Genomic DNA, 288,358 nt, shown 5'->3' on the forward strand with positions numbered 1-288,358 from the left:
CTGTCTATAACCTTTGTTCCCCTGTGTTGGGATTGGAGTCATTATTACAGCGTTATTCTATCACTGCTATGGAAGAGAGGCAAATGAGCTGGCTATATTTAAAAACAAAACAAAACTGTGAGCAGTTTTATTTACTGCTGGCTTCAAAATACTTAATATTGCAGCTTTAAATCTTTAACTGTTACGGTGACATGCCAGGAAGTGAGTTTTATGGCAGCTCTTTGTTCTAGTGACTTAAGAGTAGTCTGAAGTGAAGAGAGTACTTTTATTATTCGTCAACAACCAGAGTAAAGATGTTTTTCAACAACACTAATCAGCAAGCATGTTTTCCAAAGTGAGCATTCCCAGCACACCGGCTAGTACTTCTCAGACCCCATAGCCCTTCTTTGTCCAGTATTTATAATGGCGCATAGCATAGCAGTCAAAACTTTCTCAACTGTAGCCCTAGACAGTGCAATTGCACTTTTTCTTTCGTCTTCTCTTGTGGCTGCAGATGTGTTAAAAGGGAGCAGAGCCAGACACTCAGCACAATGCAGAAACAATGTCACGTTTCATCTGAAAGGGCAGGATTTGATGAGAACTATCCTGGACAACCAAGCATGGGTAGATAGTGGTCAACACGTCTCATGGAGACTAGCAGCCAAGGGATAAACCGCAGTCTAGGACTTTACCCTGTAATCACAGTGCAGACTACATGTGAAAATGGTTTGGTCATTACTGTTATAATGGTATAATTACGGCAGACTTATCTCTTAAGTTGTTGCTGCTCCCTCTTTTATTACTGCTGTGCAAAGACAGACTATTCAAACTATGTTGGAACTATGCCTAAGCGGATTTATACTGTAAACAATGCTTTGTTGACGACATTTCTTCGCAGTGCTTTCTAGATGCATCTTAAATATGTAGAAAAGTAGTGTTCAAGTGGCTATTGTTTCGATTTTTCTCCTGGCATTATTAACTCTTTCAGCTTCCCACACTGCCCCAAAGCAAGGATCTTTTCTTTCCATCATTTACAACTTCAAATTCTTCAGAAAAATTGTAATAATAGCAGGCATGCTTTATTTCTAAATCAATTTGTTTTTCCTGGTATTGATTTTAATTCCAATGGTTTTCTTACTTTAATTTAGTTTTACTGAGGGGGCTGCTAAATCTGCACATTTCAGTGAATTCGAGTTTAGCCGTCAGACATCCGTGCACTCCATAACAACTACAGAAGAGGTTGGGGCTTTAGACCAGTAAGATGTTAATTCCTGTGTATGTGGGGAATGGAGAAGAATAACACAAACTGATTGATTTAACTGGCTTCAATAATCCTTTTATCAGGGTACACAACAAAAACTCTATCAAAGCATTTTGGAGCTATTTAATGAAAAAAGCAGAATTTTATTATGTGATTTCTGTCCATTATTTGGCATTGCTGTAAATGGTTCACATTTACTGCAACTTCTGTACAGATGTGTGGTTTTGTATTACCAGAACAGCAAATTTAAATGAAAAATAAATGTTCAACAGTTCCACACAAGATTTTACAGTCCAACATTTCACTGAGTAGGTGAAAACTACAGAATTGTTACTACAGAATTATTCAGCATGAATAAAAAACTACAACTTTTATTTTTAAACAGGAGTCACTGGTTTTAATTTTTACACTGTTTAAAATTACTGTGATAAAAAATAATGAAAAAAGCTTTTTAATATGCCATACACCAGTATAATATAGGATCTGTCCCCATTATATATCTTTTGTTTAATATACAAAATAGAATAATGACACACTGTTGAATCTATGCTGTTAAGCAATGAGTTTAGGGTTGGGGTATATTTTCATACACACAGCCTTTTATCAGAAGTAAAACCCTCCAAAAATGTTTTTTTTAAAAAAAAGCTGTTGTAAAGAGGCTCTATTCCTATCCTGAAAAATTGGTTCCTATGTGACATCAATGGTGCATCAATACCTGGCTTTGGACTTGACAAATGGTGGAGCTTGTAACCATTCAGCTAGTATAGACTACAATCCTTTTAAACATTGTCTTATTGGGTTGGCTCCTGCAGTCCTAATTCACACAAACAGTTCCACTGAAGTGTGGCTACGGGAAACAGGATTTGGGCTACTGCTGCTCACTGCTCCAGGCACTTTCTCCTCCTCCTCGCCCATTCTCAACACTTAATTTTTGTGAGACTACAGAGACTATTATTTAAGCTAGGTTGGCACTTAGTCCCATACTCTTCCTCTCTTACCAGTTGCAAAGTAGATTCTAAGCAGAATTTTGTTTTACAAAAACACTGTACAAGATTAAAGTTCCTCCTCTCTCCATCCCATGCCCTGGCTTATCCTATGTAAGGCCATTCCTTTCAGTTTCCATGTGCAATTATAACATACAGCATGTATCTCTAGGGCCGTCCAAATGTCCCTTTGTCAGATGTATGCATTATGTGATAAGGCACTGAAGAGACAGAAATCAGGATTCTCTCTGCTTTATCTAAATTGTAGGTTTTTCCCAGTGCTAAAAGACTAATCGTGCAGGGAACATGTAAAATTTCACTGCTTGCTAAATGATTACATATTTAAAACGGTGTGGGTTTAAGACTTTAACAGCACATACAGAATGAATTCTCTCTTCCGACATCACAGTTTCTTCTTTTCTTTGAATCCATAACTGAAGAATGAATATATGGGCACACAGATCAAAGGGGTTAGAGCCTCTTTCCTTTGAAGTACTTATTCTCACAAGGTAACACTATTTTGTTCACGTACATTTTGGTTACTTTTCTATTGGCAAACAAATAACAGCACATACCTTTGTCCACACACACTATGAAATTTCTTGAGAGCTCGAATTGAGGTATCGGGGACTAAAGTGAGAGATTAATGCATTGGAGTGTCTCAGATTAACTTTTAGACCATTCTCTGAAATAAGAACAGTTTTCAAGCTCATCCTTTTAATTAAAGAGCCCTTTTTTAGAGCAAACACTATGAATCTCCTAACTGTACCTCAAACAGCATAAATATTTTTATCCAGTTGGGATGCCAATGATAGTTAAAATACTTTTTGAGGTTTCATTTAACTGTTACAAAATGTACATATTCTTTAGAGATCATTCAGAGAGAACAGAATGATTTTTTAAAATTAAATTTGATATTTTACTCCAAAGTACTGAATACATCTTTTTAATAGGTATAGCATTCAAAAAAAGATGTAAGAAACGACAAAAATGCAGTTTCCTATGTCAATTGGAAACAAACTTTTGCTGATCAACACAAATGTATAAGTGTATTGTGAACAACCTATGCTCTATATTTACATATTGCTGGTACCTGTATGCATATTATTGCCAAATTTTTCAAACTGTTTTTGCTATCCCGCGTGAGGCTGTATATGACATTAACCCCATAAGTTCATACATCTTTTCAGTTTACATTTTTTGCAGTGGAGTCAAGTAAACCTACAAAGTCTGAAGATTTACTATTGGAATGTGAAGGGTAACCAAACATGGGCTCCAAGTTCCAAGCTGTGGTTCTATACAGTGATCTAATGAATGTAAATTTCAGCCCTAGGAACAACCCACTCAGCATGGGTTTCTTCCTTTAAAAAAAGTATCTAACACCTTTGCTGCCAGTATTAATACTTCCAGAAAAACCACACTTTGTATGGGTTACCATTCAGCATATTTGTGACCCCTACCAAAACTATAATCATGTGTCATGATAAAGCAATCTGTCATCTAAAAATCACTTATTATACACTATACAAGCTATTTAACAATCATTCAATAAATTGCTTTTTAAGCTGCAGTAGCCCTTTCCTTCTTTGCTTAGATTAGTGAATATACCAATTACATATATTTGAAACTACAACTAAATATAAAAATATATTAGAGATTTCATATTTTATCAATTAGATTTTTTCCCCATTTTCTATTACACAAATAATTGGGCCACTTTGAATAAAAATCTAATTTCAGGGTAGCTTAGTAAGTATTTAAATTATGCTTATACAGAAAGTTGTTAAGGTGCACACAGAAAGGGCTACTACAGCTTCTAAACTATTTAAAACATCATTATCAATGGTGACAAGTAGTTCACAATACATATGGTAATTTTATGGCACACTAGTAATTTGACATGAAGGGATGCAGCCTTACAAAGACAGAAGTCTGACATACAATTCTAAACTACAAAATCAGTAGCGGAACCTTCCTGCTCTCCGGGAAAAGAAGATGAACCAATCAGTGACAGATGAAAGTGTGAAAATGGGTGACTAACCACACTCAGGTCTGAGGTCTGTATACCCAGCAAGTTACAATGTGTCAGTACAGTTGGTCTGTTTTACGGTCTGCTTAAAGGTAAAGGTCTAATTGAAGAAAACCCTTCAAGAACCAGTACAATATTAAAAAAATACTCGTGCATCATTACAAGTCGGTCTCATAGGCCAATAACGGGTTTTCTACAAGAACTTGTAGGACGAGACATTTATGTGCCTGGAAAACGTGAACTTCTCCACGCACAACTATTTTTTTTAAGCTATGCGTATTTTTGTGAAAGTTTCCTGATGGGCAGTCAGGACTGATCTTGACATCGATGCAGCCCAAGACTACTGCACATATGGCTGTTGTATGGTATGCAAAAATCGGTTTAGCTTTTTGTATAAAATAACCCGCTCGTTCGCATCCAGTTAGGACTGGGCTAATTTTCTATGATCTGTATATGCAACACATTTTCACATATACCAAAAATGTGTGTTTCATTCATGTCTACTTGGGTTAGATTTGAGCATACTCTCCCCTCCACCCTAAAAAAACCCAAAAACAACAACAAAAAAACCAAGCCAAATTTTTATGGTCATCTTGACAATTAAAGCAATCAGGTTAGAAAAGCCAACCCATTTTCACATGAATATGCTCAAGGATTAATGGCTAGAGGTCATTTAGGAAAGCTACAAGCTGCCCCACCTTAAAAAATAGTTGTACAATAGGCATCTTGAAGTATTACAAAAAATTATGTAAGAAAAAATGAGCAAGCCTAGTTCACGGTATATAAAGTTAAAGGAAATTGCTAAAACCAGACAGTAATAGCTATAAAAGGCACAACTTCCCTTTTCTGATATACACTTGTAAACTTTCTTCAGGTTACATGCATAAATCAAAATGCTATCTTAACTATACAAAAAACCCAAACCATTTGACTGGAAAACAAACCACCAGAAAATGGTACCCAGCCAACTGCAGCAATTACTAGCAGGATGCTCGTATATCAGCCTCGGATCTTGACACCAGTAGTTTTGGTGCATCCACTGGGGGGGTGGAATCCAATTCCTAGCACGTAAGGGTTAATTACCTTTCCTTTCCTCTCCCTCCTCATTCTAATCATCCAATGTGAGCAATCTGCTGCTTCTGTAGCTTAAGTCTTGGCCCTCTGTAAACCACATGTAGTGCATAATTACAAAAGAAACACCGTTGCAAGACAAAATTAACAAGTCTGATAGTTTGTACAAAAAAAGCTATAGTTTGACTTTTTCTTAAGGCAATCTTTTCGTATTAAGGCAGTCACTTTTGATGAAATAAGAGTTTCTTGATATTTCCATTTGAATATTTTGGTATCTGATTGCTGATGATTTCTGCCAACATCTCTGGGAACTCAATACTCATGGATTTATCCAAAAATGTCTGGAAGCAAAAGCTTAGAAGATTTTCAACCACCTACAATTGATAAAGAGAAGATTTAGTCTCAGGCTAATGCACAGAGGAAAAAACACTGCTTTGGTACTGTACTTCTTCACTGTTATTCATATTTTGCTGTAATGGGGGGGTCTTATAAATACCACTCTAAAACACAACATATTTGAAAACTTAGCTAAAACATTCATATCTAAAGGCTGTAATGTTATATTGACTACTGTGTCATTTTGTAATGACATACATAAAATGATAGGATAAAAACACTATAATAGATTTTAAAACATTTTTGTGTTATTCTATTTTAAAAGAGACACAATCAACTTTAAATCTAGTCAGTTTCAAAACACGAGTTAGAAGTAGTTTCATGTACTATACTACACTTGCCCCTGAGACTGTCTGCCAAAATTCTGTGAAGTGCACAAAGTAAATAAACTAAAAAACAACAACAAAATTCTCTAATAATTTTCTATTAATCTTCTTAGGTGTTGCATATAAAAAGACAAAAAAATACGCTTGATATTTTTAAGCTGACAGTGTCCCATTAACACCTATTTATTACAAAAACTTCAGGAGAACAAAATATTTTATCTTAACCATTTTAAGTGGTCTGATAAGTTCAGGTTCTACGGGCACAGTACCTTTCCACAAACTTATCTATACAGAACATGTACAGTGCACATTTAAAAAAAAACTTACATCATGCATGGAGTCCAAAAGTTTAGTCAGTTGATAAAATCTCTGCCAGTTCTGGCTCGAGTTCCCCTCTCTCTTCACTATGGCTTTCCCCAACTCTTTGATGTACGTCATACGAATCTCATCAAACAGAGCCTGACTCTTCAGGCCCTCCTTGGGAACTGAAACATTGAAATTAACTTTTGAGATGTTACAGATCTCAGCTGGTTCTACTATACATGTGGTTATAAAAGTGCTCTTTTCACACTAATTCCACTTACATTTTAATATGTTCCTGGGCCTAAGCAGGACTTGTCCTGCAATTGCACTTCCCAACATCTCTGGGCCATTTGAGGTACAAATCTGGGCACCTAAACTGAGGATAGGGAGCCTCTCTCTTCTGTGCTCTGAAAGCTTCTTCCCCTGGTGGGCTCAGACAGCCTGGATGAGGCAGCTGCTCGATTAGAATGCAGAGGAGATAAGAACTGGAAAGGGGTGGGGTGGGGGTGGGGGTGGAGAGTAGATTAGGAAGAAAGCCTGGGAGAGAATTAAGGAGCTGGTGGAGGGAAGACTGGGGCAGACAGGGCAACGAGACTGGAAATGGAAAGGAAGGAAGGAAGGGGCAGACAAGACTGTACAAGGAATGGTAGATGTGAAAGGGGGCATAGGAGCCAGTATGGGGAGTTTGGGACTGGTATCCAGTGAAGTGTGGGAAAGGCAGTGGAGGTAGGAGAGGAGACAGATCAGACAGGGAGGTGTTTGTGACAGGAGAACTGGGACTGGCTGGGCAGAGCCTGGGACAAGGAGAACAATCATCTTTGAAACATTTTTACAAAGTATCTCATTCCCCTCTAGTGATGGTCCACACAGAGGATGACAACCTACTACTGCTATCAGTTATTCCATAAGTTCATGGGACAGATATCTGCATGGTGAATTTAAATGTCCCAACCTGCTGATGACCCATGTATGTGTCAATATGATGCCATATGATGGAATACAGTTTTTCCAGTTTGTTTTTCAAAAACCTAAGAAATTTTATATGCCCTCCCCCCGCCCCAAACCCTCCTCCACTGGTAAAGGAGATTTATGAAGACTACAAAGTCAAGCACTCAAAAGTTAGGAAATGCTAGAGTTAAGGTTGTCTGTGGAAGCTTAATTTTGCCTTCTTGCAGAAACGCATCATGATACTATCTTTAATTATATGAACACACACTATTTTTTCCACACAAACATTCCCTCATTCAGTGCACAGTCTGGATCCCCTCCATGGATGAATGAGGGACGTGTAGTGAAGAAAATGGTTGCCTGTATGACCCCTGCCTCATGCGTTTACAGAAGTTGGAAGATGTAAAATGAATGAGACAGGAACTGCAGGAAGAGAAAGGATGGTCTCACAGTCAAGGTAGCTGAATGCTGCCCTGGATTCTATCCCTACTTCTGTCACAGAATCCCAGTGTGATGCTAGGCAAGCCACTTAAACCAGTCTCTTCACAGGTGGTCACTAACTGGTGATCATTTCTGGGTACCTGACTAGAAACCCTGTGGTCTGATTTACAGAAGTGCTTATCATTTGCAATTGAAGTCAATGGGAGCTGTGCCTTGAACATACAAAGTGCTATGTAACAAGCTCTAAACATCAGGTTGTAGGTGTCTCAAAGTGGATACTTTTGACCTTAATCCTCTCTGTACGACATCTGTAAATTGGGGCTAATGCGCCCCTCATCTCACAGGTGTTCTGCGAAAATAAATTAATTACTGTTTGTGAAACACTGAGATACTGTAGTCATGAGTGCAAGAGAAAAGCCCAGAAAGTTAATAATTCTGTCTTCAGAGCAGGGTTTAAATAGTGTAGAGCAAATAAGACATAGGGCCACACATAGAACAGAGAGAACAACAAAACATTGAAATAGTGGCACATTAAGTGAGTTCTGTACCATTCTGTGCACTGAATGAGGTAAGAGTCCTGAAGGAAAACGAAAGACTATCATAATGCATAAGCACAAGGGAGCCAAATTATGGTTGCACAGTGCACTTTAATACTGTCATCTCCTAGCTTCTGAGGACTTGACTTTGCAACCTTACTATTCTTTTAACAGTTTTTTGTGTTTTATTATACAGAGGGACCACGTAGTTATATGTCCTACTATTCAAAACATATTATAGTAGCATCCATGAACCCCAAAAAGATGAGCCCCATTCTATAAGGTGCTGCACAGCCACATATGAAGGCATCATATCTGTCCCTTACACACGAGCATACAAATCTGTAGTCAAACTCCTAAAGTTCATGAAATGTGGATAACTTACCATCAATGTCATATGTAAGTAAAACAAAAAACATGAGCCCAAATTATCCCCAAGCACAAATTCACATGCAGCAAGGGAGATCTTTGTCTCAGTTTGAACCACTGTTGCTTTGTGGGTTATTGTACATGGGATAAGTGAAAGTACTGTTGCCTTCTCCCAATCTTGAATGATGATTCTGATTTGAAAAAGTTTTCTCAGAGGCCAAAAATTCTCAAGCAAAAGTTCTTTTGACAATGTTACCCTAAGTCTCAGTTTGAGAAGTGAAAAATCAATGAGACTTGGGTGCTTTTGAAAATTTACCTTTGGCCTGGGGTTTGAAGCAGATTCTTTATTTTGTATAGAATAGCAGCAAATGCATCATCTATAGAATGGTGTCTAGAGAATTAAGAAATGACTTGGTGTAACACCCCCCAAAATTTGTGTTGTATATCCAAAAAATTCGAGGAGTTTAAAGAGAGCTGTCAGATGGCTGTCTCATAACTTCAGTTTCAAAGGCCCCTTTGAATACATGTAGAAGTGTGGAGCTGAGACATTATGAATGCTTCCTTTCAAAAGAACCTTTGTCCCAGTTTTTGGGTTCGGAAGGCAAACGCTGCACTAGGGTCCTCTGTCAGGACACTGAGGGAAACTACTCATGGAATAGCTTGGAATTTTGCACACTGAAGATTCTTACTTTGTGATCTTGAAACAAACTTGCATGGATGTACAATAGTTTGAACATATAGGCTGCAATATCTTACCACTGAATAGTTCAATTTAATAATATATCCAGTTACAATAATCAGAAGTACAGTTTCCTTCAATAGCATGATGCAGTCATGTTGGAAGAGTAGCATTTTTGCACAGTGCTCAGTAAGAAACTCAAACTTTGAGCTTTAACTCTGTGTGAGATGTCTGCCATACCATCAACCTAATACACACATACAATCTCATGATCTTGCAAGATTCATTCTTCACACAGATTTTGTAACTGGCCACTTACTTGTAGAGAGAAGCAGCAAGGTTTTCATGCAGAGATATTCTTCATATGACACTTGAAGCCGTGATAGCTCATTGGCAACCATAAGCATATGTTTGCATTGGTCATACATACAGGGCAAATTCATTCTCTGCCTGAAAAATAACAGCATAAAAATCAATTAAGTAAAATCCTACGGGTGTAAAAAAAAAAAATCCTATTGTATGCACTGAAGTTTCAACAGAAGAATCTTCACTTTCAACAACTGGTGAATTCATTTGTGACTATTGTTCTGCTAACTGGATCTAGAGAATGGCCTGAAAGTGAAGGGGGAATAAAGTATTAAAATCCCACTTTGTATGCTGATAGACAAACCCAGTTTCACAACAGAAGCTTATTTAAGCCAGGCCATGCATTCAGTAACCTAGCAGTCCTATTGGTTGCCAAAAGACAACTTTTGAGATTTCACCACCATCTTGAGGTGACAAACAGATTTTCAGATTGAGTAGCTTTGCGACAGGTTTCTCTTCCCAAAACCGGCAGTCCTACAGATTTAACAGTGTGATCCACTGGCTACAGTGAAATGAAATGAAATGACACACTAAGCTGGGATTTTCAAATGGGTCCAAGGGAGTGAGGTGTCCATATCCCACTGAATTTAATTGGGCACCTTGCTCCTTTAGGCTCCCAGGCCAAACTACCAATCTGTTCACCACTAATGACACCATTACATCTTTTTAGAACAACTTCCCCAGTTATAGCTTAGCCTTCAAAGCTACTTTATTACTAGTCTTGCATCCTGTGATGTTCTCAAAGAGGTCCCAAATCTAGCAGATAAATTTTAATACACATAATCAGGTTTCTAAACATGGTTTAGAAAGTGAAGATGAAAAGCACCAGGCTAGAATCAGTTTGGCTGACACACTATGTTTATGCATTGTGATAGACCCAGGCCAGTTGGGTACAACAGAGTAGCAGAAGGCAGACATACTGGCCACTGGATTAGCAGTTTTCTGTTCCCTGACTGACCAGAACAGGGGCTGCTCCAGGCTAATGAGAACACCTGACTCCAATTAACCTGCAAGGAGTCAGGTGAGGCCATTAAGTTAATGTGAACACCTGACTCTAATTAAGGCCCTTCTGATACTATAAAAGGGCGCACTCCAGTCAGGCTGAGGAGAGCTAGGGGAGAGAAAGTGTGGCTGAAAGGCTGAGTAATGAAGATATCCTCAAGCCATCAGTAAGGGAGCCCTAAGGTAAGGGTGAAGAAGAGAGAAGCAGGAGAACTGTGGGAAAGTGCCTCAGGGAAATGTAGCAACTCTGGCAGTGAAAGGTCGGCTGCCAACAGCTGCTACCATTAGGCTCCTTGGGCCGGAACCCAGAGTAGAGGGTGGGCCCGGGTTCGCCCCCAACCCGCCACTACAGAAACACCTCCTGGAGGGGAAGATAGGCCCCTGTCAGGACAGGAGGCTAAAATGTTCTGGAATAAGCCCCTAGGGACAACAGAGACTGTGGGAGTTCTCTCACCAACCTCCTTGCTGGCTTTTGATGAAAAGGGCTCCATAGACTGTAACCCTGGCCCTAGAGAGAGAAGGGCTATGTGGAGAGTTGCAGTGAGCCTCTGAGGCTAGCATAAACACCTGGAAGCGAGGGACCCACGGGGACAAGGTCGGAGCTCTGTCGCAGCATTTATCTTCTCACTCATTCTCCATGTCTAATGCAGTCGTTCCCAAACTTGTTCCGTCGCTTGTGCGGGGAAAGCCCATGGCGGGCCGGACTGGTTTGTTTACCTGCCGCGTCCGTAGGTTCGGCCGATCGCGGCTCCCAGCGGCTGCAGTTCGCTGCTCTAGGCTAATGGGAGCTGCTGGAAGTGGCGTGGGCCGAGGGACGTACTGGCCGCCGCTTCCAGCAGCTCCCGTTAGTCTGGAACAGCGAACTGCGGCCGCTGGGAGCCGCGATCGGCCGAACCTGGGAATGCGACAGGTAAACAAACCGGCCCGGCCCGCCAGGGGCTTTTCCCGCACAAGTGGTGGAACAAGTCTGGGAACCGCTGGTCTAATGAAATCTGCGTCAGGATGGGAAATCTCCTTCTTAACCATCCTGTTTAGTTTTCCACCTAGCAATTACAATTAATTGCTGTGAATATGGCTCTCACAGGATTACAACTTCAGGAGGGGAACAAGAACCAAGACCACATCAACTCTGAAAGTGGTGGGAAGGAGAGGAATAGAGGCTGCATTCACGCAAATTGTTGGTGGGGGGAAAAAAAAAGGTAGCAGAAGATAAACAGAAAAATGATAGTACACAAGGTGAATTGTTTCAAATACAGTGATTTTCTAATTTTTCAATGAGGTGTTAGCATGCTTTTTTTTAAAATATTAAATGTAGTCTCCCTTAACACAGATCTTACTCTATTACTTTTCAATTTATAATCCAAGAGCTTCAATATAACCTTACTCCTGAGGGAATTCTGCGCCACTGCGCAAGTGCAGAATTAATGTCCTCCCCACAGATTCTCCCCCTGCAGAATAACTGATTCTGACAGGGAGGCAAAGGAAAGCCGTGAGAGGTGTCACACCGCAATTACCCTTTTTGCCCACCAGAGGCTGATGTGGCACCAGAAGAGAGGGCAGCTGGCTGGCTCTTGGCCCAGAGCAGCCAGCCGCAGAGAGGGCCAGGTGAAGAGGCATGGCATGTGAGGGGGGAGACAGACTGGGGTTCAAAAGAGCTAGTAGGGGGGACAGACTGGGGTGGGGGTACAGAAGCTAGTCGGGTGACATCGAGCCAGGGGTTGAATGGAGTAGGGGTGCAGGGACCCATGGAGACATGGACAGCTATGCCTGGCTGAGTGGAGGTACAGACCCACATGGGGACTGGGGCATTTGTGCCTGGATGAATGGGAGAGGCTAAGGGTCAGCCAGGGTCTGCATGGGGGAGGCTCCCCATCTCCCTAACAATCCTCCGTCAAAAACCTGTTGTTGGGTATGGGTAGGAGACACACACAACTCTCCAGGTCCACTCCCAGGCTCCTTCCCAGCAATTATGTCCCTCTCCCTCTGTTACCCCTGTCTTCCCCAAGCTTTTGCACTGCTTCTGAGGGGTGCAGGAAATATGTTTCTGCATTACAGTTTAAATGAATTACTACTCGAAGTTCTGTAGTAATATGCCTAGTAAGGAATCTATTTTGCTGTCTGCATTGTAACAGACATACTTGCTGACAGGTATTTTGAAATAAATTACCAAAATAATTGAAACTGGAGTGATTTATATGGTGTTATTTTGACAAATAAAATATGCAGAATTTTGCAAATTTTAAAATAGTGTGTGCAGAATTCCCCCAGGAGTAAAACTAGGTCTTGTGTATGAAATTTTCCCAATTTTTTTCAAAGCTAGGATAATTTTTCAGGTCTCCTTCCACTACCCCATGCAAGAGAAATATACAATATACACTCACAAAAATGTTCAGCCCAGGAAATACCATTAAAAAAAAAAAAACTAATTGAAAACAAGAAGACATGCTTCTTCCACAAGGACACAATAAAAAATACAGAAAGAATATGAACTGAGATGGGCAGTTTAAGAAATTGGTGACTGCACAGCAAGAAACATGGACCCTTTAAAGACTATTATAAACAAATCTGAATAAAATTCTGGAAAACCCTGTTTACAAATGCATGTTGCAGTACCACTTTTTGAACTGTATTAAAACTATTATTTGTGGCATTTTCCTATATCATCTCTAGAAACTAAAGCTTAATGCCAGAGTTTAACAATCAAGCAGCAGCTGAAAGAAGTAATCTTACAAGGCAACAGGTCATATGGGGCTGTGAATAAACATTAAGAGATCTACCTTTTCTCTGGGATCTTGACATAAATCTACACTAAGTCTGCTAATTTTCTGCTGTCTCCTTTAGGTATCAAAGAGTAATTTAAGTGTTTTAAACTGAGTAATTGTAACACATTTTGTGAGAAGGCTCAGCAATTTTCCTTTTGTAAAATATTACCATTTCTGGGCAGAAGGTTAAAATAAATATTATGAAACAGGCCAGTCTATTTATTTGTATCTAGTATAAATACACCCATCAGTAAATATCTGGGTGCCTGTACAAAGCCAAACACAAATGTTATTACCAAAGCTACATAAAATGCACTCGCTACCAAAAAAACAGAGTATAAACACACCCTACGTCCCTTCAGGCAAGGCTAAGTAAACAGATGAGCTTTGCACTGTGTCCTGAAGGGCAACAGACAGGCTGTGTCAGAACAACGGGAAAGCTAATTCAGTGGTGGGTTCTCAATGCTAGAAAGCAGTCTGGGAGCAGGTCCCAGACATTCCACTCTGAGATCTCCTGGCAGGAGAGCATCAGATGATCTCAGCTGCCACAGTGGTGCACAGGGAGGAAGAAAAGGGACAAAAGGATTATGTACAAATGATGGAGCAGGGAACCAACCAAGAGTCAGGGCTCCTGGGTTTTTTTCCAGTGCTATCCCTTACATATGGCCACACAGCAGGAAAGTAAGAAACAGCAAAATGAATCTGTAGGGTGACCAGATAGCAACTGTGAAAAAACAGGACATGGGGTTGGGATAATAGGCGCCTATATAAGAAAAAGTCCCCCAAAATGGGACTGTCCCTTTAAAAACGGGACATCTGGTCACCCTATGAATTTGTTTATCCACATATAAAATGGGTATAATACTTAATGACGGTACCTAAGGTGGCCTAGTATTTGGATAGTGCATGAAAAGCAACACATACTCAAGGTGCAGAGGATTTATTATTAGGTAGGACACAATAAATGCAGAGGTCTGAGTGGGCGTATACAGACATACCACTGGTTTCAGAATAGCAATACAGTAATACAGGTGACTGGTAACTACAGAGTAGTTTCATTATACTATAATTGGAATGCAACAGTGATTTTCCTTTCCAGTATGTAATTACTGCCTGTTCTTATAAGTGGAGCATTAACTAGATGACTACATTACTTATTATTCCTCTAGTGGGGTTCTTGTTTTGATAGTGATTTTAAAACTGATAAGAGTTGGTCACTTTATTGTTTCTTATAAATCAATTATGTTTCATTCTCTTGATCAGCTACACTGCAAGGAAACAAACTGGTGAGTTATTTAACAATCAAGTACCTCCGTGTTTAGTCATCTGCCACTCTCATGCCATTGGTATAGTAAAGAAGTACACTATGTGTTTCAAACATAAAATAATGGGTGAGTCTCCAAAAGCAAGAACTGGATACTAATGCTTAGAACTGCTGAATTAGTGCTACTATCAGACATACACTGCCACTAGGAAATCCCAGCTCTCATTGCCTAAACTCTTACTCAAAGTGTGCTATCCTATATGCCTACTTTATTTTACAATGCCAGAAAAAAAACCCCAGCCATACAGCATCTGGATGTCACATCTCCCATGTATAGCAAAATTACATATGCTTTTATTAGAAAGATTACGCAGTTACTTAGACTATAATATTTTTATGTTTTAAAGACTGCCTTCTCTGAACTGATCTTAATAAAAATATATAGGATTTTGGAGTAAACTTTACACAGAATATACAGTGCTAGTTAAAATCTATATAATTTACAGTTAAAGGGCACATGAGGTTTGCGTGGGACACAAGAGGTAGTTAAAGGCATGTGATTTTCAACATTCAATACGAGTCACTCAGCTCTATTAAATCTATGAAAGAATAAAATCAGTAAACAAGGTGCTGACACTGAACAACAGGCTATTCTGATTCAACAGTCTGATGTACAAACAAATATTTTTTAAAGAAATTGTTCTGGGAAACAAGAAAACTTGCCTTTTAAAATTTTTTTTCAAAAAGCCAAAATACTTAGATTTATTTTCTTTCCACTTAAATTTTATAGGGTATATAACACTGGAGAAAATGAAACAGAGGAGCAGACCTCAGAGTTAAGAACAGAGAACTGATGAAGTGGTGAGCAGGCAAACAAGAATAGGAGTTTCAAAACATGATTTATAAAAACTTTTTTATAAGGCCATGCAGTCATTACATGCCGTACACTGCTTCATGGCCACAAATGCATGTGATTTGCTGTTGCTTAATATGTTTCACATACAATTGGGAGATCTTCTCCTGAAGACAATAGTTGAAGTATGCAGACGTGGGCTCTGATATAAAGCGAGTATTGCATGGTAATTTTGGCAGTAATGATACAGCACTATAAAATTTCACACTTTTATAGTCCCAAAATACTAAAACATGTTCTGGAGCTTCAGATATGGTGGGCTGCCAAGCTCCACCCCAGCTTTTAAAATGGGTCATATAAGCACATGCTATAATGGTGCATTTGTAAGCCAATACACACACACTTTGGATGTGTTCTTTTTTACATTTCAAGTTGTAACGTGATGTATTGGTTAAGCATAAAAATATTAATCCCCCAAAGAATATGGTTCCCACATGGGAAAAAAATTTAAAATTTGATTTTGTATACTCTTCCCAGTGTGGTTTTTTTTTGCTGGGGGGGGGGGGGGGAGGGTTAAAGAAAAGTTGAGTTCAATGGGCATTAGGAATCTAGATGCTTTTGAAAATCCCAGTAGGTGCCTAGATACTTTTAAAAATCTGCCCCTTAATTTCTCTGTGCCTCAGTACCCATATGTAAAATGTAGATAATACTCACAGGGTGTTGTGTGAATAAATACACTAAAGGAGCTCAGATATTATTGAGATGGGGGGGCAACATATGAGTAGCTGAGATATAAAGAACCGTTTTTCAAAACATTCTGCATAGTTTACACATATTTAAATCCCTTATTTTTGGAATAGCATTAGCAGATACTTTCTCTCCCTCAAGCACCATAGTATTGATGAACCTTTAAAACACAAATTGATTAGATAATAAGCACAAAAAATATAAAAATATAAAATGTACCAGTCTACATCTGTATAGCTAAAAAGCAGCTAAACAAATCGTGGTGTTTTTTCTTTATATTAGGTATTATTTTGCAATTTTTGATATGCCCTAAAATCACACACTTGATAATATGCTAGGAGTAATATCAAATACTGTTAAATTCTCTGAAGCCAGTTTATCTTAGTAACTTTTCCTGTGCTTTACTCTTGCAGCAAATTATGGTAAATTGACTTTATACAGGAAGTAGTTTAAGATCAGCTCTATCATGTTGCTGTACGGGGATGACACAGAAAGATGTGATCTGATGATGTCCTAATCAATAACTTCAAATTATTTAAATAGTGTGATTGTTAACAACTTGCACTGCCAATAAACATGCTACTTTTAAATGTTGTCTGAGTGCAAACTGAGAGGGAGAAAGTATGTTAATAATAGGGATTTCAGATTTCTCAGCTTAACTGCAGTAAAATACATTTAAAATTACTCTCATACCAGATATTTCTAGCTGAAAACTGCAACTGTGCAGATACCTTTAAAATATTATGAATTATTTTTATACTGTATTTTGCATAAAGACAGTCCCTCTGCCCTAGGGAACATGCATTTAAATAGGATCCCTCCTCTCCTCAGTCTCTGATTAAAAGTGTTGCAACAACTGTAAAATTCAAGAAATATGTACATGGATGAAGTACATGTAGTGTTTAGAGGTTGGAACTGTGAATCAAGAGCCAAAAAAAATTCCTCGCTCAGCAGCAGACTTCCTTTGTGACTTGGGTCACATGACTTATCCTCATTTTCCTGATGGGGAAGCAGGTAACTCAGAGGCTACCTCTTTCCTGCATCAGATGGATACCGTGAGGCTAAATTTGTTGTTTCTAAGGTAACTAGAAATCTTTGGGTGAAGGGCACTATTCATTAAAAACACATTTCATTACTTGCATAAGTGCTTCAAGATAATAATTTCACACCATATGCTGTACAAACTGTTGTTTGTTGTTGTAATGAGTCTAAAATCTATCACAAGAACTTTTTTGCCACAGTTTTGTATGATTGAACGGCTATAATCCATCCCATGTGGGTGAGTCCATACAGCCCCGCAAAGTCTTGCCAAATCTTCAGTTATGCAATACTCAGCTAAAAGAAAAGGACTATCTACTGAAATTAATCTCATCTAGTATGATATGGATCAAAGAAAGTGGCAGACAATTCTATTTCTATTAGAGAAAGTAACCAATGAATCAAAATTTGTCCGTGACTGAAATTAAACGTATCTGAGGCCAAAGACAGATGATTGTTTTTATTGTTGCCAGTGGGAAATGTTGTGCAATATAAAAGAATGGGAGTATGGAAATGCTGTGGGCTATTTACATGCCTTGAGATGGAAAGCTCAAGCAACTCCTATTTCCTAAACTTTTTTTTTCCTTGTTAGAATTCTGCAACATTGCCTGGGAAGTCAGAGTTCTGGTGCGGAATTCCAGTGCCTGTGTTGCTGCATTGAAATAGTCTACTCCTAATCTACTTTGCTTAGATAAGAGATAGTCGGATCAAATACTAGATACACGATCCTGTTACCACAGCTAATAATGATTAAGTGCCTGATTCACTGGGTACTGAACACCACCTCACAGGTGCTGAATGCCTTCAACTCTCAGAATCACACCCTAAAACAGCAGTATTCACAAAGAACAATTAATAAATTTCTCCCACTATACAGTATACTAAAAATTGCTAAGTCAATGCTACACAACTGAGAGTTTTGATAATACTAAACAGCACTTTTCATTTTCAAAGGATTAAATATTAGATAATTAATTTAAAATGTTTGGAAACGTTAAGACTTGGGTCTCCCAACAAATGAAACTTATCACTCAGCCTTGGACTGTGATTCTATTCTATTACATAGGTTAAGCACTGTTGAGTCTGGTTCATACTTGGATAAGAGACCTTCAAAACACCCCTAACTTCAACAGAAAGTGGTGTTAGTGATTCAATAGACAGTAGTCTTCCCTTTGAGTTAGTATTGAACCACAGCCCCAGCATGGTATTAAGGGATGCTATGCTTCAGTTGGTGTCATCTTTTGGGTCACAGGTAAAGAAGAGGCCGTGGCCACTTGTGTTTTTTTAAAAAGCTCAAGGCATTTTTTGCAGGTATAGGGACATTACGCCAATGTGCTTGCCAAAATCTCTAGTTTTGGTAATTATATTCTGCCTACAATGCCCGAAGTGATCCTTGTAGTCTCAGTTGAATATGATATTCTTCTTTTCCTGTCTTACAGCAGTTATGTATTGTTTTTGTGCACTATTCAATAGTTGCCATGCTTCATTCAGAAATGCCTACCATTTACTGACAAGTGACATGTGAGAAATTTCAGCCAGGAAGGTAATTTTGGCGAATATGTAACACTGAAAATAAGACGTTAGAAAGAAAGTGCCAATCTAATTTTACATACAATGCCACTATCCCCACGCTAATTTCATCTCTCAGTGTACGTGCATTACTCAAAATTAATGAAGTTGTATATTCAAACAATATTTCAAGATTGTAACTAAATTATGGAAATAAATTAGTTATATCTGAGAATTAACCATAGTTAATAATTTATCGCTCAGAATGTATGCTCCTGGGAGTCACACTGTCTTATCTGTAAAGCTTTATTCATATTTACAGCACTATATTAAACAGAAGCTTTCAGAGGTAAAGCATTTTGTGCACCAGTTTAGGAAATTAGATGGTGTTAATCCCATGAACAGTAGTATCAGAATAATCAACCACTTGAAGGTTGCAGCTATTCAACAAAGACATATTCAACATATTTTAATATATAAACAAAGTGAGAATGGCAAAATCCAAGGCTTTTACAACATAATTACTAAAAAGAACAATAAAAGGTTTACAAAGGGCAAGACAAATATTTACACCAAAAAATGAAATGGAATGTGCACATGAAAAGATATTTGAAACACAAATGGCCAATCATATAGAAAATAAAAGGTATTACTGGCTCCTGTCAGCAAACTAAGACAAGACTGGAGAGAAATGTTTTAACAATGTCATATTTTCTGCTTCTACAGTGCCTTCTCTCCAAGGATCTCAAAGTACTGCACTACATAAGTCTCAAAACACCCCAGTGAGGTGGATATCATACCCATTTTAAATATGGGGAAATTGAGGCACGGTTTAAGAAGCCACTTCTGCTCACAGGGACATCAAAAGCCACAGTGCTATAATGGTGCAGGATCTGGTCTTAAGTGTTTTGTTCAAGGCTATACAGCAAATGTATGGCACAATCTGGATGAGGATCCAGATTTTCTGACTCCCAGTACAGGGTGGCTTTAACCCTGTAAAGCAGCACAACCTCTTATGCAATGGACACAAAGTCCAATTGTAAAGCCAGAATTAGAAATCAAAACTTAGAAATTAGAGTAAATACAAATCAGCAAAACCACACTGACCTTCATAGCTTCACTGGCATTTTCAGCCATTTACAAAACATTGCCATTAAAATTGTGATAATGATAAAAAAAGCTTAGTGGCACTGTATTTTGAGTGCCCTGAATGTACCAATATTTCATAGTCTGCATGCCACAAAGGGGATGATGTTTGAGTTCATGAATAAAAGAGAAGCCAATTTCACATTTTTCATAGTAAACCTCACATTTACTTTAAGTCTGCGGGTGGTTAAACTGAATCTTGGACTGTTCTGGCCAGCAACCTCAAAGAATTTATTTACAGACTGCTTCAAACAATCAAGTGAGTCAAGAGACTTTTAATTAAAACGTCACAAAATATATTGTAACGAGTAAAAACCACAAGAAGACAAAACCAGTAAAGAAGCACAAAAGCAATAAAGAAGCTGAAGTGACTAATAAAAGGAAAGCTATAGCGCACATTTAAGTTATTTTCTTGTCCTGATAGACAAATATTTTTATGCTCAAAAGCAACCAACAAGCAGTCATACTGTAATCTATAAAAAGCAACAGTGCACACTGGAAACAGCAAGCTAGCAAATAAATTAGTGCCCCTGATCATTCATCCTCAGAGTCATTAGTTTAAACAGCTAAGATCAGATGTTTTTATTATATGATTGGCTCATCTTGACTTCACATTCATCCTGGGCATTATTTTAGCATAGTGATGTCACCTCTGAAATCCATGTGCATAAGGGCCTAATTTTCAAAAGTAATGAGCACCTGCAGCTCTTCTTGCCTTGAACTGAAGTTGGGGGTGCTCGCTACTTCCAAAAATCAGGCTCTAAAAGCTTATTGTTTTCTTGTTTGGGAATACAACAGAGAAAGTGACAATCAAATTAGGTGCTAATATGCTGCATTAGGAATTCTCTAATTTGTTTTCTCCCTGGCTAGTGAACAAAATACATATCCTGCCTCCAGTGCCTCCGGTTAATTTTGGACAGGTTTAGACAACATGATGGTAAGAATGCCTGAGACCTCTACTAGTATCATCAGAGCTGCCACAATGGAAGTTTACCTGAAATAACTATTGTAGAGTATTTTGACCATTTCTATTCCATAGAAGAAATAGGTTTTAAAAGTGAGCTAAAGGAGATGGTTCCAATGAGATCCATCTAAAGTAGAAAGAAGGCATAGAGCAGTGATCTATCAGCCTTGCAAGCAAGTTACAAATTGCCCTGTAACTTCTGAATATTTTGGCATTATGTTTACAAGCAATCAAATGGTGTCAGAAATACCACATATACATCAGTCATATATTGGTTTTAATCAACTCAAATGAATGGGCAGCACCACACAATTTCTTAAATCTGCCTCCCTGTTTCTGCTTTAGCTTTTCTATCAAACACAAACAACCTCCTCTTCCCCAGCCCCCAAGTTCACTAATCCAACGAGACTTAAATCCATATGAAAGGGTTAAAAAACTAAAAAAATGTAAATATTTAAAAATCTTACCTTCAGAAGAGTCCAACAATTCAGTAGAGCACCTACCCTCAGAATGTTTTATTTAAAACTAAATACAACAACACAGTTTGACATCGATGCACAAAATTGTGTTTCGTATAGAAAAAAGGCTCTACCCCTGTTATGTTACTTATCTAAAAAGAGAGGATGGGAGAATTAGTGTTTGAAGGTACACAGTGCTAATCAAACACTATTTATCATAGTTACTATTCATCTGTTTAGGGTGACCAGATTCCCGATTTTATAGGGATAGTAGCAATATTTGGGGCTTTTTTTAAATATGGGCTCTTATTACCCTCCAACCCTTGTCCCAATTTTTCACACTTGCTATCTCGTCACCCTACATCTGTTAGATACTTACATGGCATTCTCTCACCGTAATATCTGAGATATAACACCCCTTACTCAGGGGAAGATTAAGCTGATGTGGCAGAGGCAAGCAAGAACTTAATTAAATTATTTCGGGGCAGAAACCTTTAGTACTCAACTTATTAGGATAAAAGGGTTCACAAATGTAAAAGAGCAGAACGGATATCTGTCAGACCATTGTCATGCCTTCCTAATAGTTTCTGGCCCAGCCTTCAAACAGTATATTTTGGAAATTGTTTTGGTTTTGTGATTTAAATCCCTTTGTGCTTCTCTCTAGAACCATTAAGATGAAAATATTAATATACATAAGTATTTAAAATACATAAATATTATGTTAGATAAACTGATTTACTTGACTGACCAGCCTACCTTGAAGCCATGCTAATCTGTCGAGTAACTAATGTGTTTTATATCTTTTTTCCCCATTAACCTGCCCAACTATTTTCTTCTCCTTCTATGATTATGGACTTTCAGTGAATGGCTTGATTTTTTAACCCCTTTTAAAAAAATTAAAACAATGTGCCACACTTTGCAAGACAACTTATCTGTATTCAAACTAAACACTGAAAAAAAGCGAAAAGCAAGTATGTTTAGACACACCAAGAAGCTGAAGTCTTATTTGAGTTTGAGTGGTTCTACAGTGAACTAGAAAACTTGTAGGAACTGTTACAAAGAGAAAGTCTTTCGAAAACATGTACCCACAGAACAGATACCTTTGTTTTGAAATAAGGCTAGTGTGTATACCCAAATCTGATTTTAAAGCTACAAAAATTGTTCTGCATTTTATCATCAAAATATCAAAAACTAAAAAAGTTAGAACTAGGTTAGACGTAAAGCCTAATGTTATACTTATATAAGGTATGGGCCTGATTCTCTTCTAGACCAATGTTATATGCTAGTGTAACTCCACTGTCTTAACTGGATTTGCTCAAAATTTACAGTAAAGCAATCAGAAAAGTATAAGGCCCCATAAGTACAAGAGAAAAAAAGTCCTAATGCTCTAGCAAATTACTCAAAAAAAATTGCACAATAAGAACAACGAGTGTTTCCTGAAAATGGATAAAACTGGTTAGAAAAGAGCATTATCCTGGGCACAAGATTTGTCTATAAACTTTGACTTTCTGCAATCTGCAGTTTTACAGTAGATTCCTATTAGGGAGTTCAAAACAGAACAGCTGTGGAATTACAAACAGCAATCTACTTGTAGAATAAGGGTGACACAGAAGCATAATTAGTTAGCTACACAATTCTTTAAATTGTGTTTTGTAAAAATTTTTTTTATGGGTTCAAATTATGCAAACATTTTAACTATATACCAGCAGCTAGATCAACAGTACCATAAATGCCACCAACTGATTTAACTGATCAGTTCAGTGACAATGATAGTATTATTGTTTAGGAGTTTATTCCATTTGCCAGTCTTCTTTTTTTGACAAAGAATTTTAACAGAAATATCCTGTTAGCATCATTTTTTCCTGAACCTTTAGAACTAATTATTGTAATGAATGATGTAGCTGCATCAACAAAATAGAATCCATCCACCCATCAATCCTCCCCCCCACTCTAGACAGAAACACAAACTTTCAGCTAGTTCTAAAAGACCATTAGTTCATTTGACTTATTTAAAAGGAAACTAACATGTGCTAAAAGGAAACTGATTTTGCAGGCAAAATGTCAGTACAGTGATTCTTTGCACAACTTTGTTACCCAGTGACATACATTAGTAGGATTTACTCTCTATAAAAGATACTTATGGCAGAAAAATGTTTCAGGGAGTTTAATACAGCTCTGGCATATGGGGAAAATGACTCATACACTACTTACTCATTAATAATCAGATCTGGTGCAAAACACAGCAGGTTTCCATTTGACTGTTTATATGATCTCCATCCTAGAGCAAAAGCCATCAGGAACATCCATGAGTACTGCAGAAGGGTCATTTGGTCGTCCAAATGTAAATTTCGGAAACCTATAAAATACAAAATATAACAGTATAGGCAGTGAACAAGTAACGCTTAGGAAATGCTCCTTTTCAAATCTATCAAACAACTCATCAGTACAAATAAAAGTGTTATTAATACACAGCAGTATTTTAAAATGTGTTTCATATTATTTTCTTTAGTTGCAGTGGTGCATGGAGACTTGAAGACATCAAAATTGTGTGTTGAACTGCAATGAACAGATATAATCAAGTACTTCTGTATTTTATGTTGTTAGATGCTAAATAATCTGATCTAACTAAAAGTGCATCTGTATTCTGAGAAAGAACAGACTGCACTTGTGGTGGTAGGGAAGATGAAGACGTGAGATTAGAAAAACTAACAGTGCGTCTCTTACCTGCAAATTCTTGCTGTTGATCAAAGTAATATACAAAACTTCAGCATAATTTTAAAGTTACCAAGATTACATTCAGCTGCTTAGCATACGACTGTAATGTATCTTTTATTAGTCTACAAAATTTTTTGCCTATGCAGACTAAACAGTGCCCACCCACAGGACCCAGCTTAATGTGGTTATAGTCACAATCTCTTTGCCAGTCTTCGGACTTTGGAAGTCTTTAACATAACTAAATTCTTGAGCTGGTTTGAATTTGTGGCCTTCCGCAGTTTTAATTACACAGAATACAGAAATGTACTGAAAAGGATAAGTAGCAGAAAAGATAACATTTATACCTTAATTTTAAAAAATATTATATATTATTCCTGAGTACATATACACACTCCACCCCTAACCTCCAGGTGATTGTTTCCTCCTGGAAGAGTATGTGTCACTCGGAGATCGCTTGAAAACTACTACAGAAATCAGAAGAGAGTGTAATATTAAAAGTTCAGAAAATGTTATTTTTCCATGTAATTGGAAATGAAGGTGAATGAAAAATATCCTACAAGTGATTAATTAAGTTAATGTATTTCCTCATAACCAGACAAAACTGGTTCAAGTGTCTTGTGTAAATATTACAGTAACTTCAGACTGAAGTCCACTGGCTTTATTTTAAACTTTTATTCAACAGTAGTTTTACACAGTAGTCACAAATCACAGAATATGTACCATGTTACTCATTGTCACTAACTGCCTGTAACATTATAGCAACATACAGAATGAATAGGGCCAACAAAAATAATGAAGAAATGTGTTATATCTTAAAATTGCTCCCGAGCAGATTTAAAATGTAGACAGCTTTTAATCTACAGTGGTAGCTCATATCAAGCCCTGGCTGCTTTTAACAAGATTTTCTGCCACACCGAGTCCTTATTAAAATTTAGACTCAAGTTCACTTTATTTAATATCATCAGATACTTGACATCCCAAAAAGGTCACTTCAGTGCTATTTCCTTAAGATGTTTAAAATGATAATATCTGGTGAATTAATATGCCCAAATTATATAGCCTCTCAATCTGGTCTACTCCAAAATAAAGGCTGGCAGCTTTGAAGGTAGGAAACCCCCCCTCCATATTGCTACTTTTAAGACTTAGTAATACTGTTTAGAACTCATTTCAAAACTATTGGGTCAAACCTCGAGGTCCTTACTCAAACATTGCTCAGTCAAAACTCCTCTGAAGTAAAAACTTCAGGATACAGCTCATTTTATTTTCCATACATTTATTTCATCGTTCTTTATTGTTAACTAACGATACTAGGGCTAACAAAATGATCTTTGTTCCTTATCAGTTCCATCTGCTTGCATTGGTTATTTCCCACCTGAGACACTAGTCCTCTGGACATCATAAACATTTCCACAGCAACTAACTGTGATATCCCAAATGGAGGACTACTATGATTTCTGCAGGGGTGCCAGAAATCAAAGTAAGTAAACACAGTAAAATGAAAGACTGTTGTGAAGAAAAGCTTTAGTGATAGATTGATCAAGAAAAGGAAGACAAAAAGTCCTGTTATGATCAGAACAGTTACCAGTAATAATATTATTATTATTAAATTAATAGAGTGGCCTTTCAAGGAGTATCATCTTCTGTAAGACTAAGAGCTTGTCTACCTGGGGAAATTAACTTGAATAGTTCCTCATGTGGACACACTAATTCAGAATAAAAAGTGTGCTTCCAAAGCAAAGTGTTTATCCTGGAATAAAGTCACTTTTATCCCAGACTAGATAGCATCCACCCAACAGTTTTGTTATGCTAACTTCACACCTTTACTTTATTCAAATTATTTTCCCAGCGTAGACAAGCCAGAAAGGACGCTTCAATCTCCCTATTCCAGCATAAATGTTTGAATCTAGTCTTTCCTTGTAACTCCAAATAGGTTTATTTTCAAAAAAAGGTGAGACCATCATGTAAAATTAGAGGGCAAGTTACGTTACATCTTTACTTATGTGTACATTGTATGTCACCCTTTAGATTTATTTATGGAAACAGGTGGCTAATAGCACTGGCTAGAGCCAAACACAGCAGAAGCAGGTGTGACAGTTTTCCTGTTTATAGCTCTCCCAGATGCTCAACGGCACCACATTTCAGTCTGTCTGAGGACCATGCAATAGGATGCTATGCATGATGTCAGAACTTGAGGACTCATTTTAGCTACCTGTTTCCTGACGTGAAAGAAAGCCAAAGCAAGCTGTAAATGCAACATCCTTACTGACTTACAAATGGGAGGCATATTGGCAATTCTCCTTTAAAAGTCCCATGTAACACACCCAATTTTGTGGAAGCAGCTATGGTGCCTGAACAAAATGGAATATCAGGCTTTACTCCTGGCCTGGGATTAGAGATGGCAATGACTATTTCCATTCAGGTAGGAAGGATGGGCAGAGTGGAGGAAGCGTGAGGACAAAGTAGCTATGGAGACAAAAAGATACAGGACAATTCCGTTAAGGAGAAGGGGATCAGATGGGTTGCTCCCTGAATCATGGGAACCCTCTTGCTAAAAATTAATAACGAAGCACTGCATTCAAAACTGCTGTGGAAACAGACCCAGGAACACTTCTCTTTTTCTGTGTTAGTGTTTTTAAAAAAGATTTGTGTTGTGTGTGTATTTTATCTCACAGGGACTGAAGAGTCCAACCTAATTTAACCTCAAATTGTAATCAAAGAAATCAAAAAGAGATTTTGGGTCTGTTTTATGTCTGTTTTGTTGATAGGTATTTGAAACATAATTTATCTAAGACATTAATCAATAAGAGTTAGTTCAGAAAAGTATGGAAGGAAAGCATCAAAGTAAAAGACAAAATACTATAATTTGGGACAAAAACTGACATCTTTTACAAAACAACATCTCTGTATTACCTGGTATTGCCTTTGCCCATTTTACTGCAGCTACCACTTGCCTTCCTCCTAACATGTTGAGAGTTGACATTATACGCCATGTTGAGTCAGGTAGAGTACTGTCGTAGCCCGAATACAGAACTTCCGGCTCAATGACTTCCAGCAGGGAAACCAGGGTAGGGGTTAGCTGCGGCAGAGATGCAGGAACTATACTCTTGCTTACTGGACTTTCAGAAGCATCCCTCGTTGCTGTCACATTGGACTGCTGAATTCCTTTGATCTTCTTCTTTGTTTTTCGAGCTAGGGAAGATTTTAGAAATTACATGTTAATTAAGGAATCTACAAAGTAAAAAAAAAAAAGATAGGAAGTGCTGCTCATGCAGGGAATACTCCTTTTTCTTTACATTAGTCATTGGCAACTTCTAAAATATTTTTTCATAGGTTTTTGTAAAAATTTGCATCAGTGAAATGCAGCTAAATCCCTGTTGTAAACTGATTTATCTCAGAGATTTCTAAGAAAGGAGAAGTCACGTTAATGTATCAGAGATGCAGAACAAGGTAGACAGACTAATGTGGGGCTGCAAACTGTATTGGGTGTGACTGCTGGATTTCAATGAGACTTCTCATAATACTGAGCCCCACTTAGTACTAACTGTTTGCAGGACTGGGCACTTTATCATATGCTGAATATGTGAACTACAGAAAACACACAGAAGAAAGGAAAACTGTATTTTATAAATAGAATGCTACTGAATACTCAGAGCCAGGAAAAACATTTTTGGGGGATGACACTGGGCAAGAGAAGAGAATTTTCTCTGGCATCCCTCCTGCAAACAAATTATTGCTGCAGTAATTAAACAGTAAATAAAATTCATATGATATACCAGATAAACACAGCATAAGCAACACATTGCCAGAGATGTCTGCTCTAAAATAGAAAGACTATTTATTAGTGTATCAAAAGTAACGGAGTCTCCTGCTTCCCTTTTGACTCCCCAGAATGTAGACTGCCAACTGTGTAGATTATTTAGTAAATTTTTTGCAGTACAGGAAATTAACTGAAACAATTCTTTTCTGAAGTCTGCATCTTGGTCCATACAGGGGTCCCACAGATACACCAACAGCACATAATAATGCCACTTGTGTAACTTCTAAGAGGGGGAGGGACATAATTTCTGTCCTCTTATAATTTGACTCACCACCACTGCAGAGTAACATAAAATACAACACAGATATAATATGAGACTGTGGTTTTCTCATTTAATTGTGTCCGTTCCATTGTCCAGATGATTATGAATTGTGGATTATGACAGAAATGGTCTCAATTACTATTTTGAAAGCATACAATGATATAAAAAGATGCCACAAGCGCAAGTCTGATCTGCCATGAATGGCAAATGAATACATAATACAGAGCCTGCCTAGTTATTCAAAAACCTCAGTTTTAAATTCAGTAACTTTTCAATTATTTTATTTCTACCCATGCTGTAGGTAACATAAGTTTGTCATGGACAGACAAGTTACTTGCACTGAATATTGGAAGTAAATTGATATTACTTTTAAAAACATTGCATGACCATACTAAATGTCTACGGAACAAAACTTAAGGATATGTGATGAGTGGATAATTTTATTATATCTCCACGCCAACTAGTGCCTGGATTATAACTAATGCATTATTAGAAAATGTATCAGATAACTCAGTAACTTTACAGTTTCAAATTTTTGGAGGTAATATATACTAAAAAGAAATTAATTGAAAAAATGTTAAGGCAACGGTATGGCAGGCTTTGCAACAGAACAAAATTCAGAAAATGCAAAAGTTTAGATTTATAATATGATGGGTATTTTGTGGGAATGAAAAAGACTTTTAGTTTTTTAAATGAAAAATAGTTTCATACACTACACATGGTCCAGAATCCCGTTTGTGGTTTACAATCACATTTTCTTATTTTTTTAAAATGCTCTCTCCCCTGCTCTTTAAAAGGCCCAAACCAAACATAACAGCTTGATCTTGCAAAAATAAAGGGCCTGAATTTTAACTCTTACTACACTGGTGTAGAGTTACTTACCTGAATAATTAATGCTACTCACATCAGTGTGAGTAAGGGGTTCAAAATCTCTTTCTTATGCAAGTGAGTGTGTGCAAGTGTTTGCAGATTAGGCATAAGTGACTATCTGGACAATAAAGTGAAATTGACAAAACACAAATTGTCAAAAGCCCAAAGTAAACAAGAGAAATATATCATTTTCTACAATTTTTCAGTTCTGATATTTCAGTGTTGCTTAGTAGTATGTGAGGTAATATAATTTTCAAGGAGAAGCATCATTTTAAAGTTGACTGTGTCTATTTATGTAACAACTTAGAATTGGAATTAATTATACAAGTACTGCATTTTTTTTTTTTTACACCATGATTTTCTACTGTCCCAGATGCAGCGGCAGTGCTTTACGGAAGGATTTATCCATGTGCAAATGAACAAGATATTTAAAATCTCTCTCATGCAAATTATTGCAGCAGCAACCTCTGTGCCTGTCAAGCTAAACAAGTAAAATGTATAGTGAAGCAACAAAGGGGAGCAGTTAGGTACTACTACTGTGTGAAAAAGATAACACTTCTGAACACAGAGGCCTGGTGTACGCTGGGAGGAAGATGGGGAGGAGAAAATAATGGAAATCAATTTTGCAAATTTAGCTATGGGTAATCCCAAACAGATGTTATAATTATTTTTTATTTAGAACAATTTCAGAAATTACCACAAAAACTACATTAAAAGAATGTTATTAAGGTTGCATGGTCAAGCACTCACAAGTTAGGAGATACCACAATTAAAGGTTCCATATACAACCGTAATTTTCCACTCCCCTCTCGTCTCTGCACATTATGATACAGTCTTTACTTACATGATTACATACTATTTTTTTCATGGGACCCTTGCCTCATTTAGTGCACAGGATGAACTTTGCCCAGCCAGTCCCAACTCCCTGTCCCCAGTGTCCTTGTCCAGACAGTTCCAGTTCTCCCATCCTGACTACTCGTCCGATTCCACCCCACTGCTGAGCTGTTTCCCTTTCCACATTCCTCATCTAATCTTAGAGCCATACCCACTCTCTCCCTCAGCTCCTTGTCCCAATCCCCCCCCTCGCCTGCCTGGCTCCTCGTCCCACTTTCTTTGTGAAGCCACTCAGAGTTCTCCCCCAGTTCCTTGTCTGATGTCTACTCTTCCTCAAACCCTATTCTCCACCCACTAGTTCTTAGTCTCAGTCTCTTTGCCCTACCTTCCCCTCCTCCCAGCTCAGTCCCAGTTTCTCTCTTTCCTGCTCTCCATGTCTCAATATATTCCTTCCCCTCCCCCTCCCCCTCCCCCACAGTCTGGCTTTTATTTCTTCATTAATTGAATTAAAGATCTTCCTTCTCCATGATACCTGGGTGCCAGGGTTGAGTCAGTGAGAGCTCAGGAGAGAGACGCTCCCTGTTCTCAGTTCCACTGTCTGGCTCTACCCAGATCCAAACCAGCTGGGAGCAGCCATAAGAGGGAAAGTCTGGATTTGTTCCTGTCCACATGCACAGGCCCATTACATGTAAGAGCTGTAGGGCGGTGGTGCATGCAGAATCTGGTCAGCACTAAAAGAGGCTCAAGTATGCTTAGAGAAGACAGTCTTCTGAGATTTAACTGCTAAAATGGACAAGTCTCTATGATGCATGTGCAAATTGACTTTTTCAAAGTCTTACAACTTGGCCAAATCAGGGCACATTTTCACAATGATGACAAAAGGCACACTCCTGACACAAAGGCCACCCACTTGTCAAGTTTCAAGCCTCTGTTCCAAATCCAGACAGTATTACAGATGTTAAAAGAAAGGGACTTAAGAACTTTTTCATGTGGGCAAAACAGCATATTTTTTTCCTAGCCTCATTCTCAGAAATGACTAAAATATTTTGGCTTAAATTTTTCACAAATATTCAGTCCGAGGCATGCACCTGTCATGGAAAATTTCAGCCTAAACAGCTGAAGTTTGGCAAAGCAATAAGCAACTCAAAACAGGGTCTTTTATAGTAGAAAGTGTCAAGAAACCTGCCTATAATAACGTGCCAATATTACCCATGAAAAAGAGAAATGTTGAGGTAATGTATGTTTTTTCAGTACACTGTTTTTAAACATGCATCTTCTGTAAGACATAGTATTAGGTTTCTCAACTGTTTACACAGACGTGTCTTCATATAGATATTGTCTGATGGACCAACTGCCCTCTTGTTCACAAATTGCACATCATCACTGACAACTAAAGAGGTTTCCCAAGTATTAGAGTCTCTTTTCAGTTTACTGCTATTAAAACTGATTTGTTTCCAAAGACTTTTACTGTCTCTGCTGTTTAAGAGGATTGTGTTTAAGAGGATTAGAGTGACTGACTCCAAAACGACTGTTTGTAAATGTTGCCCCAATCAGTAGGGGGTTTCCCTTCATAGTCATATTAAAGATCTGGAATGAAAAAATATTTTCTCTAGATGTTCTCCTGTGGTAGCATACCATGCCTTTATTAGTACCTAATCTCAAAAGGTACTCAGTTCCCAACATTCTCATTAATTTAAATGGCAACTGTAGGTGTTCAGCAACTCTCAAGATTAAGCCTGCAGCTATAGCCTGAAACCGGATTTGATATATAGTGTTCCCATTTGGTTAGTAAGATCAGAACTTTAAATTATATCAGAATTTGGTGTAAACAGGCATAATTTTCACTGACTTACTTCTCACAAGCTACAGTTGTTTACACCAGCACAGATTATGGCAAACACAAACTTTAAGTGGATAAAGATGATGGTCTGAGATTAATAGTTAGCCTCAGGTCTAAATTAATTAACAAATTACCCATTTAATAAGTTTAAAAATTCCTACTGTCTCAACAGTTGACATTAATGAAACAATTTTGCCTTCCTGGAATTTCCAATACACAATATCATACATTATGCATACGCAAATGTTCTCTTTCGCATACTTTTTACTTGTTTAATTGCTCACTAAATCTGAGTAAACATTCATGACACTAGCAAAAACAGAATCAACAGCAATAAAACTGAAAGCAGAAGAAAAGCAAAAATTGGCAGGTTGAGCTGCAGATGGTTTACAAAAAGAAAAGGAGTACTTGTGGCACCTATCCGATGAAGTGAGCTGTAGCTCACGAAAGCTCATGCTCAAATAAATTGGTTAGTCTCTAAGGTGCCACAAGTACTCCTTTTCTTTTTGCGAATACAGACTAACACGGCTGTTACTCTGAAAGATGGTTTACATACTTTTAAAATTAAAAATACAACAACAGAACCAATATATAACAAAGTAAAAAGTCTATCCAAATCAGAGACAAGGAATATCCATCACCACTACAAAATGGGAACTATGGCCTAAATTTTCTGGACACATTCTTGTGATCGTGGTTGCTTCAATTTCTGGGAATCCAACTTGAGACACCTTAAAGTGGCCTGATATTTATGGAGTGTTAAGCACTTTCCCTCTTAAAAGAAATATTGAGCTTCTTTAAAATGTGTTCGCCCAGAAAAGAGACAACCCCCGCCCCAACCTCCCTCCCCACTAGCCATTTTTGAATATATTACTTGAATATTCAAGTTTTTGAAAGGAAAATGAGACAATTTTCCATAGCACTCAGGGCACTGGAAATGTCAATTTTTTTCAAGTTTTTGAACTTGAAAAAAAAAAAGATATAAATAATGTTACAGTGGTCAAGAGGAAACCAACTGATGAGAGGAAACAAGGGCACCCAAGGGCACCCAAGAGAAACCTTAAGACCCATACTTAGCAGGGAGGGCAGAATAGAACAGATTACCTCAATGCCACAGAGCAGATGGACGCAGCAGTTAATAATACAGAGGGATTCAAGAGCGTAGTTACTGCCATGTGCCAACACTAGTGTGAGAAGAATGTAAATAATAATGTAATGCCTACAGGATAGTTTATTAAACCGAGCAGAATTTATCATTTTTAAAAGCAATGCCCCCTCCCCAATATTTGAAATCTGCTGGATCATTTCATTATTCAAAATTTAGTTGTCTTGTCTGAGATGTTTATTTCCCTTCCTTTCACATACAATTTCCCCAAAATTTTTCATTTATTTTGATAACCTACCTTTCTAGTAAGTTGTAAAAAACACATTTTCTATAATGTTTATGGATGGTTGCAACAAGAAAATTGAAGTCAAAAATTCCAGCTGGTGTACAAAAATGTACCCTCAAAAATTTGCACGTGGCCTTTTTAAACAAGCAAATAAGGTCAAATTTGTACTCACTATAGGAGTCTTGCTGAAAAGTTGGCCCTTGAGGTTCAGTGCTTAAACTGTCATAGTGGGGCAGAATTGTATTAGAAAGAGAAAAAAATTAACCTGTAAGTGCAAGTTACTGCACCCTATTAAAGGATATATCAGTTATAAACGGACTATACTTGATCTTAGCTAAAAAACTGAGATGATATTTAGATGTTTATTTTGATTAATTTTGCTGTGTTTTTAGAAATACAGTTTAAATATTTTTCACATCTGGAATGGGCTAAGCAGGGATCTTCTGAGGGAACAAAATGTTTGCAGTTCACTTTTAAAACATATTACTAATTTATGTTTTTCAGAAGAAATGCTTAACAATAAGCATAGTGGTAGTCTGGGATAAGCATCTTTACTGACAAAAATCCATACGTCTTTACTCGTATATCATAGCTAGTCAGCTAATTCACATTTGAAATCAATAGCTGCCTCTTATTTTATCTCTGTTTGCCACCAACACTCATTCTGGCATGGACAAAGCATGTAGGAAGGATTACAATGGTCAGAGAACATTTTTGTTCAGTAGGAAAAATAAATACAATGAAAATGAAAACTATGAAACTTCAGTGAGGAGTCCAACAGCAAGATTTTCTATCTATTGCATCATATACTTCTAATATTTTCTCCTTTGGTTTTAAAGATCTGTTTGTATTCTAAAAAGCCTTTAGCTCTGTTCAGCCAATCAGGTTACTCAACTCCTTAAATATACTGAACTCTAGAATAAGAGCGGTCATTTTTCCATGATGCTTTTTGGGGAAGATTATCAATTAACTTCAGCAAAATTTAGCAGCAACACTGATTTGTTTTTACTGAATCACCTTTGTATGTCCAGACTTTTGCTGCATTAAGATTTTGTTCACTCATTAAGATAGCAGTCAGGGATGTAGAAATGTGCTTCAAAACATGAAAGTGCACTTATACTCTGTTGGTGTCTGATGGCACCATCAGATGGTAACGTAGCTTCCCAGGCTTGTTCTCTTTGAGTAATTCCCTAGTAAAAGTTTAAAGTAATGGTGTCCCCCACTCCCAACTACCAGCCCAGCAAATTCACCCTGAAATCTGGAGGTCAAATTCCTAAATATACATCAGTTGCTCCTGTCTTTGATGGGTATGCACACGTGTAACTGAAGGGTTGATTTTGAGCATATAATCAGAGTGCAAGGTAACAATTCTGTTGATGAATTGTGAGATAGCAGCACCGCTATGATAGCCATTTTGTTCTAACACAAGTCAAAAAATTTTATTCTCAATACAAAGGTGAGCAGATAAGACTCTATAAAAGGACAGGAATCACCTCTCAAGTAAGAAGGTGCCATTTACACAGTCACTTTTAAGAGTAAGCCTCACTTCCACAAGCATTCAAAGAAGCATTTTTCATCCTTGCACCTGAAGAAGATTACAAACTGCCAAGAGAAATCTACGAGTGATACTGCTTTGTATTTGGCTGCCATGCTCTTTGTGTACTGGAAACAAATTTATCATAGACTTTGTGGGCTTATGCCAGATTGCTAGTTTCCTAAAGGCATATATTATCTCATTGTTTTCTTGTACTCCCCTGTAAGTCTGTATGTATCTGCTGTCTCTCAAGTTAGACTGTAAGATCTTTGGGGCAGGGTCAGTCTTTGTTAGGGTGACCAGATGTCCCAAATTTATAGGGACAATCCTAATATTCAGGGCTGTGTCTTATATAGATGCCTATTACCCCATGTCCCCGTCCCGATTTTTCATACTTGCTCCCTGGCCACCCTAGTCTTTGTGTTCTGTGTTTGGACAACGGGGTGCTGATCCATGAATGGGGCAGGCACCACAGTAATACAAGTAATAAATAATAATAATACATAACATTACAAAAAACTACATTAAAAAAATTAGGTTTGGAAAATCAAGAACCAAAAACTTAGGAAATCCCAGAATTAATATTATTGGTGCTCTCATTTCAGGTGCCTGGACCTGGCATGGCCCACAGCAGCCCAGAACTATAATTACAGGAAAAGTCCTGCTCAGCCCCAGGCTGAATCACGCTTAGTGTGGATGAAATCTTCAGGGAATTTAGCTGCTAAAAATCTAAGAAGTCTACTGAGCATGCACAAACTGCGATTTTTCAAAGGCCTATAACTTGGCCAAATTTTGGGTAGATTTTCTAAGCAAAGCACATCTATGATACAAAAGTTGCCACCATCTCTAATCATGTACCACCCATATTTCAAGTCTCTACAGCAAAGCGAGGGGGGTACTAGACCTTTTAAAAGAAAAGATTGTCAGAATTTCTTAATATGGGCAAAACAATGTTAAAAAATTTAAAAAATAAATTCACCCTGAGGCAGCCACTTGGCACAGAAAATGTAAGTCCAAACTGTTAGAATATGGCAGAAGTCGTAAGCATCTGAAAAAAATAATGGGGAAGTTTAATAATAGGTTGTGCTACTGTCCCCACATTAACGTTATAGGTTAGGGGTTCTCAAACTGGGGGTCGGGACCCCGCAGCGGGTCCTGAGGTTATTACATGGGGGATCACGAGCTGTCAGCCTCCATCCCAAACCCAGTTCGCCTCCAGCATTTATAATGGTGTTAAATATATAAAAAAGTGTTTTTAATTTATAAGGGGGGGGGGTCGCACTCAGAGGCTTGCTATGTGAAAGGGCTCACCAGCACAAAATTTGAGAACCACTGTTATAGGTGGTAATGCTAGCAACACCTACAATTAAAGTTGCCCAACACTTCCCAATATAAACCCTTATTTTCAGCTGCTTATAAGTGTGGGTCAAATCTTTTTCCTAATGATGGCAAAAATCCCCACTGACTTCAACGGGGCCAGGACTTCTGTTTATAGATAACTAGATAAAACACAAAAACACCCACTAAAATATGTGGGCTTTTACTGTGTAATCATCAAGGTGTGAAATTATAAAAACCATGGAAATGTACAGCTGAAAGGTAGAGGTTATTTATATTTAGTCCAGTGCCCTGTGCTGAAGCAGAACCAAAGAATCTAAACTATCCCTGACTGATGTTTGTCAAGCTTGTTCTTAAAAACCTCGAGTGAGGGGGATTCCACAACCTACTTTGGAAGCTATTCAAGAGCTTAACTACCCTCACAGCTAGAAAGTTTCCCCTAATATCTAACTTAAATCTCCCCTTGCTGCAGATTAAGCCCATTACTTTTTGTCCTATCTTCAGTGGACACGGAGACAATTGATCACCATCCCCTTTATAAAAACCCTTAACATATTTGAAAACTGTTACGAGGGCCTGCCTCAGCCTCTTTTTCTCAAGACTAAACATATGCAGTTTTTTTAACCTTTCTCATAAAAGTTTTAGAAAAGTTTTTATCATTGGTGGTTGCTCTCCTCTGAACTTTCTCCAGTTTCGCTACATCTTATTTAAAGTGTGACTACCAAAACTGGACAATACTCCAGTTGAGGCCTCGCAAGTGTCAAGGGGAGCAGGACAATTACCTCCTGTGTCTTATACATGACATTTCTGTTAATACACCCCCAAATGATTTTAGCCTTTTTAGCAACTACATCACATTGTTTGATCATGTTCAATTTGTAATCCACTATAATTCCCAAATTCTTTACTGCAGTACTATCACTTATCCACTTATCCCCCATTTTGTAGTTGTGATTTTTCCTTCTTAAGTGTAGTACTTTGCATTTGTCTTTACCAAATTTTACCTTGTTGGTTTCAGACCAATTCTCCAATTTATCAAGGTCATTTTGAATTTTAATCCTGTTCTCCAAAGCGCTAGCAACCCCTCTCAGCTTGGTGTCAGTTGAAAATATATATGCACATTTTTGTCCCATTATCTAGGTCTTTAATGAAAATATTGAACAAACCTAGGACATATCCCTGTAGGACCCAGGTAGATAAATGCTCCCAGTGTGACAATTAACCATACCTACTCTATGTACAATTTTTCAACCAGTTGTGCACCCATCTTATAGTAAATTTCATCGAGCCCATATTTCCCTAGTTTGCTTAGGAGAATGTCAAGATATATCATGTCTATGGTTTCCCCTCATCCACTACACCAGTAACCCTGTCAAAGATGCAAATCCAGGGTTTCAAGAAACTTTCCCATAAAGACTGTCCCCTGTACTGTTTGGTTTTGCTCCTGTTTTATTTATTTGGAATCTTCCTCTTTTTTCTTTTCTTTTGCTCTTCAATTTCAGTCCTCTGTTCTAATTCTTGACTCATTTCTACCTTCTTTTTTCTTTATCAATAAACTTCTGGGTAACTCTTCAGCCCCGTCATTGTGGTAAAGCCTTTACAAAAAGCTACTGGGGGAAGTCATGATTAAGGCTGTTTTAGTCATGGGTATTTTTAGTAAAAGTCATGAACAGGTCATGGACAATGAACAAAAATTCACAGCCTGTGACCTGTCCAAGACTTGTACTATAAATATCCCTAACTAAAACTTCAGCCACGGGGCCGCACGTGCTCTGGGGCGAGTGATCCAAGGTGGCGAGGGTGCTTGGGGGGTGGGGCGGTTCAGGGGCGCTGCAGGTGCTGGGGGTGTGGCCCATAACACCTGCTGGTGCTGAGGGGGAAGAGGGATAGGCCGCAACGCACAGCTCAGGACCACTACTAGTGATCGGGGGGAGGGGGAATTTGCTGGGGCTGGTAGGCTCCCTACCTGGCTCTGCGTGTCCCTGCAGCTCTTAGTGGGAGGGAAGGCCAGGTGGGCTCCCCGCGCTGCTCCCGCCACAAGCTCCGGCTCCACAGGTCCCATTGACTGGGAACCCCAGTCAATGGGAGCTGCAGGGGTGGGGCCTGTGTGCGCAGACAGTACGCAGAGTGCCCTGGCCCCATTGGGAGCTGCAGGGACATGCTAGCCACTTCTGGGGAGCCCCTCACTGAGGTTAGCACTGTCCCACACCCCAACCCCCTGCCCCAGCCATAAGCCCCCTCCCACACCCAAACTGCACCAGCGCCGGCCGCTGCAGAAGTCATGGAAAGTCACAGAATCTGTGACCTCTGTGACAGACACACAGCCTTAGTCATGATCACAGAGGGAGAGACAATCCTTAAGGCAATTGGATCCAGTCCCCATGGGGGGGATTTGAATATGAGGACAGAGAGATTGATATGAACACTGTTTTCAATAGGAAGTCAGTGCAGAAAAGAGAACTGGGGGATCGTGCCCGTATGTATCTGTTGTAAAAATTTAGAGCTGTGTGTCTTAATTTCACTGAAACTTCTACCTGTGTTGTTTCAATAGCTCTCCCAAGGGTTTTACACAGATGCTGAACAACAGGGAGATGATTCAAGTCCTGTCTAGGCTCAATGAATCAGAACAAATGTCACCCTTCATGCAATTATTTACACGCCTTTCACTACAACTCTATCAAATCATTTAATTTTAAAAATACTATCAATACCTTTCTGCAAATAATTCCTTTACCTTCTCTATACAGGACATCCCTACTGGCTAGTGGAATGTTTTGTCAGATTTCTTTTCTTCTGCCTAAATCTTTAGTCATACTGAACATCACTTCCTGCTAATAAATGCAATTTAAAAATGAACTGGAGAGTTTTACTTTAAAAGTTAACAAAAATCAAAAACAGATTGTGTGCTTACACGGTGGTGCATTTCTTGAATACAAAACACTCCTCAACTCTGTATCACTTTTCAATTTTCCATTTGGCCTCAAATCCAAGCATTTTTGTTTTTCTTGCTATTTAATTCTGTTTTTCAGACTTAAAAAATGGTAGTTTTCAAAGCACTAAAGTAAAATAAAACTAATGTTTAACTCCTGGTTACAGATATATATTTTAAATAAAGAAAAACTGATGAATTTTGCTGAATCTCGTGAAGTTACCTACAGCACCTGGAACTTCAAGGGTGTGCATCTGCACATGTTCATAAGACACTAACTTTTAGTCACTGAATGCCATTTTTATGTTTAATGACACAGTTACTGTTAATCAGGTTAAATGGGATAGATTTATGGAACAGTCTAACACTAGCTGCAACCTGAGTTCTGATTTGTTACAGCTTCCATTAACCTATTTTGCACTTATCTGACTCCCTTTTCCATAGCAGAAATGAAGCACCACATCTGACAGATTACAGTCCGTGGTATAAGAAGAAAAGTACATTAATCAAATTAAAGATTGGACTGAAAAAGCTGTGCTATCTATAACTGCAATAATTCTGAAGCAGCAAAGCATGACAGACAACAATAAACCTTCAATGTTCAGCAGCTATGAGTCCTGGAGATCTTTACTGCCTTGTCCTCACTATGTCATTTTGGGCCTATCACTTTATAATAAAACTGCTTGGCTCCAGGTAAAAAAATCTGATGGGCTGGAGAATATTTCTTAAGGTTAAAATAATAAGAAATGTAAAATACATGTCTCTTGACACTTCTCCCCTACATCTAAGGCAGCCAACTATTTCTAGCACAAAAATATAGCTTTACCCAAAACAAAGGTTTATTACTAAAATGATCAATACAAAAAATTGAGTTTGACAAACTCTAGAAATTTACAGGTTTCAGAGTAGCAGCCGTGTTAGTCTGTATCCGCAAAAAGAAAAGGAGTACTTGTGGCACCTTAGAGACTAACAAATTTATTTGAGCATAAGCTTTTGTGAGCTACAGCTCACTTCATCGGATGCATGCCTATTTAAAATTTACAGTAAATGTTTCTTGCTACAGTAATATTTATGTCTTGTTTACACAAAAAAGTTAATCTGGAATAAAGTGGAGAGTGAATTTAAATATGTTCTGCAACTATGAATTAGGATTTTTTTCTTCTATGAATTACTGAATATAAGAACATAAGAACGGCCCCAAAGATCTATCTAGCCCAGTATCCTGTCTTCCGACAATGGCCAATGCCAGGTGCTTCAGAGTGAATGAATAGAATAGGTAATCATCAAGTGATCCATTCCCTATTGCCCATTTCCAGCTTCTGGCAAACAGATGCTAGGGACACCATTCCTGCCCATCCTGGAATTATCCTCTATGAATTTATCTAGTTCTTTTTTGAACCCTGTTATAGTCTTGGCCTTCACACCACCCTCTGGCAAGGAGTTCCACGGGTGCATTTTGTGAAGAAATACTTTCTTTTGTTTGTTTTAAACCAGCTGTTTATTAATTTCATTTGGTGACTCCTAGTTCTTGTGTTATGAGGAGGAGTAAATAACACTTCCTTATTTACTTTCTCCACACCCATCGTAATTTTATACCTTACTTATTTTCTCCACACCGGTCATGATTTTACAAGAAGTGGAAGTTTTAAATAGCCCTCATTCTTCAGCATTCCGGAGGCATTATTTTGCATTAGAGAGAAAGGTTTATCAAATCAGATTTTAAAATAAAAAGCTGTGTTTCCGTAACAAGTGTGGAAAAAAGTCTGAAAACCAGAAACATAATACTACAACATAAACTAAAATCCATTTTAAAAATGTCATTTTATTTTTCATTCCAAATTGAAAGTTGTTCTCCCAAACCTCCTTTAGAGTGGGCTTTACAGACTTATAAGACTTTTAAGGTCAGAAGGGACCATCATGATCATCTAGTCTGATCTCCTACACACTGCAGGCCACAGAACCTCACCCACCCACTCCTGTAATAGACCCCTAATCTCTGGCAGAGTTACTGAGGACTTCAAATCATGAGTTAAAGATTTCAAGTTACAGAGAATCCACCATTTACACTAGTTTAAACCTGCAAGTGAGCAGTGCCCATTCTGCAGAGGAAGGTGAAAACCCCTCAGGGTCTCTGCCAATCTGATCAGGGAGAAATTCCTTACAAATGCCAAATATGGGGCTCAGTTAAACCCAGAGCATGTGGAAAGACCCCTGGGAAAGAATTATCTGTAGTAACTCAGAGCCCTTCCCATCTAGTGTCCCATCATTGGAGATATTTGCAACTAGCAGTCGCCAGATCAGCTATATGCCATTGTAGGCAATCTCATCATAACATCCCCTCCATAAACTTATCAAGCTCAGACAGTTAGGTTTTTTGCCCCCACAACTCCCCTTGGAAGGCTGTTCCAGAACTTCACTCTTTTAATGGTTAGAAACCTTTGTCTAATATGAAGCCTAAAGGTGTTGATGGCCAGTTTATATTCATTCCTTCTTGCGTCAACACTGGTGCTTAACTTAAGTAACTCCTCCTCCTCCTCCCTGTTATTTATCCCTCTGATGTATTTATAGAGAACAATCATATCTCCCCTCAGCCTTTGTTTGGTTAGGCTAAACAAACAAGCTCGGAGTCTCCTCTCATAAGGTAGATTTTCCATTCTCTGATCATCCTAACAGCCCTTCTCTGCACTGGTTCAAGTTTGAATTAATCTTTCTTAAACATGGGAAACCAGAATTGCACACAGTATTCCAGATGAGGTCTCGCCAGTGCCTTGTGTAACAGTACTAACACTTCCCTGTCTCTACTGGAAATACCTCTCGCCTGATGCATCCTAGGACTGCATTAGCTTTTTTCACAGCTGCATCAGACTGGTGGCTAATAGTCATCCTGTGATCAACCAATACATCCAGGTCTTTCTTCTCCTCTGTTGCTTCCAACTCATAAGCCCTCAGGTTATAGCAAAAATTCTTGTTAGTCTCTAAGAGCATGATCTTGCATTTTGCACTATTAGATTCCATTTAATTTATATTACTGTAAACTCTACCTGCTACTTGGCTATTACACCCCTTAACAAGGCAACACTTGTCTATTGTATACCACGACTAGGTAAATCATACTTAGATTTTAAACCTGCTTGTTAAAATTGCTCACTTTTGTAAAAATACCTTACATACTAAGTCCATGCACTCTGTAAGAATCGGGAAATAAAAATCCAAGAGCAGACAGTATATGATATGCTACAGTTAAATCCACAATTAGTTTAGTGCCAAGGTATAAAGCCTTAAAAATAGAACCTATCAAAGAAGACTGGGAAACTCAATATTATAATAGGGCTTGTGGAGTCCAATTATAAGCAGTTAAACTAGAGTACAAGCTGCAACCAAGTACCCTGGATACTAATGGCATCTCTATATTAATTTTGTACAGTTAATATCAGATCAGGATGATTAACCAAAAAACCTATTTAAGACTAAAAAGTGTATGTGACACCAATAGTTCTCTTGCCTTTGTGTAGTTTTTAGACTGAAGTTTTCAATGTGAAAAGTTAACATTGCCTCATTGACCAAAGTATCTTAAAATGGAAGCTTAAACTAGCAGTTCCAACAACTCCTTTATTTTACACTTTCCATATTAACCCCTGAACAAGTGCAAAATTCACTATCACATTCCAAGTGTAATCCAAAGTAGTGAGGGGTTGGTCATCACCTGCTGTGCAATCTTGGGCCCCTCACAAAACAACCAAACAGCATGCAGGTCACATCCTGAATGTCTGTGTATAAATGCAATCTGCCAGCAACACTCCAGTTACACACTGGTTTCCACCAACCTTGTGAAGCTCAAAAACTTGTCTCTCTCACCAAAAGAATTTGGTCCAATAAAAAATATTACCTCACTCACCTTGTCTCTCTAATATCCTGGGACTGACACAGCTACAACAACACTGAATGCCAAATTCAAATTCAGATAACTGGAAAGGAAACTCAGCTTCTAGATAAGAAGTTTGGAAGGCAGTACTGATCTCCATCTAAATGATAGCTTTTAACTTGGAGAAAGGTGAGAAATATATTACATTTGCCAGTTTCCATAATTGTGATTTCCTCTGAAAGAGATGAAGTTCAAGTCCCCTAAAATGCCACACAATTGTGTTTTAGAGAGAGAAAATACACAACACATTTCTTTGATCAGGATAGTTCATATGTTTAACTTTAGCAGCTGATCATGCTTTGCACCTTAGGGATGTTGAGTTTTCCATACTTTAAAAAGAGAAATACACTTTTTCCAAAATCTGCACAGTTGTTTTGTGTAGAAACAAACCGAGCTGAGATTGCAGATCTTGTAACACCTTTTCAAACTACTAGTCCTGCCAGTCACTTTTGCCATCCAAAAGTGTTAAAGCAAAAGGGCAAAAATCTTAATTTGGATGAGAGAGCTGCTCACATTCTTTTTGGGTATGCCAATATAACAGCTGGAAAGGTACTTCCCAGGGCGGATAAGCAGATGCGCTAGCTCTGCTTGCGCTAGCTCTGCTTGTGCTAGCATACTAAAAATGGCAGCGTGGCTGTGGTGGCACATTCCTGCGTGCACACACATGCCTGCGTTGGATTCTTTTTCATTATTTTATTTGAATCTATAAAGTTTTAAAATAGAAACTTTCCATGCTGGCAGGAAATGTTTTTCTATTTTCCAAAGCTATAGAATCTGAGTTAGAAATCTCTCCCTGCACCCTATCTTTCCAATAAATTAATTTTCTCATTCCTATATTTCAACTAATTGCAATGCAATGCAAATGTTTAATATATTTTGGCAAAGAAAAGGCCAGAAAGAACATGTAACCAGTTAACATACAATAAAACAGGAGTTTTGTTAATTTCGTACAGTATGGCTTTTAATAACCAAAAGCCAAATCTAGGATTTGAACCTAAGCAGGCAATTCAAAACCAAAATGCTACGAAAGCTTATGCCCAAATAAATCTGTTAGTCTTTAAGGTGTCACCAGTCTCCTTGTTCTTTTTGTGGATACAGACTACCCCCTGATACTTGTCACTATATTGGATACTTAACATTTCAAAAGCTCACTTAACCAGACTCCTGGTTTGCCACGTCATTTTTATAATGAAGGGTAACTCTTCACTTAATATTTTGTTAATTTTCTTTGTTTGTTAGATCAATACAGAGCCATTATTTTGGGTTTCCAACAGCTACCTTGCCACTCAAGCTTCATGTTTTGTTTTTTGTTTAAAATCAACTGCAAATTATTTACAAATTTATATCCAACAAAATATATTTTACATATATCTAACAATTTTGGATATATACATATCTTTGGGATATCTGCACCTAAATAAGCAGGATTACTTTGTACAACTGTCATCATCCATGTCCAAGAAAGATTAATTCAAACTGAAGCAGGACCAGAGAAGGGCTACTTGGATGATCAGGGAAAGGAGAACCTATCTTATAAAATAAGAGTAATACAGCTTGGCGTAGTTGGCCAAGGGGAAATGTGACTGCTCTCTATAAATACATCAGAAGGTAAACACCAAAGAGAGAGAAGAACTATTTAAAAAAAAAGCATAATGTTAGCACAAGAACAAATGGATATTAACCGGATACAAATAAATTTATGCTGGAAATTAGAATAAAGTTACTAACCATCAGAGGAGCGTGGTTCTGGAACAGCCCTCCAATAAGTAATGGGTGAAAACAACTTAATGAGTTTTAAGGTGGAATTTCATAAAAGTATGAATGGCATTATATGATAGGGTTGCCTGCAATAGCAGAGGAACAGACTATGACCCAGGAAGTCCCTTCTGGTCCTACATTCCTATGTATGCCTGGCAGTAAAAGGCATTAATCACAACAATTCAATAGAAATGTATCAAGCATAAATAGAGAGCTATACTAATTTATTAGTAGAAAAAGTTTGCTGTGATTATGCTTGATACTGAATGCTAGGGAAAAAAGTTTTAAAGCAGCTAACCACTACATCTGCAGCTGATATGGTTTTGGATTTCTCAGTAGTCATCTATGACTTAACACAAAGCAACCCACACTAGTACGTGTGTATCTGTTAATGGTATATTTTCCAGAAAATTTGGCACAAGGTTTTTAAGGACCAAAATAAGTATTAATTTTCCACTGCCTACACAGAAGGCTGACTCTCTCCACCCAGACTTTCCCTTCCTTCAATTTTGGAAGCACAAATCTACTTCATTTCAGTTCTCTGTCCTTGATCTTTTCTTCATTTGAGTTTTCAAATGGCACATCATATTCCTAAGTGATATGGGATATGTAGGATACTTTCCACATCTCACCCATAGCTAGGTTCCTGCTGTCTGAGATTCAGTGAAGGAAAGAGGGCAAGAGATATCTGTGTGTGTGGGTGGGGGAAAGAAATGTCCTAATTTTTGTGCATGTGTTCTGTCTGTGAATAAAAACAGGACATTGGTTCATACCAGTGGATTGTTAAAAGACAAGTATGGTAAGAGATATAGCTGTTGTAGGAGAGAAGGAAAGATTAGAAGCAGTGCACAAAGAAAATCTTAATTTTTGCCAACAAGGATGTGGGGTTATACCATAAAATAATGAATAACTATTTTGAACATTTTAAGGCACTGCTCAGATGCCTGCTTACATGATAAAACCAAATGATCCTTGTTAGGGGTTCAGAGAAACAATCCATTCAAGTATTTTAAGTTACCTTCTAGATTCATGCCAGCTTGAAGACATTTCCGGTAACGACAGGCCGGACAGTTTTTTCTTCGAATTTTGTCAATGATACAATCATTTCTTCCAGCACATAGATAATTGTGCTGTCCTGTATTTACACAAAAAGAAAATATGTCCAGTTAAAATAGTGGGTATATTTGTCCAGTTAATTTTGGTTTTAGAGTTAAGAAATTGGGAAGTATATAATGTACTGAATCACTGCACCTCATTTTTAGCAGACTTATTATAGTCTATAATATAGTATATCAGTATCCACAATTCCCCATCACCATGCACATTTCCTAGGCAAGACATATGAAGAACTCAATACAAATAAATGTTTAAAAATTCTGTTTCTTTATGACCAATTTAGGTGGGATTTTTCTCTTAAATTTATCACAAGTCATCCTCTACTGAATCTCCTCAAATTCTTTATAATGCTTTTTATAAAGTCACAAAAATATCTAAATATTAAAATTATCAGATGATAGTATGGAAAGTTAGAGGCAAGAGGAAATTATCAAACAGTCTAAATGCACCATATAGCCCCCTTGAGAGAAATTTGAGAATTACAATAAAAAATAAACATTCATAAAGCAGTTCACTTTAAAATATCTATCTCTACTGCTTATAGGAAAATAAGATTTCAGAAACAGCAATATGTAATTCTGCATTTCTGAGATTATGAGAAGCCAGACAGCACCAAGGCCAACTGCCAGAAAGGCCAATTTGAGAGTGTTCATTTATAAATTCTTCAGAATATACTGATTTTACCACTTTTAAAACATGGAGGAAGAGCTCCTTGGATAGAGTTTGTGAAGTGGACAGACTAAATCCCTTGGTATTTTTATGGAACCAAAACTAAGCTGACCTTGGAAGCCTAGAAAATTGAACTACATAACTTAAAGAGTTGCTGCTCTCCATGATGGATTTCTCAGCAGAGTTAAAACAGGAGGAACACTAGAGTATATATTAATGAGTTTTAACTGTTTTAACTGTGACTAATTTTCTAAAGATCTTTTCCTGTTCAGAAATAATTGTCATCAAAGGACAGCTTCTTCTCCAGTTTGAAAACTAAAATAGACTCCAGAAGCAGGTCTCTCTTCATCTGGTCTAATGCCACTGATACATAGGCTGATTAAATGGTAATTCTAAAATCTCATACCTATTGAGTAAGAACTGAATCCAACTTTTGCTCTAATGGATTATTACAGTCCTGATCACTGTCCTGGCAATTTTCACATAGCATTCAACTACTGCAGAATATAAGTGGGAAACAGAAGAAAGCTTTTTACCTTTGCATTAGGGATTCAGCAAGTTTTCTAAAAATACCTGTGAATTTAATATTTTTTTGCTACAATGTATCACCATTATCACCCCACCCATGAAGCAGGCAGAGGCTATTCCAGTCTGTTTAATTCAAAATTGGCACAAATTGTTTAATGAAGTAACTGAAAGCCCTACTGTAGTATGATAACACTAAAGAGGTAATTTCATTATAAAAACTCTTTTACAACTCTGAGAATGAATCAAGGGTACAGGAAATAGATTGAATTCACACTCATTTAATTGGCTAGCATTTAAAGTCTGCTGATTCTATGCCAAGTTTCTGGGACAACAGATACTTCACCTATGGGAGGGCAGTCTGGGAATTTTTTAAGGTGAAAATAAACATTCAACTTTTCCCTGATTATTTGAGCAGTGAAAACCGCCTGCTTAGTAGCAAAAAAGTTTGATTAAGGAGTGCGTCAGGTCAATTTGTGTAATTGGCTGTGAAGGTGGGGTACAAAGACTATTACAGTGGCTTCACTCAGGCTTACTTCCTTAGGTAGCTCACTGATTTCTTGATATTCATAGGGAGCTTTTTTCATTCAGTTTTGTACAAGCTCCAAAAATCTTCTATTTGGAGAAGAGGAAGCAACAGGGACCTTCAGGCACTAAGTTCCATCCAGAATGAAAGTAGTAAATGGACATCACAACCAGGACACTTGTTCTCATTAACAAATATGTATGTAAGTATGTGTATATATAGATACACAAATGGACACTGCAGATCAACTAAGTAGAAAGAAATACCAATCACTGCAATAAAATGAAAAAAGAGTAATTTTTCTTGCTTTCTCACAGAGATGCTGAAATTCAGAATATGAATATTGCAGAACAATTACAAATGATGTTCCAGGTAGGTAGTCTTTAGGAGCTGCTCCTCTTTTCCTGACACATGGTACCACTTATGGTGCTTATGTACACTACCATTAGTGATTAGCCATCATTCCTTTTTTAGATGGAATGCTCCATTGCTTCTATGGTGTTGTAGACCTCTGTCCCCCCATTAACATTTTGTGGTGAATGGAAGTAAGGTGATTGCACACTGCTCTGCTTCATGCGAGCCTGGAAGCTATGCAAAGGTATAGGGTTGTATAAAAAACACCAACCTTTTCAGTCACCTTTGTAACTAAACAATGGCAGTTGAGGCAATACAGTGGTAAAGGTAGCTAATGATTAGAGAACAAATTGGAAAGTTTTTAAAAGCGCTTACCACAGATATGAATGCTTCAAATGTAGTGCTGAGGACTATATTAGACCATGATGGGAGCAGTGAAAGGTTGTTGTTGATCTAACCACTCTTGCTTTACAAACCACACTGCAGGCATGCTGCTTCTGGATATCAGAACAGACCAAACAAATCTGCTGACGCCCACGAAACAGTCACAATATAATTTCCTGATTCTGTCTCTTTTGAGATTCCAGCACCTTCCCACTCTTGCTTGTGTGCCTTTTCTCACGCTGCTCCCTTCTCCGGAAATGACACTCCTCCCCACCTTTCAGCAGGGCTTGCTCCAGCTTTTTTGCCGCGAAGGAAAAAAAACCACCACCAAGCCTGGTTGAGGTGCCGCCGAAGTGCCGCTGAAGAGGAAGAGAGGGACTGAGGGCCCGCTACCGAAGACTTGGAAGTGCCACCCTGATGACAGACGGAGTGCTGCCCCTTTCTATTGGCTGCCCCAGGCACCTGCTTCCTTTCCTGGTGCCTGGAGCCGGCCCTGCCTTTCAGTATACTCATTCTCCTTTGAATCCCTCCTCAAAACTCACTTGTTCCATTTGAGTATTCACCAGTCTCCTTCACACCCTTTTCCACTACCTTATTTTCAATTGAAGAGAATATCAGGACTTCTCAACCTATTTGCCTCTCCTCTACCCTCTCTTTGTCAATGCCGAGCATTGCAGCAGGGATCAAGTTTCTTTTAAGTCTATATAAATGTGTTATGAAGTGTTACAATGATGTAACTATATAATAATTATCACTGTTATTGGAATCCTCTAAAAAGGAGATGCAGTGTTTGTGAGTTTCTTGTATACTTACAAATAAGGACTCTGATAGGTATACCATTTAACCAAACTGTACAAGGATAAAGATTATTTCATTAAAATACAGTAATCCTCAAGGATTACAAATGGAAGGTATTAAAACTGCAGCAAATAAAGACCTTTACTCCCTTAATGACATTTAAAAGTTTAAATTACAGGGCCTGTCATGTCATATCTTATCCCACCACAGTTCATTCAGGAGTGTCACATAGCTAAAACTGCTAATTAAACTTCCCTTCTTAAAGCAGCTTCCAAAAACTGAAACGAGCACACAACCCTGTGGGCCAGATTTTCAAAAGGGCATGGAATCCTGATTCCCCCTGTTGAGAACAACGGCAACCACTGGGTGCAGAGCACTTTTCACAATATGGCCCTGCTCTTCTAGGTTTACAATACAGGAGCTACTAAATATGCTTTGCACAAGGAAGTTCTCTGTCACAACCCAGTCCAGTTCCATCCTCTGAATGGATACGAGTCTGTTGTGAGGAGATCCAACCACTGATGACCATATGCTCCAAAGCTCCCTAGGTCTGGATAGTGACTCATCCCTATTAATAGCTCTGGGTCACTCAGGAACACTCTCCCCTCTTGGCAGCAGGATGGATAAAAATGGCTGATTTTTAATGTTTTGTATATCGGATTTTTTAATTTAAATTAAATATTTAAAAAAAATAAACCTACTTAAAATTACATTTGAAATTATAACAACCTCTGTTAAGGCCTAAACTTAGTATAATCTATTAAAACAATTTAAATTAAATAAAAAATATTAAGCAGTACATGTTTGCTGCCAAGCTTTTTTTAAAAGTCAGACTGCTGAACTGGTGGAAATCACTCCCTAAGCACCTGAACCTAGAGTTTATGACGTGCTAAACCAGCTTTCAACAGCAGTAACCTCTTCTGCAGATCCAGAAAGAGGATTTTCTTCATTTCAGTTTATTCAACTAGTTGAGTTCCATGACTAGTTGAGAGGATGAGATTTGCTAGTTCTAAAATCTTTAAGGACATGATGAACAGAAATAATCAGTTCAATTCACTAACTATAGATCATACTTCCTTTGCTTAATAAATCAATTAGTTTTAAATATAAAACATGTTTTGATAACTTTCTTCTAATGCATGTGGAACATCTTTAGGTAGTTTCATTTAAATAATCAATCAATATTAAAATACTGGTTTTGTGCATTTTAAATTGAATTTCCATCCAAATAGAACTTGACACAAAGCACGAGTAAAAAAATGAATCATCATCTGGTAAATAAGAAGTGTATTATTCATCATTTTCTTGCAAAATAAAAGTAATAAAAATTAAGAATCTGAATAAATATACGTTAAGCTATATATAGTGTATCTGCCTGATTAGCAAAAAGAACCACCAAATATACCATAAAAGGCTATATTTAGTTGCAAATCAGTCTGGATGACTCTTCCTAATGTCAGCTCTCCACCAGGTAAGAAATACCTCCTCCTTTTCCGGCCGTTTTATACATTAAAAACAAGCTACACATATACCAGTTCAAGCTGGATCCCAATAGAGGACACAAGGACTGATATAAAATGGAAGTCAAAAAACAAAATTAGGTGACATAACTTAGTACAGATCTACAGCAATCTGTCACATCCTCAAACTGTGGGCCCAATCCCGTTATGCTGCAATCCATACCAGGAAAATTCCATGCTTACCTGAAAGTTTCCTGTCTTCAGGCAGTAAAGTCCACAGATCAGTTATAATGGATATTTCAGCCTGCTTGCAGCTCAAAGGCAGAACCAGACCTGTCAGTCACTGGCAGAAGAGGAATGCCTCACCCAGAGAAGCTGCTGTCAGTTGAGAGAACTTCCACAGCCAGAATAATTCCATTCTAGTTTCCTAAATTATGGATTGGGCTAAATATTCTTTGAGGGAAAAAAAGCATAATCTCTCCTTTGGCAGAGAGAATGGGATATTCTTCTTAATGAAACAAATCCAAGTCTTTGGGTTTCAATTTCCATCTTTATTCTGGATGATCCATTTGTTTCCAGTGTGGGCTAGATCTGTGGACCTTATTATCTGAAGAAAGGAAATTTTACATATATCCTCTATCTTCTTCCCTTTGGCACGAAGACATTGAGAAGTTTTCTGCCAAAAAATGGCACTGACAAAAGACTGTATGATAAATATGTAGAAGTTGGTGAATGTATGTATTGATGGCTGTGTAGCAGATATCAATATAGGAAATACTCCAGAAAATTTATTACTCTGGGTGTGTTTCTACTTTTTCTCTCTGTACAGAACGATGATAAGAAAAATTGCCCTTTGGGACAGATAAAGGTGAATCAAATTTGGGAAGCCACCCCCAGCCTCCACAAAAGCTACCATCCATATGCACACCAGAAGAACTGTCTATGGAACAGTACAATGGGAAATGGAGATAAGCCTCCTTTAGGAACTTATTCAGATGTATCAGACAGAGCTCTGCTATGTGTGCTCCTGATTATCTGTGGCTAAAAACAGCATGTGGAATAGGCTGTATGTCTCTGATGTGAAGTAGATGATGGGTAGTTTCATTCAGGTCCTGACATTTCTATGGGGTTGCTAGAGACTGGGAATAGAACAAAGTTGTTCCTATGATCCTTGCACACCTCCACAGAATATCCCCTTTGGACAATGTCCAGTGACAACAGTTTTTACCAAAGCTATAGGTAGCCATATGCTCCCAAAATAAAAGACTCTGACATCAATTGGGGGTCTAATTCCAGACAGGGCTGACTGGAGGCCACGCGGATAGCTCTGAGGCAACTGATAGCAGCTAGTGATGTCGCCTTAGCCCTTGTTCTAGCTACCACTTGCAAAGTGATATTTTTTCCTGTTATACTTCAGAGACTGCTTCAACTTTCTAAAAATCTGTATTCCTTCCTATAGTGTCTGGCAGGAGCCAGGACTGCAAGATGGCTTTTCTGATAATTCTGAATAACCTCAGGTTTTCATAAAAGCTTCCCATTATATCACAAAAAGAGCTGGGAGCTGCTTTGCCTACACATTTAATTTCAAGGACCAAAGCCCCACATACCTGTATGAAACAAATTTGTATCCCACTGTTTTCCGGGGAGAAGCCCTTAGAGATATTTTGGTTGAGAATAATGTCCCCCCATGTTGGCGTTGTTTGTGAAAGATGGGTAGCCAGCTAGGATGATTCATCTCAAAATGAGTAAGGATTGCTGCAAGCAAGAGACATCAGACACCAAACCTTTTCATCTGCCCTTTAGGAGCTAGCATGATTCTTCCAAGGCAAGACTGACATTATGTAGCTTAGGGTGTGAGAATTATGGTAAGCTTTTAATTAAAAAAAAATCTTCCCCAACAACTGCAACTTGCCCACATCTTTCTGCTGGTCATATAAGGAGGCAGAACCTGGTCCATTTCATAATGCTTGTGTATGCACCCCAAAATCATATTGGTGCTGGGGGAGGGGGAAGAAGGGTTGAGCTGCCTTACACATTGTAAGCTCATATCTTCTCTCTCTTTTTTTTTAAATTGTTGCTTTACTACTACTTAGATCAGGGAGAAACCTTGACAGTCGTTTATCACAATGCTGTCATCTAGTGATCTCAAAAAATACATACACCCATTTATAGAATATAACAGGTTGATGAGCATAATTGTTTACAGCAAATGTTGTAAAACTGCTATAATACTATTATGGGATTGTTTAAGATAAACTTATCAATTTCCATATAGGATGTCACACATAGCTGGCATACAGTCTACTTAAACTTTGACCTTCAAAATCACATGCCCTATATAAGTTTTATCACATATTAACACACACAATTTACATAAAAATGACACCAACAACACAACCAATGAAAGAAAAGCAAACAAAAATAAATGATACCAAGCAAAGATAACAATAAACCCTCTCACACTCTCAGTGAATGGGTGTATTATATAAATGTACATGTACTCCATGCTTTAGGTACTCACACCACTATCAATTTTTTTTTTTTTTACTAGGAACATAGTCTAGATATGAGAAAGTTACTTACTTTACAGTAATTGGAAATTTCTCAAGATGGGTAGTCTCCATATGTATTCCACTGTGGGTATGCACGTGCTTCATGCACCCAGAGCTGGAGAATTCTGAAAGCAGCGTCACTTGGCTCATGTATACATCCTCACTCTCCTCATGGCTCCAACCATGAAGGTAGAGCAGACTGAGCATCTCTCCAGTTCTTTCACTCCCACAAATTGAAGAATGCAGAGGTGAAGGAGGGGGTGGGTAGTGCAATATAGATAGGGACCACAGACCTCAAAGAATCTTCACTTGCGATACGGTAAGTAACTTTCTCTTCTTCTTTGATTGCTGGTTCCTATGTCTATTCCACTGCAGGTGACTGATAAGCAGTACTCAAATAGGAGGAGGATACTAGTGGCACAGCTATTTGAAGAACCACTGTCCCGAACAGGGCCATCCCTAGCTATTCTTGGGCCCTAAGCAGCACCCCCAGGGGGCCGGGGCTAGCTTGGGGGGGGTAGGGGGGAACCCCACCCCCCAGCACTCACCAGCAGTGCGGCTGGGGCCGGGTCACTGCACTTCCCACTGCTGGTAAGGGCAGGCCCAGCCCTGTAGCAGTCCTCATTGGGGGTGGGAGTGGGGAGAAGCAGGGCGGGAGCTTTTGGGAAGGGGTGGAGTGGGGGCAGGTGGGGGTGGAGCAGGGGCCATGGGAAAGAGGTGGGGCAGGGGCTGGAGCAGCATGCAGCTGCACAGGGCACCAGAAAATTTGGTGCCCCAAATTTCCTGGTGCCCTATGCAGCTGCATACTTTGCATATGGGTAGGGACAGCCCTGGTCCCAAAAGACGTGTCACCCTTTCCTTGGTGCTCAAGAGGAACCCGCTCTATTGCTTCTTGCTGTAAGGAGGACTCTATTTCTTATTTGAGAATCTCCTCATTAGAATGGCCCCTGAAAAGGGGCAGGAATGAAGGATTTGGAGAGAGCAATAGGGTAAATTAAATTGCATAATTGGAATGGATGAAGATTAACAGACACTTGTCCATTGTTATTTCACTCCAGGTCTGGAAAAAGAGTGCTAGGATGTGTGGGAATCAGCAGTTGGTGATGTCATACATTTGCAGCTCTTGAACGCCTGTCAAAATGTTCATTTGGCTGGGGGCAGGATGATGCTGATGCTCAGGCTGGCAGAAGGTGCAGGGAAACAGGACTTCTGAACCCACTGCCCCTTACATGGTGGCTTACAAGGCTGCTGGTGGTAAAGTGGTTGATTGCCTGTGGAATTTTCTCTTGGGGCCACTATATATGTTCCCAGGGAGAGGAAGGTGGCCCTGGAATCCTTTAGAATGTGTAAGGACCCATCTATCTTTTGGTTAGAGATGGGTTTCATCCAAGGGCAGGTTCTCCACAGTGTTCTGGATCTCTCTGAGAAACCCCGAAGCGTGAAGCAATGATTCAAGGCACATGACAATGGCTATTGCCATTTATCTTGAAGGTGTCTCTGCTGCTTCTACCACTGATCCTGGCAACCGACTTGCCTTCCTCAATGAGAGCGTGGAATGGAGCTGTCGTGTTAAGGAAACTTGTTGATGAAGTCCATGGATTTGGAATATTTCAGGTAATCATACTTAGGCAACAGTGCTTGGTAATTGGCTATTCTGAACTGAGGGTTAGAAGAAGTGAAGACCTTCCTTCCCAATAAATCTAGGTGTTTACCTGCTTTGTCAACCAGAGTAGACTTAGGGTATTGCTGTCTAGAAGTCTCCATAGCAAACTGGATAACCAAAGAATTAGTTGTAGAATGAGAAGACAATAGCATTTTTCTGCTCTCTTAGGGGTACGGCACTAGTGGCTGGGGTACACCAGACTGCTCTTGCTGGTTCCAGAATGGCTTCATTAACAGGAAGCACTATTTGGCTGGATCCAAAAGCCTGTAGGATGTCCAGGAGTTTATGTTGGGGATCCTGAATTTCCTCAAGGGAGATCTGCAGTGCCACTACCATCCTACATAACAGTTCCTGGAACTGCTTATGGTCACTAGGGATATGTATGGGAGAAGATATTGGAGAAACTGCTTCATCCATAGATGATGACAGTCTTGTCGGTACCAGAAGAATTGCTGGATATGGCTCATAATCCTCCCGCTTCCATGGGGTCAGATGGAAGCTCTGGCTGTCCTCTTGCAGGGGAATGGTGAACTGACTCCCTAGCGGATCACGTCAACTCTGCAGGGTGGTACGGCCCCAACATGGCCAGTAAAACAAGTCAAAGTGTGTTTGTGGAGGTGCCCACAGCTTGGGGTACCAACAGCTGTGAGGCAGGTGCTGAGGTGGAGGTTGGCTCCAGACTAGTCCAGGTCCCCTGTCCTCAGGTCCCCTGTCCTCAGAGGAGGAGACATCAGTTCCTCAGGGGTTCAGAATCTACTGAGAGAGAAAATGCCAATTCTGGATCCATCAGTGGTACTGACGGTTCAGCTGGAAGGAAACCATGGCTGGACAATGGGATGGGGAACACACTCCTCCCTTAAGGAAATTGGGGGATCAAGGAGAGCAAAAATGTCATCAGGTGGAGCATGAGACTCTGCTGTCCCTGGAGTGTGAGGGGTCCTGTCTCTCCAAATCAACTTATGCAGGGTTATATCCAACTTCTTAGAAGTGGACCTGGAGGAGGATTTGCTCTCATGTTTATGAGAATGCTTCCTGCCTTCTTGACAAGACCCCGATGGGGTCTGTGGGAGTAGATTCCCTTGCCTAACTCAGACCTCATGGCAGGAAGTGCAATCCTTGCTGAGTCAAGCTGCTGAATGGGGTTGGGGGAAAGGTCCCCCAGCCCAGATCCGACTGTGATCTCTTAGCTTTCTCCGTTAAGTGCTTCTTAAGACAAATTCCTGCACTTCCTGGTACTACTGGGAAAAGTGTACCAGACACTGCACCGTGCCATGACACAAGCTTCCCCATGGCAGGACAGGCAGCACTGATGGTCATCACTGACTAAGAAGGAGCATGGGCAACAAGTACAGATCTTGAAGTGTACAGGCCTGAATGTAGTACAGCACCCTTAACGTGGTACACAAGGATAATTCCCCAAGACGGGGAATTACTTAACTATAAAACTTAGCTAAAACTATTGAGTAAAATTCAAAACTATTTACTATATATTTTTACAGACTAAAGAACAAAGGAAGACAAAGATCCGGATGCTGGAGGATCTGACGTAGGTCACACGGTGGTAAGAAGGAACTGGAGAAGTGGTTGGTCAGCTCTGGTCTTTACCTCCACAGTTGGAGGCACAGAGGACAGTGAGGGTACATGAGCAGACCAACAGACACTACTTTCAAAATTCTCTGACTCTGGGCACATGGCGTACACGTGTACCCACAGTGGAATACACATGAGGTCAGCATTTGTAGAAGAAATAGTTAATTTCCCATAGGATTCTAGGAAGTAGCAAGGATGCCTGCAGAGGCATTAGGTTGTACATATGTTTTATAATTTTTAACAGATAATAAACTCTCAAAACACATCCTACCTTCCACAGCTCTTTTGAAGAATACTTTGCAGCTGCCGCAAGTTAGGACACCATAATGACATCCAGAGGCTTCATCAGAACAGACCAGGCAAAGCTTGGGAGGTGGTCCTGTTGCTGTTGAGGTGGTGGATGGAGAAGAGCTTACATCAGATCTCACTCCAGGGCTAAAAAACAAACAGGAGGGAAGAAATTTCAGTCATACTTCTTGGAAAACCATGTCATAGTCAGAAGAGGAGTCACGTATGTTAAGTAACTTCAGTAATGTATTTACATAGTATATTTTGCATTTAGACCTGTTAAATCTATCATCTTTGTTACAGATTATGTACCCAGTGATATGCAGGTATTAAAATGTTGTATTGCTTATATCAGAGTCATGATTCAAGAAATTCAACAAAAACAATATTCTTTTTCCAGGCTACTAATTAATCACAGAAATTCATGATGGAACTTCACATCTTAGTCAGCAGGTGGAAATTCCTACAGCTTTCTAGATTTTAATCCATACTGAAAATTAACCCCTATATTAATAGAAGTAATGGACCCACTCAATCCAGGAGCTTAAACTAAGATATTTAACAATACTAGGGTTCCCAGATATCCCTAATGGGGAAGAGGGGGAGTTGGAGGAGTGAGAGAGACCCTGTTGCTCTTTAATCTTCTACCCTAAGTCCCCCATACTTTGTAAAATCCTCAACTCTTTTTTCTTTTTTTTAAATATTGCTTTAAATCGGTATTTCCCAAACTGTTGAAAACGGAGTTTCAGGAATAAAACCCGATTAAGTGCCACTGCCCATTCCATGAGTTGTTAAAGGCCTGCCCATCTTAATTTATGCATCTTCAGCCTCATTTTCCCCCTCCTCTCTGCCTAAGCTAGTCCTACATCAGCCTGCCTCCACTTTATAATACACTTATAAATCTTCATACCACTTCTCCTTTCTTACACATTTTAATGAGATGTGAAACAATTAAAATATCCCATTTGCATCCGAGTGAGCATCAGCTAAATGAATGGGACAATTCACACCAGGCTCTCCAGCAGATATTGCTGCATCAGTTATACTTGATTCATGCTTTGAAGATTTTCTTCGCAGCCAAACAACTTTCAAACAGAGGCTTTCAAACAAATAATAATAAATAAATAATACTAATACTACAACTAATAATAATACATAGAAAAACCGCTGGAGAACAAATAGGCGGCCTTTGCTGCAGCTGGTCCTTTGTATCCTTTACTAGGGAACAGTTAACCTGTTGGGACCACCACTTTAGGTCAACCTTAAATGCTAGAAAGTATAATTCACAAATGTCTCTACTTCTAACCTCCCACTTTACCTAACATTCTTGTAGAAAACTAAACTGTAGTTAATGTGTGTTTTTTTGAAAATTTACATTCAGAAATCTTTGCTGACAGGCTCAGTGTCTCTTGTCCAAACACAAGAGTGTTTGTCTCAGGGTTATCAGCAAGAGATAGTTTAATAAATTATTATAATATTATATATATATATATATATATATATATATAAATTATTATTATTATTATTATCCTTTGGGCTATCTGCAAAAATAATAAGGAAAGAAAATTTAGCAGAACCATGACAAGCTTACACTACGAAAGAGTTTGACAACATTTCTCTTTTATGGGATTAATGTCAATATCTATAGATTCGCAGTTAGCGAACATGTGGAAATTTGGCTGAGAAAAATTAAAATCCATGAGCAGAAAGAGTACAAACTAGTCAGAAACAGATTCTATTGAGACAAACAACAACGAGCAGCAAAATGCAGAATTATTTAGAACATCTAAACAAAAGATTGCAATGTAGAATAAGAAAGTAGGATTCTTTATCAAAACAGACTAATAAAAACAAGCAAAAATCCCATGTGGAGGTAAATCCACATGCTTGTTTATCAAATGATTAATAAAAACAAGCCCAAGTTCTTGTCAGAGAAAAATGAAATAAGATCAAACAGTTAAAAGCTAAATCTGTGTATCATGATTTTTTTTTAAATGGATTTGGAAAGTATTAAGCAAAATAAAAATAAAGCTCAACGCATCTTGATAACACCAAATAATAACTGAACTCAGAAGACGGGGAAGCAAACATGTTTAGTAGCAGGGCTCAATAATTACAGGCAGCTTTGATTAGTGTTATGGAACCAACAGAACTTTCCACATAAATAACTAATGGGGAAAATAGAGATGTAAATTTTTTATTCAAGTCTATTTTGGTTTTCTAATGATATCATTTGTTGATTTTCTTACACCTAACCCCCTGTCCATCCTTCAAGCCCCAGACTGTAACTTCTGTCTGAAACACAGACAACTTAAAGTGACCATTTTGGCAAACTGTATGCAAAGGAGAAGTTTCTTTAAGGGTGTGGATCCAAAACCTTTGAAGTCAATGGGAACTATGCCATTTACTTGAAATGGGAGAAGGATAATACCCTAACCCAGGAGATTACTTTTATTATAGTTCACTTTTGTTCACTGCACAGGGAGTCTTTCTTTGTTAGAGTCAAAATATCAGCATGAAGAAATCATGAATACACAATTCATAGTTTTAAATCATCCCATAAATAACGAATACTCATTAATTTGCTAATTTTGCACATTTTTAAGAATAGGTTATAAACTGTATCCCTTTTCCTCCTTGCAGAATCACCTACAAAGCACTGCTCAAATAAGAGAGAGAAATCATGCATGGAAGGTAATTTCTAACATTATTCTAAGATTATTTCCTCCCCCTCCCTCCACACACCTTGGAAAATGAGGGTATGTCTACACTACGGAATAAGGTCGAATTTATAGAAGTCGTTTTTTTAGAAATCGGTTATATATTCGAGTGTGTGTGTCCTCACAGAAAATGCTCCAAGTGCATTAACTCAGCGGAGCGCTTCCACAGTACCGAGGCTAGAGTCGACTTCCGGAGCGTTGCACTGTGGATAGCTATCCCACAGTTCCCACAGTCTCCGCTGCCCATTGGAATTCTGGGTTGAGATCCCAATGTCTGATGGGGCTAAAACATTGTCGCGGGTGGTTCTGGGTACATATCGTCAGGCCCCCGTTCCCTCCCTCCCTCTGTGAAAGCAAGGGCAGACAATCGTTTCGCGCCTTTTTTCCTGAGTTACCTGTGCAGACGCCATACCAAGGCAAGCATGGAGGCCGCTCAGCTCACTTTGGCAATTAGGAGCACATTAAACACCACACGCATTATCCAGCAGTATATGCAGCACCGGAACCTGGCAAAGAGATACCGGGCGAGGAGGCGACGTCAGCGCGGTCACGTGAGTGATCAGGACATGGACACAGATTTCTCTGAAAGCATGGACCCTGCCAATGCATGCATCATGGTGCTAATGGGGCAGGTTCATGCTGTGGAACGCCGATTCTGGGCTCGGGAAACAAGCACAGACTGGTGGGACCGCATAGTGTTGCAGGTCTGGGACGATTTCCAGTGGCTGCAAAACTTTCGCATGCGTAAGGGCACTTTCATGGAACTTTGTGACTTGCTTTCCCCTGCCCTGAAGCGCATGAATACCAAGATGAGAGCAGCCCTCACAGTTGAGAAGCGAGTGGCGATAGCCCTGTGGAAGCTTGCAACGCCAGACAGCTACCGGTCAGTTGGGAATCAATTTGGAGTGGGCAAATCTACTGTGGGGGCTGCTGTGATGCAAGTAGCCCATGCAATCAAAGATCTGCTGATATCAAGGGTAGTGACCCTGGGAAATGTGCAGGTCATAGTGGATGGCTTTGCTGCAATGGGATTCTCTAACTGTGGTGGGGCCACAGACGGAACCCATATCCCTATCTTGGCACCGGAGCACCAAGCCGGCGAGTACATAAACCGCAAGGGGTACTTTTCGATAGTGCTGCAAGCTCTGGTGGATCACAAGGGACGTTTCACCAACATCAGCGTGGGATGGCCGGGAAAGGTACATGACGCTTGCATCTTCAGGAACTCTGGTCTGTTTCAAAAGCTGCAGGAAGGGACTTTATTCCCAGACCAGAAAATAACTGTTGGGGATGTTGAAATGCCTATATGTATCCTTGGGGACCCAGCCTACCCCTTAATGCCATGGCTCATGAAGCCGTACACAGGCAGCCTGGATAGTAGTCAGGAGCTGTTCAACTACAGGCTGAACAAGTGCAGAATGGTGGTAGAATGTGCATTTGGACGTTTAAAGGCGCGCTGGCGCAGTTTACTGACTCACTTAGACCTCAGCGAAACTAATATTCCCACTGTTATTACTGCTTGCTGTGTGCTCCACAATATCTGTGAGAGTAAGGGGGAGACGTTTATGGCGGGGTGGGAGGTTGAGGCAAATCGCCTGGCTGCTGGTTACGCGCAGCCAGACACCAGGGCGGTTAGAAGAGCACAGGAGGGCGCGGTACGTATCAGAGAAGCTTTGAAAACCAGTTTCATGACTGGCCAGGCTACGGTGTGAAAGATCTGTTTGTTTCTCCTTGATGAAACCCCCCGCCCCTTGGTTCACTCTACTTCCCTGTAAGCTAACCACCCGCCCCTCCTCCCGTCAATCACCACTTGCAGAGGCAATAAAGTCATTGTTGCTTCACATTCATGCATTCTTTATTCATTCATCACACAAATAGGGGGATGACTACCAAGGTAGCCCAGGAAGGGTGGTGGAGGAGGGAAGGAAAATGCCACACAGCACTTTAAGCACAGCACTTTAAAAGTTTACAACTTTAAAATTTATTGAATGACAGCCTTCTTTTTTTTGGGCAATCCTCTGTGGTGGGGTGGCTGGTTGGCCGGAGGCCCCCCCACCGCGTTCTTGGGCGTCTGGGTGTGGAGGCTATGGAACTTGGGGAGGAGGGCGGTTGGTTACTCAGGGGCTGCAGTGGCAGTCTGTGCTCCAGCTGCCTTTGCTGCAGCTCAACCATACACTGGAGCATACTGGTTTGGTCCGCCAGCAGCCACAGCATTGAATCCTGCCTCCTCTCATCACACTGCCGCCACATTTGAGCTTCAGCCCTCTCTTCAGCCTGCCACTTACTCTCTTCAGCCCGCCACCTCTCCTCCCGGTCATTTTGTGCTTTCCTGCACTCTGACATTATTTGCCTCCACGCATTCGTCTATGCTCTGTCAGTGTGGGAGGACAGCATGAGCTCGGAGAACATTTCATTGCGAGTGCGTTTTTTTTTCTTTCTAAGCTTCACTAGCCTCTGGGAAGGAGAAGATCCTGTGATCATTGAAACACATGCAGCTGGTGGAGAAAAAAAAGGGACAGCGGTATTTAAAAAGACACATTTTATAAAACAGTGGCTACACTCTTTCAGGGTAATCCTTGCTGTTAACATTACATACATAGCACATGTGCTTTCGTTACAAGGTCGCATTTTGCCTCCCCCCACCGCGTGGCTACCCCCTCAACCCTCCCCCCTCCCTGTGGCTAACAGCGGGGAACATTTCTGTTTAGCCACAGGCAAACAGCCCAGCAGGAATGGGCTCCTCTGAGTGACCCCTGAAGAAAAGCACTCTATTTCAACCAGGTGACCATGAATTATATCTCACTCTCCTGAGGATAACACAGAGAGATAAAGAATGGATGTCGTTTGAATGCCAGCAAACATACACTGCAATGCTTTGTTCTACAATGATTCCTGAGTACGTGTTACTGGCCTGGAGTGGTAAAGTGTCCTACCATTAAGGACACAATAAGGCTGCCCTCCCCAGAAACCTTTTGCAAAGGCTTTAGGAGTACATCTAGGAGAACCGCGAATGCCAGCGCAAAGTAATTCTTTCACATGCTTGCTTTTAAACCATGTATAGTATTTTAAAAGGTACACTCACCAGAGGTCCCTTCTCCACCTGCTGGGTCCAGGAGGCAGCCTTGGGTGGGTTCGGGGGGTACTGGCTCCAGGTCCAGGGTGAGAAACAGTTCCTGGCTGTCGGGAAAACCGGTTTCTCTGCTTGCTTGCTGTGAGCTATCATCTTCTTTGTCCCCAAAACCTGCTTCCGTATTGCCTCCATCTCCATTGAAGGAGTCAAACAACACAGCTGGGGTAGTGGTGGCTGAACCCCCTAAAATGGCATGCAGCTCATCATAGAAGCGGCATGTTTGGGGCTCTGACCCGGAGCGGCCGTTCGCCTCTCTGGTTTTCTGGTAGGCTTGCCTCAGCTCCTTCAGTTTCACGCGGCACTGCTTCGGGTCCCTGTTATGGCCTCTGTCCTTCATGCCCTGGGAGATTTTGACAAAGGTTTTGGCATTTCGAAAACTGGAACGGAGTTCTGATACAACGGATTCCTCTCCCAAAACAGCGATCAGATCCCATACCTCCTGTTCGGTCCATGCTGGAGCTCTTTTGTGATTCTGGGACTCCATCATGGTCACCTGTGCTGATGAGCTCTGCATGGTCACCTGCAGGTTGTCACGCTGGCCAAACAGGAAATGAGATTTAAAAGTTCACGGTTCTTTTCCTGTCTACCTGGCCAGTGCATCTGAGTTGAGAGTGCTGTCCAGAGCGGTCAGAATGGAGCACTCTGGGATAGCTCCCGGAGGCCAATACCATCGAATTGTGTCCACAGTACCCCAAATTCGAGCCGGCAAGGTCGATTTAAGCACTAATCCACTTGTCAGGGGTGGAGTAAGGAAATCTATTTTAAGAGCCCTTTAAGTCGAAATAAAGGGCTTCATTGTGTGGACGGGTGCAGGTTTACATCGATTTAACGCTGCTAAATTCGACCTAAAGTCCTAGTGTAGACCAGGGCTGAGAAATATTTTTCTTTGGGGTACTTAATGTTTCTCATTGAGATAGTCATACTTAATACTAAGCCCCCCCATGCTCAAAGATTCCTCTTCACTTCCTACTGTGGAGAAAATCTTCAGCTTCAATAACAGGTCAAGGTTACCATTTAATACAACTATCCATTCAGAGAATCCAGGAGAATGAAGGAAAATGTACGTGGAATGGAGTTACTTTTTGAATTCACTTTGATATTTGGCTGTTTTCTCACTAATGGTAAATATTTTTCTAACAATAAGATCAACAGATTGGACCAGGAAATTCAATATTCAGGAAAGTTCCTGAAAGAACCACTGCTATTATCAACATCTGTCTCTACTGTCATCTACAGAAGCATTCAAACCTTTCTAAAACTGTGATTAACACATGACCACTTGGCACTTTCTAACTTCAACACTCCACTTTTTCTAAGACAATATCCACTTTGCACCTCTTCACACATGGTCTTTGAGTGAGATGTTTTCACCATTTGCTTCTGCAATGCTTCTCTGGAGTACTTTAAATCATCATAGTGGCTGAAGACTGTACGATGCATAAGTAAGCCTATGACAGGATCTCAGCCTCCTCAAAATCATAGGTTTCAGAGTAGCAGCCAATGAAGTGAGCTGTAGCTCACGAAACCTTATGCTCAAATAAATTTGTTAGTCTCTAAGGTGCCACAAGTACTCAAAATCATAGTCTGCTATTTTCTTGATTTAGGAGGGAGAGCATGGGCGGTAAGTAGAGCCCTCCTTTGGGGAGGCTAGCCCCCAGCTCCACCTGTTCTGTTCCCTGAGGCCAGAGCCCCACCACCCCTCTGCAGCTGGAGCCACAAGACCCCTGCCACTGCCTAGTGGCTGGAGCCATGAGCCCCTTCCACCTGGAGAAGCACCGAGCATCCCTCCCGCCCTCCCTGGCTAGAGGAGGTCCTGAGCGCCCCCGCAGCCAGGAGCCTTGGGCCGGCCACAGCCATGCCGTGCCTCCCCAGCCCAGACCCCAAGCTGTCCCAGGGAAAAGCATCTCCTCCCAAAGAAACTTTTCATATGCCCATGCAGGTTCCCATGTGGCTAAGGAAGTGGTATTTGCTACTCAGCTTCCTGGGTTCATCAGTAATCTCTCTGGAGTCAAGGAGATTACTGATGAGCCCGGGGAGCTAAACAGAAACATACTGCCTCCTCAGCCGCCCCGAACCTGCATGGGGTGTAATAAAGCAAAAACTTCGCCCCACCAAATCCCACAACTCAGCGTCCGGCAGCTTGTTGACTCATTTTCAATTTGTGATCCACTGTAACCCCCAAATCCTTTTCTGCTGTACTATTGCCTAGCCAGATGTTCCCCATTTTGTAGTTGTACATCTGAGTGTTCCTTCCTAAGAGTAGTACTTTGCACTTGTCTTTACTGGATTTCATCTTCTTGATTTCAGATCAATTCTCCAATTTGTCAAGGTCATTTAGAATTCTAATCCTGTCCTCCAAAGTGTTACCAACCCTTCCCAGCTTGGTGTCACCTCTACTCTGTTATCCAATTAGTTAATGAAAATATTGACTAGTATCAGACAGGCCTCGCCCCTGTGGGTCCTCCCTGGATACATCCCCCCACTTTGACAGAGAAGCATTAATAACTACTCTGAATACAATCTTTCAACCAGGTTTACACCAATCTTATAGTAATTTCCCTAGTTTGCTTATGAGAATTTCATGAGAGACTGTGTCATAAGCCTTACTAAAATCAAGATATATCACATCTGCAGCTTCCCCTCTATCTACTAGGACGGTAGCCCAGTCAAAGAAGGAAACGAGGTTTACTTGGCATGATTGGTTCTTGACAAATCTATGTTAGCTATTACTGAGGCTGAGAGTTTGTCACAAAGGTCACAGAAGTCATGGATTCTGTGACTTTTCACGACCTCCGTGACTTCTGCAACGGCTGGTGAGGCTGGCCTGAGGGCCACCTGAGAAGCTCGGGCAGCCCTTGGGCTAGCCGCACCGACCACTGCTGGGGCAGTCCCGGGGCATCCCCCTCCCCCCACCCCAGCAGCAGTTTGGGGGCGGGGGGCAGTGGCTCAGGGTCCAGGAGGAGGTGAGGGCTCTGGGTGGTGCTTACCTCGGGGGGGGGGGGAGAGGGGGAAATGGGACGGGGCTCCCCAGAAGTGGCAACATCCCTCAGCTCCTAGGGGGAGGCGTGGCCTGCACGTTCCCGGTTCCCGGCCAATGGGAACTGCAGAGCCAGCACCTGGGGAGAAGGCAGTGCGCAGATCTGCCTGGACACATCTCCGCCTAGGAGCTAAGGGAAGGGGATGTTGCCGCTTCCGGGGAGGTGCAGAGCCGGGTAGGAAGCCTGCCAGCCCTGCCAACACCCCTCTCCCAGCACCAGTGGGGGATCCTTGCCCCCCTGGGCTGCCCTCCCCTCCAAACACCCATGCTGCCCCCGGGCCGCGCCCCTCCCTAAGATTTAGTCAGGGGTACATAGTACAAGTCATGGACTGGTCACGGGCTGTGAATTTTTGTTTACTGCCTGTGAACCTGTCCATGACTTTTACTAAAAATACCTGTGACTAAAACGTAGCCTTAGCTATTACTAGTACCCTTTAGGTGCTTACAATTGATTAATAATTTGTTCCAGTATCTATTCAGGTATCAAAGTTAGGCTGACTGGTATATAATTCCCCAGGTTCTTTTTATTCCTCTTTTTAAAGACAGGTATTACTGTTTGTCCTTCTCCAGTCCTCTGGGAACTTACCCATCCTCCATGAATTCTCAAATTTCTAATGGTTCCAAGATTGGTTCAGCTAGCTCAAGAACCCTAGACTAATTTCCGATTACATCTAACTTATCTAAATACTCTTTTAAATCTGTTATCTCCCTATTTCAGGCTGCGTTCCTTCCCCTTTGTTAGCATTTATTGTGTAATTATCTGGTCACCATTAACCCTTTTAGTGAAAAATGAAGCAAAATAGGCATTAGACACCTCACTGATGCCATCTATTATCAGCTCTCCTTCTCGCTAAGTAGAGGATCTACGCTTTCCTTTCCAGAGAGGATATGGTGGATAATAGTCTCACCAACACTAATTGAAATTTAATGCTTGAACTTAAATAGACAAACCAGCATGTACAAAACAGCAAATCCAGTTAGAATGATTGACCTCTGAGACCTGAGCACTGAAATGGGATAAAAAAACTTCCAAACTGTGTGTCGGACAAATGAAAACCTTATGTCATATGAGATTTTCAGGCATCTTATACTCTGTCTTTTATTAACAAAGGTTAGAGACAACCTACCAAATCTTTTCCATAGTGTTCTGTGACCTTGGCTTATTTCATTATGGTTATTTTATCTCTACTTCTAATACTTTCTTTCATCTAAGATTACTTGAATTGGGTCTCGGAAATGTTAGCTGGGGCAATTAGTAATAGATGCCACAGAAAGAGAACCTCAATTCTGATCTTAGGTAGAGGGAGAACCATGATTAGGTAATGGCTTGGATACACAGGCGAAGCTACAGTTCCCCCATTGCCTCAAATTATGACAGTGATGGCCAAGGCAGCTAGGGTTTGGAGAAGTGAATGATCTGAAAGGTCTTAGACATTATCCAATGTAATTAAAAAAATATAACAGGGTAGTCTGTGACCATACTATGAAATTAGATGATCCCACCATCAGAGTAAGCCTCCAACATTTGCCCTCAATGCCTGCATAGGTTAGTTAAGTATTATTAGTCTCATTTTACAGCTAGGAAACTGAGGCAGGGGTGGATCAGGTGACTTGTCTAAGCTTTCACAGAAAGTCTGTGGCACAGCTGGGAAGTGAACAAAGGCCTCCACTCCCTAGTGGAACCATTCTGTCTCTTTAGACTAACCTTTTCCTGGGGGGAAGAGGGAGAAACATTTAAAGAAGACAATTTGGCTACCATTTTGATAGTGTACTCACCGCTATTACCTGTCTATCTTTGAACCTGGGCAGAGCGTGCTTCCTTTGCATCGTCTCACTGTGCCTCCCAGATCAGAGGAGCTGCTGCTGTCTTCAAGCATAAGCAAGATCAAAGCTCCCATGCCTACTTGTTTGCTCATGTAAGCAAACTCCTATTACATGAAGAAAAGGAGTACTTGTGGCACCTTAGAGACTAACAAATAGAGACTGTAGCAAGAAACATTTACTGTAAATTTTACATAGGCATGCATCCGATGAAGTGAGCTGTAGCTCACAAAAGCTTATGCTCAAATAAATTTGTTAGTCTCTAAGGTGCCACAAGTACTCCTTTTCTTTTTGCGAATACAGACTAACACGGCTGCTACTCTGAATCCTATTACATGAAAAAGTTCCTTTTTCGTGCCATAACACAAATAGGGCCCAACAATGCACTCCTATTGCCACATTAAAACGCTACATATACTCCCTGAATGGTTGTAAGATTAAGTGTAAAATGATCTGCTCTCAGTTCCAGAAAACTTAAGCTCATTAGCTTTTGCACTTGCTGACCAATGAGCTTTATATCCACAACCTTTTTGAATTCCTTAGTCGTGATTACTTTTCTTACTGTTCTTTTAAGAAATGATTCCCATGTGATTATCCTAGTACCTGTTAACCCATTAAAGTCCTTATTATTGTCATGTTCCTGGCAGACAGGATAACACAAGAAGAGCCATACTGGGTCAATTAATGATCCATCTATTCCAGTATCCAACACTGGCTAATACCAGAGCTTCAGGAGGAGCATACAGAATAGGGGTGGGGTGGGGGTTGCAGATATCTACCTGTTTTCCCCTTTATATACTGGCATTATATTTTCTGTCCCTTTCCTAATAGTTCCTAACATTCTGTTAGCCTTTTTGACCACTGCAGTGCACAGCCAGAGGAACCAAGAGCAGGGAGTCTGTCCCTCTTGTGTGCTCAGTAAGCCCTGCTGGCCCACAGACAATGCAGAGGAGGAAGCCATCTGATTCAAGTGTAGGGGAGACAAAGGCTGGACAAGAGAAGAGCAAAAGGAGTAGGAGGGGACTAGAGGGAGAAGAAGAAAAACTGCCTGGGAGTTGGAGGAGAGGCATTGACTCTATTTGGGCAAGAAGACTGACTGGGAGCCAGTGGGGATGGAAGTGACATGAGACACAGATTGAATGAGGAGCTAAGAGGGGACTGGCTGGGCAAGGGAGACTGGGACAAGAAGCCTCAAGAGTGGACACTGGGACTGTTTACATGAAGAGAATGGGGTGGTATGAGACTGGGAAAGGGATAGGTTGGAAGGGATGGGGCAGAAGGGGTCAAGCTTGGGTAGAATGGGCAGAAGAGTTCACGTCCACTAGAGCACACGTCCCTCTGGAGCTTCGAATGGAACCTAAGTATCTCAAGTCCTGTCAGCATATATCTGCGAAAGCCACTAACAAAGCATGTTTCACTCTCAGTGTTAGTCCACATAGAGCAGTGGTTCTCAAACTTTTGTACTGGTGACCCCTTTCACATAGTAAGCCTTTGAGTGTGACCCCCCCTTATAAATTAAAACAACTTTTTAATATATTTAACACCATTATAAATGCTGGAGGAAAAACGGGGTTTGGGGTGGAGGCTGACAGCTAGCGACTCCCTGTGTAATAACCCAACTCCCAGTTTGAGAACCCCTGACAGAGGGTGACAACGTAACTGCTACCACATACTCCATTAGCTCAAGTGAAAGGTATCTGTGCAGTGTATCTAATCCTGCTGATGACCATGCAAGTCAACATGATGTCACATGATGTTTTCAGATTGCTTTTTTAGAAATGTAGGAAATTACATAAGTGATGGTAAAAAGATTACAGTTACAAATTCAAGCACTCTAAAGTTAGAAAATGCCTGAATTAAGGCTGATTGTGCAACCTTAATTTGGTCTACTTGTATCATATGTATTATGATAATTACATGATCACACACTTTTTCCACAGGACCCTGCCTCATTAAGTGAACTGAATGGATGGTGTTCAGTTAATAAGCAGCTATTCCATTTTGTTTTATTCTCATTATTCAACATATGGCCTTAGTTCTTATTTATTTCACACTACTCAAACACTATTATTAACACAGAATGGCCTCTTGAGCTTTTCTATTGAACTAACCACTACTGAACCTGAGTGCTTCACAAACACAAATTGATATTCAAAACACCCCCGTGAAATAAACAGGTATTATCGTCAGCATTTTATGGATGGAGAGCTGAGGCATGAGATTAAGATTAAAAAGTATGTATTAACTTTGGGCGCCAAATATAAGATACCTAAGATCTGCTTTTTCAAAGTACTTTATTATTATATAGTACTTTATACATTCAAGTACACTTCTCATTTTCTTCATTTCCAGCTGTGAGTGCTCAGCACTTTTGCAAAAGAGACTGTAGTGTCTCAAGCTGGACACTCATAAAATTAGGAGGAATTCACGAGTGATCACCTATGAAAAATTTGGTTTGAGTGACTTGACCAGCAACACATAAGAGCTCTATGAAGAGAAACTCCAGTTCTCCACAATGGCATTCAGCTGTCTTCACCAAGAGACTATGCCCTCTCTTCCTCCAATTTACTCTCTCACTCGCTAGGAAACTCCTAAATATTCAGTGCTGGACTTTGCAACACTGAGTGAGTGTATGTCTCCAAGTTTAACAGTCTCCCACATAGCAATCATATGTATGACCAGACTTTTTTTTTTTGATACCCTTCTTTGAATATCTCAAACTATCTTCAATCCTCCAATTCTGACACTACACAAATACTTATGTAGTGATTTTAGAGCTTCTTCAAGCAAGTTCATGAGAAGTAGATACCAGATTCTGATGACACTGCTTGCTGTTTGTTTAGATAATTTGATGTCTGTGTTTAATGGTATACTATAGTTTCACCATTTCCAACATTCACTTGACTGAGGAATTTTTTGTTCACAACACAAGAAACATTACCAGTTTGATTTAGATTGTCAACTCCTTGTGGCAGGGAGCTGGCACTGGGCAAATATAACTGTGCCAAGCACACTGCTGGCATCAAATAAGTCGATTAAAAAGATTCCCTATATTTTTCAGGCTGGTAGAGAGAAGAAAAGCATTACCGGTTTGATTTCCAGAGAGATTTCAGAAAGCAAGTCCAGTGGGTAAGGCATGAACCTGGGACGTGGGAGACTGGGGTTCAATTCCTAGCTCCACCACATGGTCTCTTTGTTATCCTGGTAAAGTCATTTAGATCTTGACTTCACTAGAGAAAAAGGTGTCATTTTATGAGGTGGGAACTAATGGTGATAAAAATACATCTCTTCCCCCCCCATCCCCCCAGTGTGGACATGCCAGTCTGTATAAAATGAGGAGGATAATGGTATTTTGCTGCTTCATGCAAGGGTTCCGCAAGGGTAAATTCACAGAAGTTTGGGTAGTGCTCAGATACTACTATAACAGGGGCTACCGAATTACCTAAACTAGATTTGAATACTGAAAGATTATCAAGTTACCTGATGTCTTGCTTCTCCTTCCCTAAAACTTTGTAAATTCATGACAATGTTTCCTTGAAAAGAGTTATTTACCAATTTTCATAGAGAACGCTAAGACTATGTCAAGCATATTCTACAGCTCCATCAACTTTAATTTTTAAGAAGGCTCATTTGCTCTATGAATACCATATAAAATGTAGTATGAGACAGAAAGCAGATAATATGACTTACAAAACTAAAAATAAACTGATTAATACAACAATAGCCAGCACTCTACTGTCTAATCTGGGTTTCTGGCATCTCTTACATGCAAGACTACATCAGATAAAGACAATATTTACTGACTGTATGGAGAGATACCAGATGCTACCTTTCCATAGTTGTGTGAAATTGTATTTTGTTTGCCACACAAACATGGAAACTAGGATGGATCACAATGAATGAAAACTAAAGAATTTCAGACAACAAAATGCAATTTTTAATAAAATAATTAACAAACTAGTTGTGTAATTAATATAAATCTTTACCCATAATCTCTTAAAGTAAAGCAGCATAAGAAGGAAACACCTACTATCTGAGCAAAAAAATTAGACTTCATGGTCTATCCTTTCACTGCAGAATTGTATTTTTAACCATCCTCAGAAAAATCAGTTAACTGACTCTTCTTGAATTAAATGAATAAAAAAATTGAGGTGACAGGAAGGCACATGCAAAAAGGCAAGAAAGTGTTCCAAATTGTAGACTTATGTTCACACACCCTGAAATAATTATTTTAGGATTTCAGGGTCCTAGTCCAGTACGCCATTTGTAGGGAAAACCTTCCATTAATTTATATATCATTTAACACATCACTTCATATGTAGGGTTAAAATACCTTACATAAACTAAATAATAAGCACTTTCCTACTGGGCTGCTCAAGTGACACCAACATAGGGGTTGGGGGAGAAGGCGTTATTTGCTTCTCTTTAGAGGCAGACAAAAGAAAGACAAAGACAGAAATAAAGACTGGCTGGAAAGAGAAGAGAAGAGTAGAGAGAAATTAGCTCTTCCTAAATCAAGTTATTTAACTAACAGCAATTTTTTTTGGTTAATGATTTGCCAGAGACTTCTCAAAGCAAGCTCAGAGTCCAAACATAGGCAAACAAGGGGGCAGTAAAACTCTTGGTGCTGTGAGCCAGATTTTCACTGTACAACGTCCACTGCCATGAGTGGACATGTTTGCATGAAGAGGTAAAATAAACATTTTTACAACTGGAAAGAGAACCTAACATCCATTTGGCTCCAAGTGAGTTACACTGGTCAAGAGCCCCGAGCAGACTGGGAAGAAATATCATAGGAAAATAGTGAATTAGTGATACAAGAGACTCTTATTGCTAGAATATTAAAACAGAGATAGAGACATGGAAGCTCAGAAAACTGACAGATCTGTAATTAACTATGAAAACTTTAGAAGAAAGTTGTGACAGATAAAGTTATTCACTCCCCTGAAGTAGTAAGCCTTCCTTCAGTTCAATTCTTTGCTACTGAGAAAAACCCTTAATGTTTTAAAATACAACAGTTCATCCTTGTTTCTTTCAAATCCTAATTATAAAATTTCCCTGATACAATGTGGTTACAGTACTTTTAAGCCAAATTGCATTAAAACACTTCAAAATTCTACTAGAGCACCTTTTAAAAATATTTTGCATTTGTTTTTTAAAAGTGAAAAATTTCTATTGACACATGTGAAGGCAAACATATTCAATACTTACCTCTACTTTTATAGAATCCTTGGAAAGAATCAGTAATTGTAAGACATAATTAACCTTCAACCAGTGCATAAAGACTTTGAATTTTTTTCACGACTTAGCACTCTAAAATTGGTCGTGTTTTCAATTCTATCTACTGCTTGTTTAAAAAACAATGAAAGAAATTGCATAATGTCAACTTGTTGACATGGCCAGAGCATGTTACACTGGAATACAACGAAGCATAACAATGGATGGACCACTAAAGATATGCATTTGTCTCCAAGATGCACTTAGTCTACAAGTCTGCACCTCTATTATTTAGTCTTGCTAATGAGCATGTGAAGTTATATAAGGTTAAAACTAAGCACATCTCCTCTTCTTCAAAGATAGAATTATAGAAGACAGTTGTCAGTTCTAAAGGGTATATTCTCCCCACAAAAGCCACATGAAACTAGAGTCATTAATGATAATGAGTTATACTTGTGCAATGAGATGAGAGGCTTAATAGTCTAAAGGCTAGGAGTGGCTCTAAGAAAAACATCTAGAACCTACAAAACAGGCTGAGCAATGCACCCCAGAAGACCCATGGTGGTTCTAAGTACAAGCTGCCATCTTAACATTACTAAAGTTACTCCAGAAAAAAGTGAGAAGAAAATACATACAGATACATTCTTTAAGTTATTAAAAAAAACCTACCAATTAATATGAAAACTGGCAACCCTTGTCCCTTAGTACTACATTACAAGCATAGTACAACAGCAGCAACTGACTGCTGGAAAACTGGAGCAAAAGTTGGAAACAGCGGACCATCAGTTTTGGTCTAAGAAGCAGATAGTATGGGTCAAAGTGGAAAAAGAAAATAGGTCAGATTTGCTAAAATCTCTCAAGTCTGAATCATTCGAAGGAAGATCAGTAATCTTGCTTCCACTGAGCTACTACTTTGTACACAGGAGTTTCACTGATTCCATGTTAAGTCCAAATCATGAAACATGATATACTTCACAAAAGGTTCTGGCAGCTTGATTTAAAAATTATGCTAAAGTGAAGTAAATTACTGACCAACAAAAACTAGATCATCAGGATTGCATTTTCTGGCTTGCTCATGTATTCCTGCTTTACCTTAAAAATGATAAATTATTTACTTCATACCCTGGCTAAGTAGAAATATAGTTTTCAAATCAAGTATGAAAAAAAATCTCAGAAACGGGATATTACATTATTAAAAATGTAATCTCACTAGAATATTCAACTCAATTTTTCCTTGCCAATTAAAAAAAAGTAAAAGTTTAAAAAAGAAGATTTATTTAAGGCAGTCTCACACTGTCTGTAACATTTTATTGGTAAACTATGATGATACTATTTACTCATTATCACAGTTGTATGGATTTGCCCATAAATGGAAAAAAGGCTGAAAAAGTACTGCTGTTATTCATTTTGGTATATTAAAAGACAGGACCATGTGCACATTATATAGATAAATTATACGCAGGAATGGTAACATTGCCTATTATTAAGGTTGCCCAACTATTCCTATCAGACTATCCTTTCAGTTGGATACAACTTTTGACTAACTTTCCCTATTTGGGCTGAAATTTTCCATGCTGGGTGTCTGTGTCAGGCTCAACATTTTTTGAAGATTTCAGACAAAACAATTCAGCTATTTTTGAGAAGGAGGCTAGGGAAAAATAGGCCCATATTAATTTTCCATTTCTTTCAGAAGCTTGAGCATTCTCATGCTTTGGAGCAGAGACTTGAAATTTGGCAGGTGTAGTCTGTTTCAGGGTTGTGGCTTTTGCTGTTTCCATGAAAAGTCTGCCTAAATTTGGCCAGGTCATATGTCTTTAAAAAAAATTACAGTTTGGACATGCTTAGTGGTGTCTTCTTAGACTTTAGCAGCTAATTCCCCCAAAATTTCATCTGCACTGAGCATGCTCCAGACTGGGGATTAGCAGAGCTTTCCCTGCAATTGCAGCTCTGGGTTACTGTGGGCTATGTCAGGTCCTGATCCTGAGAGCAGAGAACCTGTCTCTTCTGTGCTCTCAATGTGCCCCTGCTGGCTTAAAGGAAGAAGATGCTTGATGCTGACACAGCAGAAACAAAAGAAGAACCTAGGGAAAAGGATATGGAATCTGGGGACAGATTTCACCAGGAGCCAGGATGCTGAGAATTAGATTGGATAAAGAGTCCCAAAAAGGGGTTTAAGACTGGTATCCAGTGTGGACAGGGAACTGGGAATGGCAGGGCAAGAAGACTGGGACTGGGATGAGGAACCAGGGTGGAGAAAAGAGACAGACTGGGGGGATGGGACAGAGAAGTTAGTGCCCACTAAAGCACGCTTCCCTCCAGAGCTTGGAATGGAAGCCAGGATTCCTGAGTCTTACCTTTCCTCTGCTGCCAGAAAATATCTGTGAAACCCACCAAGAAAGTGTTCCATCTGCTTCTGATTGCAGGTCCACAGAGAGGATAACAACCTACTACTGCTATCATTTATGCCATTAGAACAGGTGTCAGAGATTTAAGTGGTGGATCTAAAGGTTGGAACCCTGCTGATGACTCGTGTGTGTCATGTGATGTACATGATGAATTTTCTGTTTACTTTTTAAAACCTAGGAAATTATACACAAAAAACTAAATCATCATCACAAGGTTTCAGTGTTAAATGCTCAAAAGAGAGGAAGTGCCAGAATTAAGGTTGCCTGTGCAAACTTAATTTGGTCCCCTTGTGTGTAGGTATTATCATAAAGCCTTTAACTATATGATCACATTCTATTTCCCCCCCAGGACCTCTGCCTCATACACTGCACAGGATGCATTTATGAGTCTATCTTTACAAATCCAAGTTTGAAAAGTTTGACCGCAATGTGCATGTATATATTATGTGCATGTGCATATACATGTACTTGTGCGCACATGCATATACACACAAATACACATCAATTTCTTGATATGCCCTGGTAAAATTATTAAATACATCATCTTCCTGGTTCTACCACTAAGACACATCAATCAGAATGCTACAATAATTGTTAGGAGAAAACTGACTGAAGTGAAAAGGAGGCTTTACATTAATTCTGATACCTTGTGTGTAAGTAGGAAAAGTCTGAATAATGAGGTGTGTGGGTATTTTGTTTTGTTTTTTTATAAAGAAAAAGCACTGGTCACCCTCACAACAAAAACAGAGGTGACAATTAACTATTTCAAACCAGCTGGCATTTCAGTTTTGGGTTAAATAATTTCCAATACTACCTGCCTAATTTTTTTACTTTAACTAATACTGGGCTACTTACCAGATTTACTAACACTCTCACCAATCTTTCATTAATGGCCCAAAAGCTGTAAAAAAGCGAGCATTAGGCAGTCTCTTGCCCACCAAACATAGGGAACTACATGCGACAGAGATCTCTCATAACACGGTCACTGTGGTTGACAGTCTCTGAAGATTATTGCTGGTAAGATTTTCACCTATGCTTACATTTCAGACTCTCTTTTCAAATCCCAGCTCCGTACAAGCCAATAACAGCTGCTGGGGAATGAACCCTTTGGTATTTTCCATGTAGTAAACATGGAGATCCCCAGCTTAAATATTTTCAGTGGAGGTGAACATACCAATTTGCTCGAAGTCAGTGGTCTCCCCTATGATCTGGGGAGTGGGTTACTTTATTTTGGTTCTCTCTACTGACTACCTGGCTCTATAGCAGTTCTACATAAAAAGTATCTATTTTTAGTTTTTAAATTTTTCAAACACAAAAAGCTGGATTATTTCGGTTAAAAGAAAGAAGATATATTTTGGATCATGAAGGTATTCCTGACCAGACTGCAATTAAAAAAAGGTATATCAAATCTTAATCTTACTTAACCAATACCTACAAGACAACAAGATTAGCACCATTCCCCCATCACTCACCTCCATGAAGTACTTTATCACCAATGGCTAAACTGCATTTTATTTTTGAAGCCACAATCAGTGGCTTTACTTTCTGAGTAAAGATTATTAAAAATGCTATTGATCTGTCACCCAGAGTGTGTGAAAGAAAATGCCATGTTCAGCTTTCACCTTTGAAACTTCACACCTCTGAATATAGAAACTCATCCCAGATAAATGCATGCTCTCTCAGAATCAAATCAGCACATACCTATCATCACCCCTCTTCCTTCTGGATCCACCTCTTCTTCAGAGGCCTGATGAATATAGTTTACAACTAATTTAAAACTACATACAGAATCTGGTAGTTTCAAAGTGCAATCTATTTTAATAGTGTGATGGTTTAGGTGAAATATATGCTTCACTGTCACATACTCTACTTACTGTGTCTATGTAATAGCCCTCATCATCTTTGCATTCTTTTTTATCTGCTTTTAAAAGTGTCTTTGCATTATGAGTCATTGCTCAGGGGTAAATGTATTAAGCAAGTTTTTCTTATACTTTTAACCCTTTTACATAATAACGAACTCAGCACAGGTATATAAAAACAAGCTTATAATGGGAATGTCTTCAATCTAATTTATGGGAGGACTATGCATCTCTCCACAGTGAAAACAACATGACAATAGGTAACTTGGGCTTTGCTAGAATACTCAAGCTGCTGTCTGAACATACAAAGTCCTTAAACACCTTCAGTGCAAAACTGCACTTAAGAGTCTGTCAAAGTTTCTTTTAAATTTTGCTTGTTAAATCATACCTCTTCCCCTTCACCCACATATCCTGTGAGTTATTTGCAGGGAATCTTAACTAAGACCCAGAGGTCAGCTTTGGATATATAAATGCCAAATATTTGTTTTCTCACTGCACAAGGCTAATGGCAGAAAGCACTTATTGGAATCCAATGATCATATATTAAATTGTTATTGGCCAGGGGTAATCTAGACATTTACTTCTCTCACACCTGTATATATCATATCATAACTTACTGAACAATAAGGAAATACAGAGAAATGTAAAGTTTTAAAGGGATGTAAAATAGTTTTAAAGTTTAAATAGACAAAACATTATTTAGGTTTTCTATTTTGCAGTATGTACAATTTAAGCGCAGACAAATGCTTTTATACGTAAGGCAAAAATAAAATTAAATGAGTACACTCTCTGTAAATTTGTTGCATAAGAACCAGTCAGATTCTTGATGCCGAGATGCTTGAAGTCTGTATATCCCATAGGTCAACTGGAATCTGGAGAACAGACCCCAATTGTCCTTTATTAAGCATCCCAAGGACATAATAAAATTAGTATTATTGCAGCAATAATGTTTTCTTAATAATACATATTTACCAGACCTTACTAACCCTTAGAATGCATAAAACAAACAGACATTTAAAAAAAAACCTGAAAGCTAAACAGCCTGTTAAAAACCATTAGAACTACTGGTGCTGGCATGAAGCTGGCATCTAGGTAGACCACGTGGTCCAAAGAAAAGAGGGAAGTGACATGCAAATGCTACAGTGTGGGAATGGTATACAAATGTAAATAGAATGAACTAGTTTACAAGACTTCCCACTTTTTGGAAAGTGTATGTAATTAGCAAAGTTAAACCTCAGATTAAAAAAAAGTGTCAATAAGGAGTTTGCGTTTTCATGGCATCCTGGCAAAAGGGATCTCAACAACTATCTTCTACAGTTTATTACATTTCTTATAAATGACTTTCTATTGGTATACATATACCCTGAGGCAACAGGTAATGGGAGTGTAAATACACACACAAATTAACAAAGAACGGCCTATCTGTGCACAGGGTTCTATCAAAAGACCAACTGATTAAAAGCAAAACAGGCAATTCAAGCGCTGTGGTTTCCCTGTGAATTTATTGTTGTTTTACTTAATTTTTCACAAAGTCCTGTGAAATTTCCTCCAAAACGTGCACTTGTTTCTGAAAAGCAAGGCTTTCCTAAGATCCAATTTATGTTCATTTCCACTTTATTTGGTGTTCAATGATCATCTTTACTTTGGCACAGCATGTTGCTAACAAGGATGAGAACTGTCACCTACCGCACAGGGTCTCAGCTTTAATTAATTTGCCAAGCTCAGAAGTTGAAGTTACTGGAGTTTGTTTACACTCTAAAAAGTGTGCATGGATTTGGCTCACTTCAGAACTACTTGCATTAGAGAAATTCTTCTGCATTTCTTTAAAATGGCGTCTGCTACCATTTTAGAACTCACACAGGAGTGGAAAAGAAACATCTAAAGCGAGTGAGTGATGTGATTTTTTTTTTTTTTTTTGGATACTGTCCAGAACGTAAAGGTTTCAAGGGCACAGCCAGAGCTTTCTTGGAATGGATAAATTGTAATTGCTGTTGCAGCTGAAACCTTAGGTAGAGCTCGGAGGATTTCAAACAAACAGTCTTGAAAACTACAGTCTTATAGTTTTTATGACAAATATAATAATTCAATTAAAGTTTAATATTTTATTTGTATTAATCTGTGTTACAGTAAAGCAGAAAAACACACTACACTCAGACCCAAGGATTTATATGTAACTCATGTTTTCCAGAAAGTCTTTTCAATGATTTCCATTGTGCATCCTTACTTCCTTTACAGAATGGCCTGCAAGACAGTCAGACAGTAGAAACCAGCATCCTGCCTCTAAAAAGCATTTAAGTTAAAATACTGACTCAAGCCATTATGGAGCTTCCTAAAATCTCAATGCTTTGAAGGATCAGATCTTTAGGCCTCAGTGTTGCGGGGACTTCTTGCTTTATGCATTCATGTAGTTCCTTTGGTGTCAATGTACTGTGTTCATAATGCTAAGCACATACGGCAGTCTTCAGTTTGGAGGATACCCACTGCTTAAAAAGAGTAATGAGGTTTGAAGTAGGTAGAGCCAGGCTCAAAAGTCTAATATGGACAGGAGTTATGAAAAGACAAATCCTGATTTCAAACAGAATGTTTGAAACTGTTTGTCTCCTTTTAATCTGGGAATGTAGCAAACATTCTTTTTGAAAAACTCTGGTAACTGTTTCCATACATATATAAAATAAACACATTTTTCTGGAAACAGATTTTTAGTTTACCAATTTTACAATACTGTATTTCACAAGAGAACACAAAGTCAATCACCTGCCAAAACATGAATCATAAAGTTGATATTTTAAGGACATGCCAATGAATTGTTCCATAAATATCTTACAACATTGGATTCACTGAAAGCCTGATGTTTCTGCAGACAAATATTTTCTAAATGTTATACTGATTAAAAGTGGCTAAGCAAAGGTACATTTCTTTACCTCTGGGTGTAATTCCCATTCTGGACGATCTAACTTTTGTCTGCTGAGCCAGTTGGCCATCACATTAAATTTTGCAAAGATGCAAAGGTAGCAAATTAACTGAAGATTCTCCTTTGTCCAAATCACCAGAAGGCGAGCTTCTCTTGGAATGAATGTACATGTAGGATACAGCTGAGATACTGTCTGTCATAGAATCATAGAATATCAGGGTTGGAAGGGACCTCAGGAGGTCATCTAGTCCAACCCCCAACTAAATTGGTTTGAGCATTGGCCTGCTAAACTCAGGGTTGTGAGTTCAATCCTTGAGGGGGCCATTTGGGATCTGGGGCAAAAATCGGGGATTGGTCCTGCTTTAAGCAGGGGGTTGGACTAGATGATCTCCTGAGGTCCCTTCTGACCCTGATGTTCTATGATTCATTCTATGATTCAAATCATCCCAGCCAGGGCTTTGTCAAGCCTGACCTTAAAAATATCTAAGGAAGGAGATTCCACCACCTCCCTAGGTAACGCATTCCAGTGTTTCACCCCACTCTCCTACTGAAAAAGTTTTTCCTAATATGCAACCTAAACCTCCCCCACTTCAACTTGAGACCATTACTCCTTATTCTGTCATCAGCTACCACTGAGAACAGTCTAGATCCATCCTCTTTGGAACCCCCTTTCAGGTAGTTGAAAACAGCTATCAAATCCCCCCTCATTCTTCTCTTCTGCAGACTAAACAATCCCAGTTCCCTCAGCCTCTCCTCATAAGTCATGTGTTCCAATCCCCTAATCATTTTTGTTTCCTCCGCTGGACTCTTTCCAGTTTTTACACATCCTTCTTGTTGTGTGGGGCCCAAAACTGGACACAGTACTCCAGATGAGGCCTCACCAATGTTGAATAGGGGGAACGATCACGTCCCTCGATCTGCTGGCAATGCCCCTACATATACATCCCAAAATGCCTTTGGCCTTCTTGGCAACAAGGGCACACTGTTGACTCAGATCCAGCTTCTTGTCAACTGTAACCCCTAGGTCCTTTTCTGCAGAACTGCTGCCGAGCCATTCGGTCCCTAGTCTGTAGTGGTGCATGGGATTCTTCCGTCCTAACTGCAGGACTCTGCCCTTATCCTTGTTAAACCTCATCAGATTTCTTTTGGCCCAGTCCTCTAATTTGTCAGTTACAGCTCCTGTTCTGGTTCCAGAAGGCCACTCCACAGATTCACTGTTGAATCTGATCTCAAAGCCACTTTGCTGCAATAGACTCTTGGATGCAGTGCCTAGCCATGAAAGAGCCGCAGAATGAAGGAGTGTGACTGATGGCTAGAAATCTCCAGCCATGCATTATCCAGCAAAACAGGAGCAGTGCTGGCCTTCCCCTTAAAGAAAATAATTTCAGTTCACACCATCCAGCTGCAAAAACGTATGAATTCCACAGTGCAATGCATTAAATAGCTGCAACATTGTACCAGCTGTATGGCAGCCCCTGTAACTAACCACATCCCTGGCAAGTGCTCCATTCTCACCACAGCTGGAGTTCAATTTCTGGTCCAGGTGGCTGCTCCCTAGAGTCATCCAGATCTTCTCCTGAAGCCAGACTGGACAAGTGGCCTGAGAGCCTTGGGGCCTGGAGTTCTCTGGTTAGCCCATCCCCTGTACAGAGTAGGAGCCCTAGGACCAGCTCCCCACACATCCGCTGCCATCTGCAAAGAGCCAGGAGTCCACAAGAGCTGGGGAGACTGTGCAGGGAAACCAAAGCAGTAGCCACCAGGCTAAGAACAAATGTGACAGCTGCCCTCTTGGCCAGCACACCGAGCACTGAACCAGGGACCCCTAGAGCTCTCTGTTTATCCCACACCCTGTGTAGTGCAGGACCCCTACTGCAAGAGCCCCTCACTCCCCCTGCCCTCGCCTATTGGGCCCCAGCCCTCCCCCAGGGGACAGGAGCTTGGTCTCCGTGGGCCAATGAGTCCCTGGTGTCTCTGCTGGGGCTGACAAAAAGGGAGAAAATCAGCGTGGGCCTTGCTAGGTATGGTTGTGTGAGATGGGGTCACCTGCCCCACTAGGGCCCATTGTGTGGATTCTCCCATTCCAGCCTGGCCCCCGAGCCACTATCAGATGGACATTCAGCCTCTGTATGCTGGTGCAGGAGGCACTGGGTCACTGCCCTGGGGGAAGCTGCTGGGGGAGGGAGGAGATTTCCTGCTCACAGCCTCAATGATCTGGTTTTACTTTAATTCCCCACCAGATAAGGAGACTGACAGAGATTGTGGGAGAGGGAGAAAGATTTGTGTCTGTTTCCTCATCCCTTCCTCCACATTCTTATTTACAATGTCACCAGAAAATGAGAACAGGTATTTGGTCATGATCAGCACGAGTTAAATCCAGTTACAGGAGCAGAGCCTTGAGACCAAACTGGATGCCCTAAGCTTTCATCAGTTTACGCTGTGCTTGTTTTCTTGTTTGGACCAGATCCTTTGGACAGTCCTTGACCTCATGTAAATGACTCGAGAAACCTCCTGGGGTGAGATATCTTCAATGAGGGAGCGATAAGAGGAAAGTATGTAGTGGCCTCATGTGAGCACTGGCGCACTAAGAAAAACTACATGGGAGACCACTTATCCCAGAATGGACACTCTCCTTGAGAAGCTGACTGTTTTGGAAAGACTTCTCTGCTTCTTCTGTCTTTCTTGCAATAAGAACTTTGCATGGGACAGTGACTGTTCCCATTCAGAGATTGGGAGTATGCTGAGACTGTTAACTGATTGTTTCACAAAATCGTTGCTCTGCAGCATCCTTATTGCTTCAGTGGTACAGTCTAATACTGACTCTGGATGAGGCTTGTATAAGGAGGTCAAAGTCACCTGGGAAGGTGTAAACATAGACCATTCCTGCCCACGAGTTGATATTAACACTACCAGAACCTTCATAAACACTTTCAGTGCTGTTGCTAAACCAAGAGAAAAGGGCCTCTATTAGTACTGTTGTGCTCTGAGAGAAAGGCTTAAGAAGCATCTGTGAAACTGCAAAATCGGGATATGGATATAGGCATCCTTTGCATCTATTGTTGTCACGCAGTCCCCTCTACTGATGTGGATTTTAAGGTCTTCATCTTGAATTTTGATTTTTTTTTTAAATGGATCTGCTGAGATACTTGATCTCCAGAAGTACTCTGTAGCCTTCTGACTTTTTTTTTAAACTAGGAACAATATGGAGTAAAGCCTTGCTTCCGCTGAAGAGGAGGGACAAATTCAATTGCTTCCATTGGGAGTGTAGGAGGTCTAGGATGGCTTTCTGCATGCTGACTCCTCCTTTTCCACAGACAGAAGCCCTTAGGTTGTGTGATTTTTTTTTTTAATAGCTTGAGAGTGACCATACTTGTAATACTGTCCACCCACATTAGCACTGCTTGTGAAAATATGTGGGGGCATTCAGAATATTTATACACTGGAATAAAAAAATCTGCAGCACTGAACCCTGATCTACCCTGGGGGAGGTGGTGGGGGGGAGAATTGTGAATAACGTAGCTGAAGTCAATGTACTTTGATCGACTTACCGTGGTGTCTTCACCGCGGTGAGTTGACTACTGCTGCTCCCCCGTCGACTCTGCCTGTGCCTCTCAAGGCACTGGAGTACAGGAGTCAACGGGAGAGTGGTAGACTAGAATAGACGCGATAAATCGATGCCCGCTGTGGAATTCATACGCTGGATTGATTGCTGCGCGGGTAGTGAAGACATACCCTTAGTCTCAGAGCCTTGGTCATTTGACTTAAGCGATAAAGCTAAAAACTGCAGTGTAGACACTAGGCCTCAGATGGGACCCATGCTCTGAGATCCATCCCACTCACAGGGTCTCAGAGCCTAGGCTCCAGCCTGAGTCCAAATGTCTACACTGCAATTTTTAGCCCCCAATGCAAGGCCAAGTCAGCTGATCCAGGTCAGCTGCAGGTCTTTTACTGCAGTGTTGATGTACCTAGGGTGTTAAGATGACAGTTTTCTTTTGTTTATTTATTCTTGTTGGCCTGATGCCCGGACAGTTTTCACACTCAAAGGACGGGGTGAGATTATGCTTGCCTGCCTGTAAAGGCCACTCTTTCAGGTAGAAATTTTTCACAATTAAAAATGAATTCTTGACCACCAGGGAGAAAAATACACATTTATCCTTGGTTGTGATACCAACACACATTTTGACTGGTGCACACCAAGGAACTTTCTAGCCTTATAGAAGGGAAGCCAGAGGATATGTAGGGCAGAAAGAAAGAAATGGAGAGCCTACAGGCCCCTCAGTGCATGCTGGTTCTTCCACAACTGGACTTTTGTCCTTCATCACTCCATCACTTCCTACTTCACTAGGGGAAGGAGATGGTGATGCTAGCAAGGCATGGCAACCTGCAATAGAAGCTGGTAGCAATAACCAGGACACTAGGGCCTTCTCCTGGCACCTGGGAATGAAAGCCCAATAGCTATGACATGGCAACCTACAGTGGCAGCTGAGGACAACAGCCCAATACTTCCCAGTCTTCAGATATAGCAGGAAAATCCCTATCCCACAATCACACAATCAAAGGGTGTATGAGGAGGAATATACAGCTATAGCGTCTCTAAAGCATCTGTTGTTCTCATAATTGTAGTTCACAATACTCAGTGCACTTTTTCTAAAAGTCTATTCTCGGTGTGTTTTGGGTTGTTGGTTTTTAATATTTTAGTCTTTAGCTATGATTTGGATTGCTTGCCTTCTTCCCTTAAGCAGGGAAAATTCCCTTTGTGGATTAATGTATATGTATGCCAAGAGGAAACAAACATATGTCTACAGCCTGGTCTTTTCTGCACTGACTTGCCATACAGTAAGTACTCTGCAAGGGTGAAGATTATCTGCCCTGAGGCACTCTGCAGATTTATGCAGGTTGAGGGAAACAGATTTCATTTTGTGCCTCTAGTATGCCTCCTGGAGGAATCCCCTGAATCAGACTCTTCAGAAGATGAAGGGGATGGGGGACTGTCTTGTGTGTGTACGTGATTTAGGTTGGGGCGATTGGAAGCATCTGTACAGCTGACAGAGCTCTTTCTTATGCCTCCCCTTGATCTTCCTCCTCAGGAGAGAGAAATTTCAGAATGATGGTTCCCTGGAGAGGAAGAGCAAGGAACTTTGAAGTTACTCTTTTGAGAAAAAGGGGTTTTGTGCTGGACTGAGTCCCCAAGGGGGCATCCCAGGATCCCAGGCTTTGTTCAAATGAGATTCCTGGATGTAGCTTGGAGATAGGCTGACCCCATCCAAGAGGCAACAGGCTCCAACCCTGGACATTCAAAGGGATTCCTTGGCCCATTACTACACTGGGAGACAGTGCTGGGCTTACATTGCCGGCAGGAAGTAGCTCTGAGCCACTGCAGGGCTGGATTTTGCTGCCAAAGTGCTGCTATTACTTCCTGTGAGCTCTCCTTCTGCCTCTGCCTGAGCATTTCTGTGGAGACCCAAGCCTCTCTCAACAGGCACAGATCTCCACACAGGAACGTAATCAAGAGTGGAGATGCAAGAGACACATCTGTTTTTTCCTCTCAGTTGTTCTGCCATGCTACACTCTGCAAGGGTGAACAGAGAGTCCAAGCACCTGAGAAGAAAGGGAATCCTCTCTGCTAATAAAGGCAGACCCTGACAGCCAGGAGATTTTAAGCCTTTCTTCCTCTGTCCCTTCTTTAAATTTGCTCTGCAACAGGGAGGGAAGTCCTGCCTGCACCTACTGAGTTTCTGAGGGATTGTGCCCGCCCACATCTAAAGGCTTCCCCACCTCCACCCCCACCCCCTGCCAGAGGCAGATGAAAACTCTGGTGGTTTCTCAGAAGCGGAGCCACAACTCTCCTGTCTCGAATTAACAGGTTTGGTCTGCCTCCAAGGCCGCATACACCAGCATACCCAATGTCTGTGGACCTCATTGGGAATAAGAAAGTTCTTTAAGAATCTAAATGTTTGCATTAATTAATTAGTTACTATTATTATTTGCATTGAGTTATTACCCAAGCAGGATCAAGGTTCATTTTTCATATAGAACATAGAAACATATAGAAAGACACAGTTCCTGCCCCAAAGTGCTTACAATCTAAATAAGTATAGCAAAGTTGCCACCCCAACATGCTGCCTCCTGGCTGGATGTGGCATTTGCCTCACCTTTGCCTCAATTTCCCCCATTGTCCTTTAGCCAACTCTGATTGTAAGAGGGTCCTGGGCCCCCAGCCATATCGCTTTACAAAGTCCTGCCCCCTCTGGGGCCACAGGGTCTTTTACCAAAGTCCAGCAGAAATGTATATAAAAAACAAACCTTCAGCCTGGCTCGGCTTAGAGGGCATCCACCTGTCACAAGCATGCCTCCACTGCTCTAGACTGTCCTCCTGTCTACCACAGGTTTCTTTGTCTCTGTCTCTACCAAGGGCTTCCGTACGGCTACAGCTCCTCAAAACCTCTGTCTCCAGTTGGGCTTCCAGTGACCTACGGAGAAGCCTGTCTGCTCTTCTCAGCCTTCTTTCATGCTGCTTCCCACAGAGAAGGAATTCTCCACTCCAGCTTCTCTCCCCCTCCAGTCCCAGTGCTCTATTGAAAAAAAATCCCAGCCACTTCACCAGCTGGGCGTTAGCTCTAATTGGTCTGGCCCACCCTCCAGGTGTACCAAAGTGGTAAACCGGCCTCCCAGGCCCCTATTAACTCTTTCACTGCATGTGTGGGGTAAACACTGTAACACAACAACTGTAACAGGAGGAAGGAGGACAAAGGTAAGAGCAATTCATTCCTTGTTTATTATTAAAATATTTAACGTGAACTGTGATAAATGTAAAAAAGTTACTGTACACATATATAGACCTCTTTAAACTTGGTAGAAATTACAAAACTGCCAAATTCTGCTTGCTTTCTTAACATGAATAACCCCACATGAATAACCCCAGCATACTGATTCACGTGAGTAAAGTAAGTAGGCTTGGCCCTGTGTCTTGAATTCATATAGAAATACAGTATGTGTGCTCTTCAAACAAAAACAGTAGAGTAAAACCATGCAATCTGTTACCAATTTAGCAACAAAAGGGTGGGAGGGGGGGGAGCAGAAAAACAAACATGCAGAAATCTCACAGAGAAACACAAGAAGAAAATCAAGACTGTCACTGGCCATGTGAAGAGCATCGTTTCTCACTGCGCTGCTTGCCCACGGAACTGCCTCTCTGCCCTACAGCCCAATGCCATCCTGCATAAGCCAGATTCAACATTTTTTTTTAAATTGTTATCAAAGTTGACCAAAATGTGGGGATTTACCTATGATCAAAAATATATGAATGATGAGAATTAAAAAAGTTTAGAGACGACAAATCATATTTCCCAAAAATAGAAATATTTCTTTAGCCATTTTGTATTTTCATTTAATTAGAAACTGGATTTTCTGCTCCCCCTCAATGAACTCACTCTTAAAAAATCCTTTCCATTTTTTGATCAACAATAAATATAAGACATACACATACATTTTTTCCTTAAATTCATTTTCTCCAATTCTAATTTGGCTGTGCTGTGCTCTTTGGGTATTAACCTCCAACTGCTGGGATCAGAACTTGAACTGCTGCAAACAGCTTTCTTTGAAGCCATACACACAATCTTTTCCCCTAAAGCACAGATTTTTTTTTACTCTTAGAGAATCCTACTTCACATTCCAAGAATGTAGTAATGTGCTTTAATTTTAGATAAGTGCCAAGCCCATTTATTCTATGAAATGATTATAACAACCCCTGCAAATGAACACAAGCAATATGAAGAATAAAATAACCTTCACAAATGCCATAAAACTGTCTTAGCTATGGGTCACAGATGCACAAGTCTCTTTTTAGAAAGAATTTTCACAGTTGATCTATTATTGAAGTCTATAGTTAAGGTGTGGCACACATCCTTAAGCAGAATTGACTTTTTAAATAAAGAATAACAGAGATTCCTGGTACTCTAAATCATGGGCATTTGTTCAGACGAAAAGCTACTGCAGTTAGAAAAAATATGTTTGCAATAAAGGAGCAAATATATTTATTTTTGCTATTGACCTTCCTTTTTGAGCTTTGATTTATAAGCTGCATATTTAAATCTATCCATCCTACTATATGGGTTAATTAAACCTTACCTCTGCAAGTTGAAGAGTACCTACCAACAGCAGCGATCTCATAACTGAGAGTATGGGTTAATTGCACCATATGTAGACTTAACTTTTTAGCCCTACAGACTCGAGTTAAATTTTGGCTTAGTTTAAAAGTAAAACTGAGGTTTGTGGCTGTAAGCATCGGCACCATTTCTTCTTCTCCCTGGAGAACTATATAAACCTGTCAAACTTCATTACAGGATGATACATGTTTATTCATGCATTTGCCAATGGTTTGATGGAGAACCCAGAAAGCATAGGACATATGTATATTAAGGCCCTGATCCTGCAGTATTGCCAACCTCACGTGTTCAAAAAAATCATAACACAGGCCATCTCCCAAAAGTCATGAGATTTTTTTTTTAATTAAGTTGAATTCTTTTTATTTGCCTTCTGGTTTACATGCCTTTATGGTGCATTCAGGTCATAATTTTCAAGCTTTTCTCAGCAACCAGGAGGGATAGAAGAGTTTTTTTTTTTTTAAATAATGAAAGCTGAGATACTCATGCAACTGCTTGATGCCAGCAGCAAGGGCTTAAAGAAAAACACCAAATATCACAAAGACTTGTGGTTAAATTGTGAGAGTTGCAACGTGGGCTCTGTTGAGGCAGATGCCTGTGCTTGTGAAAGTCCCCAGTGACTTCAGCAGCAGACTCAGGGTCTCAATTCTAACTAGTAGAAATTAAAAGTAATTAGAGTATTTCAAAAGGAAGCTTTTAAAACTTGTCCCCTCTCCCCTTGGTTCCTTAATGAAGAATCGCTGTCTAGAATTTCTGCTCAGATGATAATCATGACAGGAACACATCAAGTGGATCTAAACAAAGGTCCATAAGAGTACCTGCATGGTTTTGTACTTACCTCCCTTCATAGCAACAGGCTTTGTGTTGTGGAAAGTCTTTTCCAGAAGGTTTGGCTAATGATCCCTTCTTAGGCTTATTCTAGATAGGCTGACGTGAGTAGCTTACTGAATCAACGTGAAATGTATTTTAGTCTACTGCTAAGCAGTATGTTGGCTATGTTTAACAAGACCTAAAGTAGCCATCTGCAGACTGATGAACATGCAGGTCATTAGAAAGTAACTTAGAAAGTAACCCCTGCAAAGGCTCTAGGTTTCCTCTTTGCATTTGTAACATGTAACCCTAATAGGGATGGATATTAACTTGCAATACCCACCAAGCACATAGGATATGTTGTGGACATTCCAACAGAATGCAGGATTAGCTATCATAGATTTGAAAACCAGATTTCAGAATGTATTTATCCTTCAAATTTGTTATTCTGTGCTGTCAACGTTGGCCTCAGATTCCCAAATCCACTGTCTGGGCAGAATTTGTTGAGTAGGTGATTGTGCTGTAACTGTAGCAGCTATAGGAAGGCCTAGAGTCTAGAGCAATGACCTGTAGAGTTCAGTTGTAATGTTACAAATGTAATGTACAAATACAGAATATGAGGGTCTAAAACATTAGTTTAAAGAAGTCTTGTAATTGACAACTGGCAGGTGAAGTGTTCTTCTATGGAAAGAGAAGTACATAAAGCAAGATCATTTTAGACAAAAGGAGGATGAGTCTATATGGATGATCAAGTTTTTCTTTATGGCTCATTTCACTGAAGTTTTATAAGGTAACTCTTTGAAAAGGTACACTGTTAACTTGGAAATCTCATTCCTGTTTGATTTCAGAAACAAACATACATATATATTTACAAGCAATACCCGTGCATTACTAACTGAAGTTAGCAATACATATGTATGCTATTTTTTCAGTGTGTTTATTTTGTGCCTGACAGCACTGTGTGTATAGTCACTTTTTCCTTGCCAGACAAGCAAAAATCAATAATAAGGGATCAGAAAACATGTTGCAATTCCTGTTTTTTTTAAAGGAATATTTTAAAAAGAGGCAGGGCATACTACTTAAAGGGTAGTTTACTACTCTGTGTAAAACTGGAACCAATACAAAAAGTAGGATCTGAGTCTAGTTGATTGTAAGCTCTTCAGGGCAGAAACCACATCTTTCTGTTGGTCTATGCAAAACCTAGTACAGGCTTATCTTGACTGAGGTCTTTGGGCACTCCTACACTCGTATTAAATTTACATGCAAACCAGTTTATTATGGAACCTTAACCTTCAATACCATTCTAGGTTCCACTTCCAGGGAGCTGTGCAGTGAAGAAGGCAGTCAGGAGATAAGGAATGTGTCATAATTTTAGATTTTGGCTTCAATCCACCTGATACAAGTCCAGGATGACTAGGTTGTCCATTGAGTCATATGATATTCAACTGACACCATGTTACACTGGACTAGTTATTGTTTTTCAAAATTTGAACATGACTCCACAGGTTAAAAAAAAACCCAGTAAACAAAACAGTCAGAATCTTTTTGAAATGAGATTCATACACAGAAAATATTCCCCTCTAAAGCTGCATCTACTTTTGAGCTGGTACAGCTAAGAGCAATCACATTTACTGCTGGAACATAGTTCTTCAATGTTATCTGATGCCAGTTAAATATTAAAATAAAATGTCAATGTTTATTCAGTATCTTTTGTGCCATCAAAAATTAAGATCCGATTTGATGGAAGGTAAGGGGAGAAAGTTTGACCGCTCTCTTTCACTGCCACGTCTGAGTAAGCAGTGAATCAAACTGGTGATGCAACTTCCTTCATTAAGGAATGCTGTACTAGGTTACTAAAGCACTTATTGTTAGTGCCTTGTCATAACTCAGCTTACCCAATGCTCGAAAGTGTGATGCTGCCTTCTAAAATATGCAACAAAGACACCAATTAGAGACAATGGAAGGCCATTAACCAAATGTGCTATAATTTCTTTAACAAACACAAGCTTTTTATTGTAACCCCGGCTTCTCAGTGCCAGTCTCTTTTATGACAGACAGAAAGGTGTGATCAAGTCAGTTTATGATACAGATTTGGGTCTAACAACGAAGATGTACAGCTGAGATTGATGCTCCATGTATTGATTTTCAGCATGTCCACTTGTCTGAAACTGAACGTTTTTGTTTTTTTTTCGAATTTCAGACAACAGGTCTATCATCAGTAGGATTTGGCCTCCACAAAAGTAAATTTTAATTTCAAATTTAATGTTGCATCCATTGGTCTTTAGATAGGGCTTGACAGTTAAAATAGATGATGACAAAGGGAGCCCCTACTAATGGAAAGTTTCTGTAGAAGCAATATACGCAGCTCATAACTGTAAGGATAATAAGGGAAAGCACTACAGTATAAGTAAAAAGCATATCTGGAGGATTCAAATGTCTTACACATTAGTTTAAAAAACTGAAAAACCCAGAAGAATTACAGCATTGTAAGTTCGACTGGGAAACAGGTAAAGTCTTCTCATTATTTTAGTTCTGTGTTGTGGATGATTAAAAAACACTGTGACAGGCATCAGAGGTCAAGATTGAGGAGCACTGGCAAAACAGCCCAGGGAAAATTTGTATACTGCCAACCCACATACCTGAATGTAGCCAGCCTAGATCATGAGCAGTAAGTTCGTTTAAAAAAAAAAAAAAAAAGGCAGTTTTGAAGTTCCAGAAATAGGTGATAAAAATACAATTCTTTACCTCTTTAATTAACAATCTTCAATTGTTAATTATTGTTAATTATTCTTTACAATTCTTGTCCTCAAATGTTAATTATTGAAGAGAGGGTGGGAGACCAAATTCAAGGATCAATGGGTGAACTGAATGCTTGTCTTGTAAAACCAAGAAATTGCTAAAAGACAAAAGAAATATGAGGGCATGGTGCTAGGCTCCCTGAGGCAAAGATCAGGCTGCCCTGCAGAGAAATCTACTGTAGGTTATATTTTAAAAGAGTCCCCATTTTTTTAAACTGTGGTGTACATTCATAAATTATTTCATATCAATTCTTTGTGAATGTATATTTCAAACCATGAAACCCAGTCAATGCACCAGAAAGGTGTTTCTCTAAATAAGAAAATAAAAAGCTTTATGAAACCTCTTTCTTTAATTACCCAATTTAATATTTGCAAGTGTCCTGCCATCTGTGTTGACACTAAAGTTGAACGGGGAATTAAAAAAAAAATTGGAACAAAAATGTGTAATAGATTGGTAGTTAATTGCAATAAAATATACACAACCTGGTGTAATATTCTGAAGAAAAACTTCATTACCACAAACTTACAGTATGCCCACAGTCTTTGTATTCTATGCACTTGTAGGTCAAATTCAAGTCTCCCAGTGGAGTGCTATAATTATACTTGCTAACATCACTATACAGTTAATGGTACAATTTCCATTATTACATCTATGTTTAGTAAATTATTCATCTGCTTTTATTCCATTTGACAAACATAAATAATTAGAATACCATCATGATTCACCACATCTGTCATCTACGCGTGGGCTGTGGACAAGTGTTTTTCCGGAGACCACTTGCCCAAAGTATAGGAAAACTGCCAAGGTTAAAATTAGCTTTGAATCTGTGACCTTTCATACAAAATTCTCATTTTTTATAGTTTCCTTTTTCAAAAGCACTTTTGCAAGTTTAATTATATAATACTAGCATCTTTACAATAAGGTGCAAAAACTATTGACTACACTTTAAAAACAGTTAAAAGTCTAAAATTTATAAACAAAAACAAAATTAACTGTGTATTCAAAGAAAAATGTGGACCTTTGTGAGAGTCTTACCTTTAACAAACTCTCAAAATTATTATGTGCTTCAAACTGAAGCTCTGTTGAAACCACTAGACTCCTAGGTAACAGGTTTAAAACAAATAAAAGGAAATGCTTGTTCACACAGTCAACCTGTGGAACTCATTGCCAGGTGTGAAGGCTGAAACTATAACTGGGTTAAAGAAAGAATTAGGTAAGTTCATGGAGAATAAGTCCATCAATGGCTGTTAGCCAAGATGGTCAGGGATTGCACCCCATGTGCTGGGTGTCCCTAAGCCTTTGGTTGCCAAATGCTAGGACTGGACAACAGGAGAGGGAGCACTTGATAACTGTTCTGTTGTTTCCCTTTGAAACATCTGGCTTTGGCCACTGTTGGATGATAGGATATTGGGCTAGATGGTGATTCTTATGTTCTATGCCCTATTAAATTGAAGCAGGCCATCAAACACACCAGCTAGTTGTTTAGCAAGAGTATTTGTGTAAATATTTGTGTGTTCCACAGTGGTCAAACAGGCTATATCACCAACTAGTAAAAGGTCTGCTATCAAATTCAAATCCCATCTACACTGTGAAAAATACAGTACTGGTCACAGCACAGTAGTGTCTTGACATATTCAGGGACTGCCTACATGATGACACTTAGGAAAGTTAAGACAAATTAACTAAAGGGGTAAATTAATGCTCAGAAGCTAAAGCACATTAAAATCTGTGTGGAAGCTCTCATTCAGAAATAAAGTGGTCTTAGTTCACTGTAGCTTAATCTTCCTTAAGGACTGTTGGTTCTTTAAGTCTTTGTAGGTTTTTGAATAGATCTTGTAAGAGGGACACGGTAATTTTTTTTTTAAAGCCACAAATTAGCATTTAAAATATAGACAATGCATCACGACAGAAGATTATTCCATGTAGAAATCAGTGTATCTCATTAATTTTTTCAGTTCCACCACAGCCACCATTCTGTACTTCCTGATATGATCAAAACATTGCATTTGCTGAAGCGACTGTACTTAAAACAAGTAGCATAATTCTAAACTCTGGCTTTGCAGACACTGCCATTTCAATGGAACATGGCTTTTTTTATTTTTAACATTGCTACTTTGCACACATTTTATTTAATTTAAAGGAGTTTAGTTCATAGTCAACCACTGTTTCCAATCTGCTCTGCAGAATACTACTGCTCATATCACAAACAGTTTCCAGTTTGTATTTCTGTAAAAATCTAACTTTTAAATCAATTGATTTTCCAAACCTACTTATATGATATATATTTCTTGGGTTAAGTGCTTACCTCGATTCCATTAACTGCTATATATTTATTGTTGTGTAGATACAGTACTATGGTTTGATTGTTGTATTTCTTGGTTATCAGCTCATACAACTTTTTGCATTGCTGTGGCAGCCCATTCTGCACACACGCTAACTTTACAAAATTGAGAATAGGAAAATCTGAAGTTCCTAAAGTGCTGTATACATATATGGCACTACATAAATAATTCTCAGTACTACAGCCAAGCTGAAAAAAGACACACCAAGTTAAATTAATTTTTAAATACCTGACTAGATTTTTGGATTGTCTCCATATGGTTCTCACCTAAGTTAGTATTAACTAATAGAAAACACACCCAAAATTCTCAGATCACATTCCCACGATTCTTAGGCACCAATCACAGAGGACACTGAGAATGATCCAGAGCGAGTGCCATCCACAGCCACAGTGTCCTCAAGTGGAGCAGAGCAGATGCTCTCCATAGGGGGCCAGAGCCACTTGGACCACACTCAGGACTCCAAGGAGGAATGAGAAAAGAAGGAAGTGGCAGCTGCTTCTATGCTTCACTTTAAATCCAGATGGTTGCTACGTGAGAAAAAGACAGCAAAAGCCACAAACTACTAGTATAAATTTTCCTACGTATTGTTTTGCACAAAAACAGAAGTCCACCTGAAAGAGATAATTTTCAAGACAGCCTGCAAGCAGAAACTCAAATGACAATTTCTCTTTTCTGTAAGAAAAAAGGACCTTTGTTTCCTCAGATACTATCAATAAACATCACACTTACTAGATTTATGGCCTTCATCTGTGTGCCTCACAAATACTGAACATAGAAATAACACTTTTTCTTTCTTCCTTTCCAGCCTCTAGGACAGAGGTGGGCAAACTACGGCCTGCAGGCCACATCCGGCCCGCGGGACCCTCCTGCCTGGCCCTGAGCTCCTGGCCTGGGAGGCTTCCCCCCGGCCCCTCCCCCGCATGCTGCTGGTGTAGTGTATTAAACTGCTCTGCGTAGGAATGTGCTACTGGTAGCAGTTACGGAGAGCAATTTACTACACTACACCAGTGCAACGCTCTGGGTGGGGTGGCTGTAGAGCCACCAGCCACCAGTGCTCTGTGCTGCGCGGTAAGGGGGCAGGGAGAAGGGGGGGTTGGATAGAGTGCAGGAGAGTTCGGGGTGGTGGTCAGGGGGCAAGGGTGTTGATGGGGTCAGGGTGGTCAGAGGGCAGGAAATGGGGGGGGGTTGAACGGGGGCAGGGATCATGGGGGGCAGTTAGGAAGGGGGGTGTTGGATGGGGCAGGGGTCCTGGAGGGGGGCATCAGGGAGCGAGAAGCAAGGGGGGGCAGATGGGGGCAGGAGCACAGCCTGGTACAGCCTCCCCATACCGGCCCTCCATATAATTTCCGAAACCCGATGTGGCCCTCAGGCCAAAAAGTTTGCCCGCCCCTGCTCTAGGAGAAACAGCTTAATTAGTTTGGACATAAAAGTGTGTGCGCGCATGTTATATAAACAGAGAAAAGGCCAGTTCAAAGAAGATGAGTTCTGGATTTTTGAGGCCAGTGATCATTATCTCTCACAAGAGTGAGTTCCACAATTTAGGTCCAACTCCTGTGGAAGTTGTTTCCTGCATCACAAGCTTCTTCAAGTTGGTTCACAGTTTCATTCTTTCAGTGAAACATGTGGGACCGCATGATTATGGATGCAGAGGTGAACCCTCAGACAGCTAGGCCAATTACATGAAAGACAATGTCAGAACACACACTTTGCACTGGTTCCCCATTTTATACTCTGGTTAAAAGAGCAGGTCACCAAGTTTTTGCTTTTAGGAGGAACAGGCAATCTACTCTTCTTCCAATACACCCTCCTGATCAGTGAGTATTCATTTTCAGCTATAATTTTTTCTGCAATAAAAATACTCTCCTTTTAAATCCATGCTTTTAAAAGAGAAATTGGAAATATATGCCTTGAAGGAATGCGATGGCAACTGCTGCTGCAAATGGATTCATCCTCACACAAAAGCAATGATAACTAAATCACATATCAGTTGTATATTTTAATATCTAAAATAATATCTTTTTCTACTTTTAAGTGTGTAACTCCTGTCCTTCAGATTTTTTTTTATATATATATATATGCTTCTGTATATGTACCTAAAATAAAGTTTTCAGCATCAGGCATTTCCAGCTGAGTAAAAAAAAGACAATACTTATAAATAAACGAACAAATAAATAAATAAATGGGACAAGGACTGACGATTGGCTCAAGGGTGAAACCCTCACCCCACTGAAGTCAAAAGCAAAACTCCCATTGACTTCAATAGGATTTCACCCAAAATATGACCTAACACCCTTTTCTCTTTGAAATGAGCTCCCTCCTCACGTTCCTACCCTTGCTGCAACAATTAACTTAAATTCCACATTTAGCCTACAAAACATAATCACTCGGTGTGTCTGTTTTGTTTTTGTGACCAATATTCTGGCGCTTCCATACATTTTCCAGTGTCATGTCCTGTTTAAGAATCCCAAATGATGGAGTTTAACCCTCTTCCACTGGGAGACTATTTCCCAGCCTAATACATCTCACCCTCAGCCATATGGAGATATACTATTGTCTCCTTGATCGATAAGAGGGTATGTGAATGAAGCCCAAAACAGCATTGTTTTCTCTGCTGATGTATCATTGCAATCTCGTTTATTATGCTGTTTAACGTTCTCCTAGGTCCTGCTTTCCAGATTTCTCCTAGATGTTTCAAATTGCATTTTTCTTCTCAAGCTGTAGAAGGAGGCTGCTGAATGTCACATTATTTCCTGACCATATTGTTAATCTATGCCCCTTTGTATTCTCTCTCTTCCTCCATTGTGCTCATAACTCCTCCCAATTTAGAACCATCTGTGAATCTCATTAGCGTGTTGTTTATTCCCTCCTTTAGAGCTTTCACAAAAGTGCATAATAAGGCCAATGCTAACACCCAATGCTGCTTATATGTACATGTTTGTCTCCACATAGTCATAGAAAACAGAGCAGGAAAAGACTCATCAACACCTGGCAGTTCAGAACACTTTTATACACTTTGAATGATTGGGTGGCTCTCACCACTCTTTTGAGATAATTCCCCATCTAACAGACCTCACTGTCAGAAATATTTTTGTGGTCATAGTATTCAGATCCCTCCCCCGCTTGATTTCATCCTATTGGTCCAAGTTACTATTTCTTCCCCCAAAAAACCTTGAGAATGGAGAAATCTCTCCCACACACATTTCTACCTGCTTTACATTACATTAACTAATGCTGGAGTTATAAATGTTCCAGCAGAATTGGTTAGGATGTCACAAATACAAGTTTTCATCATCCTTTCTTTCAAACCTGCTAGTGGCTCCCGGCTTCTCTATCTCATGAAACATAAGCTGATTGTATTCACTTTCAAGGCTCTTCACTGTCAATCCCCACTCTATCATCTCTCATGTGCTACTGAGTTGTCAGTCCTTGCTTCTGTTCAGCCCATGATGTCAGCCTTCATTGTCCACTTGTCAAATTTTCAAACACAGACCTGTATGCTTTCTCCCATACTGCCCTTCATACTTGAAAGGCATGTCCAAATAAACCTCCACAGAGCTACCTCATTATCCTCCTTCAAAACACTCCTTCAAAACACTAAAAAAAAAAAAGGACAATGATTACGCTGCTACTGTGCAGAGACCACTGCTTATCGCCCTGACCAATACGGTCTTACTGTTCATTTGTACTCCTCCACCTGTTGCCTCTTCTATCATACTAAGTTTGAAGCCCTTTGGGACAGGGATCATTTTTTGTTCTGTGTTTATACAACGCCTAACACAATGGTCCATGACTTGGGCCTCTATTCACTACAGTAATACAAATAATTTATTATTTGTATTAATAACTATTATTTATATTATTGTAGTGTCTAAGAACCTCTGACCTGGACGAGACCTCACTGTGAATGCCACTGTACAAACACAGAACAAAAAGACAGTTGTCTTTCCGAGGCCTGTACCATGTACACTTTTATTTGGGACATAAAAGTTTGTAGCCCTTGTGGTTGCAAAAAAAGTCTTCCAAATGTGAAGGCGAGATTATTCGCCTTGCACAGTATCTGGAGTTCTTTGAGATGTGTGTCTGTATGGGTGCTCCGTTTCAAAGGTGCATGGGTCATATGTGCTCATGATCAGAGACTTTTGGTAGCAGTGTCCATTCATCCTGCACATGCACCTTACCCTCCTCATACCCTATACTGAGGAATTATAGGGCTGCACAGGCAAACCACCCTCAGTTCCTTCTCCACCACGAAGTCCCCCAGATAGAACTCTGAAGCAGAAAGCAAGGAGGGTGGATAGTGGAGCACCCATAGGGGGACACATCTCAAAGAACTCCAGTTACTGCACAAGGTGAGTAACCTCTCCTTTGAGTAGTGTCTCTATGCATGGTCCATTTCAGGTGACTTCTGAGCAGTAGCCTTGAGAGGAGGGAGCTTTGGAGTCAAGCCCAGTACTGAAGAAAAAAAAAGAGTGCATTCCCAATGGCAGCATCTAATCTAGAGAATGAACCATTGCATAATGCTTGGAAAGACCAAGTTGCAGCCTTGCAGATCTCAACAATGGGAATGTGTTTAAGTAACGCCACAGAAGTAGACAGAGACCTCGCAGAATGAACTAGCACTCTAGGAGGGGGTTGTAAATTGGCAGATTCGTAACAGGAAATAATGTAAGTAAAAATCCATCTTGAGAGTCTTTGGGTAGAAACTGCAGACCTGCTGGACCTTTCAGCTGCAAAGATCAACTGTCTGGAAGACTTTCTGAATGATTTGTTTCCATCCAAATAAAAGGCGAATACCTCCTGATGTTTAATATATGGAAGGTAGCACGACTGTTTGGTTTCAGACAAAAAACGTAAAACTTGGTTAATGAGAAATTCAGACAATACTTTTGGTAAAAATTTAGGGTGCAGTCATAAGGAGGCTTTATCTTTAAGAAAACTGTAAAGTGAGGGTCCATTAATAACATTCCTATTTCCTTGACTCTTTGAGTAGAGGTGGTGGCCACCAGGCAGCCATTTTCATTGAAAGGTGAAGGGAACAGATGACCATCAGTTCGAAGGGGGGTTTCATAAAGGGATTTAAGTACTACATTTAAATCCCGTATAGGGGTAGGTTCTCTAATCTACAGAAAAAGGTTCCTCAATCCTTTAATGAATCTTGTTGTTCTGGGAAGAGCAAACACTGAAAATCTCTCAACTAGGGAACAAAACATCATTATAGCTGCCGCTTGTACTCTGACAGAGTTCATAGATAACCCTGATCCTTTTAATCCCAACAGATAATCAATGGCAGCAGGGAGGGATGAGTGAACAGACTAAAGGCATTGCTAGATATCTCCAGAAATGTAAGAGATCCACCACTGGTGTAAGTATTACATGTAAATATTTTCCTACTATTTAATAACGCTTGTTATACCTCTATGGAAAACTTTTTATTACCACGAGCAACGGAGTAACCAAGTCTTGACAAGAAGGTTGGGATGGAGAATGCAACTGGTAGCTTGAGAAAAAAGGCGGGGAAATGGGTGGAAAACTGATCGCTGTACAAACTGTAAGGCAAATCAGATACAGGTACCAGACCCATCTGGACTATGCTGAAGCTAGCAGAATGACCTTGGTTTTGTCTTGCTTGATCTTGTTTCCCACTTTCAAAATCATGGTGTTGGAGGAAATGGAGAAGGCCCCTTGTTCATGGAATAGGGAAAGCATCTCTCAGAGAGTGGGGTGCCCAATCTGTCCCTCAAATACAAAGGTTTATATTTTTTTTGGTGATTTTGGCAATCATTGAAACCCCCAAATCAGAAAAACCTGAGAATCCCCAAGTCCAACTCTCAATCCTTGTCCTGGGAGAAGTGCCAGCCGAGGTAGTCAGCTGTGGTAGGTTTTGTATGCCCAGAAGGTAAGCTGCCAAAATTTGGATGCAACTGGCTATGCACCAGTTCAATAATCTAGCTGCTCTACCACAAAGAGAAAGGGATCTCACCTCACACTCCTCTGGTGATTGATATAAAACATGCAAGCTACGTTGTCTCTCATGAATCTTGCCCATATGCTCAGGGTTTAGCTGATTGCCATATTTGGGGTCGGGAAGGAATTTTCCTCCAGGGCAGATTGGAAGAGGCCCTGGAGGCTTTTCGCCTTCCTCTGTAGCATGGGGCACGGGTCACTTGCTGGAGGATTCTCTGCTCCTTGAAGTCTTTAAACCAGGATTTGAGGACTTCAATAGCACAGACATAGGTGAGAGGTTTTCTGCAGGAGTGGTGGGTGAAATTCTGTGGCCTGCGTTGTGCAGGAGGTCAGACTAGATGATCATAATGGTCCCTTCTGACCTAAATATCTATGAATCTATGAATTTGATGGATGTGTTCACAATTAATGGAAGGAAGTGGAGACAGACATTCCTGACCACCCTCAGCTCCCGTAGGTTGATGCGCAAATGAGATTCCTGTGTAGATCACTGGACCTGAATGGCGTTTGTCCCTAAATTCTCTCCCTGGGGATGCATCTGTTGTTATGGTGATGACTGGAGAATGTTAAATGAAAGGAACACCTGCACAGACATTGTGAGGGTCCTTCGACCAATTGAGCGAATCTTGCACTTGTTGAGGAACCTCTTGCACTTGTTGAGGAACCAACACCAATCTGTTTATGCCGTCTTTGGTGTATAAACCATTCTGAGCCATTTCTGGAAACAGCAGAGACATAACCTGGCATGTTGCATCAGAAAAGATACAAGCTGCTGTGTGTCCTAGTAGCTGAAGACAATTTTTAGTTGATGTCTGTGACCTTATTTGAATCTTTGCAATTAGATTTATTAAAGTCATAAACTTGTGCTCAGAAGCTAGGTTCTGATGGTTACTGAAACTAATGAGGCTCCTATCCTTTGTACTGGTGTCAAAGTGGATTTTTTGACATTGAGCTGGAGACCTAACCTGAGAAACAGGGACAATCTAGTCCTTATGACCAAAAGAACTTCACTGTAAGATCAGCCTTTGATTAGCCAATTGTCAAGGTGTGGAAAAACTATTATTCTCAGTTGACAAAGGCAAGCAGGAAGAGTCTACTGCCAAATCCATGGAGAATACTCTTGGAGCAAGCAAAGGGCCAAAAAAAGGATGTGATAATGAAAATGATTTTGGCCAATCATAAACCAAAGAAATCTCTTGGGAGATGGGAGAATCACAATAGGAAAATGTGTCCTGAAGATCAAGGGCCGAAAACCAATCACCTGAAACCAACGATAAACCCTTGACCGGTACATCAAATTGAGATTTTGATGATGAGAATGGTGGGATGGTTGAAGCAGGTGCAGTGCATTGTCTCTTTCTAGTCTCTTCCTGCGTGGCTTAGTTAGGAACCAGAAAACTGGAGCAGGATCTCTGGGTCATTTGGATCTACTATATCTCAGTTTGCTTGCAGGTATACAAATCCCAAGAAATCACAAGATGGCCCTGGAGTCTTTCAAAGTGTGCAATGATTCGTGAGCTCTCTCAACAAAGAGTTTTATCTCATCGAAGGGGAGGTTCTCAACTGTATTTTGGACCTTCCTAGAGAGCCAAGAGAGCTGGAGCCATGATGCCCAACACATGACAACTGCAGCAGAGATGGAACAAGCAGCAGTGTCAGCGGCATCTAGGAACACTTGTACAGTCATTCTCATCAACAGATGACTCTTGGCTATGATGCCCTGGAACTTTTCCCGATATTCCATCAGGAGATATTCAATAAACAAGTTGAATTCTGAGTAATTGGTATGACTGTACTTTGCCATAGGAGCTTGATAGTTCATGATCCTGAACTGTAGGGTTGCAGGTGAATAAGCCAAAACCATAAAGGCATTTTTGGTTCTTGTTATGTGAAGCTGATTTAGAGTGGTGCTGTCTGCCACATTTATTTACACCATCAACTACCAAGCAGTTAAGTGGAAGATGCGAAAATAAAAATTAGGAGTCCTTGGCTGGTATGTAGTTTTTAATCAGCACACTTACATGTAGATCATGCAGTTGCCAGAGTCTGCCACATGGTTTTGGCAAGATAGCGAATGGCTTTGCCCATAAATGAAGCCCTTTGTACACAGGGGGACATATGTAAAACATCCAGGAGTTTGAGCTGAGACTCTTTGACCTCTTCTAATGGAATCTGCAGTGAGTCTGCAACCCATTTCATAAGGTCCTGAACTTGCTTACAGTCATTGGCCATGAGGAGTGTGGGAGGCATAACAGCCTCATCTGTTGTAGATGAGGAGATGTTAGTTTGTTGAGCAGCTTCCTGTTCTTCAAAGGTCTCTTCCTGAAACTGAGGTGGCTGAGGAGGACCATATACGGTAGGAGGCTGCTCGTCTTGACGAGAAATACTAGAGGCTCATGAAAACTGCTGTCAGTAGGCAGCCCAATATGGCCACTGAGGGGGACCATAAGGCACAGGAGATGGCATCCGTTGTTGCTCATACTAAGGAGGCGGAGCATGAACATGTCCATCCTGAGAACAGTCCTTTTCCCCTGTCGGTATTAGGAAGGAAGCCCCTGTACTGGTAAGCAGGGGGGTCTTGCACCGAAATGTTAAAGTACGATGAGAGGTCCTCCACAACATCAAAGGGAAGGAGCTCCGCTTGGTTCAGAAATTGGTGCAGAATTGGGGAGTACCAGAGAGAACTGCAATTCCAGTGGCCATGTCACCTTTGGTACCAGTAAGTACCCACTAACAGGAGAGAGACTGGTTCAGAGACATACAGGTCCTTAGGATAGCTACACTCTTGAGGTACTGGATGAGGTGCCAGAGACAAGGAAGAGGTCTGCTTCAATGAGTCTCCTGTAGTGGAAGTCATTGGTACAGATGATGCTGACTGTCTCAAAGAGTAAGTAGCATGAGGTTGCTTAGACTTCTGCAGTACCAAGGGAGTGATGTGGTGAGGTACTATTGATTGCAATATAGAGTCTATTGGTATTGTCTTGCCAGGAACCAAGTGTATCTTCTTGTTACTCCGGTCATGTTTTGACAGTACTGCAGATAATTTAGGTACCAAAGGCTGCTTGGAACCATGGCTGTTAGATGAACTCGGAGCCTTGGAAGCACTAATAGTACTGGAGGAGCCTAGAATCTTAATGGGATCATGCCTGGCTCCTCAGGGTTCAGAAAGGATCAATTTCGGTGGAGGCACAGATCTTTTTGATCCAAGCTGTTTGTGAGCAGAACTAGAACTCCTCTTCTTCAATACCTTCCTGTTACCTTCTGATGTCTTCCCTTTCCAAGATCATGATGGCTGCGATGCCAAACCAGACAGGGCACTATGTTCACTGGAAGGCTGATGTGCAGGGAGGGTTTCCTGACTCAGATCCAAAGCTCAAACTAGAACTATTTAACTAATATCATTACTTAGGAACAAACTTACAGGGATTAAGTATGTGTTATGGCTTCAATGTACTCCTGTAACAGCTGAATGTATCAGAGACAACTGATAGTGGGCAGAAGAGTAAAGATCCCCCATAGTATGCTAGATATTTCTGGATCTGTTCAGCCTCTCATCAGCCACCAGTCAGAGAAGTTCATAGAAGAATCATGATGCATCTAACTGGAAAACTCATTGTTGTTTGAAAGACTGAAGCTGCTACTTGATTCCACTGAAAATATTTTCAGATATTTTAAAATATGAAACTTTGCAGTGTAGAGGAGACTTTTGGGAAATGGAAGCATTTTCACAGCTGCCAGGGAATAAAAGCTTTTGTTTGTAGTTGGCAAGCTTTTTCATGAAGAGTTTAGGCAAAAAGGCTTTTCCTTATATGACTTGCCCCACCTTTCCCCAAACAGCACAAGAATTAGGGGTGAAATCTTGGCCTTATTGAAGACAGTGTCAGACTGCCCATGGACTTCAACAGATGCTAGAATTAATTTTTGGAATGTGGCAGCTGCCTCGTTGTAACAGATCAAGAAGCTTCAAGAGTCATTCAATCAAAGAACAGACTGCAGTGCTGTTCAGGATTTTCAGCACTGATGTCAATAAAGAATACTTGGCTAATAGTGAATATAATGGGGGTCTAAAGGACAGGACGTTAATAAATAGTAAGTACTTAACCATTCTATAGTTCTATTCATGTTCACAGCACTTTATAGTAATTAACTAACCAAAACAATATTTCTGTGAGCTAGATTTTTTTAAGCAGATGTGGAAACTGAGGACAAGAGTTAAGTGATATAGCCCAAAGCTATAGAGGAAGTCAGTGTCAGATTGGTTCCTGGCCCTGTCTAATCCACTAGAGCAGTGGTTCCCAAACTTGTTCCACCGCTTGTGCAGGGAAAGCCCCTACCAAGCCGGGCTGGTTTGTTTACCTGCCGAGTCCGCAGGTTCGGCCAATTGCAGCTCCCACTGTCCGCGGTTCGCTGCTCCAGGCCAATGGGAGCTGCTGGAAGCGGCGCGGGCCGAGGGACATACTGGTCGCCGCTTCCAGCAGCTCCCTTTGGCCAGGAGCAGCAAACTGCGGCCCCCTGGGAGCCACGATCGGCCGAACCTGCGGACTCGGCAAGTAAACAAACAGGCCCGGCCCACCAGGGGCTTTCCCTGCACAAGTGGCGGAACAAGTTTGAGCATGCCACTCATTTTCTATAAAGATTTAACCTACCTATGATAGATTCAGATGCCATAAAGTAACCAAAGAAGCTGTAAGAACAAGGAATCATATATGATTATCTCGTTTGTGTCAAATTTTGCTCCAATATATAGCCTTTGAAGTAATGACTTGAAGGCATAAATATGATGTTTCTGTTGTACAGCTAACAGTATTATCCATCTGAGAAACATTAAAAAAATATTGAATTGATAAAGAAGAAAGTCTGCAGGCAAGGAACAAAGTGAGCAGTGGTCCCAGGCCTAACTCCCTGTTCCACTAAGCTCTCATTAAAGCCTGTGGTTAAGTGCATGTTTTAAGAGGGATTAACTTAAAACAAATTTATGGTTGTATATGCAGTGCGATGCTAGTTATGCGATTAGGCATTACTTGTAAATCTGTGCTACATTTGCCCTGCTTGCACACAACAAGCCACATTTAGCCTTTCATCTCTATAGAACCATTTCACAGTAAGTAGACAGAACGTTTGTGATTTCTAACTTGTTAAAAGCAGCATTTCATATACTTAGTAACAACAACAGAGTCTAGCTGAAAGAGGAGAGAAATAAACTAGTTTTTAAGAGATACAATAATGCCTGAACTACGTGAAATTGCTATGGTTTTTAGGATTCAAAGTCTTGTGCGAGTCACTTTCCAAAGTTACAAAGAAAGTAACTTCCACAGTTATGATGTGATCAGGAAGTAGATTCGCAGAGTTGAAAATGCAAAGAAATAGCCAAGAAGTTACATATTTTATTCAAGATTAAAAGTCAAATTATTTTGACTACAAATATTTCAAGTCTCTAAAAGTACATTATATGGCTTTGTTTTTATATCTGTATGTATCAGCAACCATTTGTAAAAGTGTAAGTTTACATTAATATCATCCTAATATAAAAAGCCTCTTTAGCCAGGTATTGGATCACTAGTCAGCATCAACCCGCACTATATTTAGCTGCTAACAAATAGTGTACTTCAGAAGCAGATATTTAAGTGCACTAGGAATCTTTCAGTGCACTTTTGATGTATATTTCATACATATCCTGTTACCGGCTTGGTTTTCCCATTTATTTGTATTTTATTTTTTAATTTAGGGACCAGTCAGATAGAGCTTGATCCTGCAAGGTTCTGAAGATCCTCAAGTCCCACTGATTTTAATGGGCATTGAGGATGTTAGCGGCTCTCAGGAATGGCATCTTACCAGATCACACCTCTAGTATGGTTAAGAGCACTACCAATTTAGTGGTGCACTACAGAATATAGTTTCAACAGCCCCTAAAGTGCCAAGACATAAGGAGAAAAAAACATCTAAACTATTAATACTAAAATGACAGTTTTCCCTTCTGAGATCATTAAAACTACTACCATAGATTAATGTTATATTTACTAAGAAATCTGGAATGGAAGGGTGCAACTTCCACCTAACTGCTTTTCTTTTGCAATGGACATAGAGAAAAGCCAAACAGAGACAAAGGTCTGTAGTTTTTCATCTTAATTGTAGATGGCTTATTTGAGTGAGCATTTCCCAGTACTGATAACTTGCAATTTTATCACAAGTCTCAAGGTTTTATCACAACTCTTGCAGTATTAGGCATTTTTCTTACAGCCCCAACTCATGGAATTATGTGAGACACTCAGCTTCCATTATTTAAAAAAGAGTTTCTAGCCTTTGGCTGTAGGTATAAAAACTTGAAAATCTATGAACTCTAAAGGCTCAAAAACCAGAAAACAAACACAAAGAACACAGCATTTATTATTTTTCAACATCTCACGATTTTAGAGACCAAACTCATATTTTCAGATACCCGGTGTTAACAATACTTATTTCCTTCCTCTTGATGAAGAGTTACAATTTTAGGTCCCAACTATGTAGCTGACCCTGTGCAGGAAGACATACAAGCCTCCCTCCTCCAGTCAGCCCATGCCTCCATAGCCCTCTTGTCAAATTTTCAAACAAGCACCTTCATGCTTTCTCTCATGCTGCCCCTGACGTTTTGGAGTACTCCCCCTAAACATCCACAAAAGTAACTCATTCTCCTCCAAATCCCTTCTTAAAACTCCTTTGCCGTGATGCCTTCAAAAAACTTGACAAAAAGTTATACTGTTGATGTGCAGAGACCACGTCCTAACATGCTGGCCAACACAGTCTCATTGTTTCCTTGTATTCCTCAGTCTGTATTATCTGTTGTCTCATATTATATGTAGAATGTATGCTCTTGGGGACAGGGAATATTTTTGTTTTGTGTTTGTGCACAACTAACACAATGTGGTCCTGGGTCCATCTCTGGATTTGTAGGTGCTAATACAAATGATAAATATTAAGTGTGTAAAAATACTTCAAGCATTTTGGGGGTAGGGACTGTGTCTCCATGTGTGTACATAGTACTCATCAAATCCTGAGCACAACTGGAATATATACCGATTAATAATTTTAGCTAGTGGCTGGGAGCACAGAGTGAGTAAACAAAGGGAATTTATCACAATGATTTCTGTATATCGTATGTTTGTTTACACTAAGTTTTGTACTTATTAAAATAAAAAGCTTTAATGTTTGAAAACTGTTTAAGATGTAGAATAGAATGGTCTGATATGCCCAAATAATCATGTGAAAATCATGCAAGATGTTTGGGGGAACAGTAGGGAGTTCTTACTGGACTAGACAATCAGAATGAGAATACTGTCAAAAAGCTAGAGACAATGAATATTAGGAAAAGTAGTTTTCACAGACTACATCCCCTTTAAAGTAAGATTGTTTACTCATCTGTATTACTGCTGGACCTTTCTATAGCCACTAAATAGTGAACATAGGTTTATACAATGTTACTGGGAAGAAAAAAAAAACCATCATATGCATATCCCTCAACCTTGAAAAAGGACAAGGAAATCCAACTGCAACGAAGGACCGGTAAGTGTACAGGAGGGAGCGCATGCTATATGCTCTAAAGTGTTTTAATATGAAAATATGTGTAATGGAAACAACATTCAGAACATTTAGAAATACTCCTCACAAACAAAAATGCCTAATAAATTACTTTAATGTTCCCCTCAGACACTCAATTTAATACTGAATTACAGTATGAAAAATCTTTTCCCAAGTGACTTTAGAGGAAAGGCCCCTTCTTTCCCCTTCTCCACCAAATGAAAAATGTGAAGCATTTTATCCTGTACTTTTATTTATTTTGGGGGACAGAGGGTGTTATAAATGAAGGAACCTCTTCTATTCCGTCCTCAGCCTTCTAGAATCTTGCTACCAGCTCACAAAACATATCCAGCTGCTAAAGCTGTTCTGTTTTTCCAGACTCCAGAACGCTGAACCTCCTCTGTGGTTAATGCCAAGCGAATGTCATTTCTGCGTAACTATCTAGTTTATACTATTTGGTTCCACTACCATAAAAAAATGCAAAGCAAACCCATAGTTGCCTGCAGTACATACTGTTGTGAAATGGTATTGTTTGGATGATAACCACTCTGTTAAAATAAACCTTCCCCCCAGATTATAAAGAGGGGTTAAATTAAGTTGAAAACAGGATTTCTACAGAAGGCATAAGTAGGTCAGCCCCAAGGAATGTTTGCATAGTTTCAGTTTTATTGCAAAGGCATTCATAAACTTCCTACTTACCTCAATTAGCACATAATGCTTATTGAAAGCAAACTAAAGGGGCAAAAATAGATGGTATCAAGATTTCTATTTAAGTAATAACATGAATGCACAGTACAGTACATAGGTATTACTGTATATATACAGTTCATTTTAAAAGGACTTTTGTTTCAGCATCCAAACAGACTTAACTCCTAGGTACATGCAACATTAGGTTCAAAGGACACCTAGCAAGGCTAGCAAGCCTAAAATAACCTGGCCTATTTTACTCAGTCGTCTGGGACTGAAGAGCTCACCATTTGGAATGCAGGAGAGAGAGAGAGAGATCCGTGTTGTTCAGAGCAAAAACAGAGAGGCACAACTGTGAGGCCCAGTATACTACTAAAGGTTTTGTGAGCATAGCTATGTCTGTTAGGGGTTAAAAAACACACACACACACACACCCCTATACAGCTATGCCAGCAAAAGCCGCAGTTATACAAGCAAAAAAGTCCTTTATAGCTTATTTTGTTTGGGGGAACTTGTATAAGCTGCATCTCCACAAGGAAATTTTGCTGGTGTAGCTATACCAGTAAACCATTTCTAATGCAGGCAAGACCAGAGTCTCATTGTAATAAACTAAGTGATCTACGTGATGTATGTTTCATATGCTCAAGTTACCAGTTTATCATGAATCTCTCAGTAAATCAAGGCTATTTTAACAATTTTCTAAAAAGAAGAATGGAAGAGCAGAATTACATTCTTGTAATCCTGAAAGGTGTAAAAACACCAGAACACATCAAAAAATCAGAGACAATTCTCAAGGTAAGCCAACTTCTAGGACTACCAACCTCAACACTGTCCCTTTAAGACTTCTAACTAAACATATGCAGCTTTCAAACAGCTTAAGAAAAAAATTCTTGCACATTAGTATTTGATTATCTCCACCCCCCATTTTTGTATTTATGCCAGAGATGCTATCTAGCAAGTTTTTCCCAGAGAATGCCAGTGATCTTATTTTTTGCATTTGAAAGGAAATGAACGAGTTAAAAGACATTTTTCTAACCCTGAGTGCAAGTCACAAGCTTCAAAGTAACCTGGATGCCAGCTGGCAAAGAGCCTATTTACAGTAAGTTGTTTACTTGCTGTCCACCAATCATAAATACAAAATGAATCCATGAGTCCAAAGAGAATGAAGGTTTCTGCTAAAAACGAAAAGAGGAACAAAGCAATGATCCAGACATTCAAGGTTGATTAGCATTTTTGGGCTGTTGCGCCACACAGATTGCTGTTACAATCAGTTCCACATTAATGCAGGCCAACACTTTTTAAAAAAAAGGTGTGTATCAAACTGCTATGTTAATCAAGCTAAGAATAGACAACGTATATATCAGAAGAGGTATAAATATTTAGGTACAAGTAGGAAGTGTGCTGTTAAAGCAGAGGTGACCAAACTATGGCCCGTGGGCCACATCCGGCCCGCGGGACTGTCCTACCCGGCCCCTGAACTCCTGGCCCGGGAAGCTAGCCCCCAGATTCTCTCCTGCTGCTCCCCTCCCCCGCAGCCTCATCTCGCCGCGCCGCAGTGCTCTGGGCGGTGGGGGGCAAGCTCCTGGGGAAGTGCAGCTGCAGAGCCCAGCCTGACCCAGTGCTCTGTGCTGCGCGGCTGCCTCTCCTGGTGCAGCTGCGCTGCCAGCCACCAGTGCTCCAGGCAGCGTGGTAAGAGGGCAGGGAGCGCGGTGGGGAGGAGGGGTGATGGACAGAGGGCAGGGGAGTTTGGGGGGTGGTCAGGGGTGTGGATGGGGGTTGAGGTGGGGAACAGAGGGGTTGAATGGGAGCAGGGGTCCTTGGGGAGGGGGGAGAGTCAGGAAGGAGAGGAGGGGTTGGATGGGGCGGTCAGGGGACAGGGAGGTGGATGGAGCAGGGATCTGATGGGGAGGGGGGGAGAAGAGTCAGGAAGGAGGGGGGGGTTGATGGGTGGGGGGGCAGTTAGGGGTGAGGAGTCCAGGAGCAGTCAGGGAGAAGGGGTGGTTGGATGGGGCAGGGGTTCTGGGGGGCCATCAGGAAGGAGGGGGGGTGGATGGAGTGGCGAGGGGCAGTTAGGGGTGGAGGGTCTGGGGGCGGTCAGGGGACAGAGCAGGGGGGGGTTGGATGGGGCAGGAGTCTCAGGGAGGCCGTCAGGGGGCGAGAAGCAGGGGGGTCGGGGGCCAGGCCATGCCTGGCTGTTTTGGGAGGCACAGCCTCCCCTAACCAGCCCTCCATTTCAGAAACCTGATGCGGCCCTCAGCCCAAAAAGTTTGCCTGCCCCTGTGTTAGAGAGAGACAATGTTGCGATATATGCTCACATTTAAAGGGTAATGATTATACTTTAAGATATATGTGGTATTTTAAGGCTATATTTATTCTGTTTACTATTAAGCTTTTTATTTATATTTGCAGTATGTGTGAAAGCAAAATAGAAGATTTATTCCTCCTTTCCGTGAGGTCAGGGCTGTGTGCTCACCCAAGCAGGGAGTAGGAACCAGACAGAGCATAGCAAGAAATGTATCTCCTCCAGTTGCTTACTTTTGTAATTTCATTTCAAGACTCACAGTATTCAGTGTTTTTTCTTAGAGCCCCAGCAGCTAGAATCTGGTTTCACAAGAATCTCTGATTTCATTTTTAAAAAAGCTTTAGCAGTCTTGGCTGCAGAGAGAAGCTTGAAAGTGTGAGTGAACATTACAACATCAGAAACTGGGAGGAGAGATAGCTCAGTGGTTGGAGCATTGGCCTGCTAAGCCCAGGGTTGTGAGTTCAATCCTTGAGGGGGCCATCTACGGAACTAGGGCAAAAATTGGGGATTGGCCTGCTTTGAGCAGGGGGTTGGACTAGATGACCTCCTGAGGTCCTGTCCACTCCTGATATTCTATGATTCTATGAAATAAAATCCAATTAAAAAACAAAATAAAACTCAGTTTTTAAGTCCATCTTATAATGGTTGAGATCTTGGGGTTGGCAATACTGTGCCTGGCTGTTAGTTATGTCGACTGTTGCAATGTTATTTACTGATCATCAGTCAGGGAGATTCAAAAGCCTTTCAGTTCTCTCTCTCTCTCTCTCACACAGAAGTGTTTGTATTAAATAATTGTGTATGTGCTATATTCCTGTACAAATAAAACCTAAAAGGATTTAAAATGTTTTTTTTTTAAAAAAACACTGTCCTTATAATTTCTGAACTAGCTAGTGAACGAAAGAACAGAAATACAGCCAAGAGTTTATTTTGCACTCCAGTATGTCCAGAACAAGATTCCATGATGTAAATCAGGAAAGCATCCTGTGGAGCCTACTTTGCTCTGCTAGAGGAACAGAGCACACTTCCAGTTACTGCTTGGTGATCCCAAGATAGATGGCATGCCCCACGTACAGACCACTCTTTTTGGGGACACAGTGTGAACTTGCCATTATATAGACACATCCTAGTATTAATATTCATTCACACACACTCTTTTGCAACTACAAAGATTTAAATTATATATAGTTTATTGTTAATGTTATTTAAGCAGATTAGTTCAGCATATTTCAATGCTCCAAATTTTACAAAATAAGTGTTCAGTAACACAAACATGGTTTAATAGTTATGGGGTTAAGTGGCATTCAGATTTCAAAGGACCAGTTTCTCACAACTAGTCAAGGCTTGTAGCACTCTGGCAGATAAGTACAAGTGATTTCAGGACCAGCAGAAGTTTAAAAGCTCTGATTTTGGACCACTTATCAAAAAGAGAAGTCTTCAATCCCTTTATAGGCGATTTGTATTCATTTGAGGTTGGTGGAAGGTCATAGTTTATTTGGCAAGCATATACTCTGTGGGTAATTGTAACTAGTGACTCCAACTCCTTGAGAGAGAATCTTTGTGCTACTACAATTCACATTAAATAATACTAATTACAAGGCTCACATCTCACTCATAGACTCATAGATTAAGGTCAGAAGGGACCATTATGATCGTCTAGTCTGACCTCCTGCACAACGCAGGCCACAGAATCTCACCTACCCACTCCTGTAACAAACCCTTGACCTATGTCAGAGCTACTGAAGTTCTCAACTCGTGGATTAAGGACTTCAAGGTGCAGAGAATCCTCCAGCAAGTGACCCATGCCCTACGCTGCAGAGGAAAGCGAAAAACTCCCAGGGCCTCTTCCAATCTGCCCTGGAGGAAAATTCCTTCCGACCCCAAATATGGTGATGAGCTAAACCCTGAGCATGTGGGCAAGACTCATCAGCCAGACACCCAGGAAAGAATTCTCTGTAATAACTCAGATCCCACCCTATCTAGTGTCCCATCACAGGCCATTGGGCATATTTACCACTAATAGTCAAAGACCAATTAATTGCCAAATTCTTTTATGGCAGAATCAACATGTATGTAGCTCAGGGGTGGGCAAACTACGGCCCATGGGCTGGGGCCGGCCCACCAGTCATTTTAATCCAGCCCTCAAGCTCCCACTGGGGAGCAGGGTCGGGGGCCACATTATGCAGCTGTCAGAAGCAGCGGCATGGCCCCCACTTCCGGCTCATAAGCGTAGGGGCAGCCACGGGCCTCTGCTCTGCAAGCTGCCCCCTCCCAAGCACTGCCCCCGCAGCTCGCATTGGCTGGGAACCATAGCAAATGGGAGCTGCCAGGGTTGGCGCCTGCGGACAGTGGCCATGCCTCCACGTAGGAGCCGGAGAAGGGACATGCCGCTGCTTCCAGGCACAACTTGAGGTAAGAGCCGCCTGGAGCCTGCACCTCTGAGCCTCTCCCAGCACTCCAATCCCCTGCCCCAGTCCTGATCCCCCTCCCACCCTCTGAACCCCTCAGTCCGAGCCTGGAGCACCCTCCTACACCCCAAACTCCTCAGCCCCACCCCTGAGCCCACACACCCCCTCCTCCGCCCAGAGCCCCCTCCTGCACCCTGAACTCCTCATTTCTGGCCCCCCACCCCACGGCCCGAACCAGAACCCTCACCCCCCTCCCACATCCCAACCCCAATTTTGTGAGCATTCATGGCCTGCCATACAATTTCTATTCCCAGATGTGCCCTGAGGCCAAAAAGTTTGCTCACCCTGGTGTAGCTAGTTATCCACTCCCTGTGCCCCTTCTGGATTGTACTCTTCATCAGCCAAATTCTAATACAAAATCTTAGTGGCACTACAGCAGAATAACTTCCTAAATGTACAGCATGTGTTACAGTCAAATGTGCTAATCTGTTGATACCAGAGTGTACGGCGGTCACTGACAAATATGGCAATTTCCTGTTGGGGAGACCTTATAAATTAAAGTTTAAGTGTTGTGGGGTCCACTGTACTAAACAAATGGTTTATATTCTATTGTGATCCAGGATTGTACACTCAAGGGGGAAGATGTGATAGATGTGAGACTTGGGGGTTTCAAAAGACTATATTGAAAAAGAAAACACTTTTTGTTCCAAAAGTCCAAACAGTGGACTTTTTTTTTTATCCTGGAGAATATCAAAGGTGGGGTGAATGCAAATTGCCTACCTCCTGTTCTGCAAAAACCCAGCCTTTTTAAGCTACACCCTGAGGAGTGGGCCTTTGTCTGCTGATCCCCTGTTACATGACTAGGGCCATACCAAATTTACAGTCCATTTTGGTCAATTTCACAGTCATAGGATTTTAAAAATCGTAAATTTCATGATTTCAGCAATTTAAATCTGAAATTTCACGGTGTTGTAATTGTAGGGGTCCTGACCCAAAAAGGAGTTGGGTGGCGGGGGAGGCACAAGGATATTGTAGGGGAGGTTGTGGCATGGCTATCCTTACTTCTGTGCTGCTGGTGGCTGGCTGCTGCCTTTAGAGCTGGGTGCCTGGCCCACTGCTGTCACTCTCTGGTTGCCCAGCTCTGAAGTCAGCACAGAAGTAAGGGTGGCAATACTGTGACTCCTCCAAATAACCTTGTGACCCCCCTGCAACTCCCTTTTGGGTCAGCACCTCCAATTTGAGAAACACTGGTCTCCCCCGTGAAATCTGTATAGTACAGGGTAAGAGCACTCAAAAGACCAGATTTCATGGTCCGGGACACATTTTTCATGGCCATGAATTTGATAGGGCCCTATACATGACACCAAGATCAAATGTCCAAACTGTATAAAGAAAAGACCTAACTATTGATGGTTGTTCTAGTTCTGAATTTGCGACAGCTATGATTTTGTAACCACAGGATACCATATTGGTCTTTGTGGCTTATAGTGGACTGCTAGATGGGTTAGGGATTATTTGGATTTTATGTAAGAGGGTAAGATGTGGAAAAGTTTCAGACTCGACTACAGTAGAAAGGTGGGATCAATAGAGGTGCTTTCCTATGGAAGGTCGCTGATTTATATGTAGCTGACTGAAAGGGGACGTGAACAGGAGTTATGTCTGAGACTGGATGTATTTCTGTTAAGGGTAAACTGGTTACACAGTTTTACAGCAAGGAATGGTGTAGTTGGGTTGTACAAGAAACAAAGCTCATAAGAAACACAGAGCACTCACAGTACATGGCTGTAAGGGTGGCTCAGGCTATAGTTATAGAACAATGAGGGACAAAGGGAAATAGGATTGGGCAAGATGAAATTGCCTTTATGTGGAATCTTAACTTCTATTCCTGATTTTCAATCTATGACATTCTAATGGGGTTCTTTTTCCTTAAAGTGGGTGTTTTATTCCAAATAGTGACTTCATAAAAATGAAATAATGGAGCGTCATTTATTTGTGACTCCTGATCAAATCTGTTTCATTTACAATGTAAAGAGATGTTTATTTTTGCTAATGGCAACCACTACACATTCTACCTGGAATTTAAACAGCTGGATGGGTTATTTTTGGCTCACATATCACCAACAATACATATTCTACAATCAAAATGGCATCATCAATTCTCTCAATACATGACCTGGGATAGAGTACAGCTCAGTTTCCAGTTGTCTTGTATCTGCAGCACTAACAAGATTAAAAGACAGTGAAAAGTAACTTTAGTAAGAAATCATCATTTTTACACTAGGATAATGATTCTTCTGCCTCCTGTGCACATAGGATTTTTCTTTTTCCTCAGCAAGTATATTACACAGGTGAACTATTTATACTCTAACGCCTTCTCAAAGAGTGTGCTTCTAAAAGCACTAAAAAAATTTCAAAACAAGAAAAGTGACAGATACACGGGGAAGATACTCCTAACTAAAGAACGTCACTTTGACAGCTATGAAGTGTCCCTGTCTTGACTATACCTTCAATACCAAAATAAATAAATAATAAATGAAACACAAAATAGAGACTTACCCAAATCAATAGATCCCATAGAAAGAGTAACCAGTCAAGAAAATATTGTTGGATTAATACTGAGAAAAGAACCAACTCCCAACACACACAGTTCAAAACTGAAGTACTGTATAAAAAGAACTACGGTGATATAGGAACTCTGCTTTGTGTATGTTTTATATTTATATTATATAAATATAGAATATATATGGAAAGAAATTGGCCCCACAAACTCCAAACAGAAACTTCAAAACAGAAACTCTATAACAAATTCATGAAAATAATCTAGAGAAAAAAATTGTAAATTCCTTATCTCTGCATGATTGAATCCATGAAACGGCAAGCAGATACAACAATGGGTGCTATATTAAAGCATACCAAAGCTATAATGTTGCCATCAGCAACTTACAGGCCTTGCCTCATTTGTGCTTATGGCAATTTCTTGATAGGATAAGCCAAATTATGTATTATGTTCACAGCAATAAATATGAAGTCAGCAAAACAAGCTTTAGCAATTTAATGTGTGCATTACTTATTGTTAGCCTACTCAACCACATCATAAGTTCAAAGCTTTTATCTTATAGATTTCATCAAAGCCATGTTTACATTTAAAACTCAAGCATCTACATACTCTTCAAATAAACTCCAGGTAATTCACTGTTTTTTCCAGAGTGAAAAATAAGTGCATCTTTAAATAGCAGCAGAAATCAGGATTTTGTAACTAAATGCACCAGTGCACCAAACTAGTGCACCAAATCCATTTGCTGTCACTTAAAATTAAATAGTTAAGACTATTTCCATAGTATACAAATACCTAGCAATCTTCAATGTATTTATCTCCACAATATTCTAATAGATTGGGAAGCACCTTTATCCCCATATTACAGAACCAAGGAACAGAGACACTAGGGGACAGATTTTTAAAAGGTACTTGGGACTCTAAGTATATTTAAAAATCTGGCCTTAAGTGCTCAAAGTCACATAGGAAGTCTGTTGCAGACTTCTGCCCTAAATATTGGGCCCGATTTTTTTCAGTGCTCAAAAATAAGGAGGCAAGAGATAATAAAATCTTCAAAAGTACCTAAATCCCACTGACAGTCAATGGGAGCAGGCAACCTAAATAACCTTTGAAAAATGGGATTTAGGCCCGTTTGAAAATTTTACCCAAGGTATTTACCCCAAAAGAGTCTAGGTTAGACTTGTTATGAGCGAGGGTAAGTAACAAAAATTGGAGTGGAGAGTGAAGAGCAGAGTTGCAATAAGAAGATCACACAGTTAACTCAGCATATCTTGAATGGTACTAAACTTGTGTGTACATGTATCCACACACTAAAATACAAATTTAAGAACTTCTGTTTAATAACCAAACAACATTATTTTTCATGTACATATACACACAATATATACTTACATACAAATATATGTAGTATGAATTCACTCATTTCTGGTGACCCTCACAACAGCAGGAGTGAGCTTTTAGGAGGGATTTGAATGAAGAGAGGGCGGTGGTTTGGCTAACAATTTAAGAACAGCCTGCACAAGTATCCAACAAATCTTTTGAACTAATTTAATCTGATCAACATTTTCAAAAATAGCTGGCTATTAACAAGTATGTACAAATACACCTACACTAATCAAAAGGGAGGGTGACTAAAGGTAAATCTGCATGCTAGTTTTCTGACAAAAATGTGGTATGATTATTAGCAAGAACTCCTCATTCAGTTCAATAAGAATTAGGAAAAGGACCCTGTCTGGAAAGAAAAATCAGTTGTTAAAGTGCAGCAATCCAAAACTATGTCCAATGTTTTTCCATCCAACAGACAGCTCTACCGTATGAATTCCAATTATGGGAAACTTGATTAAGATGCATGAATGTGGAGAAGCTAAAATGTAATGCAGCCTACTGTATATTGGCTGCACATATGGAAAATTATTTGGACAGTCTTTTTAGATTAGTGCTGAGAGAAGAGGATTTAGATGGGGACTGGCTGGATCCCAGGGTAATGTTAACTATTTGATGCCAGGGGTCTGTGTATGTCCATTCCAAAAACACTAATCAGCATTCCCTCCCACCTCCCAACCCCACTTCCCCACCAAAATGCCAGACTTGGTGCAATGGGTTTTAAAACTACAGGAAGCAGAAAGCAACATGAAGTACAGCTAAGAAAAAAATTAAGTAAGTATCATCTGTATAAGATTAGACAAACAAGAGTGCTGAACTGGATCCTTTGCTTTTAGAGAAAAGATATGGAGTTAATGACACTGTTGGAATAACTGCAATATTGTTTTAACAAAAAAAAAAAAAAAAAGATTAGGAGTTTAAAGTACCAGGACACACCACACACCAAAGGGGGAAACAGTACAACAGAGCTGGAGAGGGTTGGCAATATTAGTGGAGGATAATGTTAAAAATCTGTGAATGAATGATATGAATGTTTTGGCTGACACACCAGAAACAGAGAAATTAAGGACAAGAAAGAGTCATAATTCTTGAATGTTGCTATATCAATCTGAGGCTGAAACTAGAGGAAGATGATCAGGAAATACTGTAATAGATAGATATGCCAATCAAATAGCCAGAACTTTGATCATGGGTGATTTTAATTACTCACATTTGTTTAGAACTACAACAGATACATAACGCAGAGGCAGGACACAGGTTTCAAAAGTGAAATAATTTTCTTATGCATAAGGCCCTAGTTGAATTGCAGGATGATTGTCAAATAATTGCTGCTGAGTTGCGGACAAGACATGGAAAATCATGGAAAAGTAATAACTGACCTTTACTAATTGTGGTAATTTGGAAAAGCCAGATCACTCAGTATCAGTGACCTATCCTTTTCATTATTTACTCCTCCCCCAATATTTAGGTCAACTGACAAATTAATCAATGATAATTTTCTATTTTCTTAAGTTGTTAAAAATATTAAATGCAACAGTCCAGTGATCATTATTTTATTGTACTTGAAATCCTCATGGGAGTAAATGATAGAATATTTCTGATTTATAGAAGTGATTTATGAGTAAACGAAAAATATCCTAAAGAATTTTGACTGGAATCCTATTCTATACTATTGCAGGAAAGTGATAATTTAAGAAAAAACTTTGAATCCTCAATTAATATTCATCCCAGTATAAATGAAGGGAAAAGAAGCCAGAAAATCCCTGAGTAGGGATGTAAGAATTAATATACACACACACACGGCAAAAGGCTTTTTTAAAAATGTTAATTATTTGGTGACATATATTAAAATAAACAGCAAGTTAAAAATCAGGAGTGAAACAAATATTACATATTAAAGTGCAGATAATGTTAAAAATGAAGAAATCTCAAAAATATAATGTATATGAAAATTTTCACATTAAGAACATAAAAAAGAAACTTTCCTGCACTAAGATAGCCTAAGAGCTTGTCTACACAACCCTGCCATATGGACTACAGAAGTGTAGGGTGCAGCACACACTGAAGTGTTGTAAGGCAACTCCCTATGTAGACCCTGCTACCATGAACTAAAACATACTTCGTTCATGTTAATGTAGTCCCGTTTCAAACAGGACTACGTTAATGCAAATTTTTAGTTCACGCTAACAGGGTCTACAAGGGCATTACAATACAGCACTTCAGTGTACGATGTAATTCCCGCACCCCCATAGTCCACGCTGCAAAGCCAAGTAGACAAGCCCTAAGTCACCCTGGAAAGCGGGACCATAATTACAATGAATATAGTTCTCTCTCATATACACATTATTCTGATCACTTGGCTTGTATTTTACATTCAATTCTCTTTGAGGCAGGGGCTTGCTCTTATACAAACACACAAACCAGATTGTACTGCAATAGTACCCCAGCACTCCAAACAACTAAATTATCCAAAAACCAAAACCCTTTACAAGTGTTTTATGATAGTTGATATAAAACTGAGTAATGGACAGTGAATAAAGGACATAGATTTGATGCATCAGCTAAGGCAATGTATGCAGGAGCAATCTACCATTTAAATCTTTCTGAATTTTTTAAACCTATGTCCATCATCTTAAGAGAGTAAATTACAACATTTAGAACCATAAGCTATTAATAAAGCCTTATAGGGTTCTGGGTGCAATCCAGACCAGTGAAGGGTGCAACTCTGTGTGCCTTACAACGCCCTGCTGCTATAGCTCCCAGCCTGGGACACTCAATTAGCCTACAAGCATGCAGGTTCTGTGTGTGCATGTACACGCGTAGACAGCCCTCGTTTAGCAGCAATGACCCAAGCAGCTTATCTACACTCTTGCTTCCACCAGCCTTGGTTACAACTACAAAGTGACCCCACCACACTCCCATTTCAAAGTTTCACCAAAACTGTGTGCTCTGTAATGTCCGGCCCTCTCCTAGACAGTTCAGAGAAATAATATGGTCCATTTGTTCCTCTAAAGACACAAAAGCTCATCACAGCTTATTAATTTAACTAGGGTAAATACACCCTTCAGTTTAAACAGCATTAAGTTGGTTTATAGTACAAATATAACAAATTGATTAACAGTAGGACACAGGTTAAGTGATGCCAAATAAAAAAAAACAAAGTTAGAAAGTGTTACAAGCAAATAAAAGTGAAAAATCATCTAACAGTCTAAAACAATCTAGCAAGATACAAACTTTGTTCATGATGGGTTTCTCTCACCAGTCATTCTTCTTCCCAGCCATGGCTGACTTTCCCTCAGTCAGGACCTTCCACAGAAGTACACAGTGCTGGCTTCCCTTGTCTTCTCAGGTGAAAGATCTTTGTCTAAGCATGTTTCTCGCCCATATTTAGTTCCAGAGACTCCAACCCTTCCTCTCCCTATGCTGAAGGGCCCATCTTTCTCAGGTTGCAAGAGCTCTGGCCTCTTGAGTCTGTCTAGTGATGGAAGCCAAAGATAGCTTCTGTCTTTGCTTATCTCTTCCAAAGTTTAAATTACTGTTTCAAGAGGTAAGAAGACCTCATGCTGTTCTTCCCTTTCTGTGGGCTTCCCATCCCCCTGTATGTAAATAGGGCTTCCATTGTTTTGATTCCACCACGCTTAAATTATGTAAGAGGCAGGTAAATAGCTCCTTCCCTCCTGTCTGGAAACGATCTGTTTCTTCCTGTTAGGCTACAACTTTTAAAACATAGTATCATTACCTACCCAAATTTCCTCATATAGTGTTAATACACATTTCACACTGAAATTTATCACCAGTGTGTCATTAGCTTCCAGACAGGACCTCACTCTAGACAGTCATATAATACAGTAATATTGTATTCAGCTGATTCAATTGTTCATCCCTTGAGGTTCAGCCTCCCACCAGCTCCTATCTTTACAGAGCAGTAAACCTTTGAAATGGATTCTTCTGAGGGTTACCGCTGGAAGTAAAATTTATTCAAGCTGTGAAGAAGGCGACATGGAGTCTGGTGGTGAAGGAAGCGCTATGCTCTTTCCTCCCCAACTTGTGTTTACTGAAAGGCAAATTGTTGTTTCCTGCCATCTCCTCCCACTGCTGTCCTGATGGTCGTATTTATTTCTTATACATAAACTGAAGTAAATACACATTACTTTGTTTAGGATAGACCTGTTTATCAACCTCCAAACATACCTGGTTTACACACATTTTCGTCATAATTCTAGCATGTATCCATAACTCGACAGCCGTTGCGTACATACATCATGCAAGAACATTAATGATCCGTGCGTTATTAGTTTTCAAATGATACTTCACAACACACATTTTGTACAAAGATTATTATAATCTTGTGTAGGCCAGGGTATGAATACTTGAGTCTTAGTGTCAGAAAATCACAGTTGAAGTAAAATAGAATCGTTTCCTATCCATGTATAAAAGATATAAGTGATCTCAAACAGATGCAAAGGGCAAGAAAAACAAAACTTATGCTTGAACTAATTCAGATGGAAAGAGTCTCATTCCCCTCCACCTTCCAACAATGAGGAAGAAATCACTTGGCTGATTTGTAAGTATCCTTAAGTTCATGTGCAGTTCTGCTGTAGTGTTGGTTTGGTGATGCAGACTAAGGTTATTATTCAAATGGAAGTACTTCCAAGAAAGGTAACTAGGACACTTAAAAAACAACAAACAAAACACACAAACAAAAAAGTGTTCCACTGAGAATCACCAGAATGAAAAGCAAAAACTAAACATTTTTCTTTGTGAGCAAAGTAATTATTCTAGACTCCGAGTGATTTATTGCAAGATATAGTGTTGACCCTGGAATGTATTACAGGTTAATTTCCCCAATGTAGACAAAGTCTAAGCTTTCTCTTCCCCCTTCTACTTTTTTTTTTTTTTTTTTAAGTGCCTTGTGATGGACTACCCACATTAGGAGCTGTCCTTGTTTAACATTTACCTGCTCATGAGAGGCTTATGAAATTGTGTGCTATTGGGATAGGTGGGAGGAGCAGTAGGCCATGGTTACTGCACATGATTCAGGAGTTTTACACTTTTAGCTTTAAGACCGCGTTATGTGCTCATGGGACAATCTCAGCCAGAAATAAATTCGGACTCTGTTTATATAGTTCACAGTAAATCACAATAAATAGAACATCTGGTATGATCTTAGAATTCAATGAATTAATGCAGTTAACTTGTGTTCTTCCCACTAGCTTTAAAATTGCAGTTTCATTTCATATTCAGAACACAAGCATCTTTTTTCAGAAGCAACTTAATATGCTCTATTTTCCATTAGCTACGTGTGGTGGATTTTTGTTTTGCTTTGTGTTTTTCTTTGTGGCAAGGACTTAACTCAGCAAACTAAGTAGTACACCTACCATGAAACCACAACACTGTAATAAAAAGTTAAATGTAGGGTTTCCCTAAAAGTCGTAACTACTAGTGGCTCAAACATAGTTTTGTTTTCTACTCTTTTGCATTTCCCTCTTTTCAAGTGAGCCCTCACTTTTTAAACTTGAATACAGAAGTAATCAATTTAAGGTGCATTTTTAAATTTCCATTTTTGTAGATAGTTGTTGACTCACTACTCACCTTCTTTAAGGTTTCGGGGGATGTCCTAGGCTATGGCTACACTAGACTGCTTACAGCAACAAAGCTGCACGTCTCCCATTGACCTAATTAAGCCACACTCAATGAAGCTATGTTGGTGGGAGAAGCTCTCTCACCAACACAGTATTGTCCATACTGGTGCTTAGGTCGGTGTAACTTATATCGCTCGGGGGTGGTTTATTCACACCCCCGAGCAACATAAGCTATACCGACATAAGTGACAATGCAGACATAGCCCTAGTTGTATATTTAAGTAGGGTATCTCCCAAGATTTTAGAAAGTGTGAGGAGCAGGTCAACAAATACCTCATGGACTCTAAGGTGCTCATCACTACAGTATCTGAGTGCTTCACAAATGAGTATTTCACAACATATCTGAGATGAGTGGGTTCTCTTATTTGGAAAGAATGCAGGATTTCTATTTGAAAGAAGTTTCAGGAGACAGGTGAAATTCTTGCGAACTGTAATGCTAGAGTAGAGACTGGCCAGGAGCAATGTTAAATAATCCCAAATTGTCCCCAGGACTGGTCTAATCTAGGTCAGCCAAGGAAAAGGGGAACCAGCCCATTTCCTCTTTCCACACCATACTGAAAGAGTTGAGCATGCATTTCTGTTCTAAAGGTTGTGACAAACTTAATACATTTGCTTTTGCCAGGGTTAACATTATTCTATACTTTTCCTTTTATATTTAAAAACATGTCAGAGACCATATAAACCTTAACTACTTCAAAAAGGGTTTAAGAACTCCTCACTGGTTCCAAACTCATCTGACCTCCTAGCAGCCTACTTGTTTGCCAGTAACTGTTAAACAGCTAGTGAAAACCACACCACCTTGCAGGCACCTTGATCATAACTGCTAATTAAAAAAAGAGAGAGAAAGACTTGAACAGAGTCAAATTTAATGCTTTACTATAGGAAATATTTGTACTGATTGCAAGCAGTAGGATTTTTACAACCTTTACATTTTATCACAAGAGTTTTATTAGCAGTGTAGTGCATCATATATAAAATGCTTTCGTTACAAAATATTTGAATAGTACTGTCTCCTCTAAATTGTAGAAAGTTAATTCATTTCAAATGTTTTACTAGATAACTAATTTTCAGGTAGATGGTATTTTGAAAATAGGTTCTTACTGAAGGCTGAGAAGTCAGAATTGGATGCCTGCTTGCTAATTAATTTGAGGAGGCTTAAATATGTGTGCAAGTTGACGGGAAATAGGTACTTGCCAGGAGCAGCAATGTGAAAATTCCCCAACTGAAAGAGAAAGATATATTTTGGGAGTTATGCAGCTAAACCATAACAGAGATGGGATTAGAAAATATGCTTGTTGGGGTGGACTTGGAGGGATTCAGCTCATGAATTCTTCAACAAATCATGGCTGTTTATGAAGGAAGAGGAGTTTTCTTCCATCTCTTGTGCATTTTAGACTAACACAGAAACGGTATATAATTTTAGGTAGCAAAAGAAAAGAGTATTAATTTATGGCTTAGCATTTTATATTGTCTAAGCAAATAGGAATATATAGAAAGCATTATTAAAGGTTATTTTCCAAAGGAAAAAAAAAAGAATCATCAAAAGAGTTAGAACGGATAATGGTCAACACAAAGGAAACTTCATTGTCCTCCTGTAAACTTTGATTTGACCTCTATTTGCTTAGTGATCTAGGGAAGCAGAACAGATGCTAAAGTTTCTTTGCTTATACTATTCCAATAAACACTGTTTGGTTAATCTATACTGTCTTCTATGATTTCTTCCTATATTGTTCTCAATTTTAAACCACTGTCTTCTGACCAATACAATTTTAATATTCTCCATTGTCTCACTGAGATTAGTGGAAAGATTTCCATTAACTTCAATCAAGCCCATAAGGTCAGCCATTTTCAGGGCATAGCTATATGCAAAGAGAAATAAAATGTGGACTCTTGGAATGGATTTGGTCTTTATCATCACAAAGCTGGAGCTATGGTGTGTAAGTTTCAGAGTTCCACATTCAAAACTCAGTCCTACATTCTGCATTTAATTCAGAGTTGACACTGTCTCTTTTTGTAGCAGGTTCCTTCCCCACTATGGGTTTCAATAGCAAACACACAATTATGCTGGTATCAGAATTTAAATAGTTGATTTTTTGGTTCAGAACCAAAGACCTCCAATTGTCTTAGGTTAACAGGTTCATGTCAAAAGAAAAAAAAAGGAGTCAGGATCAGAGTTATAACCAATTTATTTGTGCCTGAAATGTAAGTGATTCCTCACTTAAACTTCTACATTAAAATACTGTATAAGTAGGAGAAATTCATATGCTGCTGGAAGAAAGAAACTCCAGTTTTAAGAGTATTTAAAAATTCAAACAAAAATACATTGTTATAATTGCTGAAACCCAAGAATTTGATAATATATGTAAATAATATTTCCTCTAAAAAGTCAACACTACATAATAATTTCTTACCTAAATCAATGGAGAAGGATTGATTTCAAGCAGATTAAAATAAAGACGGTAACTCAAAAGGCATTGAAGTTTTGCTCTTAAAAGCAACTAAAAAAATGCACCATAGAGTAGAACCTCAGAGTTAGGAACACCTTGGGAATGGAGGTTGTTTCATAACTCTGAACTGTTAAATGAAACAAGCACAGGAACAGTTTCCTCACCTTAGAAATCAAATCTTTTTTAAAAACTTCCCTCTTATTTTTTTAATAGTTTATGTTTAAACACTGCACTGTACTGTAATTGCTTTTTCTTTTTTTCTTTTTTTTGGGGGGGGCGGTGGGGGGGTCCTCTGGCACAGTCTGATTGCATACTTCTGTTTCCAAGTGAGGTGTATGGTTGACCGGTAAGTTCGTAAGTCTGGTGTTCGTAACTCTGAGGTTCTACTGTATTTGTTGCCTCTCAATGACTTCTACATCATCATCATTCTAAATTTGAAATTGAAGGCATCAGGAAACCACTCAAGAATTTTAAATATAGAATTTTAAATACAGAGAAGTTATGTAATAATTACATAATTTCTACACTCATGGTCCCTTTCTTTTAAAAGTTTCTACAGAGTACTGTGGGATTATCTCGGATACCTCAACTAAATTTTTGTATCCACAGGGAGTGTATGTCACTGTTTACATTCCTATTCTTCGAAAAGAAGGAGGTCTTTCCACTCTCCAATATATGGGGGGAGGGGGAAGTAATCCACATGCAGTAAAGATGGATATACCTCCATAATATTCCTGATTCTGCCCACATTAGTTACTGCTATGGAACAGTCTTCTAAGGAAAGCAACAGAGTGGAGCTCTGCAAATTCTTCAGAAGACAGGTAAATGAGAGTATTGTACTATGTCTTGTTATTACATCATAACTTCACTTTAAACGGTGGTGTATTAAGACAGCACAGCACACAGGGGTGGATTAGCTGACTCAGGAGGTCCTTTACAACCCTGTCATTTACATATATTTTCTTCCTTGACTAGGGTGACCATATAGCAAGTGTGAAAAATCAGGACACTTTTCTTTTTGGGGAGAGGGGATATTATTGCATATACAAAATAAAGCCTCTAACACTGGGACAGCCCCGATACTATTGAAACATCTGCTCACCCTATCCTTGAGGCTGGCATGGCTTCGTGAACTTTGAGACCAACCCTTTTTCCTTACCACTAACCGATAATTTTTCTAAGCTTCCAAAAAATTGTGTTTATGGACAGTGGATAATGGATAACCTATTAATAAAACTAGCTTTAAAGTATAATATGCTCAGAAGTACAGTTGAAGGATATCAGATCTAACTGAGACCTGTTTATTAAAATAAATTTTACAATGGTCTGAGGTTCAGTAAATTTTCTCAGTACAGAAATTATGAAATGTAAGTGCTAATGTGTGACCATTATTATTATTTGTATTATTGTAGTGGTTAGGGAGCCCCAGTCATAGATCAGGACCCTATTGTGCTAGGCGCTGTACTAACACTGAACAAAAAGTCCTAGTCTGTGATATTAACAGCAGCCTAAGGGCAGAGGGGAAGGGGCACTCAGATATCTGGTAATAAACTGCAGCTGGCATAACCAGTTCAAGTGTACCCCAATTCCTTAATGTCTGATAAGTGTCATGCAAGGTGTCAATGAAAAGCTCATAACTCACTGTTTATTAATACTGTCACATAGGCGCAAGCAACTGATGAAAAGTTATTGATATAAACTGAAATTATAATTTTTAAAATATGTTTGCCAGCCAAGCAGGAGTTACCCCACTCTAGACAAAGGAATGCAATTTCCCCACCAGGGAGTTACTTCCAAAGTACTTTGAAAGACAATGAGAATGTATTTATGTATCGCATAAACAGACCCATCAAATTAAAAAGAGGTGGAGGCAAACCTCACACGATCATGGCAGGGAAGGAGATTAGACATGATTGTCAATGTTCATTCAATTGCACCAGAGGGGGCAGGAATTAAATAATTGATATTTTATCAGACAACCCCAGCAGGAAACTTCCTTCACCAGAAGACCCCATGTCACCTTCCTCATGGCTTGAATTAACTTTATAGAGGGGTAACCCTCAGAAGAATCCATTTAAAAAGTTCACTGAACTATGAACTTTGGATTTCTTTGCCCCTCTCTTTATCTATCTTTCACCGAAGACAACAAAAAGTATCAGCCCTTTCACTCTGGGGGACAGGTCCTGACCCAGGAGGTCAGTCAGTCATCTTGATGGAAACATAGGTAGGATTTCATCTTGAACCAAGTCTAGCTTGTTAAGTTTCTCTTGTAATCATTCTGACAGTATTCCTTATATTTGTACTCACTTAAAATCTTTTTCTTTGGAATTAAATAAGATTGTTTTACTTTTATTCTGGTTTTATACCAATCCAGCACTGTGTTTGAACTGAAGTGTTTAGTAACTCCAGGTAAAGTAACAAACTGGGGGATCCTGATTCTTTAAAAGGAGCAACGAACTTTAATATTCCTCCGATTGTTCCAGGACATTTCAGAACACACATTTTTGAGGAAATTCAGGTCATAGGAGACTCTGTGGAGTCTTAATTTTTTCAAATGAAAGGTTAACCCACTAATTATGAATAACCAGTTTTTCCTTGTAAGAATTATGAAATTCACAAAATGTCCGATATGGTCAGTCAATATTTAGCTTGCTAATATTTTAGTAAAAATTGTAAATCCACTCCTCACTGTAACTGTTATGAAGCTAAGAATGTAAACTGGGACTCCCTAATCCTTGAAATCTAATCTAAGTTTTTCAGCATTCAAACAGTACTTTTTTATATGAAGTATGGGATCCCTCAAGTTCTTAAATATTTATTCTCTGTTTAGGAAGAACAATTGGCATAGCCTTTTCTGTTGCAAATATTATCATGAAGCAAATTCAACCCTACTATATAAGGCATTTTATACGTACCTCAAACTGGCCGCAAAACATGGTACTACTTTACAGGTGAATTGATGGATCTGATGTAGACAAAAGTATCTTTTACCAAAGGAAGTTGATATAGTCATGGCAGATGCAAAGGGCAACACAGACAGGCCCTCTAGAGAGTTTTTCCATGAATTTCAATGGGAGCAGAATAGGGCCATATATATATACACCTTTGCTATCTACTTATTGACACCATTTTAATTTACTAAATATTATAGAGAACTAGGCCACTAATCTCCTATATTCTAGAAAATATTAGAGGTTTATGTAGCAAGACTGACTGTAAACAGCAGTTTGACTTAATTTTTTAAAAATTAAGAATTACCTTTGTATAGGCCAGTGGTCCCCAAACTGTGAGGTGCCCAATCCCCCCCGGGAGACCTGGAGGAACATTTCGGGGAGGGGGTGCAGCAGGGCCTGGGCCAGCCCCCACAGAGAGTGGGGAGGGAGTGCCACCCAGCCCCGCTCTGCCCACAATGCCACTCTTGGCCCTGGTCCCAACCGTGGCCCCACTCCTGACCACAGTCCCAGTCGCAGGTCTGGCCCCGGCCCACTTCCAGCCGCGGGACCAGAACCACAGCCATGAACCACAGGTGCTAGTGCTGCAGGTGGAGTCACAGTCGGGAGCCTGGGGCCACAAAATGGAGGGGACCAGGGTGGAGCTGTGGGCAGATCAGGGCTGGGTGGCGCTCCCTCCCCACCCAGCTGCAGCACTGGCCCCACTCCCGGCCGTGGTTTCTCTCCCAGCCCCCTACTGCAGCTCTGGCCCTGGCCCCCCGTCACGCCATAGCGGCTCTGGCCCTGGGGCCCCAGCCTAGCACCCGATCGCAGCTATAGCCCTTAACATATTTGAAGATTTACCAGTTCTCTCTCCCCACCTCCCCCGTCTTCTTTTCTCAAGAATAAACAAGCCGAGATTTTTTTTTTAACCTTCCCTCATAGTTCAGATTTTCTAAACCCTTTATGATTTTTCTTGCTCTACTCTAGACCCTCTCCAATGTAGCCACATCTTTCTTAAAGTGTGGCACCCAGAAATGGACACAGTACTCTAGCTGAGGCCTCACCAGTGGCAATCAGAGTGTGATATTTACCTCCCTTGTCTTACATACAACACTCCTGTTAATACACTCTATAATGATATTAGCTCTTTTAGCAACTGCATCACACTGTTGGTTCATATCCCATTTGTGATCCACTAGAACCCTACGATGAGCAAGCATCTTAGAGAGGTAATTAAGAAAAAGCAGAAAGCATATAGGGAGTGGAAGAAGGGAGGGATCAGTAAGGAAAGCTACCTTATTGAGGTCAGAATATGTAGGGATAAAGTGAGACAGGCTAAAAGTCAAGTAGAGTTGGACCTTGCAAAGGGAATTAAAACCAATAGTAAAAGGTTCTATAGTCATATAAATAGGAAAAAAACAAAGAAAGAAGAAGTGGGACCGCTAAAAACTGAGGATGGAGTGGAGGTCAAGGATAATCTAGGCATGGCCCAATATCTAAACAAATACTTTGCCTCAGTCTTTAATAAGACTAAAGAGGATCTTAGGGATAATGGTAGCATGATAAATGGGAATGAGGATATGGAGGTAGACATCACCATATCTGAGGTAGAAGCGAAACTCAAACAGCTTAATGGGGCTAAATCGGGGGGCCCAGATAATCTTCATCCAAGAATATTAAAAGAATTGGCACAAGAAATTGCAAGCCCATTAGCAAGAATTTTTAATGAATCTGTAAATTCAGGGGTTGTACCATATGATTGGAGAATTGCTAACATAGTTCCTATTTTTAAGAAAGGGAAAAAAAGTGATCCAAGTAATTATAGGCCTGTTAGTTTGACATCTGTAGTATGCAAGGTCTTGGAAAAAATTTTGAAGGAGAAGGTAGTTAAGGACATTGAAGTCAATGGTAAATGGGACAAAATACAACATGGTTTTACAAAAGGTAGATCGTGCCAAACCAACCTGATTTCCTTCTTTGAGAGAGTAACAGATTTTTTAGATAAAGGAAACGCAGTGGATCTAATTTATTTAGATTTTAGTAAGGCGTTTGATACTGTGCCACATGGGGAATTATTAGTTAAATTGGATAAGATGGGCATCAATAGGAAAATTGAAAGGTGGATAGGGAATTGGTTAAAGGGGAGACTACAACGGGTCCTACTGAAAGGTGAACTGTCAAGTTGGAGGGAGGTTACCAGTGGAGTTCCTCAAGGATCAGTTTTGGGACCAATCTTATTTAATCTTTTTATTACTGACCTGGGCACAAAAAGTGGGAGTGTGCTAATAAAGTTTGCAGATGATACAAAGCTGGGAGGTATTGCTAATTTAGAGAAGGACAGGGATACCCTACAGGAGGATCTGGATGACCTTGTAAACTGGAGTAATAGGAATAGGATGAAATTTAATAGTGAGAAGTGTAAGGTCATGCATTTAGGGATTAATAACAAGAATTTTAGTTATAAGCTAGGGACGCATCAACTAGAAGTAACGGAGGAGGAAAAGGACCTTGGAGTATTGGTTGATCATAGGTTGACTATGAGCTGCCAATGTGATATGGCTGTGAAAAAAGCTAATGTCGTCTTGGGATGCATCAGGAGAGGTATTTCCAGTAGGGATAAGGAGGTTTTAGTACCGTTATATAAGGCACTGGTGAGACCTCACCTGGAATACTGTGTGCAGTTCTGGTCTCCCATGTTTAAGAAGGATGAATTCAAACTGGAACAGGTACAGAGAAGGGCTACTAGGATGATCCGAGGAATGGAAAACTTGTCTTATGAAAGGAGACTCAGGGAGCTTGGCTTGTTTAGCCTAACTAAAAGAAGGTTGAGGGGAGATATGATTGCTCTCTATAAATATATCAGAGGGATAAATACCAGAGAGGGAGAGGAATTATTTAAACTCAATACCAATGTGGACACAAGAACAAATGGATATAAACTGGCCACTAGGAAATTTAGATTAGAAATTAGACGAAGGTTTCTAACCATCAGAGGAGTGAAGTTTTGGAATAGCCTTCCGAGGGAAGTAGTGGGGGCAAAAGATCTATCTTGCTTTAAGATTAAACTCGATAAGTTTATGGAGGAGATGGTATGATGGGATAACATGGTTTTGGTAATTAAATATTCATGGTAAATAGGCCCAATGGCCTGTGATGGGTTTTTAGATGGGGTAAGATCCAAGTTACCCGGGAAAGAATTTTCTGTAGTATCTGGCTGATGAATCTTGCCCATATGCTCAGGGTTTAGCTGATCGCCATATTTGGGGTCGGGAAGGAATTTTCCTCCAGGGCAGATTGGAAGGCCCTGGAGGTTTTTCGCCTTCCTCTGTAGCATGGGGCACGGGTCACTTGCTGGAGGATTCTCTGCTCCTTGAGGTCTTCAAACTACAATTTGAGGACTTCAATAGCACAGATATAGGTGTGAGGTCTTTTTTAGGAGTGGTGGGTGAAATTCTGTGGCCTGCATTGTGCAGGAGGTCGGACTGGATGATCATAATGGTCCCTTCTGACCTAAATATCTATGAATCTATGAATCTATGATCCTTTTCAGCAGTACTGTTACTTCGTCAATTATTCCTCATTTTGTGGTTGGGCATTTGATTTTTCCTTTTTAAGTGAATGACTTTGCACTTGTCTTTACTGAATTTCATCTACTTGATTTCATACCAATTCTCCAATTTGTCAAGGTCTTTTTGAATTCTAGTAATGTGCTTTCGACCCCTCCCAGTTTGGGGGCATCTGCAAATTTCATAAGCATTCTCTCTACTCCATTATTTAAGTCATTAATGAAACTACTGACTAGTACCGGACCTATGACTAGCCCCTGAGGGACTCCACAAGATATGCCCTCCCAGCAAACTATTGATAACTGAGTATGGTCTTTTAACTAGCTGTGCACCGACCTTCCTAGACCACATTTTTGTAGTTTGCTTATGAGAATGTGTTGTGGGATTCTGTCAAAAGCCTTACTAAAAATCAAGATTTATGACAATGAAGGCATTGTAAACATATATTCCACTCCTAAATGATCTGATGATTTATATACTGCATCATCCTTTAATGACAGATCATTCTTTAGACAGCCAGCATCTTCATTTAATTAATTTCCCCTCTAAAGCCATACTACACATCATCTGCTCTTAGAAAACTGAGAATGAACTTAAATTTAACAGTTGACTCAAGACAACACAGCATCCAAGTTCCTACACAGCATCATAACTCATGTTGATTTCAGCTTACCTTGGTAGAAAACCAAACAAGTGAAGTGATAATTGTTTTTACAGATCTGTTCTATCCAGCACACTGGACCTGTTACTAGATAATGGCTAACATATGGTTCCAAATAATGTTGGTAACAGTTCTTCTATGGAGAGTTCCATTGAAAGATCATCATATTAACATCCACTTTTACAGAGCATCTCCATTGATTCTTTCTGGGGTAATGGAAGTGTTAGATAGTTCCATTTTTTTATACTAGTAATCTGAACATGTCTTTCAGTGACTATTAAATCTACTAGTTGGCCCATGTCAACTGGGCTCTTCAACTGGAGTAATGACAAAAACAGAAACTAGGTCCTCTACTTTTTTTTAGTTTAACTATGAAACCACTGTCATTTGTTGAGGGAACAGTACATAGTCATGCTGGCCTTTTGAAATTGAGAGAAAACGGTCATTAATTCCAAACCATTTTAGCAAGTATACCTCCAAACATGCTCAATTCCATCATCTTTGTATCCATTATAAATCCATTTAGCTCTGCCGTTTTGAAAAATATAGGTGCAGATTAACTCCTCTTCTTCCCTATCATAGTTATTAAGTGTGCTGTTCATCCTTACATTTGCAGATCACCAAAAGGAAAACTATTTAACCACAAAAGCCAACTTCCATAATTAGTGGATTACCAATTAATTTTTACAGATCCAATACTGCCACCTTCATTCATGATGAGTAGGTAATACCTTACTTAGAAAGAAGTTCTACTGGTGACAGAATCTGGCCTTCTTGGATGCAAAAGTAAAAACCATAAATCTCAACTATGAAACTGGAATGATATTTCACTTGCTTTAGCTGGCACAGTTTTTGGACCTTAAAGCAAAGAGCTGATTTTTAGTAATGAAAATTTGAGGAACAGAAGGCAAACTTATGATCTTGACATGAATTTGAATTACAGAAATTAGATATGAAAAACAGTTAGGTCATTTAATCCACCCTACTGTCAAAGTAAAATAGCCCTCTATCACATTTTTTTCAGAATTTTGTCCAATTTTAAATATACTTGCAGAAATGTAGCATCCAAACATAAATTCACAAAAATTATGATGCCTCAGACAGACTGAAAACTTTTAAGTAGACATCTTTCAAAATTCAGGTTCAACATGACTTTTAGCCCAAGATTAAAATTAAACTGTAAGAGCCTTGGCATGCTGGGGGAGGGGGTTGTCCATCTGATGACATGGACTAAGAGCATGCAATGCTGCTTTTGAATATAATGAGCAATGGAAGAAAGACAAGATCATTGTAAGACTGTGATATTCTGCACACTGTCAAACAACTTCATGCTCAGGATTTGGTTCTGTCAAACTCCTGGAGTTGGTAGTAGCAGAGGCTTTTATCCTGGTGCTGTTGTCATGGTCTGTCATGGCTGATTGCCTCCTTGGGACTGGGGAGATATCAAGGTGTTTTATTTTGGGGGACCCAACCCCTTTCCCTGGAACAGATCCATCCAACAGATGCTTCCTGGGGCATGGGTGACTTAAGAAAATCTAGTTCTTTTTCTGTCCCATGTGGTCCATATATCATGGCTCATCCACCTTAACTACAGTTGGGGAATTTAGCCCTCATGCGCTGAACCCATTGTTGGCCTTTGCTCATTACCCTGAGCACGTGCCCTTATTTGATATTACCAACTGCGGTCCACTGGACTGGGTACTCGTGTGGGCAGGGACAACAGCAGCCTGAAGTAGAGCATCTTACACCACTACAACTTGCTACCCTGCCAGCAGTAATAATATTCTAATTTGATGTCCCTTAGTGACTCAGATTTGGTTATCTCAGGCTAGTCCTTCCTTGAACCTACATAACTAGCAGCTCCTTTACTATTTACATAATGAAATTAACTAAATGAAACCAACCCACAGCTTGCTCCTAGAAGGATGTCTTTGCAGCTCAGGAGTGAGGTCATTTACACAGTAATATTGGATTGTCCGTATGGCTGCCTCAGTCTTCTACAATTCCAAGAGCATGGCTGGTCTGCCACAAAAGCAGCCATAAGGGGGAAATTCAGCTCTACATACAACCTGTTAAAGTTACATTCTCACTACTCTATCCAATGTACTTTAAGGTTGTTCCCCCAGGTGAGCAAACAGGAATAATATATGGCTCCAACCAGTTATACATGGGATGCCATTATCCAAACATTTTCAGGCTGTCCATGGGAAATAAAACCAGCACAAACAAACAATGCTGCATGCAAAAGATGTAGGCCTAGCAAGATAAAGGAGAAATTGATCTCACAGCCTAGGGGAGAAGGGATGATCTTTTGAACTAATATTGTTGCTTATTTGTACATTCTTGGTACTAAACTTGCCAGAAGTGTCTTTTGAGAGTTCTGGTATCCAATTGCAGAATTAAATATTTCTATAGTTGAGATTTTTGAATGAATTCCATATTTAAATTTTGGTAGAACATACAATGGCCATTTCCCCTGCATAGTAGTTATACCTTAAAATAAAATAATTCAGTATGTATTTACACAACCCACATTAGGACATCAATCTACTATTTTGTAGCTTGAGTTTGATTGCTGCACATCAGTTTTAAAAGGGAACTGAAAGTATTTTATCTGCCAAGCAGGACAGTGGGGTGGGAGGAGGTATTGTTTCATATTCTCTGTGTATATATAAAGTCTGCTGCAGTTTCCACGATATGCATCTGATGAAGTGAGCTGTAGCTCACGAAAGCTTATGCTCTAATAAATTGGTTAGTCTCTAAGGTGCCACAAGTACTCCTTTTCTTTTTGCGAATACAGACTAACACGGCTGTTACTCTGAAACCTGTCATTGTTCAAGACTGTGCACTACTCCTGAAGCAGCTGACATGACTGACCTAAAATAGCAAACTTTAAAAAATATATTTATTATTTGTATTATAGGACTTAAATCCCCCAGTCTAGGGCCAGAACCCCATTCTGCTAGGCACTTTACACGCACTGAACAAAAAGACAGTCCCTTCCCCCAAAGAGCTTACAAACTAAATAGACAAGAGAGAGACAGTGTGGGGGAAAAGAAGGATAACACACAAACAGAGTGAATAATGTGATGATGGCAAACAGTATGTTAGTTCCACGTTTCTCTGTTTTCCCCTCTTTTAGGTGGGTATACTGAGGAGGGGATAAGCTAAATAGAAAAAATGGGAAGTAAAAGGAGACAGGGAAGAAGGGATGGAGGGGCAGAGGGGACAGGGTAGGGAAGAAAAGGTAAGAGGGGCAGGAGTGGAGTGATGCTGAGGTGAAGAGACTGAGGGAGGCGAAGAGTTGGACCAAACAGCCAATCAGCACAGGACAGAGAAAGTACAGTAAAAACAAGAGAAAGTTCTCCAAGGACATACAAAGAGCTATATTCACTGCACTACTTTAGTTGTCAGTGGTGCAACCCTCTGCTGCATTTAGAGGATGGCAAGTGAAGGAGGAAATGATTTTCATATTTTCTTTGAAAATATATGAAGCAACAGGATCTTGTGGTTAAAGCATGAAAATGGAAGTCATGAGAGCAAAGGTTCTTGCCCCAACTCTGCCACAGAATTTCTATGTGACCTTGGGCAAGTCAGTTAATCTCTCATGCCTGCTTTACAGACTGATAAACTGGTGGAAAAATATCTCAGAGGCGTGTTGTGAAGCTTAACTCATTAAAGTTCATGAAGTACTTTAAGATCCTTAGATGGAAAACTTTACAGAAGTGACATGTATTAGGTCAGTGATATCAAACAGATTTTCTTGAAACTTTTAAGTCTACACTGACATTCTGTCATGGATTTTAGCTCTTTATGCCTTAAAAGATTTTCAGTTATCTACTGAAACTTTTAATATTCTAGGTTTCAGAGTAGCAGCTGTGTTAGTCTGTATCCGCAAAAAGAAAAGGAGGACTTGTGGCACCTTAGAGACTAACAAATTTATTTGAGCATAAGCTTTTGTGAGCTACAGCTCACTTCATCGGATGCATTCATTTTTACAATGTCCAGTGCATTTAAATGCTATTAGCAACGGATTTGGAAGATGGCACTGGTAAACAAAACAGAAAATATGGCACTAAAATTAAAAAACCTGTAATTATCTATGGTATCTAAGTAAGTCTCATCATTATTAGAACATAATTGCAGAAATTAGTTTTAAAAAAAAACTTAAGAAGTTGACACATTTGTCTCACAATATTTGTAAAAATGGAGTTGCAGCAAACTACTGATTACTGCAGTTTCAAATAGTAAATAATACCACATACAGTATTACAGAGCAGCCTGTTGCTATCAGAAATAAAGTAAACCCAGTGCAGTACTTGGGGAAGCGTGATGATAGTGTCTCCCCTTAAACTAAAGAGACTTAAAGGCTGACACAATGAAACAAAGATGCCTTACACACTGCTCCATACTAGTGACTTTTGTTGTTTATTTTGAACCTCCAACCCTCAGTAAATAGCGACACGCAGTAGCTCTTTAGTGTACATGGACATCTGATACCAACGTAAGTGGATGATGGTTAAGGAATTTAGCAATCACGTTTAGCGTGTTGGTTTTGGTTGGTACAGACCATGTGGAGTAACTCTAGACTCAACACTTCAGAGTTGAAAATACAGCCACAGAACCACCTGATACTGAGGACAAAGCTTTGTTTTATTTCCCATCACCCACACAGTTATTTTGGTCTAGACTTAATTTGTGACATGTAGCATAGCTAAATATCCTGAAAAGGCATTAATATATATCACAGTTCTGCATGCCAATATACAGGCAACTGTGAGGTTTTCTCTGAATGTCAATTTTGAATGTCAGGCTAGAGATGGTGGTGCAGTATATGTGATATGCAGCACTTAAGTGGCATCACAGAGACTTGGAGGGATAAATCTCATAACTGGAATGCTAGTGGAGACCATAATAACTTGTTCAGCAATGTTTTCTCTGTAATGTTTTTACCTAAAGAACAAACAGGTTTGCTTACAAAAAACTGTTGTGGGAACTTGTAACTGTTGACAACACACTGCTGCTCATAGGCCTCAGAGAGAAAGCAAGGCACAGGTGATGACAACCCTTATGCAGACAGACTTGCTGGGGATATCCACAGTGTAAGACAGGGAGCTGTTCACACACAGACCCCAGTCAGTAGGAAGAAAGACAGGGGTCTCTGCCCAAGAGAGATGGTAGTTAGGAACCAGAAACCTTAACCAAGGGTCCTCCAGAGACCACAGAGGGGGAATATAGGAGCAGTTATCCTCAAACTGTGACATCACTATCCCCAATTTACAGTTGGGTAACTGGGGCACAGAAGGTGAAGTGACTTGCCAAGCAAGCCAATGGCAGATGAGATTTTAAAAGTATTTCATGGATTTTTTAGAAAAATTAATATGCATGCAAGTATTTCAGTGTTAAGTTTCACAAAGTGTAATTTTATACATGTAACAACTATTCAGTATATGAACTCTGAAATGAAAAATGTATAGAAGTCCCAAACTTGCATCAGGCTCAGCTAGCAAGGATTTCTATGCTTTACAGTGCTTCCATCAATCCTGCAGTTAACACCATGGAGGCAGAGGCCTACACACATGTGAAGCCCATTGTAAGTTCAGGGCCATAGTTTGTTTGTCATATGTTTTCTTTATAGGACTGAGAAAGCAACATGATTATACTAGAGGGTTTGGAAAGATCACTGGATCATTGGTAAACAGGCTTTCAATACTTACCAGCTGAAAAATTTAATGATTTCTCTCTTTTTTTAAAAAAATTCCCTCCTATCTTTGTGGGGGTGAGAAAATCTTTCAGAATTCTGAAATGAGAGCAACAAGAGAGGGAAATCTCAGCTTCACAGTTGGGCCAACTGCCAACTCCTAACCAAGGGAACTGAGTTTGTTTGTGATCACAAATGTGTATGTATAGTCTGCACTGTCCCTCCTCTCTGCCTGACTACTCAACATTCTTGTGAACAAGGAGGGTATTGAGATTTATAAGAAACTGGTCTCACTGAAATTTTTAGCAGAAGCATCCATTTGAATAATTAAAAATAGATACAGAATAGTAGACAAAAGATTGCTGAAATAAGAAAAATGAAAACCCATAATTTAGTTTCACCTATGGCATAATAAGTTCTATATAACTTAATATTTAAAATGTTGATTTATAAAGAGCAGTTTCAACACTTGTGGCCCAGTTTTCTAAAGTGCTGAGCAATGGGAGCTGTGCATACTCAGAACCTGTGGAAAATCAACCTTATGGTTTCAATGTAACATTCTCTATTTAAGTAATCAAGTAATAATGACAAACTATGCAGAAAGTCTATTCAAACCAGCATTCCTACCTGATACTGCATATTCCACACGTGGTGGTTTTGTGATGCACTGCTCATTTGTGACCTGGCTTTATACCAAATAAGGAACTGCATGTTGACTTGAATACTGCCACACTGTGAAAGGCAACTGCTTCATCTTCCTGAATGGTAGAATGTTATTAAAAGGCATGCAACTAGAAATTTGAAGTCCCCAAGAACTTAAAGCAACTGTATAGTAAACTGTTCCCTGTGAACTGCTAAACCGCTTCAGATTAAGTTTTCTATGACCATAATGCATAAATATAAGCACGATCACCAGCTGCTTGACACACAAAAAGTAACTGTAAAAATCCATCACATAGAAAGAAGACTGTACTATTGCAAAATCTAATTGTGAAGTGGAGTTTTCTAACTAAATTATATAGCAATGCACCTAGCTCATGAAGGTATACTACTAAAGCATACTGCTTTCGGACACAGACAGCACCTTGATTTTGGAATGGCAATTACTTAAAGAGGAAGAGAACACTTATATAGCTTAAGGGCACAATCTAACCTGACCTTTTGCTTTTTCCCTTCATATATCTTAGTAAATATCATTGCCACCACTAGATGAAGTAGTGCCTTACCGATGACTAATTCCTATCATTCTACGAAGATGCCCAGAGCAGGTCTACTACATTTGAAACACTGCTGTGACTCAGCTGCACCAGTGCAGCGCTTCTCACTTCGGCTTACTTAATCCGCTCTGAGAGAGGCAGTAGCTATGTCGATGGGAGAAGCCCTCCTGTCGACATAACTCTGTCTGCACCAGGGAGTAGATCGGTATATCTGCATCACTCAGGGGTGTGGATTTTTCGCACCCTTGAGCGACTTAGTTATACCAATGTAAGTTTATAGTGCAGATTTGGGTCCAGGTTTCAGCCATTTGTCAGTCTCATCCCCACCCCCAAATCCAAAGAAAATGAGTTAAGGAAGTAAACAGACATAAGTATGTCTACACTTAAAACATTAAGGGCCTCTCCCAACAGCATAGGTAGTCCACCTCTCCAGGAAGTGATAGCTCGGTTGACAGAAGAATTCTTCCACCTACCTAGCACTGTCTATTCTGGGGGTTAGGTTGGTACAGCTGTATCTCTCATGGACATGGATTTTTCACACCCTGAGTGATGCAGCTACACAGAAGTAAATTCCTAGTTAGACCAGGCGTAAAGATTGTCTACAAAAAGAAAAAAAAGAGGGGATGGGGGAAAGTGGTGTGTGGCAGAAAGTAGTGTGTGTGTTATGCAATTAATGGGGAGCAGCACTCTGGGAGTCCTGACATACCCTTAGAATTGTTACAAGAGCTATCAGTCTCTGCTTGGAGTCTGATGGAGGACAGAAAAACTTATTAAAAATACTCAAGCAAGGTTTGATTGGATAGTGCACTTGTCTGGCTATGCCAGAAGGAGGACAGAAGGCAATGGATATGTATTAATTAGGCCACAACTTTATTCCTAAATATCTGGGAATATGCAGCAGATAAAATTGTACAATGCAGGTAATTCCATAATCATTTACATATGCCCAAGGAGCTGCCGACAACCCTTCCCCATTACCCATCCTGGTCCCCCGGCATCCCACTGCTGCCTCTCCCAACCCTTAAATGAGGATTATGGGAGGCTATAAAGGAGGTGTGGGTTTGACTCCTTGCCATACCAGTCAAGGGAGCCACAAATCCCCCACCATCACACCATTTCCACTCCTTTAAACAATCTCCCTTTTAAATCCCTTCCCAATCTATTTTATCTGATTACCATATCCAATCCCTACTAAGTACCTGCACTGGACATCTGCCCCAAGCTTACATAATGAGTTGCAAGATCACAGCCTAACCCTCCTTTCATTCTTTGCCCCTGCCCCTCAAACCCCAACCCTTGCCATGGCCAATATAGCAGTGAAGAAAAAATTCTTTCCCAGCCCCCCAAGAAAGGAGTGACTAGCAAAATGTCCAAAGCAGATCATAACAAAAACCTGGTGTTTCAAATACTTCCATGTGCAAGAGGGCAGGTGCTGCACAGCCTGTTCAGGTGAAAAGAGGGCTTTCACTGTCCAGACATGGACATAAATAGTCCTCCTCCCTCTGATCACCGGATGGAGGGATGGATCAGTGTCCCCACATGGACATGGGATGCAGCTGCCTGCATGTTGCAATTAACTCACTAGTTCTCTAGCTGTCCTTAAAGGGGGCAACACACCTTCTGCTCTCTAATCACCCTTAAAGGAGCAACAATTGTCCCAACCGCTTAATGTGGGGCAAGGTCATTCTGCCAAACTGGAAGGAGAGATGTTTAATAAACCAAAGTTTCCTAAAAGTATTTTTAAGAAAAAATCATTTTAAGAAGCTCTAGGTTATGTACTATGATGTACGGAATGCACACCTTCATGTGTAGATGATTAATAAAATATGAATTATTACACCATAACTCAATTGATGATGTGTCACCACTTAGTTACAAAATATGGGAGATAAAATTATTTCCACTTCTATGGAATGACCATAAAGGACTGATCTGGGGCTCTGCCAGATCTGAAATCAGGCACTGATTCTAGTTCTTGAATCTACATTATTTAACCTGCACTCCAGCAGTGAAATCCTGATCCCACTAAAGTCAATGCACGAATTATTTTAATGGGTCAGGCATTTCACTCTAGGATTTATTTTCTACTTGTTTTACTTCCTTGAAAAGTATAAGCTAGAGGATGTCTTCAACCCAAGCCTATATGGCACAACAATAAACTGTACACTTTCAGTGGTCACGGACCTGCAACTGATTGGTATATCCCTTGTTCTGAATTCAATATTCATGTTTAATTTGGGCTTAAGGACACAAGATTTATACTTGTTCTTTAAGTCAATGCTCCATCCAATTCCCAGTCTCCTAGTGTTGAAAAAGCTTAAAACAGAGAGCTGTAGTTAAAAAACACATAGTCCTTTATTGAATTTATTTTTATTAAATGGTTTTGATGCAAACAATACTCCTGAGGGCATTCTGTGCCAAAAAATTAAAATTCTACACCAAAAAAAATAAAATTCTGCGCACGGTATTTTAAAATTCTGCACATTTTATTTGTCAAATAATTGTGGAGGCTGCATCATGGCATTGGGGAGCACAAGCCATAAACTGCAGAGGTGGGAGTTCACTGTGCAGCTCTCCCACGTGACACAGACTCAGCGGTGATGCTGCACCCAACCCTGACACAGCGCAAGGACTGGGCCTGCCCCAGAAACACTCCAGGTCCCTACCCCTCTGTGCCAGGTGCACCAGGTGTGGGAAGGCAGGCTCAGCAAGGCAGGATACACATGTGGAGGGATCCAGGTGTGGGTTGAGAGGGTTCTGTATGGGGCAATCTGGGTGTGGGAGGCTCAGTGGGGAATCCAGGTACAGGGGGGATCTGGATGCACAGGGCCTTGTTGCGGGGGTTCTGGGTGCAACGGTATTGGGACTCTGCAGGGGGGTCCAGGTGAAGGTGGTTGGGGCTCAGCAAGGCAGGGTCTGGTTGTGTGGGGATAGAGTTTGGCAGTGGGGTCTGGGTGTGGGAGAAGCTCGGTGGGGGGGGGTGTCCCAATGCTGGGGGAGTAGGGCTCAGTGGGGTAGGGATCCAGGTGCAGCTGGATGCCTAAGAACTTGTGCAAATAGCCCTTTGGTTAACACTACATACTACCTAAAAAACGACCACTGGTCAAATAAATATATATCAGTATCCCGAGCCTAGTATCCTGTTTTCCAGTTCCTGTAGAAATGAAAGAATTCCCATAGAAACCTTTGTGGTAAAGTTACAACAAACAGATGTACTACCAAGGGACTTCTTCCCATTTTTTTGATCAAGACAACACTGGATCTTCATGGAAAAGATAAAATAGGGAAAAAATATCTAGAAGGTTGAGTATGTGTGAGAGAAGGAGAAATAAATGCCTCATGTACTAAGCAGCATTTTAGAAACCATTCACCACAACATTGCTTTCTTAAACATTTATAATAAAAGGGTATATAAAGATCATAAACACCACTAGTGGTGCAGAAACATCTATCAGATCTATAAGAAATGTATCTATCAAGAAACTGACACCCTCCCCTTCAGTCCATTAACTCATCTCCTCAAAACTACCCTTTTGATTTTAAAATCAACCACTGAGATTTCTCTATATAGCATACACTATACACACTAACTAGGATTCTGATTTTGCGGAATTACTTTCCTAAGAGTCATTTGAGAGAGGCTGAGATGAAGTCAAAGCCTTGGCATTCCAGCTACAGTGAGGACCTGAAGAGGACTACTAACAGAATTTAAATCTTCTGACACACCAGATATTCCAGCTGTGCTGATTCATTTCCCCGACATTGGGGTGTGGTTACTCCCAGAAACAACATTGATAACTGTATCAATTCTTGAAATACTTATGAACATTTTAGTTACTTAAACCAATGTTCACTCATTAAAGTGAAGAGAGTAAGAAATACTCTGTCATGAAGACTGTTTAAATAACGCAAATATTAAACCATACAGTCTCTTATTACTTTAGGGTGCATCAGAATTTCAATTCTGATGTATGCACTGTCAAGATTTGAGAGACAAAGGCTGGAAAACCAAAAAGACAACTTGTCATTATGGAACATGGTTATACCTCCTGTTTGCAAGTCAACAGATAGTTTTATTCACCCAAAACCGAGGATTTTTCACACCCAGCTTCATATTCAGGCTGCAGCCTGCCTTTTCTTCTTTAGCTAGTAATAAACCCATTTCAGAACACCATAGTTGAATACTGGATGACCTTTCTGAATGAGAGAGCACCATGGAGAAATCCAAATATACCAACTCATACGAATATTTCTTTTTCTGTATTGGCTTCGCTCATCTGTAACACAGGTCACATCTAGCAGAGCCCACAAATCCCAAGTGGGACTACAATATTCAAAAAATTGGACCAAGCTGCGTTGGATTACAGCCTCCAAGATTCTGCAACTAGTTGACACAGCTTAAAAAATACTGACACTTGAAGGAGTGGACTCACCACCAGGTGGCAGCCTAGCAAAATCTCTTACTGCACAGGAAATGATCATTGCTTTGGCGGAATGTGGCTTGACTCCCAGTGAACTGAAGAAGACTTTGGCTATGAACACTGGCAGCCCTACTGACAACTTAGAGAAGGAGACTAAGAAGAGGGGTTCAAAATTAGAAGAAAAACAGCCAGTGGAGAATCAAAATTAAGGCCTAGGACTGGTATGAGACCTAGCAGCCAGGCTTAGCACTACACAAAATTTAGAGGCCACTGCATCAGAACCTATCAATAGATTCCCTATATACACCACTGCTAACCTCTATCAATAATGCCAGACCCTCATGATTCTAAGTGTTGCTTCTCTCTAAAACTCTTTATGAAAGAATATCAGTACTTGAGAAACAGAATAGGGCCCGTCTTGAGAAATAAAAAAGGTACCCAGAAAGACAATTTTCCCCAAATTCAATTTAAATAATCCTCTCAGTATTTAAAATACTTTCAGGAACTCAGGAACATTCTGATGACCTGACACTCCAGGAATTTCCTCTCACATACCAAGTTTTAAATTGCAGGTAGTCCAATACACCAAGAGCTACCAGCCCTGATGCTAGAGGATATGAGAGTCAGGAGCAGGAACAGGTCTCTGCCATCACAGTCAAAATCTGATACAAGACAGAGATACAAGACAAAAAAACCTTCAGATACAGTCAGGAGCTATGGGGACCAGCAATCCTTTGACTGACTGGACCTTCCTCAGGACTTGTTGTCAAAGGCAATGCTTACACATGGCCTTTCTAGTGGCTGGAAAAAGATATCCTCATGGTCAGGAGCAAAAAACAGCAGATTTTTCCTTGAATCTGAACAGCCACACTCCTGGATCTTCCTGCTGTGGCTGCAAACAAACAACAAAAGCCAAACAAACCACATTGCCTGAATCAGGGCATCACAGTTCTTAGTCCCAGACAGCCAGAAGTATTCCTGCATAGTGGGAAGTGTCCTCCCCCTCTGGGGAACCCAAGCACTCTTCAGGAGAGGAGTGCCTGCCCTGAGCCTACGCCAATAGTGTATGAAGAGGAGAGCATCTCCTAGCTCTCAAGGTGGATAAATACAAGTTACCTCTCTGGACACCAGAGCTGATGAGATGGACAGGAAAAAGGAGAAGCAAAGGCCATGGGACCTGAAAGGGAATAGTGCCTCCTGGTGTCGTCACACCTGAAATCATTTCCTAGTAGTGCAGTCCTCTAAAGGATGGAAACAAGCAATCACTACTATGCCCTCCACCTGCCTCTTTAAAAAGGCACCAGTTTAAGTGCTTCAGAGGAACTGCAATTAATCCTGCATAGTAGATTTTCCTGTGGTACAGATTCTTATAAACTTTCAAAAATTAGGTATTAGTTTAAGCCCAGAAGAAAGATTTGTTTAATCTGAGCCATATCTACATTCTTTGTTATAGCAAAAATACAAGTTTATGCAGAATTCATTTTTGATTAATTCTCATAATACATAAAAACTAATCTCAAAGGAGAACAGGTTTTTTGTTTTGAATACAGAAGAATTATGAACTGGAATTCAAGTAAAGGTTCAATTTATCATTGTAAACATTTTTATGTGTACGATTTCCATTTGCTTTCTCCAAGGTATTAAAAAAAAAACTATGCAGGTTAAAACTATAAACTGGAGTTTTGACAGTGTTTAGGGGTGTACATAAATGATACTGTATTAAACTTCAGGAATAACTGGAAATCTATTATAAAACCAGTATTATAAAACCAGTGCAGTTAACCATAAATCACAAATGTGCAGCTAACACCAACGCAGAAGACACTTTCTCAAAGGCATCAGTCCTTTGAGAGATGCTGTGGTACCTATTTAAACCAGGGAGTTGGCAATTTTTAAAATGATCACAACCCTTTTATTCCAGTTTGTTGTCCTTCCTTACATCAATTTAAGATCATCATCTGAAAGAGGTATTAATTGGAGTGCTAATTTCTAGAATAAAAATTACATCTATGTACTTTAAATCCATTCTGACTAATAATGATCTCCAGTCTGTGTCTTGCAAATCCTTCGTCTTAACAAATGCTTAGCTTTGCCTCCAATTTATGACACTTTTAAAATGCCATCTACAAAGTGGATTTTTTAAATGCCTTTAAAAAACAACAGCTCACCTTTAAAATATCATTGTTTTCATGGGTCCTCAAATAGGCAGATTATTTTGAGTGTATATTTTAAAGTACATTTCTGTGTGCCCCATACCAGCTACAAGTCCAATACTTAAATAATCAGAAGGATTAATTCAATACCTCTGCAACTCAGTGATGGGTAATGGAGGAAGCTGAAAAACTAATTTTCATCCATGTGCTATTTATCTCAAGCTCTCCTGAAGAATGACAACACTGGATATATCTGCTGAAAGAGACACCTCTAGTCAAGTGCTGGTATATTGGTGGCATTGAGAAACATGGGGAGGCTAACAATGTATGCTGAAATGGAGTTGAGATAAAATTAAGCTCTCAAGGATTCCACACACGGGTTCTTGGTGGAGAGAAGATGTTACCCACCAAAACATACTGGAATTTGTCCAAGAGACAATGAACCCAATACTACAATGTCCACTCCTGATAAATCTTGAAGGTGAGTTTGCAGCACCCAGTGACAGACTGGGGTGAAGACTGATGTCTGATATATCCAACAGTGTAATCATGGATGCTCATCCTCTGCCCATAACGATAAAGAGATCCACCACCAGTGCCACTAAAGCCACTGAGTGGCATATTCCATACTATACAAAGAGTGTTGACAGCTGAAATCTGCCTTATCTGACAATGAACATCCTAGGAAGGACCATCAAGTCACAAACTATTAAAAACTGATTTTATAACCTTGACAAAAAAAGACTAGGGTCAAATAAGTTACAAGGGCACAGAATTAAGTAATTTATTTTTGAGGAGCTGAGGGAATAATTACACAAGAACAACCCAACTGGGTCAGAACAACAGTCCATCTACCACAGCTCCAACTGTGAAATTAGTAAGAATGACAGTGAACAGCCAGCCAATGTAAATAACGCAGTGTCTACACAGACACTGTGTTGCTCTAATTACACTGACATACGCCCTATGCCTCTCATGGAAATGGAGTTATTATGTTGGTGTAGTAGGGCACTTAGGGCTTGTCTACACTTACCGGAGGATTGATGCGTGGTGATCGATGCATCAGCGGTCGATTTCGTGGGTCTACTGAAGACCCGCTAAATCGACCTCGGATCACTCTCCTGTCAACTCCAGTTACTCCACCTGAACAAGAAGTGCAAGGGGAGTCAATGGGAGAGCATCCCCCATCGACACAGCATAGTGTGGACCCCGCGGTAAGTAGATATAAGTACGTCGACTTCAGCTATGTTATTCACATAGCTGAAGTTGCATAACTTAGACTGATCTCCCCCCGTAGTGTAGACGAGGCCTTACATCAGTGTGAACAAGGCTTTTGTTTAGACTCTTGACATAAGGCAGCTTACATCAACCCAATTCTGTAGGATAGATCTGGCTACATTAAAGTAATCATATCTACTTCTAGACACTATTTATGCATGTTAAATATTTCATTAGGAAAAAAATAATTAAGTGGAACATCTGGTTTCCCAAGGCAAAACAAGAGCAAGACAGCAATATCCATCTCTAGGCAAATATCTAATACAAAAGAAAAAATAATCAGGGTCTATTTTTGTTGTTGCAAGTTTTTAAACCTCCTTTCTATAGCACAGGCTGATACAGTGTTAGTTTCAATATATGATCATCAGAGTTTTCCATATGTGCTTCACAGTTCCAGCCAACACGTGACAAATCATTTTGTGGACAGGTGGCCATTTCAACAGTAGCTTTCACATCTTGGTAACCAAATGAACTTTTACATTTTTAAATGCTGCTTCTGATCATAAAACAGATTGAAAGTTAATCCTTTGCAAGGGATGTTTTGTTATGAGACACAGCAATTGCTAAACAGTTAAAAGACAGAAGGCTTATCCAAAACCCTTGGAGATTAAGTTCCTGTTACACATTTATATTTTTCCTGCTAAGGGTGCAACTGGAAGCATTATTTTTAACAGTTATGAATTAAGAGTTTAACCAATGAACAAACAGTTATCCTATCCAGACAGTATTTTATTAGCTGTAGCCAAACAAAGAATAACTAAAAGCATTTGTTTTTAAAAAGGTGTCTTATTACCATTTGAAAAGTTGGAATCAAGAGTAATCTTTATAACAAGTTTGGAATTCAAAACTTAGGTCAGGATTCAGAGTTATATTTAAACTGACATGCTCACTAAGATAGGGGACAGGCCCTTTTCCTTCCCGGTGTAACTGACTTCTGCTTTTCCTAGCAGACATGAGCTATCTAAATAATTAATAGTGTCACTAGTGGTTTAATTTTTCTTCAAGACAGACTCATATTTAACATATGCACAAGACATTAGCCAAAAATGTGTTCATTGCAAAATTATATTTAAACCATCACCAGCCATTCCTTGTGGTGTTTTTCTTGACACAGATATAACTAAAGTAGTACTGCACTGAAGGAAAAAGGGTGAAGCACTTAGCCAAACAGCACAAGAACCACATAATTTTTACTTTAATCTTCGTCAGTGATGGTCCACTGGTGTTATTTCTCTGAAAAGCAACTGAATAGACCAGTTTTCAGAGTAACAGCCGTGTTAGTCTGTATTCGCAAAAAGAAAAGGAGTACTTGTGGCACCTTAGAGACTAACCAATTTATTAGAGCATAAGCTTTTGTGAGCTACAGCTGCAGTTTCCACGATATGCATCTGAGGAAGTGAGCTGTAGCTCACGAAAGCTTATGCTCTAATAAATTGGTTAGTGAATAGACCAGTGGTTCCCAAACTTGTTCCGCTGCTTGTGCAGGGAAAGCCCCTACCGGGCCGGTTTGTTTACCTGCAGCGTCTGCAGGTTCAGCCAATCGTGGCTCCCACTGGCTGAGATTCGCTGCTCCAGGCCAATGGGGGCTGCTGGAAGCGGTGGTCGCTGGAAGTGGTGGCCAGTACGTCCCTTGGCCAGCGACGCTTCCAGCAGCTCCCATTGGCCTGGAGCAGCGAACCGCAGCCAGTGGGAGCCGCGATCGGCCGAACCTGCGGATGCGGCAGATAAACAAACTGGTCCGGCAGGGGCTTTCCCTGCACAAGTGGCGGAACAAATTTGGGAACCACTGGAATAGACTAAAAATAAATCTAAGCAGAGACAAAACTGTCAGAGAGAGTGATTTTGCCCTAAAAGAGAAATACTAAATACTCTATGCTGTAGCACGTTAAGCGAGAAACAAAAAGTGAGAAACAAAAGAGATGACTACTAGCTATTCTCAAATTTGTAGTTTTCTTTTTCGTTATGTAGAAGAGATGCTAGTTTATTCTCCTCTCAATGACTACATGTCGTTCATTAACTTTAATTTACTGGTTCCTTCCAAATTAATCCCCAAAACCACTAAGTTTAAAAAAACAGACCACACATTCCCTTCCCTAAAGGAGTTATCCTAAGCCACCATTAATTTAAAATAGTAGCCAAAAAGGCAAGAAGGGCTACTTTTCCATATTTTTAATCTTCTACCATTGGAGGCAGGGAAGAAGGGGAACCATACATTACCTTGTGCTCCACCCTCCATTGCTTAAAACCTTAATAAAGAGCTGTAGTTATAAACACTGCACATCAGGGACACAGTGTTTTGTACAGTCATAAGAACACTGCTGGAGCTAAAGAAATAGTAATACACAAGCATCAAAAGGAACAGTAACTCCTGTCATATTGAAGGTAAGTCTCAGACAAAAATATTAACAGATACATTTTAGATTACTTATGGGGCTTAAGCTACAGGTTGCATCAATTCCCATCTGATTCCTGAGGCTGCCAACACATCATTTGGCCCCTAGCATAAGTTACAGCATCTTTAATGCTGCTCTAACTTGCACCCGGCTCCAGTGGCCCCAAAGGCGCTACTCTGGTAGCTAGGGATCACCAAAGGGCAACTTTGTCTAGACACAAACCCTGTACCAGGCGCACCGACATATCCCCTACGCCAGAAGTACATGGAGAAGGTGCTGCTGAAACAGGTATGCCAGCTTTATGACACCTGGGGATTCCCCAGGAAGACTCAGTCAGTCTGTGCAGAGGGGCCTATCACAAAGGAACCACACTGGCGGCCAGGATCTGGCCTGTAGCTTCCAAAACTCAGTGAAAGATACTTCAGAATATGAGTCCTACCTACTTTCAAAATAAAATACTGGTTGGCATATTAACGGGTAATAAATACTTTAGCAAAATGCAAATTCCATCACCCTTATGCACATTTGGTAATATCTTTCTTCTGAGACTATTCTCAGAATAAGGTACTAGTCAACATGAATAAGAGTGGCAGAATCTGCCGCAGATTACTCAGGCATAAAATATACGAACGCTATGGGCTGAACTCATTCAAATTCATGTTTACTGTATACAAATTAACAGTACATTCAGTGTTTTAACTAAACATAACACCTTAAATTCTGCCTGTTACAAGTGGTGCGGTTTTATACTGCATAATATTAACCAACACCACCAAAACTAGTTTTAGGCCCTCATTTTAATGTGATTTAAAAATGCTTTCTTAAAAAAAAAAAAAGGTGAATCCAAAGACAATCACACTGCTCATTTTCTGAGTAAGAGTGGAAGTCAAAAGAAAACAGTATACTGAATACCATTTTATTTATTTTTAAATTAAGTGGCATGGTGTCAGGTGAGGCAAATTTGAAAAACTTCCCTGGACTTCTAGATGTTTTTCTATAAGAGAATGTAAAAGAGGACTTTGTAATTCAAACAAAAAAGTGATTATTTAAGAATTTTAGATGTGATCTTTTTAATTCTGCCGCAAATAGCACTAAATAATTGACAACTTATTTTTGGTTACTCTTAATTAAAGGAAAATAAATCACAGTGATTTTAGAAATCCACGTTACCTGAAGAATACACATGAAAAATTATAGGAAAAGTAGAGGCGGAGGCTTGTCTTCATCCATCAGACAATTAAATTGCAGTGTAAAAGGCAGCAATCTTTAATACATTAATTTTACACACACTTGTAACTGCTGCTTCACACAATTTACTTATACAGTTTTTCAAAAAAGTCAATAGGATTTGATTAAATTGTAGTTTTATGGTTATCCCCAGCTGAAGAGTAAAACTAAGCAGTAAAAGTTCAATCTACTATTTAAAAACGGTTAAAGTATAAACAACACAGCATGATCAGATTGTTTTCTATAATTAAAACTAGGTTTAAACACAGATCACTGTACTAGAAAATTATGTAGACTATAACAACTCTAGTAAGGCCTATACAGCTTTTCATATAAACCTACTCAGCTCTCCTCCTAGTACAACTGGGTATTTCAAGCACAGGGGGACAAAAATGGATTAAATCTTGCACAACTGATCATTTAATGTAAATGCCCTGAGTTTCAGAATATTTTGGGTCATGTGCTATAAAACATTCCTGATACAATCCCTTTTTGCCAAAAATGCCACACTATTTTTTAAAACTGTAAATATAGTAGTATTCCACCAAATTCGCATAATCAAGACAAACACTGTAGTCCTAAATGCATTCTCCCACGCTGCAATAAATCTATTCTTTCAACAAGTTTACTTCTGTATAAAAGGATACATTTCAGCATGTATGCCATACAACCAACACACTGCAAACTCAGTCATGTTACAGACTAGCTGTATTCACTGAAGGAGCTAAATCAATAGTGGGTTTAGGTTTAAAAAATGAGGTGGGGAAGGATAATCTTTATCATCCACAAAGAATTAGCCAAAGGAACCTCACAAGCAGGAATGTCATTCAAGTCTTTAAACTGTCTAATTTCCCCCTCCCAATCCCCCCCCACCCCACACTTTTAGAATCCATCTATTCTGTCCAACAGCCTACTTTCATTTTTCATTCAAACATCCCAGAATCTATGAGGCTGCTGACATCAATATCACCCCAAATTAGCTCTGACACAGTGGAGTCCACCTATGCCTTCTATGAGAAAATGGTGAGTTGTGCTTAGATCCTGTGGTGGATCACATTTTCTCCTATCAAGCACATCACTGTAAGTACTCAGGTTTCTATACACTGCAGGCTATATAAATAAAATGTTGAAAACCCAGTGAGCCACCAAGTACTCAGTTAAAGATGTTTTTAGTTCTCTCTTTAGCACTAATTACTCTAACAACCCCTCACATATTGTGTGACTATGAAGAGTCAGGCAACTAGTAGCAGAACCTAGGTACCAAAAAGACAGACAGCAATTGAGCTTAACCTAGGTATAAGGGAGGAGGCAGAGAAAATTCATTTCAGGAGACTCGCTAGAGATCAACATGAGAACAGGTCAATTTCTTTTCTTTTCTTTTTTCTTACCTGAAGTCAGTTGATTCAGCCCTCTCCTAATTACTCCTTCCTCTTGCCAATATCTACATGGATATTTTTGTTTTTGTTTGTTTGTTTTTGGAGGCAACACCTCTTGACTGCAACTGACCAGAGAAACTGCGCCTAATGAGATATACATTTTCAGTTTTTCCCATTAACCATTATCCCCTAATGTCTTCTAGCATTGGGCATATTAGCAGATTCAGGGCATAACGACAGAAGCACTACCAACATTGGGACCAGCAAGGCCTGAAAAACTATAGACAACTTTCTAGCTCCAGGCCTACTTCACAGGATGAAACACTAACCATACTATGTCCCACAGAGCCAAGTCTGTATCTGAGAGGAATAGCACAGTTATGTAGTGGATTTAATTGTAACATTGCCAATGTAATGGTTTTGGAAGTTAACTTTTTACTAGGGCAGGATGAACTATATGAAGTATTTATTAGTAGTTGTGCAACAAGTTTCACTGGTATTTATGGCATATATTTGAACCAGTCACACATCACAAAATGCATTATTCAGTGAAGTTAACTGAAAAATATATTTAGTGAATACTATTCACCCAACCAAATACTATTCCCCCAAACATGTTTAATACATTTCCCCCAGATTTCACCCCCCTTTTTCTGTAAGAGATCATCAAGGTGTATCTTCTCAATTGCCTATATCCATTTCCTCTTTCTTTTCAACTGATTCCTCCACTTCATCATGATTTCTGACTCTTCCAGTCCAGCTAATAGCTCCAGCTCATCTTTCTTGACGCTCAGAATTTGTATGAGCAGCAGAGGCGTGAAAGTGAGGAGAGATTAATAAGACTAGGACTTTTCAGCTTGGAAAAGAGACAACAAAGCGGGGAGATGACAGAAGTATATAAAATCGTGACTGGTGTGGAGAAAGTAAATAAGGAAGTGCTATTTACTCCTTCTCAGAACACAAGAACTAGGGGTCACCAAATGAAATTAATAGGCAGGAGGTTTAAAACAAACAAAAGGAAATATTTCTTCACATAATGCACAATTAACCTGTGGAACTCTTTGCCAGGGGATGGTGTGAAGTCCAAGACTATAACAGGGTTCAAAAAAGTACTAGATACATTTATGGAGGATAGGTTCACTAATGGATATTAGCCAGAATGGGCAGGAATGGTGTCCCTATCTTCTGTTTGCCAGAAGCTGGGAATGGGCGACTGGGGATGGAAGACTTGATGATTACCTGTTCTGTTCATTCCCTCTGAAGCACCTGGCACTGGCCACTGTCGGAAGACAGGATACTGGACTAGATGGATCTTTGGTCTGCCCCAGTACGGCCGTTCTTATGACTCTTGTCAGTTTTCCTGCTTCTGCAAGCCTTCTGAACATCAGTAGCTGAAAAGCTGCTGTGCTACAGCTTGGAAAGCTTTGAGGAGCAGCAGAAGCAAAGGAGCACACTGTCTGCAGGCTTAGGAATACAGTACTGCAGCAGTTACACCCAGTTCACATTTGGAAGACTATTTTCATAACCATAAGGTCTAGAATTTTCTTAAAGTTTAGATTCTGCAGAAAACTGACAGCATTCACCTTCGAAAGCTTTATATGCTACATGGGCAAATGGACTTTTCCAAGTCCTGATTACCAGTGATCCCCCTGTAAGACAGTATGCTAAGAGGTTGAAATATTTTTAAAATTGCCTTACACCAATTCAAGACTGCAAGCCTAGGGACCAAGTCAGCATTAAGTGTTTTCATTAAACAACATCATTAAATACCATTTGACCAGAAGAGAAGCTTAACTTTCCTTCCCATGTATGTTTAATCAATACTTAACAGATTAACTATGCTAAAAACAAAGAGGATATGTCTACACAAGACCCTATGCCAGCATAACCCTCTAGTGTATCATAGGTTTCAGAGTAACAGCCGTGTTAGTCTGTATTTGCAAAAAAGAAAAGGAGTACTTGTGGCACCTTAGAGACTTCATCCGATGAAGTGAGCTGTAGCTCACGAAAGCTTATGCTCAAATAAATTGGTTAGTCTTTAAGGTGCCACAAGTACTCCTTTTCTTTTAGTGTATCATAGAATATCAGGGTTGGAAGGGATCTCAGGAGGTCATCTAGTCCAACCCCCTGCTCAAAGCAGGACCAATCCCCAATTTTTGCCCCAGATCCCTAAATGGCCCCCTCAAGGATTGAACTCACAACCCTGGGCTTAGCAGGCCAATGTTCAAACCACAAACCTCCCCTACATGTAGCAAACATCAACAGAAGGTGTTTGTCTGCCAGTATAGGAACATCACCTCGTCAAATGACATTAACTATGCCAACAGAATCACTCTTCTGTCAGCATAGCTGAAGCTACACTATGGTTTTTGTCGCACAGCTATGTCACTAGGGTTGTGTAGTCTTTTCACATCCATGACTGACAAAGTGATGCTGGTATAAGTTTTAAAAGTAGACCAAGCCATAGACTAAAATACTGACAAAGCACTTTTTTGGAACATAAGTTTAGTTGTTCTCCTCCTCCACCCCATCAACATAGTAAGTACAGTCAAAATTCCAACCTTGACCTAAAGGAACCAGTTTCTCTAGAAATAAGGAGAGTAAAAGCTTCTTGGCAACTATTTCTGTGACAGGTGACCAGCCTCGCTATATTTTTTTACCTTTGGCAAGTCTTGTCTATAAAGTATCAATTTTTAAACCAGTAAAAGCTTGGACTACACAGCTATGTCAATACTTAAGAAACAGAATTTCTATTATTTTAACAGCACCGTGCCTAAAACTCATTAGAGACTAAAGGACAATTTTAAAAAACAAAACAGTGAAACAGTCTCATTTTCAATTGAAAAACAAAACAAAACACAATAAAGACCATATTTCTGGGAATGGATTCACAATTTTAGTAGTTATTTAAAATCAGAGTAAGAAAGCATTCTATCCTCACCTCCCCCCATACCGCATCTGGATGTTTGAGGTTTACTGACAAAAATCCAGCTACTGGTTTCAAAAGTTCCCTTTCCCTTCTCTGTCTGAATTAAATTCATTTGGGGGGAAATTCCTCATCTCAAAGTATGAAGAAAGAAAGAGTTAATGACAGGTTATGAAGCTCTGTGGGAAGTGAGAATGTCAGCACTTTTAAATAAACCATTTGTCATTTGAACAATGATGGATTATCAGTTTTGTTCTAAAGATGTCACTGGTCACGGCTAATGTCTGGCTACAACCCTATAGCTTTTTATCTGGCAGGGTGGATTAAAACAATTGATAATTTAAAACAAAAATTGATTTCTTATTAAATTAAATACAGATTAATTTAACAACTATTTAAAATTAAATTTGAAAGTGACAACCTATATTAATTTAAATTATTTGAATAGATGTAGGCCTTAAGTACAAAAAATATTAAGGAGTAGGTTTGCTGCCAAATTTTAAAGAAAGTCAGACCACTGAACTGGAGTTTGCTGAAGTGCTAAATCAGCTTTCGACAGCAGTAGCCTCTTCTGCAGGTCCAGAGAGAATATTCAGTTTAATCAGCTAGTTCGATTCAATGACTAGTTCATGTAAAGTTAAGAAACCAACTGGGAGTTGAAAAAGCAGAAAAATGGTTTTCCTCTTCCAAACTATGAATAAAAACTAGGTGTGAAAGGATGAAATCTACTAGTTTTAAAATCCTGAAGAACACGGTGATCAGAAACAATCAGTTTGGGTCACGAACTACAGATCATACTTTGTTTAACAAACCAGTTTGTTTTAAATGCATGTTGTTAAACTTTTTTTCTTATGTATGTATGAACACTTTTAAGGTAGTTTTATTTAATAAAAAAATTAAAATGCCACTTTAGGGCATTTTTAACTGAATTTGAATTTCCATCCAAATTAGCTTCTGTGATAGATGTGCACCCTCCTGGTTAGCAAAAAGCAGGGTGGATAAAAATCAATGATTTTTTTTTAAATCAGATTTTTTTGATAAAAAATTCCATGTGGATCTTTACAGTGGGATTTTTCTACACTTGTCTACTGAAGTTAAAATCTCAAATTTGAAAGCTTTGTTTTTCTTATTCGATTACATATTGGTTTTATAATGCTCATCATAAAATGCAACATATGATTATTTTTAACGTGCAAGGAAATTACAAGTCTCAAGGGCTACCACCACCAAATACTTTTAATTAACTTATCAAAAAGAATAATACAAGGACTCTAAATATTCAAAGTGCAGTATTTCCATTCTGGTATAATTCTAGTTCTCTGAAATTTCTATAATTCTCTGAAATTTCCCAGGTTCCCTACACTACAAATTGCTGTAAAACTCTAACAAAGAAAAAGACATTTATGATTTTAAAAAATTCAATACTGCCAAGGAATCCCAGGAACAAAAGTTGGTAAAAGGGTCACTTCCTGAAGCATCAACTACGCATACTTGAAAAATCAAAAAAACTACGATAAGCAATTTATAATATGTCTCATTTCAATGTGAATGGAAAAGGTGTAGTTTTGAAAGCTGTATTTGTACACCAGTAAGATCTCCAGCCACTAACTTGTAACTAGCAGAAAACTAACACAGTATTAAAATAAAAAATTCAAAAAAAAAAAAATCAGAAATATGGTTTTCTTCATAAAAAGTATCAGAGGGGTAGCCGTGTTTGCCACTTTCACTGATCCAGGCTAAGAGTCCTGTGGCACCTTATAGACTAACAGACGTATTGGAGACATATTGGAGCATAAGCTTTCGTGGGTGAATACCCACTTCGTCAGTATTCACCCACGAAAGCTCATGCTCCAGTACGTCTGTTAGTCTATAAGGTGCCACAGGACTCTTTGCCGCTTTCATAAAAAGTGTTTATGCATAAAGCCAATAGTTGTAGATTTCTAAAACAGACTACACAAAAATTCAGTGAAAGCTGACAATTCATTGAGACAGATACCTCAACAAATGTTCCTACGAATACATACTATATAAGAAATAAAGAACTACTGAAGCCATACCACTTAAAAATAGGTGTTCCTACAAAGGTTAGGTCAAGCACCTGTGGTGTGAATGGGTAAGGAGGAAACGGATGGCTGCTAACTGAAAAAATTTGGGAAAAGAATTGGCACTACCGTATGTTTCTCATCCAGGAGTGGAATGTGTTATTTCCCAGCCCTTACAGACCTTAATTCAAGAATACATATAATTTTTTAAATGGCCATCCCAAAATAACTTTTGGAGTGTTAGTATCAATTTTAACAAAATGGTTATTTTTATTTGTGAATCAAAATGTTCCTCTGATTCAGTTCCACAGTTAAATTTTGCAAACCTGGATTGCCAGATGCAGCTGAATCTTACTGCAAATACCTTTACCTCAGGGGTGGGCAAACTTTTTGGCCCGAGGGCCACATTGGGGTTGCAAAACTGTATGGCGGGCCGGGTAGGGAAGGCTGTGCCCCATGCCCTATCTGACCCTTCCCACTCCCCACCTCCTGACTGCCCCCCTCAGAACTCCCGACCCATCCAACCCCCCTGCTCCTTGTCCCCTGACCGCCCCCTCCGGGACCCCCACCCCAACAACCGCCCCCCCCCAGATTCCACCCCCTATCCAACGCCCCCTGCTCCCTGTCCCCTGACTGCCCCGACCCCTATCCATACCACTGCCCCCTGACAGACCCCCTGGGACTCCCATGCCTTTCCAACCCTCCCTGTTCCCCCGTCCCCTGACTGCCCCCCCCCCAGAATCTCCACCCCATCCAACTGCCTCCGACAGGCCCCCCAGGACTCCCACACCTATCAACCACCCCCTGCTCCCTGTCCCCTGACTGCCCCCCGGGACCCTCCGGCCCCCTTACCAGAGCAGCATGTCTGGCAGCCGTACCACCCGGCCAGAGCCAGACACTCTGTCGCGCTGCCCTGCAGGAGCGTGCAGTCCCGTCGCCCACAGCGCTGCCTGCAAGGCGGCGTGGCTACAGGGAGGTGCCACAGCGGGGGAGGGGCCGGAGGCTAGCCTCCCTGGCCGGGAGCTCAAAGTCCGGGCAGAACGGTCTCGCGGGCCGGACATGGCCCACAGGCCATAGTTTGCCCACCTCTACCTTATCTTTTATATGTTGCTATTAAACAAACAACTGCTATGGCTTTCAAACTTGGAATTTTGTTGTCCTGTGTACTGTACAATAAATACAACACCAAGATAAACCTAGTTCAACTTAAAATCTAACTCTACAAACTTTCCCAGCAAGCAAATTATTTTTGTGATGAACATTCAGAGTAACATTGAAAAGAAAGAAAAAGAGGATATAATTATTAAACCCCTAATTCCTGAAAGTAAAATGACTTTTCCATATGCTTACAAATTGGTCTGAATCATTTTGTGTAGTAGATCTCTATTGAGTCTTCATATTTTCCCCTTATGTAATCTGTTATAGTGTGCTTTATAAACAGAATACCAGTAATTTTCTTACACCCATAGATGAACAAATAAAATTACTTTTCTTCTATACTGTGTACGTGAAATGAAGTCTGCTATGAAAACCGAAGGTTACAAATGACAGAGAAAAAGATGACCAACTTTAAAGAAAAGTCAGCTCATTTAAATTACAATGCTGAATAGCTATATTTCTAATATTTTAATAAAATTAGAAATAAAACTACTCTTACCTCAAATAGCCATTAGAAAAAACAGGTCTGCCAGAAAAGTTCAGGGTTCCCAAGGGGGTCATATTGTCATCCCCAGATCCCTGGCACCTATTCCAATTTTCTGAACCAGCAGGAAGAGATGGAATGACATTAAAAACTGGTTTCTGATCCTGCTGTTGAGAGAGAGATGCGGTATTCAAGTCATAATGATATAACTGTCCTCCAGAAGTACTGACGCCATGGACAGAAATGGCAGACATTTTATTACCCATTAGGTTAGACCCAGAAAAATTAGCTTGACAATAAACTGGGCCCATTTTCTCTTGTTTTATTACCCCGGGGGTGCAGAGTTCAATGAAGTCTTCCTTTTCTGTCTTCACTTGAGGCATCTGCATTTTGGGGCTGGGTGAAAGATCTCCATGCTCATTAATTTTAGGCTTAGTGTCTGGTAAAATGGGAGGCTTGCAATCTTCACTTGCATTTCCTTCAAGGAGAAATGCCTCATCCGCAGTCATAGGAGACAACAAATCCCCTTCATCTAGCAATGGGTCCAGTCTCCATGGGCTCCCATTTGGTTCCTTACCTGGCGACACTGGTGGCAATTCTAAATCCTGCAGAATATCAAAGGTGCTTTGGTCTTCAGAAAACAATTTCAAGTTGCCACCATTAGTGCCAGCCTGGCCTAAAGGGAGACTGCTGTTAGCCATAATTGGGAAGTCCTGCTCAAGGGGCACCGCAACAGATACTGTCCCCTTTGAGCCCTCTGCCAGGCTTGAGGACTTGTTCAAGCTTGCAATGCTTTCTTCCAAGAGCCTGAAATCTGTCTCCCCAGAAGAGATGCCAATTTGGCCCTGCTGTGGAAATCCAAGTTCATTTCCCATCACTTTTGACTCTGTCTCCCCCATATAGAGTCCCATTGAGAGCAACACTGCCTTTGAAAGATCCGGCTGAGGCGCATTGCTTACTAGTCCTTTTGAGAAGTCACCCAAAACAGACTGCTGTTTAGAATCCGACTGAGAAGACGCAGGCAGGGGAGATGTAGATGCAGGAGCCCTGACAGTAGCTCCACCCCTGAAGGTTGGACGAAAGTCCATCACAGTCCTTCCTTTGTCACTGAAGTGCACATTTTTCCCTGCTTCCTCCCCATCCGAGGGGCTTAGTGATTCTTTGGGGTCCATTATTTTAACACTGGCTATTAAAAGAAGAAAGATATTTGTGCAGTTAGCACAGTAGTAAATGTTTTCACAACACAAGAAACGCAGATTAGCAGCATGGTGAACCTAGTTTAGCCACAGCAGATTGATTTTACACAAGCCTAACATTTCTTGCTGTCACTGAACAAATTTGACTGCTGGTAACTATAACATTGACTATATTTAAAAGCTTTTCTGAACTCTGGTTCTGTAGTAATAGCAGGCAAACTGACTTTTCCCCCCGCCCTCCCTCAAGATTAATATTTCACAATTCCACCTATCTCAGCTATTTATCTGTCCAATAAAAGGAATATCAGATTAATAATGTCTTTAATTAACTAAGTTACAATTGCTTATGTGTGTTTTTTTAAAACCTTAATTAGGCTTGCAATGCACTTTTCTTTTTTAGAAGACAATATATTATTACAACCTCCCTTTCCAAATCAATCTCCCCTTTTTCTGGAGAGTTCAGATGCATCTGCTGGCATGGGTAAATCACTGTTAGAATTCTCCACCTGCTTCCTCACAAATTCCCCACTGCCTGACTAGACACACAACCCAATTGTATTACTACCACTCTCTGATCTACTACTGTAACCTTTCCATCAGAAATTATGTATGTATATATATAAAAGATGGAAAGTTTGCTAACTTCTGATCAGATGATCACTGCTCCCAAAGAATTCTCAAATGTAACTTATACACCCTGAAATCTGAACACAAAATGGAAGCTTTTAAAAAAAAATACAACCCTCATTTCCTGATCTTCCAATAAACATCTAAAGGAAAAATAAAGTCTTATTTTGATTACATCCAACACTACTATGTAAATTTCAACCATGCATATTTCCTTCCTTAAAATTTGTGCTTATGATCAGTTTCATTGCCGTTCACTTAAGGTGTTGACATAATTAGCATAGTATGGTCTCTTAAAGTGTCCATAATAAATTTACATCCATCTTAATTTTAAACCCTCTTCACTTTGGGGCCCATGCTGATCAGGAAAATAAGACACCTTGCTATGTCTGTATGAAGAAGTTCATGCTTTCTGTACACAAAAAGTTCAGACTGCAATCAACAATCAATAGGTGCTCTTATGTGCAAAAATATTTTCAAATGTCAAGTTAAGGCAACACGGATTAAAATGTAATTGTATGGATGAACCCTCCCGCCCCAGAAGTTTAAAAGAATGAGCTTTCTTATGCCCCAAATAAAGTTAACATAAAGCATTAAAATACGATTAACAGTGCACAGAAGAATCTTCTAGCTTCCCCTCACCTTGCAGGGTGTTTAGGTGAGAACATGTACGTACATACGTACGTACACACACACACACACACAAATGCTGCCTATTGTATTTCCACACCGCTTTCCTGACAGCTGCCGCCGAACTCGAAACCAAATCAGCGAGTGCAAAATTGAAACGAGTCCTTCAGTAACATCCTCTCTTTTAAAGTTGAAAACAACACTGAAATATTATTCAGCCATTTAAAGTAAACGCCACAAAATAAATCGGGGAAAAAGCAGGTTCTGGTGGTGGTGGGAGGTGTGGGGGGGAGCAGAAGAGGTGGGCTGGGGGGAGCAGTAGAGAACTGGAGTTACTGCATTTCACAGGTTTGCAAAAACCCAATGTCATAACGCAATACACGGCCAAAATAATCAGCATGCCAAAAAAAAACCTAGCAGCACGATTCGATTTAACTGGGAGGAAGAGGGATGGGGGGGGGAGGGGGAATCCGCTAATATTTATACTCGTTGAACTGAAATAAATCCCCCTTTGCGAAGAGCAGTTTTCAGAGGAGAAAGGTGTGGAGGAGACCTGTTGGGCTTTCTCCTGGCACGCCCACTTCTGCCAAACACCACCAGCGCCTGCTACAAAAGTCGCCAACTCGGGCGCTTTCCAGCCCCTCTCGGCTCTTCCCTTTCTTTGCCGCCCAACCCCAGAAAAAGATCAAGCCATCAGCCACGTTTGTTGGTTGGAAGGGAATTCTTCATCGATCACAAGAACACCGAGCAATACAAATATATCAGTAAAACCAAACAGAGCGGAGGGGATTCACCCCCCGCCAGCCCCCAATCCTCCGGGAGGAAACAACTCGCACAAATACAAAACCATCTGCTGTGTTCAAGAAGCACTTAAGTCGGCCTCTTAAAGGGGCTGGATCGGGCACGGGCTTGGCACGGCCGAGCCACCCCACTTGTCCCACCTCCAGACTGAACGATAACGATTTACAGTAAAGCGGCCCAAAGGAAAGGGACGCGGTTCCCAGCCCCAGCCCCGCCCCACGCTCTGACAGGCTCGGGGGAGGGGGTCGCGCTTGGCGGAGCTACCCCCCCCCCCGTCTTCTGCCCGAGGACGCGACTCCCCACAGTTCCCAAAAAGTTTGAGGGGGTCACCAAAACGGGAGGCACTCCTCCCCCCGCGGCTCCCCTTCGGGGCTCGGGGCCCCCCAGTCAAACTCCCCTTACCTTGTCGGGGGGGGGGCGCTGGCTCCTCTAGCCACCCACGTCCATGGCTCCCGCCGCGGCGGCGATCGGGGAGGAATAAACAAGTCGGCCCGCGGAAGGAAGAGCGGTGAGGGGCGAGCGGCAGCGGCGGAGGAACAGCCGCCCCTGCCAGGGGAGAGCCCGAAATCCCACCCGGCCCGAGCAGCCCCGCGCCCGAGCCTGCCCAGACACTCCTCCCGCCTTCCTCAGCCGGCGCTGGCGGCGCTCCGCAGCCTTCGCCCGCTCCCGCCTGCGCCTCACGCCCGGACGGACCGTCCCTCCTTGCCCCAGGCGGCCCGCGACTCTAGCCGCGCTCGGCCCCGCCACAAAATGGAGGACGGCGGCGGCCGCCTCCTCCCAGACGTGCGGCGGCGGGAGCGCACCCGGGCAGGGAGGCAGCGCTGCGCTCGCTCGGCGGAGAGGGGCAGTCAGCACTCGCTCGTCCCCGCGGGGCAGAGCCGGGGAAGGACACGGGGGAACGGTGCAACCTGTTGGCTGAGCCGGCTGCCAACTGCGCCCCAACCACCCTCCCTCGCTCCCCTTCCCGGCTCCTACCCCCGCCCCGCCGCTACAAACTCCCCCTGCGAGCTGCTTTTCCCCCAAGTTCCTTCCCGCGGCTTCCTTCTCCTCGCTCCCCTTCCGTCCCTGCCCCCTCCCGCTGTTGGGACGGGGCCTCCGAGTCCTCAGCGCTGGCTGGGCGGGGGCTGGCCTGGCTGGGGGGCGGACAAGGCTGCTGATGGGGGGGTTGAGGCGAGGCGGAGCTGGCCTGGCGCAGGGCTCGGGCTGGGTTGGGCAGCCCCTGGTTGGTCACGGGGGGGAAGCCACCGGCGGCCCCGTTTCTTCCCCTTTCCACTTGATCGTTTCCTGAGCTAAGGAGGGAGCCCGGGGCTGCTGCTCCTGGGTCTGCGGCGTGGCGACACCCGCCCGCCCGAGAGGTGGCTGGAGACCCCCGCTCCTAGGGGAGGTGGCAGAGACTCCGTCTTTTTGCGTGGGGTGGGGAAGAAGGTTGCAAGCGGCTTATATATACACACACACACCCTTTTTTTTTTTTTTTTGCACCGGAGAAGGCTGCCTGGTGATCACTTCTTTCTCTCCCTGTTACACTGGGGAAGGTTTTATCTTTCTGTCAGTTACTGTGTTTCCAGCATGCCTGTCACCAGGGTAGCTATAGAGCGGTGCGCAGATACAGAATTTGGATCCGCATCCAATCCGCAAAAATGACCCGCGGATTTGCAGCGCTCTAGGTATCTGAACATTAGATCCTCTGCTCTATGTTCCTCATTAATCAGCTCCTTTTGGTAAGGTTGATCACTCCTTGCTCTTTCACATATTCTCTCACACAGGCATCCCTGGTTGTGGCTGCTCTGTCCTCTGATCCTGTGTCACCTGCTGTTCCACCGGTGGTTCCAACCCTTCTCTTCCCCTCCCTGCCACTGTCCCTCAGACTTCTGTCTTCAGTCCCATCCTCTTCTTCCTCCAGTCTTTCCCTGGGTAAACTCATCCATTCCTATGGTTTCAACTATAATCTCAATGCTAAAGGCAACCAAATCACTCTCTCTCTCTCTGCCACCTACTGTCTCGCAGACATCTGCTCCTGGATGCTGCACCATCATCAGACCTCTCAGCTTAAACAAATTTTCTGTTCAAGTTAATTTTTTGTTTGTCTTCTGGACAGCTCCCACTTCTTCCTATTGGAGCTACCAGTCAAGCAGCGTATACCCTGGCAGCGTATTAACAGATCTTGCGGGGACAGGGAAATCAGTGATAGATGGTGGACTAAAGCTGTTTCAGCCCTAATATGTTTCTATCTTCAGTAGCACTAAAGAGCATTTCTTCAAAATAGCAGCATTACCACTCCTGCATGCTCCTGGTAGCAAGGGGCAACATTGAAGAGGAAAGCCCAGAATAGGCGGTGCAATGGGGTAAATATGGGGACAATTCTGGGGTAGTAAAACTTGAGCTGAAGAGAAAGAGAGTCCAAATCTTGGAGGGGGGATGTATGGGGCATAAAACATGGAGGAGGAAGATAAAAAATGATGCATGAAGGGTAAGATTAGGGGAGGGAAGAGAGTGGTAAAGAGGGTGGAGAGAAAGGAGCCTGGGGGAGAAATGGAGGACCTGACCCCTCATAAGCAATGACAGTTTAACCATTCTCATCAAGCAGGATTGCTCCCTTCCTACTAGAAATGGCCCCACCCTTTACAGAATCATTCTCTCCCTTCTCTGGGATCCTACGGATGTCCCTTTGAGTTGGGGCTCAGAACAGTTGTGGGGGGCAGGGCTGAAATGAAGCAGGACACTGTCCTCTCACTTTAACACTGACTTCTGTAGGCTGGCCACATTTCTGCATTGAAATCCCTGGGAATTTATATGGTTCAGGTGGGAGTTGCATTAATTCCCTGACTGTGGCTGCTGATGAACAGCTGCAGGAGGGTTTAGCCAATGGCAATAGGAGGGAGCAATGATGAAGTGTAAAGACAGCAGTTGTCACTTTTTTCCACAGATCCCCTGTGCATCCCCTGGATATGTATGTTTGGGAGGCCTTACATCTACAAACTCTGCAGGACTCCAAACACCATTGCCTTCATGTAATACATAGCAGGAATTGCCAAGAGGGGAAACCATGATTTAGGTAGATTTTTCCACAGGAGTGGATGGTCTATACACTACTTTCACTGAAGTAGCTATAACAAGCTCTGAACAGATGAACTAAGATAGTGGAGGGTAAAACAGTGAAGGGATACTGCTCAAATAGTAAATAAATAACAAAACATACAAGGAAATGCCTTTCAAATTAGCAGCTAAAGTTTATTCACCTTGTTATGGGGATCTCAGAAGTTGGAGTCCAGCTAGACCATCAAGTTCATCCACTGCAAAGGCAGGACACAGGCTGATAGGAAACTGCAAAAGAAAAACAAAAATTAAAGAAAAACACTGACGCTAAACACAATATCCCAAGAGTATACTGGCCCCTGAGAAGTAAGAGATGATAGGAAATAGGTTGCCTCTTTGGGTGTGTAAGGCAGGTGATCCTCTTTTTCTTGTGGACTTGCTATAATTTCTGGGGATGACTAATACATTTGTGTGTGTGAAAAAGCAGCAGTTGTCTAGCTATGAAGATGACAATCAAACTAACAGAAACAATTGACCATAGTCTTCAAAAGTGATTAATAAGTACTATGCACACTCTGAAAAACAGGGCTTCTTTAAATTGTTTCACGTTAGATACATAAAATCGGTGGTCATCTTGAAAATCTTTGCCATACTTCTATCTAGGTCCTTACAGGGCCCTAAGAACCATGGTACCTGGGCACCTGTAATTCTCTACTAATATTGTTAGTATCCCTTCCTGAGCTTGCTGATGTTAAATAAAAAGGAATGTTTATTATAGTATGTTGAAAAGGATTCCGTTAAAAAAAAAAAGATTAAGATCTGCAGGCCCATGTGGTTCAGGATATCTCTGCCCACCCTTTTTAGGTTTTAAAAACTCTGATTTTCATTTTTAACAGAAAATGAGAGACTTGGTCATTTACTCTTCGGAAGCTGACCTTTAAATAAAGCATTCTGCTCTCATGCCTCCACAGGGGATCACAGAGATATAGGAATATTTGTGTGCATATTGTAAGTGAGAAAACCATCTTATTCTATTCTGATTTCTCTGGAAAAGTGATGGTTAAGTCTGTGAGCATGGGTGACTAATGACTTTTAGCAGGGAAAAAACTGGAGGAAAATGCTGAAATGATGCTTGGATTTGAATTGTACTGTTTGCAAGCAAAACGTGTCAGGCATTGTAAGCACTAGTTGTAGTAATATTTTAATTAAAGTTGTTTAACTTATGTGGCCCAAAGCAAAGAAATATTTGTCTCCTCTGCGTTTTAGATGTTGGGGGGGGCATATTTGGGGGTGGAAGATTTCTTAGCTCAAAATTGACAAGCAGCTAAATGCTCTGAACTCTTAAAAACAGACAAGATTTTTATTTATGTTTTTGAATGTTACATTTTCCAAGAGGATATTAATACATATCTAAATATGCAGTATAAATGCATACGAGTCAATTTCACATTAATTTACATCACAGTTATTGGACAAAGGCACTTTAAAACCTAGAGACATTTCTGTATAATCATCTTTATCCTAAAAACTATTTTGGACTGCCAAATATGAAATGACATTGCAGTGCAGGCCTCCACTCTTTTGGGGAATGATGCAATGGATTTGTAACCTAAAATAAAACACATGCCCCATGCTTTCCACCAGCAAAAAAAAAAAAAAAAAATGGTGGGAATGGAAGACCAAAGTTACAATATCCATGAGTATTGAAGGAATCTTAGGAGGAATGCGTTACCAGGTGCTCAGAGGTGACCAGGCACTCAGATATTATGATGGGCTATATGAGAACCTAGAATATAAGTCACAGAAGAGGCTATGTGAAGCACTAAAAATCTTGGGGGAAATCAGGGATCATTGCCGTTAATCATCTGGGTCTTCACACAGAAGGCCTACTTCAATTTGCTGATGTATTGATACCCTGCTGTATGCACTGTACTGCCTTGTCCTACACAGAGATCCATCTCTGAAAAACCAGAGTCCAAATGTACAGAGTAGATGTACATGGGTATCTGCTAGCTTGAGGGAACTGGGACAGTATATGGCTCCACTCCTCTTCAGGACAATTTGTACCCCAGTTCCTGCTTCTTTCCACCTCCCTAAGCTGTCCAGCAAAGGATACATTTTAAAATATCACACTGAAATGCTTTTTCAGCTGGTTTTGCATTGTAGTGTGTAGGACATTCCTTCTGAAATGAACAATAATAATACCATATACTAATATTTCACTGTTTATCCAGAAGAAACAAATTTTAACTTGCTTACAGAATATATAGGAGCATTACTCAGCAACATTATACAATACTGTAGGACAGTGAGCAAAGAATATCTTTCTCATTTTAAAATGAAGAGGACATTTAAGTAGATCTGAATGTAATTTCCTGTAATATAATATGATCAGCATAGCAAGGCATTACCTTGCAAGGTGGTGCAATGCCTTGCTTATTACCTTTTAAACATCAGAGTATTTGTTATCTGGTCACTATTCATAAAGCTTGCAATTTGCTAGAAAGTTGTAAATCAGCAGCAAAAGCAGAAATCCATGTTTGTTTTAGGTGAAATATTAAGTTCATATTGCTCATTGTCCTAGTGTCACTGCAGTGCACATGCATTCATTCAGATTTTTAAATTAACACATTTTTAACAGATTTGTATACAATAGAGCAGATGAAAAATTCATTGCATTTCCACTTGGATATATCTACTTCTGTTTCCAGTGTATAATGGTGCTAGGAAAAATTATTATTGACTCATGGTTCTGCTAGCTACAAGTGCTACTGAGACTGAGCTAGTGCAGAGCCTACAGCTTCATGCACAGGAGGCCTTCCAGAGTGGTGGAAGTATGAAGCTATCATACTTCCACATCTTGCTTACCTGGCTTCTTCCCTCATTAACATAAGTGATCCAATGTGATTGAGCAAAATGATGCATGATTTGTCCCTTTGGTCTCCTTCAAAGCGCTGCACAGAAGTTTCTTAGGCCATGTCTAAGCTAGAAAAATGTGTTAGCTAATGCATTTTGACTTGCATTTTAACACACTAGTGTAGATTGGGTGGTCATGGTCAACCTTAGGTTAAACCTTGTCTTCCCTAATGTATACAAATGTAATACATTAGACTGGATGTCTTTTTAAAAGCTATGACCTAGCTCAATGAGAAGTTAGAGATTGATGGAGGAATCAGTGGATCACATCTATGGAGTGCATTATGCTGGTAGCCAGACTAGATGATTAAAATGGTCCCCTCTGGCCTTAAAATCTGTTAAACACCATTTCAGACACTTCCTATTGTCTAGTGAGGTGTGACAGCATACAGAGTATGTCTGTGCAATGTATGTGAACGGTGACTACAGCAGATTCTGATTTCTAGATAACGCAGAAAGGCTTCGGGTTCTTGAAGTGTAAACCACCTAGAAGCAATTCTAATTACTAAAAACAATATTCTTATTTTTTGTACCACTCTACCACCTCTAATCTACACTCAAACTGAAAATATATGTAAGTGTCTTGTGGTCAGATTAGTAACAATGTTATTCTTACATTTTAGAAGTGTATATAGCATGCTGACCAATCCTGCACTGAACCACTTCCTAATGCTACTCTATCAAACCTGACCCAGAGGACTGCCTATCCTAGCATTACCACCACTGTTACCACTACTGGAGCTGCACTGATGGCCGGGCTATGGTGGGAAATTTGAGGGGGGGGGGAATCCAGTGTAGATGACGCAACCAGAGCAAATATGCAGTTCTAACTGTGCATCTGTTCAGTCCTTGGTTTCTCTGTTCAGCTCAGATTGCCCATGTGGGTTCCAATGCATTTAATCTGGGATACTTTTTTCCTGATGTGAATGCCGGTCTTCTAGGAGCTGTACTAAGACCACTAACTCATTTCACATAGGCCACAGAAAAGCTATTATATTCTGGTTATTTACTATGAACCTAAACAGAAGGCATACTGGTGATATTTGCTCATTTGATTTTAAATCCCCAGGTGGAATTCATGGTGTACATGTATCCTAAATCCTTTGCATGCTCACTGTATCAAATCTATACAATAACACTTTTCATACAAATGTCTTGTGTTATTTTACAAAAGAATGACATATAAAAGCAATTTAAAAGGTTAAACTAATAGGAGTATGTTTTTGTTCATCTTAAAACTTTTCCAAAGGCAGAACAGCAACCACAAGTGGATAAGGAATTAAATCAGAATAAGAGGGAAAAGCTCTTTCCACAAGCTTAGAAGTTTTAATTTGAGGAGGTTGTAAATGGCTTGGGGGAAAAAAAAGGTAAAAAACAGGGTCTAAAAAGCAGAAGCAAGATCACAGAGGTCCAATGTGGCTTCCCCATGAAGTATCCTCGTATGAAATCAAATTCTGCTCTCAGTTACACCAGGAAAACTCCACTGACATCACTGAAGAATTTGGCCTAGAGTCTTTAAAAGTCAATCCATAGCTCTGTGTGAGAGAACTGGAAACCTCTCAAAACTGATGTAATGCCGTCTGGGGCCCACTTCTGGTGAATATCCAAAAATATTAATATCAGGTGAATGCAAACTTATTCCATGAACTGCTACAGTATTCCACAGATCAGAATGATTTGCAGTTGTCAAGACATTGGGCTAAAAAAAAAAGTATCAATAAGTGATGAAACACTCCTCGAGATGCTAAAACTCACAGTATAACAATAGTTCAAGGATAGTGACTGGTAATGTTGACAGCCTAATACGGGTATTAAACAAAGTTCATTATGTAATGTATGGATGTAGATAGTATTTAATCTAGACAGCCATTTGACCATTAAAGATATAGTTGTGATCAGAGAAAAAAGAAAAAGAAAAGTGTGTGCATTTACAATATTCTAGAATGAACATCAGAAAGGCCTTTCTGCCAGCACTGAAGGACTTTCTTGTGGACCACCAGGAACAAAACAAAAATACTGTAAATCTGTCTTTTCTTGGCATTATTCTGGCTCTACAGAGAATCCTATTTTTAAACTTCAAAACTGTGTGTATTATGATCTATCACAGATCATAAAACACATAATTTTGAAGTTTAAAAATGCATAATGTGAATGGAAACAGATGTAGATAAGCGGGCCCAGAGTTTTAATAGGAAAAAATGTAGCACCCACACTAGAAGTATGGAAAACCAACAGTAGTAAAATGCTGCCGTGTAAATAAGTTTAAATACTGAAGGAAAATTCCTTAGTTACAGACTGCTGACAGGGAGTTATAAGAGTAAAACTGACAAATGGGTCACAGATATGGAGGCCACTGAAGACAGAACTAAATCATTCTTAATGCTAGAAGTAGGATAGAAAAAACCTGATTGAAAGTTTTTCACATAAATCATTTGCTGAGATGCTCATGAAACAAGATAGCAACGATCTTCTCCAAAACCTTCATGAAATCAGAGAATGAATTGGCAGCTCGCAATTAATTGGGGGGTGGGGGTCAAGTTTCAGATGATATAGGGTACTTTGTTCAGATAGGACCGAAGAGTATATTAGGTAAGAGATTGATTTAACGGTATTTCAGGTTACACGGTTAAAGCACTCAGATAAGCCATGGATGACATTCCTGACTTCTGCAGTAATTAATAAAGGTAATGTGAATGAAAAATCAGATGCTGAATAACAAGAACTATACACCAACATAAAAGGAATAGGAAATGAACACATGGTGACTGAATACACACAGTGGTCATTTTGTCAAAACAACAGCAGAAGCAGCATAAAACAAAAATTTACGAATTAAATATTTGCAGATATCAGGAATTATGAGACTGCTATTCAGAATTTTAGAAAATGAAGAGCTTGAACTTGGAAGCAGGTTAATAATTGTACTAGATCATATCCAAAAATAATAAAATCAATCACATTTTCCTTAGAACATTTTGATAATACTTCCAAACAGAATGGGGAAGGTAATATAAGTAGCTTTCCACTAATTCTCCAGGCCACCCAGCAGCTTCTTAAAAACAAAACAAAACAAAACAACTTTACATTCAGTTGAGTAGACCTATGGCTTTGCAAGAGGGGTAGTACTTGAAAGCAAAGTGAAAATAAAAATTATGAAAATGAGAGTTATGCAAATTTGCTGCCTTTCCATGAAAGGCAGTGAATCACACAATTTTTAATGCTTTACACAAGCAATAATCGTCAAGGTCACAGCTGTTTTACAAAGAGGTCAATTGTATTTCCTGTCAGTTTGTAAGTGCCTTAGGTCAGTTCTCAAATAAACATCATGTCCTTCAGCCAGTCATTGTCGTGAATCAGTAGCTTTCCAGGTGAGCCAGAATGGAAAAAGAACGTTCCCCAGCAGCTGTTTTCACAAGCACAGTAACAAGTATGCTTAAGAATCTCCAATCCTGCAAGCTCCTTCACATGCACTGTCTTCTGGGTAACTTCAGTGGGGCTCTGGTGGCATAGGGGTCATGCAGTGCATATGAGCCTGTAAGATCGGGACCATAGTGTCCCAACAGAAGGTCTGTCATAGTGTCTGAAGAAGGAGTAGCAACCCTTGGTCCTCTCCTTCATCCTTTTCAGGCTAGTACAAATCCATTTTACTTTACTACTTCCTCCATGTCTTCCCCTGTCCATACTCCCTTCCACTGGTCCTGATATCCTTCTGCCTCAGTTAGATTTATCCATTGCCCTCACCTGCACCCACTTTGTGCTTCTCTACTGCCCCCCCTCCCAGCCTCCAAGATGTTCCCAATTATGTCTGTTGGTTTGCTCCATCTTGCATCTCTGGATTAAAATTCCTGTTCTGTCCTAGAAACTTCACCTTCCCTAGAACCTGCTTTCCAACAGAGCCCTGTAGTCTGCTCTCTCTGCCCCCCAAAATGCTGGAGCCTTAGGTATCCTTAAGGCTCACTCAGCTCCAAATGAAATTAAGAGTCTTTCCATGGACTTTAATGGGAGATGAATTGGGGCCTTCGATAGAAGTCTGGCATTGAACTCAACCAGCTAAATGGAGGTAAAACAGGTTAGCCTGGATCTATACTAGGGAAAGGACTGTGATTAGATTGGGTTAGCCAACACATGCTACACTTAAAAAAGAAAAGGAGCAAAAGAGTGAAGTAAGTGTGTGTGCGCACGCATGCCAGATAGCTGTGCTGGTGTGAAGGATCCAATTCTGTGAGCGACTGAACCCTTTTCAATGGCAGAATCAGGCATGAATAGAAGAGTGAGATTACAGGAAAAGGAAATTGCTCATCAGAGACAGGAAAATGTGCACAATGAAACTTAAAATCTCATCATATAATCAAATACAAAATGCAAGTAATGCCAAGAGCCTGCCTATGTCGAGCCACCAAATTCATCATAGCCTTATAATGAACAAAATGCAAGTTCATACCTGGCTAATGAACCAAAACATAGGGCCGGTGTAACTTGACAGATCCATTGACTCCAATGGAGCTGTGCCTAGTTACGCCAGCGAGAATTTGGCCCATAGTGTTTACTGGAGGAACAAAAACAATGTTGAGTGCGGAATCTAGCAGTCACTAGGATTTGCATTGTAAAAACATTGAGGTGTTTTTGTTTGTTTGCACTTCTTTTGTAAAAAATACAAGACATCTCAGCTGTGTTTGGAGATTATCTTGAAAAGGTTTAAGTTCTACTGAAGAGGCTTTCTGAAGAGTCGGATATAGTACAATAACAAATGGTTGAAATGCTGTGACAAATAAGACAATAGAAATGCTTTATAAAGAAACTGGAGGAAACTTAACTGGTTTAATTGAGGAGGAGGAGCAGCAGCATTTTGAAGAAGGCATTAGGGATGAAGTCACATACACCAGTGCACACAAATAACTTTGTTGTTTTTAAGTTTTGTGGAAACATCTGGCAACAACATGCAGCAAAGAGGAAACTTTTCTGTTTTGTGCATCAATATCTTGCTGTGAAGAGAAGAAAACTTTAGCTAATTACAGGATGCCTGCACAAGAACCACCACCTTTATGTTTCACAACTAATTTTTCCTGTGATTCAATGTCTAATATAAAATTGGTAGGGTGTAATGTGGGGATAGAATGGATAGAATACTGTGCAAGACAGATGAAATTCAGCTATTGGCAAAGGAGCCATACAAGGATCTTTGTGCTGCAGACCCCCCGCCCCTTCCCCCCACCAATACTGTATTTGGCAGGGCAAGGAATGAATTGGCTATGCACTGAGGCTTTCATACCCCCTGCATACCCTCTTCCAGCTTTGAATACGCTGGTATTGAGGGAAGTGCTGAGAGAGGGGCCAATGATCCAGAGGCCAGGAACATCTGCATAAAAGAGATACATATATAGCCATATGTTAGAAGTTGTACAGCACCCAACAAAAATAGCTAATTTTTATATGCTTCTGTGGAAGAGTCTGGAATGCTTCAGTAAGAACAGTGTTGTAACAGGAGCAATAAAGTGGAATTCAAAAACAGCTATGATGTTAATACAATGGACATTTGAATTCATAGATTCTAAGCCAGAAGGGATCATTATGTCCATCTAGTCTGACTTCCTGTATAACACAAGCCAGAGCACTTCCAAAATAATTCCTAGAGCAGAGCTTTTACAAAAACATCCAATCCTGATTTTAAAATTGTCAGTGATGGAGAATCTACTGCAACCCTTTGTAAATTTTTCCAATGGTTAATTACACTCACTGCCAAAAAAAATTTATGCCTTCACAGTCTGAATTTGTCTAGCTTCACCTTCCAGCCATTGGATTGTGTTATATCTTTGCCTGCTAGATTGAAGAGCCCATTATTAAATATTTGCTCCCCGTGTAGATATTTATAGACTAACCAAGTCATCCCTTAACCTCCTCTTTGTTAATTAATATACATTTGTATATTGTAGTGTAATCCTCATGTGAATGATAAATTTCAGGAATATGGAACACAATAGATGTTTACTTGTTTTAAAGTCAGTCCTATCTTTCTGAGTTAGTAATTTCAGGAAAAGTTTAAGAAATTTGGAACCTACCACATTAAAGTAGAATTCTAAGTGAATAATTTGCTAATGTAAAGGAATTCAGAAACCAACACTATGCAGTTTTAAAATTCAGGTTCATAAGTAATATGTAGGAGAGGAAAAAGCAAGTGAGAGAAAATATTGTGATCACTGTGTATTTTCTGAAATGTCATAACTTTTAAAAACATCTTTCTCTACTCAAAATAGGAAAGCACTATGTAATGTCTTTGAATATTTAAAAAAAAAATCCAAATTTTAAAACATGCTGCAATAAACCGGTACTGATTTAGGTCCTGATCCACTGCAACACCGAAAGACCTTGGTCATCGGTGCGTGGGATCAAACCTGGGATCTCTGGAGCAAAATGCATGAGTCTACTCCATGAGCTAAAAGCCACATGGCCCTTAGTTAAGGCTGTAGCAGACTCATTAGTCTCTAGGTGGTCTCGGTGCCACTAGAGGGGACATAGCAGCACACCCAGGAGGTGTGTGGGTTACACAACCACCAGTGGAAAGGCTTCTATTAACATATATGCATTCTGGATCAGGCCCTTCATACAAAAAGAACTTATCTTTTTTTAAAAACTCAGACCCAAACAGTACAATTCTATTCTACAAAGAGTGAAGTAAACAGCAAACAGATGGGAGCTGAAACTTAAAACAAGTTTTCCTACAAACAACAAGAAAGCACAGTATAAAATGAGTTTAATACAAATCCCTTATCTACTGGATCTTTATATAAAGCTTTGGGGGGAAAATCCTCTGTTTATAGGGGGCCTTCCTTTTATATCCTGTTTTCTGTGTTACTCCTCCACTGTGTTTTATTACTTGGACATTTACAAAAATATAGCTTTGATGGACCATCAGTTTTAAAACAGGTGTAGTTGGTGACTTTAGTGGGGAGCTCTCCTTAAAAGTCAGGGGCTTGACAGGGTCCTTGAATTTTAGGATTACATCTGTTGCTTTTGTTTATTGTCATCTGATGTCAGAGGCTGATATCATAGTTGGTTGGTAGAGAAATGATTATGACAGAAAGATTTAACTTGAGATGGGAAGTAAGCAGGAGGAGAAATAAAAGCAAAATAATTATGTTGTATCAGTACTGAAGGAATTAAAAGATGACCTAGATAATAAGACACTGCTAAGTTCTTTGGGGCAGGGACCATCTTTTTGTTCCGTGCTTGCACAGCGACTGGCATAATGGGGTCTTGGTCCATGACTGGGACTCCTAGACACTACGTAGGTAATATCAACAACAAATAAATAATAATCACACCAGTGTCAGAACCTGTTTCTAAATCACTGTTTTAAAAAATGTCACAGTCATCAGCATCTTTCCATGTACAGTCTCAAAGGAATATATGATTCCTATTCTACGTCTGTTAGGACCCTCCAGATCTCTCACTGAGTTCAGTAGCAATCTGGGGTGCCATAAAAAGGCAGAAGGCATTACCCTGCAAAATGCTGACCACCCTGAACTCCCACTGACTTGAATGGGAGTTGAGGGCAGTCAGTATCTTGCAGTATCAGGCTCTCAGTAGGTAAATTATTTACAGCAGGACCAGATCAGAGTTTTCTCTATTTTTTTTAATTTGACTTTCTCTTGTTCCAACAGCTTAATTTACCTATTGGTAATTTATATCGTAACAGTGCCATTAAACTATTCCCAGAGTGACAATTCAAATACATTCTGCTCAATAGCTTGCTATAATCACATATGTGTAATTGGAATGCTTTTTAAAAACCTGAATGCAGGAATAAAGAATCCCTCTGTCCTTAAACCCAGAATCAGACATTCCAGTTTCCATCTCAGATGCTCAAGCTAGTACAATTTGTAAATGCCTCATATTACAGAATTATGGTAAAAGTTGCTTTGAAAGAATAAAGCAAAATCAGTTAGAGCCTTTTGTGCAATGAGAGTGGCCAAACATCTATTAAGATGCACAAAGATCATCCACAGCTATCTGTGCCACAGCCATTTAGCTTGAAATTTTTAATAAAAATCAAACTGCTTCCAACAAGTGCTGGCAGCCTACACAGCACAGAGGCACATTAATCCACAACTCTGGCACTGCCTGAAAATGCCCCGCCTACTCTGGCAAGTCTACTTTTAAGTCTGGCTTTTAAGGGCATCTACAGCCTCCTTCATAAGTCTCATATCTTGACCTAAAATTTTTAAATCAGGGCTAAGAATAGACTAGTGATACTGCTCTATATGAGATAAATCTAACCTTTAGTATTGGTATTGCCATAGGGCCTAGGATCCCCAGGACCCCATTGTGCTAGGCACTGAGATTGAGAAAGGGTTTCTCAGCAAAACTGCTATTTTCAAGCAGTCATAAATTTCTCAGAAAACAGTTATTTCAAGCTGAAAATTTATATTCATGGTCTCGGTGATTTTTTTTGGGGTGGAGGAGAGGACAGGATTTGCATTTAATATTTTGCAGGGCTCAGGGAATTAAAAAATAACTTCATTTTAAACTCTGAAACTTAGCATGTCAGTTTCCAAAGAGAACTATTTTATTTTCCCCCTTTCCTCCCCTCCCCCTTTTTTTTTGCAGTGGGGCAGGGAGGAGGGAGTGGAACTATTCAAATTGACAGGGTTATTCACTAGTATAAATGATGTATGTAATACGGTCATTATGGGGCAAATCCTGCAGCTCCCTACACAAGTGTGAACTACTCAGGGGAAACCACTGTATGCAGGAGCCATATCCCTGTTTTGTTCTCTAACACAGCGTGATACTTGTGTATCCCTGTCCAAATACATATGCACAGACTGGCATATATATTACAAGGATAACAGAGGCAAACCAGAGAATGAAGGTCAAATTCTGTCCTGACTTAGGCCTTGATTCAGCAAGGCACGTAAGCATGTGCCAAACATTGAGTGCTTTAGTATCATGACTTCCGTGGAATACTCAGTTGCTTCAATTAGGCACCATCCTGAATCAGTGCCTTAGATCTCAAAGAAGGGCAACATATTGCAGAGAGCTTTACACCACATAGCAACCTGCATCCAAATTACAAAGGGACAATAATGACAGATGGGGGCAGAAATAAAACCCCAAACATTGTGAAACCCCATTGCGGGTGGACTGTACCTACTTCTGAGAGACACTTGTAAGACATTAGGACTAAGACATTAGGCTGAGACTTGGGAGATCTGTGTTCAAGATAGTTAGCCTCTTTGCCTCCGATTCCCATCTATACAATGGGGATAATATTTGCCTTCCTCATCTGCTAGGTCACTCCAATCCTTGACTCTGGGAGCCAGCCTTACCCTGCTTTGCTGTGAGAACCCCCACAGCCTCTGGCATGTAAGCTGTTTCCTGGACTGTGCAGCTGAATGACACTAGCCAATATCTCTGGTCCCAGACACAACCCTAGGAACCTCTGTCTTGCAGTGTCCAGTTATGCCCACTGGATGCTGCAAGCTTATATGAGTTCATCAATTTAACAAAGAAATTATTGTTATCCTAAGGGAAGCCTCTGCCACACTTAAAACCAAATGCACTGCTTCAGGTAGAACAAACACACAGACTTATAAACTATTAAGGTAGATTTTAAGTGATTATAAGTCAAAGCACAACAAGTCAAATTTGGTCAATGAAATAAAAGCAAAACACATTCTACGCTGATCTTAACACTTTCAGTGCCCTTACAAACTTAGATGCTTCTCACCACAGGTTGGCTGGTTGCCCTTCAGCCAGGCTCTCCACTTTTATCAGCACTTCAGTTGCTTGGTGTGATGTCTGTGGATGTAGGTGGAAGAGAGAGGCAGAGCATGGCAAACGTCTCTCCCTTTTATCATATTCTTCTTCCCTGTTGGCTTTGCCTGCCCCCCCGTCAGAGTCAGGTGAGCATTATCTCATTGCAGTCCCAAACTGATCAAAGGAAGGGGGGTGACTCACTCGAGAGTCCAACAGATCCTTTTGTTGCTGCCTAAGCCAGCGTCCTTTGTTCCTGTGAGGCTGGGCTGGGTTTGTCCCATACCTGCCCTGAACTGCGTCTCTGCTTGGAGAGTTTTTGCCTGGGCTTATTTTAAGCCATGAGGATACATTTTCAGCCTCATAACTACATATATGAAATTATAACCTATAACGTTACTATAACAACAATGCTCAGTGCATCATGAGCCTTCCGAAGGCACCCAACATGACAAACTTTGCACTGGATACCACACAATCATTTTACAAGGATGAACATGGGGGTGCTGGGTGTTCCCCTGAGGTACAGAGCATCACAGAGGGTTTTTCCCCCAGTCAGAAAAAATCAGTTTTTTTTAATCAAGATGTTTGAAAAAACCTAGTGCTTTTTCAATTTTTTTTCATGAAACATACTTAACCATTTTCCAACCAGGTCTATTCATGGGGGGAAAAAAAAGGAGGTCAACTGTGAGATAATTTAACAAGAAACAGTGACATACATTTTAAGAGCACAGCATAAAACAAAACAGGAAAACATATAAACAGAAAATGAAAGCATCATGCTTAAAATATTATACATACAGTTCTCTCCCCCACTCACGGTTGTGAACTTTGCATCACAGTCATATCATGACACACAGGTAAAAGACATTTTTTCCCAGTGAAATCAAACATTTTTTGGTTCTGAGTAAGATTTTGAAGCACCAATTAAAAAAAGGCAGACAATTTAATTGCCAGCCCTTGAACTCATCTATTTTCAGCAACAACAACAAAGTCTTACAAACTAGTGACAAGAGGAAAAGTGATTACTATACAAATGTTGGAGACTGAGTGGAGAGGGGAAAAATAAAATAGCAGACTTCAAATTGTGGCTGCATGCCAGACAACAAAGAAGGAAATCTATGAATTCAAGGTCTCCATATCTGTTATTTTCCTTTGCTAATACTTCCACCAGGAAAACAGTGCAAAAATCAACTACCACCCAGCAAAGATATCTCTACTTTGGGAGAAGTGTGGGAGGGGAATTGTGGGAAAGACAGGAAGAATCCCTCAGTGGAATTGAAATAAAATATCAGAGTCTTTTCCTTCTATCAAAATGCTTGTGCACACATCACCACATCCTTGGGCATACATCTCAAGGAAATCATTTACATAAATACAAGGGATTACACCGCCTAATACAATCTTCAATTTGTGTCAAATGTCAGCAAACAAAGCAAGCACAACTCAGAGGGGGAGAAAGTATCCATTAATATTTATTGTATGGAAAGAGCTGCTTAATGCATACTTTGTAAGAGAAGTACTACAATAGAAGCCAACAACAACATAAAAAATACTGTACTAGATGACTAGTGCCACGTCCCCAGTAAGGAAGGGATTAACTCCAGCTTTCCTTCCCTTTCTCTCCACACACATGGATACAAGTAGGTGCTCAGGGCATGCATATGGGATGGACTTTATACCTTGATTCAGAGATCTGTGCAAACTTGAGACCAACGGTGATTTTTCTGGCTGTTTATTTTTGCTTGTTGTAATTTGTTTTAAAGTATAATTATAAAGATTTGCTTCTTCTGAAGCATCCTTGCTGATTACTGCAGTCTTCTTTCTCCTGGATAACATCACTAGTTTACAGTAACCATTCTCTCTCCATGTTGTATCATCACATGATAGCAGCGAAGGCATTTGTGCTGCCTCCTATGAGAAAAGGTTGGTAGCAGAAGAGATTACTGTGAGGGACCCATCATTTTGTAATTCACTTCCCCACTCCTTGGTTTGAAATAGACTGAATTCAGCGACTTTCATGGCACTCTGCAAAGCCTGTATTTTCCCCTAGGCATTTGAAAAGGAGCCTGGGGGTGTAATTCAAGATTTTGAGTCTCCTGGTTTGCAGGTAGCAGATTATATTCAATTATACTGCTGCATTTCAGTTATGTTTGGGCATTTATTTTTCTGGTACTTTTAAGTTATATCAAGGGTGCCAAGAACACATGGATACATGCTGGTTTTGCGTGTGTGTGTATACACACTTATCTAAATAAATACATTACTGCAAAATATGCAGGACCAGATTCTGAGGTGGCATAAATCTGTGCAGCACCACTGAAGTCAACATAGCCATGTGGATTTACACCAGCAGAAGATTTGTCCCCAAATGTGGATACCATGGATTCTGAACTCCTTATTCATTGACACCAACAGGAATTTTATCTGAGTACAGACTGAAGTAGCAGGACTCCTTATTTAGGCTAATGGTCCAACTGAAGTCCATTGCATTACTCTGCTGAGGAAGGGTTTGCAGGAGTTGGCTCTTGATGTCAGTGTTAAACTTTTCCAAAAAAGATTGCTATTAAAAAAAATATTGCTCCATTGTTTTTCCATGCATTATGTGAAACATATTGGTTAATTTTCATGTAACAGAAGGTTGCACCCATTCTGTCACAATGTGAGAGGTTATGTAAGGGGAAAGCGCTGCAGGGGAAATGATTTACGAGGCTACAGTAACAGCAGAAAGGTCCGGAGTTATTATTTGCAGTGAATTATTGTAAACATTTCCTGCATAAAGATCTCTGGGCTGCGAACACTACACAAACTAACAAAAACCACTGTGCTACATATTATTACATCCTTTACTTCAGATGGGGATATCAAAGCTTGTGCATCTCTTAACTTGCAAAGACTGCCAGATCACCATTTACCTACAGAAGATTATTACATACAAACCAAAGTATTTAAGTCTCTTGTTTCCACAGCACTACTCTTTTATGGGTATATTGATGGTATCAATCCTCTGTCACCTGGATCTACCGTTGGCCACTTCAAATTATTCAGTGAGTGCTCTTACCCTGCATTTGATTTAGCTGGAGAAGCAAAGGGAAATACTGACTGCCTTATTTCTGCTCCAGACCATTTTGGAATTGACAAGTTTGGAACTGACAAGTGCAAAATAAAATAAAGCTAAGAGAAAAATACATGAAAAACTGACAGAATTAAGGATATTTTTAAGTGATTGATCTCTAGGCGATTTGCTCTGCTCTGTCCAGCAAATACAAAATAACTATGAAGTCGCTTCCAGAAAATTAAGAATACTAATTACAGAGCACTTTCCATGTTCAGTGCACTGTACAGATATTAGCTTCCTTTAGCAATGGGAAACACCTAATGACTTCAGAGGGAGCAGAATCAAACCCTTAAACCTCTCAACAGCACCTTGAAATAGGTAAGTAATATATTCCCCATTTTACAAGTGGGGAAACTGAGGTACAGGGTGCTGAGTTTTCAGCTGCAGCCACACTGTGCATGGCAGTTTGGGGGAAGGGAGAGAGGGTAAAGATATTTACTGATTTTATACAGCTGATTGTGGATCCAGCTTGACACCTGGTGTAATTTAGAGTAGACTTGTAATGCCTTCAAGGGGGTGTTCCAGAATCACTGGAGATCAATAGCACTCAATATGCCTCCCCCAGCTCTACATCACTTGGCAATTCTCCTGCACTGGGGAACAGTGTAACACCAGAGATCCTATTCCTGACCTCGAACCACTAGATTGCACCTCCTTTCAGACATGGTTTTATCCATTTTTTTTATGGTTAATGGGCCTATAAATTCAGTTACTGCACACTTAACACACATTCTTGACCTGACTGTCCACCACCCTACACCAAGTGGGTACAAACTCAGTGTGAAATATTACCATTTTAGTTTGGTACCATGATACATTCACTTTGCAGCTATACATTGTCAGCAATAAGAAAAGGAGTACTTGTGGCACCTTAGAGACTAACACGTTTATTTGAGCATGAGCTTTCGTGAGCTACAGCTCACTTCATTGGATGCATTCAGTGGAAAATACAGTGGGGAGATTTATATACACAGAGAACATGAAACAATGGGTGTTATCATACACACTGTAAGGAGAGTGATCACTTAAGATGAGCTAATACCAGCAGGAGACCGGGGGGAAGGCGGGGGGGGGGGGAAGAAAATCTTTTGTAGTGATAATCAAGGTGGGCCATTTCCAACAGTTGACAAGAACGTCTGAGGAACGGCGGGGGGGGGGGGGGGGAATAAACATTGGGAAATAGTTTTACTTTGTGTAATGACCCATCCACTCCCAGTCTCTATTCAAGCCTAAGTTAATTGTATCCAGTTTGCAAATTAATTCCAATTCAGCAGTCTTTCGTTGGAGTCTGTTTTTGAAGTCTTTTTGTTGTAATATTGCAACTTTTAGGTATGTAATCGAGTGACCAGAGAGATTGAAGTGTTCTCCGACTGGTTTATGAATGTTATAATTCTTGACATCTGATTTGTGTCCATTTATTCTTTTACGTAGAGACTGTCCAGTTTGACCAATGTACATGGCAGAGGGGCATTGCTGGCACATGATGGCATATATCACATTGGTGAACGAGCCTCTGATAGTGTGGCTGATGCGATTAGGCCCTATGATGGTGTCCCCTGAATAGATATGTGGACACAGTTGGCAACGGGCTTTGTTGCAAGGAGAGGTTCCTGGGTTAGTGGTTCTGTTGTGTGGTGTGTGGTTGCTGGTGAGTATTTGCTTCAGGTTGGGGGGCTGTCTGTAAGTAAGGACTGGCCTATCTCCCAAGATCTCCCAAGATCCCAAGATGACCCAAGAGTGATGGGTCATCCTTCAGGATAGGTTGTAGATCCTTGATGATGCGTTGGAGAGGTTTTAGTTGGGGGCTGAAGGTGATGGCTAGTGGCTTTCTGTTATTTTCTTTTTGGGGCCTGTCCTGTAGTAGGTGACTTCTGGGTACTCTTCTGGCTCTGTCAATCTGTTTCTTCACTTCAGCAGGTGGGTATTATAGTTGTAAGAATGCTTGATAGAGATCTTGTAAGTGTTTGTCTCTGTCTGAGGGGTTGGAGCAAATGCGATTGTATCATAGAGTTTGGCTGTAGACAATGGATCGTGTGGTGTGATCTGGGTGAAAGCTGGAGGCATGTAGGTAGGAATAGCGGTCAGTAGGTTTCCGGTGGCACCCTGACAGGAGGATTGTCTGGCTATGTAGACTCCCTCCTCAGGCCCTACGCTACCAGCACTCCCAGCTATCTTCGAGATATCACTGACTTCCTGAGGAAACTACAATCCATCGGTGATCTTCCTGAAAACACCATCCTGGCCACTATGGATGTAGAAGCCCTCTACACCAACATTCCACACAAAAATGGACTACAAGCCATCAGGAACAGTATCCCCGATAATGTCACAGCAAACCTGGTGGCTGAACTTTGTGACTTTGTCCTCACCCATAACTATTTCACATTTGGGGACAATGTATACCTTCAAACCAGCGGCACTGCTATGGGTACCCGCATGGCCCCACAGTATGCCAACATTTTTATGGCTGATTTAGAACAACGCTTCCTCAGCTCTCGTCCCCTAATGCCCCTACTCTACTTGCGCTATATTGATGACATCTTCATCATCTGGACCCATGGAAAAGAGCCCTTGATGAATTCCACCATGATTTCAACAATTTCCATCCCACCATCAACCTCAGCCTGGACCAGTCCACACAAGAGATCCACTTCCTGGACACTACAGTGTTAATAAGCGATGGTCACATAAACACCACCCTATGCAGGAAACCTACTGACCACTATTCCTACCTACATGCCACCAGTGAACTGGAATTAATTTGAAAACTGGATACAATTAACTTAGGCTTGAATAGAGACTGAGAGTGGATGGGTCATTACACAAAGTAAAACTATTTCCCGATGTTTATTTCCTCCCCCACCCCCCACCCCACTGTTCCTCAGACGTTCTTGTCAACTGCTGGAAATGGCCCACCTTGATTATCATTACAAAAGATTTTCTTTCCCCCCCACCCTCTCGCTCTCTTGCTGGTATTAGTTCATCTTAAGTGATCACTCTCCTTACAGTGTATATGGTAACACCCATTGTTCATGTTCTCTGTGTATATAAATCTCCCCACTGTATTTTCCACTGAATGCATCCGATGAAGTGAGCTGTAGCTCAGGAAAGTTTATGCTCAAATAAATTTGTTAGTCTCTAAGGTGTCACAAGTACTCCTTTACTTTTTGCAAATACAGACTAACATGGCTGCTACTCTGAAAATTGTCAGCAAGACTGCACAAAGTGTAGGACAGTGGAGTACCAAGCCTATTGCCCTCCATGGGAGTTTTGGGTATGCAAGTGCTGCAAGATCAGGCCCTGGGCTGCTAATGAAACATTGTAAATGGATGAATGAGTTAACATAGCAATAGGGAGAGGGAGGTGAAGAGAAAGCATATGTTTGAAGAGAAGGCTAACAAGTGGATTCGTGACTCATCAGTTAGCTTTGAAGTAATTTGTTTCAATTTTGGAAAACAAATGATGCAGATAAAAAAAAGAGGAGCGACTACTCCATGCAGAATGAATGTTTTAAGCTTATCCCAGCACAGGAGGAAGTTGAAGAAAGAACTGTTTAAAAATGCAGGGAATATGGTGAATGGGTATGGCTGGAGAGTGGGAGTCAATATTGCTGGATTCTTTTCTTAGCCAGGTTGTTGACTTTCTGGAGGGTCGTAATTGTCTCAGGAGCTTAAATCCCATTTTCAAAAGAGATGTAAGCACTTAGGCTCCAAAGTCACTCAGGTGCTTTTAAAAAAATTACCTTTAGCCTCTCTATCCCTAAGTTTCCTCTTTTATAAACCTTATTCACTACACGGGGCTGATACAAGGCTTCATTCAGTAATGTTTATAAAGCACTGGGAGATCCTCAGATGGAAGGGACCAGAGAAGTATTATTAATAGTGATAATTATTAATACTAATTGTTGAGATTTTTTTGTCTCTTGTTCAGATGGGGGAAGGAAGAATCTGCAAACAGCTGCATATAAATTCTGATTTCTATGCAGAGGTCTGTAGATTTGAACATATTGCCACCAATGGTCCTTTTATGCTTGTATGAAAGGTCAGGACACACCCTTCATACTACTACATAATGAGGCCCAAGACTTGAAGTGATTGCAAAAGAAACAGGCATTAATTTAAAATCTCTTTACCAGAACACTATTTGGTACAGTTCAACATAACAGCTCCTGAAGAGCAGGGGTTAAGAGACAAGAAAATTAGATGCCTGGCGATGGCAAAAGCCTGCATCTCTCAGATTAGTCTGACTAGTAACTAACTGTAGGTTGCAAGGACTTCCAATTGCCTATTAATGCTGTCAGCTCTTATGAGAGAGGTGTCTCTTTAATCCCTCCTGAATGGTACGTCTTAAAATGGTAAATGTAGTGCTGCTTAGCAGCTGAAATACAGTACAAACTGATAGAGTTTGTTTTAGTGAGACACACATACAAGCTGATTTTGGGTGCCCAACCAGCTGCTACAATATTTGAGAGTATAGAATGCAGTCTCCTATTCATCCTGAATGAAAGTGAAAGCAAGCTGAACAGCTCCTTTTGTACTCATCCTTAGCCCTGGTCTACACTAGGACTTTAGGTCGAATTTAGCAGCGTTAAATCGATTTAAACCTGCACCCGTCCACACAGTGAAGCCCTTTATTTCGACTTAAAGGGCTCTTAAAATCGATTTCCTTACTCCACCCCTGACAAGTGGATTAGCGCTTAAATCGACGTTCCCAGCTCGAATTTGGGGTACTGTGGACACAATTCGATGGTATTGGCCTCCGGGAGCTATCCCAGAGTGCTCCATTCTGACCGCTCTGGACAGCACTCTCAACTCAGATGCACTGGCCAGGTAGACAGGAAAAGAACCGCGAACTTTTGAATCTCATTTCCTGTTTGGCCAGCGTGGCAAGCTGCAGGTGACCATGCAGAGCTCATCAGCACAGGTGACCATGATGGAGTCCCAGAATCGCAAAAGAGCTCCAGCATGGACCGAATGGGAGGTACGGGATCTGATCGCTGTTTGGGGAGAGGAATCCGTGCTATCAGAACTCCGTTCCAGTTTTCGAAATGCCAAAACCTTTGTGAAAATCTCCCAGGGCATGAAGGACAGAGGCCATAACAGGGACCCGAAGCAGTGCCGCGTGAAACTGAAGGAGCTGAGGCAAGCCTACCAGAAAACCAGAGAGGCGAACAGCCGCTCTGGGTCAGAGCCCCAAACATGCCGCTTCTATGATGAGCTGCATGCCATTTTAGGGGGTTCAGCCACCACTACCCCAGCCGTGTTGTTTGACTCCTTCAATGGAGATGGAGGCAATACGGAAGCAGGTTTTGGGGACGAAGAAGATGAGGAGGAGGAGGAGGTTGTAGATAGCTCACAGCAAGCAAGCGGAGAAACCGGTTTTCCCGACAGCCAGGAACTGTTTCTCACCCTAGACCTGGAGCCAGTACCCCCCGAACCCACCCAAGGCTGCCTCCTGGACCCAGCAGGCGGAGAAGGGACCTCTGGTGAGTGTACCTTTTAAAATGCTATACATGGTTTAAAAGCAAGCATGTGAAAGGATTACTTTGCCCTGGCATTTGCGGTTCTCCTAGATGTAGTCCTAAAGCCTTTGCAAAAGGTTTCTGGGGAGGGCAGCCTTATTTCGTCCTTCATGGTAGGACACTTTTATCACTCCAGGCCAGTAACACATACTCGGGAATCACTGTAGAACAAAGCATTGCAGTGTATGTTTGCTGGCATTCAACCAAAATCCGTTCTTTCTCTCTCTGTGTTATCCTCAGGAGAGTGAGATATAATTCATGGTCACCTGGTTGAAATAGGGTGCTTTTCTTCAGGGACACATTCCTGCTGTGCTGTTTGCCTGTGGCTGAACAGAAATGTTCCCCGCTGTTAGCCACGGGGAGGGGGAAGGGTTGAGGGGGTAGTCACGCGGTGGGAGGAGGCAAAATGCGACCTTGTAACGAAAGCACATGTGCTATGTATGTAATGTTAACAGCAAGGTTTACCCTGAAAGAGTGTAGCGACTGTTTTATAAAATGTGTCTTTTTAAATACCGCTGTCCCTTTTTTTTTCTCCACCAGCTGCATGTGTTTCAATGATCACAGGATCTTCTCCTTCCCAGAGGCTAGTGAAGCTTAGAAAGAAAAAAAAACGCACTCGAGATGAAATGTTCTCCGAGCTAATGCTGTCCTCCGACACTGACAGAGCACAGACGAATGCGTGGAGGCAAATAATGTCAGAGTGCAGGAAAGCACAAAATGACCGGGAGGAGAGGTGGAGGGCTGAAGAGAGTAAGTGGCGGGCAGAAGACAGGGCTGAAGCTCAAATGTGGCGGCAGCGTGATGAGAGAAGGCAGGATTCAATGCTGAGGCTGCTGCAGGACCAAACCAGAATGCTCCAGTGTATGGTTGAGCTGCAGCAAAGGCAGCTGGAGCACAGACTGCCACTGCTGCCCCTCTGTAACCAACCGCCCTCCTCCCCAAGTTCCATAGCCTCCACACCCAGACGCCCAAGAACGCGGTGGGGGGGCCTCCGGCCAACCAGCGACTCCACAACAGAGGATTGCCCAAAAAAAAGAAGGCTGCATTCAATAAATTTTAAAGTTGTAAACTTTTAAAGTGCTGTGCTTAAAGTGCTGTGTGGCATTTTCCTTCCCTCCTCCACCACCCCTCCTGGGATACCTTGGTAGTCATCCCCCTATTTGTGTGATGAATGAATAACGAATGCATGACTGTGAAGCAGCAATGACTTTATTGCCTCTGCAAGCGGTGATTAAAGGGAGGAGGGGAGGGTGGTTAGCTTACAGGGAAGTAGAGTGAACCAAGGGGCGGGGGGTTTCATCAAGGAGAAACAAACAGAACTTTCACACTGTAGCCTGGCCAGTCATGAAACTGGTTTTCAAAGCTTCTCTGATGCGTACCGCGCCCTCCTGAGCTCTTCTAACCGCCCTGGTGTCTGGCTGCGCGTAACCAGCAGCCAGGCGATTTGCCTCAATCTCCCACCCCGCCATAAACGTCTCCCCCTTACTCTCACAGATATTGTGGAGCACACAGCAAGCAGTAATAACAGTGGGAATATTGGTTTCGCTGAGGTCTAAGCGAGTCAGTAAACTGCGCCAGCGCGCCTTTAAACGTCCAAATGCACATTCTACCACCATTCTGCACTTGCTCAGCCTGTAGTTGAACAGCTCCTGACTACTGTCCAGGCTGCCTGTGTACGGCTTCATGAGCCATGGCATTAAGGGGTAGGCTGGGTCCCCAAGGATACATATAGGCATTTCAACATCCCCAACAGTTATTTTCTGGTCTGGGAAGAAAGTCCCTTCCTGCAGCTTTTGAAACAGACCAGAGTTCCTGAAGATGCGAGCGTCATGCACCTTTCCCGGCCATCCCACGTTGATGTTGGTGAAACGTCCCTTGTGATCCACCAGAGCTTGCAGCACTATCGAAAAGTACCCCTTGCGGTTTATGTACTCGCCGGCTTGGTGCTCTGGTGCCAAGATAGGGATATGGGTTCCGTCTATAGCCCCACCACAGTTAGGGAATCCCATTGCAGCAAAGCCATCCACTATGACCTGCACATTTCCCAGGGTCACTACCCTTGATATCAGCAGATCTTTGATTGCGTGAGCTACTTGCATCACAGCAGCCCCCACAGTAGATTTGCCCACTCCAAATTGATTCCCAACTGACCGGTAGCTGTCTGGCGTTGCAAGCTTCCACAGGGCTATCGCCACTCGCTTCTCAACTGTGAGGGCTGCTCTCATCCTGGTATTCATGCGCTTCAGGGCAGGGGAAAGCAAGTCACAAAGTTCCATGAAAGTGCCCTTACGCATGCGAAAGTTTCGCAGCCACTGGGAATCGTCCCAGACCTGCAACACTATGCGGTCCCACCAGTCTGTGCTTGTTTCCCGAGCCCAGAATCGGCGTTCCACAGCATGAACCTGCCCCATTAGCACCATGATGCATGCATTGGCAGGGCCCATGCTTTCAGAGAAATCTGTGTCCATGTCCTGATCACTCACGGGACCGCGCTGACGTCGCCTCCTCGCCCGGTATCGCGTTGCCATGTTCTGGTGCTGCATATACTGCTGGATAATGCGTGTGGTGGTTGATGTGCTCCTAATTGCCAAAATGAGCTCAGCGGCCTCCATGCTTGCCTTGGTATGGCGTCCGCACAGAAAGAAGGCGCGGAACGATTGTCTGCCGTTGCTCTGACGGAGGGAGGGGCGACTGACGACACGGCTTACAGGGTTGGCTTCAGGGAGCTAAAATCAACAAAGGGTGTGCCTGTACATCAAGGAGTATTTCAGGCAGGACTGCACGGAGGGTTCCAATAAGAAATGGTGCACCAAAGTTATCGTTGTTATTGGAACAAGGAGGTTAGCCTGGCCTCTGATTGATACATGGCTAGATTAACCTCGCTGCGCCTTCTCTGTGACTGACTGCAGTGTGATCTAGACAGGGGAGGAGGAAAATGAGTCCAAAACAAATCTGGTCTATGTCTTGTTCTGACCCACTCCATCGATCCTTTACATCTTTGGCTGGCAGCAGACAAAAAAGGCGCGAAATGATTGTCTGCCCTTGCTTTCACGGGGGGAGGGAGGGTGGGAACGGGGTCCTGACGATATGTACCCAGAACCACCCGCGACAATGTTTTAGCCCCATCAGGCATTGGGATATCAACCCAGAATTCCAATGGGCAGCGGAGACTGCGGGAACTGTGGGATAGCTACCCACAGTGCAACGCTCCAGAAGTCGACGCTTGCCTCGGTACTGTGGAAGCGCTCCGCCGAGTTAATGCACTTAGAGCATTTTCTGTGGGGACACACACACTCGAATATATAAAACTGATTTAAAAAAAACCGACTTCTATAAATTCGACCTAATTTCGTAGTGTAGACATACCCCAAGTCTAGAAGTAATATAGATTAAACCCCTGTCCCTCCCTATAGAGAGAATGTCTTTCTTGGTCTAAATGCTGTCTACAATTTGAGAAATTACCTTTCACATGACACATTGTATAGTATAACTTTCAACTGTTATATCCCAAAATAATGGCATTCTTCTCTGGCCATTTATAAAGAAAGGGCCTTGTTACATTTGAATCCCAAATAAAGTATACAACATATCCAAGGCAAATTGCTTGGGCTAGATAACAGAAATGGGTTACATTTACTTAGAAAGTAAGTGTATTCAAAGCACATGGTATGCTGTTGGCATTATATAAACACTTAATAATAACTGGCCAGTAGTACAGAAACATATCAATGTACAAATTCAGTTAGGAAGGCAAAGTAACAATATAATCTGAATCACTGAGCTAGCCTAACACATTCTAGCCCTGAGTTCAGAATTTGTTTGAATTAGATGAGAAGCTATAATCAGATTTAAGGTAGGCTCCATAAACTTAACAGATATGAATGAAATAGATAATGATTTTCATTCTTGATTATGGCAGGTTTCACAGTAGCAGCCGTGTTAGTCTGTAGCCGTAAAAAGAAAAGGAGGACTTGTGGCACCTTAGAGACTAACAAATTTATTAGAGCATAAGCTTTCGTGAGCTACAGCTCACTTCATCGGATGCATACAGTGGAAAATATAGTGTGACCAAGGTTAGGAATGGAAGATAGGTGTGTAATGAAAATAGTTGGCTAATGCATTTGCAGTTTGTCCGATGAAGATTAACACCTTTTTAAAATTCTCTTTTCTTTAGCAAGGTTAAGGAGGAGTGTCTTCAATTTGATCTGAACAGAGATACTGACAACCTCAAACACACGTTTCTCTCCATAGCTGCTTTATCCATAATTTAATCAGTAACTGAGTTTTGTAACTTGCTTGTCAAAAGGTAAAACACTTACCATGTAGAAGTAATGCCACAGTAATTTCTTAATGTGAGTGGATGCTAAACCACTAACCAGAATATATAGGCCTGTGGGTATTCATTCACACGCATAATAGCTAGAAACTTAATTTAGAATGTTTGAATTGACAGAGTGAATAATGTCAGGAGGATCTAGGTGCAGAGACGAAAAGCCTACCACTCTCCCCTTCCATCTAAAAAAATATAAAAAGGATATTCCAAATGCAGTGGATTCAGGCCAATGTAGCTGAGCCATCTTTATAGATTTACTTTTGACCTCTTAAATTATTGACTTCCACTTCAGGAATGCAGAAGCATTAGACTGAGTGATTTGTTAGATTAATTAACTAGACTCTTAAATTGTAGCCCTCACCATTAGTAATCAGCTATTTTAATCCTTTTAGTTTAGATTTGAAGGGTGAAGGTGTGGTTTAGAGGTCACTTTGACTTTCTGTATTTTACTTCTTGCTGTGACCAAAGTCACTTGTGTGCAAGAAGTGACACCAAATACTTTACAACTTCAAAACAAGGCTACAGATCTAAATAGTAAATAACACCAGAGGCAAAAATAGGTTAAAAGGGAAAGGTAAGGGTGAAAAGATGGGACAGATCCTCAGATGGGGTAAATCAACATAGCTTTAGGCAAAATATTGAGCTATGTCAATTTACACAAGCTTGATGATCTGGCCTGATGTTTTTAATCTGAGATTAAAAATGAAATGGAAAGTCAGTGAAGCACGGAGGTGTTAGAAGTCTATTCCAGATTACAGGAATTGCACAGGAGAAGACTTTTGCATCAATAGTGGTAAGACTGGTAAGGGACTGAGGAGGCAGGTGCTAGACAGATAGAAGAACAGGAAGGTTATTACAAAGAGAAGGTGCATAAGTAATATTTGCCTGCATGGAGGTGATATAATCCTTCATACTATCACCTGTGGTCTTTGCAGCTGGAGCTAGGAATGTTCAATCACATTATTTACTGAACTCGTTCCTAGTTTATTTGGAGTAAGACACTCCTATAGACAAACACTACTAAAATCAGGCTAGAAGCATGCTCAAAGACTTGTGAGGAGAGTGAGTGTCTTGCACCCTTTCCCTCTGGCCAACACATAGAGCATCACTGATAGACTTTGGAAGAGACATTTATAGCTCTCCCCAACCTCACAGCCAGTTGTGACAATGTAGGGCCTTTGAGGGAATGAAATTTTTAAGAGGCACTCAGAGAGATATTTTTAGCAGCTAGATCTGAACTCCATGGCTTACACATATCTTTATGATAAGGTTGAAACAAACCCAAATCTCAAATACAAACACTCCCAAGTGTGAGGAAAGTTCAGAGGTGGATTTGACCTCGGTAGTTCAGGCCTATCTCTTATACTATTGTTATGAGAGACAGTTTGATCCTCTTGTGTGAAGCCTAATGAGAACTAGATAACTGATTATCATCAATACTTTATGTGGCTGGGCTCAGTCCTTACTCTTAACCAGTAATGCATGAACTCTGCAACTCTGAAGGCCATTATGGACAACTTGCCAGAAGGCTGCATTTAATTTGCATACAAAATCAACTTTTTTTTTTAAAAAAAGAAAAACAATAGAAGAAAATGGCTGTAATATTTGGTCATTCTTTGGTTGGTACAAGGCGCAGAAATTGCTTGTTCATTAGCATTAGCCACCAGCCTCAGAAGGCTCAGGTGGCTGGTGATCTCAGTTTCCCCAGTAGACAGCTCCTAGGGCCAGGAAGCTCTGTGCACTAGTTCTGTGTGCTCCTGAAAGCCACCCAGTCTGAGCCAGAATCCTCCCTTTTAAGGACCTGCCATTCTCCAGCTTTGTACTCACCCTGCAGTTACATAGCGATTGACTGCATTTGACCTTCAGGCCACATGTTGGTCACCAAAGCAAGTGGCTATACTTCTGGCTTTAGTGGGACCAAGGAAGTCATACTATATGAAGTTTGATGCTGCCTTCAGATTTATGCAGTGCTTGGATTCTGTCGGTACAGGGCTGCATCAGTGCCTCTCTCAAAAGCTGTTTTGTTCTCTAAAATCCCATTCTCTTTCACTATGTTTTTTAAAAATTAAGTCTCTAGCTGTTGTGGTGCAAGGAAAATCGGACATGTCTGTGTGAGTCTTCAGAGGGCCTGGAACAATCTTTCTGAGTGAGCCCCATCTCAGTGAGGAGTTAATATGAATGCCCAACTGTAATAGGTTGTACCTCTCTGGTTTCCCCTTGGGATGAGGGGAGAACATCTCTTGTCTTGGACACCGTTCTCTGGACAATGGCTTGACTGTAGTTTGGGTTCCAGACTTGAGGTACAGGTCTTTAGCTGTACCTCTTAGGGAGTCTGCCCGTGTGTGTGTGTGTGTTAAAGGAGTCCAAAAGGAAAATGGCAGAATACCTCCATGGCCCTCGAAAAGAGCTGGGGCCCTGCAGCCTCACATACGGCATAGGCCAATAGTCCTGGGGAAGGAGGACTGGGCTCCTTAGCTCTTGTGTGTCCAAACAATCAAGGCTAAGTCCCGGCACTCCAAAAATAAAAGCAAGGAAAAGCTGGTCCCTCTGCTTCCTCAGAAGGCTCAGGTGGCTGGTGATCTCAGTTTCCCCAGTAGACAGCTCCTAGGGCCAGGAAGCTCTGTGCACTAGTTCTGTGTGCTCCTGAAAGCCACCCAGTCTGAGCCAGAATCCTCCCTTTTAAGGACCTGCCATTCTCCAGGACTGACAAGTCTTACAGATGCAGCAGGTGGGATTGATTGAGCCTAGAGGTGCTCTTTGACGTCTTCTTAACTGAGGCAGGGAGCTGCTCCACCACTTCAGTAATAATATAGTAATCAAAATTGTTAACGATTTCATTTCTCAGGTAATAAAGGAAAGAGATGTTCACAAATCTAAACAGTTTACTGTGAGTAAAGTTTCATGGTGCCACAAGTGGGTGGCATTTCGGAGATCTCTTTGCCCCCATCCTCCCTCTCACCCCCACCATCACCAAAAAGCCAAATCCAGTGAGCCTAGCGGAGCCCAGAGGCACATTAAAGCTCCACTGAGAAGGATCCATGTTCAAGGAGTCCAGCAAAACTCAGAGTTATTAGATATTTTCAACATCTGTCTGTACAATCCATTGTGAGCAGCATCTCATTTTGGCAATTCATATATATGGAGTTTGGATGAGTACCACCACCTCAACACCTTTTCTTCTTCCCTGCCCTGCCTCCTCATTTGATTAGCCACATGAATGCATAGCTTGTGAAGTCAGCTCCTGTGTTCAACTACACACACACCAACCGTGATTCTGAAGTCTCATCTATACAGATGGGCCCCTGAGCCACATTGGCCCCCATTGACTTAATCAGGATTTTGTACCACTACAGGGGTCTGTCTGCATGTATCAAATTGCAAGATTAGACAATGGGTGTATAATATATTGTAGCAATGCAACCTTGTGTGTTAGAGGATAGGACTAAGCCATGCATTTTTGGATTATTATGCTCTTTTATGTCATTAGTGTATTTTACCTATTATACATTTACAGATGTGTAATTTTTGGAGGGCATTCATAAGTACTGCAAAAATTAGATGTGTTCTATGCAGTAAGTTATATAGATTTTTTAAAATCATATCACTCATCATTTCATTTTGTTTAAGACTGACTTGCTTACGTTCAGTTGTGGAAAGGAATTGTCATCAATACTTATTTTATAAACATGACCATAGTAGTAAGCTGGGTGGTGGGTTAACTTTTTTTAAAACTGTAAATCTGCACTGTGCTTTTTATTTTATTTTGTTAATTTATTTTAGAATACTTAAGATTTGGGTGAAAAGGGAATGTAGAGACAGATATGTGGTTTGCTTGCTCAGCCACAGATGGATGGAATCAATTTTCAGAGTCCCTTAATCTCTCAGCAGTGAAAAGTTTCTGAATGTATTTGCTTATTTACTTGAAGGAAGCCTGCCAGATCTTCTAAAATTACATAGAATTTATTGGCATTACTAACGTTTATTTAAAATAATGTTATATAGGCATTGTATTATTTGCATGTGACTATGCTATTTTCAAGATGCCATGCTTAATGTAATTATTAACCACATTTGCTGTTTCCTGGGTCCCTCCTTGCAAAAGTAAGCTGTTGCATCTCATGAAGCTGTATACTAGTTAGCAAAAGTTAGGGGAGAAAAAAGGCTCTATCCACACACATTTTCCTAAAGCTCTTTCATTTGACCAGAGGGCAAACTGCCCAAGAAAGTTGGTGATGAAGTCATTCCCATCCCTTCCAAAGTAGGGGATTTTCATCTCTTGAATCACCAGTGCTGAATGAAAATGTGATGGGTTATGCCCCTTAGGAAGCCATCTGATGTGCTGAGATACCACTGAGTCTACTTGTTCTGCCAGTATGGGTCCCCTTTAACCTGTCTTGCTGAGACAGGCTATTAAAGCCTCCTCTAACACACACACACAGGCAGGGCCACACCCAGCAAGGAAAAACACCTGAAAGCAAGAACTGAACTGTGGAGAGAAGGACTGAGCGCAAGCTGGAAGGGTGTCCAGTTTGTGAGTAATAATAATTTAGGTTTCAAGCTGGAGACCAGTGCATCTGCCTTTCTAGACTTTCTGTAATCTGCCTGCTACAATATCTAGGGTGAGAAATACTATTTGTAACCAATTTCTTTTTTGTGAAACTAGCTTAGTTTGGGTGTTTTGTTTCATTTGCTTAGCAGTCTGCTTTGTTGTGTTTGCTACCCCTTTTACCATTTAAAATCTGCCTTTTGTTGTTAATAAAACTGGTTTTGTTTATAAAATAACACAGTTTCTGTAATTTCTAACGGGGGGCGAGAAGTTGTGAATACCTTCCTCCACACTGAGGGAGGAGGTGGATTTCATAATATACCTTTGGATCTGCACTACAAGGGAGGTGGACATATGAGTGCTGAAGCAACTCCCTTAAAGTGATTTGCAGTTGGGTGTGGCCCTGCCTCTGTGTGTGTGTGTGTGTTAGAGGAGCCTTTAATAGCCTGGCTCAGCAACACAGGTTAAAGGGGGACCTATGCTGGCAGAACAGGTAGACTCAGTGGTATCTCAGCACATCATGTGGCATCCCAAGGGGTCCAACCCATCACAGAAGGGCTTGAATGTTATTTCACTACCACTTCCTTAAATCATGCCTCTTTTGGATCATAGAGGGCCATAACAAATTATGCCATTGCTGAATAAGGAAGACATGCCTCCGTGCATGATTACCATTCCTACTTATTCTCTTTGGCCATCTTGTTCTCAAGATGTGCAGTAAGTGACAAGAACCATTGAATTAAACACACCAGAAAACCAAAGAAAATGCAAGAAAATCACTCTGTATCCAGCCCATTCTGCATGCTAACCCCAGCACTTAATTTAGTTAGCTCTCATGAAATTGTGCTCACTGATTGGGAAAAGTAGATGCATATTGGCTGAGTTGAAGGCCTCAGCTATTCCCAAATGTTGTCTTAGCTAGACAGAACACAATCTGCAATGCCTCTCTCACTTTGTCCATTTCACAGATATTCACTTCCTTCCTGTTGAACTGACTACTTCTTCAGATAGTATCACTTCATAGAAAACTATGTTGATAGACATATTATTTTGAGTCATGTGACAACCAAATGAAGATTTGAGACTCATTTTGCCACTGTCACTGAAGAGCTGGAACAGACCTCTTTATCCAGTGAAACCCTGCACTTCATGAGCCCCAGAACTTCCTGATTTAGAAGCACTAACTGGGCACTGATGGGAGTAGTTCCAGTGAAGTCAAATCTTGAGAGGTGCTATGCATCTGCAATTCAAACAGACTTTAATGGAAACTGCAGGTGCATTGCACTTCTCAGCATTTGACCTAGAATTCTTCTATCTCTTTATAGCTCTTTACACCAATAATCCACATAAGGATGGACTACAAGCTGTCAGAAACAGTATCCCTAATGAGGCCATGGTATACCTGATGGCTGAGCTTTGTGACTTTGTCCTCACCCACAACCATTTCAGATTTGGGGACAACTTATACCTTCAAATCAGCGACACTGCTATGGGTACCTGCATGGCCCCACAGTATGCCAACATTTTTATGACTGACTTAGAACAACGCTTTCTCAGCTCTTGTCCCCTAGCGCCCCTCCTCTGCTTGCGCTACACTGATGACATCTTCATCATATAGACCCATGGGAAGGAGGCCCTTGAAGAATTCCGCCTGGATTTCAACAATTTCCACCCCACCATCAACCTCAGCCTGGACCAGTCCACACAAGGATATAGGTCAGGGGAGTGGGTGGGTGAGATTCTGTGGCCTGTGTTGTGCAGGAGGTCAGACTAGACGATCATAATGGTCCCTTCTGACCTTAAAGTCTATGAGTATATAAGAGATACACTTCCTGGACACTACAGTGCAAATAAGTGATGGTCACATAAACATCACCCTATACCAGAAACCTACTGACTGCTACACATACCTACATGCCTCCAGCTTCCATCCAGGACACATCACATGATCCATTGTCTACAGCCAAGCCCCAAAATACAACCAAATTTGCTCCAATCCCTCAGACAGAGACAAACACCTATAAGATCCTTATCAAGCATTCTTAAAACTACAATGCCCACCTGGGGAAGTGACGAAACAGATTGACAGAGCAAGACGGGTACCCAGAAGTCATCCATCAGGTATACCATGGCCTCATTAGGGATACTATAGGACAGGCCTAACAAGGAAAATAACAGAACACCACTGGCCATCACGTACAGCCCCCAGCAAAAACCTCTCCAGTGCATCATCAACGATCTACAACCTATCCTGGAAAACGATCCCTCACTCTCACAGACCTTGGGAGGCAGGCCAGTCCTCTCTTAAAGACAGCCCCCCAACCTGAAGCAAATACTCACCAGCAACTACACACTACACCACAGAAACACTAACCCAGGAACCAATCCCTGTAACAAACCCCATGGCCTACTCTGTCTCCAAATATACTTTAGCGACACCATCAGAGGACCCAACCATATCAGCCACACCATCAGGGGTTCATTCACCTGCACATCTACTAATGTGATATATGCCATCATGTGCCAGCAATGTCCCTCTGCCACGCACATTGGCCAAACCGGACAGTCTCTACGTAAAAGAATAAATGACACAAATCACACATCCGGAATGGTAACATACAAAAGCCAGTAGGAGAACACTTCAATCTCCCTGGACATTCAATAATAGATTTAAAAGTAGCTATCCTTCAACAAAAAACTTCAAAAACAGATTTCAAAGAGAAACTGCAGAGCTACAATTCATTTGCAAATTTAACACCATTAATTTGGGCTTGAATAGGGACTGGGAGTGGCTGGCTCACTACAAAAGCAATTTTCCCTCTCTTGGTATTGACACCTCCTCATCAATTATTGGGAGTTGACCACATCCACCCTGACTGAATTGGCCTTGTCAACACTTGTTCTCCACTTGTAAGGTAACTCCCTTCTCTTCATGTGTCAGTATATTTATGCCTGCATCTGTAATTTTCATTCCATGCATCTGAAGAAGTGGGGTTTTTTGCCCATGAAAGTTTATGCCCAAATAAATCTGTTAGTCTTTAAGGTGCCACTGGACTCCTCGTTGTTTTTGTGGATACAGACTAACACAGCTACCCCTCTGATATTTGTTCCCATCTCTTGTTTTCCTGTGACAGGGAGGATGGGCATGGCTGTATGTTTGGTGCATCAAAAATTAAACATGAAACAATATTCAGAGAAAGGAAGTTAAGAGTCTTAGCAAAAACATTTATGCACATAAGTACCTTTATGTATGCAAATAGTCCCAGTGAGTTCAACAGGACTGCTTTCATGTATAAATATTTGCAGCATCTGGCCCTTAATTTAAACCTAAAAGCAAATAAAAAATAACTTAGAAATTATAGTTTATGTCAATGTGTAAAACTAGTGTCAAAAAACCCCCTCTATCAAGTAATATATTACTGCATATTTTCCAGGAATATGATCCCATGGTGATGAGATTTACAAAGAACTTTACTCCAGACACAGTGCAATGGATGTGCAATGGATTCTCCTTGCCAGACTGTTTTTTTCCCCCCAAACAGAATTCAGTTTTTAATAATGTTAGATTTGCACATGGCTGAAAATAGTTGTTCTATGTCTGGTTTCAGAGTAACAGCCGTGTTAGTCTGTATTCGCAAAAAGAAAAGGAGTACTTGTGGCACCTTAGAGACTAACCAATTTATCTGAGCATAAGCTTTCGTGAGCTACAGCTCACTTCATCGGATGCATACTGTGGAAACTGCAGAAGACATTATATATGTAGAGACCATGAAACAATACCTCCTCCAACCCCACTCTCCTGCTGGTAATAGCTTATCTAAAGTGATCACTCTCCTTACAATGTGTATGATAATCAAGTTGGGCCATTTCCAGCACAAATCCAGGTTTTCTCACCCTCCGCCCCCCCCACCCACAAACTCACTCTCCTGCTGGTAATAGCCCATCCAAAGTGACCACTCTCTTTACAATGTGTATGATAATCAAGGTGGGCCATTTCCAGCACAAATCCAGTTCTATGTCTCTGTCCGTAAATAAAAAGACTTCATTTTGCTGATGCCAAACCCATATTATTTTGGAATCTTATGTCTCACAAGCAGGCACTGAGCTGTGTCAGTATTTGCATGGTAGATCTCAGAGGAACACTAAGCGGCTGCAGGAAATGGTAATGTTGATTCAAAAGGGGAGATTCTTCCCTTCCAGTCAATACTGACCCAATGCAACAGAAAGATAGGGAATATTGTACTGCTGGAATGGCTGTCTTCTGGATAAGATGTAAAAGTATATATGATCATTAGAGACAGCATGACTGAGTCAAGTTTAAAGCTCTCTCAGATCTTCCAGGATGAAAGGGACTATATGATATTCTATATTTATTAATAATAATGTACACACACTTTTGTTAAACAGCCAAATTCAAGATCTGTTTACCTGGCTTTTTGGACACATTTATTTTCCCCTTTTCTTCTCTGTCTGACTTAGTATGGTTCTGAGACAAACTGAGTTTGAACATTTTGGTTTCATTAATGTAACTTCTAGAGGATTATACAACCCTCCCCCTTATTTCCATAAATAAAGCATAAAGTAACACAAGATATAGACTTTATCCTATGACCAGAAGCTATACTTAGAGACTGATATATATAATAGTGCTCAGATATCATGATGTAAATACCCAAATAAATGTTCCAAATAGTTCATATTTGAAAGTATTTTCAATGGCACTGACAGGATTAACAAGCAACATTAACCTCTGTATACCTCTGTGCAGAGGAACTTGCTGTCAGGATCCTGGGTAAAGGTAGGCAGGACTAGTGGCAGGAGCTTGGGAGCCAGGAACTGAAGCCAGTTTCAGAGCTGGTGTCGGAGTCAAGCTGAGGGTCAAAACCATAGTCTGAGTAAGGAATTGAGCTGAGGGTCAATACCAGGTATCAGGATCAGTGTTACGGGTGCCCCATGTCAGTCAGGGGTCAGGATTCAAATCAGAGCTGAGGTCAGTACTGAGAGTTCAAAGGCAGAGAGACAGGACAGTCCTAGCAGCTAGCTAGGGATGTAGATTATTGCCTTGCTCCAGGGGCTTATATAGGATCAAGGAGGCACTCAGGGATGGCTAAGAAAACTGTTAATCAGATCACTCGAGATGGAACTTCCTGTGGCATTCAACCTCTGAGAATTGTGAGTCACAGGGAGCAGCCAGCTTACAGCTGCTACTAGGTGGCAGTGTGAGGCTCTTGGTTGTTTGGGTGCCTTACAGGGCTGGGTTCAGGTCCTGCTACTCTTCACACTTGCTGGATCAGGACCCCAGTTCTCATTCATGATGATTTATAATCACCTCTGACCTAGTAGAGCTGTTCAGCTCAGCACACACAATCAATTTCAGGTTAATAAGAGCGTTCTTTTCTTCTTTTCCCAGTTTAGAAAAGAAAGACTGTAACCTTCTTAGCTGTAATAGCTGCACTATAGCTGATGGGGCTTCTCACTGGGACTTATCTTTGGGCTGAAATGAAGCTGGAATGTGTTTAATGGTAAAGAAAATAAATTCCAGTGTGTATCTAGCTAAAGCAACTTTGTTTTCCAAATGGAAAACACTGCAGTCATTTCAATCTGTCACTTACCTTAACCAATGCCATTTGACAAGCACAAATAGAAAAGAACACAGAACTACACACATAGTATATTAGTTTTAAAAGAGGCAATTTTTTCTTCCTTAGGACTGAATGCTCTTTGCCACTGTACAATGTGGAGAGAAGCAAAAACAAAATAAAAAGGGACACTTTGGTGGAGCAGGTGGAAGTGAAAGGTGGCTATTGTGAGGGCCGTTATATTTTCCCATCCACATAAGCATGTAGTTTTCGATCTAGATTTAGTTTATTTAGGCTGGGATTTTCGAAAGAGCTTTTTGAAAGTCCATGAGAGTAGCACACTTAACGCTTTTCTGCCATTTTGAAAATTCCAGCCCTAATTTATTTTATTTATATAAATATATTTAAAAACCTAGCTGCTTCAGTGATGAGTACCCTAGAAAAGTCTCTCAGCATGTCACACGTGAATACATTTCCTAGCACAACATAGGAAAGTAGGAAAACTGATGACTTATTGAATATTAAGGAAACAAACAGAACAAATACAAAAAGAAAAGGAGTACTCACGAAAGCTCATGCTCAAATAAATTGGTTAGTCTCTAAGGTGCCACAAGTACTCCTTTTCTTTTTGCGAATACAGACTAACACGGCTGCTACTCTGAAACCAGAACAAATACAGTCGCCATCAGATATGGCAAAATACTAACACTGAGAGGCAAATTTGCCCCTCAAAATAGCAGCTGCCCTTACAGACTGGCAGATGCCTTAGAAATGTAACAGTGCAGGGAAGAGAAAACAAAGTCATAATTACACAGCTACATACAACACAGGTGGCACATGCCCCTGCTTCAGCATAGCTACTGATAGATTCTTGCCCAGCAGTCACAGAATCATAGATATGTAGAACTGGAGGGACCTCTATAAGTTGTCTAGTCAGGTCCCCTGCACTGAGGAAGGACTAAGTATTATCTAGACCACCCCTGAGAGGTGTTTTTCTAAGCTGCTCTTAAAAAGCTCCAGTGACAGAGATTCCATAACCTCCCTAGAAATTTGTTCCAGTGTTTAACTATACTGACAGGAAGTTTTTCCTAATGTCTCCAACCAAAATCTCCCTTGCTGGAATTTAAGCCCATTACTTCTTGTCCTGTTCTCAGTGGATAAGGAGAACAATTTATCACTCTCTTTTTCATAACAATCTTTTACATACTTGAAGACTTATGTTCCCCTCTCAGTCTTTTCTTCTCCAGACTGAACAACCCCAATTTGTTTAGTTTTTCCTTGTAGCTCATGTTTTCTAGACCTTTAATAATTTTTGTTGCTCTCCTCTGGATTTTCTCCAGTTTGTTCACATCTTTCCTGAAGTGTGGTGCCCGGAACAGGACACAGTACTCCAGCTGAGGCCTTATCACTGCTGAGTAGTGAGGAAGAATTACTTCTCATGTCTTGCTTACAACACTTCTGCTAATACATCCCAGAATAATGTTTGCTTTTTTTTTTTTTTTTTTGGCAACAGTATCGCATTGTTGACTCATATTTCAGTTGTGATCCACTGTAGCTCCATATCCTTTTCTGCAGAACTCCTTCCTAGGCATTTGTATTTTGTATTTGTGCAATTGATTGTTCCTTCTTACATGTAGTACTTTCCATTTGTCCTTATTGAATTTCATCCTATTTATTTCAGACAATTTCTCCAGTTTGTCCAGATCATTCTAATCCTGTCCTCCAAAAAGCTTGCAACCCCTTCCAACTTGGTATCATCTGCACACTTTATAAGTGTACTCTCTATGCCATGATCCAAATCATCTGCAAAGATATTGAATAGAACCAGACCCAGGACAGATCCATGTGGGATTCCACTCGATAGGCCCTTCCAGCTTGACTGTGAACCATCGATAACTACTTCTGAGTATGGTTTTCCAATCAGCTGTGCATTCACTTTATAGTAGGTTTGTCTAGGTGTATTTCCCTAGTTTGCTTATGAGAAGGTCATGTGAGACTGTACCAGAAGCGTTACTGAATTTGAGATATATCACATCCACCACTTCCCCCGTATCCATAAGACTTGTTACCCCTGCCAAAGAAGAATATTAGGGTAGTTCAGCATGATTTGTTCTTGACAAAGTCATTAGGTGCTTACAGACTGATTGTTTGGATTATTTACTCCACTAATTTGCCAGGTACTGAAGTTAAGCTGACTGGTCTATAATTCCCTTGGTTGTCCTTTTTCCCCTTTTTTATAAATAACTTGTGTTGTTGTATATGCACACCTAGGGAAATATTGCCGGAACCACGAGGAATGAGGCTAGGAAGCACTCTATATAGCATGGTTCAGGTTGAAAGGGTCCAAGGTTCTGCATCAATTCACTTCAGAGGCTAATGGTGTTCATTGGAGCATTACATAAAAACATAAGAATGCCCATAATGGGTCAGACCAAAGGTCCATCTAGCCCAGAATCCTGTTGTCCGACAGAGGCCAATGCCAAGTGCTTCAGAGGGAATGAACAGAACAGGTAATCATCAATTGATCCATCCCCTCTCACCCATTCCCAGCTTCTGGCAAACAGAAGCTAGGGACACCATCGCTGTCCATCCCAGCTAATAGCCATTGATGGACCTACCCTACATGAATTTATCTAGTTCTTTTTTGAACCCTGTTATAGTCTTGGCCTTAACAACATCCTCTGGCAAAGAGGTCCACTGGTTGACTCTGCATTATGTGAACACCTACATGTCACAGGGTGTGCCTGCCCTGTGATGCCCTCCTCCCCTCCCCCGGCCTCCAGGACCTCCCTGCCTCAGCTTCCCTTCTCTCAGGACCCCTTAAAAATTCCACAGCATCCAAAATTCCACAGAACCCTGCTGGGATTCTACTTCATTAAATTAAAATAAACTTGAAATAGAGTCTTTCCCCTGGGCTCAGGGATTGCACAGCCCTTCTCATTGGGGCTTGTGATCTCAGGCCTGGCCTCTTTCGCCTGTCTCTCTCCCTGTGGATTCAGGGGGCTGCACTGCCCTCCTAAGGGAATTTCTCTCTGTGAGCATCTATCTACAACTAAGCCCTGATGGCCTTTTATCTGCCCCAGGGGCTTATTACTCAGTTTACTACCTAGATGGGCTTGTTCACCTTAAATCAGCTCATCATGGCTAACTTGGGCCTGGACTCCCTTAAAGGAGCCAGCAACTCCATGTTACTCTGCCTTCCTAAAGAGCTTTAACCCTCCTCAGAAAGGGAGTTAGTGTGCAGATATTGTATTGCTAGAGGACAAAAGGGCATGTTTCTAACTAAGGATGTGTCTACACTGCAGAAAAGCCAACCAACCAACAAAACCCCTAGGTATTCTTAACTTGGGTTAGCTAATTGATGTTAAAATAGTGAAGTCACAACAACTCAGCTTTTAACTTGGGTTAGCAGCTCACGTTAAAGCCAAAGCCGTAGAGGAGCCTGGAGCTTAACTCGAGCTTCTAATCTGAGTTAAAAAACAAACTGCCAAGTCTTCAGTGCTATTTTAACCCATGTTAGCTAGCCCAGATTGAGACCACACCCTTTTTGCCATATAGACACTAAGGCAAAAGAATTCAAGATGCCACAAGAACAAACAGATCGATTTGCAACCAAAAAGAATAAAAAGATGTTAAAACATGCAGGCACTCAGAGTGCAGGTGAAGATCTAATGGTAAATGCACATTAAGAATAAAATAAAGCTGCCTTTTGAGGAACTCCAGGGGCCCAATTCTTTATAGTCCCCATCATCTGTGCCCCAGTGCAAAGGAGGTGCAAATTGTTACCACCCTGATTTAGAAGCATTTTTCATTCACTTTTTAGTCATTTTTGCCCTGGTGTAGATGACTTAATTAGGTACATGCCAATGGAGAATCTAATCCTGAATGTGCACTAACAGAGAAGAGCCAGAAATTTAACCAAAAATTCCCAAAGTGCATTGAATAGCCTGACTAAAAACCCGTTCCCCTCTCACTAGCATAATTTTCATTTGCCTGGCTTTTGTTAAGGTATCATTCGACTAGTTCTCCACCATCATCAAGACTTTCAGGCTCAATTTCTAACATAAAACACAAGCAGAGAAAAACCTCTTTTCTTAGAAGGGAGGAAAAAATCCCCTTTCAGGCCTTCTTTATACAGCATAAAGACATTAAAAGGGCACAGGCTATTTTGTTCTTTTGCAGGTCTCCTTTATGATATTAAGACAGCGTTTTCTTATTTTGGAAGATTCAATGACATAAACATAGGCTTTCTTCTAGGATATAAAGAAATGAAGGTGGAACTGACTATAAAGAAAAGAAAACACTCTGCAGAACTACTTCTGGGATACTAGGGCTTGTCTTCACTATGGATGTAAGTTGACCTGAATAACGTAGCTGGAGTCGACGTAGCGTAGATCGACTTGACCCGGAGTCTTCACTGCACTGCACCCATGGGAGATGCTATCCAGTCGACTTCCCTTACTCTTCTTGGAGAGCTGGAGTACCAGGGTTGACTGGAGAGCACTCTGCTGTCGATTTAGCAGGCCTTCACTAGACCCGTAAATCAATCCCTGCTGCATCGATTGCAGCAGCATCGATCTCCCCGTTGTGAAGACCAGTGGGTCAAATTATTCTCACATCAGGAAAGAGATAAAAGATCAAAAATTTCTACTGGTTTTAATTGTGAGACCATTGCTTGGAAAGAAGTAACACTTCAGTTTAATGGCTGCCTGTCAATGGGAATGAATATTTATAGGCATGCTAAAGATAGTACACAGTGCTGCAAACAAGTCACTTTGAGAGTCATAGATTATAAAGCAAGAAGGGACCATTGTGACCATCTAGTCTGAACTCCTGTATAACACAATTCAAAGAAGTCCTATGGCCTAATTCCTGCTTGAACTAGAGAATTTTTTTTTAATCCAATCTTGATTAAAATTTTTCCAGAAATGGTGAATCCACCACAACTGTGGTTAAGTTGTTTCATTATCTTCATTGTTAACTTTTTGTTTCTTATTTCTAGTCCAAATTTGTGTCACTTCAATGTCCAGCCATTGGAGCTTGTTATATCTTTGGCTACAAGTCTGAAGAACTATCTATTATCAAAACTTAAGACTACTACAGTAAATCCATTTACTAGCCCATTTCATTTTAAATTATATAGATGATGATTAAGTCATTTAGAACAAACTGTGCAACCCACAGAATACATTTTATTCATTTAAAGTGCATTAAAATTGTTCTATGCTGTGAACATTTTGCAAATCATTTTAAATTACACATTCCCATATGCTAATAGATCTTTGAAATAATATAACCACCATTTGTAACTTAGTTCTGCTAGTGTAGCACTTACAGTAAACTACTACCCACAAAGATAGTACCATACCTGAGACAATGATTTCTTTATAACCTTCCGGGCAGTGGTGTACGTGAGTTCTATATATCTGATGTTTGTTGTTGCTGTTGGGAAATCTGGACACCAAGGAGCTAGTTAAATTGATTCTTTAAATATCTATAAATTAGATTGAAAAAAACCCTGTGACCTAAAAGAGCAAATTTAGAAGGATTTTACAGTGCTTGTTACAATTTTGACAAACTACTCTACTTGCAAAAAGAAAAGGAGTACTTGTGGCACCTTAGAGACTAACCAATTTATTTGAGCATAAGCTTTCCTGAGCTAGCTCACGAAAGCTTATGCTCAAATAAATTGGTTAGTCTCTAAGCTCAGGAAAGCTTATGCTCAAATAAATTGGTTAGTCTCTAAGGTGCCACAAGTACTCCTTTTCTTTTTGCGAATACAGACTAACACGGCTGTTACTCTGTACTCTACTTTCTTTATTCACAACCATTCAAGACTAAGGTGGCAGTACAACTTCCCTTCTTGCTGTTACCAATGAAGTTTGCATTGGGTAATAAACCAGAAATCCCTCCCATCCATATGTAAAGCCCCCTCTCCACCTGGTCACCTCCTTTAATGCCCATCCGCTTGCAGGTTTGATGGACAGGTCTGGGTTCTTTTGGATACTGCCACCCACTCAGCGGGGTGTATCTTCTTTCTTTTTTTTTCTTATGAAATTATTTGGCAGTGTCTCAACCCCCCTTGCTCCTTCCTGGCAGGGTCACCAGGGCAACTTTGGCGGACAATTCTAACTACAGAGTAATCCTCACTTACTTGCCAGATAGTTGGAGACTTCCAAGAAATAACACAAACACATAAAAATATATTCAACATAATAATTATATTAAACAGGACACAAATACAACATAACAGGGTAAAACACTATTTTTAGGGTCACCAGTGCCCACACTGCAAATGTAATTTGATGTAGAAAATGTAAAATTAGTGTCCCGTTGGTACGCGTACTTTGCTGGGGCCCTTGATGACCTATAACCACAAAATTCTTCTCTGCAGTTGTTTATCAGTGTGGCTCACTGGGTTTAGTAAGCCCAAAGGACTCACAAGTGGGAGAAGGTGGTACATCCCTCCACAGATGTAATATGAAGCAGGTTATAAAATCCTCAAACCCTTACTCCTTGGCTTGAGGACACAGTTCAGGGAGTAGGAGGTCCCCAAAGCAAATTCCCTGACTAACTAACTAAACAGTGGTGCACTCACAAACTCCATGAATGATCCTCAGGTTCAAAGATGACTCTGGACTCCTCAGTCACTGCAGAGGGGCTGATCTCTGCTGGCAGGGATCCTCCTCAGGCAGGAATCAGGCTGCGTCAGTCCCAGGATTTCCCCTCACCATAAAGGCATGCAGGGCTCAAGGTGTAAGTTACACAACTACATTAACATCCAAACGGTGGCCTCCTAGCCCAGCCTCCAGTCACACACTCCACAGGCAGCTTTCCTGGACTAGCAGTCAGAGCAGAGCTGACCATGTGGTGACTGGTCTCCCCTAGGGAGCTGGAGGGCAAACTCAGCCCGGCTGGGAAGTTTCCCAGCAAACGCTACAAATTGGGAATCATCTTTGGGGAAGGAAAAACCCCACTGAGGGATCTGCTGTCAGATCCCTAGAGGCCTGTTCTCGGGGGAACCCTGCATGCAGGCCTGGGACTCACCAGCTCCCCACACAGCCGGTCCTGCCCTTTCCCTTACTGGCTCCAGACTGACTCCAAAATGGCTTCTCCCTGGGAGGGCCTCTCACTCCCTCTTAGTTGCTGGGCAGACTCTGAGTCTGCCTTGGGTCTCCCTCCCTAGCAGGGACAGTGTGCCTCTCCCTGAGCTGCCAGCAGACAGAGTCCCAGGAATCTATGTAATCTCCCTGGGGATTACATGTATATTAATAACATGGAGTCAGAAACATATCAGGCTGAGGGCCTACTTCTGTCTTTTGTGTCTCTGATGCTGGTACTGTGGCAGGCAGCTCCGCCGGGGAAGCATCAAAAAGCTCCTTCAAGTAGGGACCCACAAGGTGCTGCAGCTGCTCCAGTGGCAAAGCCTCCTCAGAGACTGATTTGGGCTCTAGAGTCACTTTGTCAGCCTCATTTGGTGTTTGCTGGCTCCCCTCCAGTCCTATACTGGATTCAGAGGTGAAAGGTCACTGTCCCAGCTGACCAGGCTGTAGGGAAGAGCTGGTGGCTCAGTGCACAACAGAATACCCAGCACACGGTCAAACTCCTCATTAAAAGGACATTAGGATGGTGGCAAGTTCTCAGAGCTGTGGTTCTCATCCATGGCTTTCCAGTGTCAGTCTTGAGCCACTTAATCTGCTCCCTGCACTGGTCACTGGTCCAGTGAATCCCGAACGCTGCCAGCTTCTTCACTATTAGCCAGGACGTCTGGACATTCATGGAACTCCTGCTATTTGCTCACCTTACACCAGCAATTAACCAGAATCTGGCTGTGCTCCCATTACCAGCTAGCAGCATGCTTGGCAAAGAACTTCTTCATGCTAGTGGCCATGACAAATGCAGGAGAAGGTTCACTTTGCTTGCAGCTCAGCTGTCAGAACAAAACGGAAAAGTTAAATGCTGAGCAGCTGTACTTGAACCAGAGGGGTTGCTTCCATTTCCTGGGAATTGATTGGGCAATCTTGGGATAGAAAGGACAAATGGGATTGTGGGATAGCAGCAGTGGACTCTCAAGATCCAAGTCTGTGGGGCCCAGACCTGAGTTGTGCCCACACTACAAAGTGATGGAGTTTGGGCCCAAACCCCCAGGAGACTTGAGCTCAAACCCCTCCATTCCTGCGGGATCTTGGGGCCCGGGACCAGGCCTGAGTTAGACAGAACTGTGTGTAGACAGAACGGGATTTGCACATGAGTCTGAATCTGAGCCAAGGCTTACCTTGCAGTATAGACAGACCCTCACTCACAAAGGATCCATTCTGATTTCCACCTTCAATCTTAATTCCCTAAAACATTTAAAGAAAGGTTTCCTTCAATGCTCTGGACATGTTTTCTGAAAGGTAGGGCTTAAGAAAACCTCAAATAGTCTTTATTTTTCTTCCTGCCTTTTTACTTTCCTTTTTTAAATCTCAAGCACATCTTCCATTTCCCTAAAGGAAACACATTCATGCTGATTAGAAACCTTCTCCTCCCCCTTGCGACACTTGTCACAAAGTGTAATCAAAATGTAATCACAAGCAAATTGCACAATGTTTTATGCCTTGAATTCGGCTTATGTGCTCCGTCAGGTCAGTGGACAGCCCCTGTCCACTAGTGTTTTTGTCAGAAAATTGGTTGTGCTGCAGATGCTTTCGTTTACACTTTTTCAACAATACAATAGGTAGTCAAATTGCATGGGTTGGTTTGTGTAACTCCTTTTAACTGAAAATGGGCATGGCAGGAGAAGGACTCATGCAAGATAGTTTTTCCCAAAGTAACAGCCTGATGATCCTACAGTCAACTGATAATCTTTTAAATTCAATGAAAGAGGATTTGTTCAGCAGGTTATTTAATACATTAAATACATTATTTAATACACATTTAATATTATTAAATATAACAGTTATGTTCAGTGTGATAAATAAATGCACAGGAAGATACAAGAGCTTAACTCCCTCTCCCTCTGGGGATCATTTTCCCCCTTCTTTCTATTCTCAGTGCTGTGGTCCCAGTCTTTTAAGGATGGATTTTCTCTTCATCTGAACTATAAGGTTTGATGCATGCTTATACCCACATAACTATGTCTATCAGGAATGTGGAAAAAACGACAAGCAATATGACTATGCGGACAAAACCCCCAGTGTAGATGCAGCTATGACAATAGAAGAGTGCTTCTGTTGGCATAGCTAACATTGTTCAGGGAGGTGATATTCCCATCCTGGCAGAAAAACTTCTGTCGACATACACTGCATCTCTTCTAGGGGGCTGTGCTGGTACAGCTGTGCCAACAAAGGTTTGTCTACCCTGCAGAGCCGAAGTCGGGCATAGCAGGAAATGTCCCTCACTTTCATAAGGGGCCTGATTAATCATGATGAGCAGCAGCACCTTCACAAGCTATTCTTTGACTGACTTTGATGGCACTACTTGTCAGGTATACAGGTAGCAGAACTGAGCTCCAATAGAGTAATATATGCTCAATACCTTATTAAATATACAAACACCCTCACAACTTCTTCATTTGGGCCTCCTATTTATTTCCTGTGTATTCGCTCTACCCACCTACACAAACTCTGGATGTGCCATAGCTATCTTTGACCTGCCGCCGTCAAAGTGATGTAACTGCCTATGTGGCTGAAAAGATGATGCAAACTGCACATTTACTTTCCCTCAAATATTGAATATTGAGCCTTGGAGTATGAATATTGATGAAAAACCTCAGAATCCTGAGTGACACTGGATTGGGCACATCCCAAAATGGAAAAGTTTGATTTGCAGATATATTATGCACCTCTTAGCATATCTTCAAAAAAATTCTCATCAGTGGGCTCCTAGAATGTTTCGCACATCACTAAACCACCACAATAATAGGACACAATTGTTGGTTCTCTGCTCCAAAGATCCGTTTTTTACTTAGTTTACATCTGTGAGGTCTGAAGAAAACTGTTTTTGTATAGCACCCAAATATTCCTGGAAAACCTGCAGATCCCATTGCACAATAGTTTCTCATTTCCAGAAACTATCTGCCATTAATAAGATAAGAGCTTACTTAATGGTTCTGCTGGGGTTGTTACTTTTGTCTAACTAGTTAGTGAACATAACACAGGTTAAATGTCTCCTTTAAGCCCTCATGCCTCCAACAATTCCCCTCCAAATCGTCAGCCATTTTTTTACCTCATGTCATGGACATTGTTCTTCAGCTCTTTTTAGGAGAGAAGCAGAACTACACATCTGTCTTGATCTCCTGTTTGGTTTTCCTTTTTTATTTTCCCCAGAGAGGCAGTTTCTCTAATGATAAGAGACTTCTATTGTTGTGCTACACTTGTCTCACCTCCGGCAATCCCCTACAATTTTCAGCAAGATAAACCCTATCTCAGGCAAAAAGATGCAACCTTAGGCAAAACCACATTATTAAAAAAAACCCGAAAAACAAACAGTAAGTGCTTGAAAACTAAATACATTGCATAGCACAGCAATAGCAGTATAATCTTTAGGCAACAGCACTGCCCTGAATAATGTGTAAATGAAACCCTGATCATGCTGACACATACGGTCTGATTCAGATCTCACAACACAGAAAATAACGACAAATTTTACAGGAGGCAATAGTTTACACTGGTAGAAAGCTGGTGTAAGCACATACAGCACCAACACCCACGATTCACAAAAAGCAGTAAACTGGCAAAGAGAGCTTTTCGTAGCAGATATTTCCAGATCAGATAGTAATGTTATCTGCCCAGTCAGTCCAAGTCCCTCCCTTGTCCTTCCCCCGTTCCACATCTGATCTCAGTCTTTACCCACCAGATTCCTTGTTTCTGTTCCACCTCACACTCCTGCTTCTCAGTTTCCATGCCTAGCCAGTAATAGTCTTCCCCTTGCCCCAGCTCCCAGTCTTCCTGACCTCCCTTACTCCCTTCCCTAGAGTCTTTGTCTCAACCCACTCCCTCTGCTATCTTCCCGCGCCAGTTCTTGTCCCTTCAGCATTCCAGTCAGGCATCCTCCTCCTCCATGCAGCTTAGGTGCCAGGCATCGGAGCACTAAAAGCACACGAGACACAATATCCCTTCATATGGGCACCACAGCAGTGATTGCAGGGAAAGTCCTGCTCAGCTCCTGAAACCACAGGATGGAGCATGCTCAGCACCAGCACTATCTCTGGAGAATTTCACTGCCAAACTCTAATAAGTTGTGTGCAGTGTTGTTGTAACCGTGTTGGTCCCAGGATATTAGAGACAAGGAGGGTGAGCTTATATCTTTTGTTGGACCAACTTCTGTGGGTGAGTGTAGCTCAAAAGCTTGTCTCTCTCACCAACAGAAGATGTTCCAGTAAAAGATATTACCTCACCCACTTTGTTTCTCTAAACTCTAATGAGTCACTACTGAGCATGTGCAAACTGCATTTTTTTAAAGGCTTATAATTTTGCCAGATTTGGGCAGTTTCTCAAGGGAACAGCAAAAAGCACATTCCTGACTTCAAGGCAACACCCCTGCCAAATAAAGTCCCTCCTTCATAGCAAAGAGACACTAGAGATTCTCCATGAATTTTTTTTTAACATAACCAAATTACATTTTTTCTTAATCTTGTTCTTGAAAATGGTTGAACCATTTTTGCTGAAGCTTTCCAGAAAAATTCAGCTTGAGGTAAATACCCAACACGGAAAGTTTAAGCCTGAGCAGTTCCATTTAGCAAACTTACAAGCGACTGGATCTTAGTAAAGCGTGGAACAACCCTAATTATGGGTATCATTACCAGCTCCACCTATTATTATAGTCATGGTCCTTTTCTAAAGGAAGAAAGAAATTTGCTGCACCAAAGTAGCTACCTTCAGCACTAATGTTTTATTTCGTGTGGGATTAATTAATGAGGTGAGGCTACTAATAAATAATATAGTAATAGCCTAGCCTATTTATTATCTGTTGGCTCCAAACCTGGATTATTGTTGCTATGGTCTCTGAATTACTAACCAAATAGCCCTTAGCTAAATGCAGGGATGAATATCACACACTCATTTACTACAAATGGGCCTAACAGAAATGCCAGCTCAGGGTTAGCAACTCAAACCTATCCCTGTCATAGGCTGAGCATTGAATTACAACAGTGATTTTTTTGGATTGAGATTCTGAACCCCCCTTGAGCTGGGCAGCATTCAAACATGGGGTCTGAGCTGTGGCCCATCTCTAGACTTTGCCAGTTTAGCAGCATAGTCTGGAATTTTGCTACATTGCTTGGACAGGTGCCCCATTCCATGTTGTAATTTTCCATTGACTTCTGTTAGCTGTTGTAGGCCACTAAGTGGGTGGGGAGATGTGGGGTGACTCTACCTCCACATCCACAGCTTACTCTTATTGCAGATGAAAATATTATTCTTTGTACGGTAACAAATACTCTTGTAGAGACTACTTTGTCGCTGTAAATACTTTGTCTGTTGAACTGACAAATACTCTTTATTTGATTGTTACTGTTGTTGTTGGGGCTGCTCCAAGGTCTGTGCAAGTTGTCCTTTCTTTCTGACCAGCATACTAAAACCACAACAACAGATTGTCTCCTCCCTCCACCTTCTTTTCTCCAGTAAATTTCCAACTCCGGGGTGAAAGCCTGGCCCCATTAACACCCCATATTTTTTCAGAGTACACTTTTATTTTCCTCCTCAAAAGACTTCCCATAGTAAACGTGGCAGCAAAGTCTGTGCTTCAAAAAATATACATGACTCTTAGAGCTAAATTTCACTTGCCTTACAAAACATGCATCAGTGCTTTTTCTCTCAAAATCGTCCCCTTTTCTCTCCCTTCTAATCACCTCATTTTGAGCGAGATTGTATGTCATTAAGGCAGAGCTCTAAGGAGGGGTCAATATAGAACAGTGCTATGCCAGGGGGAGCTTTGGGTGGCATTGTGTCTCCTGGGGGAGCAAGAGTTGCCACTGAGATGTGACTTTTATAAAGCTGTCTATCTCTGAGTCTTTTCTAGTATCCAAAGTTATAACTCTTGAGTTGTTCAGAACCATAACATTAACACTACAGTGTAGCATGAATGCAATTCTAGAGCTGAGGAGTTGGGCACCAAATTTTCTTAGGCTCCTCTGAAAATACTCAGCAAGAAGGAGAGGAACACTTTAAAGGTAGTGTTCCAAAACCTGAAAACCCCTCCTTTGATTTTTTACATTATTCTACTCAGCATAGTGATGGCGGAAGGTTACAAACAGAGCATGTAGGATGTGCCAGATCTGCTTCAAACTGCTATACACTTGGTTAGTCCAGTGTATTTATCCATAGCTGTAACAGTTAATATAATATCATAAACAGGCCTATTTGGTGACAGTTTTGATAGCTGAACTTTGAGGAAGTTTTATAACGTGCTTTCTTACATTCACAGGAGACCTTACTCTGTGTTTGCATATGTGGAGCCAGATCCTGGTCCAAATGAAGTGAACAGCAGAACTCTCACCGACTTCACCTTCCCAAACACCAGAGGGACAAATTCTGTTCAGGATACACACGTGCAGCATAGATGGTCTTCAGTAGGTAACCAGAGTGTTCTTACACTGGTATACCTAGATCCCACATGTGACAAGTTTTTTATCCAAGTGGATCCCATGCATTTAGCTTTATTTTTGTAACTGATCATCGCTTCAGTCTGTACATCTATTACTAAAGTGACTCTTTATAAGACTATTTTTGCAGGGAACAGTTGTTTATATGTTATCAAGGTAAATGTCTATTAAAATAGGGACATTTTTACAGGCTGTAAGACACTGAAATTCTCTATTGGAAATATATGGATGCATTAGAAAGATACAGGAGACATGTTATGGAAGGTGCAGCTACTATTCCAAGATTAACTTACTGACCCTACCCCACAACGCTTGATTTTTTGGGGGCAGGGGGACACTGTAGAGTCTGACAGACCACAGTGGTATAAAGGCTTCAATAAGTTATGTTTCTTGACACTCTCTTATAGTAGAAATGTTGGTAGGTTCACTTAGTTTTATAAACCATTTGTCAGTTCAGCCACTGGTACATATTACAGCACAGGACAGCAGTGCATAGAACGCCAATTATTAGCTTGTATTGCATCGATTTTCTCTGCACTATTTTGAAAAAGCATTCTCCAGAATCATGATGGAGGACTGGGAAAGATGACAGAGCTTGCCTGATTTTGCAAATTGCTACCTTGATTTTAAATTGGGCTATTTCCATAACATGTGGACCTTTTATAGTACTTTTTGTCTATTGATCTCAAGTCACTTCAACAAAGGTAGGTAAGCTTTATTATCTTCATCTTACAGCTGGCAAAAATCAGGTACAGAGACGTGATATGACTTGCTCAATGTCATATGCTAAGCCAATGCAAAGATGGACACAGAATCCAGGTCTTGATTCCCACTCTGGTTTTCTATCTACAGGACTATGCTCCCTTCATCAAAAGGGTTTGCAGAATCAGGACCTTCATTCTCCATACAGCCATGGGTCAGAGCAAGGCAGGGAGAGAAGATGGTATAGAAACCCTCTCATTCCAACATAAACAGTAGGGCAAGATTCCTCCATAGCAGTCAGTTGGACATGACATCACATCCCCAAGATATGGTCAGCTCTTCAAGGTTTGCATCCAGAACTTCATGACTAGGGCAGGAACTGGGGTTAGCAGCATTCACTAGTCAAGGACTCAGGCTAAACCTCTGAAGAGGATCAGTAATGGGTGATTTATCATCTTCCCAGTCCACCCCATGGAATTCCATTCTACCCAGAAGGACTCTCATGACCGAGGATGCACAAGCAACATCGCTGCCCATCCTAAATCTGCTGCTTATGGCAGGATTTACACCATATGAATATTTGCAGTGCAGAAGGATAGAGATTGTATTATAATTCTTAACAGCTTTTTATAGGCTCATTGTGAAGGTGTCTTCTCCCCACAAGTGCTGCCTAGTGGTAGGGCGAGGGTGTGAGGGTGTGACAGCTGCTCTTCTGGCTTGGTGTCACCCAGTTGATAGTCACTCTCATCCTGCAATGGGTTGTCCCCTTCTGTGACTTGGTCCTTCATCTGGGTCACAAATTGTGTCCATCCTTCAGGAGTACATAGAAAGAGTCCAACAAAGGCTAGTTCTGTTGCCAGGCAAGGGGCTTTAGGCGTCACTCCACCAAAGTCCTGCAGTCAGGACTCACTGGGATATGTAGTCTTCCTAGTCCTGAGTCTGATGCATGGGATAGGCTTTTTGCCTCCAGCCCATCAGGAGGTGGGTAGAGGAACCCAGGCCCTCCCTCTCCATTGGGTTCTGATCCAGGGCCCAAAGGTAGACAGCTGAGATCTGCAACCTGGAATGGTATGTGGCTGCCTCACTTCCTATTGGCCTCCCCATGCAAGAGGGAAGATTGAAGGGTTGCAAAGAAAATAAATCAAAGAAGAAGTCTCAGACCTTGCAAATGTCCAGAGTCCTTTTCCTTCAGTAGGCCAGGTAGATCATCAATAATCAGAGGCCACAGCATCTGGGCCTCCCATGGTGCTTCTTCTGGCTACCTGCAAGTGAGTTACTCTTCTTTCCCTTTAAACTCCTCCTCTAGCCTGTGCAGGCTTTGCAGGTGTGGTGGTGCAGAGCTGCTTAGATCCAGAGCAACTCCTTAACCCCTTCCTCTCTAGTGTGAGGTTGGTAAACCTGCCACACATATGCACCGACAAGAATGTAAAAAAGTTAGCATCTTTTAGATAAAGTTTTTAGATTTACAAAGGAAAACAAGAAGTCATAGAATCATAGAATATCAGGGTTGGAAGGGATCTGAGGAGGTCATCTAGTCCAACCCCCTGCTCAAAGCAGGACCAATCCCCAACTAAATCATCCCAGCCAGGGCTTTGTCAAGCCTGACCTTAAAAACTTCAAGGGAAGGAGATTCCACCACCTCCCTAGGTAACACATTCCAGTGTTTCACCACCCTCCTAGTGAAAAAGTTTTTCCTAATATCCAACCTAAACCTCCCCCACTGCAACTTGAGACCATTACTCCTTGTTCTGTCATCAGCCACCACTGAGAACAGTCTAGATCCAAGTCGTACATGAAGGGAACTACAAAGAGCAATGACTCATAGTGAGATGTTTAAAAGTATAGAAAGATGTGTTAAAGGAAAGGACTGCGAGTCAGGGAATCTGAGTTTCGTTCTTGGTTCTGCCACAGTCTTGCTGTGTGAACTTGCTCCAGTCTTCATGCTGCAGATCTCCAGTTGTAAAATGGGAACAATGCATACCTCACAGGATTTGGAGGCTTATGTGTAAAGTGCTTAAGACATTCTCAAATAGAAGGCACTATAGAAATGCAAAATACTATGTGACAAGGCAACCTCAGAGAGCAAGGAGAAAAAAACTAGTTACTTTTACTGGCTGTCTTATACCGCATCCCATGGGCTGCTGGGGTGGGGGGTGGGGGAGAAGTGGGAAGAGAACATAACTAGTTCACTGGAAAGAAACAATGAAATTATAATTAATTAATTAATTAATGTGAAATGAAATAGTTCACAATGTCTATAAGTAACTAGTAAGTTAATTGTTTAACTGACCTTTTGGGGACTTCGTAAACGATTTAGGGCAACAGCAAATAAAAGGGCAAGATAAGCAACACACACACACGCACACAAACACAGGTATATCCATATATATATGTTTTTCAATATATATTGAAATATATTCACCAAAAGGAGTCAATGTGATTTTAGAACTGATGATGAAGGAGAAAAGAAAATCCTAAACCTAGTTAAGGAGATACTCTGTGCCACTATCAAGAATGAGCTAAAAATAGATAACCTTGAATAAGCAGCACCGCAACCTGCGGACACTACTGGATCTAGCAAAGGACAATAATGAAACCGATAGTGACTGGGTGGAAAACAAACCTGCAGTAATTCTGTGCAATAAACAGAGGAAAGCCTTTGAGGATGTTAATTTAGAGAAGTTACAAAGCTTGAGGCTTCATATTAAATGCAAATCAGAAATAGTTTAGAATCATTGACCTTGAACACATTCAGCTATGATGGCAATAATAATAAAGAGAATGTGATGGTTCCTCACTTAGTCTGTCGGTTCAGCATGAAAATGTCATTGTTATCTCTTTTTGTGGATTCTGGAGTGACTCTGAAGTCTAAAGCACTTGCATGCTCGTGAGCAGATCGGGCAGACAAAGTCATTGGTGAGTGTCTTGGTAGCTATAGCAATGTGTGACGCTTTCCCCTTGCAGCTAACATCAATTATGTCCTCTTCAAAGGCTTGAAAAGCTCTGAGTGTTGTGTGTTGCCATGCTGATCTATTTGATGCAGACATCTCAAGATCATCTGGTTTTATTGCACCAAAGTGTATGCTGATCCTAATGCTGTCCTTGTAGTGCTTTCTGGGGAGGCTTTGATTCCAGTGTCCTTGTGCCAATTCTCCACAGAATATTTTTCTGGGGAATTGATATTCAGGTATCCTAATGATGTGTCCAACCCAGCGTAGTTGGGCTTTTAGTTGGCCTCGATGGTGGTGAGATTTGACTTTTGGAGAAACTCCAGGTTGGTGATTTTGTCTTGCCAGCGGATCCCCATAATGGTGGTCAGAGACCGCATATGGAAGGCCTCTAGCTATTTGATATGCCATTTGTATCGTGTCCAGGTCTCACAGCCATAGAGGAGAGATGTGAGCACAAAAGCATTGTAAAGTTTTATTTTTGTTGAAAGGATTATGTTGTGGGATTTCAGGACTTTCTTGCATAGCTTTCCTAGTGACTGAGAAGCTTTCTGTATCCTGTTTGTGATCTCGTTGTCAAGAGATCCATCATTGGAGATGTTGCTGCTGAGACAGGTAAAATTATCAACTTGCTTTAGTTGGATTCCACTAATGGAGATGGTAGGGGTTATGGCCTGGAGTGGTGAAGATGATTGATTCAACACCACAGGTTTCTTCAAGCTGATTGTGAGGCCAAACCATTTTGATGGATCAGCAAAGCGATCTACGATCCACTGGGTGATCTCCCTCTTGTGTGCTAGGAGGGCACAATCATCCACAAAGATTGCCTCTCTTATTAGTAATTGATGTTGAACAAATTAGGAAATGATGACAATAATAATAAAAAGAATGTGATGGCATGAGACAGAAAACATCGGTTTCTGGATGTGGGCTTCTTGCTCTGATCATTTATGTAAATGTATATTTTGTTACTCAGAATGTACCAAAGTATTTCAAACTGTACCACAGATTTAAAAGGTAACTTACACACAAGTCTAGTAGGAAATATCAGCACAGTACCCTACATGTCTGGAAATAGTAAAAGCCAGATTTCAAGAGTCAAGGCATGCAATTTAATGAGCAAAATGCATGTGCAATTGAGAATCTATCTGTGCAAGCAATTACAACTGCATATGCAAATTAGGCAACTGCATGCACAAATAACTGGATCTGATTATATACATATCTGAATTTCCATTTTGCATATGTAATTAGTTATACCTGCCCTCGTGCTTCTAAACTTTAAAAACTGGACCTTAAATTTATAACAATGAGCTATAAGCTTCTCACCATGTAGATTTTTCTGTGCTTACAACTCTACATATAGCAATGGTCAGCATGCACACTTACCCCACTTTTACTTTTCATATGAACATTTGACTGTATTGGAACATTTTAAAAAGGTTTGTGAAAGTTTCCAGTAAAAAAGTCAAGTTTTGGGTAAAATATTTTCATTTGAAAATTTTTGACAAGCTGTAACTGAGAGCAGAAAGGGTTAAGTAGATTTTTAAAGGAAGTCTGCAAGGTGTCTCAGTTGTGAGAGTTTAAATCTCTGGCAAAAACAGTTCATTGCTGTTAAAGTTAATTCGCGGATTTAAGCAGATTTATCTAAGAATGCCAAATTGAAGATTATCTCAGGCTATTGAGCTATTATTGTATACATGGTATAGTTCTTTGCATTGAGAAAGAAATATAAAACAAAAGTGCTCTTGGTGTAAATACTTGTATATCATTTGTAAATTTATGTAGATAAAGTATTATCTTCCTTTTCCAGCTTGGGTAAGCGGACACTTTTCACTGCTAAACCTATGAGAGAAGGGAGTAAAATCAGCTTCAAAAGGGCCTTGTCTAAATTTAATATATAATCTAGTATGCCTTTTCAACCAAAAAGGATTTTGAACATATTTTAGTAAAGAGAAATTACTGCAGCCTTGAGCAGCAATAACTTATGCACCAACAACTTACATGGGTTATATGCATTTATTTTCCCTGCGATTCCATAAAACACGTATATTTGCCATGGCAATCTCTTCATAACATGTCAATATTCCATTGCTGAGATATAGAACTCCTTCTCCAAAGAGATCGTCTCAAAGGTCATTGGGGCTGCTAAACCTTTAGGGACACGGTGTGTGTGATTTAGTGAAAAAAGGATTTGTTTTTGAAAATATAACGAAAAGACTTAGATATGCTCACTAGAAAAACAGAATTAATTTTTTTAAAATACTTATTGGGGAGATGGTAGTTAAGAGCTCTTGTATGACAAAAGGTCATGTTACCCTCATGCCATTCTTTGTATTCTTGCTTTTTATATATATCTTTCATGGTGATATGAAAACACTTATAAAACATGAATTCTTTTAGGCAAAAGATGTATTTAAAAATGCAGAATATTAAACTGAACAGGTAACTTAATATTTAGATTATGTAAATAATATCCACTGTAATTCATAGAAGCCCACCTAAGGGAGCAGAGGGGTGGGAGAGAAGAAGGCCCTAGGCTGAAATGTCAGTCATTTTGGCCAGTTCTCTCAACTAATCTCTAATATGTTAATCTATCTCTCTATCTAAATTCTAAAGCTATTCTATTGTGATACAGAATACTATACAGAAATTAGGAACACAGAACCAAAATTCTCCTGTCTTTCCTCATTTTAAGCTACTCCCCAAGAAGGGCTCTTCATGGTTGATTGTCTTCCCTGAGGACTATTGTTGGGATTCTCCATAGCTTCATTGCTGTGGGAAGATCTGTGCAGAAATATGGGTCTTGACTCATTCTCTGAAGCTGAAGACTCGAGTTCCACATCCAAGGACCCTTCACTGAGAATACCTTGCCCTTGGCAAATGTGGGTTTCAACTGTGGACCTTCAGTTTAGTTGCTCCTCTTGATTGCAGATCTGCAATTAGGAGGAGAGACTGAGATCACCATGAAGATACCTCAACCCTAGCCCCTGTGCTCTAAACAAAGTAAGGCTGTTAAAGCTGTATATTATATTGAAAGTGCTTTATAAGTTTTTCTTTCCGACACTTGTTAATTTCTCTCGTAATTTAGAATATACAGGTATTGCAGCTCACAAATTCCTCTATCAAAGGAAATCAGAACATAAAGGAATTTGACATGCTATCAAATGATCTGTAAGATCTAGACACAATGCGACTAGCCAAGGGCAGCTACTTAGCCTTAACTCTGAAATCCATTGCTGAAATCCAATGTAATTAAGGTAATTCCTTCATAACCTTTCCATGAAAAAACAAAGATGCCTTTGTGAAACCTTTGAGCAGTGATAAAAACCAGGGTAAATTATTCTTCAACGAACTGGATAGATAGTTTCAGGATTGCACCAACATCATACATCTACACAATTTAGGGTGAACATATTTTCCCAAAGAAAAAACAGGACACCCCATGCAGCTGGCCCGAGGTCCCCCTCTCCCCCTGCATGCGAGGCTGGCCCAAGACCCTCCCTGACCACCCATCCGCCCACAGGGCCGGCCTGAGACACCTCCTGCCCATGCTGCCTGCCTGCCCGGCCCGAGACTGCCTGCTACCTGCTCATGCATGGGGCTGGCCTGGCCCAAGCCGCTCTCATGAGCCCTCCCTTCCACACGGGGCTGGAATTGCCACTTGCGCTCCCCCTCCCCATGTTCCTCTGTGCCTCGCTATGGGTTGCACTCCATTTTTTTGGCAAAATTGTGCATTTGTCCTGTTTGCTCTTGCCATCTGATGATCAGTTGGCAAGAACAAACAGGACAAATGCCCAGTTTTTCAAAAGAAAAGTCAGGACAGCTGGGACAGGGCTTAAAAAAGGGACTATCTTGGCCAAAACTGGATGTATGGTCACCCTAACACAATTGGACAAAGAAGGCAGCTTACTGAAATACGAAATGGGCCTGGTTCTCCTCTCCACACTCTGGCAGCGTAAAGTAACCATAAAGTGGGTGTAAGTTACATTCACACCTGCAGTAAGGCCTCTTTATACTGCTCTGGAAGAACAGAGGGCTAAGAGTGGAAAAACTTTAAACATCAGGACTTTGAAAAAGATTTATTTTCCTGGGCAGTGCAAGGAAGATGGGAAAGACTGATGATGGTAAACTATTTACAATATCTCCTGGCACAAACTGTACCCCACAGAGCTAGCATTAGCATTTTATTTTACTAAATAGTAACGCAAAGAAACCTACAAGCCTGTATCCTGTAAGACATTCACTTAAGCAGTTAGCATAAGTCTTTGAGGACTGTGAACTCTGGCACAGATAAATGGCCCGACAGTCACCCTGAGTTTTGGGTTCCCGGGAAAGTGTGTTTAAGGGGGAAGTTTATACCGGGTAACCGCATGTGAGGCCAATAATATAATGGACATTTTCTCACCTCGTGCAACCTCCACATACTTTGGCACCATCAAGGTTCACTGCTCAAATGAAGCTTATTCTGTGGAACAGCAGATTTGTAGCAAGCAAGGACTGAGACGCATTGGCAGATGTCATGAGGAAGCCCACTCCATATACCGTGCAGGCAGTATGTGCCTGTAATTAATACAAAAAAGTCTATTTTCATGAGCATTAAAAGTAATTAACCCCAGCCTCACAAACAAAATGAAGATATATATATGCAGCTCTAAACCTAACGCATTACATTTCTCTCTATGGTCCAGTTTTCCAAAGGCTCTAATCTCTCCAGAGGAACAGATTGTAAATCCTTTATTCACACAGATAGCGGCTTATCGGAGTAGCCCCATTCATGTACAGTAATCTACCATAAAGCTTGTCTACACTGTGCATTAGTTCTCACTACAGGGATGTAAATTCTAGTGTGCACTGCACTATCATGCATTAATTGGCCCTCATGGACCACTGTGCAGTAGAAGTCCCTAGTCTGCATTAATGTCGTACTGTTTGAAAAGGGGCTACATTAAAGTGCAATGAAGAACTTCTAATGTGCGGCAGCAGAGTCCACATGAACCAGTTAGCAAGTGACACCCCAGTGTTCACTAGAATATACACCCTATAGGTAAACTAATACACAGTGTGGAGATGCCCACAGAGAGATATTAAATGATGAAGTCCAGCCAAATAGTAACCTACTAAATAACCTACTGATTAGGGGAGTCAATGCAATAGAATGACAAGAATTTATTGTTGAAGTTGCACCCCATTGTGATGTTTCAGTGCAGGGCATAATCTCCTCACTTGAATGGGACTATACAGATGAACAATTGTCCAATGATGCAAGGAAAGGTTTTGCAAGCTTTCCTCTCTCTTAGGAAGTTTTAGCTTTCAGAAGGAAACATGATAATATACAGCCAGTTGCTAAATATTTCAAGCACAATGGGTCTCAGAACTGACAATTGAATGGCATGCAAGCTTCTTAATTAATTCTTGCCATTCAAATTAATTGAGTCACCTAGTCAATAAGCTATTATCTAAAATGCTATCTGGCTGGACTTCACCATTATTTACCAACAACTGTACCGAACATTCATTTTGGACCCAAAAGGGAACATAAATTTATGCAGAAAAGAGTTTAGTGGAGAACTCAACATTTCAGATTATTTTTTATGTTGAGTTCACATGTCGGTAATAGCCAGTGGAATATTGTGGGTTACAATTCAGAAAGGTTTGTGGGTGAAATACTGATTTTAATGAAGTCAATAGGAGTTTTGACTTCAATGGACCCAGGATTTCACCCTATATCTTTAAAAGTTTATGCATGAAAGAACAATGTTATGAAGAGATTATTAGTAAAGACTGATCTACAGTATCTGTGGATACCTGAAGCACAAACTCTTCCAAATATCTTGCACTTTATGAAGCACCCCAGGAGTATTGAGATTATTCTTATGTGAAACCCCTGGAAAGCTGTACTGTATCACAATATTGACCATTAATCATCATTGTCTGCTACTACAGGTAATTCCCTAATATACTACTTTCATTGGGCAGTACTAAGAACTCTGGGGAGAATCCACACAAGAGGTAGTTGGGCAGGCAGAATAACCCAATTGTAGTTGCACTGTGTGCATAGTCTGTTTGGACAATCTGTTCTCATTAGGCAGGATTATTTTAGATTCAACTCCAACTCACTGCTTCTCAAGTGACAGAAACATCCTGTCAACCTGGGCATACAAACAGTGTGTAAATGATTACTACTTGTTGAGTCCCAACCATGTGTTTAGCACTATCCAGAACACATAGCTGGGGAATAAGGACATGAACCTGCAAAACCTCAGTCATGTGAGACTTCAGACAGAGGGACCAGTTGCCTGAGTAGGGATGATTTATGTGAGTAAGAGTTTTCAGGAATGGATATACTCCAACAATTCTGTGCCTTACAGATTGTAGACCCTGTGATTCAATCATGAGCAGGGCCAGTGGGTACTCCCACAGTATAGATGCATTATAATTATATCGTATTAGATCTTGCTTTCCAAGAGAGAAATACAGTAAAATCCTTTTCAGTGACTGCATGAAGAACAATCTTATTGGTTGGCTGGTTTGCTTTTTTAAGGAAACTTCTAGCATTACCAAGGCAATAAGCAATAGCAAAAGAACCTGTCAGACAAAGATGCAATTCTCTTCTCTCCCATATTACATTTAAAAATGCTATTTAAATCTAAACAAATTAAATCTAAACAAATTAAATCTAAACAAATTAATGATAAACGACCAGACCTGTTAGAATGATGTTTTTGTTCAACAAGATGTATTTAATAAGAGCCTTACAAAGAAATTCTGCTCTTTTCATGTTGATAAAATAAATACTTGTGAGTCAGTGTGATCATTACTTTGATGCTGAACAGAGGTAAGCAATTACCAGTGGCAATGGAAAAGGCACCTACTGTATCATGTCTTCCAGTGTTCATTCACAGGAGCGAACAAAGAAGATACATGCCATGGGATTCTTTAGATCTGAAAATAACGTTACTGCATAATGAAAACATAATTATGTCAGTTGAAAGAGTCATACAGTGAGAGCTTTTGGTGTTTAAGAGTAAGCCTAAGAAAAACTATAAGCTGTAAGAAGACATTTCCACCTCTTGAACACTGTAAATCACTCTGACTATGAACACTGGCACACATGTAAGCTACATTTTCATCAATGAGCTTTCCACATTCCCAAGTGTATCATAAATACACAGGTGGGAATTTTCTCAGATGCTTGTGGTAGAAGCTAATACTGCAGGACTTTATCAGTCAAAACTCTTGTTCCATAGACTTCAACAGGAATCTTGTCTGAACATGGACTGGGTAGTAAATGATAGCTTTAGATTAAGAGTGACTAAGAAGGAAAAATTAACTCCTTTACATTTGTAGAAGATAAACTGTGAGCACAAGGGAGAAAGAGTAACAGAATAATAGGGGTAACTTGCCTTAAAAAATAGAGAGAGAGAACCAGATTGTATCACCCTGGCTGAAGTTGAGTAGCACCTTATTCCGCGTATAGTGCCATTGATTTCAGAGGGACTGCTTGCAAAGCTAGGTACTATGTAGTTGAGGCAGGGTTGCAGAATATAGCCCCGAAGTGCTATGCTTTGGTAAGTATTTAAACTGTTGGAAACAAACAAAAACACTGCACACAGGTGTCAGATCAGTTTGTTTGACGTGTCACCTTACATGGATACAGAGCATCAAGGTAATAATTCTTGTCACGCTGTAAATACTTGTTCGACAATGATACTGTTCAGACAGATGCTTGAGGTATGCAAGGATCAGATAGCAGCAACAGCAGCCAGCCAGTGCAAGTCATTTTCTGTGGGCAACTGGCAGAAAGGTATGTGTGTAATGGGAATGGTGTGCAACTGCAAAAGGGGAAAAAAGGAAACTTGTGTAACATGATAAACCAAAAAATGCTGCTTCTATTTGGCTAGATCTAGTAAATGTGGATCCCAAAAAACAGTCTACGTTGTGTACATTTGAAAATATTTGTTTTTTTTGTATTGTATTTTCTCCCCTCACCCCCCCCACCCCAAACACTCCCTCCACTATGAAAGTCTAATCAGAAATCTATTGGCTACATCTATTTTCTGGAATCTTTGCTACACACATATAGCAAATGGGGGGAGGGATAACTCAGTGTGGGGGAGGGATAGCTCAGTGGTTTGAGTATTGGCCTGCTAAACCCAGGGTTGTGAATTCAATCCCTGAGGGGGCCATTTAGGGATCTGGGGCAAAAATTGCGGATTGGTCCTGCTTTTAGCGGGGGCTTAGACTAGATGACCTCCTGAGGTCCCTTCCAACCCTGATATTCTATGATGTACATTCACACTGGTGTGTAATTGTGGAGTTTCTTGCACATCCTATGTATGTATGTATGAGCACTGGGCAACTGACATAGAAATTATATTTATTCAGCATTTAAAAAACAAAACAAAACATGGATTTATGGATAAAAAAATATAGATCAAATTTTGGCTCCCGCAACCAAATTAGTGTCCTTTAAAATAATTTGTCGGTCAGTAGCTTTGGGCATAATATTAAATCCAGTACTTTGAAGGGCATTTTAAATTGTGCTTGTAGAAGAAAACTGCATCCATTTTGCTCAGTCTAACAGTATGACAGTTCACAGGGAAATAAATTCAGATGTATAGAATGCCTGCCCAGATACAAACTTTAGATATTGGAACCTGCACAATTACACCATTTATACATGTGACTAGAAAAACTTTTGGAAAGGTTTTCACAAGACTGAACAGCTTGGGGCATGCAACATGGTAACTTTCCTCAAGTTATAAACTGGTGAATTGTGTGTCATGTATTATTAGTGCAATGTGAAATGTTTACTGTGTTTCACTTGAACAGGAAATGCTAAAAGAATGATAGGTTTCAGAGTAGCAGCCGTGTTAGTCTGTATCCGTAAAAAGAAAAGGAGGACTTGTAGCACGCCGTATGGAGTGGAAATCTATCAACTTCATGAAAAAACTCATAATGCTCTAGTAAATTTGTTAGTCTCTAAGGTGCCACAAGTACTCCTTTTCTTTTTAAAAGAATGATGTGTGACAAAGTTCCTCCTCTACCTTGGTGAGTCTTGCGCTTATTGGTGGATTTGCTCACCTTGGAGTTTCACGGCATCCCTTAGTTTGGCCATTTTCGTGAACCCACAGTCCAGGTCAACTCCTCCTGTGTCTGACCAGGAGTTGGGAGGTTTGTGGGGAACCCGGGCCCCTCTACTCCGGGTTCCAGCCCAGGGTCCTGTGGAATGCGGCTGTCTAGAGTGCCTCCTGGAACAGCTGTGCGACAGCTACAACTCCCTGGGCTACTTCCCCATGGCCTCCTCCCAACACCTTCTTTATCCTCACCATAGGACCTTCCTCCTGGTGGCTGATCATGCTTGTACTCCTCAGTCCTCCAACAGTATGTGTTCTCACTCTCAGCTCCTAGCACCTCTTGCTCCCAGCTCCTTACACGTGCACCACAAACTGAAGTGAGCTCCTTTTTAAACCCAGGTGCCCTGATTAACCTGCCTTAATTGATTCTAGCAGCTTCTTGATTGGCTGCAGGTGTTCTAATCAGCCTGTCTGTCTTAATTGTCTCCAGAAGGTTCCTGATTGTTCTGGAACCTTCCCTGTTACCTTACCCAGGGAAAAGGGACCTACTTAACCTGGGGCTAATATAGCTGCCTTCTGTTACTCTCCTGTAGCCATCTGGCCCAACCCTGTCACAGATGATACTCTTCACATTTAGCAGGGACTCTTGAACAGATGATGTTTGAAGAAGGAACCCTTCCGTGTGCCAACTGATCACTACCCTACATGGAAATAAGTCTGAGGAAGTTTTGTGTGCTAGCTCAGTAGGAGACAAACGTGAACACCTTTTGCCTGGACCTAGTTTAGAGACCGCTGGAGATGGTGTAATTGCAAATGGCCAATGTAGATCTTTTATGCAGGGCAAACTCATCTTTATGTATCAGGCAAAATCATGACAGCAAAGAAACTGCTGGAATGTGCTTATTCAAGGTCTAATTCTACAAGATGCTGGGAGCCTTCAGCACCCATTGGGTTCAGTGAAAGCTGAAGGCATGTCACACATTAAAGTAGGCGCTCAGAATCTCACATGATTCAGATCTTAGTTGTTGTGCATTCTATTCAATTAACTAGTAGCGTTTGGTACAAGGGCACAAGTTTAGGGCCTGATTTTGCTTAAGACCCATTTCATAATTAGAACCAGCTTCAGTCTAACCATTTACTTTAAAACCAGATTTTATGCTGTGAGCCAAATCCTGTCCTCTACTGCGCTGATGGGGGAAAGGGGACATCGGGAGATGTATTCCCCTCCTCCTCCACCACACATTGTAACAGCACTTAAGAGTGCCCTAGGATGAGGGAAGCATATACTGCCTGGCCAGATTAATATAAGTAGCATGGGTTGCTATCTTGGAGCACAAGCAGGTGCTTTGGTTTTCTCCACATAAGCTGTGGAGAGAAGCAGGCAATAAACTTTGTACAGTAACAAGTGCTTCCCACCAAGCATGCTTTCCCCCACCCTCCATGGTCTGTACTTGGATGCATTGCCATGGTGGCTCTTTTTCCAACACTCTACCCTCTCATTCCATCCAATGCAGCTCCAAATAGTATGGGCATGTCCCCTGTATGTATAAGAACCATGGAAGCTGTTATCTAAACCTTGCTTTGATGCCATGGTTCTGGCACAATTTTTATAGTAGGGTTGCTGAGAGCTTCTCAAGTCAGAGGGTGCGGCAGTGGTTTGATGTGTTTTTTGGTTATTTCAAACTTTATCTTATTCCACTTATTCTTTTTTCTCCATTCTGAAGTTATCTGAGTAATCTGGTACGAGATCAAAAATGTGCTCCCAGATGTATTATACCAGTGGTGGGTGATGAGATCTTTCTATATTACATATGTTTACATTTTAGTGTATTTATTCCTTTGCCAGTGCTAGCCCAGTGGAACCTGTCCAGATTCCACTAGCTGCTCCACAGGGGGCTAGAGGAGGGCCAGTGAAATGTAATACATTGTTGGTCACTGCCAACATATTTAAACATTTTGTTTATTGAGTAATTTATCTTTGGCACATTAGGAGGTCATTAAAGAGAACTGTGCTAGAGAGGAATAATTGCTGTTCCAGTGATTAAGTTGAAATGAATGCAGATGTATGATTAACAGGACAGGGTATTTATATAATATTCTCATCATATAAATAGAGTTTCTGTGTATAATACTAAGGGCAGAGCCTATGAATCATTCATATGGTTTGTGTAACTGAGTGAATTTTGGCTCCTTCTGTATTATCATCACTGAGGAAACGGACTGGAATTGGGGGAACTATTTGTCACAAATCTGACACAGGGGAATTTAATGATTATTTTCCATTTAGAAGCCATAATCCAAAAAAGGTTTTTATTCAAAATTACATCAGAAGTGTAACCATTTCCAGCAGGGGCATAAGATAAAACGTGGTTTTAATATTAGTGTATGGAGTTCTTTGTTTCCTCAGCAATAATGAGTCTTAAAATCCTTACTTGGGTTTAATTCGTTTTTGATGTCAATAGGAGTCTGTCTCTGCTCAGATAGAACTATCAGCCTAGAAGGGACCCCATGGTTTGGCCATATAAATATAACAGATGATTATAGATAGGGGCGTGTCATAAATAAAAAGGGAAGGGTAACCACCTTTCTGTATACAGTGCTATAAAATCCCTCCTGACCAGAGGCAAAATCCTTCCACCTGTAAAGGGTTAAGAAGCTAAGGTAACCTCGCTGGCACCTGACCCAAAATGACCAACAAGGGGACAAGATACTTTCAAATCTGGAGGGGGGGGGAGGCTTTTGTCTGTCTGTGTGATACCTCTGCCGGGGACAGATCAAGAAAGCAAGCAATTCAATTCCTATAAAGTTAGTAAGTAATCTAGCTAGAAAATGCGTTAGATTTTCTTTTATTTTTTGGCTTGTGAAATTCACTGTGCTGGAGGAAATGTGTATTCCTGTTTTTGAGTCTTTTTGTAACTTAAGGTTTTGCCTAGAGGAATTCTCTCTGTTTTGAATCTGACTGCCTGTGAGATTTTCTTCCATTTTAATCTTACAGAGTGTTTCTTTTATCTTTGTTTTGTTCTTCTAATAAAGTTCTGATTTTTAAGAATCTGACTGGGTTTTTTGGGTCTTAAAAATCCAAGGGGTTTGTGATCATCTTGTTTATTCTCAAGCCTCCCCAGGAAAAGGGGTGTAAGGGCTTGGGGGGGATAGCTGGGGGAAGAGGAACTCCAAGTGGTCCTTTTCCCTGGTTCTTTGCTAAAACACTTGATGGTGGCAGCGTTTTACCTAATCCAGGGCAAAGACTTTGTGCCTTGGGGAAGTTTTAACCTAAGCGGGTAGAAATAAGCTTAGGGGGTCTTTCATGTGGGTCCCCACATCTGTACCCTAGAGTTCAGAGTGGGGAAGGAACCTTGACAGGGCCAAACAAAAAATCCTTTTCCAGACTCCTCTGAACTTTTGGGGAGTTTAGATTTGGATAAATTGAGGTCCACCTCCAGAAAACTGCAAAACCACCCTTCAGAATCCCAAAGCACTCCCCAAGCTGTGAACCAACCAAATCCCATGACGGCAAGTGCTGTGAGACGAAGGGGGAATGTTGTCTGGAACCCCTTCCACTCTGGTGCTGGATACAGGAGACACTGCTGTGCCTTTAGAATGGCACACAAAACACCCAGCTAGAGTATTCAACAGGTATAAGAACTAGCGGTTGGCCTTTAGGAGGGGGTGTTTCAGTGTGGTAGGTAGCCCATGTGGCTAGCATTCTGCTGAGCACTAGGCAGCAATGGCTGATGCATGGAAGAGGCTGCCTATACCCAATCCATGCTAATTCACTTGCAGAGTATAGGGCAGAAAACAGACATGGACCCATTTTTTCAGCATTCATATTTGGATGGAGATCGAAATGTCTCTCAAAGAATCACACAACCTGTCAATGAAATGCAGCCACTTCAAGGGGAGGTGGGAGACAGCTACTACATAGGACACTGTTCACCAGCGGAAAAGCAGGAATATAGGTGGCTTGCCCTTAAGGGCTGTGAGGCTAAGGGCTAGCCAACCCTGATTACTAAAATGGCAAACCTGGGTTGGATCAGATAATTCCCTTGCATGTGCCTGCAGCAAAGGGAGAAGATTAGGAAACAACAGGCAGTAAGAAAGGCTCCTGCAGGGAAGACCTAGGTACTAGGCTGTTTGGAAGTTGGAGCCAGAAACCTGAGGCTCCAGCCCTGGAGGACCCAGGAATGACTCGTCAAAACAGGAAAGGCCCCAAACCAGAAGGCCTTGGAGTAGGGTAAATTGGAGATTGCTGGGAGTGAGCAGGCTCCAGCAGAAAGATGTGGGGGTTTCCTACTGAGACTACAGGCATTAAAAGCCTGGGAATGGCCCAACAAGAGGGTAAATCCAATGCCCATCCCAAGGCACATTGAACTTTATTTTGGAGCTTTATTCATGTGGATCCCCCAGAAAAGGGGTTAATGGACAAGAAAAGCCTGTGTGGAGTTTTAGAAGCCTGTCAAGGGGCGCACAGGAAGTGGCTGACTCCACTACAGGGAGAATTTTAAAATGAGAGCGTTCTTGCGTTACTGAAAAATGCCTTGGGATCCTAAACATCTATGCCCCCATGTTGAAAGATCTAATCTGAAATACACCTACACTATAACCTGCATAGAACACTTATCTAGCTTGGAGCAGCTAATGGGTGAGCTGACTCCGGTTAGCTCGGAATCAGTGATTACAAGAGTCCAGGTGTTTCAGAGATGATGCTTTCACCATTAAGCAACCTCTGATCTAGAGAAGTTTTTGCCATATAAATAAATATTTTAAGTTGAGTCCCACCAAATCTCCACAAATACTCTATCCATAAATTCATCAACATAAAAATCCAGAGGGGGGAAATAATTCTGTAGTCCATGTATTCATGCAGTATGGATAAATGAGTTTGAGTGGTTATACTAGGAATTTCATAGGCTAGTATTCCCACGCAGCACCCATGTTATTTCTCGGGAAAGGTATTCTCCTGGAACTAGTGAATGAACCTCTGTACCTGCAGCCAAAAGGATCATATTGACAGGACCAACAGAGAAAACCAGAGTTGAGGAGGAGGAGGAACTAATGTCCTATAAATATAACTAAACTGGGTTATCTACTGGTAGTTGAAAGACATTGTTTTAAATGAAACAGGAACCTCCACATACTTATATCAAACATTTTGAACTCTACCAAATGAACTCAATCTTTGAGCCCTAGTTCAGCAAGCACATAAGCACATGATGAACAATTTTAACATGTGCATTACTGAGTGGCTTCCCTCTCCTGGCTTCTGGTCATGTGTCTGCTTCAGTTTCCCCTTGGATGGGGGGACTTGCTGTCTCTCCCTGCTGTTCCTCCAGCTCCCAGTTCTGTTGGGTTGATGAGGCGACTTTACAGAAGGGGTGGAATTTTGTGAGTTAGCCTGAGTGCTACCAAAAACAAGTCCACAAACAAGTTTTTCACCCCACTTTCTCAGGCTTACCCTCCTCCAGCTAGATAGGTTCTTTACTCTTCTCTAAGGCTCATCAGCCCAAGGACCCCATATTCCCTTCCGGCAGGGGTATCAGCTCGCTCGTCTCCTGGAGGCACCCTTGAATTGAAGGGGAATTTCCACACTCCCACCTCCAGATGGCATTGTAGGGGAAGACAGATCCTCTCTCTACCCTGTGTTTCATTCCAATGACTGTAGCAAACACAACCGTTCAAACCGTTCTACTTACTCAGACCAGTTGCTTCACCTTCCTACGGGATGAAGTAAAAACAGTTGATTGTGTGTTACAGGCTGACTGGACTGGTTCCCCAAAGTTCTGAGTGGCCTTGATGTACTGCAGACACAGTGGTGACATTACTAAATGACTATGGGTTTGTTGTTACAATATTTTATGGTTAACTTGTAAAAGAATCAGACACATTAAAAAAATCCTTGAATGAGAAACCTTAATCATAATAGGAAACATAGCTGTAAACTCAAAATGAATTTCTCTAATTTCAATCAGAATATGTTTTACAGTCTCATAGTTTCCCTATTCTGGCTATTTTGTTTGGAAACAGTGCATAGTTGTGGTGATGTCATTTTGAATGGCACCCACATCACATATTTGTCACTGAGGTATTTAATATTTCCAAAACACAGCTAATAAGTATAAAGCATTATCCTACAGCTAGAGGGACACATAAGCCTGATCCAATTTGAATATTGGTAGGAAAACCTATTAAACCCAACTGACTTACTCTGTTAATTGACCAAAGTTATTTTAGCTTTGTCCCTGCTCCTGTTCCTAGTGCAAGAAATGGAAGTTGTGTCACCAAGAGCAGTGACAGTAGGGGAGATACTAGGGCCCCAGTTAAGGAAAGCACTTAAGCACTTGCTAATTCCATCCATCAGGAAAGCCCTAAGCATGTACTTAAGTCCCATCATATGCTTTAATAGCATGTTTAAGTGCTTTCCTGAGCAGGGCTACTTTCCTTAAAACTCTAGCAACTTACATTTTTTATCTGTTATTTGACTCTAATGGGGGTGCATGGGATATATAAATCAGCACAGAAATTATCTTTACAACTGAGACATGCATGAGGGATGATTTTTGATACAATTCAGTATTAAGTGAATTACACTTTTCAGAGTTAAGAGGGCTGTAATAATTAGAAGGGGAGAAAAAAATACTAAACAATAGTTGGATAACGAATTCCATCCATCACTGCTGTAATAGACTAAAGGAATGAATGTTTGTGTTCCACTGGAACATATTATTTATGTTAAAGGACATCCAGAAATATTTAAGACAATATGGGATCCATATATGGACTTGAATATGTTTAAGTATATGTTTGAATTTACTGACAATTAATAGACTCTACAGTTACATGGATTTATAATTTTTTAAACTTGTGTAGAAAGATTTCTATAAATATCTGTTTCCTTGCTGTTTTATAGCAATTAATATTTAAAAGGTATGAAACCAGACAAATATTTTAGACAGTGTCCAACACAAAGACTTCAGTGTATATGCACCTTTGTTACAGTGCTATTGATAAGTAATAGCTGGTGGAACAAGATAGCGGTGTCCAATGGGCTACAGACCTCTGCTAAAACAGTTCTGTACCCAGAGAGCCTCATCATGATTTACTGTAGGGGCAGTCCACTTCCATTCTCTTCAGATGGAAAAGTGGCAATTCATTGAGGGGTGAATTTTTGCTGGAATTAAGGAATTTTTTAATATACATTTTAAGAGAACTGCAACACTGGATCTGAACACAAATGGATGTTGGGGATGTTTAGGTCCACAACCAGATATGGAGTCAAAGTTCACTGTTTTAATTAGAGCTGGTCAGACAGTGTTTTTCCCCTCTGTGCAAACTGTTGATAAAACAAGAGCCCTGCAAGTGGCACCATGTCTTGATTTTCCTCTTCCAGAGCCCCCAGTAATTCCATACCAGCCTTTTGAACATAAATAACCCTTTGTAAGGTTAATTTACTACAAGAGTCCCACAACCATAATCCAGAATTCCCCAGCACAGTCCAAACAGTACATTAAATCTTCAGAATACACCAAGTACAGATCTGGTATCTCTCACCCCACTTGGACTCTCAGATATGACTTTGCTATCGCTCACCATGTCTCACCCCAGCCCCCGCAGCTGGGACGCTTGCAGGGGTGGCAGGTGTGTATAATTTTGGTGGTGCCCAGAACCGGTCCAAGTCCCACCCTTCCCCCCCACACCTGCCTAAGACTCTGGGAGGGGAAGGGCGGGAAGGAGGTGTGCGAGCTCTGGAAGGGAGTTTGGGTGCAGGAGGGGGTTTGAGGTGTGGGCTCTGGGGCTGGGGCAGGGGGTTGGGGTGTGCGAGGGAATAAGGGCTGCAGGCTCTGGGAGGGAGTTTGGGTGCAGGCTCTGGGCTGGGGCAGGGGACTGGGGTGCAGGAGGGGGTGTGGGCTCTGGGAGGGTGTTTGGGTGTGGGGTGCAGACTCTAGGCTGGGTCAGGGCGTTGGGGTGCAGGAGGGGGTCAGGGGTCGGCGCTTACCTCAGGTGGCTCCTGAAAGCGACCCGCACACCGCTCTGGCAGCAGCTTCTAGGGTGGCGGGGCCGGGAGGGGGGGTCTCTGCGTGCCGCTGCTCGCAGGCACCACCCCCGCAGTTCCCATTGGCCAGAGTTCCTGGCTAATGGGAGGGACTGCGGAGTTGGTGCTCGGGGCAGGGGCAGCACGCAGAGACACCCATCACCGGGGCTGCAGGGACGAGCTGCGCCGCCAGTGGTAGCAGCAGTGGCCAGGGGCCCCCAGGCCCTTTTAAATTGTGTGGGGGCGGCAGGCCAGGGCCGGGGGAGAGACCTGGCCCTGAACATTGGTGGAGCTGGGCCCCTGGGCCCTGAATATTCGGGGAGTGTGGGCACCAGAGGCCCATGTAACTCGTGGCCCCTGGATGATTGTCCACTGTGTTTTATCTTCAGATATATCAGCAGGCCTACTCTTCCATCATTCCCCTGCCTTGAGCCCTCTGGCTTCAGCTCTCTGGCTCAGAATGCTAGTGGGCATCTCCCTCTGCTGCTCTCAGCCCTTTCTGGCTATGGCTGTCTTGCCTGGGGAAGTTTGTAGGTGACAACCCCCCTACGTTCCTCCCGCTTTCCTGCATCTGCTTTCACCAGCCTGATCTGGCTCCACTGCTCAATCAGGGAACTCTCATACTCTCTTCTTCAGGGACATCCCATCCTTGACTCTCCCAGCCGACGTCTGCTCTTCCTCTGAGTTCTCTCTCTCTCTCAGGACCCGGGACTCTGAAGTATCTTGTGCCTTTGGGCTGTCTCCCATTTATAACTCCCAGGGGCAGCCCTGCCTTCCTTATTATACAAAACTAGGGCCCACTTGAACAGGAGCAGGAGATTTGGGCCCCATTTCATTTAAGATCATTTTCATCTAAGCTTCCATTCACTGCGTGTTGAGAGGACAGTGGGAGGATGTCTACACTGGGAGCTGGGGGTGTGATTCCCAGCTCACGTAGACATACTCGAGCTAGCTGGCATTGAGCCTGCGCACGAAAAATAGCGGTGCAGCTGTGATAGCACGGGCAGCGGGGCCTGGCGCCGTGGGTTAGCTGGCCTAAGTACATTCGCGCCTGGACCCCGTGCTGCTGCCACTACGCTACTAGTTTTAGCAAGATGCTCAATGAGAGCTAACGCAAGGACATCTGCGCGAGCTGGGAGTCACAGCCCTAGGTCCAAGTGTTGACGTAAGCTCTGGGAGGCATTGTGCGGTGCTGCATCAGCTCATAGCTAGATGAACCCTTCTTTTCTTGCAGTTTATCTTTGTGTTATGTCCATATTGGGAGTACTGGCACAGACAATTCTTTCCTGCTCTACCTGATCGGCATTGTGTCTTTCAGGGTGGAAGAGATGCTAATGGAAGTACTACTTAAGTAGCAGGATTGCACTTTAGTTATCTGGGGGGTATTTGTAATGGTATCTTTATCATTTTTGTTTCTCTCATGTCACACTCCCAATCATAAAGTGAATTCCCTTCTCTCTCTCTCATTTTTATTGTTTTGTTTTTTCAATAAAAGGATACATGTAATATTGGTCCTTTTTTGCGCATATATGAACATCTCTCTCGGGCTGGGAAAGCAGGGTTGAGGGCATCAGTCTGGAGAGAGACAGGGACGAATGGTAGGTAGATGAGCAGTGAATTAGAACAGCTGGGGAGTAAAGCCACCCTTAATAGAGTCCTGGATGTGGATCTAGTCTTAACGGCAATTGTTGTCAGGAGGTCAGATTCAAAAGGACATATTTCTGGTAAGTTTGCGAGACTCATTTATAAACCAATGTGGGTCACACACATCCCTACTGTATTAATGGATTTCTTAATTTTGCTTAAGGGTGGATTCTACATTAAAAACTTAAAGATAATTTTTTAAATCTAATATCTCCACCCTTTCCCTCCTTCCTGAGCAGATAAAAAGCAGCCTTCCTTGGTGTAACTAAGCCATAGAAAAAAATAAAACCTTTGTCTCTATAGGCACTCTTGGCTTCACTCTCTTGGCTTCATCAAGGTTTCTGTTTTCTAGGGGTGTTGCGCACTATAGCCAGATTTCATACACACTCATTTTGAACAGCTGGCTCTGTTCTCACATAGGGCCCTGTCTACACTAGGGACCTTCCAGCGGCACAGCTGTACTGGTACAGCTGCGCCGTTGTAAGATCTCCCGTGTTGTCGCTGTCTGCCAACGAGAGAGAGCTCTCCTGTTGACCCAACAAGCAGTGGTAGCTATGTCAGCAGGAGAACGTCTTCCACCATAACAGTGCTGTGCACACCAGCATCTCTGTCAGTGTAACTTATGTCCCTCGGGGGTGTGTGTGTGTGTGAATGTTTGTCACACCCCTGGGCGACATAAGTTACACTGACAAAAGTGCTAGGAGAGACATAGGAGTAGTTATGTTGGTTCAGCAGTAGATCTACATCCCATCTACCATTGGCATGGAGATTACCCCCAACATTTTATATCTTGTATAATGGCCATGCACAGTGAGGTTGCCAGATAGGAGAATGTTGAGGAACTCAAGATGGCTCACTTCCCCCTATTGCAGTACACAGTCCTGCACCTATCACAGTGGAGGAACAAACCTATTTATGCACCGTTTCTTTCCTGCTCGTGGTTATGCAATGCTTCTTGTTTACAGAGCACAAATTGTTCTAACAAACAATTAAAATAGAATATAGCACATGGCTACAAACCCCTGAATATTCCTATTCACAGACAGAGAGCTACAGTTACCAAAAAAGAACGTGGAATTGATGGCACTATCTAACTAAAGTGAATATATTCACTGATAGAAGGTGAATCTCTATCCTGAACTGGCTGAAACTTTGTTTGCAAATTGCCCTGTTACACCTTGGTGTTGCATGAGCCTGACGCAAACATGTGATGTTATATACTCTACCTGAAGTCTCGAGATGCAACACAGTGAGTTAAGGACAGTTTCCCCCCTAATAATCTTAGTGTTTTTGTCATTGTTTTCTTTAAATTTGCCAATGTGGATAGAAGTGGCTTATGGAATATAGACAAGTACTTGAAATAATAAGTTTGGGTAAAGTGGAAGACACAAGAAGGGTCTATGGAAGTCAATGGGAAGACTCCTATCGACCTCAGCGGGCACTGGATCAAGACAGTCTTTCACTGAGCTGCTTCACGTCATAGTGTAGGAAAATATGGTGCTTCTTTGGATAAACGTTAATTTAAATTTAATGGTCACTAACATCTTAAACTTTGACCAAATTTAAATTTTGTAAAGGAAGTTTTTATTAAGACAAAGAACAATGTTCCCACAATAAAAATTCTGATGAATCAGATGTTTATTTAAAAAAAAACCACAAAACCTGCTCCAATCCCCTGCAATATCTGAAACCCAAACTCTGCAGCACCAAAAGTGAAACTGCAAAACCAAAATATCCTTAATTGGTTTTCATTGTCCACACTCAGTTGTTATTCAATAATATACGTAAATACATTTGTTTGCATGATTTTTAACTAGAAATATCTGATTAAATTAGCTAACATACTGAGACATGCCAGGAACAGGAATAGACTTTTAGCATCATATCCTTTTGGGAATACTCAGTGCTCACTCCCATAATGCTCAGAAGCACAGTGACTGCCCAGGATGATTGGATCATGGATAGATTGGCTGAGAGATACAACTGATTTTAAAATTACCCATTACAAGAAACTGCAAAACTAGTATCCATTTTCTGAAACTATTAAGGTTCCTCTTAAACTTGAATCTGATAAGAGGCTTTTACTCATTTGTTCATACCTTTAAGACAAGCAAAAAGATAACCAGCCCTTTTATGAAAACAACTATGACAATGCGGAACTGAATATTTTGGCGTTCTCATGAAAAAAGATTTGCTGTGGAAATGCCTTTCCACCCTAACACATGTACATGCATCTCAATGTTTGTGTGTGTGTGTGTGTGAGTGAGAGAAAGAAACGTTTTCGCCCTGTAGGATATTTGTGAGAAATTGAAATAAATTTACAGTGTCACTTTCTCTTGTTTTGCATGGCACAGTCAGCATAGCCTTGGCCTAAAACTGGTTTAAATGACCCAGGGATGATCACCCAGTGGAAGAGCGAGCCTGTAGTTGTGCACAGCTTCTGTAGGCCTCTTCTCCCGCTCTATCTCCCTGCTGCCTGCACAGCAGGAGAAAAGAGGCATCACTAGAGGAAAGGAGTTGCTGCCTGTAGGGTAGGCCAAAAAATAAGATGTCCATGACCCAAAAATTGTTGAGGTTTTGATATTTGTTTCTGTTCCACATTGGAAAGAAGACTAGACTTTTCAAAAAATTCCCTGTGGCCCGGTGGTTAGGGCACGTGCTTTAAACGTGGGACTCCCAAGTTTCAGCCACTGCTGCTCTGCCTGACTTAGAGCAAGAACTTTAACCTGGGTGTTCCGCATCACAGCTGAGTGCCCTAACCACTGGGCTACTGACTATTTTCTCTCTCTCTCTCCTCCACCCCGCCCTCCTCTGCCCAGCCTACCCTGGGGCCTGACAAACTTTCCCAACACATTTTTGTCAAAAACAAAACGTTGCCACAGATAGTTCTAGTTTTGACAAATTGGCATTTTCTGTCAAAAATCCTTTTTTTGAAAAATTCCCAACAAGTTTTGCCACATTTGCACTGTCAGTCCCCTGTGGCCTTTGCACCCCAGAATATGTTAGAGCAGCAAACCAGCCCAGTATAGAGCAGCCCCAGGATTAGGAAAGTGCAGAGATGAGCTCTAAGTCACTTTGAATAGCATCTCCTGACTTGTACTCTGTGCAAATGAGAGGCATCCCAAGGTTTAACGTGTACATTCCAAAGTTGGCATAGGGACAATGCTGCATTCCATTATGTCAAAATCATGGCACCTATGCATTTTGCCCGCTTAAGTCCCATTGACTTCAATGAGATTTAACCGTGTTAAGTGCCCCCCTCTTGCTTAGGGATATTTTTCTGAATTGAGGCCTTACTTTTCACAGTTCTGTAATATATAGTCTCAGTGTTCTGCAAATAGATGCCCCAGTGTAGCATGTCTCTGCATGTCATCACAGTCTCAAATCACAAAACCGTAAGCGAACCAACATACTGTTTTTCCCAGTTTTGTAGGTTGTTTCATTAACTTGTTAAGCAATATTTGTAACAAGCACACCACAGATCATCCCAGAATGGTCTTCACAGTTTGACAAAATGACTAGCCCCTTCAATACAGGAATCACGAGCCTGATCATCGGCTGTGATGAACCCATCAGATGTGTCAGTTTGATCAACTGAGTAATGACCTCAAGAATCTCATAAGTGATTGTGAAGGCCAAGACCATAAGAGGGTTCAAAAAAGAATTAGATCAATTCATGGAGGATAGGTCCATCAGTGGCTATTAGCAAGGATGGGCAGGGATGGTGTCCCTAGCCTCTGTTTGCCAGAAGCTGGGAATGGGCGACAGGGGATGGATCACTTGATGATTTCCTGTTCTGTTCATTCCCTCTGGGGCACCTGGCACCGTCCACTGTTGGAAGACAGGATACTGGGCTAGAGGGACCTTTGGTCTGACCCGTATGTCCGTTCTTATGTTTATGTTCATGCCAGATCCTCAGCTGATGTAGATTGGCATAGCTCTGCTAAGTACAAGAGATCATCTTGACTTCAATAGACCTATACTGATTTATACCAGTGGAGGCTCTGGCCCAATAGATATAATGTATTCATGGACATTTGAGAAGAATGTTAAGTTTCAATAAAGCCGTAGTACTTTCATGGTTTCATGAAGTAGTTTACATCTGATTGGTGTAATATCTACAGCATTAGGGAATGATCTAAGAGAGGAATTTTCAGCATACAAAATTGTCAATGTCATCAGGTACAGGAGACTTCAGGGTAGATATATTTTATTAAGATCCTGTCGGTGGGGGTGGAACCCACTCCACCTAGGTAGAGCAGGGAATAGAACCCAGGAGCCCAGCCTCCCTGACCCCTGGTCTAACCACTAGCATAGGGAAAAATGACCGATAATAGAAGAGAAAGGAGCATTTGCCCCAGAGAAGAAAATGTAGAGGAAGTTAGAGAGAACCAAGAAGGACTCAGTGGCATTCAGAGGGGCAGATCCTCTGCTGTGGTAAATTTTCATAGTTCCACTGAGGATTTACTCCAGAAATTGGATTTTAACCCTATTTCCCACCTTCAATATATGGATAAAAAGATAAACATAAGATTTTTAAACAGTTTAAAAATGATGACAATGATTAAGATGAATCAATATTCAACTGCACTGGAAAGCTGTATCCTGGTTCTCAAATCCACAAACTTTGGGAACTGACTTCTTGAGGCTTCAAGTATTACTAACCATGGTTGGACTTTGCAGATTAGGAGGGGGAAGCATTCCTGGAAGGAGGGAGGGATTAAGATATGAGAAGAATTTTTACAGTAAGATTTTTGCTAACTCAAAGAATGTTGACATTTTCCAGGCTCTCTTGCAAGGGCCTAATCCTGTAAACTGCTGAATGCCTAACAGAGGTATTGTGAGTGCCCTCAATTCCTTTGGGCACTCAGCACCACATAGGATCAGCCCCACAAGAATTCTCCTGGAGGACATTCAATGTAGAGCATGTGTTCGTGTCTGCAGTTGCCAAAGGGTGAAGTAATTTCGGGAGGAATTTTATTTAGCCAGGGAAGATTTCTGGAAATATTTACAGGTCAGCGATTGTATGTTTAAATTCTTTGACAAAAAAGAAAGTAATTGCCTGTGGCCTGAGCTTGAAGAGCTTTGTAAATATTTCTTCAGCTTTTCCACCCCCAGCAGGCTTTTATTATGCTGTCTTGATGGGCAAAGACAAATTCCCCCCAAGTTAGAGAGAGCTTGGGAATTGGACTTGCATATGGAATTTTTCTCTGTTGAATAGAAAGCTGAAATTTCTTTTCAGTCTAAAGCAGACAGGGAGAGAAAGTTGCTTTTATTAAACATAAGCATAAAACTAAACAAGTTGTTTCTTGGAGATAAGCAATCAGATCCCATCTTTTATGTAGCAATGCAGAAATGTCAGTTGTGAAAAAAATTGTAAAAAAAAATTGGTTTGTGAGACCTGTCAACTCCACTTTGATGCAAGAATGGAAGTAAAGATAATCACTGTAAGCTCTTCTGGGTAAAAAGCATGTCTGGAAGATTAGCTGTCCCCATATACTTCAGACAGCGTTCAAAGCCTTGAAGCCAAACTACCCCAAGGGGCTGGAATCCTGGCAAATTGTTCTGTACATTTGCTGAAGTTGTGTGAACCCAAATCAGGAGGTTTCCCTCAGCATCCTGCTTTGACTCCTCATTCCATAACTGTGCAGCTCATGTGGCCCCTTGGAGCTAGACCACTTCATACCCCATATTGGCAAAACAAGCCTAGAGAGAGCTCAGAAAGTTTCCACATGCCCTGGTTTCCCAGTAGGTAACAGCATGCACAATGAGCACTTATGGGCAGGTGCTGATGGGCACTGTATAAGAATAAGTATTTGGGTATCTCAGTTTTGTCTGATCCGCGATTTTCAGCCTATTGGATGCATGTAGCATTTATACAATGTCACTTTACACTCCCCTTCCCCACAAAATTATCTAATATTTAGCTCTTGACAAACACTTTCCAGAGTGCGGCTCAAATATAACTTAAGTAATTCTCACAACATCTCTTTGCAGGAGATAAGTAGGCACTTTGGTTAAAATCCTGGCCCCACTGAAGTCAATAGCAAAACTTCCATGCCACTGACTTCAGTGGGGCTAGGATTTCACCCTTTATTCTTATGTTCATGGCTTATAACCAAGAGGAGTTGGGATACAGGACCCCTGCCTTGGAGAAGTCACATAGCCTCCTTGCCTCAGTATCCCCCTTTGTGAAATGAGATTAATACTTTACTTCATCACAGGGTAAGGGGTGGGGGAAGGGATGGTGGTGATTTAAGTTAATTTTTGTTTGTAATGCAATTGTTTGAAATCCTTGGATGAAAATGATAGTAAGTACTAAAAAAACTCAGTTGTTCCTACATATCTTTCTGGGCTTCTGTACTCTGAATGTGAGAGGGAGTTGCTCAAACAGAGGAGGCACAAAGGATCTTGTTTTACTCATACTATTTGGCGAAAAGGCATGGATGAAAAGCATAGGTTACTTGGGAGGAAAAAAAGACATTCTTCACTTTATCTACAATCAAAAACAGCGTATTCCTGCACAAACATGTCTTCACCTTGTGACACCAAATTGCTGATAACTGGAAAAGTGCCAGAAAACCAGTTGCGCGTGCAGGTGTGTGCGTTATTGAAATACGTACTTCCAGTTAACTGATCTGGGGCAGCTTCAGAGGGATCGAGCGGTTATAGCATGGGCCTGAGAGCCAGGAACTCCTAAGTTCTAAACAATTACTCCGTCTATGGCCTTGGGCAAGTCACTAACCCTCTCTGTGCCTCCACTTATGCATAAGGAAAATGGGGGAGAATGTCTATGTCACAAGGATGTTGTGAGGAGCTACTAGTTAATATATGTAAATCACTTTATTCATGCTGAGTATTGAGTGATAGATTCCTTTAAACAGCAACATGAAAATGGTGGTATTTGAAGATAGACTTAATTAATTAGCGAACCTCAGACACTTTGTGGCATCTACTTGATCCATTCTGGATTAGTAAGAAATCCATGAGATTGATGACCAATTCCCAGAGATACAGACAAATCATGGCAAAGTAATAGTCTTTGGCAGATCCAGTTACATTATTCCTGGAGCTATCTACAGTACTTCTGGAGAATTAAGCTCAGATCTGACTCTCCATATATTCGCATACCCTTAGGGAATTAGGCTAGTTAGGTACTGGGCCATAAAATAGCTATACAGTAGCATCCTGATTATTCAGATAGTTTGGGCAACACCAGATTTGTTTGCTTAACTGTGAGTTTGTATGTACTGGGAGTCAATGACATGAGATTGGGAAGATTTGAAGTCTGGAGGTTCATAGACTAGTAATTATGACCCTCCTGGATTTCAGTTCTGGCTTATCTCAGGAGAATGAATTCACTATGAGGAGACCACCCATCCAAATATGGCTGTTCACAAATATTTTAATCATGCAGGTATATCCTGTTTTTAAAAATTGGGTTTAATAGAATTAGAGACTTTTTTTGTCTACCCCAGATTCTTCATAGCAAAAACCAAATGTGCTTCCAACAGAGACACCAGGGTCCAGTTAGGATTTACCATTTAAGTTGTGTACTTGACAATTTCAGTGCAACCCCTTTCCTTTCAGCATCCTGTGTACTTATTCTAGACACTTTATATGACATTTAACACCATGGAAATGCCTTCACCAATGATCCCACCTCTCTTTCTTGAAAATCACCTATGTGAAATCTCCCTACATAAATCTGTCCATTGACTGTGTCCAAGCAGTGCTCAGACAGGAAAAGAAAGTGATGATAGCTCCCCTCTCATCAGCCTTCCCCTCCCACTCATTATAACTAGCATTAGTAGTTGCAACATGTGAATATGTCATAGCCAGATTTACCCTTTCGATCTGAACACTACTCTCATATTGGAACAACTATTCTACATATTAGATTTGAGTTAGACTGAATGCCGCTCACAGCAGGTGCCCATCTCCTATGTATTTTCCAATATGCTATGAATAAATAAATAATAGTAACAATAAGGAGCAGGTTTTATTACCTGGCAAAATTATCTGAAGACAATTGTCTCTTACATGGATACCCTGCCTTCTTTCACTGTGGGCTCTCATCCCAAGCAGTTACTTCTTCTTCATCCTTGTTTACTTGTGCCACTACACACATTTGGGCAAAGCAATAAGGAGAAACCTCCTGAATTTTTCATGTGAAAAGAGAATTCTATGGTGGCAGAATTTCTGATGTCACTGACAGAGAGGGGTGGAAGGGAAGGGAATTCCATATTGTAGTTCTGTAAGGACATTTGGGAAATACATACAAGTGGAGAAGTTTTGTCTTAAGTACAATAATTCTGTAAATTCAAATATAAAAAACAGTGGATAAAAATAGGTCTGTACCTATTACACCGAAGTTGGACTAATTGAAAATAGAAGTTTTGTTGAAGTCATATTGGGGTGGCTCCTGGAATGATAAAAGAGATTTTTACATCAGGTTACTGCTTCTGTATCTAGAACTTCCAAGTGCCTAGAACACCTAGACTGGGACTGCTTGAGGCATGAATTCCTTGATTTGAGATTAGCTAAGAAAGGCATGAAGACTTGTCATCTTGTTATACAGGGAGAAGGGCAAAGGAAAAGAACAGCTCTTCACCAATGTTGCGTTCCTTTGTAATGAACCAACATCAAGAAGCAAGGAATGCTAAGTGTGATGGCCCCAAGGAATGTAAATATTTAAAACCAAAGGTGACGCAATCACTCTTGGTACCTGGTACACCCTCCTCAGTTCTCCTCTTTCAGCTCCAGGACTGTCACTCACCTGCTCTTGGATGGGCAGAGTCCGGTGATTCTAACTGCACCCCTTCCAGGGTAAAGAAAATGTCCAACAAAACAAAACCTCCACGCTGATTCCAGTTTCAATAATCCTCCCATCTGTCGTAGCAGAGGGGGCTTTTCACATTGCCTTCCCAGGTGGCAACAAAAAGGGAGGGAACTGTGGCCACCCTTTTATGGATCCCCATCATTTTATAAGAGAGGGGAGAGTGGGCAGGTCATGTGAGGGTTTCAAGTCTCTGGAATTAACTTCTCCCCTCCCCCCCACACCCTCTGGCACTTTGTTCCAAAATAGCCCATATTTGGTGACCTTCCGGGCACACTACAAAAGACATCTGTTTGTCTTGGTAGTTTTCTTGGGGTGGGTATGCTTCCCACAAGGATGAAGGGATGGAAAGGGGCTTTTCACAGACAGAGTCCTGATGAAATGATTATTTTAATGCTGCTGGGATTTCATTGCATTTATTATGGTGTTAGTGATTTGTTAGGGTGCCCAGGGCCTTGGCTAGGCAGTTTTAAAATTTTGTTAAATCTAAACAAACAAACAAACAAATCAATAAAGACAGGTTGTTAGCCTGGGGAGCCTGTATCCTGGGCTATCTGTTCTCAAATGCATGACTCAGAACCTTCTGCCTCCAAGCTGTCTCTCCCAATAGGTAAGCCCCTCCCTTTGGGTCCTCCTGTGCTCAGTCTCTGCCAGGGCTGTTTCCCTGAGCTCTTCCCTGGCCTTCTCACTGGTCCACTGCAGAAAACCTCCCAGTACTTTCTGCTGTCCTCCTCCCTCTATTACAGGAGGGCATTCTTGCTCCCTATAGGTCTTTTCCCTTTTGAGCTTACTCCTTGGCCTTTTATCACTGACCCTACCCAGCCATGTGACCACTCTAAATGCCTCTGTCATTATGAAGTTATGGCCTTTCCTGGGCAGAAGAGTTAACTCTTTCTCTGCTAGTCTAGGGACAGCATCTGTATACCTTGTCACAGAGAACAATTTTCTCCATAAACAATGTTGGGGGGTGGGGTGGGGATATTTCCAGTCAGAATTTACTTTTAATGTAGATTAAAAGAACTACAAAACTAAAAAAGAATAGAGGTAAAGTCCCACTTCAGGAATATGCAGTGTTGGTCTCCTTTGGAACAGTCTGCACTGAAATTAACACACAATGGCTGCCACTTTCAGAATACAGCAGAGGTTTTAGAGATTAGAAGATATGGAATACAGAAGAAGAATCATCACAGTTCCATAGATACAAACACCAGACCAACTTTTTTGGCCCCCTCACCACCAGGGATATTGTGTAAAGAACAAAATGAAAATGTAAGACCAGAAACCACCACATTTTAGGTTGATGTAAAATCCTGTTTGTTGCCCGAAGTTCCTTCTTAAAGGCTTATCAAAATATTTATAGGATAAATGTGAAAATAAAAACAATCACAAGTATAATTCTGATGAGATTGAGCAGGAGAAACCAAAATGTAGATGTGGGATTGACAGACTAAGATAATACCGCAACTGTTGTCATCATATTAAAATGATCTCAGAGGACTAGATTATTAAACCAACTGTGGTGTGAAATCAAATCTTGTCATTTATAAAGGAAAAAAAAATGTTCCTGGCATACAGACAGCTGGTTATGCATGAGTGTATTACATACAAACCACAATGTTAGAAGAGTCCCAAGAGTCAATAATTCTGCAAATATAACTTATTCAATATATTCAAATACCCCCCCCCCATATTTTACCGTACTCCCCAATCATTTATTGCCATAGCTTTCTTTAGGGGGGACTTTTTCCCCTAGCTAACTTTCATCATCATTTAGTGACATGAAAGCTATTAATATAGGCTAAAAATCATTGCCCACATGGCTGTGAGCAACTGTAAAGAGCAGACATTTGCTGCCACAAACAATTTCATCATCATTATCCTTTAGCAAATGGCTGAGTTCTGAACATAGTCAGAATGTTTTCACCTTTCCCTGAAAAACTGTGCAATTCAGCTAAACAATTGGTTCCTGACACTGCACTAAAGATTTTCATAATACATGGTAGGGAAACTGCTTCTAGTGAAAGTTCCTTTTTACACCATTTCACCATTTAATAGTTTGACCCAAAAAAAGGACCAGCTGGGGGATACAACCCCTTTGGCATTCTCTACTTGGTGTTGAATACAGCCATCTAGCCACATTTCTATCAAACTTCCAAAGCACAACGGCCAAAGTTCCTTTACCACTAGCCCTGCTTTTTATTCTGACAGCTTTGGTCAGAACTTCACCATGATTGCTCAGGGCATGCCAGTGAGATCATGTCACCCCATTAGCCATGTTTGCCTCCCCACTGAGCCCATCAGTATTGTTCAAACTATTGGTCCTAATGGTGCTGCTCAGTGTGAGGCATGTTATGACTTACATGTTACAACTAATAGGTTTAATAATCTAGTCCTCTGAGATCATTTTAATATGATGACAACAGTTGTGGTATTAGCTTAGTCTGTCAAGCCCACAGCTCCTACATTTTAGCTCTTCCTGCTCAAGCTCATCAGAATTATACTTGTTACTGTTTTTATCTTAGCATTTATCCTATAAATATTTTTCAAAGTAGAATTTCCAGCAGGTAGAGGAAGGAGGAGGAGTCACCAAAGGAGAAAATGGAGTGATCCAAGGGAGGGCAGCCACACAGATTTCAGTAATGAGAAATTTGAAACAGGGTGATAATCAGAATCATTAGGAGAAGCTGCTGTAAGGGGATGAGTCATCCCTGAACTAGAGCCTGATTAAGCCCCATGCACTGATATGTCATTCCTGTGCTAGGCTCCGGCCAATCCACAAACCAGGAATTGGTCTGGTGACTCTAAGGGCAGGTACATAAATCTCACAGGAGGAACAGCAGCTCAGTCTGCTCAATGTCACTTCAGGGCTTGGAACTTTCCATTGCCTGATAGTGACAGCTGCCTCAAGCCTTCCTCTAACTCTTGCATCACTCCAATCCTGCTCTGGACTCCTGATGCTGACCCCTTGGCTCTGACCAATACATATGACCATCCTCATCACAGTTTTTGACAGCTGTCTCTTTGCTGTCCTTCAAGCAGGCATTTAGAAACATTTTCAGGAAGTGCCCCAACACCTCCCCTGTGGCTTTTCCCACCCAGGAAAGATTTGGAATTTATTGACTCATAGATTGTAAGGTAAGAAGGGACCATCATGATCATCTGTGACAGAATGTTCAGAAGGACAGGATGCACCAGCTGGTAAAACTCAAGAAAAGAAAAATCTATATGTGTCCATGCAAGAACTGACTCCATTCTCATGGAGGCAGACAGCTCATTCTGAATCACAGTGATCTTATTACTACAATAATAAACACTGAATGGTTATCCGATGCAAATAACTTAGATTAACCAGATTGTTTATTATCCAGCATAGCTGCTGTGCTCAGAATTTTACAGATACTTCACTTTGCTTCCTGGACAGCCTCATTATAATATTTGAAAAACACTCTATGCCACAGTCAGTCCATCTCAGAACAAGATTTCAGTCACTAATCATCTCTCTCATTTCAAGTGTCATGGCTCATCTGAATCCCATGATGTCATGGGAGGATGAAGCCGAGGAAGAGGTTATTTGGAAGCCAGTGTGTCAATGATCAATGACAAGAGATCATTCTACCAAGCCATCAGTAGACCATTCGAGCAGTAAGCCAATATTCTTCCCCAGAACCCTCTAAGGCCCATCAGGTTCCATTAACCTCAGTGGTAGAATATCAGGTCTTTTACCCAACAAGAAAATTGTTGGCCTCAGAATGGATGGGGTAATGGTTTGACATAATAAGACACAATCTGCACCCTTCTTTCTCTCATTCCCATCCCAAAACAAGATCCAGAGAGTGGCCACCTATGTAAATTAAGCCTGGGGCAGTACCATCCTGGCCGTGAGATCCTGAGCTTATCCATGATTGCTATTGTACACTTGAAGTCACCCCTAAACAATTAGCTCAGACGACTCCAAGCTCACTGTGCTGCAAGGTTACCTGTACAACAATACAAGTTCTATCTTAATCCCATGCTGGGACTCAGGTCCCTTGAAACCATTGCAAACTGCATGTCCTTCATACACACATCGTGGGTGAAATCCTGGCCATGCTGAACTCAGAGGTGAAAATCCCATTGTCTCCAGCACATCCATTAGTGGGGAAGATGCCCTCTTGTGACAGTGCTCCGGCCACACCATTTCCCTACCCCTGTGTTATTTCATGTTGAATAGAATGTCCAGTTGAGCAGTAATCAACCGTGCACCTTATCTATCCAGGTTTCTGCTATATATGCAAATTCAGGGGCATCATCCTTAATAAAGGTTGTATCAATAGATAATGTAGGAAAAATGCAATAATTTGGATACATCTGAACATGGCCCTGTCAAATTCCTGCCTGAAAACGAGTGATTTGGATAGCCTTTGTACCCACTGCATTCTCATATGTAGAATAATAAAATGGACTTGAATTTTGTCTATATAACTTATGAGCATCTTACCTGAATTATCAGTATTGAAGAAGGGTGGGGATATTTGGGTAATTCTTCATTACTTAAAGGTAAAGTGAGCTAATAGATATTTTACCTGCTAATATGATCTGGAATGTTGCTTCCCCAATTATCTCAGATGCCAAAATGAGTGAAATGAGGATTATATTGTTCATTTTATTTGTATTGTCCCAGCTTGGAAAGGAAAATTTCTCTCAGAAGTGCTCCTAAAAGGAAAGCCAAGTTGGGCTGTGAAATGCCAAAGTCCATGAATTGGCTAAAATGCTCCTGCTATTCTAGCGTTCCCCTTAGAAGCACATTTATAAGTGAACATGCAAATAATGTATGTTCCTCTTGAGGTTGTAATTAATGTATCTGGAAAGGGAATCAACATATATTTTTATAACACTGAACCTTTATGTGAAGTCAAGTCATTTTTTAAAAAAAAGTTAACTGTAAAAAAATAAAGGATAACGATCAGGCCATATTTATAACACAACACGAAGCTGATTTTCATGAAACTTACTGTAGTCCAAATTTTCAACAGAAGCCTCTAATTTTGGGGGCCCAACATGAGAGCTCTTAGGCCTATTTTTCAGAGGAGCTAAGTACTTGAAAAGCCAACTAACTTCAGAGGGAGCTGCAGGCTGCTCAGCACATTTAAAAATCAGGCCCAACATGTCTCAAGCTGGGCATTTGGATCTCAAGGCACCTCAAGTTAGAGGCTGCCAACTTGGTGTTGGGCAAATTGTTCAAAGCTTTGGCTACAATGTTATTGTAGGTTGGTCTGGCTGAACATATTGCATAGCACTAGTGAGAGAGCCGGAATGAAGAGTCAGTGATCGTGCACAGGCCTGCACTCGTGCTGTGAGATCATAACTGTCTAACTAAAACCATCATTTGTTCACTTTATGAGAGTTAATTTCTAGATGGTGAAATCAGGCCCCTATTGCAGTTCATGGGAATTTTGCCGGTGAGTTCAATGGGGCCAGGATTTCACCCACAATGTATAAATTAAGCACTTGCAGTCTGCAAAGGCTCCAAACCAACCTTTTCCTTTGTTTTAGTTTCCTTGAGATTTGCACACTGCAGTTTCATTAAGTAAAACTCCACATGTAGCATTGCAGATTCAAAGTGGTGATACTTGAGGTGAGATTTGACCTGCTAATGAGTTAGCAACATCCTTCATTACATTAAGTGATTTGCACAGGTCAGTGAAGCTCCTGGTAAAAATCCTAGGGAAATGTGATATTTCTTCTTCATTCTATATAGCAGAAACATGTGTATGCATGTGTGTGTGTATACATATTGTGACAAAGTTCCTCCTCTGCCTTGGTGGGTTCTGCGCTTATTGGCTGATTTGCTCGTCTCAGAGATTCACGGCAGCCCTCAGTTTGGCCACTTTTGCTAGTGGCTCAGAGCTGCCCTTCACTCAGCTAACCTCATCACTGGCCAGCATGGGGAAAAGGAAGGAGAATAATCCCTGCAGTCTCTGCTAATCCACCTAGTGGGGTGGGGGACAGGCCAGGGACCTTCCCCTCTGGTAGGACCCACAGTATCCAATAGGGAGCTGGGGGGATGGGGAGAAGTCGGGCCCACCCTCTACTCCAGGTTCCAGCCCAGGGCCCTGTGGATTGCAGCTGTCTATAGTGTCTCCTGCAACAGCTGCATGACAGCTACAACTCCCTGGGCTACTTCCCCATGGCCTCCTCCCAACACCTTCTTTGTCCTCACCACTGGACCTTCCTCCTGATGTCTGATAACGCTTGTACTTCTCAGTCCTCCAGCAGTACGCCTACTCACTCTCAGCTTCTTGCGCGCCTCTTGTGTCCAGCTCCTCACACGCCCCTCACTGACTGAAGCGAGATCCTTTTTAAACCAGGTGCCCTGATTAGTCTGCCTGTCTCAATTGATTCTAGCAGCTTCTTAATTGGCTCCAGGTGTCCTAATTAGCCTGTCTGCCTTAATTGGTTCCAGCAAGTTCCTGATTGTTCTGGAACCACCCCTGTTACCTTACCCAGGGAAAAGGGACCTGCTTAATCTGGGGCTAATACATCTGCCTTCTATCATTCTCCTGTAGACATTTGGCCTGACTCTGTCTTATATATACACACACACACACGATTCAGAAAACAGAATCCATGAGGAACAAAAGGTGCAGAGTGGATTTTTTTATATTATTTATTATATTTGTATTAATATTTTAATTTGACAAAATACCATAGTTGTACAGCAGGAAGGATTAATAGTGCTGTTCTATTAGCTAGTTATAGCACCGGGAGGCTTTACACAAAAAATGCTTATCTGTTCCCATGGTAGTTTTTGCCCTTTGTTTCTTTGCTTCTTCTAGTGGATATATGTCCCCCACTTCCCTACCCTCCAAAGTGAGTCTTTAAAGGCTAGAAGTCATAGCAACAAGTTTGCCAGCCCTATATTTCATGCATACGTGTATGAACACACATGGCTCTCCAGCACCCTGGAACATATTTTTCAAATAAGGAACATCTAATATAAAAATTTTATGCATCAGTGGGCTTATTTTCCAACTAATTTATGAAATAGGGTTTTTTTTCCCCTACACTAATGGCCATCCAAAGTCCATAAAAATCAGTTGAAAGACGCCCGTTGACTTCAAAGCCCACCGGGCTTTGAATCATTCCCTAAGTGCCATTTTATGGTGTGCCACCTTCAGATGTGTTTTGAACTTGTAACAAAGCACTAGTGGCACTTCTCTTTAGCAACATAAGCGTAGAGCTCTGGAAGAGGTGGAATTTGTCAATAACCAAGCAAAGAAAAAGTGTTTGTCATATGCTTGTTTTGTAGTATTACACAGTCGTTCCTATTAAATTCCTGTGTTCCTATTATATTCTCAGCCTATCGTTATTAGTTGGTTTACGTCAGTTGTACATCTGCAATCCTTAATTTTGTAGCACTCAGGATCTCAATAATTTATTTTTCAGCCAACTGCTTAAATGACTCATCAACAGGAAACATGGCTTAAAAAAACGTCAACAAAAAAGATACATTTATGTTGGGAATAGGAGGCTGTAGGATTTGCTAGGAACAAGATCACTTTTCAGAAAGAAGGATGTTTACCTACATTTTCTCTGCTGCTACGGTAACTGAGAGAGAGTATTGTTGTTTTGTTTTTAATTAAACTTTTTAGCATTCATCTCAGCCACAGTATTGACTTTTTAATATATGAATATTAAAGTGCACATATACTTTATACTCCACATTCTGCATTTATTCACTGTAACATCCAGGATTCCCTCCAGCAAACTGTGTTGTACATTTTCAACAGCATCCTGCTACACTTCAGAAAAGACAAGGGAGGCAGAGGAAAACATTTCCTTAACCCACTGTGTCCTGAAATTTGTATGTGCTCAGCTCAGACTACACATCTTCATTGATAATTATGCTTCTCACTCATATTCTGCAGCAGCCAGTGATTTCAAAATGCTGTGTGAATGTTAATTCTCGCAACACCCCTGTGCGATAGCCAAGTGTAATCTCCACTTTAGAGATAGGGAGACTCATTACCAGAGGTTAAATATATGTGTTCAGACACCACATTAATGTGCTCCATATAACAACTAACATAGTCATTGTTAGAGCCCAGAATAGAACTCAGGAATCCTGACTTCTGGTCTCCTATATTAACTATTATACTGTGGGAATTTAAGAATTGCCATTCTTAATCAGGCCAGCTGTCCATCCATCCATCTGACAATGGCCTGTACCAGATGCTTCAGAAGAAGGTGTCAGAAACCCACAGGAGGCAGATGTGGGATAACCTGCCCCAATATTAAGTGTCAGTCTGACCTCTAATAGTCAGAGATTGGCTTGGTAATTCTGGATATCCTTGTGGGACCAGATTTTAAAAGGCATTTAGGTGTTGAAATAAAGCAGATAAGCATCCAATGGGACTTTCAAAAGTGCCTGGGCAGCTAAGGGAGTTAGGAGCCTTTGAAAATCCTACCAAGTGCCTATCTGGATCTTTAGGCACCCAAACACCTTAAAATATTAGTTCATTATCTGTATAAAATGACTATCCTCCTTTCCCTTATTACAAGGCTTACCTTCCCAAGAAATTACTTTTCACTTGGTAAGTACTAACAATATGTTCAATGCTGTACAAGATATAAAAGAAGATGCAGTCTCTGCAACAATGAGCTTACGAGCTATTGCAGACAGACAACAAAGCATGCATTGGGAGACCCAGATGATGGTGATAACTTAGGTCTTGATCCTACAACGTGATGTATGTGGTTGGACCACTGAGCTTGCACAGCATCCCACTGAAGTCAATAGGGCCCTGAAGAGATACAGAGGTCTGCCTGTGTGCAGAACTGGGGCATTAGTACTGTTTTTTTTCAGAGGTGGGATCATTGATAGCTTTTACATGAGAACATCAGGCTTATATTAATAAGGTAATAAATTTCTATCTGGCTAAGCTGACTATACATTATGTGTAAAGGTTAATTAAAACAGGTAGCGAAGCTTACAATAGGATCTGTGCAATTTAATTTACATTACAGTTTTTTCTTTGAACATGTAGCATACTATTGAGAAACCAGTAAAACACCCGCCTCTAAATAAATAAAAATAATAACGTAATAAATTGGGCCTATTACCCCTCCAAAGAATCCATTATATCATCACTACCAGCCATTATTATTCTTCCTTTCAGCAAAACCTGGCTTGAGTGTTGAAAAACATGTCCTATATGGCCTCATGCAAGGTAATATAAAATAACTGACTAGATCTGAGTAAAGAGTAACTGATATTATTCATATATTATTCAGAATGACTGGGCCATTATTCTAATATTTTCTGTCCTATTTCATATTCTGGAGATTGGCAGAGGAAGGTGCATTTACAACCACAAGAAATGGTATGAACCATTTCCCCAAGCTATTCCATTTCCCCTCCTTCTCCCCTCTTTTTAACGAACTTTATTGAAATGTAATTCCATTCACACTTGATAGATACTACATTTCACAATGAAAACACACAGCAATGGGAGGCAGAAAGTAGAGCACTCTCTGGGCCAATGTTTACTGCTACTGATTTGGCAATGGAGATATCATAAGGAGAGGCCCCTTTGTGAATATTTTGTTGTGGCCATTCTTAATGAGGGAGAAAAGAAATGTTGGTAAAGAAATCAACTACAGAACTTCAAAGCCTAGTAAGTATTGGAAACTCACCAGAGAATTCCAGTAAATCAGTATACATTTACTGAACTCATGGAAAGATTTATTTAATTGGCTATTAGAGTACATTTTAAGTATAAGTCACATATAAGCAGAGCTGGGCAAATGCTGCAACATTTTGTCATGAATATTCACTTAAAAGGAAAACTTGCCCTGTGTTTGTGCTCATTTGGGCGTTCGTTTTTAACAAATAGCTTGGTGAGCGAGTACACTGGCAAGGATGTTTGCAGAAACAAATGTTAGAGGAGGTTTACAAAAAGAATGTCTTCAACTTATGAACATAAATATTTTGCCAAAATCTTGATTTTCAGAGTTATGGTCAACCAATTAGGGATCAGAAGCAATGCCATGTGATCTGCATGTCCAATCAAAACTAACCAACTCAGTTTAAGGACAATCTAAAGGATAAAATGTTCAAGCTGTTTTAAAAAATGATCAAAGTCCCAATCCTGTAAACTATGCAGCATAGGAGGACCCCAGTGCCTGTGTGGACCCTCATTGTCTTCAGTGGTGATCCACTGGGGTGCCGGGCTCTGCCCACACACCTGAAGTCTTAAAACTGGTGTTGAAAGCTCAAAGTCAAAGTCTCTCCCTGGATAATCTGCAAGTTGACAAAAGGGCTAAAGTTGTTGAATAAATTATATGCTATGAATAGTTCACCCTGCTCAGACCTTTCTCTGACTTCCCTTTTTCAACAATTTCACAATGAAATTGTTAGCATTTTATTGAAAGTTAAGGATTGAAGTAGATCCACACTCCTAAAATAGTGCTCCAGTCCTGATGTCAACTCCTTGACACTTCCTAGCACCCATATTAGTCCTACCCCGGGGCTGCCTGTCAGACCAAATTATCTGCAGTTCAGAGCCTCATGCCTTTCTCAATCTGGACCCTAGCCCAGGTCAACTCCTGCCTCCAGCCCTTTCTGTTGCCTGGGGCCACCTGCTTGCCCTAGCCCCACATATGAGTCCTGGGGCCATCCACCATTCCAAATTTAACCTTGGCCTCCTTCTGCTTTCACCTCTACCCCTACCCAAAACTACATACCAGTTTCAACCTTAAACCTTTCCCAGAGCATCTTTTGGATCAAAATCCAGCCTTTGGATGGGGACTACCTGCTGACCCCAACCATAACTCTACCGTCGTGTCCCCTCTTGACTTCATCTGTATTGCTAGCATAGGGTTGCCAGCCAGTTGTAGCTGCAGCCATATCACTAGCCTGGGGTTAGACACCAGCCCAAACCCAACCCTTGCCTGGGCCGCATCCTAGCCCCGGCCCTAATGCTAGCCTGGGGCCACTTTTGCCAGGCCCAACCCTAACATTATCCCTTTGCATCTCCTGGTTTCAATGCTAGACCTGGCCCATGGTTACCTCTCAGACCAAAGCAATATGTAATTTGGAGCAACCTGCCAGCCTGAAACATAACCTTGCCTGTGGACACTGGCTGGCCCAAGCCTCAGACATGAGCTCATTCTCAGTAAGGACTCAGCTATGCAGAACAGCCTATAGAATATTCAGAGTACAATCGGTAATTCTGCACTTGTGCCTGCTGAAAGCAAGCCAGCAATCCCTCCCTACTATGTGTTTCCTATTGTCATTGTCCCTAGCCTTACTCAAACCTCCATAGTCTTTTTAGAGGATCAGCTTCACAGTGCGAGAGGGAACACTCTACATCATTCATGTACAGATTGAGGAATATGATCCTGGTGGTACTTCCACTCGGAGTCATCACCAGCCTTACTCTGCAGAAAGGTTTTTTACCATTAGATTAGCCTTGCAAAATTCTACTCACCCACTCACTCAGCCTGGGTGAGTAACTTTTGGTTTGGTATGTTTTTTTTGTAGGTAAATATAATATTGTTTCTTCACTCTCATGTACAGGACAAGTGAATAGGTTTTGTTTCTGGATTGGTTAATTTTCATGATGGCGCTTAAGTCTGCATCACAGTCTGTGCTAAGTCATTTTATTAGTTGACTATCCATTCTAGGATGATGACCTTTGGTCCTTTATTCACTGACTTTAAGGCCAGTACGCTGTTACATTGACACAGGTAATATCTACTGCGTCAGCCCTTCTTGCTTCCTCCATGATATGCTATAGAAATTCCTAGCAGATTTAGCAGGTAAAATTTTCTGCTTTATTAAAAAAAATGTGGACTATTTTTTTAAAAATCAGCTCAAACTCCTCCAGCTGTTGTGTGATATCATCCTCTATTAATTTCTGTAGACTCATTTACCACTGAGATCACCCCTACTTGTGTATAATTTCCTGACTCCTTTCCAGTTTATTTTATTTTTTTTTAAAGATTGGGGTTAGATATTTGCTCCCCTCTAATCCCTCGATACTCCTTCTCTTCAACAAGCTGTTAGAGAGTTGATGATACAATATGGATTCTTTTTAAGAAACACTTCTTTCTGATTAAGATATGAATATGGCTTATATATTAGTGATTTTCTGTTATTGTTTTTCTTCCGTCTCTATTGCTAAGCAGGATATTGGCACCAGAATAAGATTGCTGTATGTTGAGAGTTCATGTTCTCATGTTTTTCCTCTATCTGAAGTCATAACAGATTCTATCTTTGCGATGTTACAGTTGGTTCCTGGGTAAATGAGTATGATGTCACAAACAGTGGATTATGACTTTCAGTGAAGACCAAGTAGCAAGAGTGGAGGTGGTTTTTCAAAATTACATTCCTTCTGGGCCAGCTCTTGTGATTTGCATCGACTTCCCAGTATTTGGGTCTCAGGATCCCAAGTCTATCTCTATATTGATCCATGGCTGCTTGGATCTCAGCCTTGCTAGTCTTGTTACGATGGATATCAGCTGGGCAATCCACTATTTGATTTTCTCCAGGTCATTACAAAAGATCATATTATGCATCCGAGTATGAAATCGCTCTCCAATCTCTTATGATCAGGGACTATACTTCTGTTTGTATAACACCAAGCACCTTATTGGTGCTAAACAAATAAGTGCTAATAATATTCCCTTCCTAAGTCTAATTACTTCTGATATCTAGACATAAGCCGGTGTCGAGACATGAGCTGAATGTGTTCTTTGGAATCCTAGTACTGTGCTTGATGGTCTACCCTGGGCCTTTCATTTCAAAGTTTACAATGTTGCAAACCTACGAATCTGGCCATCACATACTTTGTCCTACTACTAAGGTGGCCATGTTATCTGCTTACTCTCTATTTGCTGTCATTCAGCCCCATACTTTGATCACTGCATTCTAGACTATAGCTTCCCTCTTTCCCTTCGTGTGATACATTCAAAGTCACTAAAGGATTTGCTGATGAACTCCCTCCCCCCATTTTCCTTAATACTTCTTACTGTTACAATAAACAATACATCATGCCCTGAATGCATAAAATCAGCTTTCAGAGATTACCAGTATCTAATTACCCACTTAGATACAGTGTAAATTAAGTATATTACAGTCACCCTTAAGGAGACTCTTGCGCAAACATGCAGGGAAGCTCCTAAGATGAACCCAGGTCCCAAAGTGTTATTTCCCACAAAGAGTGACTTCAGCATTTAAATTCAGAGACTCAATTAAATATTTGTCCACACACAGACTCCCAGCAGAGAATAGCCACAAACAGAAGCACCAAAACATAAACCCATAAAGCCAACTATACATAGCACAAGACAAAACAAAACAAAACATCCATAGACCAAAGTAAAAGGTAGTGGGATATGTATTCCTGGGCATGATCATTTGCTCCATAGGCTGGCAGGAATAACATTGGGGAAGCATATTCAGTCCTTGAAATCCCCAGAAATCCTTGGAAGGTTTTGGTGTTTGGTTTGGCTCAACAGTGCCCCAATTAGCAATTCTGACAGTCTTCAAAGGGAACCCTTCCAGTCTTCTTCATCTGGAAGCATGGTGACTGCACTGCACCTCTAGAGTGGGGCTGCATAAGGGGGAGAAAAAAGAAGGGAATCCTCAACTCTCTCACAGGAATTTAAAGTAACTCCCCATCTCAGAGATAGTAAGTAACTTAGCAAGATAAATACAACACAGATATAGACAAGATATCCTCCTTGGCTTTCTATTTACGCAACAGCTATATGCTACAGCTATATGGGGAAATTGTTTCCAGGCAGTGGGTAGAAGTGAAGTGAGGCTGACCTAACATTGCAGTTGCTAGTCCAGCAGTACTTACTATCCTATTGAGGCCTCAATTTGCCATTGCCCTTGAGCCTTGAGTTGACCAAATGCATTAATTGGCGGTTATATTGGCCTGTGGTGCCCATGATCCGCCAATATTCAGGAATATTGGCCCAGCTCCACCAATGTTTGGGCTTATATTTTCAGAGCCATCCCATCCATAGGATGGACAGGGGCAACCGCCCCAGGCCCTGCGCTTTCGGCATCCCTGTGCTTAAAGGGGACATGAGGTACAGGGAGGCCTGGGGGATTGGTGGGGGGCCTGGTGCCAGCAGCAGTGAGCAACCCAGCCCCAGCCCACTCCACCCTCCCCTCCCTTCTCACCCCTTCCCCCAACCCCCTGCCCTGGCTCTTTCCGCCTCTGCTCCACCCTGCCCCCTCTCCACCCCATTCCACCCGTTCCCCAAACCCACACCCTGCCTCTTTCCAGCTTCTGCCTCCTCCCCCGAGTGACACCAGGAGCTGGTGGGGTGGATTGGGGTGGGCTGGGGCCAGGTCGCTCACTGCTGCCAGTGCCAGGCCCCCCACTAGTCCCCCAGGTCGCCCTGGACCCTGTGTTCCCTTGAAGTGCAGGGCCCCCCAAAGCGTGGGGCCCAGGGTGGTTACCCTGGTCTGTCCTATGGATGGGATGGCTCTTCTTGGACCCATTCTGGGCACCACCAAAAATTATACAAACCTGGCACCCATGAATGCATTGTAGTATGGGCAATACTATCCACACAGTAAATGGTTTGGAAACCCCATTACATGTTGGCGAGTCTCAGCGGAATTGGGTGCAAGGCAAGTTGAATGACTGACTCTGTAAGTATTTTGGCAGTACCTGCGGATAGTGTGTATTTGTACTCTGCCCATCTGTAATGAAAAATACGCCAGAGATGGATGGATAACAGGCAAGGAAAACAAAATAGGTATGTTTATCGAGTGTCTGTTCCACAGTAATAAGGTTGAAAGTACAGAAGTTATTTATGAAGTTCCTTACAGTAAAAAAAAGCAACTTGCTTTTTATTAAAATAAATAAATAAATAAAATAAGAGTCAATCAAATTAAAACTAAAAGGAAAATAAATTGTAAAAGATAAAGGTTTAAGAGGAAAAAGTGGCACTTGGGTAACATTAACTTAGTATTCACCTGAATTTAGGGGTGAAAAAACCCAACGTGTGTAAGGCCAGATCATCAGCCCCTGTCCTATAGTGCAAAACGTCCAGAAAGGTGCCCAGAAAAGTGCTCCAGAAAGGCGAGATTCTCTTGCTGTAGGGAAACCCCAAGTGTCATAAAGCTGGTGGAGCAAACTTTATGCCACCCACTCCTGGCTCCCACCAGAGGGGGTGGGGCAAGTGCACGTGGAGGCATAGCAAGGGTGCTCCGGTGACCCCTGGCTGGTGAAATGTTCATGTCGGTAGTATAACTTAGAGCAGCCCTGGTGGCTTAGGGTCTCCTTTCTATCCATCCCTGAGTTCTGCACCAACACAGCTCAGCCAGACCCAGGAATCTGGCCCATAATATCAGTCTTTACGATGGAGTGGTCCAGATTCTGATCTCATCTACATTGGTGCAAATCAGGAGTAAAGCCCCCATTGAAAGTGGAATTATACTAATATCAAATCCAGTCTAAGTTAGATCAAACTCAGACTTTATATGCCCAGAACATGTGAGGAAAATAAATTATTCCTGCTGTGGACCATGGCATATTGATCTAGCATTGGTCAGTGGACCATTAAAATAATCAACATTTGTCAACAGTTGTCGTGGTTTTTCCTGGAAAAAGTACAGTGAAAATCTGTTGAAGCTTAGCTATCTCTGTGTAGCAAATGTTACCAAATACTGAGATCTGAATGGTGCTGATGAATCCAAGGAGGCTGGTCCTGATGGGGACTCTGCGGAGGAGGGCCGCTCATCTCCACACTGCATAAACTAGACATAATTATAACCATCAACATGCTGCAATTTTGCTGTCAATTTCATTAGTGCTAGGCTAATGCAGCAACAATGCTAACAGACTGTCACTCTCGGAAGCTGTTAACGTGGACAGTGGGACTTATAAAGCCATGACTGAAATTAATGACAGGAAGGCTAAACAAAACAAACAAAAAATGGTTGCCATGACAGTAACAGTAAAAGAGATAGCTCAGCTTCAAAATAAGTAGTTAGACAGGACATTTGTAAACACAAAGCAGAAGGCATTTTGAGTGTATAAATCCCAGTTTGTGGTTGCAGAATTCTCTTCAGCTTGTGTTGTACTAACAAATGGACAGGAATTCGAGAGAAACCTCAGCTGTGTCTGACATAATAGTAATGTTGGCTTCCTGCTGCAAACCGTGGCTAAGCCGAGAGCTTCCCCTGTACCATACCACAGAATATATGGCAGCATAAAACAGCAAGATTTAGGGCAAGGACTGATGGAGTTAATTAAGGGAAGATTGTGACATGCGCTTAAGACATAGCACACGGATAGAGAGGCCTCCAAAGCAAGCCATCAACTGGGGTAGAGGGAAAGTAGTGGACAGGAGAAGGGAATGGGCAGACTCTTGGTTCTGTGCCTGACCATCAACATGTCAGCCAGTGCAGTTGAGCTTTGTGGAAGTGGGTGAATGGTGAAGTAATCTGCTACAGGTATTATCAGTGCAGCATCTAAACACTGCTTAGATATTAGACAAATCCTCTTTGGCTATGCAGTTGTGCCTCATTATGGTCCATTTCTGTACTTCCCTAGTTGTCCTGATCTTGGAAACTATTCATTATTGGCTATAAATCAAGGACATTATTTTAACAGTCTTTGGATAGCTGGGTGTTGGTTTGCCTTTTCCTGGAAGTATAAGAACATAGAAGAACAATAATACTGGGTCAGACGAAAAGTCCATCTAGGCCACCATCCTGTCTTCTAACAGTGACCAATGCCAGGTGTTGCAGAAGGAATGAACAGAACAGGTAATGATCAAGTGTCCATTCCCAGCTTCTGGCAAACAGAGGCTAGGAACACCATTCCTACCCATCCTGGCTAATAGCCATTGATGGACCTATCCTCCATGAACTTATCTAGTTCTTTTTTGAACCCTGTTATAGTCTTGGCCTTCACAACATCCTCTGGCAAGGAGTTCCACAGGTTGACTGTGCATTGTGTGAAAAAATACTTCCTTTTGTTTGTTTTAAACCTGCGGCCTATTAAGTACTACATAGATCTTCATATGAAGACCCTGTCAACTGAAAGCCTACTCACTAAAAGACAGAAATATACCTCTCATTCTTTATGATCTTAGGCTATACCCAGTAACAGATTACTTCCCTCCCTGGAGCAAGGAGTTATGGAGTCTCAATTCCCTTCTGCTCCTGGGGGCAACTCAGCTACATACTGTCCCTTGCTCAGGGCAGATTGTAATTTAACTACGTAGTTGTATGAAATTCATCAGTTCCATGGTCCAATCCTGTATTTTTTACCACAATGGGAAGCCAATGGAAGTCTTGGGGTACATAAAAATGCAGAATCATGCCCCAATGAGCAAATCAGAAGCTTAGTCTGTGAAACACATACAACCAAATCAGTCAAAGGAAGCTTTCTTTGTGCAATTCTTTAGTACTCATAATGGGTGGGATCTGCAGTGCATTTATGACCAATTGTCTGTTACCCATTTATATTTCAAGCCAAGCAGTCCAATGGCTCATCTGTAAAAATTGTTCAAATGCAGGACCGAGTATTTCTTTAACTGAGATGAACTGGTATTTATTAGAGAATAGCTGATGGGGGAAAGTGACTTGAGTACTTTATTTTGAATGTACCAATAAATCTTCCATTTATATAGCACCCTCGACCCAGAAAGGTTCCCAAATCAGTTTACAAACTTTATTCATAACAGAGCCAATTTCACTCGCCTCTGAAAGGCAGACAGGAAAACAGAAGCTGCTCAGACGCAACAGTTTAGAACAGGAAGTAAAGAAAAATACAGTCTTCAAGTGAAAGTGCTGGGGAGAGCGGGAGCAGTATTGGAGGTAACCAGAATGCTATTAATCAAACTGCAAGCTGGCCAATAGTTTTATGTTTGTTTTCCCATTTGTGTTTTGGCACCTGAAAATCCCTTTAAGGACCCACTGGGTTTTTTGGTGCAAATTATCATTGCTGCTCTTGCAAACCAGCACTCATCTTATTTAGTATAAAGAGATCTTTTTTCCCCTCCTCCCCCATAAAGAGTAGGGAGGAAGTTGCAGCTGACATCACACAGAAGGGAACAATACAGTCTGTAGTGAGCATTATACTGCTAAATAAGATGGACAGCAGGACAGTGGGGTGGGAGGAGGTATTGTTTCATGATTTCTGTGTGTATATAAAGTCTGCTGCAGTTTCCACGGTAAACATCTGATGAAGTGAGCTGTAGCTCACGAAAGCTCATGCTCAAATAAATTGGTTAGTCTCTAAGGTGCCACAAGTACTCCTTTTCTTTTTGCGAATACAGACTAACACGGCTGTTCCTCTGAAACCTAAATAAGATAGAAACACAGTTTGTGATAGGGACCTGCTTATCCCACACAATCTGATTTTACCTGTAAAGCTGTTTGGCATTGGGGCCAACGCGTGTCTGACGAAGTCAGTGTTCAATTCAAAAAGCATCCCTCTGATTCTGCTAGGTCCCCCATTCAGCAGCAGCTGGAGTAAGGGGATTTATGAGCAGGATTTGTTCAACCTTTCATGGAAAAATGGCATTTGTTTTAATATATAGAAGGATGAAAAATACATGTGTGGTTTAGAAATATTTGCATCCTATAATTGTCTTTAGGAAAGATCAGCTGGGTTGAATCTCACTGGGGCCACTTTTTTCCTTCCTGGGTGGGACAGCAGAGTTGTTAACACATTTCATTTCCACCACTCAGCAGCTAATACATGATCTCTCAGTCTGATCTTCTGCTTCAAAATGGCACTTCACAAAGGAGAGCTTCTAATTTAACATTTTCCCTTAACATTGGGGGTGGTGGGAGGAATGGTTTACCCAGATATGTGAGCAAGGAGCTGGAAGTCTCCTCAAAGTGCAGCGAGAGAGCTTTTGGATGATGGGAAGAGGGTGGTGTTGGTGGTGAAGGGAGGCAGACAAAGAGCTAGAATACAAATGTGAATTGGGTTGCTAAATGTGAGACACCATTCTTGGAATGGAGGAGGCAGCTGGGGATCTGGGACTCAAATTCAACATCTGAATTTAATGTTGGCATTGAATACAAAAAAACAATTGTTAGTGCACGTTCAATCTACCACCTTCCTCTGGATTTTGAATTGGACAAAGGATTAGATTAATTCTGGATTCCCCAAAGGGTGGTGAATCTTATCCAGGATGAGTAGTGGTGGAATAAATAGTCTTCCATGGAACAGACAGTGACTTCTAGCTGCTGGGTTCACCTACTTGCCTGGCTAATCCATTCCTGCTTGCAGGAAGCCTTTGCAGGTTTTTTCCCGGCCATGGAGGGCTTTCTATGGAGAGGTTTAGAAAGGGAATGGGAGGAAGAAGAAAAGATGAGCATGAGACTTCCCTTCAGGGAGCACTTGGAAGAACTTAAGGCTGTATTAACTTTTCCATGGCCCCCTCTCCGCATCCAAAGTCTGAGCTCAGATGAGCCTGACCCGATCTTCTGAACTTCAGAAGAGTTTGGATCCAAATTTTATGACTTGAACCCATCTCTAATTCCAAGTCTTTATCAATACAGCATTACTCATCTTTAGGGTCTTCTCATTGCTTAATGGCAGATGCTGTAATGCAAAGATTGTAATCTACACTGACTCATAGAATTATCACCAAATAAATCATTCTGAAAGTTCAAAATGGATAGAAGATAAAAAAGGTAAGAATTTCTGTCAGAGAAGGAAGGTTGTGCTACAAGATCTCCTGTATTGTCAGGAGATTATAATGATGTGTTCTGGGAAGAGGACACAAATAAGAGAGTATATGCTAATCATGTCACTAAAGAAATGAAGAACAAACTCTGTGCTCCTTCCACCCCCAAAATGAATGAGATTTGTTTATTCTCAGTGAGTCATGGAAATCCAGGGGCTGATTGTAGGAGATTCTCAGCACCCACTGACTGTTGCATTAACCTCCATTGATTAGGTCCTATATCCAGCTCCATTACAACTTCACTATTCTGGTATAAATCCTGGTCCCAATGAAGTCAGTGAGAGGTTACAGAGTAGCAGCCATGTTAGTCTGTATTCGCAAAAAGAAAAGGAGTACTTGTGGCACCTTAGAGACTAACCAATTTATTTGAGCATAAGCTTTCATGAGCTACAGCTCACTTCATCGAATGCATCCGATGAAGTGAGCTGTAGCTCACAAAAGCTTATGCTCAAATAAATTGGTTAGTCTCTAAGGTGCCACCAAGTACTCCTTTTCTTTTTAGTGAGAGGTTAGTCATCAACTTCTGCGGGATGAGGATTTGGTCCTATGTGCTCCATTGTAATCTTGAAGCTCTCCAACTGTGGATGGATGTATTGTGGAGAGGACAGCAGAGATACAGTGTGGGGTGGAGGATGAAAAAGCTTTGATAGCATGGGAAGATTTTAATAATGTCTATTTTAATTTCCTATATTTACCAACCATATGGTCTAATAGGACATAATGGGAAGACTGGATTTAGTCATTTGCTTTATTATTAGGTCTTGATGTACTTCTGTCAACTCCAAAATACTCATTACATGTAATTAGGAAGATTAAAGTATACAAAACAATGATGCAGCTCAACAAGAGCCAGTGGAAAAAATAGCCCACTTAGAATACAGTCTCAGAACTGCTGGACAGAGGAGGGACACTACTTGAAAAGGAGAAAGATGGGGTTGGTGGTTAATAATGAGGGTTAGAGTTTGAAGTGGAAAAGGTTCAATGTGATTATTCTGCCTCCTCGCAAAATGAACCTCTGGTGTTTATTTAGATGTTTGGAGTAATGTTAGTATGAATTTCCCAAAAATCTGACACATATTAAATGGGATAGTTAATTTCAGAACGTTATAGAAGAATTTAGAAAAGACATAGAGATAGAGGTGGTTGTCTAAATGAGACAAATTGTGACTGTTTAAAGGATATAAAACAGTCTGGTCATTTATGCAGAAGAACTAATTGCCATATAAGAGGGCTGATGATATAAAACATAATAAGCTAGTATTTCAATTTCATTTCCTTAAGTGTGCTTCAATTTATTAGATCAAAAATACCAAATTGTAGATTAGATTTAAGGTGAAATAAGATTTCTGTATTTGAGAGTAGTTCATGTTAGGATCCAGTAACTAGATAAGGTAAGAACTAAAAGGATTAAGTGGGATGAAAAGTTGGAAAGACAGAGGGGCATTTCAGAAAGTTTCTTTTAACAACATGGCCACCTGGTAAAAACTGGGAGATAAAGACAAGAAAGGAAAATGAGACTGGAACTGCATAACAAAGAAAGATGGTAATAAAGAGCATAACATAATGATGAAAGCGTGCTACTAGGAGCCAGTGATCTGGGATCTATTCCCAGCTATACTATCAACTCTATGACTGTGGATAAAAACAGGATCAGTTTCCCCTTCCGTAAGTAGATACAATTACAGTGTTACTAGGAGCTTGTACAAGACATTCAAATAAAACTGCTCCAGTTTGATTCACAGCTATTTGTGGGGCCATACACTTGTCCAAAAATCACACAGCAGGTCAGAGACAGGAATAGAATGTAGGATTCATTATTTCCACTTTAGTGTTGTATCTACTGAACCATGCAGCCTCCCAAAGAACACAGGTAGGTAGGTCAATTAATTGTTTGTCAAGGTACTTTGAGATCCTTGGATAGATGGTATTACGGGATTATTATTCATTATGAATACAAAAGTTATTCACAAGATCTATATGGGGAAATGAGAGTCTTCGTCTTCTGTATTAGTTACTGCTCAATTACAGCTTCATTCAAAATCATTGATACAAAGGAATAAGCCCGTGCAGTTACTATAATGCAGCATGCTATTTCCTTTGCCCCTTCATCATATGATTGTAAGAGAGTGGCTTGCTCTTGGGCTGGAGAGCCTGGAGCCAAGCCAACGCTGATTACAGAATGAGCCCCACCTCCAGGGAATCAGGCAATTGCTTATAAAGAGCAGGAGGTGGCTGCTGCAAGGCAAGGCAAAGCAGAGCAGAGCAGAGCGTAGCGTGTCGTGTCGTGTCGTGTCCCCTGCAAGAAGAAAGACCCTGAGACCCAGAGAATTGCTGCAGCTAGGAAGGGCTGGGAATAGCCTGCTAATAGCCTGGCCAGAGCAGGGGAGTTTGGGCTGCACCTGGCTGGAGGGAAGAATTATGTGTTTAGTTTTGAACCTCAGGTTAATAAATCAGACCCTAAGATGGGCTGTTGTGACTGGACTGGAAAAGGGTTGTGTGGAGTTTATTTGGGGATCCAAGAATGGAAACTGATGTGAGGGGCTGTCCTGAGGTCACTAGGCCCTGGGGCCACTACTCATATTCTAGACTGATCATATTTGGGAAGTCTGTTAGTCTTTTCTAGCATCTGTTCAGTAAAGCCACTAACAGTCATTAAAAGAGCTGGACAACATGTGTGTCAACTTCATGAAAGCAAATGGAAGCTGTGGGGGCAAGAATGTAATGGCATAAAAAGGAGATGATTAGTAGATGAAGATGCACTAGTCAAGGTGAGAGTTTACCATATAAGCAAAGTGGAGGATGCATTGATGATTTAGCAGTGCATGAAAGGTCATGCAAATGGCACCCAAGAGCTAGGTTCTGACAGGTTTTTGAATAATTACTGTTATACAGTGACTGTGCCCACCTACCAGTCTCCTCTACTGGATAGAATCTGAATTGCTCATCTAGAGACTTTAGGGTTGGATGATTAGATTTTTATCATAAACATTGATTTCACCACACACAAACTGATTAAGTGTTTCCATGGATAATAATCAAATGTATAGATAGGCAAAGTAAGAAAAATGCTGCTTGAGAACTGAGTTCGTTTTAAGGATATTTATTTTGTATCATTTGACACAACATTGACCATTTGTATTTTAAAGGTTATAAAGCTTTAACTTTTTGAAACTTAGCATCTGTGGTTACTAAATATTATTGTCTGACCCGTCCTCCCACAATTTCCCACAACTGCAAAAATTTAAAACAAAAATAGAAAAAAAATGCATGCAAACAAACATTGATAGCTGCTGTAATTATTAAAAATAAAAAATGTTGAACTCTGCCAAACCTGCTTATACTTTAATAGTGTATAATCTATCTAGATATGGTATTTATATGCGCCCTACTACCTGAGTGTCCATCTTTCAATGTATATATCCTCCCAATACCCCTGGGAGAAAAGGAAGCATTTATAGATAGAAAACTGCAACCCAAGTGTCTTGTGCAAGGCCACGTAGGAAGTATATGGTAGAGGAGGGACTTGAACTCTGAACTTCTATGTCCCAGCCTATTGCCCTACCCACTAGACCACCCTTCCTTTGGCAGACCCTCCTTTAGCTCATGGAGTGAGGACCTAGGCTCCATGATTTCTCCCTGCTTTTGCTGTACAATTCCTATCAGTCATAGATGTGCAGAATGTCTGACTAACCTGAATAATTGAGGCTGACCACTGAAATCTGGGTGCTTAGAAAGATCTCTTTTCTAAAGACTCTAGTTAGCTTGATGCCTTATGTCAGGTGAGGTGAAGGAGACATGCATGGTGTGTGTGTAGAGAAAGGTCAGATTATTTTGGCTGCCCTACCTACAACATTGCAACACGTCCACAATGGCAGTCCTTAAAACATAGAATTCTTCCAGAATTTAAAGGTATAGAGACACAGTGTTTCCGCAAATTTGTCACACTCAAACCCCTATCTGGGAAATATATTCAATGACGAGATTAACCAAAGAAGTTTTGCAGACACAGAAGAATCCTGAGTTTACACTGCATCTGGTCACATACTAATTGGGCAGATTAGATATTTCGATCACTAAAAATGTTTAGGTACAGATGCAGTGAGGAAAGTCAGATATCTGAAGACAGAAGTTGACAAAGGCTTGAATACGAAATCTAACTAGGACAAAACAGACAAATCCAGTGCAGTATATATTTAGGCTACAAGAAACACTAAACAGGCAGTTAGTTTTGAGCAGTTTCATAGATGGCTCTATTCATGTTGTGCTTTTAGCATATACAAAAGACATGTCTGGAGAGCTTTCAAGATTTTTTCTAGTTGATTTGCAGTGAGTTGCAACATCAGAACAATTTCAAATTTGAAAGAAAGAAAGAACGAAAGAAAAAGAGCTGAGAACACAGGATAGAGTAGGGGGCATTTTATAATGAACCAAAGCAGCAAATACCTGAATATAAAAGAGCACAAACCCAGCTTGTTTGTAATGGACAATCCATCCAATTCGTTTCTGCGGCTACAATCTCATATTAAATTAGTGTTCAGCTGATACACAAATGCAACATTACTATGTGATTATTGTGAAATATTTGCTTACAGATGGCTTCAGCTCCTAATACCTTTTTACAGTCAGGAGACAGTGCGCAAGGTACTTCTAAGCAGCACACATAAAAACATGTACAGAAATGTATTCAGGTTCCAAAGAAGCACCCCTATACTCTAAAATGAGAAATGAAGAGGATTTTAAAATTCCAGTTCTGGCCAGGGAACCTCTAACTAGTATATCTATAAGGACTCATAATAATGACCAGATGTTTCAACTTGGCCTAGATAAATTAAATGAGGGAGAACAGCCAGTCCTCTTTCATGCACAAAAGTCAGATGCCAACTAGTAGTGAAGAATGATGATTGAAAAGCAAATCTCTGGTTTTATCTAAAATGTAAAATTAGAAACCAAACCAAAATGAGTGGTAAGTTCTAGGTCAAATGTTTTGTTAGTTTAGGTCAGGTTACAGAGGTGGGAATAAAATGCATGCAGTATATTCACTTTACATAGAATTATATTCACAGTCTCATGAAACGTAGTCACCCTTGCAGGGTTGTTTTTCTAAGATCTTTCCCAAGTCCTCAGTACTGTTCGACAACCCTCTGTGAGACTGTGTACTATGGACAATTGTTCCTTCTTGTTTCAAATACCCTTATGAGTGATCCTGCTTTTGGATCCCTACTCCCTCAAACTACGGAGATTTTTAAAAAATATGCAACTTCAATTATTCAACCATAGCATTTTCTATAACCTTAGCTTTATGACTGACTATTTCTGATAAAAATAATTTACAATGATAAGAAGGGAACGATAAGTATGCATGGACTGGAGGTCTTAAGTGAGGGACGTCCTTAAAAGATTGTGTTTACAGTCATTCCCTATATATTATACTTCCCATCAATAACTTAACGTTCACAATCATCTGGATGGGACTAGTTAGAAATTCATTAAGAGGTATTTAAAGACTCTAGAATGAACTAGAGTAGGATGAATAATGGAAAAAAATTATTCTGAGAAAACATGCTCACCATGAATATTATTTGCAGAGTGTTATTCATCCACACACAGAGCCAGTCAAATAATGAAAACATTTGTGTGTGCTTATTGATGAAAACATGACAAAATTTACAGCAATCACATTTGATCAGCTCTCGTTTGCACTTTTATTTGGTCTCAAATATGAATATAAAACAAGCAAACAAATCATTGGAGAATTTTAAGCTCAGTAGGGATGCTCAGCCAATCACTGCAGTTGTTTGGTTGAATATTCTGAACATACCAAGTCAGGTGCCCTGCACCAGAACTTTGGATCCCATTTTAAGATTATTAGCGGGCATGTACAGTTATGGGTCACCCTTAGGTTAAATAAGACATTTAACACATACACCTGACCTTCCTGACTTACGCTGCTGTATTATACCATATTAGTCTAAACTGAATTACTTGGTAACATTTCCTTGAGCTTTAGCTTCACATGAATCTCAGTTATTCTATTTTATTTTACATTTAATCTTACTCTGACACCATTTTATATCTTTATTATGGAGCTTGTTACACAGCAAGTGAGTTAACAATATCACCATCAGAGGGAGCTTTTCTGACATAGAAGAACTTTGTTTCATGGTAGTTATTACACACTGGTGTTGTACCCTTTCTGTTGCACAGGACAACTGGAATCAGACATTTTGCATGAGAGGGGCACGAATAAAACCTTCAATCCAAAAACCACTGAATTTTGAGGAGTTCAAAATTCAGATCGTAGCTTTGCTGCTTGGGTTTGTCTTTAATTTATATTAATTTGGGGGACAAAATAACACAAAATAGTGTGGCCAGTTGTTTAACAGAGTGGGTCTGGTTGCATCAGGGAAATAGATGATGGGAATCAGTGACAGGTGGGCCTTTGGTATCTTTCTTCTGAAACATCCTTTTGAACCACTGACGTATACTTTGATCCAGTTGCTCATTTGGGTTTTTATTATCCAGTGCTCAACCTTAACTAGTAATGAGCGCCAGCAATGGGAGTGACAGATGATCAGGGTCAGACCCAGAGGAAATGGTCAGAGATAGTGACAGTGGTGGTTGGATCTGAAATATTTTTAATTTACTTAAAAGATTCTGGTGATGTGTTATCTTGATTCCCCCCTCTCCTTTTTTTTAAAGGCAGAATATGTGCCAGAGAATGTACAATAGCTCTAATGGAATTTATAATGTTTAACTGAAAACCTGATTCTGCTGTCCCACCAATTTTACTCAAGGATAAACTCCACTGACTTCAATGAGTTTGCTCCTGATTTACAAATGTTTCCATGCAGCAGGATTGGAATCTGCTCCCAGATTTAAGTGTAGTTTGCAACAAACACATTTTTGCTTTTTTTGGGGGACTGGAGACAGTAGGAATTTGAAAGAATCATCCATCACTCAACTGTAAATCTGAATTGAAGGCCTTAAGGCATGAAACTGCAAATAAACATCTCGGCTGAGTGCCACCATCACAACTGTTAGTGTAAATACTGAAAAGACTTTTGTATTTAGCCAAAATATTAGTTTACATATTTTTTTTGCTTTAACCACATACTGTACAGTAAATTGACTGACCAAAGCATTTTGTTTGATGATAATTTTATAAAACTCTGCTATTTATTTTGTGGATTTTAAATGTATGAATAGTTGGCCTGTAAATCCTTCTCCAGTAGACTATTTGGAGAGGAACATTACCATGTGTTAGTGGAATGGCAACATCTCTTCTCTCTTCCCTTGGCTTGCCTGTGCTTCCCGCTTCCCTTCCTACAACTTTCTCCTCCTTCTCCTCTGTCACAGACACAGAAGTTTCTCATCTGCTCTCCTCCTCTAACCCCTGTCCGTGTTATAGTGGCCCCATCCCATCTTCTGATCTTCCTCTTGATCACTCTCATCCTCGCCCATACTCCTCTGGCTCATTCCCCTCCCAATACAAGAATGCTTTAATCACTCTCATCTTAAAAACCCCACCACTGACCTCACTTGCCTCTCCAACTACTTCCCCATCTCCCAGCTCATTGAATACACTGTCTACAGTTGCTGTCTGGAATTCCTCTCCTCCAATTCCAACCTAGACTCTCTCCAATCCAGCTTCCAGCCTTTGTACTCTGCTGAAGTCAGGCTTGACCAAGTCTCTAATCACCTCTTTCTAGCCAAAGCCCAGAACCACTACTCTATCCTCATCCTCCTTGATGCCTCCAAACTCCTTTGACACAGTTCATCATGTGCCTCTTCTTCAAATCTTGTCCTCCCGTGGCTTCCCTAACTCTGTTCTTTCCTGGTGCTCCTTCTGCCTTGTAACCACTCCTTCAGGAGGACCTTTAGAGAATCCTTCTCATTACCCCCACCCACCCTACCCCCACCCAACTTCTCTGGGTGTTCCACAAAGCTCTGTCCTTGGTCCCCTTCTCTTGTTCCTCTACACCTCGTCTCTGGATAACCTCCTCTGCAAACTCAAATATAACTATCCTCTGAATGCTGACGACTCACAGATCCACCTCTCTACACCAGACCTGTTCCCTTCTGTCCAAATGAAGAACTTGGCCTGCCTCTATGACATCTTCCTGAGGAGGTCTAACCATCAGCACAAGCTCAACACAGCTGAAACAGTCCTCTTAATCTCCCCTGTCCTGCCCTCATCAACTCCTTGCTCAGTCATTCTGGAATCTGCTTGTTAATCAGGCACAGACTGTGTATCATCTTTGAATCAGACCTCCCTCTGGGTCCTCACATTCAAGCTATGTCTAATTCTTGTAGAGTCTTTCCGCATAACATCTAAGATATGGATTTTGCTATCTGTCCACACAGCTAAATCTCTTATCCAGGCTCTCATCCTCTCCCATCTTGATTAAAACGATGTTGCTGTCTCTGGACAAATGCAGTCTTGCCCCGCTCATCTCCATTCAGAATGCTGCTCAAAGATCATTCTCATAGCCTATTGCCTTGACCATGTCACCCCTCTCTTAAAATCCCCTCCATTGGCTCCCTCTTCTCTATGACTTCAAACATAAGCTGTTTGTATTAATTTCCAAACCCCTTTATGGCCTATCTGGCTCGCCCTACCTGTCACCTCTCATGTGCTATCAAAATATCAAATCCTACCACCAACTTCCATTGACTGCTTGTTACGTTTTGACATGGACACCTTCGTGCTTTCTCCCAAATGCCCCTCAGGTTTGGGAGGAGCAACCCATAAACATCCGCAAAGCTACCTCATTATCCTCCCTTCAAAACCCTCCTTAAAACAACTTTTTGTCTACCTACAAACAACATGACAACAGTCAGGCCACTCTTGCGCTGGTACCACCATATATCATGCTGACTAATATTGTCTCATTGTTTCCTTTTACGCCTTGTGAGCCTGTCTATATCCATCTGCTATAGCCTGTCTTACATTATAAGCTCTTTGAGGCAGAGAATATCTTCTTGTTCGGTGTTTGTATAGAGCCCAGCGCAAAGGTGTCCTGGTTCATGATGAGGGCTCTGAGGGGTTACAGAAATATTAATTATTATTAGTAATAACAACAGAAGTCTGAGGTGGTCTCAGATTTAATGTATGCCCTTAAATGTATGATAATTTTGCCATTAGTATTTCTATATCTCAAATGATACCTTCGCTAACAGATGAAATAATAGATTTGATTATATACTAGTTTATGGAAAAGATTTTCAAAGCCACCTGTGGGATTTAGGTTAAAGTTAACGGGATTTCAAATTCCTCCTCAGGTGGTTTTGAAAAATCTCACTATGTGCTTTAGATATATTCCCAGAACAAACAATACTGTGTTAAATTGGAGATAAGGATGATGGAATCTATCAGTAATTTGAGGTAAGAAGCCCTGGCAAGAGTCATGTCATTATCACTAAAACAAGTAATGCAAACCCAACTCCAAACCTGAAATTTAGAGATCATGTTAAAGTTAAAAGAAATCAGAAAATGTGAAAGGCATGAAAAATAATAGGTACGGCACCCAAGCAACCTTAATACTGTCTTGTAGTGATGCCATGATGGATAAATTTTAAAAAACCCCAACCCTAATCCCTCTTTAACAATCAATTTAAATCTAAACTGGGTGTCAACTCAAATAATTCGGGCTTTTGTCTGAGTACCGATAGCAGGAGTTAAGTCTCTCGGGGGAGCCATTCTGTTGGAAAGTGCTCCATTTCCTACATTCATTTGTGACACATGATCTGGCATTCTCAAAACTGTTAGCTGGTTGGGGTTTCATCCATCTTTTTGTCAAAAGAAATTGTTTTCATCCTATCTCAATCTGTTTTTTCCCCCTTCATATTTTTAATTCAGTGCTCTTCCTGGTTTAGAACATACAATGGAGATGCAAGGCCAGGAAGGCTCTTGCTATCACTGGATCCCCTGCTTTTCACAGGTTAATGGTCTGCAGGGTTGGGGAATGTTACAGCCTTATCTTCGGGAGAGCAGCCTGCTGATGCCTACAGAAAGTGAACTCATTCTCTAAGCATTCTCTCCTAGCATGCTTGGGGAAAGCCGAGAGTTCATTTTTCACAGCAGACATGGCTTACAAGCATTCTGGAAATCCAATAACCTTGAGATTAGATCTTACAGTCTTATTATTTAGGTTCCCTACCTAATCTTTTAAGAGTTTAATATCCTTTAGAACTAAAGTTGTCACCGTTCCTGAAGCAGCAGTACCGTCTCCTGTTTCATTAATTAGGTTTCTGATCCAATTAGATGATGACCCCACAGACCAGAGCTTTTCTTTTGCAAGAAAATGCCATAGATTCATTGGGCTAGATTATGCCATGCTCTCCTGTGACTGTACAGAGCTGTAGGTGGGAATAAGACCACACCCATTGGCATATATTGGCCACAATTACAGCTGTGGTGACCCAGGGAGGATGTCCAATGTGATCACCCAGGAAGCTGGGGGAGAGAAGAGGTGGGCAAAATGGAGAGTAGGGCCACAGTTCTGTGCTTCAGTGGACTGAGCAGTGGAGCTGGCTGGTCAAATGGGAGGAAAAAGTATTCCCTAGTGATGCAAACAGAGAGCCCACATAGGTACTGTGCACACTGCCCAAACCTACTTCTCTAATACTTGTTGAAGCATGACACAGCCTTCTGTGGACCATATACATGGCTCTATGCTTTTCATCTACTGCAGGTTTACTCTTTAGAGGTGGTGGGAATGAAAGGTAGAAGTCAGGTATGGTTTTAATGGGCTGATTCTGCCAACTTTGTACCTGATTTGTCCCATGCATATGGAGTAAGAAAACATTCCATGTGAGTAACAGTGGCAGCATCTGGCCCTTAGTCTTTTTGTCAATTTTGTAGTCACTCTTTTCATTGCACCATCCAAGAAATAGTATGTATAAAAGTATAAAAGACTCCCCGTGCCTCACTTGCAAGCCTCCCCAGACAGAAATGATGGACATATGCTTTTCTAGAGGGAGACTCTCTCATTTGATTCTAAAATTCAAATTTTGTGAAGGTGGTTAATAACGTACAGCAATTTGCAATTTCCAGGCACTCCAGCTGATCTATTGCATCCCTCCCTCTATGTAAGCATTATCTCAGACAGACCTGTCATTACATTCACTGGGCCAAATCAGTGCATAAACAAAACTCCTCCTGAAGTCAGTGACTGAGGACTGCTTGAATGGGTCCATTATGAGCACTGACAAAGCCAGAGTGGTTAGATACATCAGTGTGTTAAAATAAAAACTAGACCACTCACCAAAAACATGCTGCTAATTAAGGAAAGTTGTTCTGAGATTTTTTTTTTTATAAAAAAAAGCCCTGGCATATGTTGCATGTGTATGTACCTAACTAGCAGGAAGGGGCTATACAGTGGGAAGGGGGTTGATGGGATCTACATTCTTCTGCTTAGTCAGATCATCAGACTTCTGTGATTCTACACCTATATACCTTTCAGAAGCAATGTCTGGGGTTTGATTTATGTGACACCACGTCTTAGTGATATTAGTGGAACCCACAAGGCTAGATCCCAGCAATCTGATTTGAAAATGAATCTAAATAGATTAATTAATAAATAGAAAACACAAATGAAAAGCCTGGAGGCTGATTTTCTGAAGTATCCTCACAAGCAACAGTGCAAACTCCCTGCCAGGAATTCATGGCTGAATTCATCCTTCTAAAGCAGAGTAGTGTACTATAAGCAATAAAGCTTCAGTTGGGATTAGGTCAGATGAGGTGGAAATTAGAGAATCAGTGTTACTAACTGTCATGATTTTAATGAGAGTCATAATATTTGTTTATTCCCTTAATGTTCCAGCTCTCGGAATAATTTAATTACATGAGAAAAAAAAATAAATGAAAACAAACCCCACAAAATATGCTTCGAGACCTGATGGTTGCAGAGAAAATCTAAAGGCTCAAAACTCAGAAAGCAAATAGCAAGAGCCCCAATTTTTAAAATCTCATGATTAAGTCCTTTTCATGATGGGGCAAGGGGAAAGAAGGAGAGGATCTGACTCATGCTATCTGAACATGTGAGGTTGTCAATAATGGAAAATTTCTAACCTTAAACTCACCGAGTGACAGTAGATTTATGCCGCATAACACAAAAGAACAGAGGAGATATTAGCTGCCAACAGAACCTCTTAGTTAGAAATATGAGGAATTACAGTAAAAACAAACAAAATAAGAAAACCTGCAGACAGCATAAGCTTGTAAATACCATCAAGATAACCCTTTAAGGCCAAATTGTACTCATGGGTACACATGTACACTCCTACCCGTGTAGCTGTCCATTACTAGCAACAGTGGGAAATTCTTGTAAAACTTCCCTAGTGTAAACAAGACTATTTTGATCAGTACTAGAATGTAAATATGTTTCAAAGCTATGTTCGGTGACTATATTCTTAAAACACTGAATCAAACCATGTTATAAACCCTCTTCAGCTAGAACTATGTTTAAAGTGAAGGTTAGATCCTCAGCAGGTGTAAATCAATATAGTCCCACTGACTTCCATGGCACTACATCAATTTAAACCAGCTGAGGATCTGGTTTTGAGTTTAAACATGGCCCCCAGTATCAATTTTGGCACACGGTGAATAGGGCCAAAAAAAATGGCAGAGCAAGACAAAGTAGTGGAAATAATAACACTCCAACTATACCCACTATTGTAGTCCTTTGTATTTTACTATTAGATAGAGGAAGTGATATTAAAAGCTGGTAAATAAACCTTGTCTCCCAAGGGAATAGGGCTACACATTTTCCCAGCTGGTCAAAAATAGACCCAAGCAGAGAAATGGACATTTGTTTTTAAACAAAGGATTTATTTGTAAGTGGCGATGTGGTTTAGACTTATTGTTTGGAAAGACATTGGTAACTCAGGATTGATAACTATGGGGGCTGCAATTTAGGAGAGCACTTAAGCACATACTTAACTCTATTCCCATTCAGGACAGCACTTAAGTGCATCCCTATGTAACCCCTCTGCCAGGCCAAGTTGATAGCAGCAAAGGCTGGGTTTGGTACATAGGGGTTCCCTCTCAACAACTCAATGCAAAAACCAGCTCGAGCCCCTACCCGGTGACCTGGGAAAATCTTAGACACACCCCTGGGCGCCTCAAAGAGGCAGTAATTCCCCTCTCGCAAGCAGAGTCTCGGTGTAGCAGAAAATCTTTAATAACATGAGGTAAACGACATCAGCATTAAATTGGGAAAACACCACAACTAGGGTTCATAAACCAAACCATGAGCAAAGACCCACCCCAGCAAATTGGGCCGTGTCCTTTCCCTTTGGTTCTTGAGTCCAGCAACCCAAAAATCACCTAAAATCCCAAAAGTCCAACAACCCCAAAGTCTCTGTCCTTGGTCAGTGCAGCTCCAGAGTTCAAAAGTTTATCTGCAGAGTTTAACCTCCCAGCCTGGGTGGAAATGGGGAGGGAGGGTGTTAGGAGGCACCTTATGTGATCCGAGGCCGACTGCCCTGCCTCTCCGTGGGGTTCTGCTACTGGGTTTTGGAACCCATGTCCCTTGTCTAGCGACTGCTACTTAGTTGATGGCAAGTCCCTCCATCATAAAACAGTTCCACTGTCCTTGAGTCACATAATCAGGGTAACAACACTTTATTCTTCCTGCCCCAATAATAGAGAAACTGGGAATCCCACAGCAGCCAAAGTGACCATTTGGACTGCTGTGGGCTCATGCTAGGCGGAGTGGGTGTGCTTATGCAAACAAGATCAGCCCCTGAAGTTCTTTTCCACAATTCACCACCAGATGTCAGGGTAGAGCTCATCCTGACTCTGCTTACACCTAAATGTGGGTGCTTTTATTTATAGGATCTGATATTAAAAGTATATATAGGCCATTGAATATTGTGGCAATAGTTTGGATGATTTAGAATAACTTTTGGATAGAACAACGGTAATAATGGGACATTATCAAACTCAGCAAGCCAGAAAAGACTAGGGAAACAAAAACAAACAAAGACTTTTTGAACCAACAAATCTTGGTAATAAACAGGTAACAGGTTCAAAACAAACAAAGAGAAATCCAGAGAGCAATCAATCAATCATTCTTAATATTGTTTGGTTCTGAGTCCAATGCCAAAACAAGACCAACACTGCCAAACATTCTTTACTGGATATTTAGGTAATTAGCTGGGAATCACAAGGTCTATCACCTCTGGAAGAAACAAAGATTAGCTATTGGGCAAATGACTGAAGGACAGTATCATGCTCAAAGCATTGCTATACAAACTGCACCTCCAAAGAAACTACAACATTTTTATGGTGCTCCAAAACATCTTCTATTCCCAGTAACTGGTACGTGGCACCAAGAAACCTAACTAGGGATACAGATACTGAGGTGCTAATTTGTTTTCTAAAAGGAAGCAAAGAAATGTGACTTCTTAATCTAGTAAAATAGCACTTAATTCGGACTTTACTGATTTCCAGTGGACTCATTTGAGATTAATGATACTAATTGACGTGTGATTAGTATCTGTTCCCTTTTAACTAATTAAACCTGGAAAATTTTATTTTATTTATTTAAACTTTCTGTGTAAATTCTAGCAACTCCCAAAAGGACAGAATGTCCAAGATAGATATTTGGTTAGCTACTAGGGCTTTTTTTTTATTTGGCATAATCCTTCTGGAGGTTTTTTATATCTGGTTAATTAATTGGAATGAGATGCTATATTTATTGTCACTTTAAACTTGTGTGTAGGAGCTAGATTAGATAATCCAGGAGATCCTTACTAGCACCACAGGACTTGCAGTCTGTCTTTGGTTTATTATGACATTTTTAAACTTAAAAGAGTGGTCATCCAGTCTGGTATCTGGGGAGTGCCTGGATCATTTTAGATTTTATCCAGCTTTTACAATTACCACATGTAGCCATTTTGCATAAGAACAGGCAGAGCCTGACTTCCACCTTCCTATACCACTATGCTCAAGCTCAACCACAAGATATGGGCTTGATGGATGAATCTCTGGGTAAAATTCTTTGGTTGGTGTTGCTAGATGATCCCAGTGGTCCCTTCTGATCATACAAATCTATGCATTACCACTTGAGGGATAGCTTTTTTGACCTATCATATTAGAAACCACTAGTCATTCTTGAGAGGTAGGAGGTGCTTGTTAATTGAGTACACAGTTTCACAAAGGATTGAAAAATATCATTGAGGACTTTGGAAAGGCCTTAGAAAAATGACACTGCAGTTTGTGGGTTTTAACATTTTTATAACATTTAGAAGGTGGTGAATGGAATTTCATGCAGAGTGAAAGTGCTGCGGGTGGTTTATTCCAAAACACATGGATAAGTGGTAAAATCTTACAACCTCATCCTTCAACTCAAGCATATGGCCCAATGTCAGACAATTGCTTGCTATGGTTATCAGACATGAAGACTGTATATACATATGATGCTTTTTACAGGTACTAATGGCAGCAAAGGCTGGGTCCATTCTCTGTAGAAATGTTTCTCTAAAAGGAAACTGTGGCTCACACCCCCACCCAGAGCCATATTCTTAGAAAGAAAAGCACATTGAAAGACATAATCCCAACTATACATACAAAATGATGGGGTCTACATTAGTTGTTACAACTCAAGAAAGAGAACTTGGAGTCACTGTGGATAGCTCTCTGAAAACATCTGGTCAAGGTGCAGCGGAAGTAAGAAAAAAGCTAACAATGTTAGGAACTATGAGGAAAGAGACAGAAAATAAGACATAAAATCATAATATCGCTATATAAATCCATGGTGTGCCCACACCTTGAATACTAAGTGCAGTTATGGTTGCCCCATCTCAAAAAAAGACATACTGGAATTAGAAATAGTACAGAGAAAGGCCACAAAAATTATTAGAGTTACGGAACCATTTCCATATGAGGAGAGACAAAAGACTGGGACTATTCAGCTTAGAAAAGAAATGATTAAAGAAAATATGATGGGGGGACATGATAGAGGACTATAAAATCATGAATGGTGTGGAGAAAATGAATAAGAGTTATTTGCCCCTTCACATAACAAAAGAACCAGGGGTCACCCAATGAAATTAATAGGCAGTGGGTTTAAAACAAACATAAGGAACTACTGCTTCACACAATGAACTGTCAACCTGTGGAATTCATTGCCAGGCGATGTGAAGGCCAAAAGTATAAATGGGTTCAAAAAAGAATTAGAGAAATTCATGGAGGATAGGTCCATCAATGGCTATTAGCCAGGATAGTCAGTGATGCAACCCCGTGCTGTGAGGGACCCTAAACCTTTGACTACCAGTAACAGGGACTGGAGGACAAGGGACACATACCTCAAAACTGCCCTTTTCATTACCTCTGAAGGAACTGGGGCAGGCCATTGTCAGAAACCACAACATGGGACTAGTTTCAGAGTAACAGCTGTATTAGTCTGTTGGTCCTGACCCAGTATGGCCATTCTTATTCCTGTCTCTGGGAAATTAAATAAAACCACCCCCATTACATTTGCAAACATTTTCCTCCCACTTGCAAGTACTCAAGTGTCCTTGGAAGCATGGGAACACAAATATATTTTTATTTGCATAAAATAAGCTGAGAAACCTAAATCAATACACCAAGAATTCAACCAACAACCCAGTCCGAGATAATAACTATCTCGCTGTTGGAGATACGGAATTCTGTCCCACACAAAACCCACCCATCTAAAACTCCTCTGTGACATTGCACTCCATATGATTTTATGAAAATATGCTAAGGAGTGTGAATATAATCTAATTGGAATATGCTTCATGCAAAAGGTCTCTTGTAAGGTATCATTAAAAAATTTATAATCTACTGACTGTGGTCATCCTATTTGTATAACTGTATCATTCTTGTATCTGAAACAAGAAATATGAAATATAACTCTGAGGTCCTATATTAATTATGCAAAGTGTGGGCCATTAATGGTGGTTTGGAACCTTGATGGCTCCCATCAACTAGGACAATTGGTTGTAAATGGTTCTGTTTACTTGCAAGCCTTCCTGTGAGTCAGGCCAGGAAGAATGAAGGCTTGGGGGGTCTCACAGGTCATGTGACCATGTCACCTGGTACTGGAATCCATCTTAAACCTGGGACTTTTCCATTTAGAAGGAGGGGTGGGGACCCAGAGAGACAAAAGATTCCCGCTTTGTGCCAAAGCTATATAAGGGGGTGGAACAAAACAAAGGAGGCTGCAGTCATGAGAAATCCCCTAGCTACCACCTGAGCTGGAACAAGGACTGTACAAGGGGAAGGACTGGGCCCAGACTAGGAAGGAGTCCAGTCTGTGAAAGAAGCTTATTGGAATATCTCTGAGGGTGAGATTTTATCTGTAATCAGTTTCTTAATGTATTAGGCTTAGACTTGCATGTTTTTGTTTTATTTTGCTTGGTAACTTACTTTATTCTGTCTGTTATTACTTGGAACCACTTAAATCCTACTTTTTATATTTAATAAAATCACCTTTGTTTATTATTGAACCCAGAGTTAGTGATTAATACCTGGGGGGAGAAACAGCTGTGCATATCTCTCTATCAGTATTATAGAGGGTGGACAATTTATGAGTTTACCCTGTATAAGGTTTATACAGACTACTTGGGGTTTGGATCCCATTGGGAACTGGGTATCTGGGTGCTGGATACAGGAGTACCTGCTAAGTGGTTTTCAGTTAAAGCCTTCAGCTTTGGGGGATGTGGTTCAGACCTGGGTCTGTGTTTGCAGCCGGCTAGCGGGTCTGACTCAACAAGGCAGGGTTCTGAAGTCCCAAGATGGCAGGGAAATTGGGCTCAGAGGTAGTCTCAGTACATCAGGTGACAGTCCCAAGGGGGTCTCTGTGACCGAACCTGTCACATCCACTTTTGGGTCAAGTTAGTTCCCATGGTAGCATCTAGTGATGGCTCTCTTCCACTGACCTGCTCCTGTCCACAGAAAATTGGGCCCTGCTCCACTGTGCAACTGTCAGGTCCAGTCCAGCAATTTCAGCTCTGCTTCCACCAGCCTGGGTGGGCTCAGCTATGCAATCAGCTCAGCACTGCTTCCTGCCTTGCTGTAGATTCAGCTGTGCTCTTTTTGCTGGTGCCTGGTCTAGCCCAGCAGATTCCTCCACATAGGAAGCAGAACTTCCAGGTGGGGAACTCAGTGCAAAGCAGGTCGTCCTGGATAGCACTCCCCAGCTCTGAGGTAGAACCCTTTCCCCTACTTACTTGCTGAGCCTGAGCGTCATTAACCACCCAAATGTCCATGCACTCAGGATGACCCCTCACCCCGGGCATATCCTGCACAATCTCTATGCCCTTTCATGACAAAGATAAATAGTCTATTATCACATACACTTATCAGAACATAAACAAGTTCCAACCAAAACAACACTCAGGTGGAATGATGTGTAAACATTACAATTCATGTAAATAGAGCCGGACAGAGCTGGCTTTCCTCCTTCTCCATTTCTCTAGGTCTTCTAGTCTTCGGGCTTATTAACATGCTTTTATACTCCTGTATATGAGGTAGTAGCGTTTTTATCATAAAAATGTCCACATAAAAGTTATACGTCAGTATAATTTTTTTTAAAAAATTCCTGGGATGGGGGAAGTAAGGAGAGAAACAGAGAATCCTCTACAAACCTTCACTTATTTATCTTCTTGTTCCATTGAATCTTTTGGGATGATTCTTTGGCAAGACAGCACTTTTCTTCACTGCATCTCTCTCCTCTGTTACTATGCAGCCTGAAGGGTGGTATCTAAACTCTAAACAGGGGTCAGTGTGTCAGCATAAATCTCTTTTCTATGATCTCTGGGAATAGCAATGCTTCCACAGCCTAACATTAAGGTAAAACTATTTCAGAGCATTATACATGAGCAATCCACTTTAGAAATCCTATTCTGAAACTGAATGGAACAAGCCATTCAACCATGCAGCCTTACAGTGCTTTACCAATTATACTAATTAATAAGAGTTGTATTGTAACAGTGATTTGCAAATGGGCGATGAGGGTTTGTAATTCTTCAAGGATTAGCGAGATAAAATGTTCAGTTGCTAAGGAAGATTAGATGGAATTATCCTTTGTAGCACCCTTTAAAATGGATTAGTCACTGCTCATCATACTGGTGACATGCATATTACAATAACAAGATGTTAGCCTGTTACAAAGAACATTAATTTTTTTAAATGTTATAACAGAACAGAACTCAGCATTATAAATTACTAGTCAAGTGATGATGTTGATTTATTTAGTATTATACAGTAACAGGCTTTGCTAATATAAGTAAAATCAAAGGTTGTTCCTACATTTTGAGGGTCAAATATATAATAGGAAAGTCTTTCATCATCACGTGATGCTTCAGATGTCTAAGAACTTCGACAGTCCATCCTTTTTCTCCTTCATACAAACAGAAAACTAGCTCTAAAATGTTTAGTAGAAGAGAGAAGCCCCGCTTAGAGAGCTGGCTTCAGCCACTTGTTCAGGCAGAAAGGGGAAAAGGATTTATGAAGAATGGAGTAGAATGAAAGAGATGGAATTGTAAGAGATGCAAATTATTCATGCAGACAGAAACAAAGGGAGGATGGATTGATGTAATACAGAGGGCAAGGACAGGTGAATGGAGTTTTAATATGGCTAATTCTGTTAAGAACTGGTTTCTAATTCCTGTGTTACTGATTATGTATGTTCTCTAGCTGTTCTGTATGTTCTGTGTCTTGTATTACAGCTCTTATATTATGGGTAACTATAGTTCAGTTTCCCACTGGTAGCTGTCTCTAATAACAGAAATGCTATCATCATTGCCCAAGCATAGATGCACGTTGCACAGAAGGGCAGTTAACCACCAGATACTAAAATGTCAGTGTTCTTTCATTTCGGGGCATCTACTCAATAGGAGGAGGGAGTCTGAGAGCTGGTTGAAAAATGGGCCTGTGTGTGTGTGTGTGTGTGTGTGTGTGTGAGAGAGAGAGAGAGAGAGAGAGAGAGAAATGTGTCCCACTTCTTTAACCTGGAAAATTTTGATGTTTGAATTTTTTTTTACTAGCTCTGCTGAATTTGCTGCTGTAGCTGAGAATAGTGTGAGTCTGGGCTCCACACCTTCATCCCTGCATCTCAGTCCTGCCTTAAAGCATCCTGTCTCTTCCGAGGAGTGAGCTGAGCTGAACTTTGAAGTGGATTTCTAGTTTGGGCAAAAGGGGATGAGGAAGAGACTTGCCCGCTGCCACCAATTGCTACATTCTTTTTTGCAGCTGTGGCCAGATTTAGAAAATGAAAAGCTTTTCAGTAACTACCCATTGCATCACCTACCTCTGCAAGGTTGTTATCATTGCTATAGCCCTGTCTTAGGACTTAAATTGATTTGCAGGAGATAGTAGGTTATTATTCAGCATGGGCAGCAGAGTAGACATTACAAAGAGGAGCCATAGGCAGCTTAATGGAGACATGGATAAGGACTTGCTATACAGTGTGGCAAAGCACATCAGAGGAGTGTGATTTGTATCGCACTCTAACATGTTGTGCTCTACCTGTCCTGTGTAGACTCTGCTGGTGTGCCCAGGTATGCGAACTAGGTATCTTCTAGAGCACACCAGCAGGATTTATGCCGGGCAGTTAGAGCACAGCACACTAGAGTGCTACACAAATTACACCCTCCTGGTGCACTTTGCCGCACCATGTAGACAAACAGTAAGTAAACAACGCGCGGCCTCACAAGCCTCTGTTGTACATCTGTTAGCTGAGAAGACAGAAGTGGCAGAGTATATACTTCTGCTATCATAGACTTACCAATGTTAGAACATAGAAGGAGCTTTGGGAAGAGTCCCTCAACTGGCAGCATCACTCTGTACCTGGTCTAGAGGCCTGTGCCCTAGTCAATGGCATGGCTGTATGCTTCAGCCAGGAGTGGTATTCTGGGCTTGAATTTGTGGTGATGACCTCGACCCTGAACCCACTGGCATCACATGCCTTTACCTGAGCCATCTGCGCAAGTTTATAGATGCAACTAAGCACCTAAGAGCCAGCAAGTTCTATCTGCCTCTTTATGAGAACAGGGCAAAATTTTTCAATAAAAGTTTTTTGTGAATTTGTTTTTGTGGGGGGGCTGCTTTTCGGCCAGCTTGTCAAGTGGTGGATGCTTTTGGAAAAGTCAACATTTTGTCAAAACATTCTAAAAAAAGTTTGCAACATTTTTTTCTGCATTTTCAAACATCTCTAGTCTTCACCCTCTCTCTGTATCAGTGTTCTCTGCTTTTAATCTGACATAATTGCCTTTGAATTAGTAGAGTCTGCCCTATTCCTGAACAAATTATTTAATTTTTACTGGACCCAACAGCATCAACCTATAGATCAGCCTGCAATATCTTTATCAGAAACAGTTTATTGTATTTAATGAAGCCAATATTTTTTCCACAGTTGCAGTGGCATTAACTCATACTGGAGCCAATATTCTCTAACTTGTTCAACTTTGCTGTTTACATTGGACCCACTCCCAGGTCCTGATTGTTGCTACTAACATTATAACTATGCTCATCTGATCTAAAGTTCCCGCCACGTAGCCTTAGTCCACAAATAGTGTCTCATATCTAGGTCAGTGATGCTACTCATATTAGCCTTCTCCAAAAATATCCCCTAAACCATATCTGAGCTGGTGGCTTCTCCTCCAATAACTAATTCATCTGCTTGTACTGCTGACAGTACTTGTAACTGCACCAAACCAGCAATATCTATTCTGTGTCCATGCTGTGCTTACAGAGGCAGCAATCATTTTGTAATAAATCTTTGGCTACCAAGGACTTCGCAGTTATTATTGTGCTGCACATCACGACTGCTTCAGCTACCCTGACACGTTGAGGAAACACAGGCTTTTCCCTTTTCACCTCAAGGAGAATCTCCACCACCTGTCAGCAATATAGGTCATCTCTGATTTCCTCCATGTGTATATATTCGCAGATGTATAGAGATTAAGGGCTTCTCTACACGATGTGGCAAAGAGCTCTAGACGGGTGAGATCTGTAGAGTACTCTAACGTGTTGAGCTCTAACTGCCCCATGTAGAACCTGCTGGTGTGCTCTAAAAGGTACCTACCTCACGTTAACGTGATCCTCTTAACATGAACTAGGTAACTAGAGTGATTGCCGAATCACCCACCTCTGAAGTGCTTTATCATGAAGTGTAGACGAGTCTTTTAGCTTATAGACAGGATAAATACTCCCTGTAGCCTGCTGTTACACCCTCTCTGATGTCACTATGTCCTTTCTGCTACTTTTCTCCTCAGAAAGCACTCACAATATATTTTATGTGGTTTCAATTAAAACACACAGTAAAACCTTCCAGCAGTTATTTCCATTGGCAGCTCATATGATTGTCTCGGCTTTCCCCCATAACCCCCGCCATACAGTTTAACGCTGGCACACGTAAGGGCTCATTTTTCACTTGAGCAAAGAGTCTAAATACACTTCACATGGTGCAAAGTCCACACTTTATCAGAAACTGAACAACATAAAATAAAACGATCAACAGACAATAACACGTTAACTTAGCTTCTACGCAGAATTGAGAGCCATTCTAAAACTTTTTCCTTCTTACAGTCACTATTCTTCAAGGTGACAGAGAAGCTACTTTCTCTAAGAGGTGCAGTGTGCTTTTACCCTCCTGTGATTTTGGCTAGAGGTTGTTAGATCACACAAATGAAGACATTAAATAAGTTAAGAATTCTGTTCTTTGTGACTGACGCTGAGAGAAATGTAAAGGCAGTGAATATAGGGGATGTAATGGATCACTTCATTTGTTGCAGGAGATTAAATATGTGCTATCCAAAAATACCTAACGTACATACTTTTCTCTGGAAAATGAAGGCAACTTCCAAAGTTGAAGGTGCCAGCCATGGATGGGATTGATGCTACAGAGACAGCATCGTCCGTCAAGGGAGCTGTGTGCAATTTTCATAAGAAAAACCAAGCAAAACTTTCCAGGTTTTGGATTTTGCCACTAACCCAAAATTCAAATCAGGCTCATGAGGCTTTCAGCAAATTTGAGCCAAACTATGAGCAAATTTCAGCTGGACAATGCACAGCAAGAGAATTCAGTTCCTGGTGTGAAAGAGGAAGAAATATTTCAGCACCATCCAGAGACTCCCTTCTGGCCCACCTGGGACCAGCACCAGCAGAGTTCAGGCTTTTAATCCCTGCCATGGGAGTTGGGGGAAGGAGAGAAGAGGAGTAGCTGCTCTGAGATGGGGCCTGAGGAAGTTTTTGTTATTCAGAGACATGAGGCCACATGCATAATAAGCATGGCAGAAATTAAGAACTGGTGAGAACTAGGTTTACTCCTCTCACCTGCCCCTAGTACTTGAAGTGTAAAATTTGGTCTGTATTAATCCAAACACATTTACTATCAGCCTGGATGCTTCTTCCATCTTTCAGTTTCATCTACAGGCTGCACAGACAAAACACACATGTATCAAAGAGCAGCTGATGGCTCACAGGAAGTTATGGATAAGGACTTATTTAGAAAGCTTCTGTTTTGCAGGGTCTCAACTCT

General features: G+C 40.8%; 2 protein-coding genes across 3 annotated transcripts; both read right to left on the minus strand.

Moving 5' to 3' along the window:
- Positions 1 to 1,362: 1,362 nt before the first annotated feature.
- Positions 1,363 to 161,973, minus strand: NR3C1 (nuclear receptor subfamily 3 group C member 1). Of its 2 annotated transcripts, none has more exons than XM_073355716.1 (9): positions 161,903 to 161,973; positions 158,262 to 159,432; positions 56,549 to 56,712; positions 45,659 to 45,775; positions 27,056 to 27,334; positions 23,642 to 23,786; positions 9,641 to 9,771; positions 6,373 to 6,530; positions 1,363 to 5,697 (listed from the first exon to the last, which is right to left on the minus strand). In XM_073355716.1, the coding sequence occupies exons 2-9, from the start codon at positions 159,416 to 159,418 to the stop codon at positions 5,545 to 5,547; spliced, it is 2,304 nt and encodes a 767-aa protein (XP_073211817.1). In that variant the 5' UTR covers positions 159,419 to 159,432; positions 161,903 to 161,973; the 3' UTR covers positions 1,363 to 5,544. The 2 variants fall into 2 exon arrangements, with proteins under 2 accessions (XP_073211817.1, XP_073211818.1); XM_073355717.1 differs by lacking the exon at positions 161,903 to 161,973 and adding an exon at positions 160,712 to 161,095.
- On the minus strand, positions 60,767 to 64,180 carry LOC140916495 (uncharacterized). Its single transcript, XM_073358154.1, has 2 exons — positions 62,368 to 64,180; positions 60,767 to 61,780 (listed from the first exon to the last, which is right to left on the minus strand). Exons 1-2 carry the CDS (start codon positions 62,927 to 62,929, stop codon positions 61,650 to 61,652), a joined length of 693 nt encoding a protein of 230 aa, XP_073214255.1. The 5' UTR covers positions 62,930 to 64,180; the 3' UTR covers positions 60,767 to 61,649.
- Positions 161,974 to 288,358: the final 126,385 nt, after the last annotated feature.

Source organism: Lepidochelys kempii, chromosome 8 (assembly GCF_965140265.1).
Source record: "Lepidochelys kempii isolate rLepKem1 chromosome 8, rLepKem1.hap2, whole genome shotgun sequence".
Taxonomy (NCBI): Eukaryota; Metazoa; Chordata; order Testudines; family Cheloniidae; genus Lepidochelys; species Lepidochelys kempii.

What these genes read in the sequence shown, in the direction of transcription:
- LOC140916495 (XM_073358154.1), bottom strand. Translation starts at nt 62,929, where the DNA reads ATGCAGAGCTCATCAGCACAGGTGACCATGATGGAGTCCCAGAATCAC. An exon ending in AGGTGGAGAAGGGACCTCTG is followed by an intron (nt 61,781 to 62,367) that starts GTGAGTGTACCT and finishes TTTCTCCACCAG; the next exon opens with CTGCATGTGTTTCAATGATC.
- NR3C1 (XM_073355716.1), bottom strand. Translation starts at nt 159,418, where the DNA reads ATGGACCCCAAAGAATCACTAAGCCCCTCGGATGGGGAGGAAGCAGGG. An exon ending in CTTCAAAAGAGCTGTGGAAG is followed by an intron (nt 45,776 to 56,548) that starts GTAGGATGTGTT and finishes GTGTAAATACAG; the next exon opens with GACAGCACAATTATCTATGT. An exon ending in AGCTGGCATGAATCTAGAAG is followed by an intron (nt 27,335 to 45,658) that starts GTAACTTAAAAT and finishes AATCTTCCCTAG; the next exon opens with CTCGAAAAACAAAGAAGAAG.